This window comes from Pogoniulus pusillus, chromosome 3 (assembly GCF_015220805.1).
Source record: "Pogoniulus pusillus isolate bPogPus1 chromosome 3, bPogPus1.pri, whole genome shotgun sequence".
In the NCBI taxonomy this organism is placed as follows: domain Eukaryota; kingdom Metazoa; phylum Chordata; class Aves; order Piciformes; family Lybiidae; genus Pogoniulus; species Pogoniulus pusillus.
Window position 1 is genome coordinate 15,586,836 of NC_087266.1, and position 288,358 is coordinate 15,875,193.

The 288,358-nt window shown below is 41.4% G+C and overlaps 1 protein-coding gene, 1 long non-coding RNA gene and 1 pseudogene across 5 annotated transcripts; all 3 read right to left on the minus strand.

Annotated features, from left to right (window-relative positions):
• Positions 1 to 15,574: 15,574 nt before the first annotated feature.
• Positions 15,575 to 18,516, minus strand: LOC135173659 (uncharacterized). The gene is made up of 3 exons (XR_010301396.1): positions 18,446 to 18,516; positions 18,020 to 18,104; positions 15,575 to 15,963 (listed from the first exon to the last, which is right to left on the minus strand). It is a non-coding gene; the product is annotated as an uncharacterized LOC135173659 (long non-coding RNA).
• Positions 18,517 to 44,914: 26,398 nt separating this feature from the next.
• Positions 44,915 to 209,344, minus strand: PDGFD (platelet derived growth factor D). 4 transcript variants are annotated; one of them, XM_064170727.1, is made up of 8 exons: positions 209,052 to 209,344; positions 111,553 to 111,739; positions 107,430 to 107,610; positions 106,718 to 106,759; positions 80,877 to 80,936; positions 76,653 to 76,854; positions 60,879 to 61,093; positions 44,915 to 48,167 (listed from the first exon to the last, which is right to left on the minus strand). In XM_064170727.1, the coding sequence occupies exons 1-8, from the start codon at positions 209,179 to 209,181 to the stop codon at positions 48,033 to 48,035; spliced, it is 1,152 nt and encodes a 383-aa protein (XP_064026797.1). In that variant the 5' UTR covers positions 209,182 to 209,344; the 3' UTR covers positions 44,915 to 48,032. The 4 variants fall into 4 exon arrangements, with proteins under 4 accessions (XP_064026797.1, XP_064026790.1, XP_064026815.1 ...); XM_064170720.1 differs by having other exon boundaries at positions 111,553 to 111,757; XM_064170745.1 differs by lacking the exon at positions 106,718 to 106,759.
• On the minus strand, positions 153,661 to 164,862 carry LOC135193243 (uncharacterized; annotated as a pseudogene).
• Positions 209,345 to 288,358: the final 79,014 nt, after the last annotated feature.

The window sequence follows — 288,358 nt, forward strand, 5'->3', positions numbered from 1 at the left end:
CAGTCCTGTAGGCAGAAACACTCACAACATCACAGGAAATACATTTCCTCTGGAGTAGAATTTTCACAAAGAAACTTACTTAAACAAGAAAGCACATTTTAGGAAATGAGTATTTAAATCACCTTCTTAGTGCCATGGTCTAGTTGACTGGCTAGGGCTGGGCGATAGGTTGGACTGGATGTTCTTGGAGGTCTCTTCCAACCTGGTTGATTCTATGATTCTATGAAATCTAGATGTTGGGTTTTGTTTTTTTTCAATCAGTATTTCAGTAACTAAAAATTGAGCAAGTATTCAAAACCACCTAAACGTCAGAGAGCTTTCAGTGAAGTAACTGTAGCCTTAGGAAAATTATTTAATAGTTTGTGTGTTATGTGGTAAATTGGTTCTCATGAACAGGGATGCTCCCTGGGTCAAGGGAGGGAATGGAGCTAATTACACCCAAAATAGCTGCTACTGGAGCATCAAAGGAATGCAACCAGCCTCACAGAGGCTCATTCCCCTCCATGAAGGACCCTGAGCAAGACCCTCAATGATCTCATCATAGATATGAGCCTCAGCTTGCCCTGCTCAAGGCTGATGTGGGCTGCTGCAGCCCATGGGCTGGGACACCTTGTCACCAAGTGCCAACAGAGATGGATCAGTCATTGCTAGGGTTTGGTTATCCTTGTGGAGGGCAGGGGAAGGACATTTCAAGATTGGATAGAATGGGATGTTCTAGGAACAATGAGGAAAGGGAGGATCAAGGTGAATTAAAGATCAGCAAGTAGGAAAACAGCAGATTAAGGGGAGAAAAGAGGCCAGTCACATGCAAGCAGAGGTTTTTCCTGGTTGTGCCCTGTGTGTGACTAGCACAGTCTGTCCTGGCCTCTCATTAAAACCCATTTCTAGCCATCTTCCTGGGCAAGGGAGCTCTGTCATGTCTGCAGCAGCCTCTGTGTTTGAGTGTCACTGTGACAGACTCTGGGGTGGGATCAGAGACTCGAGGCCTCTGTGTCTTAGTGCTAGTGACTGAAACTGGCTGATGGTGGGACCAGAGATTCTAGGTCTGATAGGCTGTAGGGTCTGGGGGTCAACTGAGACTCACTTGCACAGATGTGTGTTTGTGCACAAGAGAGACACCCACACTAGCAGCTGCATCAGGGCTGTGGGCTCAGGGGTTTGTATGTCCATATGCCAGCAGCTGTGGGACTGGATTGCTGGCTGGCTGCTGGGCAAACAGCATCTGAGCTCAGCTGCTGGAATGATCCACTTTGCATGATGGTATTCCCAGGACCCTTGGCTTGAACTGAGAGACAAGAGGATAGGGTGAAGCCATTGTTACAGGTTGTTTCTTCTGCAATTCTATGATTTCTGTCTGTGTTAATCTGTGTGTCCAGCTAGGTGTGTACACAGCAGTGCATGCAGCATGGGCAATTAACAGGAGAAGCTGGAAGACAGCTGGAGAGCTATGATACAGTCACCATCACAGAAATATTCTGGAATGATTTTCACAACTGAGTGCTGCATTAGATGCCTATAAAGTCTTCAGAAGGGACAGGCCAGGAAGAAGAGGTGTTGGTGGAGCACTGTATGTTTGGGAGGGGTTTGTTTATCTTGATCATAAAGATGGAGGCGGCAGGGTTGAGTGTTTATGGATAAGAATCAAGGGGAAGACCAAGAAGGCAGATATCCTGGTGGGTGTCTATTGGAAACCACAGAACCAGGATGAAAAGGCAGACAAAATACTCTACAAGCAGCTGGGGAAAGTTTCACCATTTATACTACTTGTTCAAGGAAGGGAATTCAATTTACCAGGTGTCTGCTGGAAATACAAACAGCAGAGAAGATATGGTCTAGGGAGTTCCTGGAGTGTGTTGAAGACAAATTGCAGCCATAGCTGGTGAGTGAGCCAGCTAGGAAAGACTGCCTGCTAGACCTGTTTTTTGCAAAGAGAGGATTTGTGTGTGGTGTGAAGGTTGGAAGGCTGTCTTGAGAATAGTGACCAAAAATTGGCACAATTTCCAATTCTTGGGGAACTAAGGAGTGGGATCAGTAGACCAGCACCTTTGGACTTCTGAAGGGCAGACTTTAACTTGTACAGGGGGTTGGTTGATTGACAGAATCCCTTGGGAGGCAGTCCTGAAGGGCAAAGCAGCCCAGGAAGGCTCGGCATTGTTCAAGAGGGAAATCTTTAAGACAATGGAGCAAGCTGCCCCAGTGTGCTGCAAGATGAGCTAAAAGGGAAGAAAGGTGACTTGGCTAAGCACAGAGCTTTTCCTGAAATTCAGGGAGAAAAGGAAAGTCTCTGGCCTAAAGAAAGAGGGGCAAGTCACTCAGGATAACTACAGAGATTTTGTCAGGCTGCGCAGGGTTAAAATGAGAAAGGTCAAATCCCAGCTGGAACTTCATCTGGCTACTGCCATGAAAGACAATAAAAAATGTTCCCATAAACACACTAACAACAAAAGGAGGACTAAATAGATTCTCTGTTCCTTGTTGGATTAATGAGAAACATAGCAACCAAGGCTGAGGAAAAGGCTGAGGTACTGAATGCCTTCTTTGCCACAGTCTTTAGTAGTAGAACTAGTTGTTCTCTGAGTGCTCAGCCCCCTGAGGTAGAAGACAGGGGTGGGAAGGAAAATGAAGCACTCATAATCTGACAGGAGAAGTCAGTGAGCTGTGACACCTTTTAGATGCATACAAGCCTGTGAGGCCAGGTGGGATCCATCCAAGGGTACAGAGGGACCTGGCAAAAGTACTCACCAAGCCACTTTGGATCATTTACCAGCAGTCCTGGCTAAGCAGAGAGGTATCAGTTGACTGGAGATTAGCAATGGAGCCACTGGAGATGGCCATCTACAAGAAGGGTCAGAAGGAGGATGCAGGGAACTACAGGCTTGTCAGTCTGTGTAGTGGGTTTGGGCCAGGCCATGGAATCCACAGAAGTATAAGGCATTGGTAGATATGTGTGCACAATATTAGACCATAGTGGGCTTGGGCTGAACTGGGGTTAGTTCTCCTCAAAGCATCTTTCTAGTACTGTGCTTTGCAGTGCTGTAGTTGGGTGTTGATAACACAGCAGTACTTTGGCTGCTGCTGAGCTGAGCACTCAGGCTGGGTTTTTCCAACATCTCCCTGCCCCAGGAATATGCCGAGAGGACACAGCCAAGCCAGATGACCCAGGATGGCTGAAGGGAGATTCCATGCCCTATGACATCAGCTCAGATATAAGAACAAAGTGAAAGAAGGAAGTTTAGGGATTCATACACGATGTCTGTCCTCCAAAAGTAACCACCAAGCATAGAGAGCCCTGCTTCCCCAAGGCTAAACATCATCTGCTGATGGGAAGTGGAGACTAACACCTCTATCTATTGCTCTGCTTCTTGTTATTATTAAATTGCTTCTATCTTATCACTGGCTTTTGTTATGTTTTCCCCTCTCCCCTGTCCATTTAATAAGGGGAGTGATAGAGTGGGTTTGGTGGGCATTTGATCCTCAGCTAGGGCCAAAACACCACAGTCTGACCTTGATGGTGGGACAGGTCAAGGAGCAGATCACACTGAGTTGTCATGTACAGAACAAGCAGGTGATCCAGCCCAGCCAACAGGAGTTTATGAAAGATGCATCCTGCTTGGTGAAGTTGATCTCCTTCTGTGACAAGATGACCATCTTAGTGGATGAGGGAAAGGCTGCAGGTGCTGCCTAGCCTGACTTTAGTAAAGCTTCTGACACTGTTTCCCAAAATATTCTCCTGGAGAATCACAGACTCAGAATCAAAAAATGTTAGGGGCTGGAAGGGACCTTGAAAAATCATCCAGTCAAAATCCCCTGCCAGAGCAGGATCACCTATACCAGACCACACTGGGATACACCCAGGCAGGTCTTGAATATCTCCAGAGAGGGAGATTCCACAACCTCCCTGGACAGCCTGTTCCAGGGTTCTGTCACTGTCAGAGTGGAAAAAAATCTTCCTCTTGTTTACATGAAAATTCCCGTGCCTCAACTTCCGTCCCTTATCCTGTCATTGAGCATCACCGAGCAGAGCCTGGCTCCATCCTCCTGGCGCTCACCCTTTACATATTTATAAACATTGATGAGCTCACCTCTCAGTTTCCTCTTCTCCAAGCTAAAGAGCCCCAGCTCTCTCAGTCTCTCCTCATAAGGAAGATATTCCACTCCCTTAATTGTTCCTGTGCTCTGCACTGGACTCTGTCTGGCAGTTCCATGTCCTTCTTGAATTGAGGACCCCAGAACTGGACACGATATTCCAAATGTGGCTGCACCAGGGCAGAGGGGCAGGAGAACCTCTCTCAACCTACTAACACAGCCTTTCTAATACACCCCACAGTGGCATTAGCCTTCTTGGCCACAAGAGCACACTGCTGACTCATGGTCAACCTTCCATCCACTAGGACCTCCAGGCTTCTTTCCCATTCACTACTCTCCAACAAGTCAGTCCTGAACCTGTACTGACACCTGGGGCTGTTCTTTCCCAGGTGAAAGACTCTATGCTGGCCCATGCTGAACTTCATTCTATTTCTCCCTGCCCAACCCTTCAGCCTAAGTCTTGTTGAATGGAAGCACAACTACCCATGGCCTGTTAGGACATGATGAAAACTTGGTTGGATGGCCTAGCTCAAAGAATGGTGCTGAAAGCATATAAATCCAGTTGGTGCCTGATCACAAGTGGCGTTCCTCAGCACTCAGTGCACTCTGTTTTCTTTAGCATTTTTATCACTGATCTGGGGCCCTGTCTCGATTAAGTGCACCCTGAGGACTCAAACTGGTCTATGAGCTAAGCTGAGGTGTGAGGTTGGGCAGCTCAGGTGGGAACTGCCTTGTTTCCAGGAGCAGGAGCACAGAGATGTCCTCAGTGAAGTCGCCGAGAGGCCCCCCATGGAGGAGGTGCATCTGTGAGAGCCTATTCTAGCTGCTCTCACACTGAATCATGAGAAAGCTATCACTGTTTGACTCAACTCCTTTGTGCATAAATGGAAAACTTAGGTCACAGTAATTTCCTTATCTGTGTACTGCTTTTGTTTTATGAGTCAGTGCAAATAATTGTCTTGAGAATGATAGTAATTACTGGAAAACAAAGCTAAAATCTTACAGGGTGACTCTTGGGTCAAGCCCTTTATGAGGCTTTGGCATTTATCAAAGATCTTTTTCTGTCCTGTACTCTAGCTGTACTGATGTGACAACTTCCTCTGCACCAGACAATAGGGAACGATTCCTGGGACTGAAAGCACTGTATATTTCATATTTTTACCCACATCTTGCTACTTCAATGGCAGCAACATTAATGACATGCAGGGTGAATAGCCATGATGGATTACTTCAACGAGAGTCAATGTGTGTAGAACACGAACGATCTATACAAAGAGAAGAACAAATAGTGCAGGAAGCAGTGCACAGCTGAGATGCAGCTCCGTAAGATAGCTTTGCCAAGCACCAAAGAGAAACTCAGGCAGGTCATTTTACACACATTTTATGTATTGCTTGGTGCTTTTTCAAGATTCACATCTCTTTTCCAGTAAGGCCAAACTGAAGAAGAAAACCAGCAAGCTGTTATAAGTGAGATTTGGCCCATGGATTCGGGCTCCATTTAGCAATTAACATCTGATAGCCACAGACATTCAGTGATGTGAGAATAAGTGTTAAAGCTCAAATGGTTTCCTGTTTCTCTAGGTCTGACAGTACCATGGGTACATTGCCCTAACTTTACATTCCCCAGGTTTCTTGTAGAACACAACAGCAATTTCTGTCCCCTACGACAAGAAAACCCTGACCCTTCAGTAGGTCTTTCATGATCCATATTCAAACTCTGCTGTGTATCTCTGTATTTTTCAAACTTCTAACAATTCTTTAAAACATGATGCTTGATTATTTTATTGTGCTTTGCCCTATTTAATGACAGAGCCTGGAGAAATCCACAGCTTTTCTTCTTCAAATTACACTACGAACTACAGCAAGTCGAAGGAGGTGATTGATAGAACTTCCTGAAGACAAAGGCAACAGGAGCCAAGTAGGTGATGTGTTCAGCTTATTGCTAAGCAGAATACTGCACCTGTGAGAGGCATTCCAGCTTTTTTCTGCAGTGTAAAAAAACTGGGACTGTCCCTTCTGCCTCAGAAAGATGCCACATGCTTCTTGGGCAAACAGAAAACGTGTGTGTGGATGCTACTTTTCTATGCACTTAGTCACCTTACCATACTGTGATGCAATGCTGCAGTGCTCAGTTATGCACACAGGCAAGAAAATACTCAGGAGCCAAACTCTCATGTTGTCATCACACTTTATAAGATGGACTTTAAGATCTATGAGTTAATTTATTACCATCCTTTAGGTTTTTGTCACAATGTCTTTAGGAACACTTTGCCGCAGAGCACAGTTCTGCTTACAGCCCTTGGCCTGACTTCCCAGGATCTGCATATCCCACAGGAGTGGGTCACTGACGCTTCCTCTGTTCTTGCAGCACTGTATGTGCCTTCTCTCCTGGCATTAGCTACCCAAGTCTAAGAACAATACAGAGATTGCATCACCTAAAGTAAAGGCCTTGGGTGCTTGCATTCACTCAAGATTGCTACAGAATAAAGATTTGGGTCCAAAATGTCACTTAGAAAAAGATGATGGAATATATCAGTTTCATAGCCTTTGGCAGTTTTTTTCCCCCTTCTTCTTCAACAGGGACTGAATTTCAGCAGTTTCTTTCCTTAGAATGACTACTTGAGCCTGCCAGATTTTTGAGGTTGGAAGATTAAACCAGGTTAGCAAAAGTGGCACAAGGCTAATCTCCTGATTCTCGTGCTGCAGTAGCAGGGGGTAAGTGTGCCCAGTACTGCTGACTGCTGCAACTTGCGTGGGTCCATGCCTGCACTTTTCATGCGTTGGTGGCAATGACATGGTGATTTCTCACTTCCGCAGCTTTGTTCATCTGGGCACTTTCCAGGGTGACCTCAGTATTTCAGATTAGGAGTGGTCTCCTCTGTGGCCTAAGGCCAGGCTCCCCACCCACTGCTGTGTTGCCTCTAACCTCACGGTTTGTTCACCCACACCCAATGGCCAGGCCATCATGCACTACCAGCACGGACACAGCCTCCACTACTGCTCTTGCACTGATGCAATCCGACTTACAGCTGTCTAGGTGCAGGGAAAGATGAATAAATGCAAATTGTGACATCTATGGGTTTTGGTCATCTTTTAGGGGCAGAGACTGCTTCACATCAGTGGCTGACAGGGACTAAGCTTAGGTAATCACAAAATCTTAGCCGATTGTACTCGTGTTACTGATAGAGACAAGATCAGATGCATTATTAGATGGTGGTAGACATCCCTAACAGTAAGAGACACTATACAGGGACAGTGATAAAGTATCTCGGTGTCCAGATGCATAGTGCTCACTGAAATCAATACCTGTTACTTATCTGAGCATCTCAGAATATCCTGGCCAATGTACACTAATACTTCATCAGTTCAGTAAGTTCTGAAAAACAAGGGCAGAGGCTCCTGCTGAACGTCTAATAATGCCTCATTATGCCTGCTGATTTTACATAAAAGGTGCTCAGTCTGTCTGCAGGTGGACAGCAGCACAAATCTTACAAGACCTGCCTAGAAAACAGTGTTGGTTTTACATTGGCATTGATTTCTTTTCTCCTTATTGCAGGAGAGATAAACTGTCAGGCATATCAGCAAGTTCTCATGGAAGGTGTGACTTGCATGTGCATTTAAAAATCTCTGTTTTCAATCCAGCCCTAAAGTTATTTACCAGCATAAATTTTAATCATTGCTATCTGGAGAGGAAATGCTATACTCCAATTAATGGCTCAAATAATTGTGCTCAGTATGCAGTTTGGCTGCCAGTCATGGCTTTTGTTAACTATGTGATTGCTGCTGAGACTCATATTAAAAAGTCCTGTTATTACCATCTCAAGATAACCAGCATTTACTCTGCCAATTCTGAGACTGAGCAGGGCAAAGTCGCATGCACCAGAGTAACTCTGTGTAACATACTGCATTGCAGCAAGGCAGCTAATAACAGTGCAGCATAGCACATTAGCTGTCAGGCAACACACTATGTTTCCATCTCATATTTTATAATCATTCATATGTTGGGGGGGATTTTTTTTTTTAAGGGCTGAAGCATATTTGTAACAAGGATGCTAATACGATGAGCAGCCAAATGTATTGCTTTCACTCTGGTTATTTGTGAAATATTATTGCTCTGCTATTTGTAGGTGTTGGCAAGACAGTTCTTTATCTGTTAGTGTCTACTGTTTGCCTGACAGAACAGCCCATAGGGAGCAAAGAATAATGTGACAAGCCTGTTGCAGTAACCATGCTTTCATTTAAAATAAAATCCAGCAGCAGGAGTTATATTTTAGGATTATAATACCTTTTCTGCAAGGATATTTTCAGTGCCATAAACCAGAGTCAGACATTTGTTTTCCTAGCAAATTTCAGAAGAACATTGACACTGAAATATAAGCTGTATCTTTGAAATAAATGGCAATTTCACTGCATAGTTATCATTGTTGTAGTGGTTGTCCCTGGGTTTGCCTCATGATTGAGAATGCAAGCAGGGTAGAAAGTATCAGAGCTAAGCATGCCCCTGTGAGTAAAGAGCTGAAGACCACACTACACTTTCCCATCTTATTTTGCAGTTGATTGAGGAACTGTTTATTTACTTCACTGGACTTTGTTACTGGTCAGTGTATATTAAAGGGTGCAGTGGGGAGAAAGGTAATTCATGTCTAGTAAATACACAAGTGCCCATGCAGACCAATGCACAGCAAACAGAGTTTGCAGTACTCTCTCTCCAGACTGTGAGTTGATCTGCACCTGCATCTTTTGTTCTGCACCATTTCCTTACTAAGCAATTTGTGCCAATCCCAAGAAGTGGAGATTTTTCCTTTCTGTGTTGTGTAATTACTGCTTATTAACAGCTGTGAATGCAAAAACACAAGCTAAGAAACTACTCTCAGCCAAATGAAACCTTAATCTGTCCTTCAAAGTCTATCTGAACAACTGTCTTTCCACTTTCTTCCCACAAGCTTACCAAAGAAACAAAGAGTCCATCCAAATCACCTGCAAATGCACTGCAAGATAAGATTGAATAAAGAGCAAACATTGCTTGACTACATAGCTGTAGAGTAACATTGAGAGGAAAATTTGCTAGTTTAGCATGAATACATAAGAAAATTGTTCACAATATCTTCAGAAATATTATTAGAAGATGACACTTTTTAAATGAAAAGTGAATTGGGTTGTAGATACTCACAGATTTGATTTTATTATGGTAAGTAAAATAGCTTTCAGTATTTGCATGGAAATTTGAAAACTGCTTTTAAAGAGATCACATAAATTTCACAGTGATCCAAAGCAGGAGGACCAGAATTTTTTAGCAGGAATAGTGCAGACAATGACTGGCAAATTCACAAGGACATAGATAACAAAACCTCTCATATTTATTGTACACGGGAATAATTTAACCAAGGAAACCAAGAAACATGAGCATATTGCTATATTATATATATCATAGAGTGGCTTAGGTTGGAAAGCATCTTAGAGATCATCTGCTCCAATCTCCCTGTGATGAGTAGGCTGTTCAAGGCCTCACTCAACTTCATCTTGAACAACAAGTGCCCCAGGGAGGAGGCACTCACAACATCACTGGGCAACCTATTCTAGAGTGTCACCACCCTTGTACTGAAGAACTTCTTCCTAAAATCCAGTCTAACCCTACTCTCTCTCAGATTAAAACCATTCCCCCTTGTCCTGCTGCCATCCCTATAAAAAGTCCCTCTCCAGCCTTCCTTCCTGTAGCATCTCTTCGGGCATCCCCCTGGAGTCTTCTCTTTACCACGATGAGCAATCCCAGCTCCCTCAGCCTATCCTTCATAGAAGAGGTGTTCCAGTACTAGGATCATCTTTGTGGCCCTCATCTGGACTTGCTCCAACAGCTTTATGTCCTTTTGATAGGAACACCAGAACCGGGTGCAGTATTTGAGGTGAGGATCTCACAAGAGCAGAGTAAAGGGGAAGAATCTCCTCTTTTGACCTGACGGCCACACTCCTTTTCGTGTAGCCCTTCTGGACTGCACTGAACACACTGCCAACTGATGTTGAGCTTCTCATCAGTCAATACAGTCAAGCCTCGTACTTCAGAAATAGTCTAAACCCACTCTGCCCCCAGCCTGTATTTGTGCTAATTTATATATACAAATTGCATATCATACATTTTAGTGGAAATACAGAAAATACATCATATCTGAATTTGCTGATGACTGAAAAAGGTGCTAGCATGGTAAAGCTTTTAAAACTTTCTCATGAAACAAATGAAATATGCTTAGAAAGTTTGATCCTTTAAAAAAAAAAGGTCTATATGAATGGAAAAATGCTAAAGAAAGAGCAACAGCAAACCCTAAGGGTTTTGTTTCACCATTTAATGACCTTGAAGGATTTAGCTTAAACTCTCTTCAAATTTTCCTCTTGTCACAGATAAATACAGAAGACTTCAGGTTCAAAGTCAGGATTTTTGAGAAGAACGAGGAGCGTAGGATAATAATTTGTCTAAGCTCATCAGTGGGGCATTTTTTCCCCCAGAAATTTTTCCCAGAAAATGTTTCCTAGAAACACTTTTTTCAACCATGCAGACTTGCTCTTCTGTTCATCACTTTTATGAACACAGTTTTTTTATTACAATGGTTTCTTAATCTGATTCTTTTTTTTCCTAAGCATAGTTTAATCTTTGGGTCATTGGCAAGTAGCTCTCTTCAGTATTTCTTCCACTATGTGACAGTTAAAAGCAAATATGGTGTTTATGTTGCTACTGGTGAAGACAGAAAGTTTAATTAATTTTATCCAAAGGTTTGATGAAAACTATTTCTACCTGTCATAGATAAGTCGAGCATGATTTTCCCATCAGGATATCTCAAAACATGATCAGGGAGAAGATAAAACTTGCCTTTTATTCTGCTACTGCCATTTGCATTTTTTTCAGTGGGCTTTTGTAGTGGCAATTGCATGTTCCCTAAGGCTCAGTTTTGGGGACAGTTCTGTTTGATATCTTTATCAATTATCTTCATGAAAGGGTTGAGTATGCCTTCACTAAGTTTGCAATTGACACCAAATCGTGTGGGAGTGTTTATCTGTGTGAAGATAGGAAGGTTCTGAAAGGGGATCTGGACAGGCTGGATCAATGAACCAAGGTCAGTTGTAGGAAGTTTAAAAGGCCAAGTGCCGGGTCCTGCACTTGGGTCACAACAACCTCATGCAATGCTACAGGCTTGAGGAAAAGTGGCTGGAAAGTTGCCCAGCAGGAAGGAATCTGGGGGTGCTGTCTGACAGCCACCTGAACATGAGCCAGCAGTGTGCTCAGGTGGCCAAGAAGTCCAACAGCATCCTGGCCTGTATCAGAAATATTGCAGCCAGCAGTAAAAGGGAAATGATTGTGTTCCTGTACTTTGCACTGGTGTGGCTGCACCTCAAGTAAGGTGTTTATTTTTTGATCCCTTGCTACAAGAACATTGAGACGCTAGAGTGTGTCCAGAGAAAGGCAGCAAAGCTGGTGAAGGGTATGAAGAACAAGTCTTGTGAGAAGCATCTGAGGGAACTAGGACTGTTTAGTCCAGAGAAAAGGAGACTGAAGGGAGATCTCATTGCCCTCTACAGCTATCTCAAAAGAGATTGTAGTGAGGTGGGTGCTGGTTTCTTTCTAGCATCAAGTGATGGAAAGAGAGGGAATGGCCTCACATTGTACCAGGAAGGTTTAGATTGGATATAAGGAAAAAATATTTATGAGAAGAGTGGTCAAGTATTGGTAACAGGCTGACTAAGGAGGTGGTGGAGTCACCATTCCTGGAGGTGTTCTGGAAATGTGTGATCATGGCATGTAGGAGTGTGGTTTAATGGTCATGGTGTTCTTAAGTTGATGGTTGCATGCAATGATCTTCAACATCTTTCCCAATCAAAGTAATTCTATGATTAAATGATCTAAGAAGATCTGGTCTCTTTTACTTTATTAACATATCAACATATTAATCAAGATATATTCTGCTCTAGGTTGAGGAAGTTAATTTTCAGGGTCTCAACTGCTAACAAGTTCTAACATCTGCTTCAAAGTATCTATTGGGAAATAGTAAGATAACTAAAACGTCTGCAGGTGAACAAACTACCCTTTCTTTAGCATTACTGGTTCCCTGCTGTATTGAGCTGTGGAAGTGTGTAGTCCTTATTTCAGCTTTAGAGTGTGGGACTTGGTTTTTTTGGTAGTTGTTTGCTTGCCTTATTGAATTTTTTGTTTGTTTGTGGGTTCTGGTTGATTGGTTTGCTTTTTCAACCAATCTTTGGGATTTGGTTTGGTTTGATTTTTTAACCAATCTTTGGGATCACGTCCTCCAGGACATGAGAAGGAAGTTCTTCACTGTCAGAGTGGTGAGATCCTGGAATGGGTTGCCCAGGGAGGTGGTTGAGGCCCTGTCCCTGGAGGTGTTTAAGGCTAAGCTGGGTGAGGCTTTGGCCAGCCTGATGTAGGGTAGGGTGTCCCTGCCCATGTCAGGGGGGTAGGAACTAGATGATCCTTGTGGTCCCTTCCAACCCTGGTTAATTCTATGATTCTGTGATTCTATTTTGGGTTGAAGAAAGAACAATGAAGCTCAGCTAAGAAACATCACTTTGCACCAGTAGCCTTGAACATTTTTTTCACCAACTAGGTAACAAAATAGAAAACACCGAGACAATCTTATCCTTCTTCAAGGCCATTTGGACAAAGGAATGGCATCATACAAACATTTCTTGCAGACAATGGCTGGCTTCTGTGCTGGTTAGTTGCCAGCAGAGTTTTTTTGTGCTGTGTTGAGGTCAGATTTAGCTCAGGCTCATTTGACCAATGTGTATCTGAAGCATGAGACACCATTCTGTCTTGAGAATAGTCTGGCTCTATCTCTACTGTAACTTCACACCAGGTAACTGCAAACAGCAAAAAGTTCTCCTGTTATCCATTGTCTTTGCAGTCTGATCACTCCCAGCTTACTTAGACTCTCTTGGAGTGAAAGATACTCCAAGCCATAGCTTTGTGGACCTTAGCTAGACTCACCCTACTGTACTGGAGAAAACGTTTCTTGTACTAGTAACCCTTAATATCACAGTAGTATTTCCTCCCCTCCCTTTTTGGTTATAGAGAAGCTAAGCACAGTTGGAGTCACTTGGTTATTCCTGTGAACTATGAATTTCTTCTGTTCTTGTTTATACATAGCCTTGATATGATTCACTTTCTGGTTTGAAACTTTCTGGTTTCTGGTTCTGTTCTTAGAACAGAAACAATGCATGTCCCCTATCTGCTTCTGCAAGTTGCCTTTCTGGGCACAGGTGTAACAAATCATCCACAGATTAATTTGTTCTGTGCTCAGTAAAGGAATGTTAATCATGATGAACTAATGTGATTTTAATGAGAATGTTATAAGTACCCCTATGAAAATTCTGTTTTAATGTAGCAATTAATTGTACTGTGATTTCACCCAATGAGATAGTCTGCAGTGCAGCATTACAGCTGGTGGCCTTTGATGCAAACCTGTGCTGTTGATGGGATCTTCCTACATAAAATTTGGAAACAGAGCAGGGTCCAGGCAAGAGAGTGTGTGTGGGGGGGGGGTGGGGGGGGAGAGAAGAGGATGAACAGACCAAATTTGATTAGCTGCTCTTTCTTTCTACATTTTAACTAATCCAACTGAAGGAATGAAAAGCAGGTGAATAGGGTATGTGAGGTAAATATTTGTGGTGGAGAAACTTAGTTTATAAATCATTCAAGACAAGAATTCCTATTTCCCACAAGGAAAAGGATGTCTGCCTCTTCTGACTTGCTCCTTTACACTCACATTATCTCTACTTGCACTTTTTTCCCATTATTGCAGCATTTGTAAAAGGAAGAAAAAGAAGAACAGACATCTCCATTTAACAAATAAAAACAAAGGTAGAAATTCCCTCTGTAGTGCTGATGAAATGAGAGGGGAGAAATCAAGAACTCGGTATTTAAACCTCCAAGACATAAGTGGAAAAAAAACTCTTTTTTTTTTCTTTCTTTTTTTTTTTTTTGTTTTTTTTTTTGTTTTTCCAGGCAGCATCCTAATTCATACATGGCCTTCCAAGGATGACCTCTTTGTGGAGATTTTGAATAGTGAAAGGTACTGTTATGTTGTCCAGCATCAGCTGCCCACTTGAAGGTGTTCTGGACAGACAACTCTTCAGCCAACAGACAGGAGCTTTGGATATCCTCTACAGTAATATTGTTTATCATCCAGATTGTCCTCTGAACACTTACTATTGCTTTAGCATCCCTTTTGGGCTGCAGGAACCAAACCTGCATCCATCAGTCTAGCTCTGGTTGAAATACAGTATTATTCAAAGGCGTAACTTGTCTTGTGTGTCTTTCCAAGTAATCCTTAACATTTGTTTTTTGTCTGTATTTTTAATGTAGATATTTCCACTTATTTATGTATGTCAGGACCAACTCAAAAGAATTTCAGTTCTCAGGACAGATTCCAAAACAGTTTCTGGTATACCTGAGATTTAACCTGATTATAGAGTTCCCCAGTATCAGATGAACATTATGGTCAACAAATACTTTACTCTGACTTTTACCAGAAGACTTATTCTGTATGCTTCATGAGCTCAGGCCATAAGTGTCTTGGAAATATGTAGAGATTTGAAATGCAGTTGGAAATCAGAATACATACTACAAAGCCAGCCAGGTGTAGCTGTGTTAGCGTGCGTGGCTAAGACACACTACCTGGGTTTCTGGCAGCTAGGACTTCAGAATCACAGAAACATCCAGGTTGGAAAAGACCCTCAGGATCACCAAGTCTGACTGATGTCTCTCCTCTACAAAGTTCACCCTAAACCATATCCAAATAACCTTTATACACATCCAGGGTTGGTGACTCAACCACCTCCCTGGGCAGCCCATTCCAATGCTTGACCACTCTTGCTGTGAAAAAATATTTCCTAATATCCAGTCTAAACCTACGCAGTGTCAGCTTGAGGCCATTCCCTCTTGTTCTATCACTATTTGCCTGTGAGGAGAGACGAGCACCAACCTCTCCACAGCATCCTTTCAGGTAGCTGTAGACAGTGATGTGGTCTCCCCTCAGCCTCCTCTTCTTCAAGCTAAACAGCCCCAGCTCCTTCACTTGCTCCTTGTAAGATTTATTCTACAAAATCAAGAATTACTCCTACGTGATGAAAGTTCATGCTCAGCATTTCTATTGTCTAGCAGGGAAGTAACATGGATAAAAACTATGCAAATGCACTCACTGATTACCTGAGTGCCACTAAGTCTTCTAACACACTCAGGATGGCTAACACTGTAGATGCAATGATGCACAAACCTATGGCTAATGGGAGCTCGAAGAACAGCTCACAGTTTGACCAACTGGAAGCTTCACTGCTTCTCCATTGGTATTCTGGGCTTTTGGTGCAGATGTCTTCAAACATAAATTACTCTTATCCAAGCAAAGAGCTGTGATGATTCATCACGGCTTGGTGAAGAATGGGCAAAGTGAGCCATCTGCACATTTCTGAAATCAAACATCAGTCTAGTGCATTAATTCAACAAATGTTTATTTCCACTTTCTGAAAGCAACAAAAACTTCAGATTTTGAGTATCCATAAGGAGTAGATTTACCTTAATGGCAGGATATTTTGCCTCAATGGCAGAATGTTTTCCCTCATTGCAACCTGTCTCAGCCATGTGATGTCTTTATTTTTCATACATCCCTCCTTCATGAGCACAGAACATCATATTGAAAGCATTAGGTTCAGTGACACAAACCAACAACTGGCTTATTTGGAAATGAGATTGAACAACAGAAATACATTCAGAAGATGTGCAGAAAAGTCTCTGTTGTTAAGGGCTGGAACTTCAAAGGAGTCTCCAATTGCTTCACCGGTTTGTGCAGTGTACAGAAGGGGCAACTGTTGTTTTTCCATGAGCTATAATAAGTCAAAATAATGGTTTAAAGGTAAGATGCAAACAAATGAGACTCATCTTGGCTCACTGTAAAAAACATGAGATGATATTCATAGAATCAACCAGGTTGGAAGAGATCTCCAAGATCATTGAGTCCAATCTATCACCCAGCCCTATCCAGTCAACTAAAACATGGCACCAAGTGCCTCATCCAGTCTCTTCTTGAACACCTCCAGGGACGATGACTCCACCACCTCCCTGGGCAGCCCATACCAATTCCTCTAAGATGAGTAAGAGTCATTTGAACTCTAAGATTTTTCTGGTGTAAATCAGTAATAAATAAAAATAGGTCATCATTAAGAATTCTCTAAACATCTAAAGGTTGAAGCTTTGGCAGAGGTTTCCAAAGCTCCTCCAACTGGGGAAAGAAACCACACTCTGTTTAAGGTAGAGTTTTCTATGAAGGTGATGAGAATAAACATATACTATTACTGAATGTAACATTAAGAGACAGCTGAGTGACCAAGAAACACCTTTTTTGGTACATACACTTAATAGGCATCATCTTAGTGAATGCCTTTGGGACAAGATCTGGCAGCCTACAAGGAAAGATTGTGAAGAAACTGATATTTTTCATCCAGTTTGTCTTACGTCTAATGTCTGCCATTTCATTTCCACTTCTCACCCAAAGTGATACCTGTGATCAGGTTTTGTTGTTCTTGTTTTCAATCAGGATGAACACAGGCAATAAAGACCCGAGCTAATCCCACAGCTGTTAGCAATTAGATTTCTTTTTTTCCTTCAGGAAAGCCTTGCAGCTACTGAATTGGAATGAGAAATTTATTTGGAAGTCAGTTTCCTGACTGCAGCACATTCCTGTTTTGTAGATGAGACTCCCTTCCCCCAGAGCAAGGAGAATTACATGCGACTCATACAAAACTTCAGCCTTCACTTGTGGCTATTCTCTGCACAATATTTTCAGAGCAAATTCGCTCTGCAGCACAGCACAGATCTCAATTACACATTTATTCCAATTGTTAGATGCATTGTCAGGAGGATAATAAGGAGAGTGGGGATGGGAAAGATTTATCTGGCTAGGAAAAATCACATTGTGTTGAGACTCCCTGTAGAACTTTTATTGACTCTGCTGCCAGCAGAGATTAGCACAATGCAAAACTGTTAAATACGCAGGCCAGCACTTCCCACTATTTAAGTGGTTCAAATAATTAACAGTTCTCATCCTTTCCATTTACATGGATTTTTGCTTTTGTTTTTACAGCTGGCAGACTAATTAAAAAAAAAATCTACATGGATTTGTGTGATCATAGAATCAACCAGGTTGGAAGAGACCTCCAAGATCATTCAGTCCAACCTAGCACCCATCCCAAGCCAGTCATCTAGTCCATGGCACTAAGTGCTTCAGCCAGGCTGTTCTTGAACACCACCAGGGATGGTGACTCCACCACCTCCCTGGACAGCCCATTCCAATGGCAAATCACTCTCTCTGTGAAGAACTTCATCCTAACATCCAGCCAATACCTCCCCTAGCACAACTTGAGACTGTGTCCCCTTGTTCTGTTGCTGATTGCCTGGGAGAAGAGACCAACCCCACCTGGCTACAGCAGGTAGTTGTAGACAACAATGAGGTCACCCCTGAGCCTCCTCTTCTCCAGGCCAAACAGGCCCAGCTCCCTCAGCCTCCCCTCATAGGATTTGTGTTCCAGGCCCCTCACCAGCTTCGTCGCCCTTCTCTGGATACGTTCTCAACATCTCTCTTGAATTGAGGAGCCCAGAACTGGACACAGTACTCAATTGCTGAGTACAGGGGAAAAATAACCTCCCTCGTCCTACTGGCCACACTGTTCCTGATACAGGCCACGATGTCATTGGCTCTCATGGCCACCTGGCTCATCTTCAGCCTACTATCTACCAGTACCCCCAGCTCTCTTTCTGCCTGACTGCTTTCCAGCCACTCGGTCCCCAGCCTGCAAAAGGGAGCACTGCCACTGCACTTGGTACCTGAGGTCATCTAGAGTGCTGTTTGTTCTACCTACATGTTAGAGCTGGTTATTTACTTACACAGAAGGAGAAATGAGTGCCAGGAGGATGGAGCCAGACTCTTCTTGGCGATGCCTGATGACAGGACAAGGGCAATGGCTGGAAGCTGAGGCATAAGAAGTTTCAAGTAAACACAAAGGAGAATTCTTTGACTGTGAGGGTGACAGAACACAGGAAGAGGCTTGGAGATATCCAGGACTTGCTTGGATGTGTTCCTGCATGACATGGTATAGGCTCAGCCGAGTACTCCAGGTCATCCTCAGTGAGCTGGAAGAAGCAACTCAGCACAGAGAAACTCAGCCTAAGGAAGCCTACCCAGCACCCGTGAGCAATGCAATGTCAGAGCAATGATGAGGCCTAGCCCTACCGAGCCGGGGGGCCCACCAGGCCCCCCGGCCTTTGAATCCCCTCCACCATTCACCCAGTGATGCACCACAGAGCACTCACCGGTGATGATCCGAGGAGGATCCTTCTGCCCACAATGGGCAAGCTTGGGGCTTGCCTTTCCTGGGGCCACTTATAAAGGGGAGTGGGTGGGTGGGGGCTAAGTGGTGACACCTGGGGTGGGAGGAGACTCCAACAAGACCCAGAATGAAAAGGGGAGTGGGTAGGGAGGGCAAAGTGGTGACACCTGGGGTGGGAGGAGATTCCAACAAGACCCAGAATGAAAAGGGGAGTGGGTAGGGAGGGCAAAGTGGTGACACTTGGGGTGGGAGGAGACTCCAACAAGACTGAGAATGAAAAGGGGAGTGGGCAGGGAGGGCAAAGTGGTGACACCTGGGGTGGGAGGAGACTCCAACAGAACCCAGGTGTTATGAGTTTGGGGGAAAAAAAGGGGAAAATGCATTGTGCAGGAGAGAAAGAGGTGGATATGGTGGAGAAGGGAGGGAAATGGAGAGGAAAAGGATGGAGATGAGAACAGGAAGATAGAATGGTCTATTTGCAGTCATCTTGAATGTTAAATTGCACAGCAAGCAAGCTGTGAGTCTGGGCAGTCCTGTTTTCCTTGTGTTTCTTTGCCCTTCTCACATTTGTCAGCTCAGCTTATTTTTTTTACAGACTGGATAAAGAGAAATATTTTTGCTTGGTGTTTTTGGAGATCAAGCTGAAGTGTGTAACAAAATTATATACAAATCATTACTGAATAGAAGTCAGCAGTAAGATTTTGTAACATTTCATCACAAACAACAGTTTGCAAGTTATGCAGAGACTTCTACCAGGAAGCCAGAAACATGCTCTGATTTCAGCTTGGAGTAGAGAAGGCTCCACAGAGACCTAACAGTAACCTTCCAGTACCTAAAGGTGGCCAACAAGAAGGCTGAAGAGGGACTGTTTACATAGGCCTGAAGTGGCAAGATGAAGGGCAGTGGTTTTAAACTAGAGAAGAGATTTAGGTTGGATGTTAGCAGAAAGATCTTTACCGTGGAGGTAGTGGAGCACAGGAACAAGTTGCCCAAGGAGATATTTGAGGCCCCATCATTGGAGATAGCCAAGGTCAGGCTCATCAGGGCTCTGGGCAAACTGAATCAGTGCAGGATGTGGTGGCTGACTGCAGGGGAGTTGGACTAGATGACCTTTGGAGGTCCCTTCCAACTCAAATTGTTCTATGATTCTATGATCTAGCAGAGGAGCTGCTGGTGCATAACTAGGTCCATTTTTTATTAAAGCAGCAACTCCCTACAAGCTACACATAAATGAGTTTTGGATACTTGGTTTCAAAAACCAGGCTTAATCAATTCAGACCAAGTGCTACATCTTTCACCAGCTTTGTCACCCTTCTCTGGACATGCTCCAGCACCTCAACATCTTTCTTAAATTGAGGATCCCAGAACTGGACACAGTACTCAAGGTGTGGCCTGACCAGTGCTGAGTACAGGGGCAGAATAACCTCCCTTGTCCTACTGGCCACACTCTTCCTGATGCAGGCCAGGATGCCATTGGCTCTCTTGGCCACCTGGGCACACTGCTGGCTCATCTTCAGTCTACTCTCTACCAGTACCCCCAGGGCCCTTTCTGCCTGGCTGCTCTCCAGCCACTCTGTCCCCAGCCTGTAGTGCTGCTTGGGGTTGTGGCCAACGTGCAGAACCCTGCACTTGGCCTTGTTAAATCGTATCCCATTGGCCTCTGCCCACCCATCCAGCCTGTCCAGGTCCCTCTGCAGGGCTCTTCTACCTTCCAACAGATCAACACCTGCTCCTAGCTTGGTGTCATCGGCAAACTTACTGATGCTAGTCTCAATCTCCTGGTCCAGATCATCAATGAATATGTTGAACAGGACTGGGCCCAGCACTGATCCTTGAGGGACACCACTAGTGACAGCTGCCAACTGGATGTGGCACCATTCACCACCACTCCCTGGGCCTGGCCCTCCAGCCAATTTTTGACCCATGTCAGCGTGAATCTGTCCAAGCCACAAGCTGCCAGCTTTGTCTTCTGTTTGCCTATTTAATTTCTCCTTTAAATTCTGTGAGTTGAACACCAGCAAATTATAACCTTGCCTAGATAATCCTGTATCTTCCTTTTATTCCTCTATTTGTGTATTACAATTATTAATTTGGATGATTGCTATTTGTAATCATTGGTGTCAGTCTTGAATGTGCAGATTACAGAGTTAAAGGAAAAATGTAGTAGTGCTCTCCAGGATATTCATAAGTCCTTTTCAGTCTGTGTTTGTTGGCAGTGTCTGAAGACTGTGCAGATTATTTTAATTGAGATACCACAGTTTTATGCTTTAATCAGTAGCAGCAAGTTCTTGCTAGCATTAAATGTTTCTATAACTGACACTTTTAAACAAAAAAACAAAGCTTGGCTGAAATATTATCTTAGCCATTCTGGCACTGTGCTCTCTCATATTTACAAACAATTATTTGACTAATAGTGTGAGATGCTACTTCCCCAGGCGTGCCTGGAACTCTGAAGACCTTAATTCATATCTCCTCATCCCAGCACAGTGTCTCAAGATTCCACAGTGCATCTAAGAAATGTGGTCCTAGTGTTCAGGCAGGTAAAACTCTGTTTGTTATCTATTGGTCATCTGCCCTGGGGGAAGTGAGGCAGAAAACCAGAAAGAGGTTACAAATTATTTACCCTTTTCATAACTGGTATAATTTTTAAAGGTTTTGAAATTGCTTGACTAACTGCTGAAAACTAAATTCCCAGTCCTTCCTGCTTTTTCTATGTGTCAGGACTATGTAGACAGAACCCTGGAATAGGCTGCTCAGGGGGGTTGTGGAGTCTCCCTCTCTGGAGATATTCAAAACCTACCTGGATGCACTCCTGTGTGGTCTGCTATAGGTGATCCTGCTCTGGGAGGGGGGATTGGGCAAGATGATCTTTTGAGGTCCCTTCCAGCCCCTGACATTCGGTGATTCTGTGATTCTCTGACCCCTTAAAGAATCACTTAAATGTTTGGGGGAATGCTCTGGAGTCCTCCTGTCCCAGCTCTTTGTCAAAGCAGGACTGTTGCTGACACTAGACGATGACTGCGTAGCTTCCTTGAGATGTCTCGAAAGCTTCCAAGGATGGAATTCTGACAGCCTCATTGGGCAGCCTGTGCCAGGACTGCATTGCTGTAATAGTGAAACAGATTTTCCTCGTGTCCAGGCAGAACGTCTCAAGCCAGGAACTGTGACTGTTGTTCCTTGTTATACCATCTGTTGTTACCAAGAAGAGTTACGCTCTGCTGCAGATGCTGACAGCTGTTTGATTTTCCCTCAGTCTCCTCTTCACCACACTAAACAAGCACATCTTCCTCAGCCTTTCCCTGTGGGCCACGACTTCTAGGTCCCCCATTGTCTTCTTAGTCCTCTGCTAGGCTCTCCTCAGTTTCTTTCCTTTTGAGCTAGAGGGTAGCTAAATCTGGACAAAATGAATACATTCACAGTCTTGCAGAGAGTTCTGAACTGAATCTGATTTGCATTATTTCCTTTTAAATAGTTTGTTGTTTGTTCATATGTGTCAAATTGCATTGGCACTGCATATTCATAACCTCAGCAGACCACTGACAGAAGAGAGACACCTTAGGTATATGTGCTGGGAATACAAGCTTTTCACAGCACACAAACACCTGGGTGAACTCAGTAACTCTGAAAGAACATAGAATTTAAACATTGACTTAGGTACTACGTTTTTGTGATTAAATGCCATATTTTAGTAAATTTCTGGTTTGTACAGTCTCCAAATAATGCAATCATTTCAAAAGTTGGGTACTTGACACTGGTGATGAAGCAGAAACTCCATTTTACTAGTAAATGCAGGAAAGGATAATAGGAACAGAGGAATACACCTTTCTCCAGTGGATATTTCATTGCACCAGAGAGGCATCCCTGACTCTTGTAGAGGGATTAATCTCACTTGTTGTTAGAGGTGTAGAGTGCAGGTGCTAAGGTTCCTTTTAAAATTGATGTAGGGACACAAGCATTTGGGGGACATAATTCTTCTAACTGAATGAAGAAATCCATTTTACCTATTTCTCTCCCTTGGCTATATATTGGATGTTCTTACCATTGATTTATCATTAATTTAGTTGTGGATGCTTATGTTGTGGCCACCTATACTTGATCTACTGATTCTTATCCTTATTGACTATAGAGGGATACTGTAGTTCACACAAATCCCAAACTTTCATGCCTAAATGCAGCCATTTAGAAGGTCATATAATCATCGAATATCAGGGGCTGGAAGGGACCTTGAAAGATCATCTGGTCCAGCTCTCCTGCCAGAGCAGGATCATCTAGAGCAGACCACATTGGAATGCACCCAGATGGTTCTTGAATATTTCCAGAGAGGGAGACTCCCCAACCTCCCTAGCAGCCTGTTCCAGTGCTCTGTCACCCTCACAGGGAAAAAATTCTTCCTGTCTTGTCACTGGGCATCACCGGGAAGAGGCTGGCTCCATCCTCCTGGCACTCACCCTTACCTATTTGTAACCATTAATCAGGTCATCCTTTAGTCTCCTCTCCAAACTAAAAAGCCCCAGTTCACTCAGTCTCTCCTCATAAGGAAGATGTTCAACTTCATAATTTTTGTGGCTCTGTGCTGGGCTCTCTCAAGCAGCCTCCTGTCCTTCTTGAACTGAGAGGCCCAGAACAGGACACAATATTTCAGATGAGGCCTCACCAGGGCAGAGCAGAGGGGAAGGAGAATCCCTCTGACCTACTAACCGCAGCCCCTCTAATCCACCCCAGAATGGCACTGGCCTTCCTGGCCACAAGAGCACACTGCTGGCTCATGGCCAGTCTTCCAACCACCAGGACTCCCAAGTCCTTCTTCCCTTCACTGCTCACTGGCAGGTCAGTCCCCAGCCTATACTGATACACGGGATTGTTCTTTCCCAGGTGCAAGATTCTACACTTGTCCCTGTTGAACTTCATTCAATTTGTCCCTGCTCAACTCTCCATCCTAAGTTTCTCTGAATAGCAGCACAACTCTCTGGCATGTCAGCCACTCCACCCAGCTTGGTGTCATCATCAAACTTGCTGTACTCATCTCTGTTCTTCATTTTGGTCATTTCAAGAATGAGAGTTTCTGTAAACCTCAGAGCTATCCCTCCTCCTGTACAGCTGGGATAAGGAAGCATCTCAGGTTATCAAAATGCACCCTGGAAAGACTGGCAGTACTGTTGTCCAAACTATAATAAAATGAAGAGCAATAACAGTAGTCGAAACTGCAGGTGATAGAAAGAAGAATCTCTGATAGAGCTGCAGAGGAAAGGAGACAGAAAAAAACCTTTAGAGGGATGACTCCATAAAATACAACACCCATACTGAAAATTAAATGAACTTAGCTTCTATTCAGCTTGGCAAGACTGACTCCACCACAATAAATAAGCCACACACATAGCCGTCATTTTAGCATTAGAACGTTGTATCAGAAATTAATAATATTTAGTAATTATGGCAATTAATTTCTGTGTGAATATTAATTTTTAGTTATTAATACTCAAAAATCGGAGAAATTCCCTGAGGTTCTTTGGATTTTTGGTTGACAGGAAACAATTGCACAGAATTAAACAGTTTAAGCAATCAGAACTTATAGTAAAGCAAGAACAGGAGAGCAGGCTGGAGAGCAGCCCTCAGGAGAGGGACTTGGGGGTGCTGGTGGACAAGAAGCTCAACATGAGCCAGCAGTGTGCACGTGCAGCTCAGAAAGCCTACCAGAGCCTGGGCTGCACCAAGAGAAGTGTGGCCAGCAGGGTGATGGAGGTGATTCTCCCTCTCTACTCCGCCCTGGTGAGACCCCACCTGGAGTACTGCATCCAGTTCTGGAGCCCCCATTACAGGAGGGATGTGGACATGCTGGAGTGTGTCCAGAGAAGGGCCACGAGGATGCTCAGAGAGCTGCAGCAGCTCTGTTGTGAGGACAGACTGAAAGAGTTGGAGCTGCTGAGTCTGGAGAAGAGGAGGCTGCGAGGTGACCTTCTTGTGGCCTTCCAGTATCTGAAGGGGGCCTACAGAAAAGCTGGGGAAGGACTTTTCAGGCTATCAGGGAATGACAGGACTAGGAGGAATGGAACGAAGCTGGAGATGGGTAGGTTCAGACTGGACATGAGGAGGATGTTCTTCACCATGTGAGTGGTGAGAGCCTGGAATGGGTTGCCCAGGGAGGTGGTTGAGGCCTCATCCCTGGAGGTGTTTAAGGCCAGGCTGGATGAGGCTCTGCCAGCCTGCTCTCGGGTAGGATGTCCCTGCCCATGGCAGGGGGCTTGGAACTGGCTGATCCTTGTGGTCCCTTCCAACCCTGACTGGTTCTATGGTTCTATGATTCTAGAAATTCTAACCATGCCTATGGGAGTCTCAGCATCCACTCCAGCATGTGTCCTCACGACGCTTTTGGTCCCTGAGTAAGTCTCCTGTATCAGAGATGCTTTCAGACTCGTGATGATGATCCCAGAGTAAAATACAAACTATTTCAGGCAGGGGGAAGGAGCTGCAGCTAAGCCACTAGTGTGAGCTGCAGCACCTGGCTGCCTTCAACAAGCTGCAAACCAGGAGAGGCAGGAAGGCTCCATGCAGACAAAGGCTGGTGTAGAAAGGCTAATGGAGAAAGGGGCAATTTCCAAGTCATCCCCCTTTATATGCTTCAATTTGAAAATCAAACTGGCTAATAGGCACTAGCACCATTGTTCTGGCCAATGCATTCAAAGCTTGGTGCCTCCTGTGACCATGCAGGCAAGGTGAGGGCAGCACAGGACACCTGACACAAGGTGCTAAGCCTCCTAGCCCTGAAGGCTTTGCTGGGGCCAAAGCCTTATTGTTTGCTCATATACTCGCTCCTGGACCCACGACAGGAGGAGGACAGCAAAGGTTAAACCTGCCTGGCAGGATTTATGCCCTACCAGGACAAGTATGTGCAAAATATTTTAATTTCCTGTAATTCTACAGAAATGAGTATAGTTCCAGACTCACTGGTATCAGCAGGATTTAGGCAGATACCTACTGGTATTGCATCAAATACACACTAATGGGAAGAACAATGGCATGTGTATAAAAGTAACACCACACAACTTACTGCTACCTTTTTTTTTTCCCTTTTCTTTTTTTTTTTCCTTTTTTTTTTTTTCCCCTCAGGAAGTATAAGCAGAAAAGTATTTTCTGTAACTTTGGATCTGCCACCCTGAAAACTTCTGCTTGACTTGGAAATTCTTCTGCAATCCTCAGCATTGTTCTGGGTTGGAAGGTCTCTGAGGCACTCCTTTTTGGGCTGTGGAACCATGACTTTGGACCTCAGTGGGGAAGCAGAATCCTTCTGTGCTAGTTGGAAGCATCAATGTTTTGGTGAGAAGGATTACGTGTGAAGGACAAAGCACTTGGTGCCGTGGTCTAGACTTGAGCTCTGTGGTAAAGGGTTGGACTTGATGATCTGTGAGGTCTCTTCCAACCCTGATGATACTGTGAGACTGTGACTGTGATTACATCACAGGCTATAAAAGAGAAACAGGGATGATCTCTACTTCACTCATAGGCTTGCTGAGGTGTATAAGAACAAGAATCCAAACATAGATAAGGCACTTCTGCTTCTTCTGCCTGGGAGCTCTGATCTGCACTTCTCTCTAGCCTCTCTGCTGTCTCTCTGATTAATCTGCTTTGCTTCCTAACCCCCTGGGTGAACCTCCATTCTTCCTTGGGACTGGGGTAAAGTTGAGAGGGGTGGGAGAAAGTGAAAGGGCAGTTGGGAGCCCCTCCTGGGGAGTCAGGTTTCTGGGAGGGCTGTTGTGTTTCTATATTACCTTTTACTTTGTATATTTCTGTATATACTGTAAATATCTGCTTGTACATTGTGCTAGCTGTAAATATAAGCTTCATTCATATTCCCAGAGCCGACTGAGTCTAGTCTGGGTGATTTCCAAAGTGTGGGGGGGCAGGGAACACCCAAACCATCACAACTTCAGGAGGCAATGCTAGACACTAGCTCGAAATCATAATTTGTTTGAATTACAACTGTTTTCTGCTGTTTCATATTCTGTTTATTACAGAGAATTTCTAATTTGGAAATTGGACACTTGCCCAATTGATCTCAATGGGAATTTGTGCAGTCCAAAAAAGATAGTTTATGTAATCTTCCATATGATAAAGCTCCTTAATGAAATCATATTTTTATTGGCAATAACACACACACCTCTTGTGTATAGTAAAGTTCAGTAGGTTCTATGGAAAGCTCTGGCATGGGCTGCTGAGAAAGTATTTCTTCTCTAGCAAGCTGTTCAGAGTCCTGCCTCAAAATCCAAAGAGGCAGTATATACTTTCGGTACTAACAAGGTGAGTGAAGCTTCTACTCCTTTTAAAGACTGTGTAAAACTCACAGCATATTTCTTGCGCTGCAGAACTTCAAGAATCGTTTGCTGACTGTAGCACAGCATTTGCCAAAGGAAATTGGTTGAGAAATTTGCACTATTTACATTATACCCAGCAGGGCTGGCAGGTAATATTTGATTAGGTATTTAAATGCTTACATGTTTTGCAATGAACTCTCAAGGAAGGAAAAAATACCACATTTCATTAAGAACATTTATGCCTGCTCTAGATATTGTTCCTCGTGGCAGGTGGTATTCCTCAGATCACAAAGCTGTAAAAAAACCCCAGTATTAAAGGCAGCTTGATCACATTCTGAACACTTTTTTGTTCAGCTTGCTGGGGTTTTACACTTGTTCAAAACTGTCTCACTTCATGCCATTGCAATTCCACGTAAACCTACAATTTCATTACGTTGAAGCTCTTAGGCACTAGATATTTTTTTTAATATGTGACTTCCTTCTTCCCTCCCTCTGTTCCTTCCTCCCTCCCTCTCTCCCTTCTCTCTCTTCTTCTCTCCCTTTGTCGCGGATGGGGTTTCTCAGTGCCTACGCTGATTTGGCGGAGGGGAGAAATTAATTAATGCAAGAGGATATTTATAAAAATATATATATTTACTAACTTCAGTATTTCAACTCTCGCCACCCCCAACCACTGAACTTTAATATTACAGGGTTCTTTACACTGTTATGAAGACATTCTAGGATATATATCTACAGAAACTAATTCATAACTAGCAAACATTCAAACTATTAACAGAGAGAGAGTTTCCCCACGGCTCAGTGCCTCCTGAGGTCTTGTACTGTTTACCCAGCAAAGCTGAGCTGAAAACTGCTCTCTGCTTTATGGCAGAGGTAATAGAAATTACAGAGGCATCTACTCACAATTCTTATCAATTATTAATCACCCTCCGGGGCTGCGTCAGCCTATTGCAAGTGTCCAATTCTTCAGTGCATCCCTATTTATTAAATGTGGGCCCAGAGTTAATGGTCTCGTTGGCCACTCGAATGACCAATCAGGTTGGCAGTCAGCCCAACCCTACCACACTAGGTAAAACCCACAGGCCTGGACTCCAAACATGGGAATCACGTGGGCCCAGCACCAGGCAGGCATGAGCTGGGTGTGTGGGGACTTACACAATCAGGTGTCCCTTTGTTGTGGAGTGGAGTTTGTCTGGGTTTTGGGGAATGAAATGCGAGGCTGAATTTGAAAGAATTTAAATGATTTATTACTATAAACACTAGGAATCCCCTTCCCCAAACTTATTTATAACTATCCCATGTAAGTCCTTTATATACAGTTGCGAATTAAGTTACAGAATGACTATGTATAAGAAATCAGGAATTTTAGCAACAGTTTGAAAGAATTTAGGAAGAGAGTCTGTGGCTTGAGAGAGTTCCACTGGAAAGCTTTGAGAGATTATTCTGGCTTTAGATCAAGTTTTCTCAGTTACTCACTGTCCGAATTCAGTTCTGAAAAGTCATAAATATCGTGGACTGGGGAGCGCTGTTTGAGCTTCCACAGGTCCGGGCCAAGCTGGGTGCTGGCATCCGTTTGGAGGCTGGTGTAGATCGAAGTGCTGGCGAGTTGGTTCTGTAACCGTGCCGAGCCGTGCTCTGTGTGTGTGTGTGTGAGAGCGAGCAGTGCAAGCAAGCAAGCTATTTTATTAGGATAATGCAGTCTTTTTATACTGTTCAGAAGAGGTGTGCCAGCCAGACTGATGCTGACATACGCGAACAATACAGATTGGTTCAAAATTATGTGTAAGAGAGAGATAGGCTATTTTTCACCAAAAACAACCTGTGGTACCACCCAGGGATCAGCCCCCAGCAGGTGTGCATAGGGTGCTCATGGTGTCTGAGACCCATGGTCTCTTTCTCAAAACAATGATTCATGTTTACAGCTTTATTTCCCTCTTGGGGAGAAATCTTCCCACAGCTAGAAACGGCGGTTTAGTCAGTTCCCAGGGCTGGTGCCATGGGCTTTTGATTCCTCGATTGATGGTCTTTGAGCCACAATTCTGTATAAATGAGGGCTTTGCAAGAGGGCTTTGTAACCCTCCACCACACCCTTTGTTCTCGTTTACCCCTGGTGCAGGCAGAGACGTGTCCAGGCAGAGCAGGCATAAATAAGCCTGCTTTTGGGCCTACAGGCCCTCCACAACACACTTCTTCTCTCCCTTCCCTCCTTTCCCTCCCTTCCTTCTCTCCCTTCCTTAGTAAACAATGATCTTGAGTTTAGTTAGCCGAAACAACTATTTATTACAGCTAACAGATTTGTAAGAAATCTAAAGTTGAACAGCCTTAGCTCTACACTGTCTTTTCACAGCCAAAAATCCTGCCAGATCAGACATACTTGTTTTTCACCTATTTATTTCCATGGTCTAGCTCACTGCGTGACTACATAAGTGTTAAGAACAGCGGAGGTGAAGCAGAATGGACTAATGCACACTACAGTGATATCCAATATAGTGGAATTTAGCATTTTGGATGAAGCACAGACTGTCCTAAGTCAAAGTGACAACATTACCAAACCTCATTACCTTCAAGAAATTAACTTATGCATGCACACACAAGCTCTGCTGAATTTCAGTCATAAACAAGTCTTTGTGAGATTCAGAGATTGAAGCTGCAGCCTCTAGACATGCTCAATTCCATGAAACCACACCAGAATGAGCAGCATCCCAATTAACCTGTTTTACAGTTTATGATGAATTCTTCTTCTCAGCTTCTAACTTTCAACCCTTCTGCCTCTCTGACACTTTTCTTTAACCACAGAATCTTGTTGCCTCACGTATCCTGCATGTAAATAGTGTATTGCTATTTCTACCTCATTGTAGAACAGCTCCTGTGAGTCATCATTCAGGCTAATATTGTTTTCTGTCTGTCAAATAATTGCAGAGGCAATATTTTTAAGATCACTTTTGATACTTAATGTTTAGAATTAAAGGGGTTTGAGAAATAAGCTACAGCAGAAACTGGTTTTAAGGTTTAGAAACTGTCTCTGTTTACTAGATCAAAACCAAATTCATCCAGAGTTTCTCTGCACTTTGAAGTCAGCACTAAATTAAATGCTATCTCCTCTATCACACTGCCAGTAGTGCTAAGAAATATGGTGTTAAAAATAAGATGCCACAGGAACTCTCTAGCACTTTAATTCCTGCAAGGCTTCTAACATTTGTTTCTCTGCAATATAGGATTTCTTGAGCACAGTAAGAAGCACAGAGAAGACTTTTGAGAGGGCAAAAGGACAATTTACAGCACGCCACTTGACCCATTCCTCAACTAATAAGATCAGTTCTACCCTCTGTGATACATGAATGTCATGGGGAGTTAATCACCACAGCTTCCTGCCTTTACACAGTTGCCATCAAGATTACTGCAGTATAGGTTCCCTCAACCTCATATTTCTTCTCAAATTCACATTGCACATTTTTTCCATGTTATGCAACTGAATTATTTCTTTGGGCTTCCTGCTGACATATCACACAGTCCAATAGGCCCAACATTGAGTAAAATAACATATTAAGAATCTACAAAAGATTCAGATTTACAAAGTTGATTTTCAATGTCCATTTTGTCCATTAGCATGACTGGCAAATTTCAACCAGCTAGACCAGACAGCTTCAGATAAATTAGTATTTCCTTTTATTTTTTAACTTTTAATTTTCTGAAACTAGAATCAGAATTTCTATGTCACTTAAAAAAAAAAAAATATTTTCAGTGCTGGCTTCAATAAGTCCAGTTTCCTTAAGTGCTCCAGTGTTCCGTCTTTCCCAGCAGTTTTTATTGGCACCAGTTGCTCATGAGCAAGCACTGGCCAATGCCAATGAGTTTTGGCTGAGCAAGGTCACTATAGGGATTGTAGATGTGATCAAGGCTTGAAAATCATCTGCTGTACACAGGTTTAGAAAATGAATCTGTTTAAAATTCAGCTGGATGTCTCAGACAAATGTCTTTTTGATGAGCTGTTTTATCTTCATACTCTCAGGAAGACCTCTACAGGATATAAATTTTGAGGGGAGGAGGATATCATAGGAGTTTCTAAATGCCACCATTTTCCCATCTACTCTCACACATCAGGGAAGCTGAGGAAAATGAAACTCTCATTAATACTAATTTTTGAATGCAGACACTTAGAATGTTTTTCTAGCTTATAATGATTCCACATTGATTCATGCAAACAAATAGTACAAGATGAAAAGTGGCTTAATGGGCTGCCCAGGGAGGTGGTGGAGTCACTGTCCCTGGAGGTGTTCAAGAAAAGCCTGGCTGAGGCACTTAGTGCCATGGTCTAGCTGATTGGCTGGGGCTGGGTGCTAGGTTGGACTGGATGATCTTGGAGGTATCTTCCAGCCTGGCTGATTCTATGATTATGTGAATTGTATCTGTTCTGAACTGCACAGACATTTGACTTGTCCTTTCATAAAGATCTTTCTTGCAGTCAAGATCTAATGCAAAATAATCAGTAGGACTACAATAACAAGGATAATTATTTCTTTGTGGACTAGAATCAGTTAACTTCTGAAACCAATGGGAAAAAAAGTACCCCAAACATATGGAGATGGGAGTGAAATGAAATACTGCTTCTGAAGACTGTCTGATAAGGGAAAACTTGAAAAAAGTGGAACAAACAGTTGTGTTGGATTAGAAATAACAGTTGGAAATACCAAGTTGTGAATTGTGAACATATACCCAAAATAAGCTTCGGAGTTGGGGTACTGCTATAGAATGATCTGTAGAAGCAATTATAATGATCCATGCCATGAGTGATATGTTATATGACATTGTATGCCTGAAAAGAATTAGTGCTCTACAAACATGATAAATTCACCCTGAAGGAGCTTGTGCAATTTCCTCTGCATCACTCCATCCATTTCAACTGAATTCCAAACAAGGTTCAGGCATGGGTAGTTCCCCCAGCTACTTCTACATTTTCTTCTAATAATTCTGTTACGGTAACTTAGTCTTCCTATTATTAGTTGAGACATTCTTTGTAACTGCCCATTGCTTCAGCCTGTCCTAACAGCTCAGAATTAATAGATGGGAAGCTTATATTTTCTGCCTTTTTTTGTTATATTGCATCCTGCCGTTCACTTATTGCTAGAAGTGAATAGAGAGTGTTGTGTGCCAGTAGACAGGGGAGAGGACTTTGCAGAGATCTATTATTCAGTTTTAGCTTCACCAGATTTTAGCAAGAAGAAACAGATGGCACAATCATAGCCAGTATAATTGGCAAACATTTCCTTGAAGTAGGCAATGTCAATAAATAGCATTGTCACTTATTTTGTTAAACAAGAAAAATTGCTTGCAATGCAGTATTGAGCATATGCATAAATTCACCTTATTGTCTACAAAGCAAGCCAGTGTCTCTGCATTCTGGTCTTATAAAGGTTATATCAGCACCATATTTAACATCATATTTGGGTTCAAATGTGTGTTAACTCCAGAATGTTAAAACACTGTGTTAGAAGGAAGAGGTGGAGAACCTTTCCCTAATGAAGTGGGAACAGTATATCTAGATGACCTTTCTTCTGAGCACAGGGAGTGGTGTGTTTAGTTACCAATTGCTCCTCAGCCCAGCTTTCCATCTGCAAATGTGCCCACTTGGACCAGCTTTCATCCTGTGACATAAGCAAGACTAAAACTAACCCTTCTGTATTTAGCTTGTATGAGCTATTCTCCCTGCACATCACCAGACCCTGCTCATTGTTGCAAACTGTGTGTATGAGGAACTAAATGCGGGACAGGCCAAGCAGAGTATTTAGACTGAACTGGACTGTTTGATGATATTTTCAAGGAAGTGCTTTTTCATCTCTGTTCTCCTTCCCTGGGGTTAGATGCTTGTGTTGCAACCAGGGGAAATACCCTGCATGGACCTGTTTCACTCATGAGATGTAAGCTGGGCCAGGAATGTGCATTTAGTCAGAGGAATCCCCTGTCTTATCAGACATCTCAACATTGATAGGCTTACGAGTCAAAGACTCAGTTAATATTCCAATGCCAATAACTGGTAAATAATACACAATCAAAATATCAAACTGAAGCAAAGTTTCTTGAGGTCAGGCTAACCCTCTTGATGCTTTCAGAGTGATGGGGCCTTGTATTCATCATTCATCCTCAGTGTGCCTTTTTCCATTCTGAGAAGCAAAGGCTGGTGTAGTACCAATCAGATAACTGCTTTAAGTTTTCCTCTCTGTGTAGGTTGTGGCCCTATGAACCAAAGGTGAGTTATCATCTTAGATGAAAATGATAGGCTTGAAAGTTTTCAAGGAGTTGCAGCTCAAGGTGTCACTTGTGAATGAAATGAGATAAGGAAGCTCCTAAGGCTTTCATGCAGTTCAGAATTTTCCAGGGTTTGCCAGTATCTCAAGACAATATGATCTCTGGCTTCTGCTGACAGATGTCTGTGTTCAGCAGTAACCTCCAATTCAAAGGCCTTGAGAGAGTTATACATAACATTTGCTCATTTCTTATGCACTGAATGTCTTTGATATCTTGTGGATTAAAACACCCAAAAGACAACGCTTGGCTGTTAGCAATCTTTAAAGGGTTGTGTGGAAGTAGAACTGCAAAATTTGTTAAAGTAATGCAGCTAAATAGTTTTAATGAACTACAGCTAACAACCTTCAGTGTGTTGGGTTTGACTGAGCTGGAGTTAATTCTCTTCAAAGTATCTTTCTAGTACTGTGTTTTGCAGTGCTGTAGCTGGGCATTGATAGAATATCATAGAATCAACCAGGTTGGAAGAGACCTCCAACATCATCCAGTCCAACCTAGCACTCAGCCCTAGCCAGTCAACTAGACCATGGCACCAAGTGCCTCATCCACTCTTTTCTTGAACACTCCCAGGGACGGTGCCTCCACCACCTCCCTGGGCAGCCCATTCCAATGGCAAATCACTCTCTGGCAAGAACTTCCTCCTAACATCCAGCCTATACTTTTGCCGGCACAACTTGAGACTGTGTCCCCTAATAACACACCAGTGTTTTGGCTAGTGTTGAACAAGCACCCAGGCTTTGTTTTGCCAATGTTCTCCCACCCCAAGAGTAAGCTGAGGAGTGAGGAGTGATGATCTTGTGAGGGAGCACAGCCGAGCCAGATGACTCAAACTGGCCAGAGGGGTATTCCTTGCCATACTGATGACATCAGCTGTGATATAAGACGGTGGGAAGCAGAGAATAACATCTTTCTTCACTTTTGCTTTCTGCACACAGTCTTTGGTTATTATTGTTGTTATTATTATTAAATTGCTCCTATCTTATCACTGGATTTTGTTATGTTTTTCCCTCTCCTCTGCCCATCTAAGGAGGGGAGTGACCAAGTGGCATTGGTGGGCATTTGGCCCCCAGCCAGAGTCAAACCACCACATTTAGTAACTGTGTTAGCACTGAGAAGAATTCTTAAATTCTCCTATATGATGAATGGAAACCTAAGGAGGAGGAGTAGGAAAAAATGAGAGGGTCTTGCAACAGTACTTTAGCCTTCACTTTTCAAAGACAGAAAACTTAGCTGTAGTGAAAGAACAGGAAGAAGTTCTTCACAGAAAGTGATTGGCCATTGGAATGGGCTGCCCGTGGAGGTGGTGGAGTCACTGTCCCTGGAGGTGTTTAAAAGGAGACTGGATGAGGCACTTAGTGCCATGGTTTAGTTAATTAGAAGGTGTTAGGTGACAGGCTGCACTCGGTGATCTAGAAGGTCTTTTCTAACCTGGTTAGTTCTGTGATTCTGTGAATAATATTTCTCTTTGTATGATGAAGAATTTTTGTCTTGATGAAGTATTTTTGTCTTGATGAAGTAGGATTTTAATTTTTGTTTTAACTTGCAATTACAGAAAAAAAGGTGTCATAAGTATTTCATTTACATATATGTCTACATGTGTGCATAGAGGGGTATATTAACAAGATGCATTTGACCAGACGATTTTTCCATTCTGGATTAAATGGAGGAGATGCAACTGCTAGAGCCAAATCCAGTTTAAGAAGCTACTCTGAAAACTTTCTGGGGCTAAAAAGAACCTCCACAGTTTCAGTGCAATATATCATACACTATTGTACGGCATTTCTCAGGTACTCAGTACTATATCAGGTGGTCTATACAGAGGAAAATCTATAAGCCCTTAGCAGTTTGCAAGGACACCCCAGGTAATTTTTTTTTTCCTGAAGCATGCAGTCTTGATGAGTGTTGTCCAAGTTAGAGGCCTTATCATGGTGTTCTGGAATTTCTAGCATTCATCTATAGGTGAGGTTTTGCTACTTTAAGCTAGACTCAGATTAAATTAGATACCTCACACAAGTTTTATAGAAAGCAAGCAACAATACTGTGTGTCAGCCTTCACTTTGATAAACTAAACATATGTCAGGTTCCTCCTTTGGTCAGACCAGTTGGCCAGTAGGACGAGAGAAGTTATTCTTCCCCTGTACTCAACACTGGTCAGGCCACACCTTGAGTACTGTGTCCAGTTCTGGGCTCCTCAATTCAAGAGAGATGTTGAGGTGCTGGAACGTGTCCAGAGAAGGGCAACAAGGCTGGTGAAAGGCCTGGAACACAAACCCTATGAGGAGAGGCTGAGGGAGCAGGGGTTGTTTAGCCTGGAGAAGAGGAGGCTCAGGGAAGACCTCATTGCTGTCTACAACTACCTGAAGGAAGGTTGTAGCCAGGTAGGGGTTGGTCTCTTCTCCCAGGCAACCAGCAACAGAACAAGGGGACACAGTCTCAAGTTATGCCGGGGAAAGTATAGGCTGGATGTCAGGAGGAAGTTCTTCCCAGAGAGAGTGATTGGCATTGGAATGGGCTGCCCAGGGAGGTGATGGAGTCACCAGCCCTGGAGGTGTTGAAGAGAAGAATGAATGAGGCACTTAGTGCCATGGTCTAGTTGACTGGACAGGGCTGGGTGCTAGGTTGGACTGGATGATCTTGGAGGTCTCTTCCAACCTGGTTGATTCTGTGATTCTATGATTCTTATATGCCAGTGTCTCTGTATATCAAACACCCTAGTTTAGAGACTCATAAAGCAGTGGAAAAGGAAGTGTTAACAGTAGGAAGTCAGTTAGCACACACCTCAACAATACAGATTATAGGTGGGTTATCACTTTGCTAACTTGCAGCTGCCATTAATTGTTCACTAAGATCCATTGTTTTTTTCAGTCTGAAAGCAATTTGTTGATTTAAATACATACTAAGCCCTGTTTTTTCTTTTAATGTAGACATTTGAATGTCCATGTGAGCTCTGTTGAATGCAAGGAGCACTTGGAATACTCTTTGATCTCTGTTTTTCCACAAGCACTGCTGTGAGGGGCAAAGAACAGCAGTTTTGAATTTGATGGAAGTTACACAGCTTGTTGAAATGCTTCTCAGACTAAAGAACTTACATACTCAAATAAAAAAGCACTTGATGCTGGCTAGAGCTCAGTGTAATCTGCTAGTGACATCAAAATTCAAACTAGCTTTCATTTGCTTCTTGAATTATCTTTATTCAGAAGGACTTTTTAAGGGATGCTGGCATTTTGATTATTAAAATTGCTGACCTAGCCTGCATTGTTCAGTCCTGAAGATTTCAAGCATGCAGTAGCTGCATTTCTCAGGGAAACTAATTTGCTTACCCTTTCTTGTTGGGTTCTTAATTTGGACCCAAGTGTCTTCAATTTAATTGAATTTTAATTGAAAAAAAACCAGTCTTTTTCATGGCTTATCTTCATTTAGTAATCAGTTGTGTACTTGGTGTTAAGATACAGTTTAACAGTGAGAACTGCAGTATTTTTCCTGTGTGGGCTTATTTGAATACTGAAACTGCAGCTTCCTATAAAGTAATCGATTCCTTCAGGGCACACAAATCCTTGCCTGACCTTTTGAAATAAATTAGCAACAGAATCCAAAGGTTGATATTTTGATGCAAAGGTTGCAATGAATGCCATCTGTCAAGTACCAGAACAGTTTAATGAAGGCCTCTTAAAATCAGGTGCTCTCTGAGTTCAGGAGGATGCTCTGGGGGATACGCTGCAGCCCAGCCTGTACATTCCAGTAAAGCCAGACAATTTGCTTTCTTATGACTTAATGAGAAAACCTATCTGGAAGCTGAGAACTACTGCAGTCTCCAATCTTTCCACTGTTTATGAAAGACTTCCCTGTGATGGCTTGCTGAATGGTAGTGGCTGACTGATGGAGGAGAGGCTGCTTCGACTTGATGGTGCCCACATCCAGCCAGCGGTGGGGCTGAGCACATGTGCACAGAATCACAGAGCCACAGAATTACAAAATCACAGAATGTCAGGGGCTGGAAGTGACCCCAAAAGATCACCTAGTCCAGTCTCCGTACCTGAGCAGGATCACCTATACCAGACAGGAAATGTCTGCCTCTTCTTACAGGCAGACATACATGCATGTGTGGGTGGACCTCAAGTGACTCTGAGACCCCACAGTGTCTTTATCAATTGGACTGGATCCTCTGCTCCCTCTAGCAGCCAGGTAAGTCTCCCAGATGACTGACAACATGGAGACACAGGTCTCTAGTTCCCAGTTCTATCTCAGGAGTTGTCACTATGACACCTCATCAACATGCCCCTGCACACAGGAGAAAGCCTCTCACCTGGAAAAATAACTATCAGTGGAGTTTAGGAGCTTTGTCTCCTGATATTCCTAGTAAAATATGACCTCAACAACCCTGCAAAACATGGAAAGCTGGATTTCCTCAACAACCTGGCAACTGGACTAGCATTCATTGTCATAGTTGCAAATACTTTTATCACTGCCTTCAGAGTGCAGAAGCCAGTTGCTGAGTCAACCTCATGTCAGGTTGAGCACAAGGTGAGTGGTCTGTCTGCACCATCAGGTAGCAGGGCATAGGATACATGCAAGTAGTGCACACCAGGGCTCAGCCTTAGCAGATGAGGGCACCTCAGGACACTGCAAAAGCAGAAGCTGCTAGCTGCTGCAGTGTGTTTGTGTATGTATGTTGTGGAGGGAGGTTTCTGTACCTACATCTATTTGGTGGAGGTGAGAAATTGATTTGAGGCAACATAAATTTTATATAAAAATATAATTTATTTAATGTATTATTTATGAACTCTTGACAACCCCAACCACTGTATTAAAAATTAGTTCGTGCAAGGTTATGAAAAGCATTTAGGACAGAATATATACAGGGATTTGATTATTTAACTAGCAAACATCAAACTATAAACAGAGAGAGGAGTTCCCCTGAGGCTTAATGCCACTTGGGATTTTCTATGCTATTTGCCCAGCAGAGTGGGCTGAAACTCTTTCTGCTCTACAGCAGAGATAACTTACATTACAGAGGTATTAAAGCTTTACTCACAAGCCCTATTATTAATTATTAACCACCTTCCCGGGGCTGTGTCACAGCCTGTGCCCAATGTCTGGACTTCAGGGGCTCTGCCTGTGGACTTAGATGCTGGAATCTTCCCGGCTTGAGGGGAAATAGGTTTTCTCTAATCTTTGTTCTCCTGGCGAGGGATGATCTCTGCCTTGATGCTGCTGTCTTCTTCTGGATGCTGCGTCCAGGGATTATCAGCTTGGCAGGGTTACAGGAACAGGAGAAGAATATCTGTGCGGGCTCTGGCACGGTTCTCTTCACAGGTTCAGGCCGTGTGTGTGTGTGCAGACAATCCAGAAGGCTGCTTCCTGGTTCTCTCAGCGGCAATGGCTTTTACCAGGCAATAAGCAGTGGGCATGCAAAGTGTGCTCAGCTGCTGGGAGTCAGAGCTCCGTAGGTAAAACAAGACAGCTTGCAGAAGTGCACAGCTGGATTAGGAGGCTATAGGCTCCTTATACATGTATGTGCAGGCTTAAATGAGCTCTGCATCTAAGGTACGCAAGCAGGTGAGCTGCGACTGAATCAAAGCATGAGGTCTGAGCCTCTGAGCATCGGAGCTATGCAATGGCATCTGAGCATGCAGGTATGAGCAGCTGAGCACTGCAGGTGAAGGTCAGAGCTGCGTCTGATCCTTGCAGGTGGGTCAGAGAGATGAGCACGTGGGTCACCTGTGTATCCCTCTTTATGAACTGTGGGCTGAGATTAATGGGCCCTTGGGCCACTAGAGTGACCAATCAGATTGGCAGTCAGCCAAACCTTACCAAAATAGGCAGGAGGCTCTTGCCTGGACACTCCCAAAAATGGGGATCACATGGATTCGCCCCAGGGAGACACGAGCTGGCGGTGTGTGGCTTACACAACCTGTTTACAACCAGAGGTCCTGGCAGAAAAACATGTCCAGACATGCAGGGGCATAAAGAAGCCTCTTTCCAGGCCTACAGGCCCTCCACGACAATGTGGAGTTCAAAAAGTGATGGCAGTGCCACTCTTCCTGCCAAGCCCCTTGCAGGGGCCCAAGATTGTCTCAGTGTCTTAGCCACTTCTTTTCCTCATTGCTGCCTCAGCCAAGAGGGGAAATAGCCCTGGTTTGCTCCCTCCAAAGGCCTCTTCTTTTTTGAAGGATGTGATTTGCAGTTTGTCCTGAACCGTTTCTCCACGTGCCTGTTGAGTCTATCCTATAACCCCAGACATCACCAGAGCCCTTCAGTCCCTGCACAAAAAGCGTGGCTCTGCTGCCCTCACAAGCTGCAGGGTTTTGCACTGGGGAGACTCAGCCTGCAAAAGGGAGCACTGCCACTTCACTTGGTACCTGAGGTCATCTAGAGTGCTGTTTGTTCTACCTACATGTTAGAGCTGGTTATTTACTTACACAGAAGGAGAAATGAGTGCCAGGAGGATGGAGCCAGCTCTTCTTGGCGATGCCTGATGACAGGACAAGGGCAATGGCTGGAAGCTGAGGCATAAGAAGTTTCAAGTAAACACAAAGGAGAATTCTTTGACTGTGAGGGTGACAGAACACAGAAAGAGGCTTGGAGATATCCAAGACTTGCTTGGATGTGTTCCTGCATGACATGGTATAGGCTCAGCCGAGTACTCCAGGTCATCCTCAGTGAGCTGAAAGAAGCAACTCAGCACAGAGAAACTCAGCCTAAGGAAGCCTACCCAGCACCCGTGAGCAATGCAATGTCAGAGCAATGATGAGGCCTAGCCCTACCGAGCCGGGGGGCCCACCAGGCCCCCCGGCCTTTGAATCCCCTCCACCATTCACCCAGTGATGCACCACAGAGCACTCACCGGTGATGATCCGAGGAGGATCCTTCTGCCCACAATGGGCAAGCTTGGGGCTTGCCTTTCCTGGGGCCACTTATAAAGGGGAGTGGGTGGGTGGGGGCTAAGTGGTGACACCTGGGGTGGGAGGAGACTCCAACAAGACCCAGAATGAAAAGAGGAGTGGGTAGGGAGGGCAAAGTGGTGACACCTGGGGTGGGAGGAGATTCCAACAAGACCCAGGTGTTATGAGTGTGGGGGAAAAAAAAGGGGGGGGAATGCATTGTGCAGGGGAGAAAGAGGTGGATATGGTGGAGAAGGGAGGGAAATGGAGAGGAAAAGACTGGAGATGAGAACAGGAAGATGGAATGGTCTATTTGCAGTCATCTTGAATGTTAAATTGCACAGCAAGCGGTCTGTGAGTCTGGGCAGTCCTGTTTTCCTTGTGTTTCTTTGCCTTTAACTTTCTCACATTTGTCAGCTCAGCTTATTTTTTTTACAGACTGGATAACGAGAAATATTTTTGCTTGGTGTTTTTGGAGATCAAGCTGAAGTGTGTAACAAAATTATATACAAATCATTACTGAATAGAAGTCAGCAGTAAGATTTTGTAACATTTCATCACGAAGAACAGTTTGCAAGTTATGCAGAGACGTCTACCAGGAAGCCAGAAACATGCTCTGATTTCAGCTTGGAGAAGAGAAGGCTCCACAGAGACCTAACAGTAACCTTCCAGTACCTAAAGGTGGCCAACAAGAAGGCTGAAGAGGGACTGTTTACAAAGGCCTGAAGTGGCAGGATGAAGGGCAGTGGTTTTAAACTAGAGAAGAGATTTAGGTTGGATGATGGCAGAAAGATCTTTACTGTGGAGGTAGTGGAGCACTGGAACAAGTTGCCCAAGGAGACAGTTGAGGTCCCGTCGTTAGAGATAGCCAAGGTCAGGCTCATCAGGGCCCTGGGCAAACTGAATCAGTGCAGGATGTGGTGGCTGACTGCAGGGGAGTTGGACTAGATGACCTTTGGAGGTCCCTTCCAACTCAAATTGTTCTATGATTCTGTGATCTAGCAGAGGAGCTGCTGGTGCATAACTAGGTCCATTTTTTATTAAAGCAGCAACTCCCTACAAGCTACAAATAAAGGAGTTTTGGATACTTGGTTTCAAAAACCAGGCTTAATCAATTCAGACCAAGTGCTACATCTTTCACCAGCTTTGTCACCCTTCTCTGGACATGCTCCAGCACCTCAACATCTTTCTTAAATTGAGGATCCCAGAACTGGACACAGTACTCAAGGTGTGGCCTGACCAGTGCTGAGCACAGGGCAAGAATAACCTCCTTTGTCCTACTGGCCACACTGTTCCTGATGCAGGCCAGGATGCCATTGGCTCTCTTGGCCACCTGGGCACACTGCTGGCTCATCTTCAGCTTACTATCTATCAGTACCCCCAGGGCCCTTTCTGCCTGGCTGCTCTCCAGCCACTCTGTCCCCAGCCTGTACCACTGCTTGGGGTTGTTGTGGCCAAAGTGCAGAACCCTTCACTTGGCCTTGTTAAATCTCATCCCATTGGCCTCTGCTCACCCATCCAGCTTGTCCAGGTCCCTCTGCAGGGCTCTTCTACCTTCCAACAGATCAACACCTGCTCCTAGCTTGGTGTCATCTGCAAACTTACTGATGCTGGACTCAATCTCCTGGTCCAGATGATCAATAAAGATGTTGAACAGGACTGGGCCCAGCACTGATCCTTGGGGAACACCACTAGTGACAGCTGCCAACTGGATGTGGCACCATTCACCACCACTCCCTGGGCCTGGCCCTCCAGCCAATTTTTGACCCATGTCAGCATGAATCTGTCCGAGCCACGAGCTGTCAGCTTGGCCAGGAGCTTTTTGTGGCAGACATTGTCAAAGGTGTTGCTGAATTCCAGGTAGACTACATCCACAGCCTTCTCCACGTAAGAAAATGGAAAGCCTGGATGAGGCACTTAGTGCCATGGTCAAGCTGACTGGACAGGGCTGGGTGCTAGGTTGGACTGGATGATCTTGGAAGTCTCTTCCAACCTGGTTGATTCTATGGCTCTATGGTAAGTCAAATTAATTTTAGAAGATAGTCTAACACCTAGAATTCTTCCTTCGTCATCAGCAGAGTATTTTCAGCTATGAAAATCCATTTCTTGAAGGAGATTTTTTAAAAGAAATGCAAAATCTAATTTGTATTTTAAACACTTTAGGCAGATATTCAAGGCTCATCAATGAATGGCCAACCAAATGATGAACGTTATGTATTCCAGTGTATTTGACCAAGACTATCAACAAACAAAGTTGGAGTTCCTAGAATGAGAGACCAGAATACTAATTTCTGCATTTTCATTAGCTGCTTTACTGGAGTTCTTAGGAGACTTCAATACCAAATTGGACATCTGTTGAATCTGTGTTAACAGCAGCGTGACTGGGCAGTGCACTCCAGAAAAGGGCAAGGGAAACCTTAAATGCATTTGCAGAGAAGTATTTTACAGCTGTTGCAGATCATAAGATCACGTAGAAGAAGATTCTACATTCTTCAAATTGATGAAGGAAAATGTTTAAGATGTATATTATTATTATTATCATTTAAAAAAGAGAATGGTAAGGTCATGAATGACTTCCTGAACCTTACACTTTTTCCAGCCGAAGAAACACAGAGCTGCTTTCCATGTTGCAGATTTATAAAAGCTTTCACTCATGCGAGGACAAGGACAGACTGATAAAATTAGCCAGCCACAGTTATGTGGGCACAGAGCGATGCCAGCTGGGAGCAGCTCTGCGCCGTCCTTGAACGGTTAGCAATAGTTGAGCCGATGGCTGCACAGTCTATTCCGTGCATTTCTGAGGGGCAAAAAAGGTCTTTGTTAAATATGTCCTTGTCCACTCTGCACAAGAGAACTGCTTCCTTTCTTAGGAAATGTCTCTTCTGAGTGCCTTTTTGGTTTTGTTTGGGTTATTTTTTAATTAAAAAAAAAAAATTCTGTGAGTAACAAGGAGCAAACCAAAGGGGATAAAAATGCTCACTTGAGGAGGCGATTGCTCTAAGTCAGTGGCACTTCTGCCAGAAAAAAGCACACATGCTTTGGAACACAAAGCCTACGAGGAGAGGCTGAGGGAGCTGGGATTGTTTATTCTGGAAGAGGCTCAGGGGGGACCTCATTGCTGTCTACAACTACCTGAAGGGACATTGTAGCCAGGTGGGGGTTGGTCTCTTCTGCCAGACAACCAGCAACAGAACAAGGAGACACAGTCTCAAGTTGTGCCGGGGGAGCTATAGGCTGGATGTTAGGAGGGAGTTCTTCCCAGAGTGATTGGCATTGGAATGGGCTGCCCAGGGAGGTGGTGGAGTTGCCATCCTTTGAGGTGTTGAAGAAAAGACTGGCTGAAGCACTTAGTGCCATGGACTAGTTGACTGGCTAGGGCTGAGGGATAGGTTGGACTGGATGATCTTGGAGGTCTCTTCCAACCTGGCTGATTCTATGATCTATGCGTGAGCACAGGTTACAAGGCTGGGTCCTTGGGCTGTATGCTTTCTATATTTCTCTTATCAGAAAGAGTGTCTAGCTAGTGAGGAATTAATCTGGCAAAAAAATTCAATGTTCTGATTCAGTGCAAACTCCAGTAAGGACCCAAGGCAGCTTTAGCTTAACACAAGAACCTTAATGAAAAATTTGGGCAGCACTCTGACAGTGGAGAGTATATTTTGTCAGCGTTGTAATTCAAGCTGTGGCACGTAAAACTAACATCAGTTTTAATGGTATTTTTGTTCAAGGTGCTTGTCCCAAACTGTATGGGAATTGTGCCATAATGAAAGGTTTATTCAGAACTTTGGCTATGGAAGCTATGCTCCTGAGGCAAAACAGCGAAATTTGCTTCCAAGTTGGGGGGAATGCCTGCACTTAGCAGGGTAGGTTACATTTCAGTTTGGTACTTCTCCAGCTTGAGAGGGGACATTGCAACAAAACATTAGTAAAAATTACTTTGAAAGTATATTTGTAAATAGTTACGGTTGTCTTGGGTTTAGTCTTTGGGATGGTAAAACTAGGCACATCATTTATTGATTCTGTTTAATTTCTGTGTACTTTAATGCTAGATGAACACCAATACACAAAAATATTCTGACATGCAATCCTGGGTTGGTTATTTTTTGTGGTTACAAGTCTTCAGTTGAAGATTCAGCTCTGTTCTGATTTAGGTGACATGCAGAGCTTAAGCAGGATGCTCACGTGCCAGCAGGGAGCAGCTTCAGCAGGACAAACAAGGACACCTCTGATGAAGACAAGCCCATGGGGGCTGAGACCAGCACAAAGTTGTGCTAGTTTGAAGCAGGCTAGAATGTTTTGGTGAGAAGAACTAGATTACAGGCTGCGATAGGAAAACAATGGTGATGTCTACTTCACTCATAGGCTTGCTGAGATGTATAGGAACAAGAAATAAGAACATTAGATAACCACTCTCACTGGGGCTGCTGGCTGAGCTGCATCTCTCTAACCTCACACTCCATTTTGGGCTAATCCACTTTGCTTCCTAACCCCCTGGCCGAACCTCCATTCTGCCTTGGGACTGGGGTAAGGTTGAGAGGGGTAGGGGGAAGGTGCAGGGGTGGTTGAGAGCCCCTCCTGGGGACTCAGGTTTCTGGGAGGGGAGTTGTGTTTCTGTATTACCTTTTACCTTGTATATTTCTGTGTATAACTGTATATACTGTAAATATCTGCTTGTATGTTGTGCCAGCTGTAAATATAAACTTCATTCATATTCCCAGAGCCGTCTGAGTCTAGTCTGGGTGATTTCTAAAGTGTGTGTGTGGGGGAGGGGGGGGTGGGGAACACCCAAAGCATCACAGGAGTCCAGGGGAGTGTCCTAATGCGGCTGTCAGAAATGCTGTGCTGCCGTCACAATGCTAAACCTCACAAGAAGACCCAGCACGGTTGGTGCCATGTTGTGGAAACGTCTTTCAACAAATCATGAGTTTTAATTCATCTGAATTCTGAATAATTGCACAGAGTAACTTCCTTCAAAAGCAGTATTTATTTTTTTCATCAAGATAAAGACATGTTACATACTGCATAAAGTAAAAATACTGCTAGGAAAGCTGCATTTAACTGAGATAACAAAATAAAAAAATAGAGATTGCACTTGAGAAAGGAGGATTTATTCCAGAAGAAACAAAAGCTACTGAGTGGCTTGAAATTAGGGATTCTTTCTGAATTTCCCTTGAAAATGTATTTATTTTATGATGGTCTAAGTCCAGCAACAACAGTGAACAACATTAGTTATTTTTGATAGCTTGGCTTTTTAAGTTAAAATATTATGCGAATAATAGAACAATTATTGCATAGACAAAAGAGAAATCAAATCTATAGAAAAACACTTTTGCAATTTCTGCTAATAAATAAAAAGGAAAAAAAATATTGCTGGTATTTAGTTTACGTTACAGTTGATTTTTTCTGTTGGACTCTGGCATCCACCGCTGCCCATATCCAATTCAGTAAGATAAACTATAAGCTGTTCAGTCTTTAAAATGTGTATTCATACCACTTAACTTTGTGTGGATGCTCAAATTAGAGTTCAGGTGTTTCTACATAATCCAAAGCGAGAAAGAAAAGCTCTGCACTGGGAGGATTCAACCTGAGGGCTAAGGCACATTTTGGAAGATCCTCTCCCTTTTCAGTTGTCTGTAATGCTAATTGAGGCTCTCAGAGCACGATGGATCCCTCAGATTAGCAGACTGGGTGAGCAGACAGAGGTGTGCGAGAGGCACCAGGCAAACCTGATGCCTGGTGAACATTTTCCCCTGGTGGGTGGGAATTCAAGGATCATTCAATGCTCAAAGCCATACTAACTAAATTGGTGTGTCCTACAACCAATGCTACCTACAGGGCCAGAGTGCTCAAGTATAACCTCAGAATTCAGTAAGGAACATATAGTGGAGTGCACTCTCTCCAAAACAATCAGTATTGTCAAGGTCTTGCATGCATATTTCTTCCAAAATTAGCTAAAAATGAAGGAAGGACTGGGTCAATATTTTTATTAAGCTAGAGACAGAAAAAGAATGAAGCCTTTTTTAAACAGTTCTGAGTAGTAAACGAAGCTGGCAATCTTTGGTTGCAGTGCTGTTCTTTCAACGTGACTTGCTTTGAAAAATGATGAATCACTTCTGAAGGCAGAATTCAGAAGCGTTTTTTAAATAAACATCTGGGAGCCAGAGAGGAAAAAATAATATAAATAATTAAAAAAAGCAAACCCCACTTTTTGAATCTCAAAGATTAAAGTGCAGGAAAGAAAGCAATACAACTTTTCTAAGCAATGTTTCAGTAAAGTTTTGCTAAAACTATAAACCAGCACTTATAAAATACTTGAACTGATAAAGAGGGTAATAAGGCAGAACATTAGAGCACTGCTGTAAGAATTCTGTAGCTTTCTAAAACACACTGTCTTGAAGAACCTCAGAATTATATTATAGCCCATGCCAGTTTCCACTAACTAGAATGCATTATTGTCAAACTATTTCATTCTTTCCGAGAGATGGAGATAGAAGAGGTGACACAAACAGGATGAAGCAATGAATCAATGCCGCCTATGCCTGCTATCAAAGACAAAACCTCAGCTATTAAATGTGCAGCCTCTGTTACATTCATGATCAAAACTCCAATTCGCCAGACGTAATTTTGCCTGTATTTTACACTTGCAGCAGCATTTACAATTCTTTAAAGCTAGTTTGGAAGACTTTTTTTTTTTCCTTTTTCAGCTAGAGCACTTTCATAGTATTTTGAAAGGTATAGGAAGCTATGCTGCAGCTCTTAAAGTGCTTATTTTATTACAAGGTGGTATTTAATAATTGCCTTCTGGAAGTTAATAAATGATGCACATTTTCCACGACAGAAAGATGTTGCTTAATGAGTTAATATGCCTCAGCAAAATGCAATCCAAAAATGAAATTCACTGTCAAAAGTTCAACCATGGCAATATACAGAGCTGAATTGAGTCAACTAACCTCAGATAACTAAGATTAATGCATATACAACAAAGTTATACTAATCTATATATAAAACAAACAAACAACCCCCAAACCAAACAACAATAATTAAATCTTAAGCACAGTTTTGTTTCCCAGTAACTCAACTGCAAAGCAGAACAATATTTTCAACAAACAAGTTTCCTGTCTTCATCACCCTCATGGGGAAACACTGCACTCCTCAAACTGCAGTGAGGAGGATGCAAGGGGAGGGTGTTCTCTCCTTTTTCATGTAGCAGGGAATCCTCCTGAGCAGTTGTGGGCAGCTCTGGGCAAAGGGCAATCCAGGTAGGCAGAGACCAGAACCAGCCTCAGCCCTTGGGGATTTACTTGGGGACCTGGCAGAGGCCCTCTATTATAGAAGGGCCTGGGTGATGGCTCCTGTGGAGTAACCATGGCAAAACTACCAGCTTCCTATCACCCCTCTACTGTCATCAGTGTTTCAGTCTATAAAGAGCATTACTGGTTTCACCACGATTTGATGGGTACAAACAGTGAGACTGAACTCCACTGGTGTGCTATTTTATGCAGTGATGGACTTAACTATATCTCACTCTGTTGGGCCAGAAAGCTAGGAGGTTCCCTCTTGGAGTTGCACAATGCATTTTATACTAATGCAGGCTCAAATTACCTCTTTGTTTACACCTATAAAACCCTACTGGCCCTCAGGAGAGCTGAGCATAATTTGAGTTAGGAACTGGAGAGTGAGAAACATAAGCACAATGCCATTTCATTGCCAGCTACCACAAATACCTACACAATTGCTGTTCAACTTCAGTAGGCACTGTGTGCCTAAGGACTGTAACTGAGCTTTGAAAATCTCAGCGCTCAGAATCTAGTCACAGATAACCATAATGCTATATTTTGGATGCTGATACATAAACCTATGATATACCTGTTTATCTGCCATGGCACTAATCAGCACAGCTATGCTGAAAAACCGTGGTCATTTCTGCTAATTGCAAAGGCAGGCTAGTAGCAAAATTCAAATGATTAGCGAGTAAAGGTCCTCAGAGCAATCCTGCTTGAAAGGGAACGTCCAGTAAGCTGCAGTTAGTGTGGTTTGTTTCTTTCTTTCTGCCTTTCTTTTGTTTTGTTTTGTTTTCTTTTTTTTATCGGGGTGGTCTTGAACTGCAGACACAATCACAACGCTCATGGTGATCCAGCTGTATATCTACTAAGGCCATGTTGTTCTTGGTTCTGCCTTTTCTTCTGGGATGCCCAGCCTCAGGGACAAATTTCAGCACCTGAAAGGAGAGAAACGCATTGATTAGAAAACACAGGTAGAGATTTGAGAATGAGAGTGCTGAGCCCCTGAGGGCACCAACACATTTGAATGGCCCTGACCATGTTAATTTGAACACGTTTGTATTTTATGCCCATCTTTTTCTTTCCACTCTATGACATCCTGCTGTGCTGTTTCTCCTGGAGCTTTAACAGATTGCATTGTTTTCTACATCAGGTATCTTTATACCGTGCGGTTCCTTAACCATGTCCAGTGTTGCTTCTTTGCATGTGAATTACCAAGTATGTTTCCTTTGGCTCATCTGTGCAATCCCATATATATTTGAATTGCACTCTGCCTTTCTGTCTTAAGTAAAAAGAACAATTTTTTCAATGCAATTTGAAATTTGTGAAGCACATCTGATGAGAAGTGGGCCAAAAATGCTTGCGGGATACAGAAAATGAATTGAACTTGTGCAAAATACGTGCCAGATCCCATCGAGTTTCTCTGGAATCTGACGTTTGTTGGCTTACCTTGAAAATCTTGGCCTCAATTTAAATAATTTCTTAAGATTTTCTGTGAGAAATCTAGAAAAAGACCCCATCAAACAACAAAAAAAAAATGTTTCTAGGGAACTATATATTATATAAAAAGAGACTTCTTAAAAAATTCTATCTAGGCAAGATAACTCCAAGACTCTTAAAACAGTTGTAGGTTTAAAAGAAGATGAAAAAGAGGCAACAAACAGAAGTTGTAACAAATGAAATCCTGTTTGGATATATGAAAGAAAATATGGACAGTGGTTAAACACTAGTGCAGGTTGCCCAGAGATGTTGGAAAATCCTTGAAGAAAGTAAAAATCAACAAGAAAGGGTCCTAAGCAACCTAATGTATCTTCAAAGTTCTTCTTACTTGGAATGGGAGATTGGCCTAGATGACTGCCAAGGCTGCCTACCAATCTTTACCATTATATGAATGAGCTTGCTGAATATGGGGATAACATATCCATAATGTTGTACCCCATCTAATCTGTGCTGCTGTGAGGATGCAAACCATGGACTGGAAAATGCTAAGGATGATGAAGTCATGCAGAGGCATGAGTTGCAAGTTTACCGTTGGATGCTGAGTTGCTGTGTAAGACATCATACCCCACCAGCATGGTAGCACAGGAGGAAGTGAGGAAATGTTCTTTTTTGTTTCATTAGTTTGCTGATGAAGGGCCTACCACAGTTTAAAAGAAGGATATATCAATTTCTGATTTCTATCCTGAAGCTCATGTATTAGTTTAGATATGGTGGAACAAATGAGCTAAGACAAAGAACACTTTTAACACTTAACTACAACAATATTCTTCCCAAGATATGCATCATTGTCAGTCTTGCAGAGACAAAAACTCTGAAACTGATTCCTACAAGGCTGTCCAGCACATCAGTAGAAAAACTATCAGTGGTGTTGTATGGTCCTCTCCCTTTTGGAATCACTCATTTACTGATGGGGAGCAGGACACAGAGAAAGCAAGGCTCCACAGTTAGCGGCAGGTTGGTGGGCCCGTTCTGCTCTCTGAGACCTCAAGCACTTAAGTCTAGAAACCATACACTGGTAAAGTCCTAGACTTAACACATCTCATCTCTTGGTAGGCTTTTGCAACTCATGCTAACTTGGCCACATTACTGCTAGATCAGCTAAACTTTTCCTGCTTGTTCAAAAGACAGAGAAAAGTGTGTCTTGCCTATGACCTTCCAAAATCACTGGTCAAGTAGGAAGTGGGACCTATATATCTTTAGCAGCTCAATCACAGAAACACCCACACTTTTGCCCTAATTACACTCACACTTTTGCCCTGAATAATCAGCAGATTACACTGCTGCTCAATTAATAGTTCTCTCTTTTTTTTTCAAAGTACTTTCTGTACTTTGATGTCAAAACACTATACAAGAAATGAGATAGCTTTGGGAAGGAGAGGGAATAAGGGAATAAGGGGCTGCATATCAGATCAACCAATTATTAACAATTTCAACAGAATTAGAAAGTCCCCAAAAGCAAATGTAAATAACTTGACAAAAATCATGCTGTGCAGGTTGGGTAGGGCAGGGCAGGTAGATGAGTAGCCTTTGGGATGAGACCATTTACTCTTTACCATTAATGCTTGGAAGGTAGAAAGGCCATGGGACATAACAAAAGTGATAAGCACTCAACACACTTTATTATTTTGCCCTCCTTTTGTGATGAAACCTATGTTTAATCTATGTAATGCTGAAGAAAAACTGTGTCTAAGGAAGGTACAGACATATTGCTTTGATGTGCTGGGAAGATATAATTACTTTTCCCTGTTAGAAATACAGTCACATATATAAAAAAATATTTTATTTTTAAGAAAAAAAAGTAAAATTTATTTGAATTGATTTCAAACATTGACTGTCTCAATATATAAAATAAATCCTGATGGACACCAGGACAATAGACTCAAACACACCATCATCCAAAACACCAAAGAATTACACCTATTCAGGTTGCTGCGATTGCTGCAGAGCTGAAAAATAGAAGAAAAAAAAAACCTAAGCACAACTGCTGATCCTGAACCCATGATGAAATTCTTTACTTAAAGAAGCCTTTCACAGAAATCTGAACAAATTCAGATGATTGGCACTTCGTAAGATCGTGGGTAAGGAGATTTGTGTTTTTCAATGGAGAACAAATGAAAGTATGCAATGGGATGAGAGGAAAGACGTGGGCTGTATCAAGCTAACAGACCTCTTGACAGCCTGGGGACTTTCCCTGTGTCTTGTATTAAAAAACATGAGCACAGTATATGGGCTTTGCTGACAAGAGTAGAAAAATGAATTGGCAGGTACAAGACAGGAAGGCAGTGTTTGAATATAGCTGAAATTATAGAATCATAGAGTTGTTTAGGTTGGAAAACACCTTGAAGATCACTGACTACAACTGTTAACCTAGCATTATCAAGTCCATCACTAAACCAAATTCCTTAGTGCCACATCTATAGGTCTTTTAAATACCTCCAGTGATGAGGATTCAACCACTTATCTGGGCAGCCTGTTCCAGTACTTGACAGCCTTTTCAGTGAAGAATTTTTTCCAAATATCCAACCTAAACCTTCCCTGGTGCACCTTGAGGCCACTTCCTCTTGTTCTTTCACTGTTACTTGGGAGAGAAGACCTGCACCTGTCTCGCTACAACCTTGTCTCAGGTAGTTGTGGAGAGCGATATGGTTTCCCCTCAGCCTTCTTTTCTCCAGGGTAGAGAACTCCAGTTGCTTCAGACTCTCCCTGCAGGACTTCTCTAGACCCTTCACCAGCTTCTTTAGACATGCTCTGACACCTCAACATCTTTCCTGCAGCGAGGAGGCCCAAAACTGAACACAGTAGTTGAGCTGCAGCCTCAATAGCACCAAGTACAGGGGCATCAGGATGCTGTCGGCCTTCTTGGCCACCCAGGCACACTGTCAGCTCGTATTTAGTTGGGTATTCACCAATACCCCCAGATCTTTTATTGTTGTCTATCATTCCAAGCCAGTCTTCCCCAGGCCTGTAGTGTTGCACTGGGTTGTTGTGACCCACGTGCAGAACCCAGAACATGGTCTTACTGAACCTCATACAATTGATCCAGCCTCTCCAGATCCCTCTGTAGGACTGCTTTAGCAGCTATCACAGGACTCATTTTCAATGCTCTCCGTGTAGCTTCCACCTAATAGTTTTAGTTTGAGATAAACACAAGGGAATTGAAAATAACTAGGAAGCAAGACATTTCTGGTCATTTCTGGTGGCCGTAGTACTTGAAATACAATCCTTTATTCTGAAAATGCTGCTTTTTATTCTCTATATGGTCAGGTCCTTAAAGGTAAGGAACTACTCAACTAATGAAAGCAGTTCAAAGAAATTTTGTTTGGGGCAGTTTATTGCTCCTTTTTTAATAAGATCAGTAGCTGTAAAAAAATATGGATGTGAGGAAGGTCTGGGATGCCCAAAAGATTTGTTTTATGTGGATAAAAAAAAGAATAACCTTGCAGTTTTTAAATTAAGGGAGCAATGTCTGTCACTACTAATCAGAATGTGGTGCCTCAGCTGTTCAGATCATTGCCTCATGAGAAGTATATAACTACAGCCACATCTCTCTCATCAAACACTGAATTAATTACGGTCATAAAACTATTAAAGGCAATAAAACCCAATATCAAGACAGAGGACTTAGCTGCTGAGCTGGATGTGGTATTTATAGGTAACACAAAAGAGGGTATTAGTCTTGTTGCATTTCTTGTGCAGATAGCTCCATAGGAGTATATCATTATGCTGGATGCATTTTACTTTGTAGATATGCCTGAGCATCTGAGAGGTTTCAAGGTGAGGTGAGTGTGGCCACTACAGAATTTTCCTTGGGGGCAGCAGTTCAGGAAATATAAAGAAAATGCTTCCATGTGTTTCCTTGCCAGGAATCTTCCTCATTGATTGTGCATTGAATTTGGATGCCAGCTTCTGAGGTACTCCTCTTAAATGAGAGGGCAGAGCCATTACAAAAAACAGCGTCTGGAAGCTGAAGTCAAAAACCCCCTCAAACTAGAATCAGGGCACACTTGTTTAGATCAGGCTGACTCACCACCTGGACAGTGTTCCAGTGCTCCTGGAATCGTGGAGATTCCAGTCTGCTTGAGGACATCAGAAAATGACTGCCTCCCCAGAAAGCACACAGTACAAGTTTGTGTCTTACTTTGGGAGTGGCAAGGCACTCTCCAGTGGCCTGTGCAGCCCAGGGCATCAAGGCTGATGGCCCAGTGGTCACTCTAATCTCAGTAGATCTGTAAAAGCATTTTGTGATCAGGGGCTGAGATGAGCAGAGTGGTGATGACTGCTGGGGAAAGGACCCAGCTGGAGATAACTTATTCACCCTGACACATACCAAGCATTTCTCCAGTGGAAACAGTAACAAAGAGATGACACCAGAGAATGATTCACCTCCAACACCCTTCTCTGGTGGGGACAGTGCTGACAACTAGGAGGAAAGCCCAAAGGTTGAACTTACAGCTTTAGACATGTAGAGCCAGATGGGGTGAACCACTCTCTACAGCATTCACCGATGGTCCCAGCCATGTATCACTTACCTTTTAAGTCAAGCAACATTTAGCCCTGACAATCAATGATGGCTATTTTCTGTTTTACTAAAAAGCAGAGTAATAGAAAGTCCAGTCAATGCCTCTCAGGCAGGGGGACAGAAAGCTGCTCACAGCATTCTTCTTTTCTTATGATAATTTCAGTATTACAACTGAACAGTAGTAACATTCCTTGCTAATTTTTTGACCAGTGGTTTAAAAGAAATTCAAAGTCTCTCTCAAAAATAATCTTTTTAACTTTTCTGATTAGCTTAAGACCACCACAGTTAACCAATAACAAGATCGTGGCTCACCATGTATCTGCTCAGATTCATAATCAAGCGACAGAGGATGGAGATCAACTCTGGATGTTATTTTAGATAATGAAATTTGTACTTTGCACAACTTATTTTAAAATCTTGCTATGCAGCATTATCTAATCTCCTGTTCATCTAAAAATACCATCATTCTAGCATGCAAACCAAATTATGCTTTTCTGAGACTCATGAAAGAGGAAGCATCAAAAGTGCAAACATTCAACAGAGATCCAAGTTCTGATACAGATGAAAAATCTTACCCTGCACTTTTTGAAAGTTATCTAATCTAAAGGTCATACACAGTTTAGCTGTGCTCTGAGCATAAGAAACTAAGCACTATGGGAATGTGGTTCATCATTTGGCATAAGAACTTTCATTCTAGTAGGAACATAGCCTAAAATAATGACACAGACACAAATCTGTGTTCTTTCTTACCAAAGACATTTGCAGGGTACCAGAACAAGAAAGAAGACTTTGCTCAATGGTAGCATTGAGACTAAGGGTCTATTAAATGCAGATGGCAATACTGATTCTACCTTAGAAAAAAAAAATATTAAGAAATACCTGATTTTAACACAGCAAACACAGGGAAAAAATAATTGGCTTAAAACTCAGACATGCAAAAAGCCCTGTTGTTTTTTTTTTTTTGGCTAACATGACAAAACCACTCACTTTTGGTGATCTCACCATGCATTATGGCTCCAGCTATTACATTTTCAGTGAGTAAACACAGGTGTTTCCCCTTCCTAAATTGCCTCTCTGGTCAGATATGTATCACAGGGAGTCTCACTTGCTCAACTTCCTGATGTCACTCCAAGAACTTTCATTTTCTTCTAGTAAAACCCAAACACTTCTTTTCTCTTGCTGCGTCTCTGTTCCCTCTGCTTGTCCTGTGACTTAGCAGTTATTTCTGACTCATTGTTTCCTTCGAAATAAATCTCACTGCTGTTTCTTATGTAATATTTCTATGCATTAGCTCTGTGCCTTTATTACTGTAACATCCTTTTATTTCCTTTCTCCACATACTATCAACTCCAGGACACACAACAATCAGACTATACTCCTTGCACACTGCTTTAATGATGCTCTTTTAGCAAATTTCCTTTTTTCTATCAGCAGCATTTGTGTAATTTTTGTCTAGTATTTGTGTCCAGCAGCATCTTTTCACTCTATTGCAACAACTCTCCTGTCTGACTGAAGTCCTAGATCACCTTTTCACTTTATCCCCTGTTCTGTTCTTCCCAATAATATTCCTTACGGTGTTGTTTTTCACTTTACAATGCTGGGTCTAGCTAAAGCTGTTTCTATGCCGCAGCAACTTGTGCACACTATTGGTAAGGTATTCTGAGGTGTCTGCTACCTTTCTCAGGGTAGCAAGAGGTTATGAAGTAGCCACTCCAACACTAGTCTAAACCTTGTCCTTGGGAATTAATTGCAGGTATGCTCACTAAAGGCACCAGACAAGCTGCAGTCAGAACGAAACTTGAATGGATATGCAACATTTCAAAAAGAAGGGGATGGGGAGTGGGAAAGAAGCACCATATACAGTGAAAAATACATCAGTCTTTACAGGAGAGACAAATAAGTAGGTAAAAGATGCAATTATCTTTCACCACTTTGATGCTTTTCCTCATGTGCCTTTCAGTGTGTTGTTCAGCACTGTTTGTGGAGGTTTATCTACTGGCAAATTTTGTTTGCTACCTTAAGAGCATTTATTCCTTACAGAAACTCATTTCACATCTCATCAGTTACAACAATGAGATGAGGAACCTGACTTCTTGTTCCTCAGAGGTACGTGCATGCTGGGCAGACAGAATAGCTGCAGCCCAAGCTGAATTGAATCCTGGCTGGAGTTTCCCCAGATCTCCTCTGAGCAAGGTGATCTACTGGTTTAGAGATGCCCTCTCTTTAAAGAGCAGCTCCAGGCATTTCCAAACACCACACTGCAAGGGAAGACACCCTTGCATTTCAGCTTCCCTTTTGCAAGGCAGGCAGCAGTAGTCATGAGCATATGATTAAGGCATGTTATATCCATTTCCTTGTATTGCTTTGTCTTTCCCTTGCACGCAGTCCTGCAACATAACTCAGTATCACTTATGGTAGACTGTGCCTGAGAGATGTTCTGAGCCACTGCCAGCACTTGGCCTGTTTGGTTTGCAGGGTCTGTGACAGCATGTGGTAAATCATGAGCATTTGTCCACAAGCTCTCCACTCAAGCAAACCGAAAAGCCATGGAAAACCACAGAGCATCACAAGACTGCTGCAAAAAAACCTTCACCCATGAAAGTATCTGTTTGCTCAAGTTATGAAGTCATTTACTTCTGGAAACTGCTGAGTATTTTGGTAAAATGATGGCAAACTTCCATGGTACACAAAAGAACCAAGATCTCATTATCCCCAGGCAATAAAGGAAAAGATAGCTCTTATCATGGCATTCTCATTTTCTCGTTTTCCCTGCTGTTGCACTGCTTCTTCCAATTGCACATGATAGGAAAGAGCTGTACTGTCTGTTCGGGGAAGTGGAGCAGCACTCTCAGCTTGGGCAAATCAAAGGCCATACATGATTTCTATTACTGCTGCAATACTAGGAGGGAGCCCTTGGTGATGATGAGTACAGTCTGAGGCTTTCAATGGGAACTAAAGGGGAACTAAAAAACATTAAGAGCATAGCCTTGAAATCTCTCTGGACTATAAGCCTCTCTGTCAACAAACACTGTGGTCATTAGTGTCAGCATGCAGCTACTCCAGCACCACAAGGCATTGGCTATAAAGCCAAAAAAAAGGAGCCTAGCACTTCTGTAAAATTTACCTGCCTCTTTCTCACCCAGAAATACCAGACAGTTCGAAAATGCCAGACAACTTTAAAGTGATGTCTAGTCACATTTTCACTGATGAAGACAAACACATTCATATGCAGGACAAATAGCTCTGGTAGATGAAGCTCCAGGATAGTGGAGCCTGGCAGGAGAAGCAGTCTGCGATCTGGAGGATTCATTCTCAGCTGCCACAAACAGCTTCTTTGCTCCTTATAACTCCTTCTGCTTTATTTTGCAAGTAAATAACAGTAATTGATACTTGTGTTTGAATCTGGCTGATATTCTCCTGCAGCAGAAGGCAGACATTTTTAACTGAATTAATAGCACTGGGGATTTCATGAAGTGTGAAGCTCTGCCCTTCATTATGCCACTAAAGGCTTTTTGGTTAACGTTAGTGGGTTTCAAATTGGCTTTGAAAAGAGTAAACCAGTTCCACGGTTCTAAAACTGGCATGTTTAGAGGCTGCTCCTCAGTGCCTTTATTGCCAGGCATTTGAACACAATTAGAGTTAAGTGTCAAAGGAGAATAAAGAATAAAACTGATTATCTGTGTGTGGCTAATAATAATAATAATAATGAGTGGAAAATATTTTGGACTAAAATGAATGGATACATCTTTAGTATGGCATACCTGAATTTATTGGCATGACTTCCACTCATGTTAATGGCAGCCACCTGGCTAAATTTCTGCTCAGTGAGCTGTTAATTCATGCCTAAGGGATTAAGTTTAAATTTAAACTTACAAAAGCCATTTTATGTTACATATGCTTTTCAGAGAACAAAGGAGTAGCAAAACAAATTAGCAGTGATAGATTAGTGTGAATATTGAATTTCTTGAATTAGTGATTCATTTGGGGTCATTGTAAGTTGTCACATCCTGGTTCTGACCAATGCCTGGTTAGTGTGATATTGTAGTATCCCAGCACCAGACACTCCAAACACCTGATAAAAAATAAATGCTTGACTGTAAGTTCATAATCAGCATTTTTTTTCTACTATTGTAGATAGTTGGCTTAAGCTCTCATACAGATGTGACTCATAATTCTTTAGTTTATATTTGACTTCTAGTTATCACAAAATCCTTCTGAGTTACTCACTACTCGTATTTAAATGTTGAAGGTTCATATACATTTGCAATGCAAATGGAATGGGCTGCCCAGGGAGGTGGTGGAGTCACCGTGCCTGGCGATGTTCCAGAAAAGACTGGATGAGGCACTTAGTGCCATGGTCTAGATGACTGGCTAGGACTGGGTGCCAAGCTGGACTGGATGGTCTTGGAGGTCTCTTCCAACCTGGTTGATTCTATGATTCCTTTTTATAATTTAAAATCAATACACTTCAATCTCTCTCTTGTACTTAAGGAAAAGATTATTTAGGAAGACCTCTTTTTTTGTTAGATTCTATTTACTATTTTCTGTCTTTCACTGCATACTCTTACCTCAGTTTTTTCTAAATCAAATTATTCAAAAATTTTGAGCCACTTTCCTTGCAAATGTTTTTGATGTGCATCTTCTCTAGTATCTCTTTTATTGTATGTTTTCTGCTTCTATGTATCTTTTCTACTCCTGTTTGTATCCTTCTAAGCACCAATGATCAAAACTCAGTATAAATATCCACCAATTTGTCCAGGACATATTATTGTCAGTTATTACATATTCACCTCTATTCCGGAAGACTGCCACTTGTTTTTTATCTTATCAGCACTGCTGTCACTAAATAACCATTTTCCTGAAGCTCTTTGTGGAGATTCACTGCTTGACCTTTAGTCCAACTCCAAGCCCTTGCTTCTCCTCCTTTCCACATAGCAGCCAGTGTAGTTAAGACCTACTAGTCTTAATGCCTGCTGTTTTTCTAAACTGGATGTATAAGTAGTTACATAGGCTTTCTGCAATCCCCCACAGCCTCCTCTGCTGTTAAAGTATGTTATCTCCTATGCTAGCTTTGTCACTTCTTCATTCACCTTCCTCTATATTGACCCTACACAAAATAACGCTTAATCTGTGTGATGTGGGCACCCACAAGATAGCCACTTCCTACCTAGAAAGTTGCTCGCCTCTTTAACCTCTGAGCTCTTTATCTCATAACCAGCTTCTAATCCATGTCTGATCTTGCCTGGTTGAGTGTTCACTCTCTGAAGAATGTGCCAAGTCTTTTAGCATTCTGTGGTGCTGTATAAATATTTATCCCTCCATAAGGCATGCCGAGCTCATTTTATCAGCTCATAGTGGTCTAAGTATTTTACACCTACTAATTTTTTTTCCAATTAACTTTTCTACCACTGAGATAAGGCTTTCCCCTCTGTAATTACCAGGGTCATCCCCTGAATCTTGTTTAAAAAAAGATAAAATATTAACTATTCTCTTGTCCCAGCTGATGTGCAGTAGGATGTATTCTGATTTTGAAAAAAAGCTCTTACCTTGGAAAAGGTCTGACCTTCAACAGCTTTCTGCTATTGCAGCCCTAGAGTCTCCCACATTAATATCTTTATTGTATGAGTGTATGTAACATCCAGTTTCAAAGTCCATAAAGCTCATTTTCACTTGAGAGTTTAGCCAAGTGGTAAATCAGGCTCTTGTAAGAGATATATGCTAGAAATTAAGTCAGCATGCCATACAGCTATCTACTTTCAGACAACTGAAAGCACAATACCAAGTGACCTTCCTAGATCTGTTCACTAGTGAACACTGCATATGTCTAGTTCTGAAAGTACTGCTGCTTTAGAGGCAAGAATATAAAACACTCTTTGCTTGGTTGGTTGTTGTTCTTCTGCTCCTTAAATGTGGTCTGGATGGATTAAAAATAAATATAATGGACTTTGTTCTTATGCAAAGAATTTGCCTTCCAAAAAAATTCCTGAGTGGCAATAAAGCTAAGGATGAAAGATTCAGCTGCTTCCCACAGGTAATAAATCCACAAAGAAAGAGAGTTTATAAGTGACTTAATTGTCATTTCCAAGCACAGTCATAAGTTTAAAAGACATAGCACAAACAAGAGGAAATGCAAATGCATTTTGAGGAACACATCTCTGTATCTAACCTCCTGGAAGGCAGCGAAGGGGAAAAGAATCTGGGGGTCCTAGTTGATGGGAGGTTGACCATAAGCCAGCAGTGTGCTCTTGTGGCCAGGAGAGCCAATGCCATTCTAGGATGTATTAGAAGGGCTGTGGCTAGTAGGTTGAGAGAGGTTCTCCTGCCCCTCTACTCTGCCCTAGTGAGGCTGCATCTGGAGTACTGTGTTCTGGGCCCTCAGTTCAAGAAGGACATACAATTGCTTGAGAGAGTCCATTACAGAGCAATAAAGATGATTAAGGGAATGGAACATCTCTCTCATGAGGAAAGACTGAGGGAGCTGGGACTCTTTAGCTTAGGGAGACTGAGAGGTGACCTAATTAATGCTTAGAAATATATGAGTGCCAAGAGGATGAAGTCAGGCTCTTCTCGGTGATGTTCAACGACAGGGCAAGGGGCAATGGGTGGAAGTTGAGGCACAGGAAGTTTCATGTAAACATGAGGAGAAATTTTTTCACTGTGAAGGTGACAGAACCCTGGAAGAGGCTGCTGAGGGGGGTTTGTGAAGTCTCCCTCTTGGAAGATATTCAAAACCCACCTGGACACATTCTTGTGTGATCTGCTACAGGAGATACTGCTCTGGCAGGGGGGTTGGACTAGATGATCTTTTGAGGTCCCTTCCAGCCACTGACATTCTGTGATTGTGTGATCCTATGATACTAAAATGAATGTTCCAAATGCTTCTGTGTTCTACCAGTCCTTTGTTGAGAAAAATCAGTGCAACGTAAGTGTCATTCTTGCAGTCAAGCTCACTAGGACATTGTGGGATCATTCACACAGACTGGTGGCAAAAGTTGTCTCCAATTTTTAAATGAACTTCTCATAAATGCCTGCTAATGCTCGTCTCTATCATAAAATCCTCTCACTCTGCTCATCCACCACTTCCAAATGCAAACTGCTGGGCATTGTTGTGGCATTAAAAACATTCATATTAAAGTCTGTTAAAATCAGGTCTTCCTACAGGTAGACTGTGTGCATGTCTCTGTGGCTTACTGCAGTGGAAGGTACCAGTAATGCTCCACGAGGTACTGAGCTGGTATCTAGTATGGTCAGCAACAGCAGTGCCATTACCTTGGTTTAGAGTCCACTCTAAGGCTATCTGGACCTGTCTGGAACTTCCAGTAGATTCTTCACCTCAGGAAGATTGGTGACCACAGAGGGCATTCACTTACACAATCTAGTCTCTCCCAAAGAATAGCATCTTTACCTATGACACTTCACTGCAGCCAAGTGATTTTTGCCCTTGCACTGCAGATAAAACATGGTATCAGTATAATAACCACGATAATATAACACTATGATGATAATATAACAGGCTAGAGTATAATCATATTGTGATATAGCACAATCAATATAACATGAGAAAAGTCTTCAGAATCCATGTAAGTAATAAACACCCAAAAGAAGTACCAAAGAAAAGGAGTGAAAGTACCTCATGATATTTTTTCACTGTTTTCCCTGACATGCACATGCAGGATTTCCAGCTCGAAGTCCCACAGCCACAGTTTCCTCCACAGCGCTGGACAAGGAGGCAGCGGGGGAAGAAAACTACATTCGTCAGCTTCAGTTCCTCCCTTAAATTGACAGAGTAGTTCCTTGGAGTGCAGCTGTAACGTTTCACATCATCATTCAACCTGTCCAGGTCAACTACAATGCAAAAGAACTTTCATTAATAAGGTTTAAGTGGGACATGACTTAGGTTTGTACCACACACTAGGCAGTCAATTACACAAAGTGAAGCGACACTGGTTGGAAAATATGTGAAGTATAGCAGTGACTTCTGAACAGATAAACAAGAATCTACCAATCTTAGATCACTAGAGGTGATGAGAGCCATCCAGGCTCTCATCTTACTCCCACTGACTCCCATAGCAGAGCTCACACCGACTATAAATGTGAAGGGAGGCTTATAGTAAAATACTGACCCAAAAGCAGACTAGTTATTTTATTTTCTTTGTCACTGACCTTTTGCATCCTTTGGTAAGAGACTGAATCTCTGCTACCTCTTCCCATCTCTGCTTAAACCTGGTTAATCAGATGAAAGCTCTTTTTTGATAGTTTGCACATAAGATCTTTTTGCCTAACTGCATATGTGAGTGTGCGAGTTTGGAGCAGGCTGGAATCTTTTGGTGAGAAGAACTAGATTACAGGCTGCAATAGGAAAACAATGGTGATGTCTACTTCACTCATAGGCTTGCTGAGATGTATAGAAACAAGAAATAAAAACATAGATGAACACTGTCACTTGGGCTGCTGCTGGGGAACTGGCTGAGCTGCATCTTACTCTCTAACCTCATCCTCCATTTTGGACTAATCCACTTTGCTTCCTAACCCCCTGGCCAAACCTCCATTCTGCCTTGGGACTGGGGTAAGATTGAGAGGGGTAGGGGGAAGGTGCAGGGGTGGTTGAGAGCCCCTCCTGGGGACTCAGGTTTCTGGGAGGGGAGTTGTGTTTCTGTATTACCTTTTACCTTGTATATTTCTGTATATAACTGTATGTACTGTAAATATCTGCTTGTATATTGTGCAAGCTGTAAATATAAGCTTCATTCATATTTCCAGAGCTGACAGAGTTTAGTCTGGGTGATTTCTAAAGTGTGTGTGGGGGGGCAGGGAACACCCAAACCATCACAGTGAAACAAACACTTTAAACAAGTCTCTTCCTTTGGTGAGTAGAGAAATGTCTTTGGAGAGTGATTCATTTCTTCCTCACAAAGGAATTTAGGAGATCTGGCATGACTTGCTTTCTCAAGTTGCTTGTCTGTATAGTTTATGGAGAGAACCTAGACAACTCTCTTTTAGATAGAGAAATAAATTTAATCAATAATAATTTAATCTGATAAATGCTACTATAGCAGGCATACGAATAAAACCAATTAAAACTAATGAGCTTCACTGAATGCCAGTAGTTGGTTGATGTTCAAATGCTTGGTATCTCTGTGAGGTGTGTCATGTGAACAAGAAGCAAAGCCAAACCACAAAAATAATTTACAGACTATCAACTGTGAGTTGAAGTGCTGTTTCTAGCTTTAGCTTGTGAAGCAAAACAAATCCACTCTTCCATATATACATTTTCCACAATTGTGACACAGATAAGAGTAATAAAATTAATTTTTTTTGTGCTAATATTTTCTGCCTCCCCCTCCTTTTTTTTGTCCTTCTTTTCCTTAAGAGTATGTTTACCAACTATGTATTTAAAAGCTCAATAATGCACTCAGGACTGGAGGACACATGAACTTGTGTTGAGTTCCTACACCAAACGGTATTTGCTGACAGAAACATCAACAGGAAAATAGGAATGGCTCAAGTGAGAACTAAGATAATGCTCTAGTATTTGCTAACATACCAGATTTTCGTGGACTTGTTTAACAGCTGAAAACTAGATCTGGTCCTAAGTGCACCTATGCTTGTGCTTTAGAATCACAGAATCAGAATCAACCAGGCTGGAAGAGACCTCCAAGATCATCCAGTCCAACCTATCCCTCAGCCCTAGCCAGTCAACTAGACCATGGCACTAAGTGCTTCAGCCAGTCTTTTCTATAAGCAGGTGAAAACTTCCAACAAAGACACTTCATATCTTCTGTGACTCAGTCTCTGTCAACATCACAAACCAAACTGTGGAAGAAGATGTGACTTGTAAATTTCATGCACCTTTACATGCTGGCCTGGAGGTATTCACAAGGCAGATATGCAAGAGGAAAGAGAACATAAATGCCATGAGTGCTGTTATGGAAAATCATAGCAGCTTCACATTTCTGGCAAGATGTTATCTCAGTCAATGGGAATTTAGCAGATAAATTGCAATTTTATAGCAATTGTGATACATCTCACCATGAAATCTCAGTGGTTCTCTCCAGAGAGCTAGAATCTCTCTGAAAGAGGCATAGATCATTCTCCTGATACAAGCACAAAATCAATGGGGCTGCTGGTATACTGCTGCACTGGGAGAAAAATATGCTTTGAATGTCCACAGCCAGGACTTAGAAGTCCAGAGAATATTGATTTCTTTGTTTTAACAGATGATATTTTCTCCACTGTCATTCTCCAAAGTCATCCTTCTCACTGCAGGGTCTCAGGCTAATCCTTCTCTCAGAGAAGTGTTTCCGACTCATCTAAATGTTCTCACCAGGACCTTTGCCATCAGCTTTGCTTACCATTAAAGCAAAGAGGCATCTGGCTACTACTCAACTGATTGATGTGGAGGAAATAATAAACAAAGGAAGAATAGGAAAAAAAATATTCTGCTTTCATGATTAATGGGATATCTTGAGAGAAAAGCATGGATCATTCACACTCTGGCACTGTAGCAACCCAGGGGAATGGATGCTGATAGGAGGCTTCTGTCTGGACAGGCTGACTGTGGACTAGGATGGCATTTACTGATGGTGCATCTCTAGAGAATAAAATGTCCAGATGCTTAATTTGGCTTTAATTCAGCAGACTTAACATAGGAAACAAGGCTTCCAGTAATAAACTGGACATTAAAGAGGGCTCAGACCCAGGACACATGAACTGACATCTGTGTCCAGGGTAAGATGTCCAGGGGACTGAACAAAGTGTACTCTAACACAAACTAAATTCTCCCTCAGGTTCAACAGCCCTCAATATTGCATTGAGTTGATACCTATTTAAAGCACCTGCAACACAGAAATGACACTTTGTAACGAGAGTGACAGAGAAGGAAAGCACCAGCATGTAAAGAACTACAGTGTGCGTGTGTGTCGCTTGCCTGCAGAGAGCACACCAGAGAACCACAGAATCAACCAGGTTGGAAGAGACCTCCAAGATCATCCAGTCCAACCTAGCACCCAGCCCTAGCCAATCAACTAGACCATGGCACTAAGTGCCTTAGCCAGTCTTTTCTTGAACACCTCCAGGGACGGTGACTCCACCACCTCCCTGGGCAGCTCATTCCAATGCCAATCACTCTCTCTGGCAACAACTTCCTCCTAACATCTAACCTATACCTCCCCCAGCACAACTTGAGACTGTGTCCCCTTGTTCTATTGCTGGTTGCCTGGGAGAAGAGACCAACCCCCACCTGGCTACAACCTCCCTTCAGGTAGTTGTAGACAGCAATAAGGTCACCCCTGAACCTCCTCTCCTCCAGACTGCACAACCCCAGCTCCCTCAGCCTCTCCTCATAGGGTTTGTGTTCCAGGCCTTTCACCAGCCTTGTCACCCTTCTCTGGACATGTTCCAGCACCTTAACATCTCTCTTGAATTGAACTGGCCCTCCAGCCAGTTCTTGACCCATATCAGAGCAAATCTTCCCAAGCCATGAGCTGCCAGCTTTGCCAGAGCCCAGGTTGAAATGGACAAATACAACAGTAGAAAGGTCTTACTTTGGTGATGCTGAAATCATGATAATAAATAACTTCAAGCAGAAAATGAAAGACTAAGTAATGTGCTTAAGTCATCCTCCATAAAAATTCACCTGCAAACTATGCTCTTTTTGATTCTGCTCTACAGAAATTCAGCACATGGTGGGATAAGATGAGAATGCAATGTCTTCTGTACTCTGGTACCATCACACTGACACCCATGAACAGCTCCCATTGCCTAATTAGCCGTAGACCACGGTTTGCAGCCCCCTAACCAAAGACCACATCTTGCACTGAACAAATTTTGTGCTGAAAGCTTCAACATGCATTTTTTCCCTGTCTTGAGATTGTTTTACTGTCAGGAGCCACTCCATTTCCTCATCCATATAACAATGAGATTTTACAGTAGAGTCAGTTTCAGGCATCACTTCACTGCTGTGACTAAAAAGTAAGCGAGGCTTGGTGTGATTGGTGTGAAATCCTGCTGCTTTGCTTATCAAGCACTGAAACCACTGGAGTCCTTAATTTAAAACTAGAATGAAAAGGTTCTGTAGACTTGATGCAAATAACTTCAAAGTAGTATTACAGAATGTCTGCCTCAGAGATTCAATTTAAAGGCAAGACAGACATAAAAAGATGCACTGGTGCAGCAAGCTGGATTGGGGTAAGGTGTCTGTCCCTTCCTCTCCCTTAAGTCATAAACTTAAGTCCATTGTCATGTCACACAGCAAATGGTTATCCTGAAACATTATCTTAATCAGAGGTAAGCATGGAAATCAGGGACTGCAGCTAATGCTGTCTTACTCAGAAGGGACAGCCCTAAAGATTGGAAGAAAACCTGTGCTGCAGGTCACTGATGCATTTTAAAATGATAGGTGGTCTGCTGGGGCTTCTTTCAACACTTTATCTCTTGCAGTTCATACACAGCCTTAACATTGTCACATCAGAACATTTTAGACTTTTTTCATGCATCAGCCACAGACCAGAGCTGAGATGTACAAACTGGTAGTTACCTTGCCCCAGCATTTCTATACCACATGTCAAAGTCAGTTACAAGCAAGGCAAGAAGGATGCAGGTACTTTATGATCATCCAACGTAACCTGAGCCCATGCCAAAAGTAAGTGGTAAATTCTTCTGGAAGCAATGTCTAGGAAATGGAAAGACACTGGGTTGACTGGGAACACTCAGGACAGATTTACCAGGAGGAAGTTGTGATGGACCAACACGGGAGTTTGCTATGAGACAACTGTCTTGCTGGATGAGGTAAAAGCAGCAGACGTATTTGTTGATTTTTGACAATGATCCACACCATCCTTGCAGCCAAAGTGCTGTGATATAATGCAATAGGTGTACTACAAGTTCAGTGGATAGCCAGAAGGTTCAAGAAACTTCATCAAAAAGATCAACATTTCCAAATGCAGCTGGTGGCTATTTGCAGTGTTGCCCAGGAGCTGATATTGGTGACAGTACTCCTAAAAATCATGTCTGACATCATATTAGGAAATTTGTTCACGTGCTGCAGGGCTGCCTTTCAGAAGGATCTCATCGGGCTGGAGAAGTGTGCTGGCAAGACCCTTACGGTGCTCAGTGATGACAAATGGAAGTTCCAGGACTTGAAATGGAATAACCTCATGCATCAATCCAGACTGGTGTCCTGGAGTCCTGTATACCCCTAAATTCCTCTCCCTCTGTGGCTTTGAATGGGAGAGAAAAAGGCGCCTGTCCGTCCCCCGTCCCCCCCTCAACCTTGCCCTGCAGGCGTGAAGGGGGAGAGCAAGGGGCCCTTCTAGCACGAGGGGTGCTCGTGCAGTGCCCGCACTGGAATTGGGCTGGGATTGGCTGTGGTCTTCGTGCCTAGGAAGTGGTAACTCTGCTCTTTGTCTAGGGAGGGTATAAACATTGGGGGACTTCCAGCTCTTGGGGTTCTCGCCTTGGAGTTCGTTTCTGCCTGAGCGTTGGTGCCTGCCTTAGAGTTCTCCCCCACCTCACCTGGCCTGGATACAGAAAGAGCCCTGTGCTCCAAAGGACTGCTACACCCATTAACGTGCAGACCTGAGTACCTCTTAACGACTCTCCTGCGGCTTCTGGAAGAGAGCAAGAGCACAGGCCGCTGGACCAAGTCAGCCTGACCCTGAGTTATTTTGGCTCAGATTTATTATTAAGAAAAACGCTATTCGATTAATAGCTAAAGCCTTTTCCAACTTCTGACTTCCAAAATAGTCAGATTATCTATGGCATCCTGTAGATTTTCTCAAACGAGCTGAATCTGACAATTAGAACTAAATTAATTTCTGTATATAGTTTTGGGGGGGGGGGGTTTAGTGAAAAGAAGATAACTCTAGTTTTCTATAAAATTCCTGCCTTGGCCACACTAATTCCCTGCCTCCACAACACCTGGGGACACACTAGCTAAGCAGAAGCTTTTTGGAAAACGTCTTGACATTCCCGTGAACAGGAAGATGAACATGAGACAGCTTTTCACTGACCATCTGCAATGACAAAGGCTGCACACTCAGCTGCAGTAGGAACAGTGCGGCAGCAGGTTGAGGGAGATGAATACTGGCTGCCACTGAGCTCTTGTGAACCTGAATCCAGAGTACTGCATTTGGTTTTGAGCTCCCTTCCGCAGAAAAGAAGGATGGACAAACTAGGACTTCGGTGAAGGACGATCATGATGGTTAAGGTGCTGGTCCAAAACAGAAACAAGGAATCAGATTTGTTTGTTCTGGAAATAAAAGACTACAGGGGGTTCAAATTACTTCCAGTTACCTAAAAGGGACTACAGGGAGGATGAAGCCAGTCCCTTCTTAGATGTGCACAGCACAAATACAAGAGGAAAAAATCACAAGTTGTAGCAATGGACATTTTAATGAAGTCTAAGGAAAAGATAAGCACCATGATGGTGGTCAAACACAGGACAAGTTATCCAAAAGCTTTTGAAATTGCTCTGGTTGGAAAGAGTCAAAACTTAATCAGAGAAGGTCCTAAGTAACCTGATATAATGTTGGTGTTAGTCTTGCACTGAGAACAGGTTTGGATGAGAATGCCCTTGTAACTAAATTTACTCTGTTAATCCATGATTGATACTAAACTGCCATGATATCTACATGTCTGCTGCCCTTCCTGAAGGACTGCTGACATCACTATCCATATGGATACAAAAGGTTTAACAAATTGTTTGTTTTGTTTTTTTTTTTGGGTCTGTTGTGAAGGCAGTGTGGAACCAGATTTCAGCATGACAGTCAGCACCACACTATGCTGACAGGCCATGTTAAGAATCATCTGTATGTAGAATTGCTATTAGGGTTAGGTCCTCAAAGATGTTAAAATACCTAACTCTCACTGAAGCTCATATTATAGAGGGAATGGATGCAGAGATGTCTCAGCTACTGACCAACCTCCCTGGATGTTAAGCAGAAATCTCCTGCCAAAGGCATGAAAATAAGTGTCAATTCTGATAAAATTTCTAACTTAGTCTTGGCTTATAAAAAGCTCAACGTGAGCTGGCAGTGTGTGCATGCAGCCCAGAGAGCAATGGTGTGCTGGGCTGCATCAAGAGAAGTGTGGCCAGAAGGTCAAGGGAGGTGATTCTCCCCTTTTGCTCTGCTCTCGTCAATTCCCACATGGAATGTTGTGTGCAGTTCTGGAGCTTCCAACACAAGAAGGACACGGAACTGAGGGAGTGAGTCCAGAGGAGTGCCATAGCAGAGGGCTGGAGCGCCTCTGCTGTAAGGACAAGATATGAGAGTTGGGGCTCCCCATCCTGGAGAAGAGAAGGCTCTGAGACTTCGTAGTGGTCTTCCAATATCTGAAGGGGACCTACAAGAAGGCTGAGGACTTTTTACAAGACCTTGTAATAACAGGACAAGGGGTAATGGGTTTAAACTGTAAGAGGGGAGACTTAAACTACAAGTTAGGAAGAAGTTCTTTACAGTGAGGGTGGTGAAACACTGGAACAAGGTACCCAGGGAGGTTGTGGATGCTCTCTCCCTGGAGGTGTGTTCCAGAGTACTCAAAATTCCTTTCTTCTCCCCCACTCCTCCACCAAGGGTTTGAATAGGGAGGAGAAGAAGGTGCAAAAACTGCTTTCCCCACCCCTGCTCTGCAGGACTGAAGGGGGAACAGCAGGAGGTGCCTTTCCGCATGTGTGCTGACCCGTGTGGAAGCCTGCGCTGGAGTCAGGCTGGTGCTTGCCTGGGTTTTCATGCTCAGTATAAAATGGCAAATGGACACTTTGTCTAGAAAAGAATGGAACAAGGGAGAAGGCAAGGGGGTTCCTGCCTTGGAAGAGCTCCCACCTTGACAAGAGTTCCCAATAGGACAGGTTCCTGCCATGACAGAATTCCCGTTTGGACTGTCCCTGCTTCCGGACAGCTCCTACCTTTTTACATGACTCTTGGTTTTACACCGTCCCTGCCTTTGGACGGTTCTCACCACTTTTGTACCATTCTGTGCAAACTTGCAGGCTTGGCAAGCCCTGGGGTCCTTTTAGAGAGCTGCCAGCAGCACCCAGATCTGGCTACTCTTGGACCATAATCAGCAGCCAACTTCCTGGCCGCCTTCTGATCTGGGGGACCCTAACAGTTTGGCTCTCCCCTGCTGCTGCTGAGGCAGCATCGCTCCCACAAATCCCTGTCTTGTGGCAGCCGTGCCTTGAGACATTTCTGAGTTTGGCAGATTTGCCACTCCCCTTGGGCTTCTGCCACGTGGATCTAGACTACTGGATATTGCTTACAGCGTCAGGAGACAGCCCAGCTGCAGAGAAATCCAGCAAGGGATCACTGTAGAATACCTGCCTCACCCCTGTGAGTAAAGGCTGCTGTTCCTTTAGTTCTCTGTTCAGCCTGATTGATAGTGGGGTAAAGCTGTGTGTATAGCTTAGCCTTTTCCATTTCCATTTCATGACTTCCTAAATATCTAAATCCGTCCATAACATCCTTTTGAAGAATTAGAACCTGTAAATAAACCTAAACTAGCTTCATATATAGTTTGTATCTAGTTTGGGGGGGAGTTTTCATTAATTCCCTGCTTCCTCCCTGGAGGTGTTTAAGGCCAGGTTGGATGAGGCCTTGAGCAACCTGCTCTAGTGGGAGGTGTCCCTGCCTACAGCAGGAGGTTGGAGCTGGATGATACTTGAGGTCCCTTCCAACCTAGACCATTCTATGATTCTATCTACAAGTACTCAAAGAAATTCAGAGCAGTGCGACAGCTCAATAAAGCTATGCCATGGTTGAATCCAAGTTGGAAAATGCACACATTTGATAAAATCCTATCTTCCACTGGTTAGACGACTGAAATGCACTAACACAGTTGCAATTATTGACCAAACCCTGTAGTTTATAGTGTTCAGCACATGTGGCTGGCAGTTTCCACTGCTTCACTGCACATGCTTAATAATACTACAATGAGCACTTTGTGTAATATACCTGAAAACTCTGGGAGCTGTCCAAGTTTTTCTCGTGGGAGCTGAGGACAAGATGCTGCAATTTGAATTTACTATAGAACCACAATGCCAAGACAAACCTGCTCAATACAATAACATATTTTAGAGGAGTGAGAGATCAGAATTTCAGTGGGATTATAATTGTCCACATGAAACAAGGTTCACATTATACAGGCCTGTTATAGACTGGAAAACAAATTATCAGCTACAGTATAGGTCAAGAGCAGGGCAAAATATCAGTGTTGTAAATGACCATGGTTTAAATTAAATCAATGGAATTGAAAGCTTATTCCAGTGATAAATAATATGCTATGAGCTTCACTAGCACTAAAAAAATCCAAGAGTTTAATAAGAAAAACTTTAACTACAGTGATTGACAGCAATGTCATGTAGAGACTGAGGGAAGAGCTCATTTGTCACTGAAGGGAAGAGTGTGGATGTAGATCTGAATTAGACTGTGAAATGAAAGAATGTGTGCGGTTTGCATGCAACAGACAACATGGTTCCCAGCTGAAGAAGGGTGGTAGGAATATCCTGATTAGGCACAGGGAATACTTTAAATTAGCAGCTATTTGAGAAGGTATTCCATCTACTTGGAATATTCACATCTGCCATGACTGATACAGCATTCAACATTTGTAGTGCATGCACTCCCTGTCTGCTGCACTAAAACTTGCTGGCAGCCATCCCGGAACCTTTCAAAGAAGAGTACATGGACATTTGCAGTAATTTATTTGCCACTGTTTGCAAACTCCTGAGAAATTACATTCCTGAGTCAAAATTTTCACTTCTTGCTAGACCACTCTAAATAGTGGCGATTCAAAACTTTTCTTAAGGACATGGCAGAACTTGCCTGATCTTGGGAACCTATTTTGCAATGGACAGAAGAAATGTTCCATGAAGATGTGTGGTTTCGTGCACTACTCTTCTAGAGAGCAATGTCTCTGTTTCAGCCAGTGTTTATTTATTTAACTTGTAAAGTTGTCACTGCAGACAGATGTTATTGCAAGAATGTCCTACCTGATTAATTTCTTCTGATGGCCAAAAGCTGTTTGCATACTATTTCCAAAAAAAGAAAATGAGTTCAGAGGTTCAAGAAGGACAGGGACTTTCTGAAAAGCATACAGAAGACATCTACAAAGATGATTAGGTGAACAGAACATCTCTCTTTCCTCATAAGACTGAAAGAATTTGGTCTTTTTAGTCTGAAAAAGAGAAAACTGAGGGGAGATGTCATAAATGCTTATAAATACTCAAAGTGTGGGTGTCAGGAGGATGGGACCAGTTTGTTTTTTCATTCCACTGGTGCCCAGTGACATGGCAAGGGGTAGCAGGCACAAACCTGAGAAATTCCATGTAAATATGAGGTGGAACTTGTTTAACTTAAGGGTGACAGAGCGCTGTAACAGGCTGTCCAGAGGGATGGTGGAGTCTCCAACTCCAGAGACATTCAAAACTCACCTGGATGTCTTCCTGTATGACCTTCTCTAGGTGAATCTGCCTTGGTAAGCAGGTTGGACTTATGATCTCCAGAGGTCCCTTCCAACCCCTATCACTCTGTGATTCTTTGGTTCTGTGATTCTTAATGTGGCTGGCAGAGCTAGAGTGATGATTGGTCGGCTGTATTTGGCAGTGGTGTGGTGTCACCTTCAGTACTGTGTTCAGTTTTGAGCTCCATAGTATAAGAGCGACATTGGTGCGCTGGAGCAGGTCCAGAGAAAGGCAACAAAGCTGGTTAATATTCTTGAGAACAAATCCTATAAGCAGCAGCTGAAGGACCTGGGATTGTTTGGTTCATTGAAGAGGAAGCTGGGGGAAGACCTTATGGCTCTCTTCAACTACTTGAAAGGAGGTTGTAGAGAGGTGAGTGTTGAGTCTCTTCTCACAAGTAGCAATGATAAGGCAAAAGAAAATGGCATCCAGTTACACCACGGGAGGTTTAGACATTAGGAAAAGCTTCTGTACCAAAAGGGTTATCAAAGACTGGAACAGGCTGCCCAGGGAAGTGATGGAATTGCTATCTCTGGAGGTATCTAAAAGCTGTCTAAGATACAGTGCTCAAGGATGCGCTGTAGTAGTGGCCCTGGTAGATCTGGATAATGGTTGAACTTGATGGTCTTGAAGGTCTTTTCCAACCACAGTGATTGTGTGATGCTGTGATTCTGTAGTTTTACTAATTGCCAGAATGTATCTATCTACATGCATTTATGCTTCCTAGATCCATTTGTGAAAAACATAATACCAACCCATCAAAAGAAAACCAAAGCAAAAAACAATTCCTCATTCTTTTTTAAAGATGACCTATTTTTCTAAGCACCATCTCCTAGACACTTAGAGCTACTCCTGTGATGAGAAACAGTGAACTTTTTGTGTCCCCCTTCTTTCTTCATTTGCACACAAGTCGCATCACAGCAGAAGCCTTTTTAAATGCGACGTGAGGCTTCAGAGCGAGTGACAGAAAAGATAAGTGCAAACAAGCATGTAGGAAAAGTGAAGTAATGTTTAATTGATGATCCTAACTGTTTACAAGGGTATATCTGAGGAGGCCTTCTAATATTGTCAAGCATATACATAGAGGTTTTCAAAAAATTAAACTGTAGGATGAAAGGGTTTCCTCCAAACACATCTAAATGCTCTTTATGACTCCCTAAAAGAAGCGATACCTATTTGAATAGAAAGCCAACATAATTGTAGATTATCACCATTTTGGTTTTTATACTTAGCTATGTTTTTACTAAGAACAGTATTAAATAACCCAATAAGCAGTGATATCCTTTTAGAGATGCTTTATATTTTTAATAGCCAAATTACTATGAAACTGAGGTAAGCTACAACATATTATGGCAATAAAAAGGAATTATTTTAGAGAATGTTTTTTAGTACAATGTGCTATTTTCCTAAGAGTCTCAGATGAGTTTAAGATTGAATATTCATACTTTCAGAACACCTGAAATGCAGCAATGGCTAGCAGACCTTTTGGAGTGTATTTACAATTGCTGCAAAGATGTTTATAAACACATACAAGATGGAGCAAAGAAGATGGACTTAGTTTTTTGTTCATTTGTTCAGAAAGTGGTCAGATGCAGATTGTCCAGACAGGCTGTGTTATCTCTGTCCTTGGAGACATTCAAACCTGTCTGGACATGGTCCTGAGCAACCTGCTACTGGTGACCCCCTCTTGACCAGGAATGTTGGACTAGAAAAACTCCTGAGGTGTCTTCCCACTTGATCTATTTTGTGATTCTGAGTTTCTGCTATGCTAAACTACTGTACTGCTTATTTCCCTGATCTTTGCAGATTACTGATTGTCAGATTAAGAAAACTGTGTACTGGGTTTGGCTGAGCTGGAGTTAATTCCTCTCAGAGCATCCTTCTAGTGTTATGTTTTGCAATGCTGTAGCTGGGTGTTGACAACACTGAAGTGTTTTGGCTACTGCTGAAGAGCACTCAGGCTGTGCTCTTCCAACATTTCCCCACCCCAAGTGCGCATTGAGGGATGGGCAAGATCTTGAGAGGGGATGCAGCTCGGCCAGCTGACCAAAACTGGCCAAAGGGGTATACCATGCCATATGACGTCAGTTCAGATACATAAGCTAAGTAAAACAAGGAAGTGAGAGGATACTAAACCATGGAGTCTGTCCTCAAGAGCAACCACTATGTGTAGAACCCTGCTTCTGAAGAGTGACTGACCACTGTCTGCTAATAGGAAGTATAGAATAACGTCTCTGTTTGCTTCTGCTTTGTATTATTAAATTGCTTCTACCTTATTACCATCCTTTTGTTACATTTTCCTCTCTCCCCTAAAAAGGGAAGTGATAGAGCAGCTTTGGTGGGCATTTGCCTGCCAGCCAAGGCCAAAACACCACAAAATTGTACAATTTAAATACAACTTATCACATAGCCCTGTTATCAGAAATGGTATTCAGCAACACTGCCTCTTAAACTCAATTTTGTGGCACAATTTAGTATAGGCAGAGAGCTGTGTAGGAGTGAAATCATTAGTGATTAATTTATATCATTTATATGATATGTTGTAAAAATGCTGTGAAAAATAGGCAGAGATTACATCAAATTGTTCTTATCTGCCTCAGGGTTGTTCTAAGAATAAATTAAAACACCCAAGCTGAAAGCAGAAACAGATAAATATCTGAAATAAATGATGATATAATCTATTGCTCTCTTTGCTGCAAGGTTATCCCAGTGCCTATACAAATCCTTCAAAGATCCACAGTGTCTATGTTTAAAAGCCACCAGAACTTCTAATTTAAAAACTTGTTAAAAGCTATTCCCTGCTCCTAAAATCATCCAAGAACAAACCTTTAATCTTGTCAGAAGTTTATGACTAAATAAAAAAATCTTAACTGCAATTTGAAAAGGATTTGATCATGTTGAGGTGTTTCTGTCCAGAGAGCTGCTAACAGTCAGGGAAATTAGGTCTTTATTTTGAAGATAAAAGAAAAACTGGTATAGAACTTCTTTTCTTATTCCTGTAACTAAAACAACAACAACAAATATTCTACAGAATTAAATCAAGTGTTACAATAATAACTGGAAACCACTTTACGGTTGTTTTTTTTTCTTACAGTGCTTTGTTACTTCAGAATATGAATTACATTTGTATTAAACAGAGAAACCTTCATGCATCTGAATTCTCTGAGCACTACCAGATCAGAATTGATACTTCTAGCCTATATGATGAGAACCGATACAGCAGCTAATTCTGTTTCACATATATGTGGTCACCTAAAGATGAGGTAAAGCCAAATATGGAGAATCAAATGAAATCTGGAGAGCAGAACCAGTACAGGATCCAGGTAATCAGCTTCTATTAAAACCACGACCCTTTATTTCTTTTCTACACATGTCTTTTGGTGCCAAACCCTGGGAACAAGGAGCACACAGATCATGTTTCACAGACTCCTAAATGAGATCAGAGAGAACCCAGAAGTGATGCACTGGCAGTTAGGTGATATTTTTCACAAAACATGGGTTGTTGTGGTTGCCTGAAATTTCTGATGTGCCAAAAAGGAATAAAGAAAAGGGGTTTAGTTTTCATTGGATGAGTGCTCAGGGCTTTATCACAGACTTCTTTGAAGTGCCAAGCCCAAAACCAGAGATGGCAATGTGTCTTGGGAACTGCACGATAAGTTGGCTGCGCATCTACTAACACATTGGATACGCCTGAGGTCATTACACTGCACAAAGGCCAACAGCCATGGGATAGTTCACATCCCTACCATTTATCCCTTACTCTCCAAGACAAGGCAGCTGCATACAAACTACCCATTAGGAATGGCAGCTGGCCTCTGCCAACTCCTGGTTCATGCCCAGCAATGACCTGGGAGAAGGACATTTGAGCAGCAATATGATGACTGGATTTCAGGCTCTAGGAACACTTCCCCAACACTATTTCCCCTAATACAGATATAGCCTATATAACCCTTTTGAAGTCAAAGCCTTGTCATTGACAGCAAGTAAGTTACAGACATGGAATCTCTTGCTTTGCCTAGCACATGCTTAATGCACAGGGAATGAGATTTCAGATGCAAATAAGTGGGAGAGCACACAGAATCAGAACTGTGATTTGGACATTATCATTTTAAAGAAGAAGAATGCATAGAACACATAATTTGGAAAGGGAGGGTAAGTTAACAACAGAACTCCATTCAAGTTCTTCTGGGAAAAGTACAGTAATTCCCATCTCGGAGAACTCTAACAGACTTTCTAGGTCTATACTTGCACATAAAAGGCAATTTTGTCAGGCCTTCACTGCATGATTAACCCAGATCATGACTATCTCTTTTAAACAGTGTTTTATTTATCATTATGGGTTTGTCCTGTTTCACTCTTTGGTGGATAATTTGAACTAAGAGAAGGAAACAAGCAACCTAACCCAGAAGCACGTGCTTTGCTCAAATCCAGTCAAAGATGTTAAATCACAGTAATGTTCTCCTCCACCATAATGAAAAACAGAGATGTTCACATCCTAAAAAACCAGCTGCACATACAGGTGTTTGCACCAGATGCTTCCCTCAGCACAATGTGATAAAAGTGATTATTCCTCATTCAACAGAGAACAATCCCTAAGCAGGGTATTTCAAGTATGATGATAGTGCAGGTAATTAGGAGCCCCATGCCTTACCCAAAAAAAAGTGTTAAAGAGGGTGAAGCTGAAAACCATCTGCCCCTATGGGGCCTATGTTTTTATTTGTGAATCCATCATAAGAATGGGCAGTTTTCAGTTCGTTTTCCTCAGTGAGATCCTACTGAGTCAGAAAATTACTAAAGATTAAGTAATTTAGCCCTGATTTTAACAGGTTGTACTTTGTCCTGTGGATCCAACAGGAAGAGGATCTAACAGCTGCTCAATGGACAATTTTGTGAGTAAAGGAACATCCTGGTCTTGATCCAGAGTATGTATACAGTGTCAATTCCTACCTTTAGATTTCCTGTCATGGTAGCTCCTGCCTCGATAATGGTGGCCACTCTCCGTGTACAAGTTCTCAAGATCTTCTTGCCAGGATTCTGGGTTAAAGTGTTTGAGCAGATCCTCCACCGTGTCGAATGCAGCAATGGTCTGATCCAGTGCTTCTGCTGTGAGCGTAGGATCAGTCACTGATGGAGAGGGATAGGACACCCCCTAAGAGTGACATACATCTCAGTGTACTTGGAATAAATCAAAGCACCACTTAAAACAACTGAAAACAGTTACTGAGAAATCTGTTTTACTATCAACTGGAACAGCTACTTTGGGCCATCTTTTGAAGTCCTTAGCTGGACCAAGCTTTTTCATGCCTGTGTTTTCTTTTTGCAAGGAGAAGAGACACCAAGGAACTCCCAAACAAATTATGACGGACAGGCTGGGAGAGGCAGCATTGTCACTGCTGGACTGTCAACATGCAGACCCGCTCCACAAAGGTTATGATGATTAGCACATACACAAAGCTGTAATGGAAATGTCTTTTGAAACCACTGTGATGACCACAGAAGAAAAGTGCCATGTAATGATGGGGTGGTGCCTTAATCCCACCAACTCTGTTGGTAAATCCGTAACAGGCAGATCAAAAATCACAGTTGAGAAAGACAAAGGCAACAAGTGCACTAGACTGTCTTAATTTACCTGGTCAATTTGGACAACAAATTTGGCTTTGTTAAAGACCTGAAAAGATGGACCTTTATTCATAAGAATTGCATGTATTATGAAATACCATCTGTTTACCAAAAACACAACTTACTAAGCAAATGATATAAAACATGACATCTGGATCTCAACAATTTATCAGTGAATATCATGATTACCAACATAGTGATATCCTCACAAATATATCATAATATCAAATGTTATTTTATTTCCTACCAGGAAGGGTCAAAAATCATTCTCTGAGAATATCTAGTTCCCTCTGAAGTTACAGCAATCATTCTCTGACAATATCTAGTTCCCTCCGAAGTTATGGCACAACTTGACTTTGACAGAAAGACTGCAGTGATTTCATTTTTACTGGAGAGGCCTTTAAACATTTTTAATAATTACTACTTAGAATCACAATATTTATCATCCTGATACAACTTTTTCCTTTGTCTAAGCACAATATCTAATACTATATGTAAAATATGTGCAAGGAAACTATCACTCGAGATCTGTTGCTTTCTGAGGGACACTAATCAAAATACCTGATTTTGTTCAGCAAGAAGCATAATAGAGCAGAAAGAGGTGTTCAGGATTTGGTCTTTAAAGTTAAAACATTGGGGGAGAACTCTAGAAACCTGCTTCTCTCATGAAAACCCATCTCTGAGGTTACAAAATACAAATGTATCCAAATTCTGCTTGCTTACTGAGAATAGCTTAATGGAGCTCATGGCTCATGTGTGACAGCAGCCCGACTGGGAAATGCCAGTCCCTGGTAACTTTTCAAAAGTGAGTGAGACAGTACAAGGATGCTGAAGAAAGAGCAGCATAAAAATCAGGCCATAGATATGTAGCTTAGATGATGCAATTTGATGTTCAGCTGTGCATTTCACAACAGAACTGCAGGTCAGGCTGTGAATTTGCAGGGCATTTCAAAATCATACAGGCAGCAGGGATTCCCCACTCAGGAGGTTAGTGCAGCCTTGTTCATACACAGTGACAGCCAAGTCAAGAAGAATTTTCAGCAGCTCAGGTAATCTACTGGCAGCAACATCATGTGACAGGCCCAAAAGCAACTTCAAAGCTCCCAACCCAACTGCCTTTCTTTTGTTCTGCCAAGAACGAAGCTGTAGCGTTAGAAGAGGTTGTGCTCATTGTAATCTGACTTCTGAGATCACATCCAAAGAAAGGGCAAAAGAAAGAATGAAACACAAGAAGCAACAAAGAGCAAAGATTTTCCGCATTAGGTACCCCTTCTACATTTCTCAAATCACTGAAGGCATTTTTAATTTAATGGGACACAAAGGAATCCTTTTTGCATCAGTGCTCTTACCCTTGTTTTCTGTTCTTCCATTCTTTCCTGTTTGCTCTCTGTATTGTGAAGCTGACAGGCAATTCACTGTGCATTGCAGTTGTTGATCATCACATGACTTTACAAAAAAATGGAAACTAACCTAATAAGGAGTGAATTTGGACGTTTTTTGTCTTAATTTTATTTTGTTAGTGGCTTTTTGTTTGGTTGGTTGGGTTTTGGTTTTTTTGCCTCCCCTCTGGATTTTCTGTGCTGAATTAAGGGCAGAAATACTGCTTTTACCTTTCTAAATGAAGAAAAAAACAAAAAAGGAAAAAGATTGTGATATGACCTCAGCCTCTTATTCTGAGAGTTGTAATGTAATCATAGATCATAATCACAGAATCAACCAGGTTGGAAGAGACCTGCAAGATCATCTAGTCCAACCGAGCACCCAGACCTATCCAGTCATCTAGACCATGGCACTAAATGTACCCAAATCCTAAAATGAGCCTGTGAACTTGAGGGACAAAACTACTTGGCATGCTGACTGTCTAGCAACAGAACATCAAGTCACCTTATTGGCAACTTAAAGGTCTGACTTTGTCCTCCTGTCCTTTGGGACTACTAAAGAATCCCTGAAGAATTCAGATGTCCTCAGACTTCTGCCTTGGTGCCTTTGGGCACCTCTCTACCTTATTTTTCCTGAGGATAAGAAAGGGGTGGTGGATGCAATGCATGCCCAGTGGAACAAGGTATGTTTTAGTAGGTAGGAGATTACTTGGGAAAACCAATGAAACTGGGGCTTTGTTTCTGCTTTAGTTGTAGCTTTCCATATGGTCTTGGGCATCAGCTTGCTCCTTGCAATATTTGTACTCAAGTTGTCCATCTGTAACACATTAACTACAACTTTTCAGAAACAAACAGATGTGAAAGACAAACCAAGGTGTTTTTTTCCTATATGAAATGAATATTCAATTACTGTTTGGCATATTGTGTGCCTTACAGTGTTAAGGTGGATAACTAACGTGGCGTTTACCATATACTTAATCTCATTTTAATGGTAACCTGATGAGGGAGCCCTAGGCTTACATTGTCATCAGCCTACAATAAAATATTCTGTTATATAGACCTTTTTTTCCAGCCCCATATTAGAGTGAAAAATGAGCTAATATCTTTCAGTAAAACTGTTTTAGCATCTCCTTCTTGGCACATCCAGTAGATCTCAGTCCTGCTAACATCACCACTCAAGACTTTCAGCACAATTAGTTCCAGGCTATCAAATGCATCATATCATGAAGGGCAAGTGTTATTTGCAAACTCAAGGGTAAACACAAGTGAGATCAGCTTATCCTTTTCCAATTGTGGCAGTACAGAATTTTCTCTCTACTTGCTGCCTAGTTTGGACACATCTGTAGATTTTTTTTCATATTTTATTTACTGCTCCTCTACTGGCAACTCCTGGCAGCTACTGTAGCAAAGGTGATACTACTAAACTGTCTTCCATAAATGCTCTAAATATTGATCTCAAATCTGCTTTAAGTGCTTATCCTCATCTCATGTGTTTTAAAAGGAGTTTACAAGAGCTGTGACATGGTGCTGACCAGCCAGCAGAGTACATAGAAAAGGGCTGTCCATACTATGAATTCTGGTGTTGTATTATCATTCACCAGTGTCTAACTTTACTTGGGAAAAGAAAGAGGGGACAAATTTTGGGCCAATGACACAAATCAACTTTAATGAAAAGGAAGACAAAATTTTATACCGAATTACTTGGTTTTCTTATTTATTTGTTTTCCCTGAAGTTGCATTTCGCTGCTGCATATGGAGATTTGTGATAGTTTCTTACAAAGACTTAAAACCCCCTTGCTACTGACAAGGAAAGCTTGATTCATTTTCCTGACAGACTGTTTTAAGAATAGTCTTCTGCTCAGGTTGAGACATTCTACAATTGAAAATTGCAAGGAGGTTATATCATGTCTTTTTATTTTGACAGGGTAAGTTTGAAAGCAAGAAATGCTTCCCAAGGGCTATCTCATGTGGTTACAACAGCTGATGGCATACCTTGAATGCTTTCTTCTTAAAAAAACATCCTAGTTGACTGCAGTATGAGCTGAGTAAACACTTATTTCATCCTCTGCCACAGGTGAAAATGTGGTTTCTCTATGCAGGTCCCATTTTAGCGCATTGGATTTAAGCCATCCTATCAAGCCATCCATGGGCAAAACAGTAACAAATTACTTACTGAGACAGAGCTTGTGACTGACTCCCAGTTGGTTTCTGAGGCTGTATGCTGGAAATCATCCTAAGGGGAAAAACCCACAGGAAAAATCACCCTTAAGGCAATGTTCCAAATTAAAACCTACCAAAAGTCTCAGTATTATTATCTTTCCCAGCCCCCTTTAATGCAAGAGGCCCTTGCCATGTGTTATTCCCAAATGATCACAGAATCACAGAATGCCAGGTTGGAATAAGGCTACCTCCATTCAGGTGAGGGTATGGCCTGAAACTGCGCCAGGGGAGGTTTAGGTTGAATATTAGGAAGCACTTCCTCATGGAGGGGGTGATTAGGCACTGGAATGGACTGCCCAGGCAGGTGGTGGACTCACCACCCCTGGAGGTCTTTACGAAAAGACTGAATGTGGCACTTGGTGGCACAATTTAGCTGATGCCGTGGTGTTAGGTTACAGGCTGGACTTGAAGATCAGCTTCAGGGATTCTGTGATTCTGTGATTCTCCATTTTCATTGTTTATAAACTAACTCCCTATGAGCTTGCTGGGGCAAGAATAGGTATTATTATTATTATTTGTAATATGATATACATTGCTTTGGATAGCAGGATCTAATCTGGCCAAGGCTATTACATTTATTTTCCAATGTAAATACTCAGGGCCACCTTGGTATGTCTTCATGCAGTATTAATGCTCTTTCTCAAACTCATCTGCTATGGAAAGAATGTGGATGTACTAATACCCTGGTACTACTTAGCCAAGGTGAAAAGCAGGGTAATCTAACCCATTTGAAATGTAGTCCTAACATGAATGCTTTTGGTGCTTGTGCTGAACAGAACTTGCTCATCTGTGCAGAGCACTGCATGGCACTGTCCTTTACATCAAAACCCTCAGCCACGGTACATGTACATTAGAAGTGTCACTGCACAAAACCTCTGGACACTTGTGATTAATTTGAGCACAGGGATGGGACTCATCTCATCTGCCTTTGGACACCTACAAAGCAAATGTCTAGGCTAGTAGCTTTTGTTTCCATTTACAGTCAATTAAAATTAGCATTTCTAGGGTGCAAATAAACAGATCTATTTTAAAAGCTTAATTTGTGATGATACTGCAGCCTGTTATTTTCCCTCTGTTTCCCACAAAGGCAATCCTGGGAGGAGTACCTTAGATACAGATGTCAAAATTACAGATACTGACATGTGGTCACCTGAATCCCAGCCCACTTGTCTGATTAGTGATGGACAATAATTACTTGAACAGTAAAGAAGCTGTTTCTTTAATCTTTCAGCAGTTTTACTCATTTCCAACTGGAATAATTAACCATGAAGAATGGGAAAAGAGGCAGCTATACAGAATGGTTATTAAACACACACATGCAGTGAATAGCTAATGATCAGCAGGAACAGGCAGCTAAGGAAAGCAGACTGAAGTGACAGCATACCAAAATTTTCATTTCTAGTAAGAGAATTTATGATGAAAGGATTTAAAGAAGATGGATCAATGCCTGGACTTGCCATTTTAAAATACTGGCTATCTGCCACACATTTTTTAAGTTAGGAACTGAAAGGGAAAATAGAAGGGTAGCTGCTCAGCTGATGCTTGCTAGACTCAGCGCTGCATTGGACCACACATATATGCATATATTTTATTATTTCTTAGGAATGAAAAAAACTCTTCGAGTAATTTGCTAATTCCTCAATAAAATTCTCCTTTAGCTGAAAAGAAACAGAAATGTTTTAAGATCCAGATTCTATATGCATGGCATTTTGATGTTTTTCATTTGGTATAGAAAAATCACAGAAATCACAGAAAACATCTGGTTGGAAGAGACCTCAAAGATCATCCAGTCCAACCTTTGACCCAGCACTGAAGGGGCAATACTAAACCATGTCCCTAAGTGCCAAGTCCACACGCTGCTTAAACACCTCCAGTAATAGTGACTCCACCACTGCCCTGGGCAGGCCGCTCCAAAGTTTGATAACCCTCTCTGTGAAGAAGTATCTCCTAGCATCCAGCCTGAACCTTCCCCAGTGCAGCCTGTAACCATTTCCTCTAGTCCTGCTGCTTACCACCAAGCAGAAGAGGCTGGCCCCCTCCTTGCTCCAATGTTCCAAAAGTCACAAGATTGTTTATGGATTATTTTTACTGCTTCTTCTTCCTTAAATTGTTCCTTTCTCTAAAATTTATGCAGCAGTGATTTCTTCAGTACTTAAGACTAGTAGAAGTTAAGAAACCTCACCACACTACAGCATCGCTAAGTGATCACTGAAACTGCAGGGTTACTAAACCATCAATAATTAAAGCAGGCATTTTCTTGTAGGAATACTGAAGCAAATAATTTTGGGGGAGTTTTTAAATGCAGTTAGTTTGGGTGTTTTGGCAAATGCTATGATTAGATCATAAATAATTCAGGAGCTACCTTGGCCACATTCTCTACAATTTGGTTGCCCAGTTCTTGACAAGTTATTATTTAAAGTACATAAAAATGGATTTGAAAAGCTCACGGATTCTCTGGCAATGGTTGCCAGTTGCAAAACTTGGAAATCTTTCCCTCTGTGTCATTAGCTTCCATTTAACACTTCCAGGGGAAAAAAAAAAAAAAAGGAAAAGTGGCATTGAGTTCTGAGGCATTACTTTAAAACAGGAACAATCTGCCTCGTTGAATGTCTGGAGAAGACCACAGACAAGGAATAATTCTGTGTTTGAAGTGATGTCTCCTTGTGCTACCTAATTGTAGATATCAAAACTCTTTCTTTGCTCCTAGGATTTTTTTGAGATGGTTGATGCCAGGGAACCCCTCCAAAATCCTGAGACAGACATGCATACCACCTGCTTCTTGGATTTCAAACCTGATGACTGTGTATTTGGACTCTGATTATATTTCATCTGCATAAACTATTCACAACTATACGGCTTTGTTCCACCATCACTCAAAGCAGCTGCAGTCATTCTTGGCTTCTCAGAGCTTTCAACCTCTACAGTTTGAAGATTATTATTATCTATAGCTTCTGCTTGCCGCTATTTCAATAACATCAAAGTGGTTCTCATCATTACAAAACCCTCTTCTCCTTTCTCACCATTGTCCCTAGCAGAACCTGAAGGACAAATCTCTTTTCAGTGCTATGTATTCAATTCATAGTATCTTATTTATGTGAATTTGCATATGATCACTTGGCTATTGTTTTCCTCATTACCTAAAAACTCTTAGTAAAACATTATTTGTTTTTAAACTGAATATTGGAAAACTGGGATGGTAATAATTTGGCTACATCACCCTGACAACAGTGCTTTTATTTCCTGTACGTGTGTCATGGTAGCATAATAACTTTAAATGAAGAGTTCAGCAAAGCATTGCATTAACTGTTCTACAAGCAGCAAAAAACACAGGCAAAGTAACAGGGCTACCAATCACTTTCTGAAAGCAGCTGCTTTTACTGAAGAAAAACGACTTCCATGCCTCTACTTCCAAAATTACACCTCAGCAAGATAAATCCTGAGTCAGTCCTTAGAGTTAAATATGTATGGACATTGATATATCGTTCTTGGCTCTGCTTCAGACAAAGATAAGCTACTCTCACCTTCACAGACTGACTTTGTCTGTAATCTGTCTCCCATCACTAATCTCCAATAAGTGACAAAGAGTCAGTTGCTTCACCTAGAGTTTTCACAAGTGGAGAACCACTGCCATCAAGTAGACATGAGACTGCAGAGCCAGGTAGCACTGTTTGATGAGGAAGATGGTTTGCAGCCTGTAGGTCCATGATCTGCAGCAGCAGAGGCTCTGCCAGGCTCAAGCCACGGTGTTTGGCAGGGTCAGCTGGAACAGGAAGGCATTCCAGAATGGTATTTATTACCACGTCTCCTAAGGATGCTGAAAGATACCTATCTTCCTACAGCAAGCTACTCATTAGGTGCTGCGAAATAATGTGAACCCAGTCCATTATCAGCAGCAATGAGGTGCAGCTCTTTGGTAACTGAATCAGAGGATGCATTTTTATTACCTGCAGTAGTGGTCAAACCACTGTTCTGTTCAATTCTGACCAGGCTTTAAAATACAAGACATTGAATTTGAAAAGCATGCAACAATGACTATTTATAATGTGAAAATCATGCCTTGCAATGAAACATTAAATGGATGCCAGTGTCTTTCAAGAAGGTTAGAGGTAACTTAATCTTGTTTCTCCAGATAACAACCTGTAGTTAGCTACAAAAGGCCATTACCAATGCAACAATATCTTTTATCTAGCAGTGCAGCAAGCATTTAGCAAAATCAGGTGTCTGTAATCTGAAGGTAATAGAATTCAAACTGGAAGTAAGAGCAAATGTTACCACTAATGGCAACTATTACTGTAACAGATAATAAATGAAAAAAACCCCAACAGCCTTTAACCATATTTAATTTTCTTTTGCACTTTTTGGTGCAGTCATTATAAAGGCAAGGCAGACATGACACTGCTGTTTTGAAGTGAGCAGCAAAAGGTAAGACAGCCACCAATGTCTGATCCCAAATGTGGTAGTATGATTCTTGTCCTTTCATGAGAGATATAAACTGAGTTTCTGAAGCACAGTTACCACCACTTATCAGTAGCTACAACCTTATACGTTGTGGCTAAGTTAATACTAGTGGAAAATGATATACAAAAACACTTGTGATTTGTCTTGACACATTCACTAACTATAATTGATCAGAAAGCACAAGATAACTTTAAATTTCAAAAGTGTAAGGCTGTAATAAAGATTCAGGTTAAGTGAAATTTGATAAGTTTATTTATTAAAAGTTGAAGTAAAACTGAAGCAGAAAAAGATATTTAACAACAGCTATGCTTGATCAATATTTCTCTTCATCCTTCACCTAGTTGTGAAATTAGTCATTGCTGGGTGCATGCTATGAGTGCTGACACTGACATTTAAATCATCTCTCTCAAAGGTCGGATAATACTTGCTTGAATGAGATGATAGCTATTCCTTTAAATAATCAGATGACATCCAACACTGCACTGTTCATGAGCAACCTTATTCAATGCACAGTACACAAAAGAGTGCACAGGACTTCACTGCCATGCTGTGCAAATTGTGCCTTACCTTTAATTTATTGATCTATCATGGAGGTCTGTCCTTACATCTCCATGTACAAGGGACTTCTTTGTTAACAGCTACCCCGGTGCATACTGCAGATAAGCAACTAATCAAAAGAGAAATCAACTAGCATCCATTGTAAATACTCTGCAATCCCTCCCTTGCCGTTTTTAGATGAATGGCAAATCTTCTGCAACTAAACACCAGGGTGCAAAACCTGAAAGGCTCTTTCAGGTTGTCACTTCTAAAAACTTGCAGTTTAGTTGGCTTTTTCCAGCCTCAAATTTATCTTTATTGCACTTATGTAACTGCCAGTTTTGCTCTTCTCTTCTGCTCCCAAGTTTGCTTCCTGCAGTACTTCTGAAGAGCTGTTATTTCTCCCCTCAGCATCCGTTTTATTACACTAAGCAAGCCAAGTTGTCTTGGCCCTCATTAAGACGTGTCCTCTTTTACCCCAGCTGTCCTGTAGCTGTTACCTGAACACAGTCCAAGAAAGATGAGGTTGTTCTGTACTATGGGGACCAAAACTGTACAAAGTATTCCAGAAAAGATGCAACTACCACCTCATTGCCTAGTACACCCAGAAACCTTCTTCTCACTTCTTGCTAATCAGCAAAATGCCATTTAACAGAGAATGTTTTTGTTCATAATCTCTTCCTAAATTACTTTTCTGCTTTTTTTGGGGCTGTTGCATTTCACTGCAAATCAGTTCTCCAGGGCTCAAAGTCACTCCATTCTCCATTCTAACACTGATTTTTCCATTCTTGAGCGATGCACTTCAGCTCTGTGTGCTGCAAAATCCATTAAAATGCTACTTTCACAGGTTGTGCCCTGGTCCCTAAAAACCACCCCAAATAAAACAGAACCCTTTAGAAACTCCCATTAGTGAGCTACCCCTGTCTGGATACTCCCTTCTGCGTAACAGTACGCTCTGCCCTTTGACTACATTGTGGCTCTCTTACTAAGTGCCATCTCTTCCAACAAAAGTGATTGTTTCCTACGTGGCACTGGGTGAGACACTTCTCTGAAGTCCAGTTAGATTTGCTACATAACATTTCCTTCCTCTCCAGATTATCCTCTCCAGTCTGGCATGAGCATCTTTGATAAAGAGGCACAGATTTTTTCCAGTTTCCTGTATCTGTAGCCACTTTCTCTGCTGACAAGTGCCCTGTAAGCTTTCTAGGTCAGACTAATGAGCATGCAGTTGCCCTGACCACTCTCCTGCCACTGATGTTATAGATTGCCACTGCATTCACTGTTTCCATGTCAGCCCTGGTTCATCTTATGACTATCAAGCCTGGTGTGTAAAGCTAAGATGTGTCTGCCCCCTGCTCCCTTTATATTACTGTCACATAAAAAGGGAGACTTGCTTTCAGCAGTGACTTTATGTACCTTATGGTCCGTAGTGCCCATTCTCTGGGCACCTCTCTGCAGAGGGTGCTGAAGGCACCTGGGCTTATTGTTCACCTGGGTTCAGCATGTAAGCACACCCAGGTCAAAGAGCCAGTTAATTCTGCAGAGCTTGCTGATCCTCCTCTGACATCCTATGCTCTCTCTGCCAGGGTAGCAGGGAGAGGACACCAAGAGGCATTCTGGTCAGTGTGATACTGCACATCAAAGTGCTACTGGGGAGCTTCCAGGTGGAAAAAAGCTTGGAAGGTGTGATCCTGGGACCCAAAACCTCACTCTCAGGTCAGAGTCCAGTGCCCTTGAGAGGATTTGGTGAACTTACACCATGCTGACTGACAGGTTTTTGGAAAGAGTCTCTCTGGTTATAGGCAAATCTGCCCTAGGCAAAACTGAAGAAGCTGATGCTTCACTTGCCCAGCAGTGTCCAGGTGGGAAAAAAAGTCTTTCAGAGTTAACAGAAGGCAGTGACAGCTGGTTATTTCAGATCCTCCTTCTTGGTGTAACTCATACCAAATGGGAACGTACTGAGGGGCTCCAGTAGTAGGGGTATAATTAAAAATATTAATGAAAGAAGATTTCCTAGGAACTAGCTATAAATTTTCTGTCTTCTTTCCATTTTGTACTCTACTTATTTTTCATAGGTTCGACTATTCTCTATAATCAGTGAAAAATAATCATTAACAAATACAGTCTAATTTGATATAATAGTCCAAGTTTTCTGTTGTTCTTCTAGAAGGGTCTGCTAAGTACTCTGACATGCATGCTCACATTTTCAGATGCAATTTGAGAGAAACATGCGAGGAATAATAATAATAATAATAATGAAAAACTTTAATGGAGCTAAGCAAATCTAATTCCAAAGCTGAGGACACAGTGTGAAAAAGCTACCAGTAAGGGACATTAGCTGTCCTAGCAGCAATCCCAATCTATTGATTTTTGTGAAAGATCCATTTGTTTTTGAGCTCTCTCCCAGAGGATGTGGTTTAATTCTGCAGTAAGCATGCAGCAGCAGCATGTGCTATGTTTCACAGATAATGCAAAGCAAAACAATTTGTTCACCCTCCTGCTTTGACTGGAAGGCATTGCCTTTTCTAGGGCAACAAATAGGACTGCTATACAAATTTCCTAAGATGATAACAATAATCATAAAAATAGCAATAATACATAATCCCTGAAGTATACAAGAACCATTCTCTCTTAGCTTTTCCAGGGTTTTGATGTGATCAAAAGCAGCTGATGTATTGCAAACAGCACCAGATACTGCTTACTGGTGATTTCTTTTAACTCACGTTTCCTCAAACAGCTAGAATAAGGAAAAGAAAACTCTTCAGTCTGGACTTCCAGCCCCAAGATCTAATTGCAAAAAATGCCATTGCTGTTAAAGCCAAATAAAAGTACCTCAGGAAAAGTCATGCTTGTCATTTCTCTTAAGCACTATTCTTGCATATATCAATTATAAGTAACACTGGGAATGGAGACTAAGTAGAAAGAGACCATCTTAGATTTGCCACAATTTTGTAACCAATATGACTAAACCATGTTATGGAATCAGCTTACCAAAAGCCAGCCTGGGAAATCCTTCTAACCACCAAACTGAGAGCGTGATCTCAGAACCAGGAAGGTGTGTACTCAGTCAGAATTAGAGTGTGGTAAATTTTATTTGAATTCTGACTCAGTACAAGCATAACCAAATAAAGTAAGGATATAATAAGTGTAATCTTTTTCAGGCAGCTAAAATCAAGAGGAGCAGTTTCGTTCAGTTTTATAGAAATGTCCTGGAAAATGTAATGGAAGCTGAAACCAGAAATAAAAAAAGTAAGCACTATTTCATACAAAGAAAGATACTGGGATAACCAAAGAGCAGAAGCACAAGCAGGAAAGAAAAGTGAATTTTCATTTAGAAAAATTTAAATGGAGAGAAAGTGTGCTAGTTTGAAGCAGGCTAGAATGTTTTGGTGAGAAAAACCAGATGATAGGCTATGAAAGGAAAACAATGGTGATGTCTACTTCCCTCAGAGTCTTGCTGAAGAAGAAATGTAAACATTAGATAACACTTTCGCCATTTTGTCTTCACTCTCGGGCTGGGCTTTGGCTGAGCTGCATCTCCTTAACCTCACCTTGCTTCTTAACCTCTTGGCTGAACCTCTTTTCTTCCTTAGGATTGGGGTAAGGTTGAGAGGGGCAGGGGGAAGGTGCAGGGGTGGTTGAGAGCCCCTCCTGGGGACTCAGGTTTCTGGGAGGGGAGTTGTGTTTCAGTATTACCTTTTACTTTGTATATTTCTGTCTATAACTGTATATACTGTAAATATCTGCTTGGATATTGTGCTAGCTGTAAATAAATAGCTTCATTTATATCCCCAGATCCATCTGAGTCTAGTTTGGGTACCTTCTTTAGTGTGGGGAGGCAGGTTACATCCAAACCACCACAGAAAGGTACAAGATACAAACTCTGATGGTGCACATGAAACTTATGCCAAGACCATGGGCTGAGCAAATTGGAAAATGAAGAAACTACTCTGCAATGTGACATGGTAGAATGCTACGCAGGGTGACTTGTGCCTGTACACAGAGATGTCCCCTGAGGCATGGTATGATGATTTCCCCACACTAAGGGGATACCGTGCCACCACAAATAACCACCTCCCAGGGGGCTATGGGCAGAGATGAGCCCTCATTTCACTAATAGAGGTGTGTGAACATCTGAATGTGCAGGAGAGGGTTGTGCTCACAAAAGAGTGAGGTCTGTGGGTGTAAGCAGCTTCCCTGGAAACTAAAGATAGATATTTTCCAGACAACAGGCACAGTCATCTACTTTTAACCTACTTGGGTGATATCAGTATGAAAAAAATCAAAGGAGGTAGCTTCATTCTCCATCTATGAAGGAGGCAAACTGTCACCAAACCCATGTCATCCTGGCCTTGCAGTGCCAGCCTGAGCAGGCTGAGGTTTTAGGCTGTCTACCTCCACTAGCAATGCAGGTTCATGGGAAGAAAACAAAGGGCAAGCAAACCTGCACCCTCTGGCAGGAAGATTTTACTGTGGCACAAAAGCTCCTGAGTCTTTCCTGAATGCCAGAGAGCATTTTTAGTGTACCAAACCTAGCCTGTTTGTTTTCTTCTGCTGGCTTCAATATATCCCTCCTGGCCACTGTGTTCATCTCTGCTCAAGATGACAAACCCTCCTGGACAACTGCTACACTAACAGCATACCAGCAGCTGTGAAATCCTTAAGATTTCAGCTGTTGTCATTACAAGCATTTTCTCTGGTTTTAATCTATTTCTTAATGTATTTGGAAAATGACCCTGAATCAGCACCGACCTAGCAATGCCAGTGCACCAATCTGCTGCTAAGGTGGGGAAGTACAGTGTTTACTTACACATATTTCTGATGAAGACACGTTACATAAATAGGTATTAGAATGTCCTATTTTCTGCAGCCTTCTGTTATCTGTCCTGACTGCTCTTTCTTTTTTTTTTTACCCCCAGAGCTTAATATTGAAATTTTTTTCTGAATAAATTCATATGCTTGGAGAAAAGGGTTGGAAGGCCTAAATTATAACATGACTGATACATTCATGCTGTTTGCTAACCACGAGCCTAAGACAAGCACGTAAGACCTGATGGCTCAGAGCTAATACAGACATGCACTACAGTGCACATTTTGAAATAAGGATCTCATTTCCAGCTAGGTGCAAAAGATTCACCTCATCTTTAGAAACAGCAATTGCCTTCTGTTTGGTTTAGGTAACCATACCTACAAAGTATTCTCAGCTTCTGTTGACTTCTAGAAAAACCAAAGTTTTCAGCAGTTTATTTGCATCACTAACAGCCTCTTATGCATGCAACACCAATCATAGAGCTGTCATGCAACCTGCCCTCATGCTTTCCAGGTTCCCTGAAGTATTCTTTGTTTTAAATTTACTGGCTAGACCTAAGTGTGAGATAATTTTTGTGGCCCAAAGGTGGTTGTTTGGCCCTGCCTTACAGCAGCTGAAACATTTGTGTCATTTTTTTTTCCAGTGTAGGGGTTTGATCATTCTTTTTTTTTTTCTTTTAATTTTAATTTCTTTAATTTCAAAACAGAAGAGCCACAACACACTGCATACTGGAAACAGCCTGAGGCCCACGCTGGCCCCAAACTGGCCATGCTAAAAATGGGAGAGTGCAAACAAACTTGTGCATATGGTTTAGCTTACATCAATCCTATTTAATAACCTTTACTGACAATTTGGGATACATAGACTTCTTTACTAGAGGGTGTGATCCTGCAAGAGCTGTATTTATTATTCATTATATGACTGATGGCTGGACAAGAACATTACCTAGAATCAAAAATGTGTAATCACAGTATCACAGTATCATCAGGGTTGGAAGAGACCTCACAGATCATCAAGTCCAACCCTTAACCACAGAGCTCAAGGCTAGACCATGGCACCAAGTGCCATGTCCAATCTTGCCTTGAACTGCCCCAGGGACGGCGACTCCACCACCTCCCCGGGAAGCCCATTCCAGTGCTCAATGACTCTCTCAGGGAAGAACTTTCTCCTCACCTCAAGCCTAAATCTCCCCTGGTGCAGCCTGAGGCTGTGTCCTCTTGTTCTGGCGCTGGCCACCTGAGAGAAGAGAGCAACCTCCTCCTGGCCACAACCACCCTTCAGGTAGTTGTAGACAGCAATAAGGTCACCCCTGAGCCTCCTCTTCTCCAGGCTAAACAATCCCAGCTCCCTCAGCCTCTCCTCGTAGGGCTGTGCTCAAGGCCTCTCACCAGCTTCGTCGCCCTTCTCTGGACACGCTCAAGCATCTCAACGTCCCTCCTAAACTAGGGGGCCCAGAACTGAACACAGTACTCAAGGTGTGGTCTAACCAGTGCAGAGTACAGGGGCAGAATGACCTCCCTGCTCCTGCTGACCACACCATTCCTGATGCAGGCCAGGATGCCACTGGCTCTCTTGGCCACCTGGGCACACTGCTGGCTCATGTTCAGGCGGGTATCAATCAGCACCCCCAGATCCCTCTCTGTCTGGCTGCTCTCCAGCCACTCCGGCCCCAGCCTGTATCTCTGCATGGGGTTGTTGTGGCCAAAGTGCAGCACCCTGCACTTGGAGCTATTGAACGCCATCCCATTGGACTCTGCCCATCTGTCCAGGCGGTCAAGGTCCCGCTGCAGAGCCCTTCTGCCTTCTAACTCAGTCACATCTGCCCCCAGCTTGGTGTCATCTGCAAACTTGCTGATGACTGACTCCATGCCCTCATTCAGATCATCTATGAAGATGTTAAAGAGGATGGGGCCCAGCACAGATCCCTGACACCACTAGTGACTGGCCGCCAGCTGGATGTAATGAGACCACACCATGTTCACCTTCTACAGTTTGAGGCCAACTTCTAATATAGAGGATTTTTTACCACACATGACCTAAGAACCGTATCAGGACACAATTAATGATTAAAAGAAAGCATTTCTATAGCTGCCAAGACCAGAAGTATTATCAAACAAAAAGACTTATGTGGCTTAAGAACCTAGAAAGTAAGTTTTGCCTTCTGCACCACATTAATTTGTACAATTAAAATATTTACCCAAAAGGCAACTATTAAAATGAAAAAAACCCTCTGTTGTCGAGGGTCACAGAAAAACTGAATTCTGCTGAAAATGATCTGAAAACAAGATACACAAATTCCACAGATCTAAAAAGTACTTTTAGCTTCTAATGATGTAGATGAGTTGCAAAATCTGACCCTCTGTAGTTACAGACATAGACTTTCTCTAATTAAGTACTGACTGATCATCAAATTGACAGCCAAGGAAATCAACTGCATTTTTCTTGATATTACAAGAGTTAGCAAATATTACAGATTTTCTTTTCCTTTTTAGTATGATATATATATTAAAAATCAGGTTAGCATGAAGAGAATGTGAAGGTTGAAAAACGGAGAAGAGGTTGTAGGCAAAGGACTGTGGAAACAACCCAGGCACTTGGCCTGAGGTGTTCAGTTCAGCAGCACAAAGCTCAGCACCAGGCAGAGGCTACTTTATGTAACTGTCATTTAGCCAAAAAAAAAAATCTAGTAAGATTTATTGTATCATGTCTAAAGTGACAGGAGCTCTGCGGCTAATAAAAAGATGTGTGTCTGATTATGCATATGTAAGGGAAAACCAGAAACACTCAGTGACATATCTGTCATCTGTGTTACGATGAAGACATGGATGGGCTTTATCAAGTGCTCAGAGCCAAACAGGAGGTTGTAAATTTAATAAAGATGCATGCACAGAAAATACCAATCAGGTTTATACAGTGTCGTGACTGCCTTTGGAGATGCGGTACACAGCAAGAAGGTCATCGATGCGAGCAGCAATGTGCTGAGCAAAGAACAGTGCCAGCCTACAAGCGCACCAGCTTCTTCAGCACGGAGAAAGGACCTTTTCTGATGACCTGTGCCTGGAACTGCAGAGTCAGAATAAGACTAAAAATATTAAAAGGAAGTGTAGAGATCCCAAAAGTTACAGCAATGATGCAACCCAAGGAAGAGAAGGGGAGATAATAAATGCCAGCCTTCTCCCAACCCACCGAATCAGATGCAAGTGCCTTGACATGATCTGAAGCAAATATTTGCTGTTTCATCTTCCTGTTTGGAAATTGGGAATGCTGCTTCCATTTTGTAATCACACCATCGTTTAAACTAGAGAGGAAATGAGCTAAGTTTGGCAGACAGAAAAAGCAAGAATCCAAATAAAAGAGTGTAGCAGACAAACCCCTTTGTTCATCAGTCTTGGTTTGAACATGCAGCCTACTCCGCTGGCACAGCAGAGCTGACCGCAAGCAGGAACAACACAGCATGCTGCTGTATGATGTGAGTCATATGGCGTTTTACAAGACTCATTGTGGCAGTCTTTGAAGTGGCAAGACTTAAGGCTCTGAGAAGGTGCCAGGGCAAGCCGAAGTGGAACCTGGCCCAGAGCTGCAACTGGGAGGCCAGCACTCTCCCTGAGGTCATGATGTTGTGTCAAAACCTATGGGCAGTGCAACAGAAGGCACAGCCATCTTCACTGAGGACATGGAAAACACAGAAATATTATTGCAGCTCAGCAAGAAGAAGGTTGCCCTGAAAAAAATGCAACCTAGTGATGACTCTGAATTACATGCTAAGCAGAAGGAGAAATGCAGGAAATTTGGGAGCTCAGAGATGGACTGAGCTGACAGATTAAAACACATATTCCTAGAGTTAGGGCAGTGAAGCTGGCCACTGCCACACAGATCTGCCTAAGCAGGGTAACATGGCAGGTGGCATTCAACCCATTACACAGCTCTGATGGTACTTGGACCATCAGGTTCAGCTCCTTTTGCTACCACAGAGACACTGTAAAAAGCTTGGAAAATATGGGGGAGTTTTGAAAAGAACTTGAAAAGCTTTGAGGGCACTGTGTAGCTTGAATTTTTGAGAATGATTAAAAGCTAAACACAGACATCACTGCTTGACTAAGCAACAAACAAAGAAGTGTGAGAGCACTCTGTAAATATCTAAAAGAGATAAACACCCACAACAAATAGAACAGACTTCTTTATCATATATTAGGAAGGAATATGATTTCAGGCAATAGTATGGTATTAAAAGAAGGAGAATTAAAATGTTTCCAGCAGTGATTTTTTAGTCTATGGTTTAATCTCCTGTACTTGTTATACTTCAAAATTATACTAGATGAAGAAGCAATTAATTTACAATACAGAAAACTCTTCTTAAGGAAAAAAAGATCTGAATGACCTCGTATCTTTAAATTATCAGATTCTGTTTAGCTGTATTACACATCATTGAATTAACAACCCCCCCAAATTTACATTTCTCCCTCCCTTGCCAAATCTAGACTCAGAAATTCTAAGCCAATTGGTATCACTTGATCTGGTCGTATATTCCAGCAGTTCCAGATGCTGCAGAAAACAAGGTAAAAAATTATTCTGCCAGCAAACACGTATCATAAACAGTGCATTGTTCACCCTGGATTGCCAAGAATGACAAAAACACATTAAGCAGTGGTAAGGTTGAACACGATTCTGCAACCCAAATTTGGTCTAGAACAGCACAAGAGCAGGATTGTGCTGCAAGGCTTTGTAAGGTAACACTGAGACATAGTGGAATAAATGGTATTGGTGTAATAAAAAAAACTGAAGCTGAGCCTAAGAGCTCAGCTTCACACTGTGAAGACATGCAATTCTTGTTTTGGTTTAAAATGCAACTTGCAACCTACATCTACTGTGATGGGTTTTCACAACTTCCTCTATGCAGAATTGGAGATCTAGCATGTTTCAATTCACCAGTCACTTCCTCTGGAAATCCTTCAGAAGAAGACTCTGAAAGAAGACTTACTTCCTACTGTTCTCCAACACACATTAAAATTAACCTGCATCTTCAGCCTTTGTGGAAAATATAAATCAGAGCTGCTCAATGGGAACAAGGCCTGGGAAGGACAGGATATTTACTCTTCCTTGGTGGCCACACTGGTAGAAAAGAACAGCCAGGCCATCCTGAATCACTAGGAATTAATCAGGACCTCTTTGCAGCACTGTAATACTACTTAAGTCCCTAATCAACCTTTTTATGGAATCAAACATCTCTACTCTCCCTACAAATCTGTTACCTACAACTAATTTCTATAAAACACCCTCCAGGTACAAAATCAAAATAGAAGGTAAGTTCATCACATATTATCATCATTTCACATGCTAACATTCTTCAGCTACTGCCAAAGTAGAATTAAAGGACAGAATATGGGTTTACAGAGACAGCATTATGACATTAATTCTACAATCTAAAACAGTCCCACGTTTCAATGCAGAGGTTAAAAAATGTTGGTTAAAAAGTCTGACAGTGTAAACTCACTTCATGTTCTTGCATACTGATCTGTGTTTTAGGGTAAACTTAGGTGAAAATAGTTGGATTCAACCTTCCTAGCGTAGACACAGAGAGGTCCACACATGTATCAGCAGTATTGATATGATGTCTGTTGGTATGCCCAGTTTGCTACTATGGTATTTCCCATATCTCGTGGTGCTCTCCTAATGGTCAACTCTGAACAAAGAAGGTACAAGGTCTTTCCATGTTTCCTCTCAGGAGCGCTTGCCAGTCCCTACTGCAGTGCTGAAATGTTATGTCCAAGCTATCAATGCTTTCTGCTTGGTTACACAGACATGGGAAGCAAAGCCAGGGAATACAATGACCTTTGCCCTCTCCCAGGTTGTGCTTATTATGGCACACATAATGTACCCTTTACAGTGCAGGATCCATCCTAACTTTCTACTACCTACAAACATTTAAAGTTAATTGAGAATATAGCTTTATGGATAATCAGAAAAAGCTGTCCAACACATGGGATAAGAAGTATTACTTTTTTTAAGGTTAGCAAGCAGTTAAAAAAAAAAGGCCTGAAATAATAGATATTCTTTTAAAGTAACTGATTTGCCCAAAGTAGTTTTGACACAAAGTATACCTTGACTATCCTCCACCTATTTTTTAATCACCACTCATTCATAGTATTTTCCAGACTGTTAGGTATTGTTGATTTGTTTCTCTAATTATCAGTTGTAACTTAAGATTTTCTCAAAATCTTTGGCAATGGCTTTAATTTCCTACACATACCCAATGTCACTGACCAATAATGAACTTTGGCTCACTGTTAGTCTGTTTGTAGTGTATGCTGTATTTTTATTTAAGAGACTGCTTAACCCTACCTGGTTGAAGAACAGGGAAAAGATTAGCTTTCATACAGAGTTTTTTTGTTTCTGCCTTTGTTAGAATCCAAAACTGATTATCAACCTGGAAGCAACATAGCATGGAATCTGAATCACAGAATCATAGAATCAACCAGGTTGGAAGAGACCTCCAAGATCATCCAGTCCAACCTAGTACCCAGCCCTAGCCAATCAACTAGACCATGGCACTAAATGGCTCATCCAGGCTTTTCTTCAACACTTCCAGGGACAGCGACTCCACCACCTCTCTGGGCAGCTCATTCCAATGCCAATCACTCTCTCTGGCAAGAACTTCCTCCTAACATCCAGCCTATACTTCACCTGGCACAACTTGAGACTGTGTCCCCTTGTTCTGTTGCTGGTTGCCTAGGAGAAGAGATCAAACCCCACCTGGCTACAGCCTCCCTTCTGGTAGTTGTAGACAGCTACAAGGACAGTGAATCTCACATGCTCTCACTTAGCCAAGAACAGTGGCAAGATCATGGCCAGTTGTAGTAAGACTGGTGTTCCCTTATTGAATTTAAGAACCAAAGCCATTATTCTGCCAGGAGTACACACCTTCCCAACAAGTGCAACAGTTCTGTGACCATTATCCACTATTCTGACACACTATGTAGTTGTTTGATTGCACAATTAATATTATTTCACGCTTCTTGGAATTTCCATCTTCCAATTTGCTTCTGTTGCAGTTTGCAAGAAATAAAGTTGATCATAGAATCATAGAATCAAACAGGTTGGAAGAGACCTCCAAGATTATCCAGTCCAACCTAGCACCCAGCCCTAGCCAGTCATTTAGACCATGGCACTAAGTGCCTCAACCAAGCTTTTCTTGAGCACCTCCAAGGATGGCGACTCCACCACCTCCCTGGGCAGCTCATTCCAATGCCAATCACTCTCTCTGGGAAGAACTTCCTCCTAACATCCAGCCTATACTTCCCCCGGCACAACTTGAGACTGTGTCCCCTTGTTCTATTGCTGGTTGCCTGGCAGAAGAGACCAAACCCCACCTGGCTACCGCCTCCCTTCAGGTAGTTGTAGACAGCAATAAGGTCACCCCTGAGCCTCCTCTTCTCCAGGCTAAACAACCCCAGCTCCCTCAGCCTCTCCTCATAGGGTTTGTGTTCCAGGCCTCTCACCAGCTTTGTCACCCTTCTCTGGACACATTCCAGCACCTCAACATCTCTAAGGCATTTGAGCTTCTACAAAGAAGAAACTACAATTTTGTTCTTTTTTTTTTTTTCATTTGTTTGTTTTAACATGGGTAAACCTCTTGTACTGCACATAACCGTCTGTTTCTGTTTTTGTCTCTGTATCTAACCTTGGAAAAGTAGGAATTTCCTCTAAAGCACAGACTTCCTGTGGAATTCTTAAAACAGGTAAGTACTACCAGCAGGAAATGCAGCCCTTCAAAATCTAAAACTGTTCTAAATGAACAATGACTCTTAAGTCTCGTTAGAGTGTCCAGGGATATCAGCTATTTGGGACAGGATACTGCATTTGAAAGTAACACCCTTATGTCTGATAATCCTTTGAAGATGCAGAGTGACGCATTTTCTTGTCCTTGGTCACCACCATGACTTCTGTGGATTCTCAAGCAGTGCATAACACACTACTGGACGTGGTGTTTGCAACAGGAATTGGACGTGAACAGAGCTGCAGATTGATGACAATATTCTGCAAAGAAGCCACGCTTTAAGTGAACTGTCAACAGATCAGGGATGGTGGAGAGCAGTTCTCCACCATTATGTTCAAACAGCAAAACTGCCATGCGCACATGCCTGCAGCTGGGAAAACACAGATACTAAGGTCTATTTTCCTTCCAGATTAAAACACTTGTTTTATCAGTTGAAGGCTTCCAGAAGCTGTTGTGTGGTGGTTTTGGTGTCTTCTTTGTCAGAAGGTCTGTTTCTCTGGCCATAACTCAGTTCTTCATTCAGGTTCTTGTTGACTCTTCACTTTTGAAACATTCCCAAACCCAGCCCTACTACCTCTCAAGTTCCACAGTCAGAGGTTTTGTCAAAAGAGGCTGATGTAGTCCAACAGCCTTATTTTTGCTCTGCTTTCTACCAGTCCACACCTGTCCCCTCCTCTCCTACTACACATTCCAGTTTCAGGTCACCTGCCCATTTTAAAGCTCCATTTAATTTCCTGCTTTCTTCCCTAACCATGCCACAACTCCTCTGGTTCATACAAATATCTCCTTCTCTTCAGTACCTTGGGCAAAATGTTTCTTTGCCATTGACCTTTCTTCAGTCCACCTGAAAATGCTTTATTGCTACTGAACTAAATAAGTGACATGTGGACATCATTCCTAGTAAAGAAGAAAAGCTTTCTCTTTCTCATCTTTTGGTTTCTGTTTGCCAAGTTGTCAGACATATCTTCTCCATGCTTTGGCTCTTTTATTTTTGCTTTCAGCTCTAAAGAATCTTTGTCTGAGGCTACTTCTGCCCTTCTGTTCATTGCCTTTTGGCATTTCTGCTGCCTTCTCTTGCTCTGTAATCTTGCCTTTTTCACAGAGGCAAAGTGTATGTTTGCCTTATCCACAATTACCTTTATTTCTAAACTTGATCTGTATTTAACTCCCCTCCCTTGTAATTGCTGCTGCTGCTGTTACTTCATTCCTTCATGGTCCTGTAAAAGTCTTTCCCTCTGGCACTCATACCATCCTCTGATGCCAAGCCGGTAGGTAACTCTTCTCCCTGAATGCTACATTTGTTCACCATTCTCTTATCAGTGTCATTTCTGACTCTGAAATGGCTTAAAAAATTAGGACACAAGACAGAGAGACACAGTAGGAATGGAATCTATGTTTGTGTCTGCAACAACAAGAGTAAACAAGAAAGTGACAAGTGGCACCAGACCTTCAGAAGAGATCTGCCAAGAGAAGGATTATGTTAGTCCACAGTCTAGAGAAAACTGACAAGATGTGATCTGGGACAATTGACTGTAAAGTGTTGAGCCACATCAGGTCCTAGCCTGCATGCAGCCTCCATGCTCCCTCTGACAGATGTTCTGTATTCAGCTGATGAGTTTCAGGCTTGAAAGCCAGCAAGGTTTTTGACCTGAGGAGATGGGATAGATGAGATGTAGGAGCTAGGCAGCAAAACTTAGAAGTTTTGGAAGGTGTGATTAAGACTTCAGAGAGAGAAACAGCTCTTGATTAGATGCAATGTTGAAATGAACATTTTAATTAAGAATTTTGGGTGACCTTGAAACAGCTGATGCTGCCTGTGAAACTGCTTGTCCAGACATGCCTTCTCAACCCAAGTATGCCATTTTCTTATTGCCAAGCTATTCAGGTTTGCTGCTTTTATATCGTTATGTTTTGTTCTGCTCTGACTGTTGGGCTAAGTGGAACATCCCTGTCTACCACACTGCTTGGCTTGTCTACCACACCACTTTCCTTCTTCAAACTCTGATGAAAGACAGGCTGGGTCCTGTGAGATGAATTAAGCAGCAAATTGAAGCTTGCTGGGTTTTCAGGAACCTTCATTAAATGGAAAGCATTCCTCCTCCCCACATAAAATTCCTTTGAGATGCTTCATGTCTCAAGGCACACTGAGGCACAACCTCCTTTTTTAACATGCTGTCATTTTACGTTGCTTTTTACAACATTTGAACACCTTCCAAACTTAAAAAGAAGTGTGTTAGACAATCTCTCAAATTCTCTGCCTATGCAAAGTTGGGGAAAGAGTGTTAATGATTTTGAGTAATTTTAACCTAATTATAAAGGACTTAATTACTTCTCTCCTGAAAGATGAGCCTCTGGCTGGTAACTTTATGATGACTGCATGCCTTGAGCAAAAGCACAGAAAGTAGTATTCTGAGGGAACTTAAAAAAATAGAAGTTTCATCATATAAATTGTTATGAGTTTTGCACATGGTTTGTATTTGTAAAAAATCTTGCTGTCTAGTACAGATAGGGAATCAAAATTGAAATCAGAGAAAGTGTGGCAGAACATCCACATGTAAGTTCTTGCTTCTTCACTGTGAGATCTATTTCATGTTCAACCCATTTATTAACATATACACCCTCTCCCCCACCCTGTTCTTCTCCTTTTGTACCCTCAGCAATTTACTGGGATTCCTTCTGTGGATTACCTAAAAGCAGGGAAGGCATTCATGCACCATTATCATGCCTGTTGTCATATGAGATATATTATATGGGTTTTCAGGCAGAATATTTTGTCTTGGAGACAGAAATGAAATGTCTACTCTGTGAAAGAAGTGACAAGTGAAAACAGAAGCACAGCAGCAGAGTCATGCAGCTTCCAGGCTGGATTCAGCTCTGTGGCTGGTGATAAAGAATTAATTATCCTTTATGGTCTTTATGAATCTGTATTCACACTGCTCACTGAATCTTTTTGCAATTATGGTAACTCTTACAAGGGAGGTTTCTTATTGACTTATTTAAAACAGAACAAAACAAAACAAAACCAAACCCCAGTGTTGCATTATTTTTGCAAATCTATCTGGTAAAATACAAGACAAACACAAGGCAAAAATACTCTTGATTCAGAGTGACTGTGCATGTAAGTATCAGAATCAGGTTCTTTTCCTGCCCATTTGCATTTTCTGGCTGTGCTTTAATTTTTTTGTGTTTTCTTGTGAGCTTAGCAGGCAAGTATCAAACGCTTTAGGTTTAGTATTGGCACTAACTTTGGTCCAATTTTTTTTGCATGACGAAGTAAGTAACTTTTATTAGATTATGGTTTCTTACACCATTTTGTAAGCAATGCTTTTCTTTTGATTATATTAGGAGTGACTTGAGAAAATTGAGTGTTTGGCAGAAAATTACTTCTCTGTAAAATTCCACATGCTGGATCCAACCCCAAAGTTCCTTCTACTCCATATATTCCTTTAGAGCTTCTTCATTCAAAAAAACAATTTACATTTCAAACAAGCAAAAATTACTCATGATCTAACACATTAATATACATTTTGACAGACAGTTTTATCCTGGGATAAATGCACTCATAGTCCTCACCACAGGTCCACCAATGTTGGTTCACAATTCCCAAATAAGGAAAGATTGCTTTTAATGCCATGTGATGTTTCCTAATCGTGAATTACAAAGAAAAGAAAGGCAAAACTATATAGGCACACACACATATATATAAATGTTAAAAGTTGTATATGTAAATACATGGGGCTTTCACCTTACATCTTTGTATATATTTCTGTCTGCATGTATACATATGACCCTAGGAATTGTTTAGCTTTTGTTTCTGTCATGGAGGGTCTATAGGCCCGAAAGCAGGCTTATTTATGCCTGCTCTGCCTGGACATGTCTCTCTGCCTGCACCAGGGGTAAACGAGCACAAAGGGGCACAACAGACCGGGGCCATAAAGTCAGTTGCCCAGGACCCCTGATTGTGTCAGTCCCCACATGCCCAGCTTGGGCCTGCCTGGTGCTGGGCCCATGTGATTCCCATATTTGGAGTCCAGGCCTGCAGCTTTTGCCTAGTGTGGTAAGGTTTGGCTGACTGCCAACCTGATTGGTCATTCGAGTGGCCAATGAGACCATTAACTCTCGGGCCACATTTAATACATAGGGGTGCACAGGCTCACGTGCAGCCTTCCCCACATTACTTGCTTGCTTGCCTGCTTGTGTAATTCCTTGCAGAGCTCACTTATGCCTGCCTTTATATGATTGCCTGGTGTGCACCACTGACACAAGTTGCCAGGAGCAGACCCATTTGTCTGCATTCGATTGGCCTGAGTAGTTAGCATTAGACCGGTGCTCAGACTGCACGGAATCCTGCCTCTGCACCTGAGATCCTGCCCATGTATACCTGGAGAGAACATCCAGAAGAAATCAGCAGCACAAGGTCAGAGACTGTCATTTCCTCTGATGCCAGAGGATTCCAGCCTTAAAGTCCACAGGCAGAGACCCTGGAGAATTGGACACTTGCAATAGGCTGTGACATAGCCTCAGAGGGTGATTATTGATTAATCAGAATTGTGAGTAAATACTTGAATGCCTCTGTAATTTCTATTACCTCTGCCATAAAGCAGAAAACAGCTTTCAGCTCACTCTTGCTGGGCAAATAGTATATGACCCCAAGCGGCATTAAGCCGCGGGGAAAACTCTCTCTGTTAATAGTTTGAATGTTTGCTAGTTGTTATAATAGTTAATGTTTGATATATCTTCCTATAATGTCTTCATAACCATGTAAAACAAATACTAATATTAAAGTTCAGTGGTTGGGGGTGGCGAGAGTTGAAAATACTGAAGTAATAAATATATATATTTTTATAAACATCCTTTTGCATTAATTAATTTCTCCCCTCCACCACAAATTGGCATAGGTGGCAGAAAACCCCTCCATGACAGTTTCCAATGCCATTTTTAGTAAAAGTTTCAAAATATGGATTTAATTTAGGATTAATGAAAGAATTATTAAGGCAATAACAATGTACTGTTATAAAGGTATAACAAATATGTTTCTTTTACAATAAACTTAAAACAATGGTTTTAATCAGCAAATGGAATATAACATTTTTTGGCTGTCTCGTTAGAATTAAATTAAATGCAGAGTTGGAGTTCTAATTCAAAACATTCACCTTTATTGTTGGAACACATCCCTTAACAAGTTCCTAGATTATTTTAGTATATGTCCATGCTAATGTACTTGTTCTTGAACATAAGGTTCAGTCTTGTTAACATTCCCATCCAGAATTAGGACACTGGAAGAATTTCGCTTCAGAAGGAAAAAGAATACTGCATAAAATTACTTCAATCAAGCCAAGATTATTTCAACACGTACCTTAATTTACATGCCTACATCTCAAAATACCTGCTGCAGTATTTTTAGTAATTATTGAATACTTGCTATACACAAGGCTCTTCAGCTGAGATAACTGCACTGCAAGCAGCAGTAGAATGAAATGTCACATTTGTGGCAATATCGCCCACTTTAAGGTGAGCAACCCAGGGACCTTTCTCATGACAGTGCCTACCTCCTCATTAGCAACTGTGCAAGTAATCTAAGACTTTCTTTTGTATCACACATTTCTACAGTGTTTATGGTGAAACACTATGTCCTTAGAGGAAGAAATTACATAAGGTGTGAGAAAAAGAGGCTGAATAAATCAGTGCCTTCTATACTGCAAACTAACGTTTCTAAGGCAACTCAATCAAGAAAAGCAAAAAATAAACATTTGAGAAATAAGCACTTCAAGTGATAATGGCAGGAAAGAATTTCAAACAAATGTGCAGCTAGGTGAGGCTCATGCCTAATAGCTGTCTGGAGCTTGCTCCAGAACATTTTTGCTCTGGGTCTGTGAAGCTTGAAGAAAAAGATGATTTTTAAAGAGGTTCAAGGGAGACATTTCTCTGTGTGGGTACCCAGGCTAAGCCAACAAACTGTACTGCAACAACTGGGGACTATGAATATAAAGTGTCCAAAGATACCAGACACCATCTGAGCATACTTACCTACTTCTGCACCAGCACAGTGTAGAAGTGAATTTTTCCAGCCATATTAGGATACTTTTGATTGTCTTTCCATTTGGACTAAGCAGTGAAGCACAGTCAATTCACTAGTAAGTTCTTGGACTTAGGTCCATCCTGAAGCTCCTACCCCAGGGAGTCCTATGGCTTCATGGGGAAAGACCGGAACATGGACAGGAAACAGCATGTTGGATCTGTCCCTTCCATGCAAAATCACACTCCCCCTCGAGCCTTCTTAGATCCCTAGACTCAAAGAGAGGGCAAAGGCAGAGGTGCCAAGAGGCAGAGGATGCAGGGAGAGGAGGAGGAGGAAGAAGGTGGAGGGATTCAACTTCAGCAAGCAAAAGCTGCTAACTGCTGTGTTTAGATGCTCAGACTGTATTTCACCAATCTACTCCCTTGCCCATTGTACATTATTTCCTATTGGGACAGTTAATTACTCCCACGAATCTGTAAGGCCTTCAAATTTTGTTCTCTTAAGGGTCATTCTTGTGGTTTTTTTTCAATCCAATATTCCAAAATCACTTTGAATTCTAATCCCACTGTCCTGCATGACTGAGTCCTGGTTGCTTACTCTGCATGGGTTGCTTACTCTGCATGCTGTGTTTACAAGGGTAAATGTGATTTTCATTGATACGAATCTAATTTATGTCTTCTTTAGAAAAATAATCTCTTTCTGTTTCTTGAAATGACACTGAAATGCGAAGTTTACACAAAACCACAAGTACAGAAAGATAATGAAGCAAGTTTCTGTTAAGCTCTGTGGTGCTTCATTTGTGCCACATGAAGAGCGCTGAACTCAGTAAAAACTTGATCTGCATCAAATGAAGTGAACTTAGCTGACTCCCTTGAAGATTCATAAATGAGAGGACCAGAAAGCAAGGCTGCAAGGCTGTTTGGCTGCATGTTCAACAGGGAGAAATTCATCCAGCCATTCCAGCGCCACGCTCAGGAGATGCAGCTGGTCAATAAGCTCAAGTGAACTTTCCAGATAGTTTGCTAAATTTTCTCTGGCAAATTATCAGTCAGAGTCTAGCATACAAATAAACAACTGCCATGCAGATCCAAACACCAAACATAACAAAACCCAGGGTATTTAGAAGATACACACATATCTTGTGCAGCATTTTCCAAGATAGCCCCCAGATTTAGCCCTGTCTTGGAGAAGGTTACACAGTAAAGAAAAAAAACAATGTAAAGGTCTTTCATTTCATCTGATACAAAATACCATATGTTTTTGCATGCTTCATTAATGCTCCCTGGTTTGCCACCTAGAAACTCACAATGAGTTCAACCTTCAGGGGTCAGCAGTGCTCAGCATATCTATGAAGAGAGTTCTAAGTGACTGTGGGGACTATGGAATAAAGGCTGACTCTGCTGAATATTAATCCTGCAGTTTTATGTTGAACGGCTCTGAATCTGAAGATCAGCTAACATATCACCTTCCATCTTGCAAGTGCCACTCCTCACCTTCTCTCCTCAGAAATAAAATAGCGTTTCATTGAGAAGGTTGCACTTGGAGAACATTTTGCTGAATAGATTTGTTAGACTGTAAAATTCTCTGGTTACTCACAGTTTTGAGATTAAATAAAACCAGTAGCCTTTGAGTTTTCTAGGGCAGCGAGTCCTATGCCCTTATGACTGATAATGTTGATTTTTGGAAAGCATACTACTATCAGACTAGCTGTACGTGAGCTGGAATAAAGCTTGCTAAATGCAGCTGAGTTTTTTGTGGCTACACTGAAATATGAGCAGTGTAAAGAGAGGCTGCCTCACTGTGTTGTTTTGATGTCCAGTGATCTTTCACAGACTGTTCTGCCTAAATTTTCGTTACCTTCAAATTATAGTAAATTAGAGCTCACTATTTACTCACAGTGAAATGCTTACTCCACTAGAAGCCTAATAATTTAAATGCATGGGAGCACAGTCTTTATAGCTTTAGAGTTTTCCTGTTTATGGACTCTTTTTAGCACACATAGGCATACATGCATGCAAAGCCAAGAGGCTGGAACGAAATGACTCAAACAGTGGATCTTTTCTTTTACAACATTAAGATTATTGCTATTCTGGGTATTCTTCTCCTTGTTAAATAACAGTGAATTGAATAAAAAGGGAATAAAAGTGTGATGAATATGAAAATGTAATGATGACAGTATAATAAATTAATGCTTACCATTTCCTGAGTGTTTGCAAAATCTGTCTCTTTCAGGCTACACTGCACCAAAAGCATTACAATATTAATCAGGACAATACAAAGGAATACATTTTATATAAGAATCTACTTAGACTAGTGAATATTCCTGCTCCCTAACTAAATACAAAACCAAAGATAAAAAAAAAGAGAGGTTTTCATCTCATGGAAACAGTAAGTGATACACTGCCAGTGCCACTGCATATACAAAGAGGCATGTTTGTACATGGTTCAAAATACAGCCTGAGCCTTAGCATATTGTGTAGTATGTAGAATTTTATTGCATGTAGAGTAAAGGACTCTGCATCTAACTCAGAATCTAGGCCATAACCCCTCAAGGTATTTTTATTTGACTCAAATGAACATGAAAAAGGAGTTCGTAGAGCAGCCATTTCTCTGCTGTTCCTGCATCTGTCAAGGCACTGCAAGTGCAGCCTAAGTGTAGAAAGTGTTGGTGTTTCTAGAACACATTATTAGTGTAAATCCTGGCCTAGACTTGACTTTATTTTATATTTAATGATAGAATATTAAAAATAGTTTGATCTGTATTAATATGTAGTTGTTGGAATTTAAATAATTTAAATCAATTAATGTTTTGATCCAATGCTGTTAACTACACCATCTAATCTTCAAGCACTGATGCTCTTTTACACTACAATCTGTCTCTCATCCATGACACAGCTAAGCGACTTACCACAAGGGAGTAACAAATCTTGAATCCAGGTTTAGCCACAAAATAGTCATCAGATTTGAAGGTTATCTTTATCTGATTTGTTCTTGATGTTATTCTTGGGGGTACTTCCTTGTGTCCACACCACCGTCCTCGTATAACTGTGCTGGTCTCTGATACGTCTTCCAGTTCCACAAAGTCATACCTAGGAACCAGTTTGAAAGATGAGTTTTTGCTAGCTCTGGTTACAGAAGATGGTTGCAAACAGACAGAAGTGCAGCTGGAGAGACAGAGAGAGACAACTGTTCCCAGCTCTCCACTGCAAAGCATTGCAAAGCATCAGACTAAGTATCACAAATGGTGGACATGCTCATGGCACACAAAATACACTAAGTTTCAAGCTACTGCCTGAGTGCTCAAGTGAATGATTTTTGGGCTTCTGGAAAATGACAGACAATATTTCCTACACTAAAAGAGCATTGGAAGGCACTTCATTATGCTTAGTACATAGCAAAAATATGTATTGCATTTAATGTGGTGAATAAATTATTTAGAAATCTGATAAAATATTATTTAAGGCAGGCTGCTCAAACTGAGCAGCTGCACACATTTTTGCACTTTGTGGTGTCTCCCAACTCCCTGAAGCTGCAGCCACTGGTTCCTGCCTGCTGCACTCATCAAAGGGCTTGAAGCTGGGCTGCCACCATGCCAGGAGCAAAGGGAGATGCTGGAGGGATGCAGAGCAGTGTATGATGCTGAAAGATGCTGCTTAGGACCTTCTTTGTAGGAGGAACAGTGCTTCTGATAGGTATCTTGGAAAGACTCATTTCAAGCTTTCAAGCAGAAAACGGCAGGCTGGTACTCTACCTGCCATGGAGGGAACTCCTCTGCTCTTTATGTGGGTGCTGTCACCAAGGCAAAAGGAACAGCACTTGCCCTGTGCAAGGTGTTCTGTGGCTTAGGTCATTTGTTGAGTTAATTCATTGAGCTGGAGAATAAGGGAGGCAGAGCATAAAGTCCTGATCTCACAATGTCTATGAGAAAATCAGTCCCTCACTATCTGTGGAGCCAGATTTAGGTTCCATACATTGTGGCTGAAGAGGAAGAGGTGAGGACAAGACTGGCAGGTTGAGTGCAAGCAACAAGGTGTGGCAAGAGTTGCCACCCTCACAGTATAGGTCAGTGTTAAACCTTTGGAGGTCTTTACCAGGAAAGGTTTTTATTATCAAAGCATGTGCTCCCTCCAAAGAGGGGGTTTAAGTCTGCTAACTGATTCTTACCAGCAGTGTGCTGCTCCCCAGCTCTGGGCCTGTGGGCCAAGCACCGACCTCCCTGCCCAGTTGTGGGAGCTGAATAGCTCTGTAAATAAGAGATCTGCTTTTCTTTTTCGGCTGAGAGCCCATGTGAACACACATAAATACTATGTGGCTTGAGAATGTCAGCACTGCTTTTATATTCACCAACCCTCAAATTGAACAGAACAGAACACTAGCAGGTTTGCCATAACCAAATCACTTAAATGTGCCCAAACTTGCTGAAACTACATTTTTTGTAACATGACAAATTTCAGTTTCAGTCAAAGGTAAACTTATCTCAGGGTCTCAACCATCCTCTGTTCCCACTCCAGGATGGTGATGTATGTGGTACTTGGGCAGAACTCTGCGCTGCCCATGTGAGCATCCACCACTGCCTCTGGACAGCAACACAGCAAATGCTTACTGTAACATGAGGGGTTGCAGAGTTCTCAGCATAAGATAATCTTGTAGGCTTTGGTGGAAAGTGCCCTGACTGCCCTCCCAAAGTTTTGAGGCCAGGAGCCAGACTAACTGCTAGCAAAAATGCAGCAAACTGATAGGCTTTCAGGGATGATTTTTGCTTTCAGCAGCAGAGGCTTTGATGCAACAATCATAAAAGCAGGTTCAGTCTTGGTTGTTTCTGTGCATCTATGGAGGAGGCCAGGTAATATAATCACTTTTCAGAATCACCTCTTATCATGTGCCTGTGGGAATGCTAACAGAACTTCCAGAAACTTCTGTAAAACCTTGGATATTTCCCCTCCTTCCAAAGCAGCTCTGCTCTAGCGTACCTTTTCATTCCTCAGTCGGGATGAATTTCAATCAGTTCAGTTTTAATAGTATGCAAATTACAATAATTAGCATTAATGAAAATCTGAAAGGAAACACTATGAAGTTTATGAAAAAATAAAAAGTGGAAGGTCAGAAGCAAGTAGAAAAAGAAGGTAAGGTGCAGAGGTCCTGAATTACTTGTCCAATACGCACAGTGTTCAAGCACATGCTCAGCTCTCAGCATTCATTTCAATTAAAACGTTTCTGGCTGTCCCTCTAGAGCAGCACTGCAGGGATTGTCACGGACTGAAGTTGCAGAAAAGACATATTGAGCATTAGCAAAAAGTCTAACTATGCACACAGTACTTAACAGGCTTAAAGCCATCACAAGCTGTCTGCCTGAGAAATTCCTCACTCTGAAAGCAATGCTGTGCAAATAAAAGTCTTCCAGGAATGCCAGGGAAAGCTTTACTGCAGAAAAGAATGTGATACTTCTCCAGTTTCCATAGACAATATGGATGATGGAAGGTTTCTGCTTCTTTCTGCATCCTAAATTAGCTTCACTGGAAGAAGCAGCAGACTGTCTTCCAAGATGATCACCAAACCCATACTGCCATTAACAGCTTGACTTCCCCTCACTATGTCACCACCTTTAACGGCTCCTGATAGAGAATTTTTCATCTTCTTTTCCATGGCAGATTAGCCCTCTGTTTCAAAGTTGCAATGCTTTAAGGTCAGCTACAGTTTATTCACTATGTAAATATTAACAGGCTACTTCTGTATGCATTAGGCTCTCAATCTGGGAAAGCGTTTGCAGTGCTAGGAGGTAACTGCCATTACTGACTCTGCTGCTCATCTTGGACCAGCAGTGCCGAAGCAAAGCAGCAGCTGCCAAGACCATCCAGGCACAAGGAAGGAGAGCCAGTTTGAGGATTCTTTTTTTGTGTGTGCTTTTTTTATTACTAAATGGAAAACAAACCTGCAGAAATACTTCTCTCTATTGGTATCAACGGAAAATTAACAAAGCAAAACAAGAAGAAAAATCTATCCCGTAAAACCTTGCAGAGCTGCCAAACCCTATAAATGCAAATTAATTGACAAAGAAGATAAGATAAGCAGAGGCTGGGTGTGCAGCAATCCTAACAACCCAGTTCTCTGCACAGATAAGGTGTACATAACACCACGATCAGGCAGAGTTGCAAGCTGAGACTTAAGCGTTTTACGTAAGCAGCATCATAGCAATCTGCCTTTCAGAGCACATGGGAATCCTAAGCCTGTTCTCTCCTGCAGAACAGATAACTGAATAAAAGAAATATAAACAAAAACTCCATGAATTTATACTGATTTAGCGGATCTTGGGAAGATTTGTCTCTGTGGCCCTCTAATGCAAAGCAGTGCATCCACCTGGGTTAATCAGTCAGATCAACTGAGCTTATGGTCACTTCTGTGTAAAACGGGGAACCAAAGCAACTGGGATGCAGTAGATGTTGCTTTATTAGCTATATCAGTATACAGAGTAAACTGATGTTTGTGAACTGAAAGTTTTTGAAAGAAATTGTACCAAGGAAGAGTAAACAATAAAGAAAAACAATTTTAATAACATAGTTATATTTTTCAAAGTATTTTTATCTGTCCCTCAGACTTCCATATAAATACATGTGACACTCACTCACACCCCCAGGAGCCTTCAACTTACTCAAAAAGATGGGTTTTGCCTAGCTAAACATGACAGAAGTGAGAGAAGACAAAATTCTATTAAAGTAGTATCTGACTTGCTAGGTAGGTGGATTCATGCACGAAAGTGCCTTTTGCTTAAGATGATGTAGGACTAAGCCTGCCAAAACTGTTTCAAGTCCAGGACAGTTCAATTTACTTATAAACTCAAAGACAAATTTGGGTCGGGAAAGACCCTTAAAGGTGTATCTTCAAAGCAGGGTTATCCAGCCAGAGAGGTCCGCAACCAAAACCAGGAGACTGTAAAACCAAAACCTACATTTCAGGTTGTAGTCTCATGTCAGTGGCCACATCCTTAAGCTCAAAGGTGGTATTAACGTCTCTGAAAACTTCCACTCACCACTTACCTGCAGATATCATTTTCAGGTTCCTCCAGTCCAAACTGATTATCAAAAGCCAACTGGATCCTGGTGCTCTCTGGGGAGCGGAGCCGCCATGTCAGCAGGAGGTTCCTAGGGTAACTGCTGGGGAAGCGAGGACTGTGGATGCAGCCGTTCCCTGCCACGCTGATGCTCTCTTCTTTTCGGTACAAGTCTGTGAGGTGATTGCTCTCTGTTAGTAGTCACAACTTGTAGAAATTAGTATGTTGTTCCAGTTACAGGAAGGCAAAAAACACAACAGTTTATAATACAGCAAAAATTATTTGCATTTAAATTCTATAATAAGTTGAGCCTAGGAGTAGTTTACTATTACAGAAGTATATTTTCTCTTAATTTACCCCCATATAAGTAATAAGAACAACAGTACTCAAATACACAGACTCTTTATTTTATGGTAAATGAATTACTTTTACATTGGTATTGATCACATCATTTTATTCTCACTATTTCAATTTCAAAACAGATATAAGCTTGAGAACAATTAGGTGAGACAGAGTGAAGTAAAAAGGTAAACAGCTCAGCTCCCCAGATTTGGTGCTCTGGGGAGAAATGCTATCTTAACAAAAGCAACAATAAAAGGCTTTCTGAAAGAATGTAGCTGTGAGTGAGTTTATTTATTGTGCTTAAGTATTTCCTCCCAGAAGCATGTGTTAAGACACATTTTGATTTATTTCTATGGGGTGAATCATTTTCTGTCAATGGATCATTAACACAAATTGCTACTCCATGTTTACAGCAACTTAACTGAAGTCAGAAATTGTTCCACCAATCATTTTATTAATTCAAAATAATCAATCAAAACTTTACTTAATTATAATTTCACAAGTTCTGCCTGAGCAAATACTAAATTGCTCCTAAAGCTTTCTTACACTGAGGCAAAGCCTCAGCTGATATAAATCCTGGTCTCCAAGAATAGTAGGAACTGTGGCAAGATCCAGTCAGCCAGAAGTTACAATGACTTCTCAGTTGCACTATGCACTTGCATTGTCCAGATGTTACTGATACTGAAATTTGGCTTCCAGCACCAGAGAACTGAAAAGAGCTAATTTTTAGTGCACTGACAGCTTTAGCATGGTGAAATTTTGAGGATCAGAACTAACAAGCAGGGTTCAGCTCCCAGTTAAGATGCTCAGATCTAAACCTCCACTTGTGACAGCTATCTGTGTTCTCCATAGAATCATAGAATCAGCCAGGTTGAAAGAGACCTTCAAGATCATCCAGTCCAACCTAGCACCCAGCACTAGTCAGTCATTTAGACCATGGCACTAAGTGCCTCAGCCAGGCTTTTCTTCAACACTTCCACAGACAGTGACTCCACCACTTCCCTTGGCAGCCCATTCCAATGGCAAATCTCTCTCTCTGGCAAGAACTTCCTCCTAACATCCAGCCTGTACTTCCCCCGGTGCAACTTGAGACTGTGTCCCCTTGTTCTGTTGCTGGTTGCCTGGCAGAAGAGACCAACCGCCACCTGGCTACAGCCTCCCTTCAGGTAGTTGTGGACAGCAATGAGGTCAGCCCTGAGCCTCCTCTTCTGCAGGCTGCACACCCCCAGCTCCCTCAGCCTCTCCTCATAGGGTTTGTGTTCCAGGCCCCTCACCAGCTTTGTTGCCCTTCTCTGGACACATTCCATGTTGTGTGCTGAGAGATGTCTGACACCATTTAAGACATAGATGGTTTTCTTCTCGGCCTCCACAAAGACAGGGAGGTGCAGCAGCAAATGCCAGTGAAAGCCCCGTAGAAGTACTGTGTCACACAGTCACGTGCACACGGGGAAGCTGAACTGCTTCTCAACACAGCTGGTGAAACCCACACTTGGACGGGTCCTGACTCAGTCACTCAATTGCACTGATCAAATGTCATGACTGGCTGTGGGAACACGGGCACTTGCTTTTATGTAAACACCTAAACTCCAATGTCCTAGTCTTCAATAGAACATCATCCCCAGTACTCTGCTCTATGTCAAGTCAACCTCCAGTTCCAGTAAAACAACGGACATGAAAAAAATATCTTCAAGCTACTCAGACAGAGCAAAACAGGGAAACACTTCTCCCACCAAGCCATGCTGTCAACATTTGAACTATAGAACCAAACTAAGCAAAGAGCCACAGCCATCTGTCATACACAGTAATCAGAGTCTTCTCTCTTAAAGTTTTCTCTCTTAAAATGAAATCTCCAGTTTGGCTGAAGCTTTCTAAGCTCTTTACATAAAAGAAACATATTTGTTTCGCAAATGTTCATGGAAAACAGAAATCCAGACAAATGGTGCAAACTTCATGGTAGGTACATCTATTTGTTATTTTGTTTTTCACTGGTTCCTAGGTATAAATACCTCCCTGTACGTAGCTGTAAGCAAAGTGTGGTTGCGTGTCAACAGTTCCTTGCATCCTTCGGACAGGGTAATAATTCTAGCTTCCAAACAACCTGAAACTTAGACGATAGAAGTCTGGGTTTCAGGTTTCCTGTAAGAACTATCTTCAAAGATTTATTTGTGATACTTTTCTATGATGCCTTCCTTCAAGATGAAATGTTCTCACACTTTGAGCCACCCTTTCTAAGCAATTACAGTCCTGATGCCATACCTCACAAAGCACAGAACCAGCCAGTTTTTGTTTGTTCTGTTCAGTTGTGACCAACCAATTTGCATTGGAAAAGTTACAATTTGGTCACCTATCAGTTTTATTGCAATTTTCATCAAAAATATTTATACTCAAGTCTGTTTTCTACTTTTAGACACTTCTGGGTTTTTTTTCCCCTTAGTCTGCAATGAAACAAAATGTCCAGCCAACACTACTGAGTTTCTGCTGAAATGCTGAGGACATTTGGACTCTGAAAACACTCAGTGCAACCAAGAGGACAAGGTATTTCACAGGGCTGTGTTCAAGATGTCCAAGAAAAGTTTTGATGAAAGCAAATTCTGTGCTTTTGAATGAAACAATCATTCCCTAAATTAGAACAAAAGTTACTGCAGTAAAGTGTCAGAATTCACCACATACCCAAAAGTACACTACTGAGTTTCTGCTGAAATGCTGAGGACATTTGGACTCTGAAAACACTCAGTGCAACCAAGAGGACAAGATATTTCACAGGGCTGTGTTCAAGACGTCCAAGAAAAGTTTTGATGAAAGCAAATTCTGTGCTTTTGAATGAAACAATCATTCCCTAAATTAGAACAAAACTTACTGCAGTAAAGTGTCAGAATTCACCACATACCCAAAAGTACTTTGCTCTTCTTTCTTGGGTAGCAAATCCTTGCCATTTTCTCCCTAATAGCACACATTTAACTGAGTGGTTCAATGTCGTTCATGCTTTTGAAGGAAAGGTTTGCTTTTCCCAGACAGTTCTAGTACAGGCTTCATGCTGGAGTTCTCAGCTGCTGAGATTAGAGTACTTGGGACAGTGTATTTTAAATCATAGAATCATAGAATGTCAAGGGCTGGAAGGGACCTTTAAAGGTCCTCTAGTCCAACCCCCCTGCCAGAGCAGGGCCACCTATACGTGCTCATACATGTACCCCAAACAACAAACCTGTGCATTTACTTAGCACACCAGCTGAAAAAGTATGCTGCAAACATTACTGTACCCCAACAAGACAGGCTCTGTCATAGCTTTTTATTTAACTTAAGCTCTGAATCTCTGGGGTGCTCTAACAGCAAGCCAATCGCAGCGGAGAGAGATCAATGCTGGCACAGCTCTGCAGTACCCAAGCTGAACAGGTAAATGGAGAAACTGAGCTGCACATGTTTAAAAGTTTGAAAAATCAAAGCTCAGTGACTTGTTCTTTCTATCACGGCAAATGCAGTAATTGTAAAATCCTTAGAGAGGACAAGCTGGACAGAAGCATGGGGAGACAATACTTTGGTGATAGAAGTATTTTGAAAACATATGTATGCATTTATATACACACACACAGATTTACATTTATACATGGTCTATATCATTTTATTATATATCACAGTATCACAGTATCAACAAGGTTGGAAGAGACCTCACAGATCATCAAGTCCAACCCTTTACCACAGAGCTCAAGGCTAGACCATGGCACCAAGTGCCATGTCCAATCCTGCCTTGATCAGCTCCAGGGACGGCGACTCCACCACCTCCCCGGGCAGCCCATTCCAGTGTCCAATCACTCTCTCAGTGAAGAACTTTCTCCTCACCTCAAGCCTAAATTTCCCCTGGCATAGCTTGAGGCTGTGTCCTCTTGTTCTGGCAATGGCCACCTGAGAGAAGAGAGCAACCTCCTCCTGGCCACAACCTCCCCTCAGGTAGTTGTATGTATGTATGTATATGCGCAAAATAAGTGATACAAGAATATCACAGCGTGAAGATATGCCTTTTCCACACGAGAATAACGTATGTTTGATGAGAATGCCACTTTTATAACTCACATGGGATGAAATGCAAAGTCACTCAGAGTCTTCACCTGACACCAGAGTAGACTCTTCAGGAGTTCTGAAACAGCTCGATTCCTTCTTAATTCTCTCACCATGCACTAAATAGCCACCTGTAGCCAGGAATGGAATCAAAAGCACTAGCATTTTTTAAGGGGATTTTCAGTGGGTCTTTGCATACTTAACTTGCCCAAACTTGATCTCTGGAGGTTGACCCCTCACGAATCATCAAGCATCTGGGAAACAGTTGAGGAGATGTGATTAAATTCTGTACTTCTTGTCCTCATCAGATACACTGGAGGAACACATGGAAGCAAGGCACTTGTCATGGGGAAAACCAGAAGAAATGCAGGCAAATGGAAAGGCATTGAACTATTCTGTGTCACAATGCAACACAATACAGTATTGTACAGTGTCCTGAATGTCACATACTAACTGTATTCCATAATGCTTTATGGGAGCAAATAAAAGATGACAGTGGGTAATACACTGCCTGTCACAATTACTAAAAAGCACATTAAATCATATCATGAGCAATAAAAGTAGGTGTTAAGTCATAAGGCAAAAGGGCCATTTGAACAGTATATATACAGAGGATATTCTTGATGGCAAGAGCTACAAAGACATCCTTGGACTGGGGGAGGAAAACAATCTCATAAGGGACATGAGTGGGAAGGAAGCTGGGAGAGATCCTTTGCACTGAGGCAATTCCCTGCAGAAAGTCTGAACTGGGAGGCAGCTTGCTCTATATTTTATTTATCTGAACTAATCTCTCTTTTCTCTTCCTCTTCATTCTTCCCTAACCACTAATTTTAAACATAATGGTATACATGGTAGTCCAGATGTCCAAGCTAGAGGGCCTCCCATTTAAATGCTTTAAAGCATCTGCATTTTCAGAAGCACTTGTCTCCTTCTTCCTGCAAGGAAGGCAGCTAAGTGTCAGACTGGAAACTGGAAAGTTCAGCTCAATATTCAGAAAAGTGCTGCTTATCTCATTTTCCCTACCATGGATGCCCATCAGATTCAATATTTCTCCTTCTCATCTAGGGTATGTTCTCTGAATACTATGCTGCATGAGCAGCAAGATTCCAAAACACAAATTTCACCCAGCATTACCTCTGGATGCCAGTGTTTCCTTGAAAGCTTTAGCTATATATCAACACATTCTTATCATAGAATCATAGAATCAACCAGGTTGGAAGAGACCTCCAAGATCATCCAGTCCAACCTAGCACCCATCCCTAGCCAGTCAACTAGACTATGGCATTAACTGCCTCATCCAGTCTTTTCTTGAACACCTCCAGGGACGGTGCCTCCACCACCTCCCTGGGCAGCCCATTCCAATGCCAATCACTCTCTCTGTGAAGAACTTCCTCCTAACATCCAGCCTATACTTTCCCCGGCACAACTTGAGACTGTGTCCCCTTGTTCTATTGCTGGTTGCCTGGGAGAAGAGGCCAACCCCCACCTGGCTACAATGTCTTGTTATAACTACTCCTAGTCATGACTTACCTGATACAGAAAGAAGTTAATTTTTATCATCATCATTCAACAGACAATTAATTAAAGCCCCTCAAACCTCAACAAACTCTAAAGTCAGTTACTACTGGCTAACAGATAATATAACATCTGGATATACATTAAGCAAGGTGAGTCTCTGTCAATTCCTTCCAAAAGAAGAATAATTCAGAGAAATCACTTGTCTAAGAATCCAACCAATAATATGGAATATTTATTTCCACTTTTTTAAGGTTTCTGGAATTTTATTCTCAATTCTTGAGGTGTTAGCCTGCATATAAGTTTGCTTCTTTGTAGTCAACATCAACAACTTTGATACAGTAATAGAGGCTGAAAAGAAGATACCATATTCTGCCATGTTTTAAGACAGGCAATACGCCCATGAAGCAAAACCTGAGGAGCTTATCGTCTGCTTCAGCTGAGAAGCAAATTGCTGGAAACCACGTGAAGTTAGTTTTACCACTTGTGAAACTATTTGTTATTTCAGGAAAGGCCCCTGGGAGTTTGCACGTGGGTGTTTTCCAGATACAACCCTTCTCCCTCATGACTGCTGTCTTCGAAACAAATACAGCAGTCAATGGTTTGCCACAAGTTTTTAAACAAATGAGATAACCTTCGGGGAGAATAATAGTGCTTCAGTTCCTTCAGCTGAAAATTAGCCTGATCTAAATAGCTGAATCCACAGAGTAAGAATCAAAGAACAGTAAAACATTTTTGAATCCAGGCCACAAATAGTTCATCTTGGGGACAGGCATACCAAGCAAGCTGTATTTATGGCAGCCTGCTCATATTTTCTCTTTTTTTAATCCCTTCACCCTTCTGCAATGAAAAGAAACTGTATTTGTTATCCACAAGGTTCTGTACAAACCAGAGGCAAAGATCATAGAGTTCATGGCCAAAATAGTGCATTACATAGCTGCCCACAGCTTGTTGGGAAGATATAAAACTATAAAGTCATTTGTCTTGTTAAAAGCATTTTTAAAAAGAGAACCTAAATAATAAAATGCAACTTAAGTCAGTGAAAACAACATCACATTTCTGCTTTCTAATGAAGAAAATAATACTCAATGATAGCACCTGTCTGTCCCAGAAGGCTAATAGGCCTATTAGATGTCCTGGCTTGCCCCACCCTTCTGCTGATGGGGGAAGCAAGGGCAGGAGCAAAACAAAGTTTTGGGCCATTATGTCCCCTCCCTACCTGTGAGGTACCCACAGGTGTTTAGGTAATTGTTGGTGTCTTGCCCAAATAAGGGTGAGGAAGTCACCTAATATGGTCAGTTTTGCAAGTGCCATTCTGATTGGTGAATCTCTGTGGCCAAAGGAGCCACTGCACTCGGGCAAATAACATAAACTGAGCTAAGCTGCAAGCAGTTCTGCTTCTGCCTCACTGCTCTGCCTCAGTGTGTGCGGCTTCCGCCTTGCTGCCTCCGCCTCACTGCTCTTGGACAACATGTTCTGCTCTGCCTCGTGCTTCACACCATCTTAGCCCTGATGGTTTGGGCTTGAACTACCTGGAAACTTAAGTGCCTCAAGTCTCCCAGGAGAAGGCATTTAAATGCCTCACGATGTGGCAAGAAATGCCACTGACATTGTGCTCTCTGCACATCTGCAAGAGATCCTGCCTGCACCTCTGCAAACCTCTGTGCTAAGAGGAACCAGGACCAGGTCAGGCCTCTTTCCTAGGACCCTGGGAGGATCTAGAAGCCTCTCAATAGCCAAGCAGTTCCAACACTACCACACAGGAGCCAGGGACTATATTGAAATTTCTACTCCATGGCAGTGAGTAGCACAGACTTTCCCTAGGGGTCCAGGCTGCCTATTTGTAACTGGGGCAAAGGCATTTTGTTGTTAAACATTTCCTGATTCTCCTAAATGAATGAATTGTCCATAAGCATCCCTGTGAAAATTTTCCTGACTCAATTCAAACCCAAAATTTAACTAATTTGTACATAGTTGTGGGTGGAGCTTTCTGGAAATCAAATTAACTACATATTTCATAATTCCTGCCTTGTTAATTGCCTCAACTAAATTACTGTCTTAGACATATCTGTCCTTTCACATCTAGGTCAGCTCCACTCTCACCATGATTCACCATTAGCTCTCCAAAAAGGCGGACAAGTGAGGGAAAGGGTTGGGATTGTTAGTAATGAAAGAGGAATAGAACAACCCTGGCTGAGTTAAAAATTGTAAATCCTCTCTTATGGAGCCACTAAGCTGACAAAATAGTCATTCTTGCATGAGAGTGTATTGGGCCAGTAGATCCAGTCCAAAGCATTACTTCAGGTTGCTTTAAACTTTATACAACTTCAGTAGTTCTATTTATTTCAAGGAGACTGCAACGTAACCTATAATTAAGATCATACTTAAGAAGTTTGATGGATCAAGACCCAAGTAAGAGAGCAGCATTTTAACAACACGCTGTGTGTTACTTTTCACTTGGCAACCAAGCCTTATGATTCTCAGTTTGGTTGGCCTGACACTGAACTTTAAACAATCAGTTTCAGATACCTGCTCCTTCTCCTATCAAGAGGCCCTTTCTTTTCATCAGGAGCACGCCTAGGCATCACCAGAGTTCCAATCCAAAGCATGACCCATTCTGTCACTGAGGCAGTATCAAAACATGATGTGTGCACGTTCAGCCAAATTAAGACCTCAAATGCATTCACTCGTCTCCCTCTGTATGCCTGAGCTGTGTGGAGATCTTTGGTAGAATAATGTGCCTTGTATCTATCCAGGGTATATCAAACCAGTGCAAACTTGAGCTATAGCAGAAAGATGCAAAATTAGCTGGTGCAGAATACCAGTACAGACTGTATCAAAGAGTAAAAAAACCAGTCATTTAAAATTCAATTCAGAGCTATCATCTATTCTATAGGAGAATACTTAGTAATCTCCCTGTGCTTCTGCACAGAGCAGCACCACGAGTCTCAGCATTACAGAGTCAATCTACAGTTGAAAAAGGCATCAGCAAAAACCACTCATGAGAATATTAATGGGCAATCGATACTGAACTCCAATCATAAAAGTCATAGAAGTAGTCTGCTACAACGCTTCTCCCTATAATAGGCATTATTTTACTTGCATTTATTTGTAATGTGGAATGGTCACCATCATAACTACACTTTGAATGCAGTATTAAAGAAACAGTTCCAACATGAAGAAACTAGACTGCATTTTGGTGGGATGATGGCTCTGACTCTTCTGTTTCCCTTTCATGAGTGCCTTACTCAGACTTCCACAGATGAATACTGAGAAAACAATTCCATACTTATTTTCACGGGGATAGCAAATTCTGTGATGTTTGCTTTCTGCAATGACTTGTATTACTTGCCTTTATTTGACTTCTTGATAGACATTTTGTTTTGTATCAAACAACATGCTGAATGCCTCAGATTAAACCAAAAGTGTCTATAGAAAAGTTACATATGTTAGGCCAAGATACAAAAAACTTTGCTAACTGCTAGTTCCTTCATGGGTGGTACTGTTGCAATACAGCTCTCTGTTGGACTCTTAAACCAATAGCAAACTGAATGTATTTTTCCCTTAGGATTCCATAATTAAGTATGAAAAAGGAAAATGTGTGTATCAAGAATGTGTAGCTCTAATGATGTGAAGTAAGACTAATGCAAAGAACCTCATGATCTTGTGACTAAGACTACATAAAACCTTGAGAAACCGTAAGAAAAACTAAAGAAGGAAATGACTCAAGGGAGGTTCTCCTCTCCCTCTACTCTGCCTTGGTGAGACCTCATCTGGAATACTGTGTTCAGTTTTGGGCTCCCCAGTTTAAGAGGGATGGAGATCTGATGGAGAGGGTCCAGTGGAGGGCTATGAGGATGATTAGGGGACAGGAGGGCATGGCTTATGAGGAGAGGCTGAGGGACCTGGGCCTTTTTAGTTTGGAGAAGAGAAGACTTAGAGGGGATTTGATAAATGTTTCTAAGTATCTGAAGGCTGCCAGGAGTGGGGGGACAGGCTCTGCTCACTTGCTCCCTGTGATAAGTCAAGGAGCAATGGGTGTAAGTTGCTGCAAAAGAGGTTCCGCCTCAACACAAGGGGGAACTTCTTTACTATAAGGGTCACAGAGCACTGGAACAGGCTCCCCAGAGAGGTCATGGAGTCCTCTTCTTTGGAGACTTTCAAGGCCTGTCTGGATGTGTTCCTCTGTGATCTGTGTCAGGTAGTATTGTCCTGCTCTGGCAGGAGGGTTGGACTTGATGATCTCTTTGGGTCCCTTCCAACCCCTAACATCCTATGATCCTATGACTCTCCTGGTGCTGCAAAGAGCTTAAGTGAAACCTGGTAACTGAAATAGAAGTTTGCAGTGAGCACCAACACCTTGATGAGAAGCCTGATACATAACAAACTGGTGTAGTGCCTGCCCTGGACAAGTAGATGGCAATTATACACGCAATAGCTATCAAGCATGGGTATTAACACTGAATTTTGTATCACATTGTTTTGTAAAGCACTAGCCCATTGTGCACTTAGCACTCCAAATTAGCACACTGCTTAGACAGTGGCTTAAGTGGCAGACCTTTGTGAGAAGCTTCTTTCAGATACTCCTGGTGTGACGACAATATATTTCTTTTTCAATATCTCTTCATTATTTTTTCGTATTCTTACGACTATGCAAGGACATTTTGCCTCAGAAGTCTGGCATGGCTCTAGTCTTTAAAGTGAATTTGTTTCAATATGTTTTAGAAACTGTTCCAGTCAAGCACTTCTAAGACTCAACATGATGTAGAATTTCCTTAAAGAAAGAAAAATGTCGATAAAAGGATAGAGAAAATCCAGTCAAGGGGGAAAAGGCTTCTTGTGTTAAACATATTGTAAGAGATAGACAAGCAATTACCGAGTGGAAGGTCATACGTTAGAACATTAGAGAGTAAAAGAAGAAGCTGTCGCAAAAGACAAATCAAAGCAATTTTCTCTTGTAACATGAGTTTCCTGACCCTCGATGTCAGTATAGAAGATCCAGAATCTCTAGTAAGGAAGCGAAAGGTCACTCCTTATAATGGAAAGTCTGGCAATAGTATTCTAGCAGACATTGTTTCCTTGGACTGAGTTTGCCTTGCGCATGCTTTTTGTCTCAGTCTGTATATCAACTGCCTGCACAAAGATAAAATGAGATGTCTCAGTCCTTTTAAAGCAGGTTTGTTAAAGACCTAAGTACTTTAAAGTTAGCTAGCTCTCTAAAAAGACTCTGTGCTAGTTTGAAGCAGGCTAGAATGTTTTGGTAAGAACTAGATTACAGGTAAGTAGAGCTCACTGTATTAAAATGACTGCCAGCAGTCCTTTCCTTTTTCTGTAGTAGCTTAACAGCTATGTCTTTTCGAAGAAAACAGAAGCTTCTTCTACATGTTTGAAAGAATTCAGATCACTTTTGCCACCTTTCAGTGGATGGAAGGGTTCTGCAGGCTGTTTCAAACATAGGCTGTCCATTTTCCATGAAGTGGTTCGAGACAAAATGCAGATGTAGTTCTTGAATCAAGTAAGTAAAGGCACAGTATCCTGATTCTAACAGTTTAGACAAGAGCACATCATGGCTCCTTTTTGGCCTCCACAGCTTGCTTTTCTTCTGCTGGAAACCACAGCACTGAGGCAAAGAGGCCAGTAGACATTGAAATCTTCTCCCAGCATGGAGGCAGAACACATCTGGGGCCACAGGCATGGCTTTCCAGTGTTTAGATAAAACCCCTGTGTTGAGAAACATTTCCCCAGCTTGGAAAGCAGTTTAAGTCATACACACTGAAAGTACAGAGGATCTTTCCTGTAAGTGCTTAGGATTTTCTCTGGAGGTTTGACATCTGAATGCTGCAGAACTGTCATGTGGATAGATACTGCAATTTAACAAGGTTTCCAGGCACATCCATAAAATTCTTGGCTGTGGCCTTCTTTTACTGTTATGATCTTGCACCAAAGGATCATCTAGAGAGTTTTTAGTCCTGCACCAGAGAACGAAAATACATGTGGCAAAAGAGAGCTCATTTACTGTCAGTGTATACAGACCAGTGTCTGAGAAGATGATGCTGGTGTACATTAGCATGGCACACAAGCTCAGGAGATGCTGTGCCGCATGCAGCAACAATCTCTCACACCAGCACAGCCACATCCTGATCACTAAGCCAACAACAACAACAAAAAAAAAAAAGCTCATTTTACACATACCAGCCTCCCAAGTCCTTTCTGGAAAAACAGCTGCTTGGCTGGTTACCAAGAGGAAGTGATTGGAAACATTCCTTCTAGGCTGTGTGCGGGTGCTTGAAAAAAGAAAAGAGTCTAAAAAGTTGTGGAGCTAAGCTACCATTCAGGCTCAATTTGTATGGCTGCTCTATGAGTCCCTGCTGCAGCCATCCCACCTGCACTCAGCCCCAGCACTACAGGGCTTCCTGGGCAGCTGCCTGATCACAGCTCTGCAGTGACGTTAAAGATGTCAAGTAGCAAGAATCACCCTATTTTTAGTTCCAGTTGTGCAATTTACCAGTTATGGAGTGATACTTGCTGCTTGAGTTGGCTAATAAAGTGCAAAACTTTGCTCCCTTATTGTTTCCTCATTGCAATACCTAATACCAGAAGGGAAACGTGAAGTATAATGCGAATTTTAAAAGATGCTAAAAAGTTAGTGTAAAAATTCACATGGGTAAGGATCAAGAGAGGTGATTCTGCCCCTCTACTCTGCTCCTATGAGGCTTCACTTGGAGTACTATGTCCAGGTGTGGGAGTCCCAGCACAAAAGAGACAGAGACCTTCTGGACCAGGTCCAGAGGAGTGCCACAAAGATGACCAGAGGGATGGAGCAGCTCTCCTATGAAGTACAGGCAGAAAGAATTTGGGCTGTTCAGTCTGGAGAAGAGAGACCTTATAGCTACATTTCAAAATCTAAAGAGGACCAACAGGAAAGCTGGGGAAGAATTGTTTAGAAGAGCTTGCAGTGATAGGACAAGGGGCAATGATTTTAAACTGAAGCAGGGTAGATTTTAATGGGATGGAAGGAAGCTCTTTACTATGATAGTGGCAGAATACTTGGAACAGGTTTCTTAGGGATATGGTTGAGGCCTTGTCCCTGGAGACATTCAAGATCAGACTTGACATTGCCCTGGGCAGCCTGATCTAGTTGGAGGTGTCCCTGCTCACTTTAGGGGAGCTGGACAAGATGACCTATGAGGGTCCCTTCCAACCCAATGCAATTTGTGAATCTGTGAATCTGTAATTCCAAGGTCAGAGCTTCTGCATTACACTTCTCTGCTTAACCTTGGATGTCTCACTGGTTTTGCTCCTTGTCTACAGGAACCCTACATCTTTGTCATCAACTTTGTGGTGGTGTGAGATACTGATCAACACTGTGTTGTGCATTACTGGGACAATGTGAGAGGTAACCTCTCCTCTGGAAAGTTTACAGTTCACAAGGTAAAGCATGGAAGACATAAAAAATCCAGAAAAGCTGGACTGATATCTGCCTCCACAACATCATTCAGCGAAACAGTGGTGGGACAAAGAATTGAATATATTCTCACTCACTAATTTCTATTCCACAGCCCTCACTGGGCAATATTCCTAGACAACCAGATTTTGTTCTTTACTCAGAAGCTGCCTAAATGGGATGGGAAAACTGCAAATAATATTTTTTTAAACTACTCTCCCATTTTCTAGGAAATTGTATCACAATAAAATGAACATGTGCATAGAGGTTTTCTTCCTGCAAGAAGGAAGAACTCCTTAAATAAATTCCACCTCACACACTTTCATCTGAAAAATGTATGATCAGAGCACGTCTGCAACTTTCTGTTGCACATGTTCCCAAATCTTTTGTTTCACTGTTCTTAGTTTTGTTAAGATAGAGCCACAACAGCTACTGCATGAGGAAAACACACTAAAATCTGTGTGAAGGATATTCATGACCCTACTAAGACTCCATGGGGAGCAGACATTATGTATATTTATGTTCCAAACAGGGCTGAGTATACTGTTGGCAAATCAAAAAGTAATTAAATAATTCTTCACTTTCATGGGCCTTCAATGAACTCTCACTTTTAAAGGGGAAACTGGAGTCCCCTGAGTATCACATTGTGGGCAAAGCCAAACTTCAAAGTTGTCCTTTGACTGTGGATTCAATGAAACGTTTGACAGGAGAAGAATTGAGCAGTTACAATGATAAATTCAGCTATCTCCAGCTCCAGATCTTGCCAGAAGGAACACGAAGGAGCACATTTCACTCCCCTAGCTTTCAGAAGACACATGAGATGATGTAACATTAACCAGCAGACACTATCAGCATCATTATCACGTCAAAGCTTTCAGAGAAACGCAGTGAATCAAACAAACTCAGCTGCCCCTACCATGCTGAAAGCCTGTAGGTGTCAGGACAGAGGATTTAAAGGAGAAAGCTCAGGCTCTGCCTTACTCATCTTGACCTACACTGCATATCAAAAAATTAAAGACGCATGTAATGGTTGCATTGCAGGTAGTTGGATACCAGAGAGGACTTTTATGCCTGTCTCAGGTACAAATAGAGTGGATGTCTGGAAACATGTGGGCCCCAACACATGGAGAACAAAGCCACCAAGGCTTGCAGCATGCAGCAGCATCGAGGTCAGAATATCCATGCTCCATCTTTGCTGGCTGGGGACGTCAAAGGGGACTATTTCACTGCTGTCTCACCCCAGCTCTGTGATGGTATTGATGTTGCATATATATATGAACACCATGAACTGAGGTTCTGACCACTAGAAAGGCCCAGCTGTGTATTGACTACTTAACACGTCTTTGAGCAGCTCCCTGGCTGGAGAGGCATCTGATAAGAGGCTGACTGAGACAAAAGGAGTGAGAAAGTCCAATAAACAGAGTCTTCCACACTAATACTTGAAATGCAAGAGGCTACCCTGGCACTCTATGGACTACCCAAACAAATGACTTTTATTCAGCTATCTTTGCATATTTTCATAGCATCTAGGAGTACAGCCAAGGAAGAAAAAAGAATTAGCATCAGTCCATATCTACTTATAACAAAAGCAGAATATATGATGGTAGGATTTTTTTAATTAGATGCAAGCAACATTGAGCCAGATATTATCAGGTATGGCACCAAGAAAAGAAATTCAAACTCACCATAGCACTGCCTAAAACTGCGCTGGTCAGTTTTCACAATAAAAACAACCAACCAATCTACTAAAAAACACACAAATGACAAAGATGAACAGTAAATGCTCCTTCATTGCTTTCAAAACTCAGAATTAAGAGTCACAAGTCACTTCACTCTTGCCAGGTTGAACTCTTGCCCAGAAGAGGAAAAATGTTGAAGTTTGTGTGTTTGAAACAAGAAAGGAAAGCAAAACTTTCCGCTTGGCAGAACAGATCTGAAATCAGGATTAATGGCAAATTTGGTGTCAAATTTGTATTTTTATGCTTTCTGTTTTTTGGAAAGAATTCCAGAGATCTTTTTCTTCAGTGTTTGTTTATTTCAGTCTTTTCCATGGAAACCATGGAAGAATAGTCCGCCAAAGGATAAAATCTTAAATCTTTCCTGATTTCAGGACTTCAGAAGTCCTGCTTTACAGCAGACATTCAAGAGTACTTGGTAAGATGGAATAGCAACAACCATTTTTAGGTTCCCTAGGTTGAAATGTTATGGTTTTCTTTATGGCTTAGAGTGTAATTAATAAAATACCACAACTATGATCTTGAATGTCTCCTAGCATAAATGATAATTAAGTGATATTTTTGGTAAATAACAGCTGCATGGTGTGTTACTAAAATCAGTTGTGAGTAGTGTGTCTTTCTTAGCTCTGCACTACTGTCCTATCAGCTGCTGGCCTCTATTGATTTACTTGATCTAAAGTCATCAATTTTTGCATTCTCAAGGTGTTTGTTGTCTCACAACAGTTTCTCCTTTCCCACACCTTCATTCCTGATTAGTTACTGAAACCAGCTTCCCACATTGTTAATCTTATGAGCTGTTATGAACACTGATTTGCTCCATGCTCAGCCATTTGTCCTCTCTTCTTGCAGCTGAAGCTGGTCACTGCAAAAGTGAAGTGCTGAACTCAGTTATGATAGAAGCTACAGGAGCATGGAGGGAACTACACCGAGTCATTTCACGCCATCTCCTTCCCACATACCAAATTTGCCAAACCACTCTTTGCCCTTTCAGTGCACAGCAGCTTTTGGAGTCACAGCCCTTGCTATGCTCCTCAAGAGCATCATGGTCTACAAATGGGATAAAGCATGTTATGGCATGGACTGCCCACATCCACACTCCCTCTCTGAATTTCAGGTCAATATATACATTAAAATTCCACACTGACTGGAACAAACTCTACAAAGATCAGTGCAGCAAATACCTGGCAAGGAGAAGGTATCCCTCCCTCTCTCCCTGGCTGGATGCAGCAGGGTCAGGGCTGACATCCACTGGCAGAAAGCTGGGTACTCATGAAAACCAACAAGAAAATCTGAAATCTCAGCAGACCCACAGGTTGCAGCCTGCCATGGGTTTGTCTGATACATAGCTGCAAAGTAAAGGCAGTGAATTTCCTGATTCATTCACTTTAATTAAGGGACACTGGTAATCCCCCACCTGCCAATTCAAGTCTAACCACATCCACACTTACTTGGTTATTTAATGCATGAAGACTAAAATAAAATGTCTTTTTTAAAATTTTTTTTCCTACTTTTTAATGGATGGAGAGCAGCATTCTGTCAAGAAAGAAATGAATGCTCCAGTAAACCCATCTCAATGGCCAATTTGTTTCTCCAATGCAGCATTTAAGTAATAAAGAAAGAATAAACATAAAATTCTCCTAAGAAATAAAATGAAAACACCCTTAAAAAACACTTTCCAAGGCACATTAGGATGCTAATAAACTCCTATCAGACACTTACAAATGAAGCTCACTCACCAAATTTATTTTCATAAAGCAGTAAGACAGCCTGGAACCAGATCACTTGTTTTTGTAAATCATCAGCATCCTTACAGTGATTAAAGCTGTTTACATCAGCTGAGGATCTGACCAGAGCAGCAGATGAAAAAGGAAGGAAAAAAAACCCAAATAAACTCTAAAAGTAGGATGCAGAATGTAAGAGGTAAATGCCCAGCCTAGTGCAGTGATACATTACGCTCATGAAAAAGTCGTAGAATCACAGAATGGTTTATAGGTTGGAAGGGACCTCAAGTATCATCCAGTTGCAGAACAGGTCACTCAAGGCCTCATCCAACCTGGCCTTGAAAACCTCCTGGGAGAGAGCATTCACAACCTCCCTGGGCAACCTGTTCCAGTGTCTCCCCATCCTCACTGCAAAGAACTTCTTCCTAACTTGTAGTTTAAGTCTCCACTCTTCCAGTTTAAACCCATTATCCCTTGTCCTGTCATTAAAATACTTTGTAAATACTTCTACCCCAGCCTTCCTGTAGGTCCCCTTCAGATACTGGAAGGCCACTACAAGGTCTACTTGAAGCTTTCTCTTCTCCAGGCTGAAGAATCACAGACTCATAGAATCAACTGGGTTGGAAGAGATCTCCAGGATCACCCAGTCCAACCTAGCACCCAGCCCTAGCTAATCAACTAGACCATGGCACTAAAGGCCTTAGCCTGTCTTTTCTTGAACACCTCCAGGGATGGCAACTCCACCACCTCCCTGGGCAGCACATTCCAATGTCAACAACTTCCTCCTAACATCCAGCCTAGACCTTCCCTGGCACAACTTGAGACTCTGTCCCCTTGTTCCATTGCTGGTTGTCTGGGAGAAGAGACCAACCCCCACCTGGCTACAACCTCCCTTCAGGTAGTTGTAGACAGCAATGAGCTTACCCCTGAGCCTCCTCTTCTCCAGGCTAAACAATCCCATCTCTCTCAGCCTCTCATCATAGGGCTTGCCTTGCAGGCCTCTCATCAGCTTCATCGCCCTTTTCTGGACATGTTCCAGCACCTCAACATCCCTCTTGAATTGAGGAGCCCAGAACTGGACACAGTACTCAAGGTGTGGCCTGATCAGTGTTGAGTACAGGGGAAAAATAATCTCCCTCATCCTACTGGCCACACTGTTCCTGGCCAGGATGGCCATTGGCTCTCCTGGCCACCTGGGCACACTGCTGGCTCATGTTCAGCCTACTATCTACCAGTACCCCCAGGTCCCTTTCTGCCTAGTTGCTCTCCAGACACTCTGTCCCCAGCCTGTAGCACTGTTTGAGGTTGTCGTGGCCAACAAGAGCCCCAACTCTTGTAGCCTGTCCTTACAGCAGAAGTGCTCCAGCCCTCTGATCATCTTCACAGCCCTGTGAACTAAATGATCAGTGGTATCAGGGAAAATGCAAGTTGTGCCTTTCCAACCTATCAGTTAGAATTGAAGAGATAGATGCTATTCATTCAAAGGCTTAAACAGGGAAGGGAAGATTCCTATTTATATCAAAATAGGATGAGTTCTTTGATCCAAAGGAAAACATTTGCTTTTTGTGTATTTCTAAGCAAGTATGTAAGACACCTTATATTTTTGTTTTGTTATTGCTGAATTATCTTCTGGACATAAAAGTAATAGCTGAATGTAGCCAGTTCTGTGAACTCATGCACTACTTACCACATTTTTAGTGCTGTTATGATTTGCTGAGGTCAAGAAGGCACACTTGAAAGTCTCACACAGCTGCACTAGGGACTCTCATATGACTCAAAAGAAAACCAACTCATCAACTAGCACAAATCAGTACTGTTCAGATGACTAAAATAGACCCGGTCTGATTTACTGCCCTGGAGCTGAACAACGAACATGCAGTGAAGCCAGCTGGTCTTTGTCAGCAGACAGCAAAGCGAAACAGCCCTTTATCAAGATGCAGTGATCACTGCCTTCAGCCAGGCAACGTAATTCCTGTTATGTTGGTTGGTTTTTTTCCCTAGTCACACACCTTTTTTTGACAAAATTTCCACTACTGCATAGAAAGCTAGAACATAGATCTTGAAGTAAGACTTTGACACTAAAATGCAGAGTCCACCATTGACAAAATTACTGAACTGCTATACATACTGTTGTGATTTTTTTAAAAACTAGTTTAATTCCTTAAACATTGTGTTATTGATATAAACATGTAGATAGTTCCAGGCTCTTAATTAAAAACTCACCTAAAATCTTGTCTGTAGTAGATTCATAGGCATCAGATTTGACTTTGTTGTGGCTTGTTTTTTTTTTTCCCTTGATTCACCTGTAATATTTCTTTACAGTGCTGAAAAGACTACCTTCAAGAAGCAAATCATGAAAGCAATGCCAACTAGTCTTTAAAAGCTTGTGAATCAATTCCATATGTGCTGAGTTCTATGCATCCTCCAAACACAGGCTGCTGCTTATGTTAAGATGCAGAATTATCAGTCTGTGTACTGTAACAGTTTAGTCAAGAAATCCAAAGGAAGGAATCAGCTCAAAAAGAAAAGAGGAAGATTTGGATGAGATGGCTTCAAAAACACCACACTGGCAACAGCACTTTGATGTAAGGAATATTAAAGAACAAAAAGTCAAGTGAACTGCAGGCTTGAAATAAGATAAACAAGGAAAAGAGAAATTAAAAAAATGAGGATTTATGTTTTTCAGTTGAGAATGTACACCATGGATGGAACGATTACTTTTTTTCCTCCTTTAAAAAATACAGGAACTCATAAGCTGGACCAACCACTTGAGAGCAAAGAAGTTTGCAGAGAATGAGTTTCTGCTAGAACCTAATGCCCATCTGGTTATGACAAAGCCTTCAGACTGTATTTTCTCTCAGACACTGAAGGAGCAAGAGGTAAAGACTTTCAAGCCATTTGACACTACCATAAATATCTAAGGTTAGTGGAAGGACATTAAAGGTAGTACTAGTATCCAAATTCAATAGTGGCAGATAAGAGAAGTGGACTTCCTTGGCTGGTGGAAAAGATAAAAGACATTAGCATCGTCATAGTGGAAGCAATATTATTTACGTGCAGTAACTTCCAGCAAACTAAGACCAAAATTCTGTTACAACAGGTGCTGATGAATATAAAGGGAAACAGACTCTAGTCCTAACAGGTTGTGTATTGAATAGATACCACCAAGAGAATCTAAATTATCTTGGGATTCAGACAAACTTTACAATTCAGAGGGAACAGACACTGGATTGTTTTATCATGAGAGTAATTTGTCATTACTTGTATTCTTCATAGCTGAAATTGTGGCTGGATCAAACAATGCCACTTGAGAATCACGTTTATACTACAATTCTGGCAGAACTAGAGTTCTGAACTTCACCAACACTTAGCATAAAATGTCTGTCTCTCTTCTTAGATGCCTGGGAGCATCACATCTTCTGCAGGACTTTACCCTCCATGTTTTGCCATACCCCACACATCCAGAAGGTCCCAAATATAGACTGACCAGGCATAAATTACTGCTGATCCTGTAATAACTAATTTCTAGCAAATTACAGCAGCTTTTCATCAGGCACTTCAAGGAGCAGTGTACTGTGCTAGAAGTCAAAATGATGATAGTTTGAATTTCTGCACATGTACAATAATATAATCGTAGTCATTTTTTGAGAACGTGCTCACACAGCTAAGGCATTTCTGCATGCATGACTCTGGTAAATTTTTTCTTCCCTAAATGACCAAGTCTATGATTAAATTATAATAGTTTTCTACGTAGCTTTCTTAATGTTTAGACTGATTGATAGAAGAATATATTTTACTCCACTTGAAAAGCTCTCTTACTGAAAGTAAATAGTGATTAAAGAAAGCATAAACACTGCTTCAGTCAGAATTAAAGCTACTTCAGATACTTCTTTCATAGAAACTACAGAAAGAAGTGAGACAGACAGGGTGCTGTTATGACATGGAATTTGTTCACGGCACAAGTATTTTTTAAGTGTTTTCATATTTTCACAAGAAGTAGAACAGGCCTGGATCTCTCAGTATGTTTTGTTATCCACCCTCACTGCCATTGCTGACCTGAATAAAAGAAACCAAGCAGAGAGAAACTGAAATAAGCTCAAACCACGATGGAGTTGCAATTAGTTATTATGAAAGACTCCTTTGTTATAATATTCTTTATTCTAGACCCTGCTTGTCATTAAAAAGGGAATTGATTATTACTATTACAGAAGACAGCAAGGGGCTTAAGCATATTCTGAATGAAAAGTAGAAATTTGGAGAGAAAAGCCCCCACTGTTTTTGCCAAGTAGAATTAGGGGAGGATGGTATTTATGGATGTTCATGTTGCCTTTCTGTTAAGGCGTTATCTTATTCTCTTTGAAGCTGTGTTAGTTTCATCAGTAACAGGATTAGGCTCTGATTGTTAATTCATGCTGGATTTTGTTTCTGTGTTTCTTTTCTCCCCATCCCTTTTTCATGTTTAGAAAAGATGTTAAGCACATAAACAGATGGGATTTTGCTACACTAGTTAACATGTTGATCAATCACATCATCTGCTGTGTGAGCCATCCTTCCCTTCCCTCCTTCCACAAACACACAAGGAAAATCACCAGACTGTTTGCATATCCTTGGTCCCAATGATAGGCAACGCTTTCCCCACCTGGCTCCCCACTTAAAACATATAAAGGTCTACACAAAGTCTTTGCACCTAACTTAACCATGGATGCACAATGCTCACCAAAACCTCCTGGTGCTGGCTACTGCTGTGTGGTATAAGATCTAGGACGTATCTGTCCACAGCTTCTGGGAAGTCTTCCTCCGAGGCTGGCAAAGATTCACATTACAATTGCCTTGGGACATCTTCAGTGATGGGACGTCTCTATAACATGGCTGTTGCTCTTAAAATGTATTATGTCAGAGACTTTTAGTCCCCAGTATTCAAGGCGTTTCCTGAGCTAGGCACCATATGGTTATGCAAAATCCTTCTGCAAAAGCTGCTATAATGACAACAGACAGGATAGGAAAGAAACGGAGAAGAAGCACAAGAAAACCCAGATGACTGCAGCAATGATAAGCCACAGGAGAATATATAAAAAGCAACAGTCACAGCACACTCACATACTTTACTAATTATATGCCTAGTGTTTGCCAGTAGAAAAACATGATGTGGTCTGAGGGTAGAAAAGAAAGTTTGCAAGAAAAGGTATATTTTTTTTTAATTGGACTGCCTGAATTGGCTGTAAAAAACAAAATGCCTTTGGGCACAAAGTATTTTCACTGGTCCTCTCTCTGTGACTGAGTTCCATTGGCGAGGTTTAGAGTTGGATTTTTCAAGACTTCATTCCACCTTATGAAAGACTTGGAACTACACAAAGGGCAGATGAAAGCCATTGTCCAGACTACTGGGACCAGAGCTGATCTCCTGGAAGTGAACACCTTGATAAAAATGAAGAAGGGCCAGAACACTCCTCACAATGAGCTGACTTCTGCATGCAAATGACACTTTGTGACTGGACCCCATTTTTTTAAGGAAACCCACACAAAATCACACTTACTTTTCCCAGAAACTATTTATCAGCAATTATCACACATAGATGGCAAAGCCCTTCTTGCAGCTGTGATACTGCTGCTCTCCAAAAATGCTTAGGAAAGACATGGCACCGTTCCCTGCCTTGTAAGCTGCTGCCTAATAAAACCAGACATTAATTTCAAATTTCATTCAGAGCAGGTGGAGGAGCAAAATCAGTATTTTGGCCAAATGAAACAAGGAAAACAACTCCTTGACAAAGTAATTGTTTTTCATACTCATGTGGCCAGGTCAAATGCTACTGAATTCAGTGCGAAAACTCCCTTGAAGTCTTGATAGAATAAAAAAAGATGAGAACCCCCCCCACACAACTAATCAAACATAAAGCCAAACCCTTGAGCATGAAGCACATTTAAAATGCAAGCAACATACTTCATACTCTCTGTGAAAATCAGGCAAAGACACACAAGGTCCTTTCAGAGGGCATACATATTAGTGAGATAATTTTGTGAGCCTTCAAGATTTGAACTATCACTTCTGTTTAACGTTGTCTGAAAGAGCTATAGCATCTACTGTTTAAACATCAAAGGAGCTGAACATAACACAGCAGACCTAAAAATCTTTAAAGGCAGAAGACACTCAGTATTTTCAATACACTGCATTATCTTACTATTGTTCAATAATCTATGTCCATTCAGAGGTGGCAGCACATGCTTAAAACGTGATTAAAATGCCCCAATGTTCCAGCAGTAGCAACAATATGGACACGACTGACTTCTGACTTTGATACCTTTGAATGAAAAAGGCTGAAAAACAAGGGTTTATATATAGCAAAATAAGTGAAAAAGCAGTTGGAGAAAGGGAAGAAGAAAAAATGCTAAAGCTTTTATTATGACATTTGAACTTGAATATAAAATTTTAATTATTATCTGTAAAATTGTGTTTTCAATAGACATTTTCATCAAACCCATAAAGGAGCAATTCCAGAATTAATCACTGAACTCTTGTATTTCACCATTTTTACCATTTTTATGAAGAGTTTACCAATGGAAAGTTTTCAAAATCCTGTATTAATCTCTAAACTGTTTGTTTGGTTTTTTGTTTTTAAAAAAAATCTTCCAAAGTTTTCCTTTTCAAAAAAATATACATGAAATACAGGCAAAGAAACAAAACTAAACAAGCCAACTAAGAAGAACAACCAATCAACAAATGAAAAGAGAATCACAGGACCTTAGAGTTTGGAAGAGATTTCCAGAGATCATCAAGTCCAACCCCCCTGCCCAGTAGACTGCCCTAGGGCAGTTCACACTGGAATGCATCCAGGCAGGTTTTGAAAGTCTTTTGAGAAGGAGACTCCACAGCCTCTCTGGGAAGCCTGTTTCAGTGCTCCATCATCCTCGCTGTAAAGAAGTTCCTCCTCATGTTCAGGTGAAACCTTCCATTTTCCAGTTTGTAGTTACTTGTCTTATTGCTGCAGACCACCAAAACCAGATTTAAGCCACAGGCAGAACTCATATTATCAAAAATTACTGACGTATGAGCATTGCACACTGCCTAAGAGCAAGGACTTGTTTCTCTGCAGGATGAAATTCTATGCAATACTCATTAATTTCTGCTAAGAAGAAACCTATAGCCAGGTGGGGGTTGGTCTCTGCTGTCAGGCAACCAGCAATAGAACAAGGGGACACAGTCTCAAGTTGTGCTGGGGTAGGTATAGGCTGGATGTTAGGAGGAAGTTGTTGGCAGAGAGAGTGATTTGCCATTGGAATGAGCTGCCCAGGGAGGTGGTGGAGTTTCCGTCCCTGGAGGTGTTGAAGAAAAGACTGGCTGAGGCACTTAGTGCCATGGTCTAGTTGATTGGCTAGGGCTGGGTGCTAGGTTGGACTGGATGATCCTGGAGGTGTCTTCCAACCCAGTTGATTCTACAGTGCTATGAAACCAGTAGCAAGCAAAACTTGGACCAGCTTTTAATTTCTTCTGCCTGTGTTTTGTATGCATCACTGAAGCAAAAATAAGCTGTTGAATATTATAATGAAAAGAAAGATGGGTAGGGATGGACAGAAAATTAGACTTCCTATTCATGTGTCTCAATTGTTCTTAAAGGAGCTAACACACACTACAGTAATACTGAGAGGTCTGAGGGGACACAGGACCATCTTGATCAGAAAGCCCATGGATAAAGATGGAATAAAATAGCTTGAGAAAAATAAGTGAAGTTTGGGATCCCCTCTTCTGAGATATCACTAAAGGGGTGTTTTGAGAGCAGTTTTCAGAGCAGCAGTTAGCTATCTAATAAATAAATTAGTCAACAAGCTAATCATGGCAAACCCAACTAATCGTCTAAATTCATGAGAAAGAGGTCATGCTTACAGTATCACCAAGAAATAATTAAATAAATATGTTTGTAAAAAATGGGGACAAAGGAGAGTTGTTGATACATATTTAAGAATCAACAAATGTATTATTGCCAGATAAACACCTTATAGATGATAAAACCAGAAGGGAGCATCATGAACATCTATTGTAACTTGTAGCAAAATAGGGTCTACAGCCCAAAGTAAAAATGTCTTACAGAAGAAACAATGGTTCTGTGAAGAGCAGAACAAATGAAAAAATGGTTTCATACTGTGATGGTTTGGGAGCTACTCACCCCCTCACTCTTACGAAATCACCCAGACTAGACTTAGCCAGCTGGAAATTAAGGAATGAAGCTTTAGAGAAAAGCACAATATACAAGCAGATATTTACAATATATACAGCTATATACAAAAACATACAAGTTAAAGGTAATACAGAAATACAACACCCCTCCCAGAAATCAGTGTCTACAGGAGGGGCTCCCAAACATCCTTCCACCTTCTTTCCACCCCTCTACCTTATCACAGACTTTGCCTTACATGCAAGGTGAGTTTGGAGGATCGGCAAGGGTGGTTAGAAAGCAGAAGGATTAGTTACACAGAAGCAGCCCAGGGAGAAATCACAGGCTCCAACAGACACACACCCACACACACTGTCTTATCTATGTTTTGTGCTCTTGTTTTCATACATCTCATTAAGCCTATGAGCAAAGTAGACATCACCACTGTTTCCTTTCCACAGCCTATAATCTAATTTCTCTCACTAAAACATTCCAATTTGTCTCAAATTAGCACACATTCTTGTTCAACTTCTGAGCTATTTTGTTATCTTTACATTTCTCCCTACAAATCTTCTCCCATAGACCACTCCAGCCAACAGGTCTCAAAGAACGTTATGGCTGCAGTATTTAACTGTCAAATTCAAGATCACACAATCATAGAATCAACCAGGTTGGAAGAGACCTCCAAGATCATCCAGGCCAACCTAGCACCCAGCCCTATCCAGTCAACTAGACCATGGCACTAAGTCACTCATCCAGTCTTTTCTTGAACAGCTCCAAGGATGGCAACTCCACCACCTCCCTGGGCAATCATGCAGTAAGACAGAATGGGTAGAATAATGAGTAGAATAATCTAACATGGACAGCAAGTACCTGACCTTCATCCAGGACAAGAGCTCATGGTGTGCATTTTTCAAAGCCAATCCTATGCTCAGTTTCAGATTGAGTGAATGAGAAGATCTGTGGGAATCAGATGATGCCAAAATTGCCTTTTGTAAACCTTAAATGTGAAGATCAGAGCTAAGGTGATAAAATGTGTCTATTTATACACGTGTGTGTATATACACATATTGTGGCAATCAATATCAACATATGGGAAAGAGGTTTAGCTCTTTGATTCCTTACAGGGAAATACTAATAGCTGGAGATGTCACCCTGCTTGACTGCAGCAGCAATGTGGAGTATATATTCATGGATCAGATTTTTTCTAGATGCCTCTAGGGATAATAAGCAAAACTAATTAAAGCTGCCATGAAAAAAAAGCAACAGCATTCTTTCTCCACTAAATTCAGACACGAACTTGATTCTTAAAATGCTCAAAGATGCTCTCTGAGAAGGACTAGTAGCTCCTGTTGGCTGCATAGGATGCAAGCAGATCTCAGGGAATGTACAAGGTATTTATATTAGCAATCTTTCAAGTCATCAAAACAGTGAATTGAAAAGGAATGCAGAGGAGTTCTCAGCTGCATTAATTTCTAGCCTTGTCCTTTCCCAGAAATTATTATATAGCAAAGCAGTCAACATCTTTCCTTCGGCTTCAGCCAGGGTGGCAGTGTATTTATGTGTCTGACAGATAGGATGATCATTGTTTGTCATCATTCATTATGGATCCCAACTGCATTTCCCACATTCTGCTTTGAAAGTACCCATCCACATTTTGAAAAAGCAGAGAAATAGATGAGCAATTATACCAATTTATTCCACTCTGAACACTAAACATTGGAAAGGAGCATGTTTGTCAATGCTCATTCAGTTGATGGAAAAGGTCAACATGTGTAGAAGAAAGAGTTGCTAACAGAATATAATGTGGTCTTTCTGACATAGGTAGTTTTTATGAACCCTTCACATGGAATCTGCTTTCAGAAAACTGGGTCACCTGAACATAATAGGGCAATTACAATATTAGGTAAAGAAAGGAGGATCAGAGTAAACAATCTATCTGTTTCAGTGGTAACACTAAAAAGGTTTGTGCAATCTAGAAGATGTCTTAAATCAGCAGCAGTAGCAGCAGACATGCAATCAGGACATCCATTACTGTAAAGGGAGGAAGGTTTTGATTGTTGTTGGGATTTTGTTTTTGAGGCTCTTTTCCTCCAAATCCTCAATTTTAAATAAGTAAAGCAAAACCTGCCAGTTTAGAAAAAAGGTATGTACAATTATAGGAGAGACAGTTGTGATGAGTTAGGAAGTTCTTTCTCCCTCCCAACTACTGAAATTTACCAGACTAGCTCAGATGGCTTGGAAGTAAGATAAAGCTGTATTTACAGCAGAGCAATTTTTACAAGCATATATACACAATATCTTTACAAGTATTTACAATTACACACAAATTAGAAATAATAGAGAAATCCAAACTCCCTCCTGGACAAAGGAAATTGCTCAGAAGGGGCTCAAAGCTACCCCCTCTTTCTCTGTCTGCTTTCCCAGGCAGACAAACAAAACAACCAGCAAAGCTTATGTTGTTATGTGTTAGCCAAGATCAGTGGAGAGATATTAGAGTGGAGTGAGGAGGAAGCAAATAAATCCAGCATTCCAGACCAGAGTGGCACAAACTGTTGACATTTTGGCTTTTTATCCCTCTCAGCAAACCAATGAATAACATAGACTTCATCATTATTTTCATTTTACAACCAATGATCTAATTTCTTTCATGAAAATATTACAATCAGTCTCACACCAGCACAGCAGTCTTCTGTTAGCCTATAAAAGAAGAATTCCAAGAACCTCACAAAATTTTTCATTCACAGCAGCAGCTTGGCTTTATAATGTAAGCCATAGAAAACTGCTATGGGATCTAACATCTGCTCCTTGAGATTCTGAAGGCACTCAGATCACACTTAGTCAGGAATGCAGCATAGATTTTTTTTTTAATAGATGCTTTCATTAGTTCATATTCAACAAAGCACCACTTTCGACCTTGAGAGGCAGCTATTCACAGGGCTTCATCTATCCTCTGGCAAAGACTGAGGTGAAGAGAGTTGCTGCCATTTGCAAAAGAGATCTGAAGTCCTTCAACAGCACTTGGTGCAGTTGCACATGTCTCTGATGTGGATCTAAATGCTTGGAAGACAATCATCACTGTGTTCTATTTGCTTTCTAATAAGCATGCATAATATATGCAAAATTCACTCCTTCCTCTCTCAGCATTATCTGTCCTAGCAGAGATAAGGTTGTGCTTACTTGATTGTCAAAAGCAAGGTAGTGGACTATACTGTAATTGCAGCTTGTGTCATGTGTGGGTGCTACATGTAGCTTTGCCAGTCCTGCCATGAACCAAAGGATGGCAGCACTCTGCCAGCCTCCACTCATTTGGTTTGCTCTGGGCCCTTACAGGTCCACAGCACAGGTCATTAACCTGAAAAGGCTGTCTTTGTGTAAGAATGCAGTCACAGAATCACAGAAACGTCCAGGTTGGAAAAGACTTTCAGGATCACCAAGTCCAACTTATAACCCTACTCTACAAGATTCACCTAAGCACCACATCCAAACGACCTTTAAACACATCCAGGGTTGGTGACTCCATCACCTCCCTGGGCAGCTTATTCCAGTGCCTGACCACGCTCCCCATGAAAAACTTTTTCCTAAAGTTCAATCTAAACCTTCCCAGTCTCATCTTGAGGCCATTCCCCCTTGTTCTGTCTCCAAATACCCATGGTAAGAGAGCAGTCCTGCACACCCATGTCCATACACACAGAAAGCAAACAATACTTCCTAGCAGAAGTAAACATTGTGTTGGCTTTGACTCAAGAAACTGATATGCTATATTTAGAAAAAACAAAACAAAACAAAAAACACCCAAAAAACCCCAAAACAAAACCCAGCTTTCTAAGAGTGTTTCAGAGCTACATCACAAGGAACAGATTTTTCCAGGTAAGAAAATACCCCAAAGAAGAGGATCAAATTTTATGATTTCAGGAACAAATACAACCTTTATGGAAGCCTTCCTTTGTTCATAAGGTAGAACTCTAATAAAAATGACTTCAAGTTTTATTACTCATGTAAGCCCTTTAAAGGTACCATAAAAATAAAACAAATGACAATCACTTATTATAAAAGGCCATGCTCATGGTTTTCCGGGGCATGAGTCTGAAATTCCTTGTTTGCCTGATATCCCTTGTTCAAGAGTAAGTTGCAGAGACAATAGCATGCCATGCTAACAGGGTGCCAAACTCCGTACTGATGCAACAGCCACAAACCCTGTACGAGTGCCACACCTCTGAGGACTGAAAACATTTTGCAGTACTAAACAGGAAGAAAATGGAGTACATCACCAAACTAGACCTCATCACAATATTAACATACTTCTGTGCATAGTTTTCAAATAACCTGATAGCAGTCATTAAGAGACAGTCACTGTCAGGCAGAGAGACATCAAACATTTACTGAATACTCAAAACCTGGAATAATTAATTTCAGCTAATAGTTGGTAAATGCTGAGCTTCACTGTATCCAGGGAAGTCCAATATCTATGACAAAAGAAGTACTGATATGAAGAATAAGAAATGGATAGTCCCTTCCACCTCATTTATTAGAGTCCCATTACTGTATTTCTGGTCTAGACAGCATTTTTTCTCTCCAGATCCTGTATTTGTTCTATCATGCATACGAGGTATTGATTCTGTCTGGATAACTGAATATAGCCTCTCACACACATCTGGATAGCTGCAATGTATCTTAAACTGTCATTTCTACTTGGATCCCATGGATTGGTGTACTATCCATACCCATCCTGAAACCTCATGCAGACATCATTTCTCAGGATCATGTCTTTGACCATATCATCTCATATGTGTGTCATTAACCCACTCAGCTGTGCTGTATCAAATATAAAGTACTTGTCCTGACTTTCAAAGCCTTTATTATGACTTACTCGTAACTTCTATGCATTTCACAACAACCATAGTCTGTCACCTACCTTTCAAAGACTCATCTCTTCATTGCCCCCTGAGGAATTCATTTATGCTTTCTTATATTCTTCTGCACATAATACCTATGAAAATTTTATGATGGCCAGGTCAGTCCAGCTGCTGCATATTATGCTAATTTGTTTTAAAATCATAAAATCGTAGAACAGTTTGAGTTGGTAGAGACCTTTAAAGAACATCTAGTCCAACATCTCCATGGATGTCTCACATGGAGTTCAAAGCCCCATACAACGTGACCTTAAACACTTCCAGTGAGGCGCATCCATAACTTCTCTGGGCAACCAGTTCCAGCATCTCACCAGCCTTATCATAGGAAATTTCTTCCCTATATTTAATCTGAATCTCTCTGTCTTTCTTATAAACTTTCTTTATATACTGAAAGGCCACAGTAAGGTCTCCCTGAAGCCTTCTCTTCTCAGGCTGAACGTCAAATCTCTCAGGAAAGGTGTTCCATGTTTCTAACAGTTTTTGTGGCTTTCCCCTTGACCCACTCTGACAGATCCGTGTATTCACCACATTGAGGAATCTAGAGCTAAATTCAGTACTGCAGGTGAGGTCTCACTAGAACAGAACAGAGCAGCAGAATCACCTCCCTTGACCTGCTGGCTAGCCACATCTCTTTTGATGCAGCCCAGGACAGTCAACCTTCTGGGCTGTGAGTGCATACGGCCAGTTCATGTCCAATTTTTTCATCCACCAGTATCACAGTATCACAGTATCACCAAGGTTGGAAGAGACCTCACAGATCATCAAGTCCAACCCTTTACCACAGTGCCCAAGGCTAGACCATGGCACCAAGTGCCACATCCAACCTTGCCTTGAACTGCCCCAGGGACGACGACTCCACCACCTCCCCAGGCAGCCCATTCCAGTGCCCAATGACTCTCTCAGTGAAGAACTTTCTCCTCACCTCGAGCCGAAATATCCTCAGGTTCTTCTCTGCAGGGCTCTCAACCATTTGTGAACTTAGCCTGACATTGTTTGTTTTGGACTCTGCAGTCAAAGTAATCTCTTCATTTTCATTGATGCTGTGCTGGGGACAAAGAAGATATTAAACTATACTGATGGCAGCGAATATGACTGAGTTTTTCTGGGGAGTAAATGTGACCTAAATAAATTCAGGCCTAGAATGTGAACATGTTGAATAGGGTCATGTCTTTAATTTTTAGCTGGCTGAAGGTATGGCACCTTACTAACTCTGCCACATAGGCTCCATTTACATTTAGTAGATTCAGAACAGATGACAGGAACAGATGAATTGTCTCAAAATTAGGATGGCCATCATTTGGTATGATAATGCCTACATTGTTGTAAACACAGCAGGCAAAGGCTCTGGCCTGTAAGTTTCTCCAGCCTCTCTCTGGAGACCCTGGAGATCACCTGCACCCATCCACTGAGGATCTGCTCACACTTGCAGTTCAGCAACCTGCAGTAGCTTCCTAATGTTAGTCCTCATCATAGCCAAGTACTTCAACTGAGATCATGACAACATCTGGTCTCACTGAGAGGGATGAGAATCTCAGGGACCACTGCTCTAAGTCTTAACCAGCTACTAGAATTTAACATCACCTCTATAATGACAGCATCTCAGACTCAAGGAAAAACAGAATGGCCTCCTGCTCTGTCTGCCCTACTGTCAATATGCTGCCCTTACTAGAGTACCAGGAACTTACATACCTGGTTTGTAGAGAGTTTTAGTGAGAAGCAGAGAATTAAAACAGTCTGGGACTACTTTGGTCCCTCCTAAGTGATGGTGGTGGAGGCAAGGAATGAAAAAAAAGCCCCTTAATGTTCTTTTTTTATTTGTGGACAAGACTGTATGTTTTTTTTTCCTTTCTGTTTGTTAACTCAAAATCAGAGACACAGCACTCATGTGCCTCCAGCAGACCTGACATCAGCTGCTACATGCTGCAAGACTTGAAAACACTGACAACTTTACCTGATGTTGTAGGAATGTGTTGTTTCCACCTCCCTTTCAAAAACTGGAAGGTTTGACTGATGTTCATACTTCACTTGTAAGTATTTATTTCTCCTTGTTCCTTACCTAAGCCCTCCCCGAGCTAGCACAGCTTAAGAGGAACAAAAAGGTTAAAGACTAGGACTTGATTTAATTTCATTTTCCCCCTGCCATCATTTGACGCTGCTGTGGGACCAAACAAACCCTGGCTCTCTGGCCCTTTTTTAATAAGGATAAATGTGACTGCCAGCCCCCACACCACATGATCATCTTTTATATAAGAAAAAACACCATCTGCATACATTTACATTTTATGAGACAAAGTACCTAGCTCATCTAAAGTCTCTCCAGGGGTGTGCATCAGCTTTACCTCGCCCTCGATTGCACAGCTGTAAAGTCACTAAGCACTTATACAGGTCAGAAACAGACCTAAACAAAGCACACACACAAAAAAAAGAAGCCCCTGACTGTTAGTGACCACTGCTGGCTGTGTTTAATGACAAGAATGTGATTTCCAACTTCACTCTGCCAGTTTTGAGTATTCCAAGTACCATGAATCCAGAGTCATGAATCTGTGAGTGAAGCACAAAACTCAAACGATGCAGCAGCCAATGCTGCATGAGTGGACACTTCAGTTCACATGCGGGAGATGGTATATGTGATGCAAGGCTGCATATTACCCACTGAATTGAGATGGAGGATCAGAGCAATCCCTCCTGAGTAGTCCCTTCCTCCTGGTGTGTATTGGTAAATATGGTGCCTCACTTACACAAATGAGTGATTCTCTAGGTCGCTCAGTCAGTGGGATGTCATGGAAAGCACATGCAGCCCATGTTCCACATGGAAGCCCTGCCACCATGAGGCAAAGCCTTCTTCAGCCTAGACCAGGAGGTGCTCCACATGGCTGCATTCAAAGAAGATCTGAGCAGTATTCACTAAGAACAGACAAACACACATTTTTTTCTTTCTCATAAGTGTAGGAGGAGCATGCCAAAAATCAATTTCTTATCAGAAATTCAGCTCCTCATCCCTACCACAGCATCCTCACAAATTTCAGGTCTCCATCAAAACAGAGGAGTTACAGCTACTCATTTAAACCCTCTAAATTTATCAACATCAGAAAGCAAACATTTTCTTCCCCTGTTTGATTCCAAAAAATGCCCAAAATTTTATGGTCATGATTTTCCCAAAGAAAATAATTAAAATAATATGGCTTAAGGCAGATAGCCATCTTGGAAAAACTCATTACAAGCTGTCAAAGTGTAGCATAGTCATTAATCTCAAAAAAAAAAAAAAAAAAAAAAAGAGAGAGGAAATTAATGAGATCTTCGTAAGAGATGTTATTCCTTCTTAATGGGACTGTGAGAAGAGCTGATCTGACCCGATCCTTCCTCCCAAAATGCGTCCTGCCATACAGTTTCAGGTCAGTTCCAGAGTGTGCTCACTGGCATCTGCTACCACTTGTCCTCTGGGGCATGACGGTCAGCATGTAAGCTCTCCCTTCAGGCTATGGTAGTGAATTGATTCTAGCTTTAAAATCAGATGGATGTATCACAGTATCACAGTATAGATTTGCTTTTAGGAGCACCACAAATGTTCTCAAGGAGCTTCCCTGATCCATCTCTAACATGTGCCACATCTGCTTTGGTGTGACATAAGAGTTTATCAGGACTTGTCCAGGAAAACTGTGCAACTGTGTCATGGCTCATATCCAGTAATACAGCCAGATCGTGAAAGGCTCACAATAAAACCCTTATCTCATATCTCACAGTACACTGTTTCATCCCCTTAACCTCGTTTCTCCCTCTCATCCTTCTCTGTACCCATAAACACATACAACTCTGAGAGCACTTCTATACACACAAGCATAATTTTCATATAAAATACACTTAATTTAATATACAGAATTTTATATAAAATATATATGTCATTAAATCTGAAAAAAGTCACACCAATTAATACCCTGAGTGCTGTTTACATGAGAGAAGACCAAAATGAAATCCTTACTACATTATGTAATTTGGATTTCACTAATTAAAACTGACTATATACACACACAAAAAGAGAAGGAGAATATACACAGTCAGAAAAAATATCTTGAAAGAAAACTGCCTTCACATTTTGCTTCCTGCAAGGATATAGAATCATAGAATCATAGAATCAGCCAGGTTGGAAGTGACTTCCAAGATCATCCAGTCCAACCTAGCACCCAGCCCTAGCCAGTCAACTAGACCATGGCACCAAGTGCCTCATCCAGGCTTTTCTTGAACACCTCCAGGGACAGCAACTCCACCACCTCCCTGGGCAGCCCATTCCAGTGGCAAATCACTCTCTCTGGCAACAAATTCAACCTAACATCCAGCCTATACTTCCCCCGGCACAGCTTGAGACTGTGTCCCCTTGTTCTATTGTTGGCTGTCTGGGAGAAGAGGCTAACCCCCACCTGGCTACAACCTCCCTTCAGGTAGCTGTAGACAGCAATGAGGTCCCCCCTGAGCCTCCTCTTCTCTAGGCTAAACAACCCCAGCTCCCTCAGCCTCTCCTCATAGGGTTTGTGCTCCAGGCCTTCATTTCTAAATGCTGTAATCAGAAAAATCTGCATTACCAATATACTTCAATTACAAATTATTCTGGTTTTGAAACACCAAGTCACTGATGCCCTAGAAGGTCAACCATTTAAAAAGGCAACATTTTGCCTTTTAGAGTGCTATATATCACAAGAAGTGTCGACGAAAGAACTTCACTGAAAAGCCCTTGATGAAACATTCCTCTGGAAAAAAAAAACCCAAATCAATAAAATCTTTGAAGTGTTGTTCTGAAGTACAACTGGTCTCATTTTCTGATGTGCCAGCATAAAAGTGACTTCTGAGCAATTTTTGCAGGGGGGAAAAAGAAAAAAAAAGCAGGGATTGTCACATTTGCAATGGAGGACATGATAAAACCAACAGGAAATTTCGATAATCTTTCAGAGAAACGCTTTGAGAGGCAAACTAAAACAAATAAACGCAGTCAAATATTTTTAACCACTCTGACAGTGCCAAACGCCTCAAATCCGTCAGGTATGTAGTCAACATCTACCTGGAATTTAGGATGTAGGAAAGAGGGATTTGAGATCCCACTTCCCAGAATCCTGCCAGTTTTCTCGGAAAGAGATGAAGAAGTCTGCTGGTAGTGCCTGCGACCTCCCCTGCAATCCCACTGAGGCCAGCGTGGCTCAGGAAGCTGACACACGTCCCAGAGGAGAGGGCACACCCATGCCCACGGCAGTCTGCTGCAGCAGACAGAGATGTCTGTCTGGGTTTAATTAATTACAGTCTATAACTACATGCATCATAATCCTTCATTGTACTCGAACCCAGCAGAGTCCTCACCCATGCCACATTCATCAGTGTGTACAAAAGGCAACAAGCTTCAGCTTCCGCCCTTGCAAACGCACACCCTGTACCTGCCTCAAACTACTTTGTGCCAGCACTCAGAATCATAGAATCAGGCAGGGTTGGAAGGGACTACAAGGATCATCTAGCTCCAACCCCCCTGCTATGTGCAGGGACACACTAACCTAGATGAGCCTGGCCAGAGCCTCATCCAGTCTGCCCTTAAACACCTCCAGGGATGCAGCCTCAACCACTTCCCTGGGCAACCCATTCCAGCCTCTCACCACTCTCCTGGTGAACAACTTCCTCCTCACATCCAGCCTGAACCTACTCATCTCCAGCTTCACTACATTCCCCCTAGTCCTGTCACTATCTCATATCCTAAAAAGTCCCTCCCCAGTTTTTTGTAGGCCCCTTACGTATTTCTTCTACCCTTCACTAGCATGCTATGACACCTACAGAACTGCGTAACTGAGGTTAATCCTGACCAATTATGAATGATTTCAAAGCCCACAAAAACTAATGTGGGCCCACTGAATAACAGTATTACCTAACAGAGCTGCAAAGTACTATGACATCCTTTCTTAAGTAAAAACTTCTATGTTACAACATGCAGTGAAAGGTGTACAGCTCACCATTCTCCTCAGACACTCAGCAACACCATTCCCTGTTTTCAGGGACATTAGACACTGCTTTAGCTGATTCAAATATCACTGCATTTTCATGTCACATTGGTTTGAAATATTTTTGACTTAACATGATATTTTTTTATGCAGGTCACTGCCTTAACACATTTTCACACAGGTTTTTTTTTTTTGTTTGTTTGTTTGTTTTTTTTTTTTTAATAAAAAAACTTACCATAGAATCAGTCAGGGTTGGAAGGGACCATAAGGATCATCGAGTTCCAACCCCTCTGCTATGGGCAGGGACACCCTACCCTAGATCAGGCTGGCCACAGCCCCATCCACTTGCCCTTAAACACCTCCAGGGATGCAGCCTCAAACACCAACCTGGGCAACACATTCCAGGCTCTCACCTCTCATGCTGAAGAACTTCCTCCTCATATCCAGTCTGAATCTCCCCACCTCCAGCTTTGCTCTATTCCCCCTAGTCCTGTCACTACCTGATAGCCTAAAAAATCCCTCCTCAGCATTTTTGTAGGACCCCTTCAGATACTGGAAGGCCACAAGAAGGTCACCTTGGAGCCTCCTCTTCTCCAGACTGAACAGCCCCAACTCTTTCAGTCTGTCCTCTTAGCAGAGGTGCTCCAGCCCTCTGATCATCCCAGTGGCCCTTCTCTGGACACACTCCAGCATCTCCACATCCCTCTTGTAACAGGGGCTCCTGAACTGGATGCAGTACTCCAGGTATGAAGTGTTTATGTGTTAAAATATCTTTCTGAGTTGCTATTCAAAAGAAGCAGTCAGAAGAGGCTGTTGTGCCATTTCCCCCCAATATCCATCAAAAGCACAAAAAAACAAATTATCACACTGCTTCCAAGAAATGATGGGCAATGCTCACACTGCTCCTGAGAAGCACCAAGCACTGCCCTGTCCTTGTCTCACAGCTCACACTTCTGAATCTGCCTGAAGAATTGTTTCCACTTCCCCTTTTACATTCCACATCTTGTTTCATTTGATACATCATTCAGTATCACTCAGAGCCTGCAATGCTGTGTGCAACCTCAGAAATACATTATTTGCAGTACACAAACACACTGGCAGCACTGACATGCCTGTGCCATGCCAGGCATTTGACAAAACACAAAACATCTCTCACTCAAACCAGACTTATGTCGTTCTGACCTGCAGGTGAACATGAATGTCAGGAAGTATTGACTTTTCTAAGTTCATTACGTACTGAGCATTTCACTTGGAAATATTCTCATTTGTAATCTCCTGTTGTATAATGTTAAGATCAGGATTATATGACTTTCGTAGCAGTATGGAATCAGATCTCAAACATTACTACAAAACCACAAAAGGCATCTTTATATTTCCTTAATTCTGAGACAAATAATGGCAAATAATAGAGAAAAAGGTGGTCAGTCACAACAAACACAAGCAGATCATTGCTGACTTGTCACCAGATCAATGCTTGAGCAAAAAAATGAGACAACATCCAACTCTTCCCTGAACCACAGTATTTTATGCAATTAGATGAAATGGTAGGAATTATGTCAATATTAACACTGAGACTCAATATTTTAAACTAAAAACTTCACTAGTTTTGTGACTACTGAACTTGTATAGGGCTAATTTGTAAAATAAAGGAAGTGTCCACACAGGCAACCATGGACATAGCAGAATATACAGGGCCATGCAGGTCACTTTTAATGCCTTCTAAATCATCTTTAAATATCTCATCTCTAAGTGATTTTCAAATGCCCTTTAAAATTTCTGCAATATTAGAGCACAGTTAATGGGCAATAGCTACTCTGAAGTAATGTGAAAGACCTTTCAACATCTCAGTTACAGTTCGTTCATAATAACAAGCTCCAGACTACACTAACAATTCCTTTGCCTCAGAGCAGATTGTAAAATATTCAAAACAATCAGTGTGATTACCCTCCAGATATAAATATATGTGGGTGATACATGGGGTCTTAGTGTCTTTAACCCTTTTTTTGTACTCCTGTGAGGAAAAATCAGGCTTTGGCATCTTCACTGATATTTTGCAGGCTACTAATATGTTCTATGAAATGCAGTCTCTCAAGTAAGAAGAGAATAAATGAACTTTTGGAGTCATTGGCAGTTAAGCTTGAAAGATCATATAGATCTAGTGAGCTCCTGGAGGAATTGTGAAAGGAAAATAGGGCCCTTGTCTTTCAAAAAATAGAAATAACAATTACCCAAAAAGCAAAGCAATGTACCTCCTTCCACAGGCAGGGCAGTCAAGACCCTTGCCCTCCATGAACAGAGTGAACATGCCACTTGGATATGTTGAATGAGCATCAAAAGAGGGCAAAATTGTTAACTACTCTCGGGACAGTGATGACACTGACATGAGAACAGCAGCTTTCTGCAGAAAAAAAACACCAAGGAACTTGAAGGTTCATTTGCAGTGAAGAAAACCACAACCAAGTAGACAACACTATCACCTTAAGGAAAATGCTCCTTGTGAAATGCTTCAGTTTGCTTTTAATACTTTTAATCATTTACAAAAACTATCTACAATACACTCAATCAGAATTTTACATCATCAGAATCACAGAATCACAGAATTAACCAGGTTGAAAAAGACCTCTAGGATCATGGAGTCCAACCTATCACCTAACCCTTCTAGTTAACTAAACCATGACACTAAGTGCCTCATCCAGCTTCCTTTTAAACACCTCCAGGGAAGGCGACTCCACCACCCCTCCTGAGCAGCCCATTCCAATGGGCAATCACTCTTTCTGTGAAGAATTTCTTCCTAATATCCAGCCTAAACCTGCCCTGGCACAACTTGAGACTGTGTCCTCTTGTTCTGTCACTGGTTGCCTGGGAGAAGAGACAAACCCCTGCCTCCTTTCAGGTAGTTGTAGACAGCAATGAGGTCCCCCCCTGAACCTCCTCTTCTCCAGGCTAAACACCCCCAGCTCCCTCAGCCTCTCCTCATAGGGTTTGTGTTCCAGGCCCCTCACCAGCCTTGTTGCCCTTCTCTGGACACATTCAAGCTCCTCAACATCTTTCTTAAATTGAGTGGGCCGAATTGGACTCAGTATTCAAAGTGTGGCCTAACCAGCACTGACTACAGAGGCAGAATGACTTCTCTGGTCCTGCTGATGACACTAGTCCTGACACAGGCCAGGATGCCATTGGCCTTCTTGGCCACCTGGGCATACAGCTGGCTCATGCTCAGTCACCTGTTGACCAGTACTCCCAGGTCTCTGCTTGGCTGCTCTCCAGCCACTCTGTCCCCAGCCTGTAGCACTGCATGGGGTTGTTGTGGCCAAAGAGCTGGACCCAGTACTTGGCCTTGTTAAAACTCATGGTGCTAGTCTGTACCCATCTATCCAGCCTGTCCAGGTCCTTCTGCAGAGCCCTGCTGCCCTCTAACAGATCGACACATGCTCCCAACTTGGTGTTGTCTGCAAACTTACTGATGGTGGACTCAGAAACCAGCAAGTGTGTCATTGCAAACCATGGTGGACATAGCTGGCAATTCCTCTGCTTATAAATCTGATGCTGGCTTTTATAAGCCCTTGCTGAAGTCATGGTGATGAGGCTGTTACTTCATAACTGCATACTGCAGTTTTATGGCTTGTAAATTCTCTGCTGAACTGTGGAAAACAGAAGAAGGCAGAATGGCTGTAGAGGAAGATTGCTGCAAAAATCTGCCATCCAGAGAAGAACTCCACACTTCACACAGCTTCAGTAGGCACCAAAGATTCAAAAACTATTGCACAATGCAGGGCAAAAATGGTGAAATGCCTTTTGTCTCTGTTTTCTGCAATAGTTCAAGACTAGGATGAGAGCATTCAGAGGTTGTGCTGATCATCTTTAGTCCACCAAATACCATTTTGCTCTCAAAGATTTTTCAGTATACCCGAAGTTACTACAAGTCACATCTCAGCGTCTGGAATTTCTTGCATTATATTTATTGCAAAAGATAAAGGAGAGAAAAAGAAACTGCAATACAGCATTGCAGCATAGAAATGCATGAAGCAGAAGAAAGAGAAGAATTCACAGAGAAACACAGCAAAGCAGATTACAAAGCATAAAAGCTACATGCCCACCCCCAGGATATTTCAAGGCATACGTATTCTCAGATACTGTGCCTAAGCAAGTCTGGAGAAAACTGTTTTTGTCAATTAAAGGCAGATTTTTCTGTCACCAATGCTGAAGTGGTCATTTTATTCCCTGCCAAACTAGACTGCTCTGAAAGAAAAAAAGGTTTCTTTTTTATTATGATGATTCTAAACCAGTTACAGCTGTCTAACAAAACAGATGTGGGATGGCAGAAGTAGAGGAAAGTTCACTGGATCAACTCTAAAGGAAATAATTGTGAGACAATATGCTATTCTGGAACCCTGTCAGTGCAGAAACGCTAACAGCGTTCATGTGAACCCCCCCTGCCTTCCCAACAGCACGATCTGCTGACAAATGTAGGCGCTGTTGAATTGTATTTGCTTGCTCCTGGAAGGTACTGATGCTGTGTGTGCTGCTGTGGTGCTCAGAATTTTAATGCTGCACTATTGCAAGAAGGAAGAAACACATCACATCCTTACCAGGATGGTGTCCTGCCCCTCCCTCCCATAATTTTCCTCATCTTTTTCATTTCATGCAGTCAAACTGAGTGTGTGCAAATGAAGAAAAGCAGTCTTCCTTTTCCATTTCCCATTATCTTGTAGGGTATACCCTATATATTATATGGAATATTTACTCACCGTGCAATCAGAGTACTTATTCAGAGTCAACACATCCAGCCACCAGAGCTCAAGGGAACATATTTGAGCTATCTTTAAATTAGCTATCTCAGTAGTGATAGCAGGATAGCTACCGTAACACACAGTGCAACACAGCATGCTGAGTATTGCAGCTGCTTGAGAGTTACCACAGATATTTCTTCTAAGAGAGATGCAATCTCAGCAGCATTTGCAGTGAGGGACTCTTACAAATATATATTTATTGGAACTATCACAAGTTCAGAAATGAAGAAGGGAGGATAATGAACTACAGAAATAGAAGGAGGGATGAAAAGCAACCTCAAGCAGTTGAAGGAAGAAAAACAGTAAATAAGCTTGCCTACTTCATCCCTTAAATTATTCAGCTTACTAAATAATTTTATTTACCAGATTAGAATGTAAAACAATCTCTTTTTTTTCCCAAGATGTGCTCAAATTGAAGCCAAGACATAAAAAATGAAGGGAAAAAAAAAGAGAAAAGTAAAAAGTAAAATTAATAGGATAAGGCTATCAGCTAAAGAGACTTCCCAAAGGCTTAAAGCTACATAGATATATGATGACAATGAATTTTGGAAGTCATTACCTTTAATAAAGTTTAGGACTCTGATGAAAGCTAATTTTGCAGTTTTGTGATGCAAATGTGTGGTTTTACATTTGGTAAAATTTTCTCCCTGGAAAGTGAAAAAAACATAGTCTTTCCTTTGGGTGAGAGAAAGTCCTGGTCAGTACAGGGGAAAGTCCTCAGATATGATGCATAAGCAACATCTAACTTTCCTATTTATTTCTTCAAGATAAGGAGATTTCAAAGTAACTAGTGCTGGGAATTAGTTCACATTTTGGAAGTCACATCAGATATCAGGTGCACAACATAACAGTAGAGGACAACATGACTTAGAAACTTTGAATTCTGCTATTGGTCAGCCTTGGTTGACTGAAACCATCATCTGAGCAACACAATGTTCTGGATCAGAGATCTTCACTCAAGGCAGCACACGTCGATAGATGAGCTGTCAGTCAGCTCTTTCTCCTCCTGTTTTGAGACTTATGATCTATCTACACAACTTAAAGGAACATTCATACTGATGTATTTTCAGTATTTCATGAACCTAATGTTCATTTTCAACCAGTTGGTTTAACCAGATCAACACATTATGAAGCCAAGAATCACTAGAACATATTATGAATGATCTGGAGGACTTGAACAAATGATGCTGAGAAAGTTTGAATCATATCCCAAAACTTGCATAAAGGCCCAAAACTGAATCCTCTTCTCTTATTCCAGTGGATTACTGCATGCCACAGGTCCTGTACAACCCAAGTAGAGATACGGAATAAAAACAAACCCAAAAGCCAGAGTCTATCAAAAAAGGTTTAGTTTACAATAGAAATGGTGCTATAAATATCCATGAAAAGCATTCCTGGCAAGTACTCATCAGAGGGAGTGCCACAGATCTAGAGAGAGATACTAAATACTGAAGCTTAATTTTCTAAAAGATATCAGATTTTTAGTATCTGTAGCCTCTAGAGACAAAAACATGCAAAAAAAAAAAGTGATCAAAACCTCAGATAGTCATAAAAACACTCTGGAGAAAAGGGATGATATTGAAGAATACAAATGTTTAGTGTTGTACTACGATCTGCACAGCTTCTTATCAGCAAAAAAATTACCTACCTGAATACAGCCTTGGGAAAACATTGTCCCCAGCTTCACCAAGGCTACTCAACTGAAGTCCATGAGCTCAGACAGATGAAGAAAAGATTGTGTCATGTAGTGTAATCCATCATTTATGAACCATGCTAGCGATATCCACTTGCAATAAGACACATATATGGAAATAGCTAAATAGGTTGTAACTGGTTAACTTTCTAGATTAAATTATCTTTCCCTTTTGAAAAAATTATCCTTTTTCAGCCTAGTGCAGCAAATTCATGGGTGACTATATATGTCTTCAGAGAACAGTAACATTAGAAATAATTATGAGCCATCTTAATTAATTAAAGCTGTTTTTCCACTCACTTAAGTTTTTAATCTATTGCTGCACTAGCCAACTGAGAATTGACACACTTACAGTAAGGAATTGCTTATATCACCACTGGCATTTTCTGAAAAAGCTAAGAGCCAAACACTGGCTCATCCCTGGGGAAGAATGCAGCTCTAGGAAAGAAAGTAGAACTAAACCTGGTAAAAGCAGTATCAGATGCAAGAGTCGAGGCATTTCTGTAATGGAGTCTCTTCCCAAAGCCCCGTTTCAGGAAGATGTGTGCCCATACTGGTACAAGTGATAGGACAGAATGAAATCGACATGCTATGCACACACAAAAGTCAACTGAACCAATCTGACCTCCCTGCAATATAAGGCAACAACAATATTGCTTCCATTATGTCCTTAATTTTGGTCTGTCTTTAAAATGTCTTTTCAAAATGACAGTTGATTGCATGCTCCACATTAAAAGCCACATTAGCTTCAAAGGATGTTTTTGCCAAGAGTAACTCTGCTGTAGTTCTGATACTGTAGGTGAGCTTGCACAGAATGGTAGGATAATACTCAGTGGATCAGAGAAGCAGTGTTCATGCAATAGCAACTACAGAATCAGAGGTCTCAGTACAAACATTCTGGACAAAGTCTTGTGGGAATCATGTGGATTTTCACTCATTCATTCAAGAAAAAAAAATGTGATAAAAGCTATCAATGGCTCAAGAAAATCTGACTCATCTCACAGGTAAACTTTAAAACTCTTATGTATGAGAGTGTTTTATTAATGCCCAGTGCTGTGGGGCCCAAGACTCATCAAGTAGAAAGGACTGCTTAAAAAATGTGACAGCTACAGGCAGCCTTAGATGCCTAACAGTGGAGGTCAGGTTCCTGAGAGGACAGAACAAGGTAAATTGTAGGATCACAGCTCTAAACTTCAGTAGAGAAGACTGTGCTCAGTGGCATGAAATCCATTTAGAAATCCAGGCACTAGTGGTGCACCCCATAGGTTGCTACTGGGACCTCCTAAATACTGTTTAACATCCCCCTCAGTTACCTGGATGCTGGGACAGAGAGAGCCCTCAGTAACTGCAGATGATACCAGCAACTAAACACATGACAGAAAACTGTGAGGAATGGCTTATACATTAGATAGATGTGCTGACATTGAGGAAGACCTCAAGAGGACGGAGAAATGGCCTGATAAAGATCTCCTGCAGTTCAACAAAGGGAAATGGTAAGTCTGCATCTGGGAAGGAATAACCTCAAGCACAAGGACAGGCTGGGATCAAACAATAATGTGTCCTTATGGCAAAGAAGGCCAACAACCTCCTGGGCTGCATTAAGCAAAGTGTTGTGAGCAAGTCAACAGAGATATCTTTCAATCCTTCCTTTTCCTTCAGCCCCGAAGCCACATCCGGAGTGCTGTGTGCAGTTCTGGGCTTCTTAGTGCAAAGGAGACATGGACATACTGGGGACAGTCCAGCAAATGGCCATAAAGTTGATTAAGGTCTTGAAGCATCTATCATATGAGACATGTGAGCTGTCATGTGAGCTGGGACTGTTCAGCCTGGAGAAGAGACAGCTCATGGGGATCTTATCAATATATATAAATATCTAATGGGAATTGTGCTAGTGTGAAGCAGGCTAGAATGTTTTGGTGAGAAGAACTAGATTACGGGTTGTAAAAAGAAAACAATGGTGATGTCTACTTCACTCATAGGCTTGCTGAGATGTATAAAAACATAAGTCAAAGCATAGATAACACACTCGGGCCATCACTCTCACTTGGGCTGCTGGCTGAGCTGCATCTCTCTAATCTCACTCTCCATTTTGTAGTAATTCACTTTGCTTCCTAATCCTCTGGCCGAACCTCCATTCTTCCCTGGGACTGGGGTAAGGTTGAGAGGGGTAGAGGGAAGGTGAAGGGATGTTTGAGAGCCCCTCCTGGGGACTCAGGTTTCTGGGAGGGCTGTTGTGTTTCTGTATTACCTTTTACCTTGTATATTTCTGTCTATAACTGTATATACTGTAAATATCTGCTTGTATATTGTGCCAGCTGTAAATAGAAGCTTCATTCATATTTCCAGAGCCAGCTGTGTGGTGATTTCTAAAGTGTGGGGGGGCAGGGAACACCCAAACCATCACAGGAGTGTAAAGAAGATGGAGACAGTCTTCTCAGTCGTTCACAGAGAAAAAGAGGTAATGGGCATAAACCAAAATGCACAAAATTTCCTTTAAACATCATTAAACTCCATTATTTTCTTCTTGAGGAAAGTCAGGTGCTGGAAAGGCTTGGTTGCAGAGACCTGCTCTAGCTGACCCCATTTTGAGCAGGCAGTTTGGACTAGATGAACTCCAGAAGTACCTTCCAACCTCAACTATTCTGTGATTACATGAATCTGTGATTCTGTTTTTCCTAGTATCCTGATACTTGGCTTCATACAGTGTGAAACTGCACTGTATTTTAAGAACACAACAGCAAAAAAAACCCACAGATGCTTGCACATACACAAGTTGAGTAGCAGATCTCTTTACAGGCATGAAATCTTGTGCATTTCTGACTGTGTGGAAACTGTTCCACAACCTCTGTTCTTTGGCCAAGTAAGAGAATTGACACAAGCTCCTACACAGCAGAAAAGCAGCTATTCCCTTACTCAGTGTTTTTCAGTCAAATCAAAAGAATAAAAGTGTGGTGGGCATGCTGCATGGATCAGGAATGTTGGAAAGCAAAGTGCCAGTGAGCAAACCACATCTGTAGCTCTGGAATATCATTTTACACTGTTCATGACTGGAATGTGCTAAAGCAGCATGGCCCAACTGGCAGCCAGTGAGTCAAACCCAGTGCCTCCATTCAGCCTGCTGCCTTTTCCCTGGGAAGCTCAAAGAATGGCTGGCTGAGGAACCAAGCACCTCCTCTCATGCTGGCTCACAGACCTCGGGACTCTGCTGGCTCTGAGGGAGCAGATGGAAAGAGGCTGCTCCTTCTGGGGGAGAGAAGGAATAATCTTTGTTTGCCAGTGGTGTAAGAAGCCTACCAAAGGAAGGAAAATGTGAGAGTGGGTTGCTGCTGTTCTGGAGTCGTGGGGAAGGCAGATGCTTGTGTTGGGAGGGTAAAGATAGGCAAATGCTGTTAGAAGAGCAGATGGTGTTTAAGATTAACACTCTCTGGGATCACACAGAATGGATCCAGAGAGCCAGATCACTCTGCAGAAGTGCATCTCCACAAATCCTTTCAAACAGTACTAGTGACGAAATGCTTTATGTCTAACATCACAGTCCTATGCTACTCAGTTTCTCACCCTTTCCCCCAAGAACAAGCATGTGGCCTCCCATCCCAGGCATGATGCCTGGCACTTCTGCTATGTGCATAGCTGCAACCACCCTGCAGTGCAATCACACATGCAGGGACACTGCATGGATGGAACTATCAATCTGGCAAGCCTCTTCCAAACCTGTATACTCTCTTCTTTCAGGTATTATTTAACCACTGCCTGTACTTTAATTGAATCCTGCAGATAGGAAGAATACTATGAATAATAAGAGGAGGTATTAACTTTTTGCCTACTGGTAGACCATTATAACTTTTACTGTCAGTCTCTGGTCCTCTCAAACTAAATTTTCAGGTTAAATTTCTTCACTACATTTTTCATCTACGCAAAATTGTGATGTAATTTTTCACAGGTATATGCAAATATTTCTGTATGTACAGACATAAGCAGTATTAGACAGAAGAGACAAAGTATCAGAATTTATATTAAAATGCTGTTAGTAACTTCACAAGTCCAAGAGAGAGTGTGTTGGACACAGACAGTCAGAGGAAAACGAAATGTGGATTCTATACACTTAATGTACCATAACTAAAAATGCACATAAAAACTGTGCTAGCCTTAAGACTCCTAGACAGCACAGTATTCTGGCTGAATGCATAACATTGTTTCCAGACAAGATTAACTCCAGGTCATAGAATCATAGAATCAAACAGGTTGGAAGAGACTTCCAAGATCATCCAGTCCAACCTAGCACCCAGCCCTAGTCAGTCAACTGGACCATGGCACTAAATGCCTCAGCCAGGCTTTTCTTCAACACCTCCAGGGACGGTGCCTCCACCACCTCCCTGGGCAGCCCATTCCAATGCCAATCACTCTCTCTGCCAAGAACTTCCTCCTTACATCCAGTCTATACCTCCCCTGCCACAACTTGAGATTCTGTCCCCTTGTTCTTTTGCTGGTTGCCTGGGAGAAGAGACCAACCCCCACCTGGCTACAGCCTCCCTTCAGGTAGTTGTAGACAGCAATGAAGCCACCTCTGAGCCTCCTCTTCTCTAGGCTAAACAACCCCAGCTCCCTCAGCCTCTCCTCATAGGGTTTGTGTTCCAGGCCCCTCATCAGCTTTGTTGCCCTTCTCTGGACACATTCCAGTACCTCAAAATCTCTCTTGAATTGAGGAGCCCAGAACTGGACACAGTGCACAAGGTGTGGCCTCACCAGTGCTGAGTACAGGGGAAGAATAACCTCCCTTGTCCTACTGGCCACACTGTTCCTGATTCAGGCCAAGAATGCCATCGGCTCTCCTCGCCACCTGGGCACACTGCTGGCTCCTAAATACAGCTTGCCTGTATGACAGACTCACAAAGGTAATTTCCCATCAAGTCTGAAGTGAGGTTCCCATCTGCTCTTCTCAACTGGAAGTACCTTTTTTACAATTATAAGCATCTGCTTGAAAATCTTTGCGAAACAGTAAGTTAGAGCATTATCACAGAACCACAGAATGCCAAGTTGGAAGGGATTCCAAGGATCATCTGCTCCAACTTTTCTAAATGATAGTGCAGTTTGAATGAGATGGAGTAGCATCCTCTCAAGCTGAGTCTTAAAACTTACAAATGGGGGGGCATCCACTACTTCTCTCAGGAGACTATTCCAGTGTCTAACGGTTCTCATTATGAAAAAATGTATTGGGAATTCCCATCGACATCTCCCCAGCAGTAAATTGTCCCCACTAGCCCTTGTCTTTTCCATGTGACTCAGTGTAAAAAGGAACTCTCCATTTACCCTTTATGTGCTGGTATATGGCAATAAGGTCTCCCCTAAGCCTTCTCAAGACTGAACAAACCCAGTTCTCTCAGCCCTTCCTCATAAGGAAGGTCTTTCAGTCCCTTCTCATGGCCCTTCTCTGGGAAACTTCCAGCCTGCCCACACCTTTTTTGTACAGTGAGGGACCAAAACTGCAGGCAGTACTCCAGATGTGGCCTGACAAGCACTGAGTGGAGTGGGACAATGAAATCTTTATCTCTGTTGGTATGCCCTTGTTGATGCAGCCCAGCATCCTGTTCAAGTTCTTTGCTGCTGCAGCACACTGTTCACTCATGTTGAGCCTGTGGCCCACCGAGACCATCATGTCCCTTCACACAGGGCTCCTCTCCAGCAAGGTGGATCTCATTCTGAGCTGCACTTCTTGGTTATGTTTTCCCAGGTGCTAGGCTCACCTGAGATGTAAATACCCTCTCCAGTTAGTGGCCCCACATTAGCAGCCCTAATGTGCCAGGATCCACAGCACCAGAGAATATTTTCTACCCCATGGGGATATTACCCGTGTCTAAAAGCTGAGACACCAGACAGAAAGGGTATTAAGGCCACACAGTAAAGACAGTGAGCTTTTGGTGGCTATCTGTCTTGCTCTGAAGAACAACTGGTATGGCAGACAGGGTGATGTGGCCTCAGCTGTCAGGAAGGGTAGAGTCCATGCAAGAGATGTCTGGAAACAGCTGGGAAACCTCCCCACAGCTTTTGTCCCATGATAAGCCTGCAATAAACCAATACTTTGTAAACCAAGTTAGTACCTGGATTTAGCGTGGACTTTCCTTCCAGTGACCCCTACAGTGCTGTATGATGATGAGAAAGTGCCATAGCTTCATTTTACATGGGGGAAACTGGCAGCATGTCTAATGGCAGTAAAAAATAAAATCCAGAGCTACAACCCTGGCTCCATGGTAATCCAAGAAGTTTCACACTAACATAACTGCAGTGACATTTCATTTAAACCTTCTGTGCATTCCTTTCAGTCTTTTTTATTTTTCTTTTGTATGAATTTGCTTTGGGTATTTGTTAGTATGTGGAAAGAACTATTCTCTAGGATTCCTTTTAGCAATGCCCACAGTCACTACATATTAGGGAAACAAACACCACTTCTGCACTTCTGAATTCAGGAGCTGCAAGGTAGATATAAAGAAAGATGAACACAGTGAGAAGCTGAGAGAATAAAAATAATCTGAAATTTAAAACCATAACCTGCAAAAAACTATTAACTACTTCTGTTTAAACTTGCAATGTACACGAGTAACACATCATTTGTCCATGATATCCTCTGAGCACACTGTCTCCTGGATCCACTAAGATCAGTTCCAGAAGCACAAAAATAATGCAGTGCCCATAATCACTCACATTGAGGCCTCTGAGGTGAAACACATGGCAATGTCAGCATCCTTATGCCTTAAGCAGTACCACTGCTGGTATTTGCAGCCTCATATAATACTCAGCACATTTTTTTCTGTCTTACCACTAGATTCTGGTGGAAGTCCTCTCATGTGACTAACTATAACACTGTCTTTGACCCCTCTCAATATCTACTCACAGCTTTCTGTTCCCTGACCCAATCACTTGAAGGATTCTGCTTTCACATTTCCATATAGTGCAGTCCAAATTTCAGCACAGCCCCAGGCCCTCCTCCAGCCCTGTGGACTCCCATGCCTGTCCACTAGCACTTAGATCCTGTTGTCATTATGGTGGTTTGGCACAACTTTATTCTGGTAAAACATTCACAGAAATGCCGTCGGACTATTGCTTGAGTAAGGGCTTTGAACAAAGCCTTGGATTTGGCTCACTGAAGTTAATCACATTGGAAGTAAATCAGTTCATGAATTCAAGCAAGGTGTCAAGATGCAACATCTAACATATAAGGTATTCAATAAAAGGCATTTATTGAATTAGAGTCACAGAGGGACACTGACTTCTCTTCTCACCATAACCAACCAGTGCATGCTCTCTTCTGACTCCAAACACAAAACTCCCCAAAATTCAAGACAACTAAACCCAACTAAAACCAGCAAAAATAAGCCAAACCAACACCATCACAGATCAGAAATCATTCTCAAAGACACTTGTGCTCCTAAAGGTAACACCATGCCTTTGAGCAACACAGAGACACATTACAGTAGCAGCAGCTAATTCATTTCAGATCACTACAGTGCTTTCAAGAGGGTGGTAAGGAACAATCCTTACATAAGGCAGCCCCACTCCATTTCTGGCAAACACTTGGAACAGGGTCATAGTTCATGCCCATGGGTAAAAGCAGCAGTGTTCACCACCACCTCTCTTCATGGGCAGAGGAGTAAAGCAGCTCTATTTAGCTGATGCAAGGACACATATGTAACATTGGCTCGATCTGATCAGCCTGCACTCAGCATCGTATGCTATCAAATACAGTGGGCATGCTGCAGGCTGTTTAAAAGCCACAATGATGGGACAACAAGCTCTTCAGTGATAGATGGCTCTAAACAAGCTCATGCATAAAATTAGAAGCAATCTGTAGAACTGTAATTTCCATTCTCCCATGCAATTGAAAGGAGGATGATTATCATAGCAGCAATTGCTATGGCTGCTATATAAAAAGGTCAACCTGCAATTTCATTACCTCCACCCCTCAATATATACACATATATCAAAGATCAAACCATTCACATTTCAAGAGCTTGTAACTCCTCCAGACATGTCATGTAGTATGACAAATCAGAGCTTAGAAGCACTTACTTGCCATAGTAAAACCAGAAGGTCTGTTTGTAGGTGTATTTGAAGTTGAGGAGATGTAATAAAACCTGGGTACATTTTAATGTCAGCTTGTTTCACACACTTGAGCAAAAGAGCTTTTACTTTTTTGTATTGAGAAATTTTGCACCCTATTAACCTTCTCTCTATTGTATCAGGAACACAAGCACAGAAACATTACTCTCCTGTGCAGGAACCAGAGATCAGACCTGTGACCAGGGACAGATCCTTCTCTTCAATCCTTTCACTCTCAATGCATTTGCAGAATGTATCCAACAGGAGTAAAATGTGTTATTAGAATCATCAAATCACACAATCAACCAGGTTGGAAGAGACCTCCAAGATCATCCAGTCCAACCTAGCTCCCAGCCCTAGCCAATCAACTAGACCATGGCACCAAGTGCCTCATCCAGGCTTTTCTTCAACACCTTCAGGGACGGTGACTCCACCACCTCCCTGGGCAGCCCATTCCAATGCCAATCACTCTCTCTGGCAACAACTTCCTCCTAACATCCAGCCTATACTTCCCCCGGCACAACTTGAGACTGTGTCCCCTTGTTCTGTTGCTGATTGTCTGGGAGAAGAGACCAATCCCCACCTGGCAACAGCCTCCCTTCAGGTAGTTGTAGACAGCAATGAGGTCCCCTCTAAGCCTTCCCTTCTCCAGGCTAAACAACCCCAGCTCCCTCAGCCTCAGTGATCCACCTTCAAGCTGGCATTGTCCCTTTAACACTGTAAAACCTTTTTCTGAAATAAAAAGCATGCTGTCTATTGGTTTCAATACACTTTGAAAATTTCTAAATGTCCTGTGATTGTGATTGGAGAATACTGAAATCTTTCACATAACAGCTTCACCATCTAAAAGACAGCAATGAGGAAATGATATACTAGTTTAATATGATACTCAGCTATGGTGTCCCACAAGACTATCAGTGAAAGTTTTGGTCAGGAACACTGCAATATTGCACCTTATGAGAAAGAAGGGAAAAAATGAGAGAATCTTCAATGCAATTACCAACTAAACTAAGAACAATGGCATGACAAGCTATGACACAGGAATTCTTTTGATTGCTTGAATTGCATCAGGTGCTCTCAAGCTTCAAGCAAAAAAACTTAACTTGGTGATATTCAGTTTCATGACCTTCTATTATAACCTGCTTATTTCACACCAAAACCTTTCAGATAAATCATAGAATCAGCCAAGGTTGGAAGAGACCACAAGGATCTCCTAGTTCCAACCCCCTGCTATGGGCAGGGACACTCTACCCTAGATCAGCCTGGCCAGAGCCTCATCCAGCCTGCCCTTAAACACCTCCAGGGATGCAGCCTCAACCACCTCCCTAGGCAACCCATTCCAGCCTCTCACCACTCTCATGCTGAACAACTTCCTCCTCATGTCCAGTCTGAACCTACCCACCTCCAGCTTTGCTCCATTCCTTCTAGTCCTGTCACTCCCTGATAGCCTAAAAAGTCCCTCCCCAGCTTTTCTGTAGGCCCCCTTCAGATACTGGAAGGCCACAAGAAGGTCACCTGGGAGCCTCCTCTTCTCGAGACTGAACAGCCTCAACTCCTTCAGTCTGTCCTCATAGGAGAGGTGCTCCAGCCTTGAGGATCATCCTTGAGGCCCTTCTCTGGACACACTCCAACATGTCCAACATCCCTCTTGCAATAAGGGCTCCAGCACTGGATGCAGTACTCCAGGTCGGGTCTCACCAGTGCAGAGTAGAGAGGGAGAATCACCTCCCTCAACCTTCTGGCCATACTTCTCTTGATGCAGCCCAGGATCTGGTTGGCCCTCTGGGCTGCAAGTGCACACTGCTGGCTCATGTTGAGTTTCTCATCAACCAGCACCCCCAAGTCTCTCTCCTCAGAGCTGCTCTCCAGCCACTCACTGCCCAGTCTGTAGTTGTGCTTGGGATTGCCCCGACCCAGATGCAGGACCCTGCACTTGGTCTTGTTGAACCTCATGAGGTTGGCTTGTGCCCACCTCTCCAGCCTGCCCAGGTCCCTCTGGATGGCATCCCTGCCCTGTAGCCTGTCTGCTGCACCACACAGCTTGGTGTCATCAGCAAACTTGCTGAGGTTGCACTCAGTGACTCTGTCCATGTCACCAACAAAGATGTTGAACAAAACTGGTCCCAGGACTGATCCCTGAGGGACTCCACTTGTCACTAGCCTCCCCTTGGACATGGACCCACTGACAGCCACTCTTTGGGTGCGGCCATCAAGCCAGTTCTTTATCCATCTCGTGGTCCACCCATCAAGCCCATCTTCACCAGCTTGGAGACCAGGATGTGGAGTGGGACAGTGTCAAAGACCTTGCTCAGGTCCAGCTAAATGCCATCAGTTGCTCACCCCTCATCTATTAATGTTGTGACCTGTTCATAGAAGGCCACCAGGTTTGTCAGGCAGGATTTGCCCTTGGTGAAGCCATGCTGATTGTAGCCAATCACCTCTTCACTATTCTTCTGTCTCAGTAGTGCCTCCAGGAGGATCTGCTCCATGATCTTACTGGGCACAGAGGTGAGACTGACTGGCCTGGAGTTCCCTGGCTCATCCTTCCTCCCCTTTTTGAAAATGAGAGTTCTGTTTTCCCTTTTTCAGTCAGTGGAGACTTCACCAGACTGCCATGACTTTTGGAATATAATAGAGAGGGGTTTAGTAACCTCATCTGCCAGTTTTCTCAGCACTTGTGGGTGTATCTCACTGGCTCCCATGGACTTGAACACTCTCAGGTTCTTCAAGTGATCAGGAACCTGATTTTCACTTGTGATGGGCAGCTCTTCCTTCCAGTCCCTGCCATTATCTTCCATGGCTCCAGGAGTGTAGCTGGAAGCCTTTTCAGTGAAGACAGAGGTGAAGAAGTCGTTGAGAACCTCAGCCTTTTGCATGTCACTTGTGACCATTTCACCTGTTTCCTTTCTGAGGGGGCCCACACCTTTCGTAGTCTTCCTTTTACCATTAATATACCTGTAGAAATTCTTGGTCTTCCCTTTGACCTCCCTGGCTAGATTCAATTCAAACTGTGTCTTGGCTTTCCTAACCAGATCTCTAGCTGGTTGGGCAGCTTCTTTATATCCCTCCCATTCTAGCTATTCTTCCTTCCACTCCTTGTAGAGTTTCTTTTTGTGTGACAGCGTGTCCAGGAGCTCCTTGCTCAGCCAGGCAGGCCTCTTAGAATTCTTCCCTGCTTTCCTCTTTGTTGGTATGCATTGCTCCTGGACACAGAGGAGGTGATCCTTGAATCCCAGCTATCCTGGGCCTCTCTTCCCTCTAGGCCTTCATCCCATGATACTCTGGCCAGCAGATCCCTGAAGCAATCAAAGTCTGCATGCCTCAAGTCTGGGGTCGTAAGCTTAGAATATGTCCTCCTGGTTGCTCTGAGGATCTTAAATTCAACAGCTTCATGGTCACTGCAGCCAAGGCTGTCCCTAAGCCTCACATCAGTCACCAGCCCTTCCCTACTGGTGAGAGCAAGGTCCAGAACAGCACCTTTTCTTGCTGGTTCCACTACCATCTAGAGGAGGAAGCTGTCATCTATGCAATCCAGGAACAACCTGGATTGCTGATGCCTTGCTATGTTGTCTTTGCAGCAGATGTCAGGGTGGCTGAAATCCCCCATGAGCACCAGGGCTTGTGACCTGGAAGACACTTCTATTTGCCTGTGAAGGGCTTCATCTGCTTGGTTCTGCTGGTCAGGTGGCCTGCAGCAGACCCCTACAGTAACATCACCCTCCCCTGTCTTCCCTTTAATTTATTTAAGTTAAATGTATCAGTCAAGTTACTTTGGTGGCATAAAACTGGTCTGGAATGCATTCTGTTGCAATGCCTTCTGTTACACAGCAACAATATACTACAGGTCAGGCACTGACATAATTTCCATCAAAAATGTACATTTACTCTTGACTCCAAACACAGTATGTTTTTAAATTACTGTTAGGTCATTATACAAAACATCATGAAATCTTAACTTTCTTTTTAGAAGATCAAACAATGCATGGAGGCCGAGTAAGGATCTAGATTTTGGTAGATTTGGTAGATATTTTGGCAGGAAAAAAAAAAAGCAGAAACAGGGCAGAAAACATTTGTTACATCTGAGGCTTCCTACAAGCCAAACTGGCTGATACTTACTATTCATTCAATCCTAAGAATGATAAAGGTCTTTATTTGACTGCGCAAGGGACAGGAGCATGGTCTGAGAATTTTGGCCTACTCTGCCTTCATACATATTGCCTCACATTCCAAGTGAAGAAGACAAAGGTCACCCTGCTCCAGGAGAAAAAAAACATGTTATTGGGTGCATAGGAGTAGTCTTTGGATATTCAGAAAAATCTCCACCACTTTCAAAGTCGATCTGTACAAAATCTGTTCCAGTAAATTAAGACTGGGAAAGAACAGAAAGCCACTATCTCTAAATTCACCGAAGCAGAGTAGAAACATGTTCCATGTAACAGCAACAAATGAGCAAGAGCATACTAGCAGATCTGTGCAACAACAGAGATGTTACCACATTATATGGCACTATTTTAGATTAATGACAGAATGTAATTCTCCAACAGTCCCCAAAATGCTTCTCATTATTAACATTGTACACAGAACTGGCCAATAAGGACCTCAATGAAGCTGTAGTGGAAGGAGAGGTTTAAAATGTTCTTTGTCCCAAGTGGCCATCAGGCTCTTCTTCCACTGTTCTTATGCAGACCTCATTACCTACAACCTTCAAAACACCTCTGTGATTTATCCATTCATAGGATTTAACAGCAAGCTACTATTATTGAACCAGTGCTATACTGACTTCCCCATAATTAGTTTAAGAGAAGAAACAGAAACTCATATCAGGAATTAAAGTCTGATGAAGTTTTTGATGAGTAAGAACTCACAGGAACTGTATTTTGATTTCCAGTCTACGTCTGGCATCAAGAGAACAAAAAGGTCTCACCTTAATTATGCTGTAGTGTCTAAGTGCTGTCTGAGATGGGTACTTTGTCTGAAGTGTTAAATGCTTTGGCAAAAGCTAGCTCTTTTTTTCTCTCTCTTGTCCTTCCTTCCTTCCTTCCTTCCTTCCTTCCTTCCTTCCTTCCTTCCTTCCTTCCTTCCTTCCTTCCTTCCTTCCTCCCTTCCTCCCTTCCTTCCTCCCTTCCTTCCAAGTTCCTTATGATTTCCTTCCTTTCTTTCCCTATGAGGTCCAAGTTCCTTCCAACTTTCGTTTCTCCCTCTCTCCCTTCCAAATTCCTTCCTTCCAAATTCCTTCCCGTCTTCCGAATTCCTCCCTCCCTTCTGAATTCCTCCCTTCCTAATTCCTTCCTTCCTCCCAAATTCCTTGCTCCTTTCCTCCCAAATTCCTTCCAAATTCCTTCCTTCCTTCCTCTTTTCCTCCTTTATTCCCTTCCTCCCCTCCCTTCCTGTCCTTTCCTTCATCCCCCTCCCCCCCCCCCTTTCCTTCCTTTCTTTGTTCACATTTTAATGTATATATTTCAATAGCATGCTTATATGCTAAGAATAAAAGAAAAATGTACTGTGGTTGAAGTCTGGCATGCGTTTGGGAACCTAAAACACCACTCCTGCAGAGGACACGTTGGCAGCGTCTCAGTTATAACACACAAGTTATTTCTACTATAATATAATGCAGAGATTTCAAATATTTCAAACATTTAGAATTTATGGACAAGCACAATGCTTTTAAAAAGCCACTGTGTTAAGTTTGATGCATTTATGGGGTTGAGGGACCCCAAAGGGCAGGCACTTCATCTACCATGGGATAGCAGAGTGCTTCTGCTCAGAACGGTGACACAGTTCTAGCACACAGTTTTACATTCAGCTGTAGAATTTTGGGCTCCAACAGAAGGGTGAATTTTTACTACCCCATGCCTAATACAGCTTTGTCTTCAAAAAAAGATCAACGTATATTTATATCCTTTAATTCTTCTTTTCCTCACAACAAAAACAAGTTAGTGGCTTTTTTTTTTTTTTTTTTTCCTAATAAGAATATTTCTTTTTAGGAAATATCCTGTAAATAAACAGCCTTCTAAATGTGTAAATTCCACAAATTAGGTACTATGTACCCTGGATTTTTGCTTCAGAATAACAATTTTGCACAGTAGGTGCAATTTCTTCTTGAGCACAGAGTACTATTAAATTAACAGTAACACTTGCTAGAAAAATAGTAAAGCACTTAGCTAGACTATTTTATGTGTAAAGATGGGACAAAAAAATCTTGAAGAAAACAAAACATGATGATAACATGTCTCATTGTTTTCATTAACAGTCTAAATTACAAATAAAACTAAGCATGTAACTCTTTAAACAATGAAAATGCTATCAAAGTTTTAAAAAAGAATAAATCCTGAATATATTTAACATTAGTTCACTTAAGACTTCCTGAAATGCAAAGGAAACCTGCTTATCTACCTGTGGAACTAGCAGCTCTTAAATATGAATGTGCTTTTTTTTCACTCTGTGCAAGGAAGTACCTAAACCATTCACCACCCACACAGCCACACTTTCATGCCCTTGCTAGAACACAGCTTTATTTTTGCCATTTTATCAAGCCTCAGCCTTGGTACTATGAAATCAACCTGAAGCTTTCCTTGTTGCCACCAGAGCACCAATACCTAGTGGATGGTTCATACCACTTAGTGGAGATACCAGCTCTAGGACTCCAAGAATGACCTTACAGAGGTGGGTAGGTCTTTCCATCAACTGTGGAGAAAGGTTGCAGAAGCTTTTCCTGTGTTGGATGATTAATTTTAAAATATCCAGAGCCAGTCTGAGCAGGAGACTGTCTGACCAGTCATCCCAAAGGAACAACGAGCACAGTAACCACCTAAAGTTGGCCAGTGGTAGTCTTAAGATGCTCACTGGGCTACCATTTCATATGGAATGGAACAGCCCTACAGAAGCATTTACAGCTCTGACTTCTTAGAAACAGGTGGTTTAGCAACAACTCCATAACTACTTAAGGGAAGCTATGGAGGGAGGTGGGATAGAGCGGACACAGTAACAAAAGTAGTGTGCATGGGCCTTGAAGTGACCCTCACGCCTCAAGTGATTTTCATCCTTCCTTGATTATATCCTTCCTGGCTTACCCAAAATCACTTTACCATGTCTCCTCTCTGCAACCTCCTTCCCAGCTGCTAATGTGAAAGATGTCTAAACAGCAGACTGTGTCCCACCAGATTCACTCTGCTACCAACACCGGTATTTTGCAGTGTAGGAAATAGATGTCAGTGACACCAATACAATCCTACAGTTTCATCTATTGTTTCTTCCACATAACCTTAATCATGTTATGTCAGCGAGGCCATTCCCTTACAGCAGGAGCTGTTCATATGAATAAAGGTCACTTACTTGACTTCAAATGCAGAAGAATAAGACTATAAGATATAAGACTAGCACAGCTATTTGAGCCACTTTGGGCTGTGAGAGCTCTATGATCACCTTATTAGAAGACAAGAGAGTGCCTTGCTGCAGCACCAACTTCATTATATCTTAGACTATATACATGTTTTGCTTTATATAGTTAAGAAGAGGAAAAACTAAAGGCACTCCAATTTAGTCCAACTATTCACTGAGACATGAAGAATCTCACACCTCATGAAGGTAATGAAAAATAAACAGGAGTCATATACTATTCTGTGAACAAGCCATGTTTTTGAATGGTCTGGCAGTCGTTTCTGCCTACAAACAGGCTGTAATTGCTGCTTCTCAGCTGGAGTGAACCTCTAGCCTGGTGCCTGACCCTGTGCTCACCCTGACTTTCATCTTTTATATTGGCTTAGCAGACAAGGCAGCTTTATAAAATTTGTGCCTAACACATTTTGGTACGGCATCACAACTTAATACTGTTTTGTTTTTGTCATGATTCTCATAACTCTGGCCACTTCTGTAGTTTCACTCACTATAACTATCTGGTATCATCCAGGGATCGAAATGAGCAAGTGGTATGCTGCTTGTAAAAAAAAAATAAATAAAATAAAAATCCCCAAAAGCCTCCTTCAGGCCAAAGCAAATTCATCCTCTGCCCTTGAGCTGAGCTCTCCTCGTTCTTGGTCTCTCCAGGCTTGAGTCTGGAGGCAGAGATTGGCTCCATGTGTCAAAGGAAAAGCTGCCAGCCCTCAGCGAGGCTGGAGGCTGGAAGAGAGCCCAGAAGAGACCTCAGCAGCAGGCGTGATGGCTGGGACTTATGACAGAGGTGGAAAAGTTGGAACTTCCAGAGCAACTAGAATGAGAAAGCTGGCAGATCTGCAGCTAAACAAGATCTGACACAGATATTTTGGCCACTGTTGGCTCATTGGTTTGGAAACAGAAAGAATAGAATTTCTCAACAAGAAAAGCCACAATGAGATCAACACAGTGTTAGAGAGGAATGTAGGCTCTTGCAAAGACGCAGGATTTCTAAGCAACAAATTCCAGGAAAAGGTAAAGCTGATGTTTGGTAGGAGATGACTGCTGATCAGAAATATTTAACTGTCTTGTTTATGTCATGCAACTACCCCTGATCAAAACCTCTCTCTGAGTTGAACAGGCCACTCTCTTGCAACGTTTGAGTACAAAACAGGTGTCAGCTTGAACAGACACAGAGAATTTCCTCTCCTCTAATAAAGCAGAAAACAAGCATGTGTTCCAATCTAAAGCAGAAGTATCTATGGGATGTGTTAACTTTTAAATGAACTAAGTTGGATGTCGTAAATTTCCACTTGAATGTGCCATTTTCCAGATATCTTCTTTCCTACACAAGCTCAGGACAATTGCAAGGAGTAAAATAGCTGTCAAAACAAAACTAAAATAAAAATGGTCTTCATCAGTACAAGGCAATCCCTGTCTTCTGTTAAGCTCTGGAAATTCTACAGCAGTGAACAGGAGGTCATATTCTGAATTTTGTTGTGGGGTCTGTTGTGGACATGTGATAAAGCTACTGAATTCCTAGCCTGTGCTGTTCCTGTGTCAGGGGACTGCCCTCCTTGCCTAACTGACGCATGTTTGTGGCACTTGGAAGCTGACAGGAGAGCACATGCAGACTGTGTCAGGGATGAGAATCAGCTGCTATAACTCGCTGTGTTCAGATGCTAGAAGGCAGCTGGCTTCAGCCCTTTTGTACCAAGTAAGGCAGTGGAGACGAGTGCCAGAGGGAAAATGCAGTACTTTAAGAGCTCCATATAGCCTCTACTCCTCTGTTCCCTTGATCCTCATTAAATGTTTGCTCAATCCATCAAATTTATTCAGCTATTGTTCTCCCAGATTAGATGTCTTACAGGGACTCTGACAACACAACCATTTCTGATGAACATCTGGGATCTCCAACAATAAATTGCAGAAAAAAATATCACAAAGTACAGAACAAAAGAGGAAGAAATGAAGGAAGACATGAGGACATACAGACCATAGACCACAAGACATGGAACCTCTCTTTTTCATGCCCATGAACAAATAAGAAAAGCTACAAAGCTAATTTGAATGAGCACTACTCTGTAGACTGCTTTGAAGAATACATATTGTTTCAGAGGAGCAGTATTCATGCACCATAAGAAAAAAATGAGATGAAACTGATGAAACAGAAATAATTTACAGCCTCATAAAGGTTGACTGTATTTGTAGATGTTGGAAATAATGCCGGAGATGGTAAAGTGGACATGCATGGCTCAAACTGCCATGAACACATGATTCTATCTATTGCCCTCCTGATCTCATTCCAAGAAAGCCTTCAGAGAAGACCATATCTAAACAAAAAGATTAACTAAGAAAAAAATATACTGGCAACTGAACAGGTGCTTAGGGATCTCACACCTCTGCACAAGCTTTAGCTATTTGTGGCCTAAGATCTAGAAAGTGATGGACCCTGGCTCTTCAAGTTGTCTCAACCAAGTACAGGTGAGTGAGGCTAACCTAAGAAAAGACCAAATAGAATCTAACTGGTATTTGTTTAAATTATGCTACTGCATATGAATGAATATTTAAAGTCCAACTGAAAACAATTATATCTACCAAAACATAAAAATTTAATACTTCTTTTCTTGTCTGAATAATTGAATCAGTACATGCTTGTCAAAGTTTTAAAACAAGTCAAATATCTAGAGTGGTTTATTGGTAACAAGTTAAATGGAAGATACTTGTTAAGCATCTAGAATAAGAAGTTCTAAAACAGATTATGACAGTGCTAGTCTTTTCTGCAAATAAAGATAATGTATCTTTCTTGACAGTTTATTTAAATATTTTTGGTTCACTGAATAATTAATTTCAAGTTGAAACTAAGAGCTGAGGGGGAAAAACTCACGCAGTAAACCAAAATCCTTCAGAGACAGTTTGCTTTCTAATTTCATCTTGTGAATAGAAGTGCTGCAGTTCTAAAACCTTGAAGGCAGTTATCAGAAATAAACAGACCAAGCCATTAATTGCAAAGTTCTTTTGTTTGATGAATCACTTTGTTTTAAATTATAAGAGTTGCAGAAAACAGTATCAAAAGGTAAAATATATTCCACTTCTATAAGGTAGTTCTGACTCTTTAACGATATTCTGCTTTTTAATGTTTTTCAGGAATGCTGATGTTTAGTCCTTTGCAAGTTGTCCTTGGCAAGTTTGTCCTTTGCAAGTTGGGACTTCAACAAGTAGGAGAAAATTCCTGTTATCCAGAGAGAGATGTATTATTCTTTTTGGCTCCTTTTTTGTTGTTGTTTGTTAAAACATATAGATCAGTGATTTGAGTGAACCCAGCATTCAGGGGTTGCAAAAGAGATGCTAACTGCTAACTTGTAAGTTGGACAGTTTGTAAGAAGGGGAGGGTTTTGCTCATGGGTCATGCTGCTGGGGAAAATGCCTTGTATGAGGAGAAGGTAACTGCTGCATAATCCTGCAGCCTCTCTCCTTGGTCCTCAAACAGGGAGAGCTAGGTGCAGACCACAGAGAACCAACTGCATTTGATCAATGGAATTCTAGCAAGGGATCAAGACCACAGCTCTGTGCTGCAAATACATGAGGAGTGGTTCAGCTATTGCAAAGTGTAGGCTAAGAATCAGCTGTGTCGACCTCATGCTCTACACAGGAATGCACTGTTCTTCATATTCAAAACCCTGCTCTAGCAATGTCACAGGCTTTCTGCAACCTGCACATTGGTCAGGAGATGTTTTACTTCGATTTTTCTTTCTGAAATAATGGCAGCAATGTTTCCCTCCCTTCTCCACAGCCATGCAACAGAAGTGATCAATTAAGGTTTGAAGGGCATGTTTGACTATAAAAAAATCACATACACTTAAAAGAAGTTGACTGAAAAGTTAGTACTAATATCAACAGAAAAAAGGAGGCAGGAGGAAGCATTCAAGACTACTTCATGCTCCCTTAGAAGCAAATTCAAATCTGTAAATGGCTATTGTAACTAAGAAAATACAACCCCACCTAGATAAAATAGAAGAAAATTGGGAAAGCCAGCGTGCTCCTATTTTAGAGATCAGTTACTGCAGTATTTGCTTTCTGTTAAAATCCTTCAAGCTGTAAATTTAGAATATCACAGGTCCTTTATTACTCTGAGAGACAAATTTACACTGCTTAATTTGTATCCACAAGAAAAAAGAAGATTCATTTGGCACTCAGTTGTGCAGTTATTTTTTAGCTCTGCTGTATTACTGCACAAGAGAGATAAAGCACCATCACTAGGGAAGCTCTGAATGCTGCAATGTAGTTAACAGCCTCCTGGGCACACCTCCTTCCCCAGAGCTGCATTTCAGTCGCTGCACCAGTTTTTCTCTGAACGCTGTGCTGGAAACAAAGGGTTGGCAGACTCCCTTGCTGGAGAGCCTGTCTCCTGTCTGCAGTGATTCTATGTCTGGAGATACTCTAAATAGTTTTCTTCAAAGATGGCACTTTATAAAAACTTTACTATATAAATGAACCTTGGTCATGTCAAACATTGTTCAAGCATAGGAAGAAGACTATTGTTGTGACAGATAGAAAGTCTGCCTGAATTGTATGGTTTGGCTCTAGAAAATCCTGACCATTTTCCATATTGCAGGGAAAGAAACAGCAGTGAGAGTTATTTCTGTCAGCGGTGGGACAAGAATGCTCACACAGTGGTGAGATTTATTTCCACTAGCAAAAAATGTAAATTATTTAGGGCTTGACCTGTATAAGTAACCTTCTGTACCTTAATGTTTCATGCTGAAAAAGTAAAATGAGAGGTTTTACCCCACAGCATACAACTACAGCAAGACTTTACTATTCCTGAGACATTAGATAGTAGATAAGTGATGCCCACACACCAAACCATTCCACATGCACTTGGATGCCTGCCTTTGGTGGTCAGGAGGGGGGTGGATGGTTCATTGCATCCCCTCAGCTCCCAGTGCAGAAAGACGACCCTAGCTCCAAAATTTGTCATCTTGGGCAGTCTGAACCCCTTCCTGCCTCCTCATACTGACTCTGCAGGAGAGCAGTAACAAGCATTATGGCGTACTTGATGCAGATGCTCACTGCTCTTGTGAGCCTGAGCATCACAATGGCTGCAGCACTACCCACACGCTGTAGGAGATCTGAATTCAAGGAACCTTATTTAATTTGCAGGTCCTCAGAGAAGAAACAGAAGCCTCTGAATTATCTTGGCTTCCCAAGGCAAAGCAGGAGTTAGCTTTTTGCTTATCTTGTTTGCTTCTTCGGGGGTGGCCCTGTGCGTCTTGATCAGAAGGCGTTTTACAGACACAAACAACATTCCTGGGCCTTTTTCTGCTGTTACTGGTGGGTGTGGTGTCATCATTTGCCAACACCCAAGCTGCTCCTCCCAGCTGGGAGCTTGACAAAGCAGAATCTCCAGAGGCCAAGCTCTAATCCACGACAAGATCATAATTATCTGATTAAGAATCACAATTCTAAGGCAAAATTTAGTCTTTGAGTAGGGCAAAAGTCACTGGGGGTGGGGGGAGAGGGTGGTGATGCGATGAGATAGCACCATAGATAATCAGTGCACAATAATGAAAACTACAAAGCAAGCCAAGCTGAAGCAGACCAGTCCTACAGAACAGGATTTATGGAAATGTTAGGAGTTCAAGAGGAATTACTCTAAAAAGCCACAGAATTTATTAGAAAGTGCTAAACTTTCTGTTACCATTTTGACCTCCCAGATATAAAATACAACAGGTATGCTGCTTTCTAGTATAGAACATGTTCAGAATACAACACACTTCTAATAAAAGTTGCAGTTTTCAGTGGGAGTTTTATGCCTAAAGAATTTATTTGAGATCCTCGTCTGTTAACCCAGTGGTGGTCCAAAAACACTTGAAAGGTCTCACAATGACACTTTCCCCTCCACTGTTAGATCCTTTCAAGAGGTGAACCATTCTCCACAAATAGCTGGCTAGCTGCCCAGCACAGCAACGAGATGAAGCACCTGCCACCTCCTCTCCTATTTCTGTAAGGAGGAGAGAAAAGGGATTTTTTTAATCCTGAAAAGCATGGACTGAGCTGCATAGACATGCTATTATGTGTAGCTGCTGTGGGAAGGCATTGGGGGAAGGAATCAAGAGGAATCAGGATAAAAGATGTTATCACAAAAGAGAAAGTGAATAAGGAAAGACCTTGAAAATTTGCTTTTAGTACTCTTGAGGAATTCAGAGAAATGCCCAGAGACCTGTGAAGACACTGCCCTGCAGCAAGGATGTGCTGTACTTGCCAGGCCCCTCTCCTGCTGTAGACACGATGACCTGCATCAGCTATGTGGGACACACCACAGTTACCAAGGGTTTAACAAAGAACACAGCCTCCTTTCTGCTTCTTTATTTCATGAAGGCAAAGGGAACAAAATCAGTCCAGCATCACATCACAATACTAGACACACACATAACATAATCTGGTATTAAAAAAACCAACAACAGAAACCATTCACATCTTGATGGATACTAATCTTCACCTTGTGTGCTATCACTATCCACCATAAAATTCACAATTGGTTGTGTACTAAAGATTGTTTGTATGTGACTCATTTTCCCATTTTTAATTAACAGGAATAAGTAGGTTCAGGGGACTTAATTAAAACTAACTGAAATAAATGTCTGATAGTTTTTAAAACAAAATGTTTTTCAATTCCTAGTCTGAAAAGAGTACAGCATGTTTGGAACACAGAGGTTGTGGGCAAGGTCAGACCCTTCACCGAATACAGTCAACAAATGTGTCACTGACAGCTTTTTCTGCCAAAAGAAAGAAGGACGACAAAAGGTTGGGTCGAGGTTAAAATGGAAAGGATACTCCTTTACTTTGCTTTCATCAGGGAATCTCAAGTAGAAGCCAGTCGCTCCAGTCATGTGCTACTTAGTCCACAAGGCAGCATGACTGTCCCCAAGTGCACAGGCCCACTCTGTGACACCTCCTAGCCTCTGTCCAGGGCAGCTGCACCACAGTGAATAAAATGGATATTGTGGAATACAAGCAGCATGTTTTCAAACAGCAGAATCGGTTTCCATACATATAATTGCAACATACAGCTCACTGTTACAGGATACGAAGAGACTAACAGTTTAAGTCAGCTCAAAAAAGGATAAAATGTTTGTAGAGGGGGGATTCATCACAGGCTGTAAAATACAACGGTTTGGGTGCAAACTATAGCTCAGCTAGTCTCTGCAGCACTGATTACTGAAAGCTGGAAGAGTGTAGCAAAGAAAATGTCTCTAGATTTCCTCTCATTTTTATATTCCTTGGTACAACTCCTGTTATTACTGCAGTCTTTGCACAATTGAAAACAATCTTTCTACACACAAGAGACTACAGCAGGAGACACTATATTAGAAACTGACTCCCTTCATGGCCCTGGGCAAGGCATTTGGCTTCCGTTCTCCTTCTGCAGTGACAAATTTGCAAGCACTTTGAAGCCAACTAATTAGCTAATGCTATACATGTCTCAAACACGAACATACATAGCATTATTTAGTCTAATTTAACAAACCTAAAGGAAAAACTATTTACTAAAAATGCTATTTCTTTAGTAACTTGTACAAAGAGGCACCCGTTACAGCTTCTAGAACAAGTACCTCATATTACAAATAAAACAACTCTGTACTAACATGCCATACTAATCCAATACAGTCTTGAGAGTGAGATGGAATAACTGATGGCATAGGCAGTTCTATTCAGCTTTTATTTAGTACTAGTTTCAAAGTCACAATATTAAGTTTACACAGACACAAGCCAGGTGACACAAATGTCTAGAGATGAGATATTACACATGCAGTATCTCACCTCAGAGATACAGATCACAGAATCACAGAATTAACCAGGCTGGAAAAGACCTCTAGGATCATCAAGTCCAACCTATCACCTAACCCTTCTAATTAACTAAATCATAGCACTAAGTGCCTCCTTTTAAACACCTCCAAGGATGGGGACTCCACCACCTTCCCAGGCAGCCCATTCCAATAGGCAATCACTCTTCCCATGAAGAATTTTTTACTAATGTCCAGCCTAAACCTGCCCTGGAGCAGTTTGAGACTGTGTCCAAGACTGTGGCCTCTGTCACTGGGTGCCTGGGAGAAGAGACCAACTCCTGCCTGGCTACAACCTCCTTTCAGGTAGCTGTAGACAGCAATAAAGTCTTTCCTGAGCCTCCTCTTCTCAAGGCTGAACAACTCCAGCTCCCTCAATCACTCCTCATAGGGTTTGTGTTGCAGCCCCCTCATCAGCCTTGTTGCCCTTCTCTGGACACATTCAAGCACCTCAACATCTTTCTTGAATTGAGGAGCCCAGAACTGGACACAGTACTCAAGGTGTGGCCTAATCAGTACTGAGTAGAGGGGTAGAATGACTTCCCTGGTCCTGCTGGCCACACTATTATGACAATACCACAGTGTGCAGCAACAGCAGCTCATAGAAACCACTGTGTTATCTTTCAAGTATAAAAATCTGGACAGGTGTAGTAACATAAAGCTCATCAAAACATTTACTCAGTTCTTTGGGCGAGCTTACCCCATGTCCACATGTTCACAGATTGACAATCACAGATTGCATTGGGTTGGAAGGCATCCTCAAAGGCCATCTTATTCAACCCTTCTGCAGTATGCAAGGGCAACTCCAACTAGATTAGGCTGCCTAGGGCCACACCAAGCCTGATCTTTAATGTCTCCAGGGATAGGACCTCAACAACATCCCTGAGCAACCTGTTGCAGCATTTTACCACTCCCACTGGTAATCAAGGTAACCCAAAATTACACTGCGCAATTCTTTTTAAGAAGAAATGGGGTTCTCAGCTGGGATAAGCCATCTGAAGCTACTTACCTAGCCTAAAGTAATGTCTGTGTCTCCTCTGTAGTCAAAAGAGATGGTATGACCAAGCACAGGCTCAGTTCTGATGCAAGAATCAAGAGCAAGTCCCAGACACCAGATTTTCTGAGCATCAGATGTGAACTATATTTGCACCTCCATCCTTCATTCAGGTTGTCTGCTCCTTTAATTGAATAAAGTAAGAAAACTATCACTGTGCTATGTAAAAGCCTAAATGTGGCTGCCAACAAGGCAAATTAAGAGACAAAAGGCCCAACAGTTTATAACATGGTTTACTGCTGAGAAAAACAGTGTGCTCAAGCTATTATCACTATTATGCTACAAGTTATAACAGGAAATCAATAAGGATAAGACAGATAAATGTCCACATTCATCCTCCAGGCACTGAAATCTCCCCCTCTTTATGCAAAAGGAAAGTGAATTGAATGACTGCAGTGTCACTGAATGATGCCCAAATGCATGTCTGTTACTCATAGAACAAGTGGTGCTGCAGCAGCCAGTTAGTAAACTGTGAATATTTTAAATCCACTCTACGTTCAGTGAATTTCCTAGCACACAAATACCAGACTGCAGGAGAAAGAGCACTAAAGCAAATCCTCTGTCCAGCATAAATCTCTCCATCCTCTCATTATGGTGACTGAAGGCTGTGCCTCAAGCTGCCGATAGATCTAACATACATCTCCCATGCAATTGCATGTAGAAGTGCTCCTCTCAATTCCTGCTCTGTTCCCAACACTGCTTTTCTCTTGCCAAGCCTAGCAGTGGCACAGGCTGTTCCTCCCTCCCCAGCTCATTGACTCCTGACCTCTGAGACTTTCTGCTGAATGTTGCCACTTGCTGTTATCATTAGTACTTGGAAAGAAATACATCTGTACAACAGAATGCTAGTAGACCAATAACTAAGACAGACACCTCTAAATGAAAGGTCAGTTCATTCTCCTTGGGGAAAAAGAGATACTAAGAGTGACTTTCATGCACCCACCGACATTGCAATGTCATTCTTGTAAGAAAGTGACACAAAGAGATGTTCAGGAGTGGGTGAGAAATGAACACAGGGAATGAATGGGTGAGGATGTGATGACAAGGACAGAGATGAATTGAATGTAGACCTAAATTAGAGAGAATTGGAAGAAAAAGAAACAAAATGGTGGAGTCACCGTCCCTGGAGGTGTTCAAGAAAAGACTAGATGAGGCACTTAGTTGACTGGATAGGGCTGGGTGCTAGGTTGGGCTGGATGATCTTGGAGGTCTCTTCCAACCTGATTGATTCTATGATTCTATGAAAACAAAATCATGATGACAATGCTGTCAGGTGAAAAAAGCCTCAATGTTCTGAACCTCTGGATATGAAAGTTGTTCTTACTATTTGTCATATGGTCTCCAAACCCACTTCTGTTTATATTTAATTATTACTAGCGCATTTTCTTTATGTTTTATCAATGAAAAGAGTCATTAATTTATTTGCTATGACTGACAAATTAATCCAATCTATTTATAATGCATAAGAACACAGAAAATAGAGCTCCTTCATTTTTCCTAAGACATCTACAAAATCTTTAAGACCAGCTTTTGCATAAATGTGTAATAAAAAATAAAATCTAGAGCAGCTTTTGCATAAATACATAATATAAAATAAAATCTGCACTGCTGAAGTCTAAGCATTACATTGCTACATGCTTTGTCCATTACTTTGCTCCTATATTTCAGTATCCACATGACAACATTAGAACAGAACTGGCCAGTTCGTATTTTTCAACTGATGCATCCGATTAATGAAATGATACTAATGATGGTGTCTTGTTTTTTTCCCACTTCATTATTCATTCAGATTAATGCTGTTGTTTTTACAAGTAAGAATACATAAAAATTGACACTGGCCTTTTTCAAATTCTTTCAAAATATGTCAAAAATACATACAATACATACAGAAATGGTTAATGCTATGAAAGAAAGAAAACATTATGGGCTTTTTAGGATGGTTTTACTTTTTGTTTAATAATAAACAGAACACTAAATTCAGTTAGATAAATTTTATTTGACAAAACCCATCTATTGCCACACAAAAATTTTCAGCTTTTTGAGGAAGCTGCAAGAATGCACAACCAAGAGCTAGAACTTTTAAAGGAAAAATATAGTGAGGTCACTTATGATCGCACCTACCTGAGTCCCTTCATTCCACTGTATAGCCCCTACTACCACTCACATTAATCCAGCTTTAGCATGTGATTTTCTCTAGCCTGTGCTGTGCAAAAGTTAATGTTGCAGTAGAGACAGACAAAGCAACACTTACCAACTTAAGGATGAAAAGCAGTACCCTTTATTCCAGGCAAAAGACCAAAAAGGCGCCGACCACCTCACAGTGACTCCTTTTATCCCATCATACAAACAACACATTAACATAATTGAGACGAGTACAGCTCGGTCTTTAACAAACATCGTGTCCTGGTTCTCCCCTGGGGCAGGTGTCCCAATATCTTTCCTCCCCCATGGGAGGCATCCTGAAGCTGTGGGAATGAAGATTGTACGCTTACATGCAGCTCGTTATTTTCCTATCTTATATTTCTTCTTCCTGTACTCCCACAAGTTAAGACACTAAAATCACTTCTAAATTACGAGGAAAGACCAATTTAGGCAAGATATTAAAATTATTTGGTAAATATTTTGTATTCTCATTTATTTTTCATTTCTCATGCACACTCTGCTTTCTGTCCTTTCATAGATTTTCTGTCATGAATATACATTCAATGTATTAACTTCTCTCTAGCAACAAGACACAAACACAAAAACTGGCAGCTTACGAAAGCTTTCAGCTTTTCCATGCTGTCCACCATTTCATCCATTTGTGGTCCCAGTTGTGCAACGTTCAGCATGCACTACAAGCTCTTCAGAGCAACACATGACGTAGCATATTCATTACAAAGAGACAGAAATAAAGTCAAGTAAGTACTGTAAACTAATACATTCTCCTTAGGGTCTAGCGCAAATAAAATAAGTAAAAGAAGGTACAAGACAGGTCATCGATCAAGGAAACGCCCTAACCAGAGGTTTTCATTGAACAGGAATCAAGAAACATGTGGTGTGCTCTGAAATGCTAATAGTTAGGGGGATGCAGACCAGTTGCACAAAACCAGTCCCACAGGACAGTCAGAAGGTTAGCCAAAAAACTCCCAGGAAAGTAGGGGGGATTTTTATCACCTTGCCTTAACATCAGTCTGAGGTGGGATAAAGCCTTCTCAGGATGAGCCTGTCATTGTTCATTGCCTACAGACAGAACCCAGATGACCAGCTTCACATACACACTGCTTAAATCATCGAGTAAAATGAATTCAAAAGTGTCACCAGATCTACTGCATTTGAATGGGACATTCTTCAAAGAGCTGTAAGGAGGCTTTGGAGAACATCTGCACATGAATGTGTCTTTGAACTCTCTGCAAGTTTGTGTTCTACTGCTGAATCTCCCTGTAAACAAGATGATATCATTTTCTATTTTTTATCCTTTCTGGTACACTATTTCATCAGGATTTCTCCTGTAATCACTCACTGACAACACATGCTAGCATTTTCCAGCACAATATTTAACACTGCACACAGACAGATCTCTGCCAAGTTTCACTGTGTCACTGGCATGATAGGCAACACTGGAAACATTCTCCTATCAGAAAGCCCATCACTATTGCAAAGTCGCTACTTCCAGATCTCATTTGCCTCCAGCTTTCTGGAGTGTTACCTTGATCTTTGAAAGCTTCATTAAAACAATTAACGAAATTCCAGTTAAGTTCACAATGTCTTTATTCCAGAACGAGACCCTACTCTACCACAACTTCAAGCCTCTGCTAGGCAAGAGCTAACAGCTCAAAGAGTGATTACACATGGGGCTAACCATAACTCATTAAGCCAAATCTGAAGGATGACCATGGCGAAGAGAGAAGTTGTACGCAAATACTCCCCAACCTAAACTTAAAGAGCTCTATTCACGATAGAAGACTTTAAAAAAAACCCATAACTTCACATATAAAATCATGCATTCAGAGCCCACAGCTTAAACAACTGTAGATCTGCCACCGTCCCACAGAAATCCAGGTTTCTAGGGACTCCTAAGGATGTATCACAAGGCTCTACACTTACCAAAGTTTTGTGCGAGACTTTCCTCTGCAGCAAGGATGACAGAGGGGAACAGAAGTAGGAGGGAACACAATGTGCCTTAGCAGATGGAATACAAGAGATAAAGATCACAGAATCACAGAATTAACCAGGTTGGAAAATACTTTTGAGATCATCAAGTCCAATCTATCACCCAACACCTTCTAATTAACTAAACCATGGCACGAAGTGCCTCATCCAGTCTCCTTTTAAACACCTCCAGGGACAGTGACTCCATCATCTCCCCAGGTAGCCCATTCCAGTGCCAATCACTCTTTCTGTGAAGAAATTCTTCCTAACATCCAGCCTAAACCTGCCCTGGTGCAGCTTGAGACTGTGTCCTATCAGCTGGAAAATATTTAATTGCACAATTCCTCCAAATTACAAAGGACACACCCAATAACATGTTAAGGGAGAAATTCTGTGCATAACAACCATCACTGGCGGGTCCAAGATATAAAGCAAAATACATACTTCTGAAAAGCAGCTGTGTTGTGACCATGATTCCCATCAGTGCTCTGAGTCTGGAAACCATCCTGAGATACACCTCACGCAGGTACAACAGAGCTTTTTGACCTCATGTCACATCTTCCCTAGAAGTTTAGTAATAAAGTGCAAAGGTATTGTGAAAAATCTGAGTTCTAGTCAGTCAGTTTTATAGGTGACAGAACCATATAAAAGTGACATAAAGAACAAGTTTTTCTTAATGCCTTATAAACATGGGAGTAGTCTTCTATATAAGAGTAAATTTACATACTGAAAATGTTCTTAGCCAGTACACATTTTCTGTTCCCATTGCCATGATTGCAAATATTTAAGACACAGTAAGCTGCTACAGTTCAGACAAGTCTAGACAAATTCAGACTGAAAATGAGATCAAATTCAACTCTGAACAAGTACATTAACAATGGATTCTAGCAAGTTTAAGTGTTTAAAAATAGGATTTTAAACTAATGAAATAAAAATTTGATCTAAACCTAACCAGAAATGTGTTACTGCAATGAAGTAACCATTTGGTGAATATTATAGCCTGCTTAATGAAGAATGCCAGAATAATTTTACTTTTTTTTCTGGTCCAAAGCTTGCTTACAAGTTCTTCTGTAGAACTCCTCATGCAGAATAACTATCTTGGGACAAAGAAATCTGCACTTATAGAAATAGTCAAAGTTCACCATCATGGGTTATTTGAAAGGCCACGGACACCATCACAGGGCTAGCACATCAGACCCCTCCTTTGCAACATTCTACTTCTTCTGAAATCATTTAAGCCAGAGTGGCATAAAAAAGAGAAAGGTCTTGAAGACTCAAAAACAGCCTGTGTTCAGAGCTGAAAGGGGTAGTGAGATCAGTCTTTCACCTCAAAATCCACATGCTAATCAGTGATCATAATGGATTTATAATAATATACAAACAGAGTGTAAATGGGCTTTAGTGCAAGAGAGAGATTCCTTATAATCTTTCCACCCCTCAAAAAACTATCCCTGCTGTTTCACTGTACTGTTTATGTTAGTTTTATTCATTCTTAAATCACAATCCTCTTGATAGAAAAACAAACAACCAACAAAACTCAACAACCGAGCACATTAAAGTTTAGTGATACCAAATATACTAGGTTATTCTGAAAAAATGCAAATATTGGTCACATTTCACCCTGCAGTGACATGAAACTTCTGCCAAGAGCCCCCTTAGCTCTAGTTGTTGGCACATAGCAGCCCACTCTGTGACATATTAAGTATAAAGATTTGGCAGCACATCTTGGAAGCAGATTTTCACCTTTAGGCAACTGGTTCACATAACTTTTGCAATCAGTCTTTTGTTCACAATGTACATGCATGGACATAAAGAAGCTTACTGGTATTGGAGTTAATAGGATAGAAGTATGTGCCTGAGTGTTGTCTTGATTTAGGGCCAGAAAGCAAGGCTTTTAAAAAGAATTAGTTCAAAAATGGGTGTTGAAAGGTGGGACACACTCTGATGTAGAATTCTACTAAGTTTTTAATACCCAATAAATCATGTAAGTCGCATGTTTTTGCTCACTTTCTTCCAGCTAAGCCAACATAAAATGCAAGAGGTGCAAAGATTTAGAACCCTGACAAGCACTTTGATGGGTTATGTATGCCTAGTACATCAACAATATCAACATTATCTCCACTTTCTGCAAAGGATTATGGCAAACAGACAGAGCTAGTCCTTTATAGGGGCATGACACTGGCCTTTAAATTGTTCCCACATAAACTCTTTAGTTGTGTATATATATATATTTTTTTTCTGTCACACTATCTTCATATTTTTAAGCATGTGAGACTTGCACTTCATGAGCTGCAATTTAATAATTACACTGTGATTGAAGCATGAATTGTACATTCAACATACAAAGGGATCTTATATTGAGTCAGTACATTTACAGGCAAAACAGATTTCTAGACCTGGTATCCCATGTGAACATACTACACCTACATGTCTGTCTGTCAGCCCCCCACCACTGGACTTTAAAGCTCCAAGCTAACTGGAACAACTATGAAATAGGAAAAGAGATAAAAAGATGTAGTATTTGTACAAGTCAACAGAAAAGATAAGATCAGGTAGAAAAATGGACTCTTAATGACACTAGTTGGAAGGTGGATGCAGCATTGGAATACATCAGGCATCAGGGAATCCACAGTTAAAACTAAAAAACCTGAAGAAACCAATCTTTGTTGGCTCACTGCTCATGAAACAACTTGTTGTCACTAAGAAAATAATTTTAATAACTTATGAACCAAAACCTATTTCATCTGTCCCACTAGTTTTCAACCACTCCTGTTATACTGCCATTGCTCCATTTGCAGTATAGAGAACAGGTGCTAAAACTGGAGACCAGCATGCTGGTTCTGCATTTCAGAAAGGGAACAGGAAACAAAATGACTTGGTACATCCTGCTATTAGCCAGCATTTCAGTCAAGCCAGTAAGGAGAAGAAAGCCTTCTAATAGCTGTGGAATTCATGAAGACATCAAGTGAAAAGCATTGCTCAAAACTTATTAAACCATTTGTCTAACATTAGATGCAGCCAAATACCTTTTGGAAATACTGTGAATCAGGCCTCATGCCATTTGAATTTTAGCAAGTTCATTTATTGTGTAAATAAATCCTTACAAGACCCCTGCATAAAAAGTTGTTTGTTAAATCGGGTTCTGCTACCTATTCCCAAAGAGGGTCAAAGGAAGAATCCCATGTTAGCTTTTCTGTGCTATGTTTATACACCTTCTCACTTCTGCACTTCTATTCGCTAGCTCTTGTATCTCTTTTTTTGTGCAGTTTACCCAAATGCTTACTCCTGACTCTTTGAGAAGGAAAAATATGACTAGATGTGGATTTTTGAAGGCTCTCAATACTTTATTCCTGTTGAAGTCACTGCTAGCTTCATCTCACACTCTAGTGGGATGAGAGTTCAGGCAACGCTGAGGTCTGATTTTATGTTGTACTCTTTCCATAAATTGACTTGTAGGTATACACAAAATCTGGTTTTTAATACTTAAGCACTCAGTAACATCACCAGTGTGAATTTGCTCTGTGCCTATATTTCCATTCCTGAGCTTCCCTAACAACTATTGAACCCACTGGCTAAATTGAGGATAAAAGCCTCAAAGGGATTTCAGTTCTGTTAGTTTTCTGAAAACAGGAAAATGGAGAGGAGAGAGGCTGTATTAATGTCTCCCAGGGAGCAGGGAAGGAGTATGAGCCTTATCCCTACTGGTCAGCAGTCCAGAGGGAGAACATCACTGTAAGCCTTAATTCTGTGAAAAGCTTCAAACACAACTGACATTTCACAGCACAGCCTACCAATGAGGTGCAAAGCCCTAAGAGATCAAGCCACATGACTGTTACAGTCCAAAGGACTACATTTTAATACAATATATTAAATAAAGTTTAAAGCTTAACACAGTAAGATTCATACATTTTATATTTGCATTTAAACAGGTTTATTTCCCCTGGTTTTATACCTGCTGATGAATAAGGGAAAATGATAGTTTACAAAGTGTGAGCGGAAGGCAGCCATCATTACACAGTTTGAGGTGCAGGAAAACACACATGTCATTAACTGTATGTGCTACAGTTGCAGATCAAGAGATAAGATCTGCATGCACGGGGTCTGTCAGTCAGCATTAGGTCTGAGTGGATTTGGACAGGATGAAGGAAGCAAGATAAAAGAGAAAGATGCTTCAGCTGAACAGTGAGACAAACACAACTGCAAAGATTCTGAAGGCAGAGAGGTGAGAGATAATGGGCTCAAAAATTGTATATTTATGCTTGTACTTAATTGTTCATACAAGCAGTCCACACACACGCAGATATTGAGGAAAGCCACCGCAAGATTAATGGTGTTCTTTGCAACACCTTTTCTACTCAGTACTTAAAATTCTGCAGCTACCTCTGGCTCAACTTTCTTGACTGTACCTTTAATGAAGCATCACTGAGAGCTGCTCTCTTACAAGCAGTGATTTCAGATCCTGCCAGAAACCTCTGACAAATTCGTTCTCCATGAGTCAGAGGCTACTGCCATTATGAGGTCTAAAACAGCTGGCAGGAGTGATACGTATTAATCTCTGATGACCTCTGTACACCTGACCTTTTGCTAACACAAAATCTTGCACAAATATATGTTACTCTGTTTAACAACTGCCTGTGATCCTTAAAAAAGAGATAAACCAAATCGAATTCTAAGCCTGCTCTTATTCCAACAGTAATGGCAATCCTTCATATTTTATCCCAAAAGAAGTGGCAACAAATGTTATTCCTGAATGTCACGTTTCCAGAGCAATGTACTGGCATCACTTGTAAGTCAAAAATAATCTGTTCATCATTCTAAAAAAAACTTTACTCTTATCCTAAAGATGTGGCTCTTGAGGAGATCAGGAAGTTCCAATTCACATTTCTCAGAGAGTAATAAAAACTTGAATATTTCTAGGTACTTCTCTGAGCTTGCTGTGCTAGTGACCTACGTGCCCTAGACTTGCTCTGCCATGAGTGCACAAAGAAGGGACACACAGAAGGTAATTCATGCCACCTGAAGACAGACATTTAAAACAAATGGGATGAACAGTTCTCAGCAGGTGCCTATCCCACTCAATTATAAAGGAAGCTCTAACAAGATGCCCTATTTTTCAAACCACTAAAGTTTTGTAAAATGAACTGTTTTTCTCTGCCAGTTGCAATTCTGCTTCATTTAAACACTCATTGAGGCAAACTGAATCTAAATGTAAATGCAGACAAGAATCTCTTAAGCACAAGGTAAACATATACATACAAATATATGTACACAAGCAAAAATACACACACACACACTTCTCAAAGGCCTGTAGCCAGGGCCTGACATAAAGTGATTAACTTCATAAAGTATTTTCTGATCTACCATGGAGCTGGGAAGATGGACTGATTCACATCTGAGATTTCAGAATGGACTTAAAACTACTAGTAAGAAACCTAGTTTTGGAACTTCAGTCTTAACCTGGGTTTTAACTTTTCAGGATAGCTTGTTTTAAATGAACACTTAAAGATATAGCCATTAAGATTATATTTGTCTGCAATTAAATATAACTTAGCAAAAGATCAAGTAATTCTGCTGCCTAGGAACATGAGCTATGTCCAATAATATTTAAGACTACTTTGTCTCACCATACATTAATTGCACATCCTGAATTTTATATTTTTTAAGATGTCAGAGAAAATATTCATAATAATCAGAATTGCTGCTCTATGATTTGCACCAAGGTGCATTTGGATAGAAATCAAAATTCAATTAAAATGTGCACACCTCAGTGTTCTGAATAGGTCTTGGTTAAATAAAATTATCTTAAATGTGTTGAAAGCATCAGAAAAAGAAGTACTATAACATCTTTTGCGTTCAGGTTTGACTTGGTAAACAAAGAAACTGTGTGCTAATTAATTCCCATTGCTCCTGTTCACACAACTGCAGCCCATTGATTCATGGGCTCTGAATTAGTACTTCAGAGGTTTGTTTAAAGTGAAAATTTAAATATTTTTGAAAGCATCTGTTCAATTATCTTCCTATTTTAATTTTGGAGGGTTTTTTTTTCCCTGCAATGCTGACTGTATAAACTTGTCATTTTTCACTTAGGGACTGAAAGAGAAAACAAAACATTCTGCTTGTGCTCTGCTTGGGTTTTGAGTAAATTAAAAAGATGAAAAAACTATATATATTCACTGTACACTTGCCAGATAAATTGATATCAGGAATAATGAAATGAAAATTGCTATACAGCAGCAACTGAAGGCTCAGATTTTGAAAAAAAAAAGTACCATCATTCAATCTACTGCAAATATAGAAAACATAGGTATTTAATGAACTACAACCTATTGCAATATGGTTGCGAAATGCAGCTGACATCAAGAGACAAAAATAGTTCAATTCCACACATAATTAAGAAAATACTAAAATTTCAAATAGTAGAATTTGAAATATTTTACAGTTACCCACCACCATGTGTTATATCTTGCAAAGTACTACATTTTGCTAACATCTTCAAGTAAGCAGTTATGATTTCAAATGTGTCTCTTTTTCAGACTATAAAGCATGTGTTTTTAATTAATAATGTTTTTATTATATGATCAAGTCTTACATTAAAAAAATATATATTTAATCCAAAAATAAAAATGTGTAGATTTTATGAAGATTTATGCAGAGTAATCTGCAGAACATAGCAGCTCCACTGCTACTCAATTAGCAATGAAATGAATATAAACAATACAAAAAGTAAATACAATTTCACAAAGCTATCAATTTCATAACCATCATACGACAGCAATTCTTTGAAACAACACCAGATTAGAAAGCATTTCACTGGAATATAAAATATTATTATAGCTGAGAACATCACGTTTATTAGTGTAGCATAGAATTTTTATATCCAGATAGCATCAAAAGTGTAGAAACAAAAAAGCATGACCTACCTTTCTATGTCCGTTAGAACACTAAAAAGTGTTGTATAATGCTTAGAAAGAAGGTTGCAGGCTGAGAGGGGGCTTTATCAATGGCTACAAATATCTGTAGGGTGGTTGTCAGGAGGACCAAGCCAGTCTCTTTTCTGTGACACCCAGTAATAGAATGAGACACAATGGATGTAAACGCTATCATAGGAAATTCCATCTCAACGTGAGAAAAAAAATCTTTATACTGTGAGGGAGATGGACCATTGGAACAGGCTACCCAGAGAGGTTGTAGAGACTCCTTCTCTAGTGGGTCTTCAAAACCTGCCTGAATGTGTTCCTGTGTGACCTGCCCTAAGCGGTCATGCTTTGCAAGGGGGTCAGACTCAGTGATCTTTGGCGGTCCCTTCCAACCCCTAGTATTCTGTGATTCTATGATTCTGTGAATTTGGAGTTAGGTCACAGATAGTCAGAGATAAGCACGATCTTAGACCCTATGGATAGAGGCAGTGGAAATAAACACATTTATAGCACTTTTCAGTTCTGAAGATAAATAGAACTGTAAATGATGTAGATGCCTTCTCAACAGCTGACTGTCCTGCCAGGGCAAAACAGGCTCAGAACTTGTTTGTGATTCTAGTGCCCTGTTTGATTGGCTAAGTTTCATATTTCCCTCCTCCTAGTGGTCTGTTTGTCTCCAGAGGTGATTGAAATGGTCAGCTCTGGGAGGGCTTGACTCACTTGCTTTCGGGCTGTTTCTCCGGCTGCACGCTGGTTCTGTGTTGCCGACTAGCTACCCGAGGACACCTGACTCCCACCTGGGGCAGCACACTCGGCTCTTGCTACCCTCTTTGCATTGTGCTTGTACTGCAAGCACAATCTGGGATTATAATTTCTTAGATTATTACCTCGACACAGCGTCTCAGACAGATCAAATAGGACTTGGCAAGTAAATTTGGCTATTAATTTATTGGAGTCTCTGGTTTTCCCACCAATAGCCCTGTTCGAGGGCAAAAGGAATCCATCATGTGGCTGGCAGTGGCAACTGCTGCTCCTCACCCTCTGATCTGAATTGTGCATAGGATACAGATATACATATTTCCCTCTCCCTGCTCTGAATTGCTTTTGAAAAATCCCTTCTGCACATTTTGTGTAAGTAATTCTCAACTGGGTATTTGGACCTTTAATGAGTTGTAAATAGTCTATTGTTCTGGGTTTTTTTGTCTTGGTTTGGTTTGTTTGTTTGGTGTGGATATTTGTGTTAATAAAATTGGATATTTTCCTATTTCTGCATATTAAATTTGAATATTCATAACATTGACAATGTCATTTGGTCCATAGCAGGGACTCTTAACTGAGGCAAATAGAAGAGGATTATGCTGATGTTATTCTGACAAGAAGAGTTGAAGGAATGGAACACAAATATTACAGTATAGAGCCTCCTATTATCTTCAGAATGTTCTATGGAAAACACAGATATTTACACGAGTAATGCATGGCATCTGATTGCCTCCCATAGACAGGCTAGTCGCTACACACAGAGGAACCTGCACAGAATCAGACAGACCAGGAACCACCATTTCTCTTTTAGGAAAACAAGATGCAGGAGGTTACAGAATATGGTTAAGGTCTCAAAACTTGATCCTTGAGGGCAATGGAAAAGATAGATCTCTCCAAACAGACCCAAATACCCCCATCAGTGCAGCAAGAATGCAAGCCTGAACCACATCTGTGGCTGAAGATCCCTCCACAAGGAAGGAAACTGAAGTTGTGCGAAGTGTATTCATTACAGTTTAGAATAATCACAGGGAGAGACAGCAAACACCACAGAATGGAGTTTGTAAAAGAATAACTCATAATTTATGTGCTTAAGATTAGAAAGATTAGAAAGATTAGATGGTATCAGCTGCTGACCCAGTGTTGACTGAGTGATTCTGATGGATTTATGAGACGCAGAAACAGTTTTCTCTCAACATCCCTTACATATTTATATCTTAGTATACAGGGTGGTCTCTGCTCACCAGATTCAGAAGAAAGCACACATGAAGATGCTGCCTTTGACATTTTCTGTAATATTCCTTTCTCCTCTGGCAACCACAAGGGAGAACAGCCAACACTGTCTTTTTAATATATATATGTATTTTTAACTGGTTCTGCTCCTTCTGTACTAAAATTCAAATGTAGATTCTTAGAATAAGAATTTAAGAATACCATTTAATGCTGGAAACATACACCTCATTCAAACCACTGTGACACTAACAGCTTCATTGCAGAGGTCTGAAAAATTTCAGATTAGAAAAATTATCCAGTGAAGTATGGAAATTAAGTACTAATTAAGTTAACTGAATATCTCAACTTTTGTAACACAAAAACTGTAAAACAGATTAGCATTTTATTGACCATTCATTAGTAAGAGGTAAACAGCAGCTGAAATCACAGTACATTTATTAATGTCACAACTGCAGTAAAAAATACTACAACGAGTTCTGGTGTCCCCATCACAAGGACAGAGAGCTGTTGCAGCAAGTCCAGAGGAGGGCCACAAAGATTATCCAAGGGCTTGAACACCTCTGCTATGAGGATAGGCTGAGGAAGCTGGGATCATTCAGCCTAGACAAAACTCCCAGGGGACCTTATAGCTCCCTTCCAATACTTGAAGGTTGGAGAGAGGCTTTTTATATGGGTGTATATAAAGGACAAGGTGGGGTGGTTTTAAGCTAAGGGAGTGCGGGGTTAGACTGGATCTTAGGAAGAAGTTATTCAGTGTGAGGGTGGTAAGGCTTTGGAATGGGTTGCTCAGGGAGGCTGTTGATGCCTCCTCCATGGAGGTGTTCAAGGTCAGGTTGGATGAGGCCTTGAGCAGCTGAGCATAGTTAAGATGTGTCCCTACCTATGGTGGTAAGGCTGGAGTTGATGACCACTAAGATCTCTTCCAATCTAAGCCATTTTATAATTCCATGATAGTTTTGTACTAATTGATCTCAATTACACAACATTTAAAACTGCATTATTCCCAGACCTGGAAGCAAGGTGAAGATAGGATCTACACTCAGTGTCCACCTTCCATGGGAAGTGAAAATGGCATACACTGACACAAAATGATACAAAAGACACACATGGCTGATATGAGGTGTATGTGAACTGTCTCTCCTCCACAGCTCAATGAAGAATATGGAGACCAAAAAACACCACCTGGTTTTCTTAGCAAAAGCTGTAGTACCACACAGAGGAAATGCTAAAAGACAAATCTGGTCATCAGATTGTTTGTTGGCAGAGGGTTAAGCTGTTCAGCTGTTCAGGCAAAAAGGAGAAGGCAGGAGGGAGCCCTGTCCAGTGCACACTGAAACAAGTAGATGCCTTTCTACATTCATCAGCAAGACACACAGCAGGCAGTTCAGCAGGGAGTAAGGAGAAGCCTTAACACACTATCCCACTTCATCTAGCCTCTCTTTCTTCTGCACTGTGTTTGCATACCCAAGGGCACGTCCAACTGAGAAACCAAGGCAGGGTTGTAGCTCCTTCATGGTCTTCCCTCTGACAAGGCTGGTAATTCACATGCTCAACTTGCATGATTTTACCCTTTAGTCTTGCTATGTCTGGCCCTACAATGATTCTAACATGAAGAAAAATGACATTTATCACTATTTGTTTTTTCTTTATTTCATACATTTAACATGGCTGTTTAGTCTACGGCCTTTGGAAGAGGGGGCATGTCTCTTGTGAGGACTATAAAAACGTAGCAAAACTATGTAGGGAGAAAATGTGCCAAAGCACAGCTAGAGCCTAACCTAGCTACAGCTGTTAAAGATAAAAGATGGTTTTTGTAAATTCATTAACAGCAAAAGGAGGACTAGAGAAAATCTCCATCCCCTATTGAATGCAGAGGGACTAAGGATGAGGAGAAGGCCAAGGTGCTTAATGCCTACTTTGCCTCAGTCTGTAGCACTAGATCCAGAATTGCCCTGGGCAACCTCTCTCACGAAGCAAGAGTCAGGGAGGGGAATCAGATGGAGGACATTACAATATATGAGGAAGTGGTCACTGACCTGCTGTGTCACTGTACACAGCCCCCAGTCTGTGGGGCTGGATGGGCTGCACCCAGGGGTGCTGAGAGAATTGGCAGACGTGCTTGCCAAGCCACTTTCCATTATTTACCAGAAGTCCTGGCTAAGTGCGGAGGTGTCAATGGACTGGAGGGTAGCAAATGTAACACCTACCTACAAGAAGGGCAGAAAGGAAGATCCAGGAAACTACAGACCTGTCAGTCTGACCTCAGTACCAGGGAAGGTCATGGAGCAAGGCATCTCAAATGCGGTCCTACATCATATAGACAACAACCAAGGGATCAGGCCAAGTCAGCATAGGTGTATGAGGCGCATGTTCCATCTAACCAACCTGATCTTCTTCTATGATAAGACCACCTGGCTACTGAATGAGGGGAAGGCTGACGATGTATTCCTAGACTTTCAAAAAGCCTTTGATACTGTTCCCCACAAAATTCTTGTAGACAGATTAGACTCATGGCTTGGATGAGCACACGATCTCCTGGATAACGCAGTGGCTGGACAGGAAGGCCCAGAGTGGTAGTCAATGGAGTTAAATTCAGTTGGCAGCTGGTCACTAGTGGTGTTCCTCAGGGATCTGTGTTGGCACCACTTCTTTTTAACACCTTTATTGATGACCTTGATTCAGGCATGAAGAGTGTCAGCAGTAAGTTTGAAGATGACACCAAGTTAGGTGGCAGTGTTGATCTGAATGAGGACAGAGAGGCTCTTTGGAGGGACTTGGATAGGCTAGAGCAATGGGCCAACATTAATGGGATGAGTTTCAACAAGGCCAATGTTGTCACAACAACCCCAAGCAATGCTACAAGCCTTGGGCAGTGTGGCTGAAAAGCTGCCTGGCAGAAAGGGATATGGGGGTTGTAATAGACAGGCAGCTGAATATGAGCCAGCAGTGTGCTCAGGTGGCCAAGAAGGCAAATGGCATCCTGGTTTGTATTAAAAACACTGTGGCAAGCAGGAGCAGGGAGCTGATTGTCTCTTTGTACTCAGCTCTGGTGAGGCCATACCTCAAGTATTGTGTCCAATTTTGGGCACCGCAATGAAAGAGAGATGTGGAGGTGCTGGAGAAAAGTCCAGAGGAGGGCAACAAAGCTGGTGAAGAGCCTAGAGAATAAATCTTATGAGGAGCAACTGAGGGAGCTGGGGATGTTTGGTTTGAGGTAGAGGAGGCTGAGAGGAGACCTCATTGCTGTCTACAACTACCTTAGGGACATTGTGGAGAGGCTGATGCTGGTCTCTTCTCAGGTACTTGGAGACAGAACAATGGGGAATGGCCTCAAGCTGAGAATAGGTAGGTTTAGATTGGACATTAGGAAGAAGTTTTTCATGGATACAGTGGTTAGGCACTGTAATGGGCTGCCCAGAGAGGTGGTAGAGTCACCAACCCTGATGTGTCTAAGGGTCATTTGGATGTGGTGCTTAGGGATATGGTTTAAGGTGAATCTTGTAGAGTAGAGTTATAGTCAATTCCACTTCATACCTGGTAGGATTTTAATTTTAATTTAAAATATATCTGTGAGGTCAATCCCACATGCTTAGGCATCTGGCAATGTGCTATTTTCTTGTGGGTTTTTCTTCCTGGTAAAAACTTAAATAAAATTGTCTCTGTTGCTAAATCTTTTTTTCTTTCTTTCTTTCTGGTTGTTTTCCTCTGCCTTATTGTAAGAACAAATATTTGGCAAATATTTGTTAGGGCAGTGCTCTGTTTTCAATACAGTAAATATGGAGACTTGACAAGTATTAGAAATCTTCAGCTTCAAGTATTGCCAGTCTGTCCTCATCTTTGTTTTTCTGGGGCTCCGACATCAGCATCATGCAGCCAAAATGTACCAACTTTTTAAATGGTGCACATGTGCAGGAAAAAAAAATGGGTATTTCATGTGAAATCATTCAGCAACCATTAGAAATATGAACTCTTCATTAGTATGTATCATAAGCAAGCACAATGTATTTGCAAGTGGCATGCAGCTTTCTTACAGAAGTACATCTGAGTCCCTGGAGGGAGCTCCCTGGTTTTCTTCTAGTCAGCTCTTTCAGCAGGCCCCCTCATGCTCTCTGAAAGGTTGTGCCAGCTGCTGCTGCATGGGTGGGAGCCACTGTCAAAATCAATTTATAGAATGGCCTGCATTCATATGCTGGCATCAGATATTTTATCTGCTAATTTAAAGGAATTTTAAACTGGCATAAAACATGTCAGTAAAATAATGATTATACTGTGAAGCTCATGCTTGTTTGTCTCTTAAATATAGGCTTTCTCTTATCCAGAATACATGCAAGACTAAAGTAAAAAAAGGGCAATACTGATTTATAATAAATAAGCAAATGAAATGTTTTTCTCCTACCTATGGAACCAAAAGGGAAGTAGAAGCTGCCTTAGGTTACCAGGCTCTAGAAAGAAACAAGGCAGCTCTGGGTATTTAATTTCTGGTTTGAAGGTTTTTTTGAAAACAAAGTGCTAGAAGTTCATTGCTACGATGATGAGTACTTAAATTTGCCATCACTTAACTGTACAAGCAGATGTAGAAATACATCATGCCTCTCTTCTGGTGAGAAAACCACTTCCTCTTCAGTCAGTATTTTGACTAAAGGCTTGCCTACGGTGTGTTCAAAAGCAGTCTGCCTGACAAGGCTTAACATTAGGTCCTGCAAGACTTGGCGAGGGCATAAAATGTACCAGTAGTATTAGCAAATTGCATTGTCATTGTGAAGGCACAGAGAGAAATCCTGAGACAATAGCCTTGTACCAAGACAAAAGAGCACCTGAAAGCCTTGCAAAATATCCTCCACTTATTGATAAAAAAGCCTCTGAAGTCATTCTTCAAAAATACAAACTGAACCAACATATCAAGTAACTATGATTTCTTCTTCATGGCCTTCCTCTACTTCCTCAAGCACTAGGTAAAACTAAATTCAAGGAATTTGTAAAGAGATAAATCCAGCAAAATAGCTTTCACTCTTTTGTTCTGGGGCTTCTTTGAAGGGAAGATTTAACTTCCTCACAACAGAAGTTATTTTCAGGCAAGCATGTTAGAGGCCAGATACTTGGTTATTATGTAGGACATATGTTGTTCTGTATGATTCTCTGTTCCTCCTAAAATGACTATCCACATGTCCTGCATTTTTCTTCAATATGTCACACAGCTCTGAGGCTGCAAAAACAGTGGCAGCTCTGAGTAGGAAAGTGAACAGGAGGTGAGACAGCACAGGCAGCAAGTCCACAGCATTTTAAGGACAGGTGTACCCTGGTTAAAGATCTCCAGTCTTTGCCCATATGAAAAGACTGCTGTGGGTGGCACTTCTGTGCCTCTAATCTGACAGGGCTTGTGCCCTTCACTACAATAGGAGGTATTGCCACATGGTGTTACTGCCCACAGAAAAATGTTGTCAGATGCATGAACGCTGTTCAGCAAAGGCTTACTACATGTGCTCTGACTGGCTATGGGACTGGGGAACGAGCCATGCTGATTCATTTCTCATCCTCTGCTTGCCACCGTAGAAACAACACAGATTCATAATCAGTCCTTGGATGTGCGCTCCAGAAAGGTATGAGGTTCCTCTGTGGTGCAAAGCCATCTATTTTCTGGAGCAATGCTTGTTACCATTGTTGTCATGAGGCCAAGAAACACACTCTTTTCCCGGGAGAGGAAGTTGGAGACGTAACATCAAAACCTGGCACTGCCATGCAGATCCACAGAAACACCTTTACATTATTCAAGCATGCTGCAAAGGTGGAATTGTAACCGCATCCACTCCAGACACCCTGAGTGCACTGGACATCATCTGCACCGTCAGAGAACTGACTCCGGAGGTTCACATATTTACATGTGTTAATCACATAAAAGCAGATCACATTTGTCCTAGGAGCAGCACTGTTTATCCCTGATGAGACACTGCAATTAAGAAGCTGTGTAGGCCTATTTCCACAAAGAATCCCATGGCATTATTACCACCTACTTGGCTGTTTTCACGCAACACTACTTCCAGTGGTTTGCTAACAGCAAAGGATTTATCTTTCAAGCAAATTCCTGGGTGAAAAATTACAGTCCCAATGGTACATAAAGAGTTTCCAAATTCCTCAGTATTTCTGGTAACAAACATTCTGTGTACCTATTTTTATCTTTCTCTCTAACCAGTCTGGGTCTCTGCTTTATCCTCAATCCATTTTTATTATGAGTCACATCAGATTAGAAATGCATTCAACTATGAGAAAAATCTTCTGCAACTGATCCAAAAAGAAACAATAACAAAACCCCATGCATGTTACACTTGGAGCCTCCTTAAAATTGAAAAACAAACAGAAACAATGCAAGACATTGAAAAATACTGACAGGTTTCCCAAAGGTTTTGTTTAGAAACGTACTGCAGCTGAAGTCTCTTGTAGGATATCCTGCGAATGACACATAAGATTGCCATTAGAGGAGAAAAAGCAGCCGGACACAGTGAACTCAAGGCTTTGTTCTATACTTTTGCTACACAATCTGCAACTACAACAGTTACCCCTTCATCTCTGTCAGAGCAAAGGATTTTTTAGCAATGGACACCAACTGAGTATCGTAAATGCAAGCATTGTGAAGCTTAACCTGCCTAAGCCCCTCACTACATAAAAGACAATGAAGTGTCAGAATGCATCCAAAGGGCAAGAAACCTGGCGAAGACTCTAGCACACAAGTCTTGCAAGGAGCAGCTGAGGGAACTGAAGTTGGTTAGCCTGAAGAAGGGGAGGCTCAGGAGAGACCTTATCACTCTCGATAACTACCTAAAAGGAGTTTCGAGCAACTGGGGTTTCCCCTCTTCTCCCAAGTAGCAAATGACAGGAGGTGAGGAAACAGCCCTCAAGTTGTGCCAGAGAAGTCTCAGGTTGGACAGTATGAAAAAATTCTTTGCCAAAGGGGTTATCAAGCACTAAAGAGGCTGTCCAGAGAAGTGCTGGAGTTACCATCCCTGGAGGCATTTCAAAGGTGTGCAGATGCAGCACTTAATGACGTGGTTTAGCGGTAGACTTGGCAGGGTTAAGTTTATGGTAAGTCTTTGTGATATTAAGAGTCTTTTCCAATCTAAATTATTTTCCTGTTCTATAACAAACTCATGATGGAATTCTAAAGCATTTTTTTATCCTGTATTAATTAATGTAAACTGTGAGCCAGACCCTGCTGAGAAAGAGCCAATGAAATTTTTGTCATTGATTTCAGGGCAACAAAGGTCAATATAGCTAATTTTCAAGCTTTACATGGACCTAGTGTTTAATAAATATTTTTACAAAGCCTATCACCATCAAGCCCCAGTAGATAGCAGGGCTAAAATACATTGACAGGAAGGTTTTACAGAAGGTAAAAGTGTGTTCCCCTGCACCATCTCTAACTATGCAGAGCTCTGACTGCCAAAGCAGAAATATGGGAAGTTGGCCTTCACAGCATGGGACACAGATCAAAAAGGAAGCATGAAACCAAAGATTACTCAAGTACAATAGGAAGCTCAAGATCATGTAGGATTATTCACTACCAAAAATATTAGAGCTAAACCCAAACTCCCAAAAGAAAATCTAGGCAGTCTGACACTGTAAACAGGACATTTTCTTAGCTCTGTAAACAGGAAATTTAATTAAAACAAACTGCCAAGCAACCTAACATAATCCATTATTTCAGTTAAGAGAGCCTCAACAGAAGCAGTGATGTAAGTGCTCTCTTTTATCCAAAATGTGGTATAATGTAACCAACCTCCATAAATGTAATAGGATTTTTTGAAGTAGTTCTTGAATACAGTTTGAATCAACTAGCTGAAACAAGTATTATTAAATGTTCCTGCATTAGTGGGCAAATTCTTACTACAGAGAATGGCCTTTGTGGTGTTCTTTAGGATTCACTTATTATCCTAGTGATGAATCCCTGCATGTTCACAAAAGCCAGAGCAGGCAGTGGCAGCCTTCTTTAGAGTCAAAAACATGCTATTAACGTTGAGAGCTAACTCAGAGTTCTCATCTAGGTAAGCAAAACTGAACATTGCTACACAAGGAATGGATGAGGATGGCAAGAAGAAGGGACACAGCTGGGTCCAGACATGTGAGAGAAGCAGACTTCATCTTCCTGATACTGCTGCGCATGTGAAAAGGAGTGGGAAAGAAGAACTGGACAGTAGAGACAGGAAAGGTTAATAACTGCTTCTGAGGCAGGATGTGTTTTACCCATCACCATCCTTCTGTCAGCTACAGTAGGTGTCCTTAGAGAATGGCTGAGGTTGGAAGTGACCTCTGGAGGTCATCATTACTGCTCTGGAGGCAACAAGGAGCAGGAGATTTTGAAGCCTTTTAGATTCTAGTTATCACAGGCTGCTACTTTCTTTCATAGAATCAACCAGGTTGGAAGAGACCTCCAAGATCATCCAGTCCAACCTATCACCCAGCCCTGTCCCATCAACTAGACCATGGCACAAAGTGCTTCATCCAGGCTTTACTTGAACACCTCCTCTTTTAACACAGAGAATATTTTGTCAGTCACTGCATTGCCCTCTTCAGCAGATAAATTAAATTATGTGCTTTACCCAGCATTATTTGTTCAAATACATATCTTCATTGTGCTATTTGGTCGGGGCATAATGTAATCATCTTTGATCACAGATATTGCTATCATCTGTTATGCTTGTAATTAATCACCATTTAATTCATTTCCTATTGCAACACATCAGATGTGTTGCTACCAGGTGATGCCGTTTGCTATTAGCTGGCTGTTGGAGTCTCCTCCCACCCCAGGTGTGGCCACTTTGCCCTCCCTGCCCACTCCCCTTTATATTCTGCCCCAGCAAAGCTAGAAGCTCCAAGTTAGGCCCATTGTGGGCCAAGGGATCCTCCGCCTGGCGTCCCTGGTGAGTCTCCATGGTGTGCACTGGGTGAATTGGTGGAGGATTTCAAAGGCCGGGGGGCCTGGTGGCCCCCCGGCTCGCTAGGGTTAGGCTCAATAACTGTTACAATGTACAACATCATCCACGGGTGCTGGGTGTGTGTCCTTGCTGGAGCTGATTTCTTTTGTAAGCTATTTTAGCTGTTTGAGGCTCTTGCCTCGGGCTCTGAGCTCATTCACTGTTCCTCAGATGAGACACTCACAAAGGCATAACTAACCTTTTTAATCACACTATTCATTACTATAGTTCACTAAAACCCAGAACTTGTAGCCAACAGGAAGCGTGTCCACAAGCTAACCTTACCAAGAGGATTTGCTAGGTATGTGTCCACTCCACTCTCCTTTGTGAGTGGCCCTAGCTGCTTGGCAGACTTGTCTCCTACCTGCAGGGCATTGGCACCAAAAGTATGGCATCTCACCAGCCAGCTTAGGATTGGCTCTCCTGATTCCCTCCCGGTGTTCAGAGCCAGTCTTGTAAGATACTTCCTACCAAAGAGAGCAGTCTGTAATTTGCTGCACACATATTTTAAGGAAAGCAAGACTATCGATATGAAAAGACTGAAGCACAGAACATAAACTTCAGCTGAACCTTTTGTGTATACATTATTATTAGATATGAAATGAAAACCATTCCTTGTCCTTCTGATTTACTACTCTCCAAAGGAGTTCCTTGCTGTATAAATAATGTATATTTTTCAGATATGTTCCTTTTATGTCAAATTTGCACCTGATCTAAAGAAGTACTGTCAGAAATGTAATGTAGAGAATTTGTAGATTATTTTGTTGAAAATATTTCTGACATAATACTTTCCTCTAAATTTCCTTTTTAGTTATTAAAAATCTAAAAACTTGCAAACTACTTTCAGAATTTCTACTCGCAATCTGGAGAACTGACACATTTTTTTTAATCTGTTACTTTGAACCTGAATTCCATAAATTAGACAGCTAATAACATCATGTAAAGAGGAGCTTAACTACCTCAAGTAGTTACACTGAAATAGTTGTCTAACAGTTCATTCTCCAACTAAGTCTTCAAAAAGCTACATGAACCCTGGGTTGTATTTTTTCTTGAGATTCTGAAGAAATCTCCCTGGGTACAGTGTTTTTATGATTTAATGACAACTTGGAACAAATTTCATTAAGTTTATTTATTCTCATTTCCCTGTGCTTACATACTCTGATTTATGCATTAACATATCCTACATTAGTTATGTGGAAGATACAATATATATTTATTCTCTGTGCACATGTGCATATTATTGCCTATTATGCATGGTAATTTTTATTTGTATTTTAAGATAATATTTGACAAATAAATTTCACAAAAGTATAGGGAACCAGGGAAAAAGAAGTAATAGTGAGTGATTTTTCTGTGGGTATTCAGCCCACTGTGCTAGAAGACACAGACAGGGAGAGAAATAAAGGCCCACAATCCAAGAAGAAATGGTTAATAACCTGCTCTATCATTTATGACACATACAAGTCTTTGGGGCCAGATGGGATGCCCAAAGATACTGAGGGAGCTGGTGGAAGTGCTCACCAAGCCACTTTCCATCATTTACCAGCAGTCTGGGCTAACTGGGGAAGTCCCAGCTGACCAGAGATTGGCATACATGACACTCACCTACAAGAAAGGCAGAAAGCAGGATCTGTGATACAGACTTGTCAGTCTGACTTCAGTGCTGGTAGAAGTCATGAAAAAGATCACTTTGACTGCCATTACACAGCACATCCATGGCAATCAGATAAGCCAGCCCCATCGGCACGGGTTCCTGAAGGGCAGCTCCTGCCTGATGAACTCAATCACCTTCTGTGACAAGGTCACCCACTTAGTGGATGAAAGAAAGGCTATGGATGTTTACCTGCACTTTAGTAAAGCATTTGGCAGTCTCCCACAGAATTCTCCTGGAGAAACTGGTTGCTCATAGCTTGGAAAAAACTAGCTGGATGGCCAGGCCCAAAAAGTGATGGTGAATTAAGTTTAAATCCAGCTGGCTGACTGAGCCTCATCACCTGGTTTCCCTGCACTTGCTGCATCATAGCACTCTAGATGATCTGTTCTCTATTCAGCCAGGCTGGCCTTCTTCCCCACCAACGGGTCTTTGAGTACACAGGGATAGCATATTCCTTCAAGAACTTCCTTCTTGAATAATATCCAGCTTTCCTGTATTCCTTGGCCCTTCTGGACTGCCTTCCAAGGAACTCTGTCAACCAGCCTCTAAAACAGGGCAAAGTCTGCACATTGGAAGTCTGAGGTAGCAGCAACACCTTCTTCTACAATAACTGAGAACTCCTGATCATTATGCATGAGATGACCTCCAACCATTACATCACCCACAAGTCTTCTGCTTCAAACAGCAAATCGAGCAGGGCACTTTTCTAGTTGGTTCCCTTACTAGGTAGATTTCACGCATACTTTGCTTGATTAAAAACTGCCTGGATGTCTGAGCCCAAAGAGCTGTGATGAAAGGAGTTATATTCAGTTGGCAAGGGGTCACAAGTGCATTCTCCAGAGCTCAGAAATGATACCTGTTCTCTGTATCGGTGATCTGGACTAGGCAATCAAGCTTGCAGTCAACAGTGAGTTGGAAGGGGGCACAGATCTGCTTGACAGCAGGAAAACTCTACAGAGATCTGGACAAGCTGGATGAATGGGCTGAAGCAAATGGTCAAAGTGCTGGGTTCTGCACTTGAGTCACAACAGCCCCATGCAACACTACAGCCTTGGGGAAGAGTGAATGAAAGATGCCTGGCAGAAAAGTACCTGGGGTTGCTGGTTGACAGCTGTCTGAACATAAGACAGAAGTGTGGTCAGGTGGCCAAGAATGCAAACAGCATCTTGACCTGTATCAGGAATAGTGTGGCCAGCAGGAACAGGGAAGTGATAATGACCCTGTACTCAGCACTGGTGAGGCCAGGACTTGAATTTTTGGTTCAGTTTTGGGCCTCTCACTATGCGAAATACACTGAGGTGCTGGAGCATGTCCAAAGAAGGGTAACAAAGCTCAGGATGGGCCTAGAGAACAAGTCTTAGGAGAAGTGGCTGAAGGAACTGGAGATGTTTCCCCTGAAGGAAAGGAGGCTCTGGGAAGACCTTACCACTCTTTGCAACTACCTAAAAGGAGGTTAAAGTGAGGTGGGTGTAGGTCTCTTTTGCCTAGTAGAAAGCAATAGGAGTTATTTAAAAGACATGTACATGTGGTGCTTAGGTGCATGGTTTAGCTGTGTACTTGGCAACACCAGGTTACATTTTGGATTTGGTCTTCAAAATGTTTTCCAGCCTAAACAATTCTGTGATTCTAAAATTTTTCAAATACTTGTATTCTTGCCTCATCAAAATAACCAGTTAGTTTTACCTGACATCATCTCACTTACATATAAGCAATCATGCTTTGTTATCACAGAATCCTGTAGGAACAAGCCTCTTGACTTTAATTACAAAGAAAGATGTTCAAAGTGAATATTATGAAGAATATTATCACACTAATGATTGCCTGTTAGTTTCCAATTTATACCTATTCATGGGTGTTTTACAAAAACATAACCTATTAAGTCACAGTTAAAAAAAATGGATTTTTCAGCACTGCTCATTTTCTAAGAATCAAAGCAATACAATTACCAAGTCTCTGCAAATCTTTCAAGAATTATCTGGCCTAACACAGGTACATAGAAATAAATTTTTTTTTAATAGAAACAAGAAGTGTTGAGATACCAGATTAAGAGCTCATTGTGACTTCCATTATATGATATACATATGCCTGATAAAGCATGTTTTAAAGCTACTTTGGAGAATTTCTTCATGCTGCTTGCTGCTGAGTCAGATTTGGACTTTTCATGCAATATCCACTGATACATCAGTCCAAATACTTAACCGTACAGCTAAGAAATCAAAATTAAACAACTGCAGACTAAAGTGCATTGCTACAGGTAAATTACTAAAGTGTTCCTTTTATTTAATCTGATGAAGCCTGAAATACACATTTATTTTACAAAACAGCTTAGACAATAAAGCTTATAAAGCAAATTTACTTTAGCTATTTTCTAGTTGACAGAATTTTATGTTACCAAAGTCCTTTAAAAATAAATGCAAACAAACCTATTGTGCTAGTTTGAAGCAGGCTAGAATGTTTTGGTGAGAAGAACTAGATTATAGGTTGTAAAAAGAAAACAATGGTGATGTCTGCTTCCCTCATAGGCTTGCTGAGAAGTATAGGAACAAGAAATAAAAACATTAGATAACCACTCTCACTCAGACTGCTGGCTGAGCTGCATCTCTCTAACCTCACACTCCATTTTGGGCTAATCCACTTTGCTTCCTAACCCCCTGGCCATACCTCTATTCTTCCTTGGGACTGGGGTAAGGTTGAGAAGGGTAGGGGGAAGGTGAAGGGATGGTTGAGAGCCCCTCCTGGGGACTCAGGTTTCTGGGAGGGGAGTTGTGTTTCTGTATTACCTTTTACCTTGTATATTTCTGTCTATAACTGTATATACTGTAAATATTTGCTTGTATATTGTGCTAGCTGTAAATATAAGCTTCATTCATATTTCCAGAGCTGGCTGAGTCTAGTCTGGGTGATTTCTAAAGTGTGGAGGGGTGGGGAACACCCAAACCATCACACCTATGAAAAAAGAAACCGGGGTACTCATACCACTAGTGATACAAGTGCCATTTCAAAGTGTTATTAAAAAAACTTCTAATTTTATCTTTTCCCAAGAACAGGCAATTAACATCTATTTGGTGAGAAAATCATCACATGCTTTTCCCTGTGCTTAGGCACAAAACAGCACAAGGAAGGGAAGTGTAGAATTAATGAGATCCCACAGCCTTTTGCACAGGCTATCATAGCCAAAATTGTTGCCCATTTGCCAGAATGGTAAAATACAACTTTCCTTTGTGTTTTGGTGGTGCATAAGCAAAGCAAAGTTTGGAAATTCATCTTTTTTTTTAAATTCGCCACAAAAGCCCAGAATTTTATCTCAGGTCACCTGATGTTATGGTTTCAAATCCACATCAGAAGATACTGATTCCATAGTTTTCAGCTGTTTACATGCTGAAATTATTTGACACTATGCTGTCTGTTCTGCCTTTTCTTTAAACTGTGGATTTTAAAGTTTAAAATATGCATTGTGATGCTCAATTTGAACATACAGATTCCTAGATTGAGCATATACACAGAAGTTTGTTCATTAACACATAAAAACAAGCAACTGATGCTTCAGTTAGACAACATACAGTAAATAATATTACTTTGTATTTTTATCTCTCTCTCTGATCTCCAAGTACACACAATCAAAACAGCAGAAATGAAATGTCAGACTTCTTGTAATGAGCTGGTATTACCTTCACACTGTGGCAGAGAACAATGGAAGCATCTGGAAGCCCTCTCTGTGTTATTCTGACAAACTTCAAAGTACTTAACAGGTTATGGCATTAATAAACACTTTAAGTAAATATATGTGCTGGCATCTCCAAGATACTTAAAAAAATTGATTAGTGCTACACTGGACAGCTGAGTCATCAATGTCCGGCCTTCCACTAGGACAAGAGGACGTCTTGTAAGCAGGTTATTTATATTCTTAATATATTCAGCAGGAAGTACAGTCTGGTTAGGTTTGGTAGTCATTAAAGGAAACTATTTTTCCTGTGTGCTGCCCTTCATCTATTGATTTCTTCCCAGAGCAACCTCAGCCTTAAATAAGAACAATTACAAACAGGCCAACTGCCTTTAGCCTAAAAGAAGAAAATGTAAAGGTTTATTTTGGCCAGAAGCAAGACCAAATCTCTATATTAAACCTCTGTGTATGCAGCATCACTAGTTCATCCACAGAAAAGTGGAATCCAATGTATTGTTTCCTTTTTTAATAAAATGTGCAGGTGGACTTGCCAAAATACAGTATTTTTTAGAGTTGAACAGACTTTTATTTCCTCTTCAGTATCTCTTTTAGTTCCAGAACATGATCATTAAACTGTGACATGATATTGTGCATTTTAAGAGTGACCACTGGCACATATTAGCCCCAGTGTACTGTGTGGTTTTAGATTCTGTTCTGTATTGTCATGTCTGCAAATATTTACAAAGCAAAAAATACTGTCTCACTCAGCAATGCAACTCACATGTCTTTAATGCTGTTCTGTACCAGCAATTCAGACCAAAACCAAGACACAAACACCGCTGAAAACTATGAAAGACAGAAAACACTTCTAGTGGCCTACAGCCAATAATTTGCTCATGAGCTTGTAGCATGAAATATTTGGAATATGGCTCTTAACCTTTGGCTGCACAAATATAGTCTACCAACTCAAGCAACAGTTTGGTTCATTTCAGTTAAATCAGCGCAAACAGCAGCCACTGTGCTTTAGAAGTTGAGCCAATGCCCAGCTCGACTGCCATAACAGAACAGAGTCATCCAAGGCACACAAAAAGCAAGAGGATTCTCAAGCACAAGGAGAGAGTAAGGCTGCAACATGCTAGGGGTCTGCATGCAGTCTTCCTAAAAGTGCGCTACCACCTCAGTACATGGATAACATCCACCAAAGGACTCCAGAAGCATCTAACTTCAGTGTGCATTTCACTGTGCCTGTAGGCCTCCCTAGCATATGGCCCAAGGAGAGTCAAAGGCAGTATATCATTTCATATGGAATCTCTGCTTTCCAACAGCCCCAGTACGAGTCCACTCCAAGACCCAGAAAAGTCAGCCACTAGAAGTTGTGGAAGACAATTTTAAAGGTACAAAGCTTAATCATAATATTAAACAATCACAGTGACAAAAAGAGCAATTAATGAATCATTTTACACAGGCTTGTTCTCTTCATCATTCTAAGAAGCAATTTCACAACAGGGTTTCTTCTTCTGCAGAATAAAACACCCATCACACTGCCAGTAAGATGCAAATTCTATTTATATTAGGGATTACTGATATCTTCACTGACTATAGAGAAGACCAGAGTAAAATAGATTTTTAAATTCTAAAGAAATCATTTCAGTTTTCCAAGAAAAACTTGATTTGGCATTTGACTTGGAAGTTTTCTTAGCTTAGTTCAGAGATGTTCTTCTGTGAAGTTTTAAGATGGCAGACTAACAAGTCATGAAGATTGATAAAATGCATCATAGTTTTAAAGACTGAAAAAGAAATAATGGGTGTATGCTTTTACTACCAACACACACATTTTTAATGGAACTAAATTTGACTTCTCAGACAGAAGGAACTTCAATTCTCTCATTTCCAAACTCGCTATCTCAATTCTAATAAAAAGCCTCTTCACCTTCTCTATGCCTTTTTTCAGTGACTGGGAAAGGCATACAAAATATTTTTAAGTTCAGTATAGCTCCAAAGATGAAACAAAACCATCTTCCTAAATCAACTGTATACCCATTATATACACTGTATACACTCTGATAAATAAACACTGGCAAATATTGAGTACAATCTTGGAAACGGCTCAAGTGACTATGTTTTTGAAAAAGGTTTATAAAATATATAAAATCTGGCAACTGGAAGACGTTAACTTGAAGACTGAACTTAACTCTGTTCAATTTCAGGAGGCACATCCTCCATTTCGCTCTTCCAGGGGGTACACTGCAGTGTGCAAAAGCAGGTCCTCCCACATGAAGCTGGAACACAACAAGCTGCTTCCCAATGAGCAGCTCATAGCCTTCCCAAACAGAAACGCCTGGTTTTCTTTGCTTTTAATCACGAGCAAGTGGATTCCAAAGGTGAATTTCAGTGGTGCTATTTTTATGCCGCCTCCAGATTCATTCATCATGAGGCCACAATACATGGCCATGTGGACTGCTCACTTGTGGCACTTGTGTCTCACACAGCTGTGCTGGAGGCCCTTGACGGCACAGCAGCTGTCGAGGATACCCTCTGCCAGTGGCTATCAAGGGGAAACGCATCAGACTTCAAACACGAAGACTAAAACTACCTCTTCCACCAGAGGGGCAGTGTCGTAAAGCACCTTCCTTGGTGCTTGCCATCACCGGGCATCCTACTCCGGCCAATGGTGTGGCTTGCATAACCTACGAGGCCAGTGCTCGCTGGGCATTCCCCAGCAAACCCAGGTGAGAACCCAGAGATGGGCTCAGACCCTCCCGCCGAGGCGGCCCCTCCATCAGACAGCACCCCCAGAGTCATTACAGGAGCCCAAAGTGCGAGAGGCCGCCATAGGGCCGGTTGAGAGTCCGCTTTCCCGCCAAGCACCCCTGAGGCGACGCCGCCCGCTCCCCGCCCTAAGCGCTCCCTCCTCGTCCATCACGCACTGCCCCAGAGGGGAATCTACACTGGCCCCACTCAGGACGGAGCCGACACAAACTCTCCGTCCTCCCCGCACTGCTCCCGGCATCTGTACATCAAAGGGACACAGAGGTGCGGGACCCGTGGGTGCCGAGGGCAGCAGCTGCGACGGGGCACCTCGCGCTGTCAGGGGCGAGATGCCGCCCGCAGTCCAGAAGGGACCCTTGGGGCTTGCCACCAGCGCTTCTGGGTCCCAGGAAACGTCCTCGAAGTTGCCGCGTTAAGTTTGGGACCGCCCGAAGCAGCCGCCGGGCAGAGCCGCGCCCTCAGCCCACATCTCCCTCTCTCCACCTGGCCACACGATGCCGGCCGTAGTCGACAGATCCGACCTCCGTGGGCCCGCCGCCGCGCCCCGGCTGACCCCGCTGACTTCCCAGGGACGAGAACCCCACACAGTCATACATCTGCTGTCCTCTGGGGCCGTGGCCCCCGTCCCTCTGCAAGAGGGGACGGCACTCCCCGTGACATGCTCCGGGCTCGAGACTTTCTCTGTACACACAGCCCTTGGGAATGAAAAAGGCAGAAGGACACTTACCATCTCTCCTGATGTTGGAGGACCGCAAGGCTTTTATAGATCCGCTCTGGGCAGGGGCAGTGGTGCCCTGACGGCTGCAAAAGTTGGCACAGACGACAGCATAGAGGAGGAGGAGGATGAGCAGTTGCATTGGGATCCGCTGTGCACGGGACCCTGCCTCTGCAAAGAAACCCGTCTCTTCCTACCAAGAGCGCTTCCCGCTCTCGTGTTCACTCTCCCTTCACGGACTTGTTGTTGCGTAGTTGTTGCGAGCTGCCTGTGTGTGTTTGCGGGAGTTGTACGCAGGGGTGGGAATAACAACAATAAAAAACCACAAGTAAAACCCCCAAGCCCAGAAATTCCCACCACCCGAAAGCGCAGCCACAGCTGCCGAGTTACTACACTAGCTGTTCCCAAACTTCCTGCATGCTGAACTTCTGTCGCCTTTCTGGGACCGGCCAAACTCAGCAAAGGTAAGAAAATCCCAGGCTGGGACCACCGCCCCCTGCGTGCCCCACGTCGCAGTCGGGGGCTGCCGCAGCCGCGCTCCCCTGCGGCCGCCGCGGCGTAGTTCCGCGCACCGCTGCCGGGCTGCGCCGTCCGTCTCGCACCGCCCCCACGTCGCCCCGCTCCGTTTCGCGCAGCAGGAGCCGCAGCTGGGGTCTGGCACGGCGGGAGCGCCCGACCTCCGCGGCAGGGACGGTGGGCTAGAGGCGGCCCGGGGAAAGGGGGCGGCCCAGGGACAGGGAGGGAGGCGGGTAAGAGCAGCTGGCGGGGGGAGCCAGGGACCGGTGCCCGGACCCTCCCTGAGCTACCGTCCGCGCCGTCTCCAGTTCGAGCAAAAAGTGGCAGGAGAGGTGATATGAGGGGACTGACTCCGGTGGGGAGTGAACCGCGGGGCGCCTGGCGGGTGCGGCCGGTGGGAGTCGTGTGCCGGGGCCTCATCTCCAGCAAAGAGGCCACGCGGCCAAGGGTCCCGTCACCCTCGGAGCTGCTGTGACCACGTAAAGGTTGCCGGTTGGACAATGACGACCCAAATCGCTGACTTGTACCACAGAAGAAGAAACCTGGTTGGAGTAACTGGTGAAAACACACTGGCTAGAGAAAGCCCACAGCTGGCCGTGAGAGAAATCCACTGGCTGTTCTCTCATGCCAGGCACTGTCCAAAGCTTTTCATAAAATGTTAATTCTACTAATTTAGACCTTCATTAAATTCATTCTGGTATTAAAAGAGTGTTACTGTCTGAAAGAGTTTAGGTCTAAATCAAAGACACTTGAGGATTGTGATCATAGTTCTGTTTTAATACTTTTTCCTTCCATTAATAGCTGCAATGAAGGTAAGTGAAGGCATAGAGAAAACCACCAGGGTTTGACAAATCTCTAATAAATCTTTACCTATTCCATTTATTTCTTAAGACATTTTGTATAGGCTTAGGCAGTCTAAGAAATTGGAACATGCTGCCTTTTACAACAGCTCACTAGTCAAAGAATGTGAACACAGTGCTGTATCAGGAATACTGGATGAGTCCTACTACACTCAGAGGACTGCTGCTGGCACTGCTGCTGGCTGTATGAAACATTTTCTCCCAGAGCATGTTAGGATGACAATGGTACTGAAACTTCTGTGTCTTAAGGAGCCAGTAGGGTGCAATTCCGTAATGCATAATTCATGGTTCTCTATCCCTTTCATGTTCCCCTAAACTGACAGCGAACCTAATCCTGCTCCCATGTGGTAGATACAGAAAGGCTCCAAGAGTGCTTCTTTTGTGAGCAGATGTGCTTATATTTTAGGTGCCTATTTCAAGGGGGAAAGTGGGCAAACAGCAGGAAAATGGCCAATCCAATCATCCTGATAGGAGCAGAAAGTCAAATACAGGACAGAGCAAATGAAGATAGTGGGAGCTCTGAAGATAGCTTCTTTTCACCCAACCGTTGTGTCTCCAATTACAAGGACCTAGTAGAAAATGTCAATAGCATCCCAGCTAGCTCACTCTCTTCTGAGTGCAGGAACCTTTTTAAGATAAAAGGAGGTGGTCAATACCCTGACCTTTATCATGATCCTTGTTGGAGTCTTTGCTTTCACAATGCCCTCAGGCCTGTGTTCTCTCAGGAAGCTAGAACTTCTATCAGCTTGGTTTACAGTGACTGTTTTAAGGCAGTGGATAAGGAAGCGAAGAAGGACAGATTATATTCCACACAGAAGACAGAAAAGAGGTGTTTTGACAGTATCTGACAAGAAAGGGCACTGTTTCCAAGGCTGTTTCTGTGTCCAGCTTCAACTATACAAATTTTCTTGTGTAAAATTAATATATCTTCACAAGAGCTGGGTTTGGAGCTGGAGTCATGCAGTGACTTCCTGGCCCCATGCCTCACTGGCTGCACAGGTCCAGCTTTGACACAAGAGTTATGACTGTTTGGCTGATGGTGCTGCTGGCTTGGTGCATACTGTAAGGTTAAACTTCTTTTAGCTGACCAGTGCACAGATCTAGGATTTTTTCATAATTTTTGTTTATTTGTTTTAATTTTGAAAAGAGTATGTACTGCTGTGGCAAATAAGATGAAATTCCTGTTTCTGCAGCAGAAGAACTTGTTGCTTAGAGAGTTCTGAAGCCAAATAGCACAAGTTCTCATACTAAATTAGACAGATAAAAACAGATAAGTAGATTTCACCACCAATGTCTTTGATGTACATGACGAGGAACTGTGTATGACTCCTATCATACACTCACAGTGCAGTCCTGTTCCTCCCTGGAGATACATGGGATGCTTCCATCTTTGTTCTAAAGCCAAAATTATTTTTGTAGCAGGAGGGATGAGTTTTTTCGTAGGTCATAGAACAGGGAATATTACTGTAGGATTCCAAGAAGAAGCCAAGCTCTATCAATTATCAGATATTTATTTTAGTCTCAGTATAAAAAAACTCAGATTTTTCCAGTTGTTGTGCAAGTGTACAGAAAAATAATTGTGTATGTTGCAGTAAGACTAACATGCATTGCTAGCTTTTTGTAGAAAAAGTCTGTATTTCAGTTACTGTTTCTGCAGCTTCTCAATTTTCTTTAACAAAACAAACCAGTTTCTTTGTAGTAAGATATAGCACCCTGTGTCAAAAGATGAGATCTTTGGATTATGCTCAGACATTTTTATGAGCACTTATTGTCACATTCTGAAGAACATTCTAGTAAAATGGATAATCTGGATTCTAAATATTTGGTATAATTTAAAGTATCTGATGACTTCTATATGAAGACCTACAGCAAATCATGGTTATTGCAGAAAAGAACATACTGATGTTTAAATATGGTGACCTAGGTAATTACAAATCTGTCAGCCTGACTGGGATCCTGATAATGTAATAGTCAATATGATACTAAATTAATACAAATTAAAAGCAAAATAATAAAATGAATGCTAGTCAACCTGGAAATTCACGTCATGCTAACTTGGAAATCTGGTTGACAAACAGAATAGCATCAAATTACAGCTTTCGTAAGGCATTTGACTTTGCATCACATATTTTAAGTCATATGAAATGGAAGTCACACATACTAAATGTTTTCAAAGCTCTTCAAATGACAGGTTTAAAAATGTTTACTAAAAAAAGAAACATTATGAAACAGATTCTTTGAGAGAGTGTCACTTTGGCTAATCTTTGCTTCTGCATCAATTTGCATTTCCAACAATGACCCAGGAAAAATGCAGTCATTACTCATGACATTTGCAGATGACAAAAACCTTGGGGGACTAATAGGCTGATTTATAGTGTTACACGGATATAGAGTGTTATATGGAGATAGACATGGAAATACTGGGTAAAACAGTAAAGTTGAACATATTATAGCTTATGCACTACCCAGTGTTTGTGGCATCCATTCTACTTCATTTTTGTCTTCTAAAAGTGCCTAGTGTAAGCCTGTCGCATAGGTTCTCACAGTTCACGGAGAGAATTGGATACCCATCAGAGGGCACTCTAGCCCAGCGGTTTTAGGCAGTTGTGCTGGGATGGGATAAACTGTTCTCTGGAAGGTCCAGTTTCTCTCCACTAACTGTGAAGAAAGCACAAAGAATGAATACATTTATACTTACTGGATAAAGTAGTTAATCCTAGAAAGCACTGATGCAGAAAAAAAAAAATGAGGGTGAATTATGAAGGAAGTCAGTGGGATGTAGTCCTCTCTGTTATCATTTGTTGACTGGGAGATGTTCCAGTGCCATGCAGTTTGCCCATGGAGCACAAATGTACTGTGTGTCCACCCCTTAGAACATTGGATAGGCAGTAAGTAGCATAATCCAATCATAGGGATCTTTGGATTTTATTTAAATAGGGGAATGTCAATTGGAATAGAGGCATTATACTTTTGTCTGTTATTATTAGATCTAGTTCCTGTGAATATAGTCTTAAAAAAGCATCACAGTAAAGTAAAAAAACACTGAGAGGAAAACCACAGGATTGGTTAAAGGGTGAGAAACATGCCAGTCAGGGAAAAGCTTAAAAATCACAAGCTATTTACCTTATCAAGGAGAAAATCAGAGTGGCCACAACTACCTTTCCAGCAGTACAATATTGATTCTGGAAGGCTATTCTGTCTAGTGGACAATGACCTAGCAAGGTGAAAGTTGTAGTTAGACAAATTAATATTAGAAGGACGAGGCATATTTTTTGGTGTGGAAAGCCATGGAAGTATCAAAGTTATATATTCTAAAATCTAAACGGCAAGATTTGATGGTTACTAACATCCATCAAGTGGTTTCTAGGTGTACTTAGGACTCATGGGATCTACTGACGACTTCTAAAAGGTCTGTAAAAGTGCCAGAGAAAAGCATGTTCATATGGACTGCCCTGCAAGTCACAGATGAAATTTCTAAGTGGTTCTGAAGTTTATTGGAAAATGACAACTAAAAAAGTTGTACCTCCAAGGATTAGTTTGGAGTAGCATTGTGATTTCTGTTACATAGAAAGGCAGAGGTGCATAGAGTGGGATGAAGAAACATCTCACAATTGCTAAAATGTGCATCTTAAGTAAATTAATGTAGCCATGATGGCAGATCAAAAGAATGCAAGGAAATAGCAGACCAAAGCTGTTATATATCAGGAATTAGAAAATAATGAGAAGCAGAGTCATGTGTTGCTAAGAAAATCACAATACCCCACAGAAGATGCCAAGAAGTGCAGCACAGTGCTCCACTGCCCAGATTAACCATCTGAGCTAAAGGCAGCCATTCAACAACATACAGGGAAAATGCTCCATGAAAGCAATCACTTTAGGTGATGAGATTATGAAAAACATGCCTGAGCACTGCTGCCTGGTATCTCTGCACTCTTGGCACTGATTCGTGGGAACTCATGTTAAGACACTGAACATTAGATCTAGGACACAGACCTGCAACTGGTGCTGCTGTTTGTCCTTCTCCAGCAGCCAGCTGTATATGCTCACTTGTTTGGCCCATTCATGAGAACAGCTGCAGGCAGCTTTGATTTATCCAGACTTCTGGTTTTCCTTCTTGTGTCTGTCCTGCTGCTACAGGATGTTATGCCCTTCTCCTTTTCAATGTGCACCTCCATCCCTTCTCAATACTTAAATGACTTTTACTGACTGTGTCTAACTTTTGTCTAGTTCTTCGCTGCAAGTGTTAGAGGCAAATATTGTGCCACTGACACCCATAGAGGGGAACTGGAAAAGGATGTTCCAAGCTGAACATGTTTACATTTTAAGAACCTGCTCTATCATTCTTATACTGGTATCTGGTGGCAGGGTCAGTTAATATATAGTCTCCATGCAGTATTCAGATTCATGCTTTCAAAAAGTTAATACTGCCTCAATGAAGAAAGAAATGTTGCCCTCCAGAGGCTAACTAGTTTTTTTTCCCCCACATTGATATTAGTAGAACCAACATTTAGATTTAAATTCATGTTTAAAAATAATGGGCAATGCTTTCTCAGAAGTTTTTCTTAATGAGAAAATAATGCCTTCAAAAAAAATCTTCTGTTGTATCCCAGTTCTCAGGTTCATAGTTTTAAAGGATAGAAGAGGCATTTCTGACATGAGTTAGACTTCTTGCATGAGTAGACCAAAGTATTTTGATGTCTAACCTCCCGCTTTGATTTCTCAAGTGTTAGTATGCTGTATTTTAGGAAAAAAATATCAAAATTTTATTTTAAAGTAGGAGGAAAGTCCATTGTACATTATCTTGGAACAAAGAATCATCAGTGTTAAGTAATGCTAGTGATTAAAGACTATTTCTAAAGATTTGAGGTGCTTATTTCCCCTCTGTATATGAACAGCAATAGTTTATCAGGATTCTGTGCTTGGTCTTACAGGTAATCTGAAGCTACTGCTCTGCACTTTGCATAATAGCAACAAACTACAGTAACTTATTCCTAACTGCTCTTGTTATTTCTGTGATCAATACTTTGCACCCATCAAAATGAGGTCAGGTTTTGTTTGTCTTAGATATAATATATTTGAATTAGAAAACTGACATTTTAGAGAAATTCTAGGAATGTTTTATTACTGGTAGCCTGAGCTGTCTAGGATCAGAGGTTTCAGACTGCAATTTCTTATGGTAATTCATGCTGTCTGCACATTGTAGATACTACTTAAAAAATAAAGCATCCAATTTAGTAAGACAGAGAACAAAATGGTGTAGGTTGCTTTGTATGCAATCCTGCCCAGGCATTCCCTCTGGATTACTGTGTTCTCTCCTCTGGAACATGCAGCATTTTCCTTCTCTTGACTTCAGCATTTTCTTTCTTCAGAGCATTTTCAGCATAGTGACACTTTCAAATTCTCTAAATTATTATCTTGTCAACAATTTCAAACATGGTACCTGAGCAATGTTATAAAGACTGAAACACACCTTGATGCAGAATCCTCAGAGCAGTGCCTTTTGTCTTAGCACCACAAAGATGATACATGAACTTCTTGCCATCTAATGTTTTGCAGTTTGTGCTCAGCTGAGAAAATATGTAAGTGATCAAATGCCTCCCTTTGTTGATTAAAGAATCCCCCTCAGTTTCACGAGAGTTGGAGTTCTGAGCAGCTATCAGACACCTGACACTCTGGAGGTGTTCTCTATTTATCTGTCTACACCATCAGTTCATTATAGTATTTTTATGATTTTATAAGGAAACTTTAAATTATGGGTTGCTTTTTCATTTTGTTTTTTCTTGTCCTCCTGAGTTACAACTTGCCTTTCATCCTTAGTCTTCAATTTTACAGACACCACTTACTCATTTTGTCAACAGTGTTAAAAACTGCTGAGCCATGACTCCAAGTTTTTATGGTTTTCTTCCCTTCATGGGTAATTTCATACCTTTTTGGGGTCTGGATGCACATGTGCAATGGAGATACTTACTGAGTCTGCCCTTTCATAAACATCAGCCTCATTTTTGACTGTTCTTTCCAGCTTAAGAACATAAACTAGTTAACCACCTGGCATTGGTTAAGCAGAATTTATGTTGATACTGTGGTAATGACCTTGCACTATCATTAGACTAAATCAGTCTCCTGGGGAAGAACCCAACAAAGCATACTAATTCAGTGCGTTCCTAGGAAGTAGCATGTACAGTGAAATATATTTTGTCATTTATCTAGCTCCATTTTCATTCAGAAGTACTTTCTAAGTTCAATATCAAAGCCTTTCCAGGCCACTGAAATTACAGGATGAGATAAAAGCATGCAATAAAAAAATAGACAAACTAAAGAAGTAGTTGTGCACACCTACCACTATAGTGATCATTTAAAAATATTGATGTACTATATTAATAAGTGTAGAAACAACCTACTCTAAACTTAGAATTTAGAGATAAACAAAACTTGGAAGGATAAATCTGATGTAGGATCCATAGACTCCATTTACAGTATATGAGGGCATTGAGACACCAGAATAGATTGCACAGAGAAGTTGTGGATGCTGCTTCCCTGGAGGTGTCTGAGATCTGGTCTAGTGACAGGTCTCTCTGCTTGTGACGGAGGGGTTGGATAATTTCAGGTCCCTTCCAATGCTAGCCATTCTAACATTCTATGATTCTGTAGTGTAGAAGATGAATCATGATTTTATAGTAGAAAGGGAGATGGTCTGTAGAACCTTTATTTCATTTGTTGCAGAGTTGAATGTAATGAAGTTAGTGGGGCAGGAGGTAGATGGAAAAGTGAATCCCTGTGGCAGTTGACCACAGCAAAAGGGTTTCTACATTTGCCTGTTTGTGTTTCTACATTGCTAACATAGACCAAGTTTCTCACAGCTGGTCTCTAGTGCTATGTTTCTGATTTTTCTAGATGCCTAGACGGAAAAAGTAGAGTCTGACTTGAAGCATGCATAACTATATTTGTAGTTACTAGAAATGGTTTCTTAAATATTTATAGTGTTATATAGTGTCAAGCATTATAAATCTTTGTATCTAAAACTAGTGAATACTATTTTCCTTAATTGTTCTTCATCTCAAACCCATCTGAGACAGGGGATGATGGTGTACTTCATTACACATGATAGCACCCAAATTGAGTGTTCTGCCAATTAAAATCATACATCTAACTATAGGTATGTCTGTAACACAGACAAAAAACAACAAGTTTTTGAACAGGGTTCATGTGGTTTAGATATCTATCTTGGAATGATATGAGTTTCACCCTGTAATTAAGAGAAGCCCAAAGTGACTAGTTCAGGTGTAGAATAAGGACTGCAGATACCTGAAGGCAGGGGCTTCTGTAATGATCTCCATTTTGGGCACTGAATGAGGCCGAGACTCTATAAGGAAAAAAACAATCTCTGATCATGTAATTTGTTAATTTGCTTTGTAATAGATGTGTACAAGGGACCAAATTAAGGTTGCATAGTGTCTTTTGAAAGCTTGGCATGGCAATCTTAATAGCAGTAAAGTAGTAATTTTCTGTGAATGAAAAGACTTCAGCCTTTCAGGGTTCTTCACAGAGAGAGTGATTTGCCATTGGAATGGGCTGCCCAGGGAGGTGGTGAAATCGTCATCCCTGGAGGTGTTCAAGAAAAGACTGGGTGAAGCCCTTAGTGCCTTGGTCTACTTGATTGGATAGGGCTGGGTGATAGGTTGGACTCAATGATCTTGGAGATCTCTTCCAACCTGTTTTCATTCTATGATTCTATGGTACTTGGAATGTTGCATTTAAATTCAAATAATTAAAGGCTTAAAAAGAGAGTCTTACAGTAGGAAAGAAGGACAAATAAATAATAGATAGTTTTACCAGCTCTCCCTGAGAAATTTCCAGCCTTTCTCAGTTCTGTGAGGCAATAGATCTTGTATGGCAGACTGATAAGCATGTGCACATCTCAGCTCTAGTCCATTGTTCAACATTCCTCTGGAGTTGGTAAGAACATTCCATTTTCAAAAGTTTTTATAGAAGTGGCCCAGTCATCAGCATCTTTCTCTGGAAGCTACCCAGGTGCTTGTTAACATTGTTACTGTAGAGATATTAATATCCTTATTGTTTAAAATTATTTGTCGAGTGTCACATTTTGTAAAATTATTAAGTAGCAAGTGGCAGCCTGAGTCAGTGTTTAACTCATTACGTGAAATATCAAAAAAATTTTCTCTCTGATTGTTCCTGGCAAAGCTTCCCTGAACCATTATGTGTAGGGCAGTGACTTTGCATGCTGATGATGACTTGCAGAAAAGGAAAAGGACCTTGACTAAGCACTTAAAATTGCGCTATATTGTCACTTAAAACATCTCAGGGATTTCAGTGTCTGGCAATTGCAATCAGAAGGTGATTATACTGCTTGGTCCATAGTTCCTCAGACACAGTTTACATTAAGCTTACAAGGCATATTTCATGTGTCCTCATGCTGTAAGTCTTAGGGATATTGTATGAGCAATGAGAAATCTTTTGGTCTCACCATTGACTCGGCTATTATTGCCTCTCCTTCCTAACTTCCCTCTCCTTCCTAACTTCCTTTCATCTGACCTTTGCTTGCTTAGAAGCTATCATGAATGGTGGAAGTCATCAGGATCAGGCACTACAAGCTCCGCTGTAGGATCATTCTGGCTGTGTCACAATGGAAACTTAGATTAAGTGAGAGCAAATCATGTGAGCTTCTTATTAGCCATTATGATCCCGCTGAAAAGTATATAAAAAGGCATTAACATCTAACATGTTGGAAGTGGGATTTGGAGACATGAATTCTAAGCCTGACATGATTCAGCTTACTGCAGGACACCGGAAAACCAATTTAGATCTGTGTTTCCAAAATTGCCTACTAATTTTGGAAACTGATTTTCAGAAGAGTGCATCATCTGCAGCACAGTACACATCCAGGCATTGACATTGTATGTCTGTTGCAGTTGGGAAAGGGAGGAGGAATGGACCACTAACACTGACTGCATTAGAAAGATGTTTTAAAGAGATCTGCTATTTGTATAGCTGTACTGGGAGCTGCCCTTTATCAAAAGTCAGTGAAGGTGGGAATGAATTGCATTTGTCAATCTGACATCTGAATTTACCCTGTGCAAATCTGCATGGCAAAAAAGTGACAAACCACACAGGGATTCTGTATGCTGACAGCTGTTTTAGACCACACATTGTGATGTTGGTGCAAATCTAAGATGCCATGCAAAAAGTCCAGTAGAGAAACCTGCAAATATTTTACCTGTGAAAGAAATACCCTTGCTTAAAACTTCATCAATCTTCTGCTCTGGTCTTCAGTCATTTGTCAAAGTAAACTAATCAGGAACAAAATCAGCTGAGTTACTGAGATCTGAAAAAAAAACAGTTTGTAGAGGGCAAAAAAGCTGGTCTCTCTTTTGGATAAAAAGAGATAAAAGACATTTACTGCAGATTTTACGAAAGCATTTTTATTGGGTTTGTGTGTCAAGATTTTGGTAGTGGAGGGCTACTGGGAGAGACTGTTGGAAGCTTCCCCTGTGTCCAACAGAGCTAATGCAGCTAGCTTCAAGGTGGACCCACCACTGGCCAAGGCCATGCTCATTGGAAATGGTGGTAGCATGTAGGGGATAATATATTTGAGATGGAGAAAAAAGCTGCTGTGCAACTGGGCAACTGTAGCTGAAAAGAGGAGTGAGAATATGTGAGAAACAACTCTGCAGGCACCAAGGTCAGTGAAGAAGGAGGGAGAGGAGTTGCTCTGAGTATTGCAACCATTGGTGAGGACCATGTTGAGGCAAACTGTCCCTATGCAGCACAGGGAGCTTAATGGTGGAGCAGATATCCACCTGCAGTTTGTGGACTATCCTATGCTGCAGCAGGTGGTTGCCCAAAGGAACTTGTGACCCTGTGGGAAGCCTGTGCTGGAGCAGGTTCCTGGTAGTACCTGTGGACTCCATGGTGCACCCACTGAAGAAAATATACCTCATGTGAAGAACCTATGCTGGAACAGTTTATGAAGCCTGTGGGTAGGATTTGTATTGGAGAAGTTTGTAGAGGACTGTCTACTGTGAAGGAAACCTCATGCTGGAGCAAGAGAGGAATGTGAGGGATCCTCTCTTTGAGGAGGAAGGAACAATAGAGATGTTATAAACTAACTGTAGCCTCTATTCTCTGCCCTTCTGCACTGCTGGGGGGGGAGGAAGTAGAAAATTGTATTAAGCCCAGAAGAAGGGAGGGGTAGAGGGGAAAGTGGTTTTAAAGATTTGGGTTTATTTCTCATTCTCTGATTTGATTGGTAATAAACTAATGTTTCATCAAGTATGTTGTGTGCTGTGTGATCTCCCTGTTGTTAACTTGACACAAGTCTTTAATTATATTTCATCTAACTTGTGTTGCTGAGGAGGCGAGTGACAGAGCAACTTTAGTGGACACCTGGCATCCAGCCAATATTTAAAACAATGTTTTTTGGTCAAATCTCAAAGTTTTACGTAGTTGGAAATAGTGGTGTTCGTGTAAGATCCTGTACTGAAAGTTAGGCACTTTTCTTGACTGTATTCTTACAGCCAACACTTCTACCTATCTACATAGCACTAGCTATTTACTACTTAATTTGTTGTATGCACCTTCTTCTAATATGTTTTGAGAAGAGAAAGACACTATTACATGTTCATCATCAGATCCAGTCAGTGATGAAAAGGAGCTCAGTTCAATTAACCTAGATCCATGTCTGTGAAGCTGGTACCCAATCTATTATTTCTGTTCTGAGCATTTTTGTATCATATGTTATTGCTGTTTTCCATAAAGAAAGTAAGGATAATGATGCTCTGCAGAAGGAATAATCATGCATTTCTTCTAAATTCAGTGGCATTAGGCACAGGAGAAAAAAAAGCAAATGAAGTGTAAGGCACAATTTCTGTTTGCCTGACAAGTCCCTTCTATGTCTGTTACACTTTAATTACTGTAAACAGAGATTTAGATGCAAAATAAGGAACATTGCTCTTTTATTTGATATTTGTGAAGCACAAAGAAAAAAAATAATCCAAGGAGGATGTGCTTTCTTAGCTTGGAATTTAGGCTGCAACTGCCTAAAGCTATGGTTTAAAGAACTGAATTGTGAATGTTAGTTTGTTACTCATAAATGTTGAACTTTATTCTTATTTCTCGTCAACTGGTGTGTATTTTCAGATACAATCTCAATGTGATTACTAGCCACCAGCTATTGTTTAAGTAAGTAGTTATTAACTGTAGCCCAAGTAATTGATTATTACAGAATCACATAATCAGAGAGTAGTAGAGGTTGGGAGGAACCTGTTCACCTAGATCATGTTGCACAGTAATGTGTCCAGGCGAGTTTTGAAGGTATCCAGAGAAGGAGAGTCTGCAGCACTTCTGTGCAGCTTGTTTCAGCACTGTCACCCTCAAATAAAAGTTTGAGAATGTTCTGTGTTCAAGTTTGTACCTATTGCCCCTCATCGTATCACTAAGCATCACTGAAGAGGTCCTAGACCCATCCTTTTGACCTCCACCCTTTACATATTTATGTACGTTGATAAATTCCCTTCTCAGTATTGTCTTTTCCAGGCTAAAAAGTCCCAGATCTCTTAGCATCTTCTCGTAAGAGAGATGCTCCAGTCTCCTAATCATCTTTGTGGCCCTTTGATGGACTCTCTCCAATAGTTTCCTTTCTCTCTTGAACTGGGGAACCCAGAAGTGACAGAGTACTCCAGATGTAGCATCACCTTGGAAGAGTAGAGGGGGAGGATAACATCCCTTGACCTGCTGGTCACACTCTTCCTAACATGCCCCAGAATATTGTTGGACTTCTTGTCCACCAGGACACATTGCTGGCTCATGGTGAAATTGTAATCCACAAGGACTCCAAGAGTATTCTCTGCAGAGCTGCTTTCCAGCAGGTTAACCCCTAGCCTGTACTGATACATCTGTTGAACTACCATACACAGCATTTATGGATTACTTTCCCTTCATCCCAATTTGTAAGATACCCAAGGTGGTAATTTTTCCTTTCTTGAGGGAGTAATGCATTAACCTTGAGTTTATTTACAACTAGGATTTATTTATGAGCATGAGTTTATTTATAGCTTTTTGTTAGTCTCCATTAACCATTATTCATCTGAAAAAAAGGAAAACCATCATGTTAGATATGCCTGGTTTAGTAAGAATATCTCACAGTTTGAATGGGTGAAGTTCTTTGGAGCTTACACCAATTTATGTCTTCAAGAGTACTGAAGCTCAAATGACAATTTACCTTTTTGCAGGATGAGGTTTCTTGATATGTTCCACACCCACTGGATTACTATTTTAGGTACAGTCTATAATTAGTAATTTGAGCCCCTTGTGCAGATCATATAGAGATGTCAAAAAGAGTTAGTGAAATCACAGTACAGTTATGCCTTCCTTTGATTTATAACTAGCATTGCCTTGATTTTCCTCCTTCCTGCCCAAATTCACGTTTTCTGGATGCCTTTTTTTTTCCTCTTAAGCTATTGTTGAATTTTTTTATCCACACCTTAGGCTTTCTGAAGACAAGTATATAGACCTATGCTGTAGTAATCTTCCTTAATTGATTTGGGATGTCTGCCAGTCTCTTCTATTATTTTGTGCTGATATCTTTATAGGACTGGCTTTTATCCAAATGCTGCCATCTCTTGCATACTCTTTATTTCTTTGCTGGTTTTGTGCAGAGAAACTGCATTCTTAGCCTTTGAATGTTGCCCCTTCATCCTGTCCATTTGTAGTACAAAAGGGACGAAGGGCAAACCTTCCAAATACTATGATCTCCATGATTGGCCTTTTTCATATTTTCTCTACTCCTTTTGGTTAAGGCATTTGTTTCACAGCATTCATCTGATTAATACAATGATATTTAAATGTTTGATTAATTCTATTTCTATTTAGTACATCGGTGAACTTATTTTTAGTGCCTTATTTTGTTTCTCAGTGTTTTACTTTGTATTTCCTACTCCGCATTCAATTCATTAAAGGATATGATTCAGAATCAGAACTGTGCCATTATTATGCCCCCATAAAGGTTTCTCATGAAACTTTTTGATATCTATAAAACATCTGAAACCAGAAAATTAAATTGTAATGAGTGTTACAGTAATTGAAAAGCAACTTGGTTTTATACTGGGGTTGGTTATGTTTTTATCTTCATTGTAAGGCTCATAATGTACATCCCTTCTTTTAGATTAAAGGAAAAAAAGCTATCCCTAGGCAACTGAAAATTCCTGTCTTGTGGCCGTATTTGATTGCCTTTACACAGTCTAGCTCTTTCTTCACGTGTCATCTGCTGCAAAATGAGCTCTGCTCTAAAAAACATAGAAAAGGAGTTCTCTGGTATCTGGCTATAAATTATCAGCAGTTATCTGCAGAGGAAGAAATATAAAATTCAATTTAGTTATGGACTAAGACAGAATCGCATATAACCAATTTCCTCAAAATATATTTTGTTAGTATTTAATCCAAATCCCAACCAAACCAAAGGGATTCTTTTTTCCTCATTTCAGTGGCCTGTCAATCAGGCCATTAATCCTCGAATAATGGAACAACCATATGTATTCATCATGGTGCATTACCATTCCCTTGGCCAAAAACGTGAGGCTAATCCACAGTCAGGAGAATTAATGTGATTAGTAGGCTCCTATGTCAGGTTAACATTGACAAATTAAGTATTTTCTTAAGAACAGTCACTTAGAAACTTTGTTCTTGGATTTATCTGATCAAATGCCTATCACTGACTTAAAAAAGACCTTGTAGCCATCATCTCCTGTTGTCCAGTCATGAAATCATCAGTGTTTCATCTTTTATTACTTTTAACACCTAACTTGTTCATATGGAAAAGCTTTCATGGATGAACTCAGCTGGACCCTAGCTGTCCAAGTGAATGGAAAAAGACAAGGGGTGTTGTTTGTTTGTGGTTTTGATTGGTAATCAATATTATGATTGTGATGTCTATGTTTTTAGGGTTGTAAGTACTGGAGAATATATATATAGAAGCTGAAGATCTGATTCTGCCAACTTTAAATATTACTTTCTTAATGCTTTAGAGGTGACACCATCCGGATGCATTTCAGAAATATTAGATTTCCTTTTGGACCTGTGATGATTTGAGTATTCCCTGCCCCCCCCCCACACTTTATAAAATTACCCAGACTAGACTCAGTGGGCTCTGGAAATTGAATGAAGCTTATATTTACTGCTTAGCACAATATACAAGCAAATATTTACAGTATATACAGTTATATACAGAAATATACAAGGTAAAAGGTAATACAGAAACATAACAGCCCTCCCAGAAACCTGAGTCCCCAGGAGGGGCTCTCAACCACCCTTCCACCTTCTCCCACCCCTCTCTACCTTACCCCAGACGTTGCCTTGTGCCCAAGGAAGATTGAAGGGCCGACAAGGGGAGTTAGGAAGCAGGTGGATTAATCAGAGAGACAGCAGGTTAGGTTAGAGAAATGCAGCCCACAGCCTGGACAGAGAGTGTCTCCCTTATCTATGTTTGGATTCTTGTTCTTATATGTCTCAGCAAGCCTATGAGTGAAGCAGGCATCACCAGTGTTTCTCTTTCACAGCCTTTAATCTAATTCTTCTCACCAAAACACTCTAGCTAGCTTCAAACTAGCACAAGACCATTATGCAAATATTTGTATTTAAAGATAACATATTGTAGCTGACTATAGTTATTTTTTATTAGTAATAAAATTGATAATGAATAATCACACATTTAGTATTTTTTATATAATATACTATGTGGAACTTCTGCAATTACCATTAGTATATTTATAGTTGCCAACTAAAATAGTGTTTGAGCCATTTTCAAAATATGTTTGTCTGCATTTAGCCATCATTGATTCTAACCTGCCATTGTTTTACAGAAAGAGAAATAGAAAACATAGGCTCTGTGTACACCTTTTTATCAAAGTGGATTTGGCCATTGACCATGTTATTCATAAGAGTGATGCAAGTCCCAGGTTTAGGGTAAGGCAGATGCTGCACACAGCAAGAAAATTTCTAATACCTTCTGCATTGTAAAGTGCATCCAAAAGCATTGTGATTTGCAGATCTGGCCATTTTCTTCTTCCCTGCCACTGCAGTGACAGGACAGGGCTAATATTATGCATGCAGGAGAGACTGATTTATCATTTACAATGGAAAGAGGGATTTTTAGTCAATTCTCATTTTAGTTACTTATAAGAGCAAGGTAGATACCTAGAACCAGGTCTGCAGAGCATATGAGCATGTGATCCTGCTGTGATCAGGCAGCACAGGTACCACAAATGAGACTAGTTAACTTGCCTTCTGTGATACAGTAAGTATGTGATAAAGTAGACAATTGAATTCTCTGCTTCTATATCTTACATTAATACTATCTTCTGTCCTAGTATCTACTCTTTCATTAGTGTTCACAGAATTCTTAGAATGCAGGAGACTATTGTTCTCTGAACACAGATGTTAGCCCTGAACCCACAGTTTGCAGTGATCAATACAGATCGTAGAGTTTAATTTTCTGTTCATCTTGAAATTCAAGACATAGTATCTCAGTAGAACAAATCTTCACGAGGTCTGTCCAAATGACTCAGTAGGCTATTTTTCCATCTTGTTCTATAATTAACTACAGCAAGTAGTAATTAACAAGAGTGCTTTAAATCCTTGATTTAATGCTCTTTTAAAATAGATACAAGGTAAATGGAACCCCGAACAATCTGGCTTTCTTTTCTCTAGCATTTCAAAGGTACCTAGAAACTTGGCTTCTAAATACTACTAAGCAGATTTAGACCCAAAAGGCATGAGATACATTAAAAATTAGACTGGCTGTAAGAGAAAATGGAAAGGGCAGATTGGCAGCATTGCATCAGAGAAGACAGATTGTTCAGCATAGAAGAGGAATAGAATACGATGCCAGGTTGGACTATCTCTTAAAACTCTTAGACTTCAGATGACATTTATAAGCTACTTTCTCTCTCATGCTTGTAACATTATTATGTACAAGAGAAGAATATAATGCTTTTGTCTCCATTTTTTTTCTGTCCCCAACCTGTAGATACTTAATCTCATGCTCTGGGGTAAATTTTCAGAGTTGACTCCGAATTCGCAGGACTTCCAGAAACACCAGAGCAAGCATAGCTGCGAAAAAGTGAACAGTAGAGCTGATATAAAAAAAAAAATAGATAAGGGAATTACTCATTGCCACAAAATGTAGTGAATGTAACAATTCAAGAGCAAATAGGAAGCATTGCATGATTCATTAGTAACGAGAATATCCAAGTTCAAACCAGAATTTAAACCAACTCCCAAATAAAAGAACAGTTACTTGGAATTACTCAGGTTATATTCCTACAGAATGATGGAAACAGGAGAATAATGCTGTGATAGATGATTTCATGGCTATAGGAGAAAGCAGTATTATCAGGAGGTGGTGCTCATTGTCTAAGTGAGAGGTAAGGTCTACAGTGGAGCAAAAGATAACTTTTATACTTGCATAGCAGCAAGTATTGCAACTACAGCCTTTTATCTGCTGTGTGTGGAGCTTTAGACAAAACCTAATTCCAGTCATACAATGACTCTTTCCTGTGGCAATTTCTAGTATGCATGTGTGAAATGTTCTTTGTCAAATATATTCTTATTCTCTTTTTACTGAATTTGAAGTGAGATGAAATTAATTACAAAATGGGAAAAGATGCCTTATAGTCCAGTAGACTGAAATGTATGAGATCTTCAGTGTGTTCCTGTTTTAGTTAGAGTGAATTGATACATGGTTTGGGGACTATGAGATTATGTTTACTTCTGCCCTTTTGTGTCTGAATTAAGCACCTCCAATACTGTGCTGGATTTTGGGCCCCTCTCTGAGGTGATGGAGCAGGTCCAAAGAAGGAAATCAAAGCTGAAGGGTCTAAAATCTTATGATGGGGGACAGAGGGAAGTGTGGTTATTTAGCTTGGTGAAAAGGAGGCTGAGAGGACACCTTATTACACTAGTAGGTACTACCTAAAAGGTGGTTGCATTGAGCTATGGATCAGTCTCTTCTCCACAGTAACAAGTGATAGGAGGAGAGGAAATGGCCTCAGGTTGTGTCAGAGGAGGTTTACACTGACTATTAGAAAGCATTTCTTCACAGAGAGGTTTGTCAAGTAGAGGAAGGTGATGGAGCTACCACCTCTGGAGGTATTTATAAGACACGTAGATGCAGTGCTTAGGGACATGGGCTACTGGTGTTGTGGCAGTGCTATGTTAATGGTTGGACACGATCTAAAAGGTCTTTTCCAAACTCAATGACATTACGATTCTTGACTGGTAAGTCACAGAGCACCAGTATGATCCACCAGGAAGTCTTCAAAATTAATATAATATAATCTCAAGCTTTTCCCATTAGCACAGAGGCTATCATGGCAAGTTCTGTAGGACCCACTGAGTGTAAATGTTATTTCTTTTACCCAATTTGACTTTTACAGTGTATTTCATGGAGAAATTTGCTGTGCACTTTATTTTCAATTCAAGATTTAAAAGGGCTGTGAATTTGGCTCTCTTTTGAGTCAGAGATGGTTTCTTTAGCTCATGAATCAATTAATCTGCTATTAGTATGCAAAATTGAAGTGAAAATTCTTTGAAGATTGTGTAGGCATCAGTTAGACTGAACTCTTGCCCTGACATGGGATAAAAAAAAAGCAACTTACTGTTTGCAACCAGTCTTTTAGGAAATATTCCTGTTTAGAAGTAGCTCAGATTTAATATCAAATGGGATGTACAATGGAAAAATAGAAAGTTCTAGGAGACTATAAATGAATTGCTGTTCATGAAGTAGAGATTCCTTACTTTCTCCTTTAGCATGGCTTTTTTTTTTTTTTTTTTAATGACATTGTGTTACTTAGCAAAATCACCACTGTCTTGGGCTGAGGCAATACATAAGCAAGTACTTAAATTTAAACACAGATACAGTGCCAAGGACAGACTTTTAGAGGTTTTTGGGCACCTAATTCTTATCCTTGTGTGCTCTAGTGCCCTTCCTAATCAAGTCAGATTCATCTATCAAGCACTTGCTATCCTAAGATAGGAACCTACTTTTAAAGTATTAGTTATTAAATTCTCAGGGCCATATGAGTTAGATAGACTTCAAGACAGCCACTTTAAAGATTGGTACATGGAAGTTCAAAGGTGCTAAATGGATGATAAAGCATATCAGTAGAAGAGCTGTGACAAGTACCTAGAAGACATTTATTCTAATCTACATTCCACTCTTCTTTATAAAGTTACCTGTATCTTATGTAAAGCTCCAGCAATAGACAATTTAATAATGTTTCTTCTGCTTTCCCCAAGATTTAGTACATCAGTAGTCTTCTAGAGGTCAAACAACGTATAAGTATTTGTAATTTGGGGTTTTAAGGCATAAGTGATTTTTTTCATAAATTCATCTTGCTGCTAGAGTTTATTGTGAGTTGCTGTTAGTTGTTTGGGCTATTTTTTGGTCTTTTATGCAATCATTTGGTATCTTTTATTACTAGAGAATGTAGAACTGTCCTATACAGCTTTCTTTGCTTTATGTATGATAATAGGAGGACACTTCCAAAGATCAAAGATGATGAAACTCTTTATAGCAAAGCAGAAATGGGAGAGACACCAAACTGTTTCTTTTTGCAGCTTTATGACAAATATTGCAAGTTACCTCAGCTACAAAGTGTCTTATCACCAAACCCTAAATAACATTCATAGTAGTATAAATTCTACAAGATGCATAAGACAGTTTTATATTTTGAATTTTTATGCATAGGCAAAGAAAAAACAAATATAGTTTGTCAAAGGAATTCATACACAGCTTAAATGACATACCCAAGTCACCTTAGTTTTCTCACTATATTTGTCCATTCAAGAGAAACAAATTCTGCAATGCCAGCAAGCCATGCAATTGTAAAAGATTGTGTGAAAAGGCCCTTCTTCATCTTTCCTACTTTTCCAGCTATACTATTTTGACTAATAAAAAGTGTTGCTATTACAGACTTTTCCATATCTGTGTTCTCATGTGTCTGTGATTGCATTACTGCTGGGTGCTCTTCTGTGTCACGTTGATATCTCAAATATGGCTGAGCATACCTTGAATATTGTAAAAGTAATGAGAGCCTTAATCTGAAGAATGTATTGAGCCTTATTTTAAACGCTGCAGCATCCATCTTCAAACTAACCCCTTAAAATCCTGTTTAGGCACCCACTTAGTTATTTGGCTGAATGGGAATTCTGATGAGCAACAGTGGACTAAGAGAAGGATGTGTTTTAATAGAGCTTCACTCTGTTTCCCAACTTCTCAGGATATTGTAACACTAATGGTGCAAACCAAGATTAAAAAAAAAAATCAATCAAGAAAAAACACAAACAAAAATCCCAGAAAATAACTGAACACAGAAATAAATAAATTAAAAAAGTCTTTTGGAGCAATTTATACTTAGAGAAAAATTCAAACATGTGTATAAATAATTCATTTTCTTCGGATGCACATGTGAAAAGAAGTCTGAATTTTCACATCCACCATGACAACCGATAATGCCACAGTGCATTTTTTCATTATAGCTTATAAGGTATTAATAGTTTATATTACCATAAACATGCAACATCATTTGCACAGTATCATGTGAAAAAAACATGCTTTACTGAATGTTCAAACTATTTTTTAAAATGTATCATTCTTTATTCTTAGAGGTTGGACCAGGTGATTTGTCCACTCATTTTAGGGTTTTTTGTAAGCTTGTTACCAATTGGATTTAAGCTGCTAAGTATTAAATGCAAATTATCAAAGTCCATGAATGGTGCTGGATATTTTTCTACCTGTTTGAGTATCAACAGACAGCACTAACCTAAACCAAACTGGAGACAATAGATTTGCTAGGGATTTGCTGTATGCATTTGGCTAACAATAGAAAACAGATTTTTAAATGTTGAATTATTTTAACTCCTAACAAATATGAAGGTTTTGATTATTTATGTAGTGTTATGCAAAAAACACACCCAACCCCCTCAAAAAACACCCAACCCAAAGTTTCAAGGACTAAAACCAGATTATCTGCAAATATATAAGAGACATCGAGATTCCTCCAAAAATCTGCCAGGTGCTCTTTCAGATGTGTCAAGTGTATCTCTCTGTTCTTTTTCCTTTTACTATCTCTATAGATTTTTTCAAAATTTGCTGTATGATAAAAAGTGATAACTTCCATTTTTTTTTTCATGGCTGATTGATGCCACTGTCAAGATCCAAGCTTTTGGGCTGCCTTAATGCTGTTAGAAATCCATCCCTTGTGTCATTTTTTTATGAACTACCATTAGGACAGTATTGTACCTCATGCACAACTTTTGGCCACTGGTTTTAAGTAATTCTGATAGGATATGAGTTTTCTAAGAGAAGAACTTGGTTAATATTATTTTCCAGGGGGGAACTGATATATTGGAATATTAATCTTAAATCTATGAAAGATTCAGTCACCTCCCCAGAGCTGGGTGGAGTTTAGAAATTCAAGAGCCAAACACAGATGCTAACCCCATCCCTCTTAACACTGAAGTTCAGAAGATATTTTGCATTCTTGTCCTGTGCAAGGTGTCTTGGTTCTCATTTAAATTCCCAAAGACTGAAATATATTTGATAGAACCAATAACATTTTTTTAGAGTGCCCTTCCCTCTTCCCCCTTCTTTCCCAAAAGAAAGGGATTAGATGTAGAGAGAAGAAAAGGTAAGCATCCCCAAATAAATAATCTCACTCTGATTTGGAAGTTTAAAAGAATAAAAGTTTAACAATAAATTAAGAAGGTATCCAAGGTAGGGAAGTTACAAAGGTATATGGAAGTGAAAACAAATACAAAATGTGTAAATACTTTGTGGTTAAGGGTTGGACTTGATGATCTCTGAGGTCTCTTCCAACTTTGGTGATACTGTGATACTGTAATACAACCTGATTTTGATGGTAATGGCTTTGTCTGTCTCGTGGGTGACGGCCACATGGTGAAACAAAGAGGAACAGGATGGTGATGGCAGGGAGCATAGAGAGAGAGAACAGGAAGTCTCCCTGCTTTTATAGACCTTTAGACAGGAAGGAGAACGGGCTAACCATGAATCACCTGGTGGTGTTCAGACCCACCCCTGGGGAGGGGTCAAGACCACCTAGGGTCAGGTTCAAAGTCACTCCCCCTGGAGGGTTAACCCTGTATACAAGGCTGGATATATGTTAGTCTTTTATGTTTGCTTTCTAGATAATTAAGAAACCCTTTCCAGAGAGCAGACATTCCCACACTCCATACTTGCAAGTGTCGCAGCCCAGCAGGGATGTGTTTAGCTCAGCGCAAGAGGACCTACAGCATCATGCACAGCATCAAACCTGTGTTCAAAGAACAGGACTTGAGAACATGATACGAGTTTTCATTTTATGTAACAGCATGGTGGTTAAAGCATTTCCCAGAAACATATCAAATGCAGGTCATAACAGAGTTCATAACAAATGTTATCCCTTGTCTCAGCTATATTTAAAAAGGTACACCATTCTCTCTGAAATACAATAATAACACAGGACTTGGAAAAATAAACATATTGGTTTTGAAATTACTTGAATAATTTCACATTATCCTATTTTGCAAGCAAAAGAACAAGAGTTTCAGAGGAAAGGGAAGGTTATCAATTTTCCCGGGAGAGTAACATCACAGAAACATAGAACCATTAACATTGGAAAAGACCTCTAAGATCATCAAGCTGTCAACTCAACATCATCATGCCCACTAAACTATCTCAAATGTAGTGTGAAATTTGGTTGAGTGGACTAGTTCCTGATGGATTATTACAGACTTTACAAAAAAAGCATATGTCACACAACACAAGAGTTCATGGACTAATTATGAAATTATGGATTCGTGCCAAAATATTTAAAGCTATAATGCTAAAGTAGTTAGATGGAACAAATCTTTTGAATCAGATCAGCTGGGAAAGATACTGTAGTGTTGGTTCTGGGACAGTTTGGCTCAAACTCACCCTTCAGGAGGAGGATTATTTGTGTCTATGAAATACTGAAGGAGAAAAAAAAGTAATTATGGGAGATGAAGCTCTCATTTTTTGCATAGACAAGTCACTACACTAAGATCAATTACTGTCCTTCAAAACTAGTTCTTCAGAAACAACTGTATTGTGCCATCCAATCAGGAGATGAACACTAGTGCTTGAGTTTGAGAGAAGTAATAAACCCCCACTAATTATTGCTTCTCTGTAATGCCCAAGATATTTCTGGCTGGGAGTATACCTAAGAGTTAAATCAATTTATTTGCTTAAAGAGACAAAGTTTACACTTATCCAGTTAACTGCTGCATCTCTTTTTTGGGATTACACATTTAGTTGATGACTGATTTGTTGTTTTTTGTTAGAGATGTTTCATCTCCCTGATGATAAGGAAGGTGCCCCTTTATGATAATTCCATCCAATAATAATTCATTTTCAGTATGATATTTTCCTCTTTTCTTCCAGTTTATTGTTATTAGATTTAAAGCAATGGGATAGTATGATAACACCAAACCCAAACTAATCCTCAATGACGATAATTCAAAGAATGGAAAAATCTATTTTCAAATAAATATTTCAAATGAGATTCCAAGACATATGACTGCAGCCTTCAGTCAGAGCCTCTTCTTCAGCCTGAAAAATTATAGGCACATCTTTGAAAGAAAGATGTATGCAGTCATAAAATTGAGCCATTCTCCCCACAGTATCTGGGAATTTTATTTCCTTATCTCCTCTGATGTGTCTGTGTAGAAGCCCTTTCTCTTGCAGCCCACTGCAACTGTTTCCATAGGGAACATCCAAACGAAGGCTTGTGAAGTCTTCCATCCATTAGCATTTGACAGGCACTTCCACTACAGAATTCTCAGATGGATGCTTTTGTACTGAAGCCAGTGTTGAAGAGTTCACAGTGGCTTCCTGTAAGAGCTCTTCAGCAGCATACATTTTTTTCTCCAGACAGCATATTCATAAATGAACTGGAAAAGACAGTGAGCTCTGGGATGATGAAGTCTGCTGATAAGATGAAGTTATTCAAAATGAAAAAGACAGGAGATCACTATGAAGAACTACATAGGGAACTTAAGAGACCTAGTGACTGGGCAATAGAATGAAAGATGAAATTCAGTGTAGATTAATGTCAAGACATGCATGTGAGGAGAAAGACAGTTTCCTGTATAAAACGATGGGCTCTGAGGTGACCATTGATGTTATATGAGTGAAACTCAAGGTTATGAGAGATAGATCAAAGGCAGATCTGCCAGATGGCAAAAAGAACAATGATATATATTTTAAAAATCCCCAGAACTTATTAGTAACTTATTTGAGAACAAAATAGAACACAAAAATTAGTGTGTAAGTACATGAGTCACCTTCATGGTGAATCCACATAGCACGGGGTGGTTCCTGTCTGCACTCACAGTTTCCCTTTGTGCAGAAACCAGAACTCTAAGGAAACAAAAATGCACTCTCTTAGAGAATCAGTTTGAAAATTAATCACATTGAAAACCATGGTCTGGAAACACCACTTTGTAAAGTAAAGCAGCTTTTGTTTCAATTCTCTAGGAAAAAAAAAAAAAAAGCCTGAAGGACATACCTTTTTGCACTGAAATATTTAGAAAAATCCTAAATTAGATAGTGGATTCCATAACAAAGAGAAACAATTTGTGGGAATGAGCAGTGTTTTCATTTGTCTAGCTTGTGTGTGTATATATATATATATATATATATATGTATGTACATATAGCTAAAAAGCAGACAAGCTTTCAGAGGAACAAGTCTTCTAGGAGTGACTCAGCAAGGTGAAGCTAAATTCTGGCTAGAAACAATTTGTATGGATAGAATTTGTATACCAGAGGAAAAATGGTCTGTGCAAAAGGAAAGATTGTTTGACATCTCTGTGGTAGAGTGGTGAAAGGAAAATTGTCTTTATTCAGTCTTTGGCTCCAGTAGTGATGAATTTTAGTTGTCAGGTTTGTATTTTCCATATATTTTATAGGTCTCCATTGAAGATGGTGATTCTTTCACCAAAAACAGCTGAAGAGTTGCTCACCATACTTTCATTCTTTGATTATGAGATTATTGTACTCATTCAGCAAGTGTAAACCACTCCCAGTTTCAGTTTATTCTTCTGTATGAGAGGATTGTAGCAGTGGTTTACCTATGTAGACTGGAGTTAATTACTGTATGGGGCACTCAACCAGCTACTTTAATGAAGCTGCTTCACTTTGAGATAGGCAGGTAAAATCTGGGCAGGACCTGAAATGTCCATGGGCTTTCCCTAGTGGTGACAAAGCTCTGTGAAACTTGTTTCAGACTGTATGTCCTTTGTGATGGACACAGTTATGAAATCACACAGACTAGACTCAGGTGTCTGGAAGGTTAAGGAATGAAGCTATATTTACAGCCTAGCATAATATACAAGCATATATACACAAATATGTACAGTTATATACAAATTAAAAGTAATACAGAAACACAATACCTCTCCCAGAACATTCAGAGTCCCAGGAGAGTCCCTGACCCAAAACCTCCCCCCTCCCTCTTTCCCTTCCTTCAAAAATAACCAGATCAGTCCCTGTATATCTCATGTGATAAATCTGAAGAGATCTGAGGTGAGATGTCAAAAAGACAACAAGAAGATTGGAGGGGAAAAAAGATTAGATCGAATTAGAGAGTTAAGGCAGATACAGCCACAGAGACCAGACTAGCAGAAAGAAGTAACAGAAGAGAAAGCAGAGAAGTGTGTGAAAAGTGAGTGTCTTATCTATATTTTGACCAGTTGTGTTTCTCAGCAGAAGAATGGGTGATGTAGGGTACTGTTATTTTTTTTTTTCTTCCTTCTCACAGCTAAGGATTTAATTTCTCCCAGTAAAATATTCCAATTAGGATTTGCAGCCATCATACATCATCTAGACAAAGCCTCTGGATGTAGGCAGGGACATCTTTTACTCAAGTTAGGTTTCTCAAAGCCTCATACAACCTGACTTTCAACACTTCTAATGATGGGGCAGCCACAGCTTCTCTGGACAATCTATTCCAATCTTACCACCCCTAACATCCAAAACATGATGCAATGCAATGCATGTGTAGTCATTTATGCCTTCTCAGGCAATAATACAGACCAAAAGACAAAAGTATCTTATTTATATACTAAAATGCAAATTACTATTTGAAACTTTAAAAAAATGTTTTCCTTTTGAAGGCTGGGCTAGAAGAGTGAATGGTGAAATGGATTTAGATCTGGTTAAATCCATAGAGCTCAGAGGGTTGTGATCAATGGCACAGAGTCCAGTTGGAGTACTGTAGCTAGTGGTGTTCCCAGGGGTCAGCACTGGGTCCAGTCTTATTCAACATCTTCATCAACAACCCAGTTGCAGGGATAGAGTGTATCCTCAATGACTTTGATGATGAGATGAAGCTGGGAGGATTGGCTGATACACCAGAAAGCTGTGCAGCCATTTAGCAAGATCTAGGCAGATTGGAGAGCTGGGCAAAGGGGAACTTTATGAAGTTCAACGAGCATAAGTGTATGGTCCTGCACCTGGAGAGGAACAACACCATGAATCAGTACAGATTAGGGACAGGTCTGCTGGAAAGCAGCTCTATGGAAAGGATTTTGGAATCATGGCACACTGAAAGTTATCCATGAGACAGGAATGTGCCCTTGTGGCCAAGAAGGCAAATGATATCCACAGGTCATTAAGAAGAGTCTGGCCAGCAGGCTAAGGGTGGATCTCCTTTGCCTGTACTATGGCCTGGTGAGACCACATCTGGAGTATTGTGTCCAGTTCTGGGCCCCATGGTTCAAGAGGAACAGGGTTATGCTAGAAAGAGTCTAACAAAGAGCTACAAGGAAGATTAAGGGACTGGAACATCTACCTGTCTTATAGAAGACTCAGAGACCTGAGGCTGTTAAGTCTGAGAGGGGATCTTATTATTGTTTACAAATATCTGAAGGGTGGGTGTCAAAAAGAAAGGCCAGTCTCTTTCCAGTGAGTGGCGTGGTAAATGGAAAGGAGAATCTAGAGAAATGGAAATGAGAATCACAGGAAAGATTGACGTCCTCTTCCAGTCTTTAAAACCAGGAAACTGATTTCTGTGCAACATAGGAATTTAGAAATGCTATTGAAATTAGTGAACATATTTAAAAAATAAAGTCACAATATCTATAGATTTACTTCATCAAAAAATGGTTGACTGAAGAATTCTGATTAGTTAGATCACCGCAGTCACTTTACAGAAGCATAATTGTTCAAGGTGCCAGTTAGCACAGAAGTAATCACAATGACAGCATTAATTATTTCCTGGAAACTGAGACTCAAATACACCACAGAGTGTTAATCAGATGTTTCTTTTGATCTATACTATTGCCCTTTCAGGATACTTCTTATATTAAAACCAGGGGAAAAACATTCAGAAGATGTATTTCAATGGCACAGATTAATTGCTAGAGAAGAACAAATGATATTTGGATGACACTAAGACAGTGAATTAACATTGAGCTGTCTTGTTTTTACCCTTAATAAGTCAGAACCTTCTGGCAAGAAGGAGTAAGAAATTGAATGAAAGAGAATTTAAGCATCCCCAAAGAATTCAACAAATAGAGGGAGAATGCAGTTGTTCTGATTGCCTATGTACCTCTGGCCTGCAGTGATGTTCCAGCTCACTAGGGAATAGGATGGAATAGTGAATAATAGGGAAGTAGATACTAAGAAAGTAGAAATTAGTGTTTTTTTCTACTACTAGAAGGTTTTTTATGGGATTACATTGACCTACAAAGAGGAAAATGCACCTGAAAGGTGAAGGTATGAAAAAGGAATGACCCTAATTTCTTCACTGCTTTATCTGTTAACTATTTTCACACATTTCTTTCTCACTTGATACTTATCCCTCTCTCCCTCTTTCCTCTGTTCCTTCCCATAATTTTTGATGTCTTTAGTTTCCATATTGACATCTACAACCAAATGTATCTGCCAACATCCTCTCATAAGCCTGCACAATACTGGTTGTAAGAAATCAGTCACAAAGTGCTTCTAATGATGGTGAAGAGCACTATTTGTGCCACTGATGTTGTATGCTAATTAGATGGTAAGAATCATAGTCAGAAATGCTGGTAAATGGCTTACCCTTAGAGAAAAGCTTTCAGCACCTTATGGCTTTTATGCATCTTTTCTACTTCCTACCACATGGTGTTTTTTTCTGAAGGGATAGGAAAACCACAGGGAGTGACAGGACGAGAAATTTTTGTGTCCCATGTCAAGCTGCACCAAAGTAGGGTACAGTAAAAAAGAGGGCTTAAGTAAAGTGGGAGTATATTCTTTCCCATATACCATCTCTTAATGCCTTTTTAATTTGTTTGACATAAGACTTTCTTTAGCTAGAGGCTATAGACCATGACTACTAGCCTGATGTTTCTGTGCAAGGGAACAAATGCTGGGAAGCAGAGAAGCAGGTTTTGCAAGGACTTTGCTATGAAGATGCATGGGAAAGGTGGGAAGAGATAACACACCATGCACAGTAACACATACTCTGTATCATGTAAAGGGAAGAAGGGATCCTGAAATTTCTTTGTGTCTGAGGAAGAACATAATATACATACTAGGGTAGGAATCTCCAAAATATGTTATTTGACATATGTAAGACAATCTAAGAAACTTGGATTTGGGTAATCTAAACGGTTATGTTTGAAAACAGATCATAGAAAAAGCCGTCATGTTTTCTGGGATGAAAAGCACTTTAAAAAAACACTGTCATGTCTTACATTTTCTGTTAAATCTCTCTCTATGGAATCTGGCTTCAAAAAACTGGAATAGGTTCCTGGAAAATGTTCTTAAGGCAAGAGCATAATAAGGGGGGGAAAGCAGATTTGGAGAGTCTGAGGAGAAATCTATTGCTGATTTTTGTTGACCTTTACATTCACCTTGCTGCTGTGTGAAAGCACATTTTTTCAGAATACAGCAGAAAGGAAATCTGCTCATATTACAGTCCTGACATATTCCCTTCCTGCTCAGATTTTATCCTAACAAAGGGTGTTGCATCACGGTACAAGAGCCCAGGGGAGCTATAAATATGATACCGATGTATTTTTGTTGTTTAGGACTATGAGTCATGTTAGGGCAGAATACAAATGATAAGTTACAATTAAAAGAAACAAAGGGGAGGGGGTGCTTTTGGGGTCACTGTTTATATGGATTCTCCAATAAATGTTTCATGCAGACTTCATGAGCAGCCCTCATGATACCCAGAACTTCCTCCTCTTGTACAGGCGTCTGAAAGTTTAGTTTACGGCATCAAGTCTTTGGGAAGTGGAAAAGTTCATGTAGTGAACACCAGACCATGATGCTAAAGAGGTATCCTTAGGACTGGTTGCATTAGACTCCTGTTACATTGATTAGACTCCTGTTACAATCAATGGAGAGAAACAGGAGCATTTAATGTTACCATTCATCTTAACTGAAGTCTCTCGCTCTAGAAGTACTCATCGCTCCCCACTGACTCAACTGTTTCCGTAAGCACGCAGACAGACATCTCTGTAAATGTATCTGCAATGTAACTGCCTGTGATGAAGAGACAAACATCAGTCCTTAAGGGTTTTCTTAGTACGCAAATGGTACAAAAACAAGTCCGTGAGATGAGTGATAAATACTGTGTTCACAGGATCACAGAATCACAGGATGTTAGGAGATCATCACGTCCAACGCCCCTGCCAGAGCAGGACAATACTATCTAACACAGATCACAGGGGAACACATCCAGACAGGCCTTGAAAGTCTCCAGAGAAGGAGACTCCACAACCTCACTGGGAAGCCTATTCCACTGCTCTGTGACCCTTACAGTAAAGAAGTTCCCCATTGTGTTGAGGCAGAACCTCTTTTGCTGCAATTTACACCCATTGCTCCTTGTCCTATCCCAGGGAGCAAGTGAGCAGAGCCTTTCCCCCCACTCCTGGACACCCTTCAAATACTTATAAACATTTATCAAATCCCCTCTAAGTCTTCTATTTTCCAGACTAAAAAGTCCCAAGTCTCTCAGCCTCTCCTCATAAGCCATGCCCTCCTGTCCCCTAATCATCCTCATAGCCCTCCCCTGGACTCTCTCCATCAGATCTCTGTCCCTCTTAAATTGGAGAGCCCAAAACTGAACACAGTATTCAAGATGGGGTCTCACCAGGGCAGAGAAGAGAGGGAGGAGAACCTCCCTTGATCTGCTGGACACACTCTTCCTAATACACACCAGGATCCAATTTACCTTCTTGGCCACAAGGGCACATTGCTGTGCCATGGTTATCTTGTTATCCACCAGGACCCCCAGGTTCCTCTCCACAGGGCTGCTTTCCAGATCACCTCCCAGCCTGTACTGGTGTAGTTTATTATTCCTCCCCAGATGCAGGACTCTGCACTTGTCCTTGTTGAACTTCATCTGGTTCCTCTGTGCCCAACTCTCCAGTCTGCCCAGGTCTCTCTGGATGGCCACACAGTATGGGATGTTCTGTACTCTACCTCTGGGAATTTTCACTTAAGGCCATAAAAGGAAAGCATTTCAGTGCCTTACCTATTTTCTTCTAGAAGATATCCTTTGTCCATGGCATTTCTTATATATTCACATAAAGATGCAAATGTTCCTATTTGGAATTTCCCAATTGAAGTATATACTGCACCAAGGTTCAGGATGTTTTGCCTCTTCAGTCAACATAGTGGTGATGGAGAGTTTGCAGAAGGGAGAAGCATTAAGCATGGATCTGGACATCAGACATGACAGGGAGAAAGACATATTCTCTGTGGGTCTGGAAGATAGCTGACTGTGTTAGTTGTTGCAAGAGAGGGAGCTGCTGAGCTGAGAGAAGCCTGGGAGAAAGGATGTTATCGATGAGAGATAACAGTAGTTCATATTCCCTCTGTTCTTGCCATGTTTTATCTAGGCAGTCTGGGTTTTGGTATTGTAAAAGATGTGTTGTAGGAAGACATGGCTTTTAAGACCTGAAGCCCTTTAGAGACTTTGCATTTACAGAAAGATGAGAGACTGCTCTAATTCAAAGCTTTGATGATGATAATGTAGTTCCCCTTTGCAGTGTTTCTTTTTGTGCAGATATTAGTTAGTAGGAATCCTCCTAGGGGTTTTACACTTAGCAGGAGGCACTCCAGTGGAGAGCAATTCAGAGACACCAGATCAAGATGGCATAATGCCTTGCTTTCTGCTATTCACAGCTATGTAATGTGCCTGTGGCAACTCTGAAATATGCTGACATAGCAAAAGTTAGGGAAGTCCTTGCTATGTTTTAAGGGTTACTTCTGAATTAATTTAGTTTTTGAAGACAAGTCAAATAACTAATACCCTGGAGTCTCATTGGAAATTGGATATCAGTCATTTTGTGTGCCTGGAAGCACATGATTGATTTTAGGATTTGCTGTGCTGGACAAGTACTGAGGTTGTCATATATCCCATACCTTAATGTGACACAGCTGCACTTCCTGCACTCAGGAGTTCTTTCTCTATGTGGTGCTGAGCATTCAGCAAGTGATCCACAGCCAAGTGAGACCTGACTTACCTGTGGGCTTTCTTCCAGGCTGAGAAAGCAGGATGGCTCCAGCTAAGTATGACCTTGTGATTTCCTTCCTTTCCTATGCTTGTGGCACTAAGCTGTTTCCTGTACTAGCTCTTGCTGAAGAAATGAATGAAGTTTATTTAACTCCAGGAGCGATCTGTTTCCCAAAAGCATGACCTAGTGTTAAACAGTTTTGCCTCTTTGGCTAAAGCATTTGAAATAACTTCTCAGAATTTAAGAAGTCTTAATAAAAGAGTTATTTTCAAGGTCAGAGTTCTTCCTATAATAATGTTCAGTTGTGGCCACAGTCAATGTTTTGGTCCAGAACATAACAGAAATGAGATCTCTTGGTATCCAGCACAGGAAATAATTTTCCATTTGAAGCAACTGAATTTTCCTTAGTTGCATCATGCTAGTGCTCTTTAGTGAACTGTTCCATTGATTCTTATGAAGAAAAAAGAGGCTTGAGGAGTGCAGAGAGTGTGTTCTTCTTCCAGGAAAACCTGTCCAATGTCTCTTGGAGAACCTGCTGCAGACAAGGCAGGCATTCAAGATGCAGCTGCTATAGACTGACAGCAGGTTGTTAGAAGTCGCTGGCACCTAAGTCTAAGGGCCTTTTCTTTTGTGGGTAAGACAGAAGTTATGAAAAAAGAAATCAAATGATTTTCCTTGGAATTTCTGTTGTTGTTGTTGTTGTTTTGGTTTGTTTGTTTGTTTTTTAGACTTCCTATCTGGCATACTACTAGCCTGTACTCAACACTGGTCAGGCCACATCTTGAGTACTGTGTCCAGTTCTGGGCTCCTCAATTCAAGAGAGATGTTGAGGTGCTGGAATGTGTCTAGAGAAGGGCAACAAAGCTGGTGAGGGGCCTGGAACACAAACCCTATGAGGAGAGGCTGAGGGAACTGGGGTTGTTTAGCCTGGAGAAGGGAAGGCTTAGAAGGGACCTCATTGTTGTCTACAACTACCTGAAGGGAGGCTGTAGCCAGGTGGGGATTGGTCTCTTCTCCCAGGCAACCAGCAATAGAACAAGGGGACACAGTCTCAAGTTGTGCTGGGGGAAGTATAGGCTGGATGTTAGGAGGAAGTTCTTCCCAGAGAGTGGTGGAGTCACTGTCCCTGGAGGTGTTCAAGAAAAACCTGTCTGAGGCACTTAGTGCCATGGTCTAGTTGATTGGCTGGGGCTGGGTGCTAGGTTGGACTGGATGATCTTGGATGTCTCTTCCAACCTGGTTGATTCTATGATTCTATGAAATAAATACTTCACAATGGACATGGGCAGAAACAGCACTACGAAGATTTTGTTTAGGAAAATGTTTTAAAAAGTGAGGGAAGTTGAGCATGGAAGGAAATAGCTTGGGGAAGCTGTGAAATCTCCATCATTAGTTGTTTATTTATTATTATAATAATATTTTTTAATTATTATTATTTTTAGAATCATGGTAAACAAGCATTGTTCAGGAGTGATTTAACAGAAGTGATTGTGCCCAGAGACACAAGACTTATCTTTGGGAGTTATATCGTTATATGTCTCTTTATTGTGGGCCTTGGAGGAGTCCAGGAATTATGTGAGTGTGGTGACTGATTGTTCCTGGTGACAGTCATATCAGTAGAGTTGCAGTTTGTATTCATGGTGGCTTTACTTAGGAAGATCTCTACAAAAGTCTCCGATAGTGTTTCTGGTCTTTCATAGATGCTTTGGAAAGGGAGTGCTGCTATCTGCACAGAGATTAATCAGAACATTTAGGCCAAAAGGTTTGAGGAGCTTATGCTCTTTTTTATGTTTATAAAAGCTATACTTGTTCTCATGCTCTCTGTAAGAATTTCAGTGATGAGGCTCATCATGCACTTCAAAGGCACTTTAGGTGTGATCTGAAGTGTGCCAATGACAGTAAAAATGTTTCTTTTACGTCTTAATAGGCTTCACATCAGGCTTTTTTGTGTACTCTTCATACAGTAACTCCTGTTTTTGAACTAGGAATGAACTCCCAGGTGACAAATACTGCTTTTACCTTGGTCAAAGATTTTTCCAATTCCACACCTGCTTGTACCCAACACCATGTCCTTGAGCTGTGTTTGGATCTTTAGTAAAGCTGTGATATATCTCCTGAGTCAGATCTGTCTGCTTTAGTGACTGCAAGAAGCCTTGATTATTTATGCCTGTTAAAAGACCCTGATATATCTTATGGAAAGACAAGCTATGATATCAAAATACTGCTACCACAGAGGAAAGCACTGAAGACCTTTACCTCCTTTGTTTAAATATATCTCATACTGGAAGGCCAACAGCATCTTGGCCTGCATCAGGAATAGTGTGGCCAGCAGGAGTAGGGATGTAATTCTGCCCCTATACTCAGCACTGGTGAGGCCTCACCTTGAGCACTGTGTGCAGTGCTGAGCCACTCATTTCAGAAAGGATACTGAGGTACTGGAGCAGGTCCAGAGGAGAGCAACAAGACTGGTGAGGGGGCTGGAGGGAAAGTCTCATAAGGAAAGGCTGAGAGAGCTGAGGTTGTTCAGCTTTGAGAAGAGGAGACTTGGGGCAGACCTTATTACACTCTACAACTACCTGAAGGGAAGTTATAGTTAGGTGGGGGTCAGGCTCCTCTCCCAGGCAACTTGTGACAAGACGAGAGGGCATAGCCAGAAGCTGCACCAGGGAAGGTTTAAGTTGTATGTTAGGAAGCACTTCCTCAGGGAAAGGGTAATTAGACACTGAGATGAACTGCCCAGGGAGATGGTGGAGTCACCACTCCTGGAGGTGTTTAGGGAAAGATTGGATGTGGCACTTAATGACTTGGTCTACTTGACCATGGTTGTGTTAGACCATAGGCTGAACTTGTTCTCAGAGATCTATTCCAGCCTCACTAACTCTGCCATTCTGTGATTTAACGAATGTACCCAGACATATTTAGAGTAACCCACTTTTGCCTGACAGACTGGTCTTAGGAAATTGACTGCAATGGAAGCTATTAGCATTTGTTGTACTGAGATTTTAGCACATGCAAATATGTAAATACTTTTGAAAGACAGGGGGTTTTATTTAAGATCCCCACACAAATGAACATTTATTTTCTCCTTTTTTGTTGTTTCTTCTTCCCCATGCCTTGTCCCAGTTATCTAGCTCTTCCTCTTCTCTGTCTTCCCCTGCTCTCCATAAAATACAATTATTTCTAAAACATTCTAAACCAAAAACTTGCTCTAGCTGCATCATTAGAAAAAATTACAAGTAAGAATTACAGTAGGATGGAATACCAGTGTCCAGTAACATAACACCAGTGGAAACCAGTGGTGCTTTGGCAGGAGTACTGAAGAACTATGATCACAACTGTCACTGAAGAAGGTATAATTGTCATGAATTTGAAGACAGATAGTTTCAGATTCTCTCTAGCACTTTCAGTGCCTAGCAGTCCAGTCCATCTACTGTAACATCTTTTTGCTCCTTGTATCTTTTCCGTGAAAAGAACTAAAAAATGACAAAGTGAAACGCTTCCAATTAGCAGTCTTGCTCAAAGCCACATTTGTCTCTTACATTCCATCTCTGATAATGAGCAGGTGCATGATGGTGCTTTGAAACTTGGCTGGCAGCTTTTCAGCAGAACCCAGGGATGTACGCTGCAGGGAAACCCCAGGGTGAAAACTGCCATTTGGTTGCTGAGGGTAGTGGTGGTCATAGCTTGAGAGTTTCAGTGCTCGTTCCGTTCAGGAGCTGTGATGATGCCTATGAGCTCAAAATATCTATCTCCTTGTGAGCTTGTTTTGAGTAAAACTGAATGCCTGTGCTCACCATTAAATGAAAAGATCAAAAAGGTTGTAGGAGTTAAGTGGGTGATGATAGGATCTTATTCATGGTTAAAAAAAATATATATATATATAAGGAGATGTCTTCAGTGATGCAGGAAAGTGGAAAGAACTAAATGCTGTGAGTGAAAGCAAGGCTTCTTAAGAGGTTTGTGTTTCTAACTCAGAAATAATTAATAGCTGGGACAAATTGCCACGAAGATGGGGATTTTTTCAGCTTTTTTTTTTTATATGAAAGGTGTGAATGCTTTCTTGGAAAATATGTTTCTTTTGGGTAGATAATTGGAAGAATTTTAGGCAGTGTTATAGCGGAGGTTGTACTGGTGTTCATACAGCTTGTTCTAGCTTTAACTCCGTTCACGTGGAAAGGCATATCTCTGAGGTCTGCTTTTCCCATGCTTCTAGTAAACATCTAGTGACGTTTTGTAAATTGGAGTATTTTCTGGTTTGTGCCAATATATCAAATACAGACCCAGCCTCTTCTGCAACAGTCCCAATAGTTGAAGTGGGTGAGTAAATGGGGATGTCTGGGCTTGAGGCAGCTGTGTGTCTTCTTTGGTCCATCTGCTAGAATCAGTGAAAAACTGCTTTAGGCACTCTAAACTATCTCAAATGTACTACAAGGGTCAGGATGTCTTTTTTTTCATAAGGCAAAGAAAGTTTTAATGCTTATAGTTCACTAAAAGCTGCTCTTGCATTTACAAATATATTTCTGATAGTTGAATTTCCTTAACTGCAATGTGAGTTTACACTTAAACAATTGGCACTATTCTTCTTTATGCCATCTCTTTATGGAGTGCACTGTAAACTGTTAACAGCTTGTCACATTTGTCTTTATTCTAAATAGATTACGGGGTGGTATGGTGATTTTTTTTCCTCCTCCGTGTCTATACGTCATTTTCCAAGTGTTTTTTGCATTCTTTTCCTGAAATTTTTGAGTTTTAGAAGTCTAGGAGCAAGAATAGCATTTGAACCATTGCTTAATGAGGGGCAGATAGTCAAATGGTTTACCATTGTTGCAGTCAGAGGGTAAGGTCTTCCAACAGTAATACCAGCTAGAAGAAAATACACTTTAATTATTTGATTCTCATTGAAACTATACATGCCTCAATATATAGTAAAGTTTGTGAAACAAAGCAGTCAGTTAGTTTGACTATACTAGCTGCAGCATTAAATCACAGCCAATTGTCTCCCCACATAGGTTTCTCCTTAGCTTTATGTTTTAGATATTCAGCTGTAACTGGATTTTTTAAATACTTTATTATTTAAGTCTACAATATGATATAGCAAGCTTTTGAGACACATGTTCTTTGAATTATTCACTCCACAGCAGTTACTGATAAGAAATGACAAGATTCCTACTTGCTTTGTGGAAAATATTTCTGCAGAAACAAAGAAACAGAAGGTGTTTCTGCCTACAAAGTTGTCTTGTTTGGCTCTTATGAAAGATTTAAAGGAGTACTCTAGCACCTGCTCAGTGTTGAGGCTTTATTTTATTGGTGCTTTAAAAAAAATCACTTAATTGGTTTGGGCAACAGGCAAAGACTCACTAAGGTTGTTTATCACCAACATAGAGTAGCCACAGCAACTGGGCAGCTACTGCAAAACACTGTTTCCCAGTATCGGTGTGCATTCATTTTGTGTCCCTTTGCTACAGTGATACAGCCAAGCTAGAATAGCAGTAGGAGGAAACATACAAAAGGTTCTTTTCTACATGGATCTCCAGAGCTCATCGAATTGTTTGTCAGCTACAGGCAACAGATTGCTATTTTTTTTCCAATGTTCCAGAAAGAGACTGCTAATGTTTTGCAAGCCTTTTAGAGTACTAGTCTCTGTGGTCTACATGGCTCCTGTGGTACTGCAAAAGGAGCACTGTTTCACTGGGTCCCAGCAGTGCAGAGATGACATTCCAGAATTTCCTGTTGCTGTCACTTGCTGCAGAGTAGTGAGGCTACAGGTTAATGTAGAGAGCAGAGTTGCTGGGAAGCCTATCTGATTTTCAAGTTTCTTACACTGCATGCAGCATGGCTGAATAACCTGTACCCCTTTGTACATTGTGAATAATTCCAGCCAGTCTCACAGATGGGCTAAAACATAAAGGTCTGTCTCAAAGGATGAGATGTAGTTGAAACAGAAATGACTGTAATTGAGAAAGGATGTTTCAGTGCATATAACTTGATGAGAAATGCTGTGATCCAAAGTCTGTTTATTCACTGGCTGAGAGAGCTGAGGCTCTTTAGCTTGGAGAAGAGGAGACTGAGAGGTGACCTCTTCAGTGTTTATAAATACATAAGGGATGAGTGCCAGGAGGATGGAGCCAGGCTCTTCTCGGTGATGCCCAATGACAGGACAAGGGGCAATGGGTGTCATTTGAGGCTTAGGAAGTTCCATGAGGAGGAATCTTTTCCCTGTGAGGATGACAGAACACTGTAACAGGCTGCCCAGGGAGGCTGTGGAATCTCCTTCTCAGGAGATATTCAAAACCTGCTTGGACATGTTCCTGTATGATCTGACATAGGTGATCCTGCTCTGCACTAGATGATCTTTTGAAGTTACTTCCATCCCTTGACATTGTGTGATTCTGTGACTCTTGGGACTGTATAACCCCTCTTGACATTTACTTTACAGAAACTTTTCTCCTTGACTCTGATTACAGCTTTACCACCTAAGTCTATCAAGGATCACTTGATGACCCAGGCTGTTCTGTCCATGGTTATTGCCTGACAGCTACACAGCAGAAGCCTCTTACTAGGTGCTGTTGTGAAGGGTCACTGCTATTAACATTTGCTTCTCTGCACCATCTTTGACCTTATGACACAGTGTGTTATTAAGACTGTAATCATGTCAGAAGACTGATGTCATTGCAGGGCAAAACAGTGGAAAGAACGGGATCAGAATGAAAGTTTTTATTCCAGTATAAATATCTGAAATAACAACACTGGCACTCCCAAGTCTTGAAAATACATTTTTCTTTGCATGTGTGTTTCCTTTTCTTATTAATAAAATGTAGTCTTTTCTCTAATTCCCACTTCTGTCATGGAAGTGTTAGAATTGGATGAGCTATTTGTTAACCTCTTGAAAGATTAGTGATCTTCTAACACAGATTCTAATGGCTCATTTGTATAAAAGGAAGTGTTGCTGGACTGGTGTGACATAAATATGATTCATATTCAAAAATAATATATTGTTCTGAATTCACTTGCTAACTCCCTCTGGCTAAAAGGACAAAGTTCAGCCATTAAAAGGCAGAAACCAAGAAAATTAAGACAAATACTTCTGACCTGAGTGATAATCAGGCAAACTCTCATCACTGAAAGAGGTCAGATTGTTTTATAAGTGTAAGAGAATGCATCTCTGTGCGATTAAGTAGAGATACTCGGATTTACAGCAGCCAAGAATCTAACCCCAGGTATTTCAGTAGTTTGGTACGATGTTAGGAGCATATAAACCTAGTGTCCATTAGTTAGTTTTATTGAACATTTGAACCATTGATGTGGTTCAGGAGTTTCCTTCCTCCCACTTAGAATCACCAGACTAGCCTCAGATGGCTGGAAGTTAATGTGGTGAAGCTATATTTACAGCACGGCACATGTATAGACAATATATATACAGATATTTACAAGTATATGCCAGTTAGAAGTAATGCAGAAATTCAAACCCCCTTCTGATCAGCAAGGCCGCCCAGGACAGATCCCAACTAACCCCTTCTTCCTACCCCTCCTTTATCTGAGAGAGCTTATGTGATTAATCTTTGCAGAGAAAGCAGGGGTGGGAAAGGAGGTTTGGCCTCCAAACACTTTTTGCAGGCAGCCTGTGTGGCAACAGCATTATCTCCATGGGGCTTGTGGGGAAACTGAGGCACAGTCACCTAACTCACTGGAGATCTTTTGTAGTGGAGCTTGGGTTTGCCTGCCTTTCCCTGTCCTATTCCTCCTTGTGTGTAGAAGAGCTCCCAGTTTACAGTCCTTGATGTCCCTACCAAATGCAGAGGGGTTGGACTAGATGACCTTTGGAGGTCCCTTCCATCCCAAACCATTCTGTGAGTTTGTGAGGTGCCAAAAGCCGGTGACAGGTTAGATGGAGAATGATTAGATCAGGTTACGCAGATTCAGGTAGAAGCAGTTAACCAGCAAGCAGCAAGCCACAGAATGAGACACTTTGTTATTGTTTTGTGTTTTTATATCTCTCAGCAATCCGATGGGTAATATAGACATCAGAATTATTTTCTCTTTCTCAGCCAGTGATCTAATTTATCTCATTAAAATATACCAATTAGCCTCAAGCCAGCACAACCATACATGTATTTTCTGATGTTTCCAGCTCACATCAAGACCACAAGGGAAATAAATTGGAAGTAAAACCAGTGAAATCTAGTCAAAATCCAAGATGTTGGAGGTGGGGTTTAATTTAAACTGTTTGTTCTGGCTCTTTCTTCTTTGACAAGATCATGGACATTTGGGCATGAAGGGATCTTAAATATGGTATGTTTCCAACCCCTGTGCCATGGGCTGGGACACTTTCCACTAGATCAGGTTGCTCAAAGCCTCATCCAGCCTGGCCTTTAACTCCTCCAGGGAGGGGGCATCCACAACCTCTTTGGGCAAACTGTTCCAGTGTCTCACTACCCTTATTGGAACGAATTAGTTTCTAATATCCAGTTTAAAGCAATCCCTCTCAAGCTTTAATCCATTCTCTCTCATCCTATCACAACAAGCTTTTTTTACAAATTCTCTTCCCAGCTCCTTTGTAGTCCTCCGTTAGGTACTGAAAGGTTGTTATAAGGTTTCATCAGGGCCTTCTTTTGTCCAGACAGAACAGCCCCAACTCTCACAGCCTGTCCTCATAGGTGAGGTGCTCTAGCCCTCTGACCAGCTTCACAGCCCTTCTTGGACTCACTCCAGCAGTTCAATGGCTTTCTTTTGCTGGGGGCACCAGAATTGGACTCAGTACTCTAGGTTGGGTGTCATGGGAGCAAAGGGGAAGAATCACCTCCATTATCCTGCTGGCCACAATTTGACACAGCTCAGGACATAGTTGGCCTTCTAGGCTGCATGCACACTTTGCTGGCTCATGCTGAGTTTTCTGTCAACTGACATCCCCAAGTCCTTCTCAAGACTACTCTCAAGACACTCCTCACCCAGGCTATATTTGTGCTTGGGTTTGCCCAAACCCAGGTGGAAGACCTTGTGCTTGGCCTTGTCAAATTTCATGCTGTTGGCATGGGCCCACCTCTGAAGCCTGCTCAAATCCATCTGGTTAGCATCCATTCCCTCTGGCATGTCATCCAGACCACACATCTTGGTATCATCCACAAACTTGCAGAGGATGCACTCAATCCCACTTTACGTATCTCTGACAAAGATGTTAAACAACAGTGGTCCCAGTACCAAGCTCTGAGGAATGCCACTTGTCACTGGTTTCCATTTAGACATTGAGCCATTTACTGCAACTCTCTAAGTATGACAATCCACCAAGTGGCCCATCTCTCAAGTCCATGCTTTTCCAGTTTGGCAACCAAGATGTCATGCAGGACATCAAATTACTCAAATGTTACTCAAGTCCAGGTAGACAACATCAATTGCTCTTCTCTGATCCAGTGATGCTGTGACTCCATCACTGAAAGCCACCAAGTTCATCAGGCATGATTTGCCCTTGGTGATGCCATGTTGGTTAGTACCAATCTTCTCTTCTTCATTTTCTGTATGCCTCTTCTTCATTTTCTGTATGCCTTAGCAAATCCTTCAGGAGAATCTGCTTTATGTTCTTGTTAGACACAGGTAGCTCAGCTAGCTGCCTGAAATTAAGTAGACTAAATCTCATTTCAAGGTGGTTTGTTTGTCTCCCCCAATTTCACGAAGAATACTGAGAAGTCTTGTTTTTGTGCTCTGATATGGCCTTCCAATATCTGAAGGGGGCCTACAGGAAGGCTGGGGAGGGACCATTTACAAGGTCTTGTAATGACAGGATGAGGAGTAATGGAGTAATGTGTTTAAAATGGAAGAGGAGAGATTTAGACTAGATGTTAGGAGGAAGATCTTTACAGTGAGGACCGTGAAACCTGGAATGGGTTGCCCAGGGATGTTGTGAGTGCTTCCTTCCTGGAGGTGCTTAAGCCCAGGTTGGATGAGGCCTTGAGCAACCTGCTCTAGTGGAAGGTGTCCCTGCCTATGGCGGGAGGTTGGAACTTGATGATCCTTAAGGTGCCTTCCAACCTAGACCATTCTATGACTCTACATAAGCAACTCATGATGAAACTACAGAGGATCAGGAGAGAACTGGATAAGTCTGACTTTTGCTAAGCAAGGGATTGGTTTTAAACTACTTGAGGGGACATTAAGAAGCAAGAATGATGGTGGAATCTTACTATAATCTCAATCAGTTATTATTCTTGTACCATTGCATAGTCTGTTTGTTTGCTAAATAGTTACCATTATCAAATTAATATGCATGCTGTGTCCACATCTCTTCCTGAAAAAAGACCCTGTTCTTGGAAAAGCTTAATTGTTTCCTTTTCCTTTTTGAGATCATCCAGTTTGCTACCAACTCACCCCTCCACACACTTGTTATTTAAAAGCAATCAAACAAACAAACCACCACCAACAACAAAATGAATGGGTTTGTGTTTTAGTCTACTGACTCTTGTTTGGAGAAATGACAAATAAAGATGGTTTCTAAATGGAATTTCCAAGTTCATTAGCATGATGGCATTATACCGACATTTATTTTCTGAACAGTTGTGTTCCCTCCAAAATGAGAGTCATGTAGATAAAGAGAGCTTATAGTAGATAGCTGAAATTGAATTATTCTCTAAGAAGTTCAGACTGCGTTAAGAAAATGTAGTTCTAAACAGAGTGGTGGAGATACTGCTGCCCATTAATTGCTGTGGTGTCAAATTAGGAGATTAAGCTGACTGCACTGTGTAATTAATACATTGCAATGCATGCATTGGATGATATCACTTAAAAGGAGGAACTTGTGCTAACAATCATTATTGATACTGAATGCTTTTTCAATTCCAGATTGTGATTAACTCATTTGACATTAAATTCCCCTTTACTTTTGCCCTGTGCTGCACAGGTGAGTTGTTTTGTGGCCAGAGATCAACAGAATCTACTAGACGAATCTGCCTCTCTGTTTTAACGTGCCTTATTGCTTACCACATGGCAGAGGAAATTAAACCAATCTGCCACTGTAAGCTTCTGTTTCAATACAAATCTCTCCTTTTATCTTAAGCTCTTTATCACAGTTATAACTGAATTCTACTCACTCAGTTATTCCTGTCGGTTGAGATTCACCAGTTCTAGGATTCTTTGTGCCAGGCAGTATCTGCTTCAGTAGGATCAGAATAATTTAGCAGCTTTGAAAATGCTACTGTCATTTATTCTGTGAGTCAGCTGTCTTGGAAGGACCAGAAAAGGCCAAAGTAGTTTGCATTTATTGGCAAACTATCACTCGTGTTAGTACTGATTTCTAATTTCACTTTGAAGATGAGAAAGTAAAAGTTATTTTTGAAACTTTGGACAATAGAGATTGTTGAAGGAGTTCTTCCTTGGAAAAGAAGAAACCAAATGTTAATACTGGAATTCTGTACTCATAAAAAAAAAGGCTAAAACATCAAAAAGTAGAATTCATATGATGGACAACAAAAGATGGAAAATTATATCCTCCAAATGTTTTGGAGACGGAGTTGGTCACTATGTGTATACATTTAACTATTTCAAGAATGCAAGAATACAGTGCTGACATAAAAAGCTACCCAACAGTAGCCACCTCAGGTGAAAAGTACAACGACTGGATTTAATTAATGAATTCACAGATACAGACATAAATCCAGATCCAGCCTGTGCCTGTTGTTCATAGACACAGAGGTTTGGGGAAATGGCCCTGTCTCTTCTCAGAAAAGGAGAACATGCAGTTAGATTCCCAGCAGACTTTTGACAATGACAAACGTCAGCAGGCAGAATCAATGTCATTCTCAGATTTGGGTGCCCATGCTCCTTTGTAATTACTGCAAGAAAGGCTGGAAAATAAAAAAGACTGTGACATTCTATATTCCATAACTCTGCATTAACTTTGAAAATCCTTTTTGATTTATATTTTTTTTTTCAGAAACGTTGGTCAAAAATTCCAAAAATGGTGCTGAAGTAGTCTAGAATTAATACCAGAAAAGAACTATTAAGCATTCCCCTCACCCTACCTCAAGGTTGTCTTGTAGTTAGAGAGCTTTTCTCTACTAAAAGAAGAAAAGCTTTTAAGCTCTTTAGTGCATTTCTGTAATGGACAACAATTTTAATTTCTGGTATTGTCAAGTTTTATGACTTATATAGATTATTATATACTTGGGGGGTTAGTCATCATAAGATTTAATATTCTTTTTTGGAATTTTATCTCTGGGAATCAGGACTTATATGAAAGTCATGGCTTGTTCCAAGGGAAATTTGTTTTGCTGGGAGGAAGAGTTTTAAAGTATGATCCCTAACAGCTTCATGGAGCTCAAAAACCAATTTAAAGCAGCTATTATTTCATGATGTTCTGTCACAAGAGAGGAGGAACACAAAGCAGAGTCAAGCTTGATCATCTAAGAATAAGTGCTGACTTTCAACATGTTCAGTCAGAAAATAACTGTTCTTTCTACTCTCTGTCTTCTGTGTGGGATCTGTCAGGTGGACAGGAAAGATATCTTCTAGAGGACATAAAAATAACACCATAGGAAAAGTCTACTGGTCTGAGATACCTACTTGCTTCAGGAAATCTCACGCTGGAAGGAAATGGGTAACATGACACTACACCAGAGAGGTCATCTCTCACTTTGCTGAAGATGAGGAAGGAGGGCACTGACTAGGACAGTCAGATCTATGCCATCTATAACTAGTAGTACTTTAGGATGCTTCCTTTTATTAAGGAAGCATTTCACATTCAATTTATGCATGTGAAATGGTTTGTAGTAATATTGTACTTCGCCAGGATGAACAAGAGCTACTTCCAGTAGCTTTGTTTTCCTGCAAAACTGTAGGCAGCAAAAAGGGGCACTGTGTCATCTCAGTGACACTTTTATAATCATTAACATTACAAATTGAAATTCTCAATAGCTGTAGAGAGGCTCTGTGGCTGAAATAAATGTGTCTGCAAAACCGATTAGAAACTGGAAGGATTAGCTTGATGTCTCTGATGTTATTGCTTGCTGAAATGGAAAGGGAAAAAGTGTTCAAAGGCCCACACATAATGTATCTGACTTCCCAGACCTATCAGAGTTAGTATCAATAACTGAGTAATGACTGCTTTATCGTTTGAGTTTTCTGACCTGATGTTTTCGAAAAGCTAATAAAAAGCCACACTGCTAAAAGGAAATTTTAGGTTGGAATGACTGTAAAAATAAAACAGTAATGATAAAGCAATTTCTGTTGGTCTAAGTGTAGAAGTTAAATCTTTAACTGTGCCACTCTTGAAGAGCAATCTGGAAAGAAAGCTTCGTGTTTGTATGTGCATAGCTGAACATGAGACTAAGTGAGGGTTGTGTAGGAATGAAATCTAAAAAATGGTTTTGTTAAGGATCAGTGCTGAGCCCAGTCTTGTTCAACATCTTTATTGATGGTCTGGACCAGGGGATTGAGTCCAGCGTCAGTAAGTTTGCAGATGACATGAAGCTAGGAGCAGGAGTTGATCTGTTGGAAGGTAGAGAGCCCTGCAGAGGGACCTAGACAGGCCTGGATAGGTGGGCAGAGGCCAATGGGATGAGATTTAAGAAGGCCAAGTGCAGGGTTCTACACTTTGGCCACAACAACCCCAAGCAGTGCTACAGGCTGGGGACAGAGTGGCTGGAGAGCAGCCAGGCAGAAAGGGACCAGGGGGTACTGGTATATAGTAGGCTGAAGATGAGCCAGCAGTGTGACCAAGTGGGCAAGAGAGCCAGTGGCATCCTGGCATGGTCAGGAACAGTGTGGCCAGTAGGACAAGGGAGGTTTTTCTTCCCCTGTACTCAGCGCTGGTCAGGCCACACCTTGAGTACTGTGTCCAGTTCTGGGCTCCTCAGTTCAAGAGAGATGTTGAGGTGCTGGAACGTGTCCAGAGAAGGGCAACAAGGCTGATGAGGGGCCTGGAACACAAACCCTATGAGGAGAGGCTGAGGGAGCTGGGGTTGTTTAGCCTAGAGAAGAGGAGGCTCGGGGGGACCTCATTGCTGTCTACAAATACTTGAAGGGAGGTTGTAGCCAGGTGGGGATTGGTCTCTTCTCCCAGGCAACCAGCAATAGAACAAGGGGACACAGTCTCAAGTTGTGCTGGGGGAAGCATAGGCTGGATGCTAGGAGGAAGTTCTTCACAGAGAGAGTGATTTATCATTGGGATGTGCTGCCCAGGGAGGTGGTGGAGTCGCTGTCCCTGGAGGTGTTCAAGAAAAGCCTGGATGAGGGACTTAGTGCCATGGTCTAGTTGACTGGACAGGACTGGGTGCTAGGTTGGACTGGCTGATCTTGGAGGTCTCTTCCAACCTGGTTGATTCTATGACTCTATGATTCCATGATCTACTCTTCATGGAAAATGACCCATTTCACTCTACAAGAGTCTTAATCACTATTAAAGTCTAGGCTTCTCAAAACCAGCATTTTAATGATGCTTGCCAAAATGTTGGTTTTGGGATCAAATTAGAGTTCTTATAACAGCATCATCTTAAATTTCATGGAAGTTATATCTTAGGCTTTATTCCTGCAAATTCATGCTCAACTCTTTAAGTTACATATGTGTCAGGCTTCATGGAATCAGAACTCAAATTTAGAAAATGCTCTCTTTACAAAAAGGAGAGTTTGAACCTGTAAGAGAATTCACTCACTGGAGTCATTGGAGTCAGTGAAGTTATATTGCTTAAAACCAGTTTGTGTGTGGTAATCTACTACTACATCACCAGTGGTATAGCAGCTTCACTTTAAATACAGCATTCTTAAAATTAACTTAACTGTTGCACCTGCTTCAGGTTTCCCCAATATTGAGAATAAATCTCAGAGAAGGGAAACACATGATATTGGTTATTCTGCATCTTAAATAATTTGTATTTTCTCATTTTGATTTTTGGACAATATGTATATACAAGTGTAAAGAACTAATAGAAAAGGGATTTTCACTCTTGGCTCTTAGCAAACATTTTCTTTCCCTTTTTGTCTAAAGTTTGAAAAATCTTTCCATCTGAAAAATAGAGCACAGGAAAATAGTTGGTTACATTATGCACTCTTCTCTGAAATCAAGTTTCTGCAGCTTTGTCAGATAATATCTTCAGCACCTTTGGAGCTTGTGCTTAGCTTTTCTGATCAGTATAGATCATGCTGGGAGTCCTTTAGATCTCACTGGGCTCAGAGAGGCTGAATGAGGGCAAATCATTTCTTCAGTGTGAATTGTAAAGGCTGGTGAATCTGAGTTATTGTTCTCCATTCTAGACTCAGAAATCAAATCACATCCTGCCTGCTGTACCCTTTCCCCACCTGTATTTGGAATAACATCTGAAAGACTTAATTTTCTTTTGTAGATGCAGTCCATGGAATACTCAATCACACATTCCATAAGACATTTGTGTTTTTTTTCCCACTCTTATTGGATCGTTTTCTTGTGGATAGGTCACATTCATCCAGTTGTATACTCCTGTGTCATTTCAGTGCAACTAAGAAGTAGTATGTGCCTTTGCAGGGCCTGCACTGGTACCGAAACCAGCTGTCTCCTGATAGTTCAAGTTCCACACAATCGTTTTAGGTGGTTTCTTGCAAATAAAGCCAAGAGTTACACTCTCCATTTTCCTTGGAGATCTGGGTTTTATTTCTCATTACTTCAGTTGCCTATTTTGTTGAGTTTTATTTGTGTTTTGTAATCTCAGTGCATCAAGGAAACTTCATTTAGATTTATATGCGTCATAGAAAGAGGAGCTTTGTATGCCGGTTTGTGCTAGTTTGAAGCAGGCTAGAATGTTTTGGTGAGAAGGACTAGATTACAGGCTGTAAAAGGAAAACAATGGTGATGTCTACTTCACTCATAGGCCTGCTGAGATGTATGGGAACAAGAAATAAAAACATTAGATGACCACTCGGCACCACTCTCACTTGGGCTGCTGGCTTAGCTGCATCTCTCTAACCTCACACTCCATTTTGAACTAATCCACTTTGCTTCCTAAACCTCTGGCCAAACCTCTATTCTTCCTTGGGACTGGGGTAAAGTTGAGAGGGGCAGGGGGAAGGTGCAGGGGTGGTTGAGAGCGCCTCCTGGGGACTCAGGTTTCTGGGAGGGGAGTTGTGTTTCTGTATTACCTTTTGTCTTGTATATTTCTGTCTACCTGAAGGGTGGTTGTGGCCAGGAGGAGGTTGCTCTCTTCTCTCAGGTGGCCAGCTCCAGAACAAGAGGACACAGCCTCAGGCTGCGCCAGGGGAAATTTCGGCTCGAGGTGAGGAGAAAGTTCTTCACTGAGAGAGTCATTGGGCACTGGAATGGGCTGCCTGGGGAGGTGGTGGAGTCGTCGTCCCTGGGGCAGTTCAAGGCAAGGTTGGATGTGGCACTTGGTGCCATGGTCTAGCCTTGGGCACTGTGGTAAAGGGTTGGACTTGATGATCTGTGAGGTCTCTTCCAACCTTGGTGATACTGTGTGATATTGTGTGATACTGTGATTATCTGCTTGTATATTGTGCCAGCTGTAAATAGAAGCTTCATTCATATTTCCAGAGCTGTCTGAGTCTAGTCTGGGTGATTTCTAAAGTGAGGGGGGAACACCCAAGCCATCACACAGTTTTTCTGACCCCATGGAAGAAATAAAACCTCTCTATCATAATGAAAGATTACAGAACACAAACATTCTTTTTTTTAAAGTAGTGACATGTGTCATTTAGTCATAGTTAAGGTGTTACATATATTCCATCAGCTTTATATTCCTTTTGTCAGCTCTATTAAGTAGACAAGATCCCCTGTTTTCTGGCAGCCAAGGTCATCCTGTATTGATTGACAAAATAAATTCAAACATGGAATCTGCTGAAAACATTGGATTGTTTCCTGCAAGAATCACAAGATCTGTTACAACAATCTATATTTTTGGGTTGATTTGAATGCAGTCAAGTTATATCTAAACATAGCATACAAGTGAAAACTGTGAAAGATGGTATTTGTAAACTATTCAGAAATACTGTCCCAAACATGTATTGTTCAGGCTAAAGCTCTGAAAAAAAGGCCAAAAGCCTTTCCTTAGTTTCCTTCCTGGCTGTTGGGTGAGCTTCTGGCATGAAAGAATTGGGTCTGCTACCTTAGTATGCACATGTGGAAAAGCCTGCTGAGAAGCTATGTTTGAGATGTAGGACCAGTACAATTTTTCAGTCGTTCTGTGATACTTATAGGGGATTGTTCCTCCACAAGTTCAGCTGAGCTTAGCTGACTCTTGCCTCCAGTTCCTCAGCCACCTGCAGCCATATATTTTTGGAAATACATGCCCTCTCCTTTCCAAAACATGAAAAACATGGCAGAGCAGTAACAAACTATTTACGCTCGAAAGCCCCAAGGATGTATACTCAATTGTCAAAAAGAACATGTTCTTTAGTGAGGTCATTGATTTGCTTCACTATGAAACTGACAGAGATGTCTGAGTTTTACATGGGCTGACATTTTTACCAAGTTGAATTTGTCAAGCTGTGGCTTTGGAAAGAATTTTGTTGTTTTCCTTTGCTTTGTTTTTTAAGAATATGGATAAAGGATTTACTAAGTGGAAATGGTCTACTCCCCTTCAATTTTTTTACAAGGCCAAGCTTTTTCCCTTCCTTTCTCTATATGCTTCACAGTACCCATTCTTTATGCTGCTCTTGTGAATAGTGTTCTTCCTATGCTATTTTAGATGGATAGCTGAGGTAAGATAACCTCAGTGTTGCACAGCAAATCTTGAGAAGGAACTAGGCTTCTCCAGCAACAGAAGTGATGACTCTCGCTGAAAGGAAATGCTTTGCTCCTGGGGGAACCACAGCTTCTATTTTCAGAGGTTTACCTTGAGATTCCCAAGTCAGTATGGTGGCTGGGCTAAAGGAGCACAAGTGCACAAGTCCATGGGGCCTGATGAGATAGAATGATAGAACGGGCTAGCCTGGAAGGGACCTCAAGGATCATCCAGCTCCAACCCCCTGCTGTAGGCAGGATCACTTCCCACTAGAGCAGATTGCTCATGGCCTCATCCAACCTGGCTTTAAACATCCTCCATTTACTGAGTTTTGCTTTGTAATTACTTATGGGTGAGGGATGCCTGATGTAGAAAACAGGCAACTTTTTGTTCGCCAGCAGAGGATGTAAACTGATGAAACAGACACAGAAAACAGGAGAGTTCTTTTTTTGTTTGTTTGGGGGTTTGTTTGTTTATTTTTCTCCTATCCTGCCAGGAGGCCATTTATTTATCAAAGGCTGGTAGACTTTCTGTTTTTACTTCCAGAAAAGATGGCTGAGCTGGAGCTGACTCTTCTCAGAGCATCTTTCTAGTGCTGTGTTTTGCAATGCTGTAGGTGGGTGTTGATGGGGGGACAGGTAAATGCTGACGAAGGAGGGTCACATTAGTGGATAGGCTAAACAGAGAATGAGTAAAGCAGCAAGCAGGGACTGCCAAAGAGAAGCCTGTATCTAAATAACCACATTTCTCCTGGATTTCCATGACACCATAGCAAGGATCATTAAGTGTTTTTAAAATAAAAATAAAAATAAAATAAAATAAAATAAAGAAAAACATACACAAAGTCTCCTCCTTTGTACATAATAGGGGAGCAGAATAAGTTGCTGCCTGCCTTTGGCGGAAGAGCTTTGCAGTCAGAGCATTCTCTGGCAATCAATACCTAGTTTTGACTCCTGCATTTGCTGGATGGAATCAGATCTCCTACTCCACAGCATAGGGTCAAGCTAAAGCATTGTGCCGAGGTGGAAAGAATGGTAGTCTAGCTTTGGAACCAGATACTTGAACACCATTCAGCTGTTAAGCTGTCTCTCGCACTCTAAGCAAAGAATCTGTCAGCTTGGTTGCTGTCAGCCATTGCCTGTCTTCAGTAACAGAACTTCAAGCACCTTCAGAAAGCTTGTGTTTCCTGATAAGCCATATACAAATAAATAGTGTATGTAGAAGACATGGGAAAAATTTGCCAAGCTTTTTTTGACAGAAGCCCTTAATGCCTGCACTTTGGATAAGTTAGTGCTTCTTTGTATTTCACGCTAGTTTACTTCAAAACATTTTGCCTATTGAATGAGACTGAAGGAAGAAAAAAGTGATTATTTTTAGTCTCTTTGAAGAACAAAAGTATATCAGACAAGTTTTCATCTGTAAGAAAAAGAAATGGTAGTCTAATTCAGTCTGTAAAAGTGAGCAGATCATGAAAGAAACCTATTGGCAAAACGTTTTAAAAAATAATTAGAAAATCTACTGAAATTATTCAATTAGATGATTTTTTATGAGTACAAGTGCTGAAAACATAAAAACTTTGTAAGTGTCCTTCCTGCAAGTTTATCATGCCCCTTTGCTTCTTCTTGCTCTAAGCCATTATATTTTTCTTGCTGGTTACTTTAGCTCTAGTGGGATATGGTGAGATTTTTTGCAAGATGATTACACTGCAAAGAGCATCTATAACTAGGAATAACCTGCAGCCAGCTGAGCCCATTACCTCTTAAGGCCTAGACATATAGGCAGATACCTGTAATTAGGTCACTTTATAAGAGTAACCAAACATTAGGAAATGTTGTTCAAAATCAAAGAATTGAAAGCTGTCAGGAGTACATCCTATGCCACATAGACATAAGGGCCATTTAATAACTATTGTGCTAACCAAAATGTAATGTTGTGTATCAGGTTTAATTAACCTAGTTGGTAGATATATCTAAACATACAATAGTTTTAATGTTTTTGGCAGGGCTTTTTTAAATTACTGTAGAATCATCACCTGTCAGTCTCCTCCAAGCTAAAGAGCCCCAACTCCCTCAGTCTCTTCTTTTAAGAGAGATGTTCCTTTCCCTTTATCATTTTTGTGGCTCTGTGATGGACTCTCTCAAGAAGTTCTATGTCCTTCTTGAACTGAGGGGCCCAGAACTGGACACAGTACTCCAGATGCAGCCTCACCAGGGCAGAGTAGAGGGGCAGGAGAACCTCTCTCAACCTACTAGCCACAGCCCTTCTAATACACCCCAGAATGGCATTGACCCTCCTGGCCACAAGAGCACATTGCTGGCTCATGGTCAACGTCCCACCAACTAGAAACCCCAGATCCTTTTCCCCTTCACTGCCTCCCAATCTATACTGACATCTCGGGTTGTTCTTTCCCAGGTGCAAGACTCTACACTTGCCCTTGTTGAATTTCATTAAGTTTCTCTCTGCCCAGCTCTCCAGCCTAAGTCTCATTGAATGGCACCAGAACTCTCCAGTGTGTCAGCCACTCCACCCAGTCTTGTGTCATCAGCAAACTTGCTGACTGCACTCCATGCCCTCATCCAGGTAATTGATGAATATATTGAACAGAACCGGTCCCAGTACTGACCCCCATGGGACTCCACTAGCTATAGGTCTCCAACAAGACTCCGTCCCACTGACCACAACTCTGTGACTTCTTTCTTTTAACCAGCTCCCAGTCCACCTCGCTACCTCATCATCCAGACCACACTGCCTCACTTCCTTAGCCAGAAGAATGCTGTGGGAGACTGTGTCAAATGCTTTACTGAAATCAAGATAAACCACATCCACTGCTCTACCACCATCTATTCACCTGGTTGTCCTAATAAAAGGCCATCAAGTTGCTCCACCCCTAAGATTCTTGCAATACTGTATCTGTTAAGCATAGACAGTACATACATTCAGTGTATTACATACCTAGTGAGTCAAGAACTTGTCAGCCATGAAAATATTTTCATGATTCTACCTTCAAGCAGAAAAATAGCATCGGTATTAAAAGCAATAATACAACATTTCTTTGGCCCCATAGCTTTGAGAATTATAACTTTGAAAAACCCAGTGCTTATAAGATGAAGAAAGACTCCATCTTCATAGGATCTCCATGAAATCTGATACCATTCATTGTTAAATTTATAGAACTAATGTGGTATGTCTTTGATGTAAGATCTTAAGAAAACTATTTAAAGGGAAGGAATTTTGCTAGCCCAATCTAATATTTTGAGTTATTAATGTCTGCTGTGATGGGACTTGTTCAGGACAGCAGTCTACTAGGAACTGGGCTGAAACCATCTATGCATTTTGAAGTTTTGTATCCAGCTTTCAAGTCAAATGGTCATAACTGACTGATATTCCTATTTTGGCTGAATTTCAACTGTTCATTGAAAATCAAAAAGTTACTAGTCACCCAGCTATAAATTCTTAGGGAAGATGTGATGCCTTATACTCTGCTGCATGATAACTTGAGCCTGAAAGTTCTACCTTCATCCTTATAAAAAGGCATACAGGGGTTTTGCAAAGACAAGTGAAGTACTGAAAGACTTAATAGTGACGATGAGAACAGATCAACAGATCAGCAGCAGGACATGCACTGTTTATTATGTCATCTTCCCACTCCCAGCAGTCTTTCTAAAGTTTGGTAGAGTATTCAAGTGAATTCAGATCTGTTTAGTGCATACCATTTAGCTTGTTGTCATGTGGTTGTTACTACTTTGCATTTTAGAGCTATTACTGTCATCTTTAAAACATCAACAAGCAGAGAATAAAAACAAAAAACTTAATAGCACTGTGTCTTAAGTGGCAGTACTGCATCCAGGGCTATTTGCAAACCTGGTGGTAAGAAGATGCCTAAACCAATCAGCTGTTTTGTGTCATATCAAATTGACATTGTGCATAAAATTGTTAATGATATTCTCTTTATATTTTTAGAGGCTTATGCATTTTCAATGAGGGATTCATGCCTTGAATAAATCTATGCCTAAGTAACTGCATGATTTTTGCAAATATTGTCATGAATCACTCTGATTCCAGGCCTCAAAAAAATGTGAACTAGATTTTTAGCAGTGTGTGAGATGGGGAGAATATGAATGGATATGATAAGATTATCAGTTTCTTCGAAATATTTTTATGAGCTGACTGATCATCAGAAAGATAAAATAGGAATTTGTCCATGTGACCATCTTAGTGTCAAAACACTCTGCCCCTGTATGCACACTGTTGCCTAAATGAACCAAGTGCAAATAGATTCTTCACTTCTTATTGACAGCAATTCCAGAACATCATGGAACAGCACATGCTTACTGTAGACAATAAATAAGTAAATAAAATAAAATTTGATTTTTCACACAGTATCACACAGTATCACACAGTGTCACCAGGGTTGGAAGAGACCTCACAGATCATCAAGTCCAATCCTTTACCACAGAGCCCAAGGCTAGACCATGGCACCAAGTGCCACGTCCAATCTTGCCTTGAACAGCTCCAGGGACGGCGACTCCACCACCTCCCCGGGAAGCCCATTCCAGTGTCCAATGACTCTCTCAGTGAAGAACTTTCTCCTCACCTCCAGCCTAAATTTCCCCTGATGCAGCCTGAGGCTGTGTCCTCTTGTTCTGGTGCTGGCCACCTGAGAGAAGAGAGCAACCTCCTCCTGGCCACAACCACTCTTCAGGTAGTTGTAGACAGCAATGAGGTCACCCCTGAGCCTCCTCTTCTCCAGGCTAAACAATCCCAGCTCCCTCAGCCTCTCCTCATAGGGCTGTGCTCAAGGCCTCTCACCAGCCTCGTCGCCCTTCTCTGGACACGTTCAAGCATCTCAATGTCCCTCCTAAACTGGGGGCCCCAGAACTGAACACAGTCCTCAAGGTGTGGTCTAACCAGTGCAGAGTACAGGGGCAGAATGACCTCCCTGCTTCTGCTGACCACACCATTCCTGATGCTCTGTGATCCTTCAGAAGCCAGGCTAACTGAGATTCAGGGATGATTCCTACTGTATATTATGTTCATTTTTCATGCTGCCATACTTTTCCTTTGTATGGACCCATGGGTATGTCTAGAAGAATATCATGGTGAACTTTAATATCATCTGTATATGAGCTTTGACTAAAGGGGAAGTATACAAAGAAAGGCTAGATATAAAGTAATGCCTTTTCAATTTTGAAAACAAAGCAATAGCATAGAATAAAATCATAGAATCAGTCAGGGTTGGAAGGGACCACGAGGATCATCCAGTTCCAACCTCCCTGCCATGGACAGGGACACCCTACCCTAGATCAGACTGCCCACAGTCTCATCCAGTCTGGCCTTAAACAGCTCCAGGGATGGGGCCTCAACCACCTCCCTGGGCAACCCGTTCCAGGCTCTCACCACTCTCCTGCTGAAGAACTTCCTCCTCACATCCAGTCTGAGTTTCCTGACCTCCAGCTTTGCTCCATTCCCCTCCCCATTCCAGGCAATTCTTTGTGGATTATTAGTAATTGAGTGATTAAATGTGATATTCAGGAGTACGTAAAATAAGACAACTGGAAACTGAGGTTTGCAGTACTGAACCTATACTACAAAGTGTTCAGAAATGGCACTTCATCTCTTAGGTGCTGAAGTCAATCAGGTGTACTCCAATCAAATCAATTAAACAGAGCATTTTAGGGTAAAATCGGAACTGTGACCCTAATGTGAGAGTCTCACACTGAGAGTAAGAGATTATATCTCTATTCTTTCTATTTCTTTGAGTCCACAATAAATCTACCAGCAATGTCAGGTGGGATTTGTAGAGAGGTGATAGAGAGAGCAAGGCCTTAGTGCAGTGATTAAACTTACTCTTTATTGTGTTCCTTAATACTGGATAGATTTAATCTGACAGAGTCATTTAAAAGCTGTGTGGTCTGAAGTTTTGTGCTCTTCTTCTGTATTTGCTGCAAACATATAAGGACATCCAGGAGACATTTGTTCAGTTTCTCAGATATCTTCTGCTCATATGGGATAAGCCACCTCTCTTGAGTTCCAGTAGCTGTATCTGTGTACTGGAAGTGTTCCTAGTTTTTCAATCTTTGTGGTTGCTTTGGATGTTCCCCAGCACCATTTCAGGAGAGAAACATGATGGCCTCTGTGTGCTAAATCCAGGAACTAAAGCTTACCTCAAGTGCTTGATGTGGCTTATCAGGACAGTAGAACTAGACAGCAGTCTACTGAGTCACTCAGTAGTCCAGCCCAGGTGACACCTACAATTCTGCCACTGATTGTCAGTAGCATGTTGGTGAGCAATTAAGTAGTTTTGCCAAGGTGCTTGACCTTAGGTAGGTGGAGAACATAAATATCACTTCACTTTAACCATCTAAAAGTTAAAAGAAAGTTCCTATGTAGGTGCAAGTATGTATCATGAGCCTGGACCTGTGATTTTTAGAACTGTGAAATGCAATCTCTCTTTAGGAAATGTGTAAACAACCTATTAAAGTTGGGTTTATTTGTCAAACAGGTAAGCCTGTGTCTACTGAAATGCAAAGGGGCTGCAGGTAATAGTGTGGTAATTTCACTGTAACTTTTTAACTACAGTAAATGCATTGCCATGGCTCCACGAATCCAAAGAGTAATCCTGAAAGTAAATCACAGAATCACAGAATGCTAGAAGTTGGAAGGGACCTCCAGAGGTCATTGAGTCCATCCTCACCCCTGCCAAAAGTAGAAGGACCCAGGGTAGTCCACACAGGAATGCATCCAGGTGGGTTTTGAAAGCCTCCAGAGGAGACTCCACTACTTCTCTGGATAGCCTGCTCTAGTGCTTTGTCACCCTCACTGTAAGAAAGTTTCTCCTCATGCTGAGGTGAAGCCTTCTATATTCCAGTTTGTAGCTGTTGCTCCATGTCATATAGATGCACACCACTGAGAAAAGATTGGCCCCACCCGCTTGACACTCACCTCTCAGATATTTATGCACATTGATCAGATCCCCTCTCAGCCTTCTCTTCTCCAGACTAAAAAGCCTCTCTCTCTCTCTTCTTAGGAAAGATGCTCAAGACCCCTAATCATCCTTGTGGCTCTCCACTGGACTCTCTCCAGCAGGTCCCTGTCTCTTGAATTGGGGAGCCCAAAACTGGACACAGTATTGCAGGTGTGATCTCACCAGGGCAGAGTAGAGGGGGAGACGAACCTCCCTAGACCTGCAGGCCACACTTTTCTTGCTGCTCCCTAGGATGCCATTGGCTCTCTTGGCCACAAGGGCACATTGCTGGCCCATGGAGAACTTGATGAATGACCTCACGCTTTGGATATATATATTTATAATTTGTATTTGTTTTTATTTTTCCTTTTTTTTCTTGGTTTTTCTCTTTATTTCCTCATTTTTTCCTCTTAGACAGGTATGACTTGCTCTTCTTCAGCCAACAAAGTGAGCTGGTGAATATGTTTGGTTGCTACTCCAAGCAGAAACAACAAAGGGTTGGTCATGAAAAGAGTGGTTTCAATGCAAACACTACAGTTTAGTTTTCATTTTTATTGTTTTCTTTTGTCTCCCTTCTCCCCTCTCCTCCTCCTGTTTCCCCCTATTTTCCTCCGTTTCTTTCCATCTCACAGAATGGTTTACATTGGAAGGAACGTCAAAGATCAACCAAATCCAACCCCCTGCCATAAGCAAGCACACCTCCCTCACCTCCTTGGGCAACCTGTTCCAGTGTCTTATCACCCTCACTGTAGAGAACCCTTTCTTAACATCTAGTTTGAATCTGAATCTCCGCTCTTCTAGTTTAAACCCATTACCCCTTGTCCTGTCATTACAAGACCTTGTACAAAGTCCCCTCCCCTTCCTTTCCATCTTCCTCTTTCCCTCATCTTCCTCCTTTCCTCACATCTCCCTCTTTTCATCTCCATCACCATCCTTTTCCTCTCCATACATCTCCTTTCAACCCCACCTCCCCTTTTCCACCATGTCTGCCCCTTCCTGCCCACATTGGGTTTTCCCTTTTTTTCCCCTAAACCCAGAGCACCTGGGTTCTGTTGGAGTCTCCTCCCACCCCAGGTGTGACCACTTTGCCCTCTCTGCCCACTACCCTTTTTAATGGGCTCCAGGAAAGGCAGAGCCTTAAGCTATGCCCAACTGGGCAGAGGGATCCTCTTCCTGTCATCACTGGTGAGTACCAATGGTGCACACTTGGTGGAGGGAATAAGACAAAGGCCGGGGGGCCTGGTGGCCCCCCGGTTAGGTAGGAACATATATCTCCTCTGCTGCTTCCAAGCTGTTAAATAACTATGTTTCTGTAACTGTTGTATGGCAAGATGTAAGTGTTTTCTCAAGAATTGCCAACCCAGGCAATGCATAGAGAGATGATATAGAGGACTAATAACATGATATTAACCTTACTTTGCAGTCAGGACTCATTCAAGGGTTTTGGGAGAGCTGCCATTTGTTTGGAGGCTTTCTTCAATGAGTAAAGGCAAATGGTGGTAGTCCAGTAGTGTCTGGGCTCTAACGTATGGCTGCACATAAGGCATCTCTCTCTGTTTTCTGCACTTTAATGAATGGCTAGTTTAAGTTAGATTCAGTCCAGAGATCAGAAATCAGGTGAGGTCTGGTCCTGACTGATGCCTCAGGAGTTGGGGTAAAGACAGCAGCACTCATTCTGTGCCACTGTCAGTTGCAAGGCTTTGGTTCAAGCACTATAATAAGGCTGCTAATTTGTGCAGTTTAGACCTCATTATAATCTGTTGCTTGTGTCTACTAGGAATCTTCCAGGCAGAAGCCAAGAGCAGTATTGTAGTCAAGAGCTAGGGATCACCTACAATAAGCATCCTGGCTGTGCCCACTCCATTTTTGGAATATGCAGCACACTCACAATTATTCCATCTTAAGATAGCTTTCAGTAGAGAATTAAATGTTGTGTGTCATATGCAACCACCAAAGGGTAGTTTTTTCATTACCTTCTCTTTTATCTATGCTTTTCATGTGCTGGACTATGTACTCACAGCTTTCCTTAGAGACCAGCACTTAGCCCTCTGTGAAGCCATTGTAGCAATGTGGTTATAAGTAACTGAGGGCATTGTTGCCTTTCTGCACTTATGTGTGGTTGTACCAATGAAATAAACCAACAATATGGAAAAGAGTACTCTATACAGGAAGCAAAACTCTCTGTCCCAGATCAACCTCTTCCACAAATTGAATATCTAGCTTTAAAATTCTTTTAATTATTTCTTTAAGTATTTAAAATACTTAAGATGGATATTTTTACACCTTTTCACATCTGTTGCACAGTGTGCTCTACATTTGGTGCTTTGTTTGCTGATAAATGGTTATAAGGTACTGAAAACTCTTAGAGTTACTCTCTATAAGTTATAACAGATTACATTCTGTAAATGATTAGGAAACTTGGAACTAATTTAATGCTTTCCTCTATTTACATGAAGATAAGGTGTGGTAGAAAGTGTTAGTTCATCTGTGCAGCAGTATAAGACATTGATATTTTGCTTCACATCTGTAGTATTTTTCCAGTTAAATGAATGACTTTGAGAGGCTGAAAGAATAAATTGTTGCCTGTTAAATAAAAGCTATCAAATCCTAAATACATAGTAGTAAATACCTCACCAGTGCTGAGAAGCAGAATAGTTAGCTGTAAAGTTGGAATAATATGTCTGCAAGAAAATGGGCATTTTATTAACTTTGCAGAAGCTGATGTTTATATTGATAGCCCATCCTAAGGGATGATTTAATGGGATTGAACTAATGCCATAAAACATTTCTGTAGCACATGAAAAAATCTAATACATATCCAGACAAGAGGAAGGATGAAAAGGCAAACACTAAAATCAAGAAATACTTTTTTAATTCCTTCCATCAGCCTTCTTTTTGGAAGGTTTGTTTCTCTGTGATATCCAGGAACAGAAGTGTCTTCCTTTTATTTCATAGCTATTTAATTCTGACTGAGATGGTCCTTAGCAGTATGAATTCTGGCATCACAGGATTTGTTTTGCTCAGACTTTGAGCCAAAAGGGCATTGAAAACCTATTACTGATTTACTTTTTCACATAAAGTTCAAGTTTACCATCCTTTTTTTCAAAACCCTGGCCTGCTCTACCAAATCCACACTTCTTAATTTCTATAATCTTTTCTTATTTTCAGCTATCTTAAAACTATTTGTTTCAGTCTAACCTAGTTCTGTAGGCTCCTTTTCCTAGCATCTCCAGAATACAATTTATTGCAGTGTTTCCAACATTAAATGCTTTGTTGTTTCTATCCCCTTCATCCACCACAGATAGTATGAGTAGCCTCTACAACTACAAGCACCCTGTAGTTTTTAGGGTGTCTCTGAGTACACCAAGCATCCTTGGCTGCCAACTAGAGATGCAGGTCTCCTGTAGCTTTATTGGCATATCTGCAAGCTCTGTGCAAATAAATAACTTTAGAGTATTTAAGTGGACTGTAGCTGCCTGCCTCTGAGTCACTGACTTGTGCTGTAGGCCTCAGCTGGTTGTAATTTGAGCTGATTTTTAGTTCACACTGGCCTAGTTGCTGGATTTTTGTAGTGCCAACTCACACAAACCACCTTTGTTGGCAGACACTGGCCTAGGTTATATATAGAAAACAAATATATCCTTCCAGAAAAATGTGTATCATCAAGGTGTCACCCTTTCAGTTTTAATTATTGTTAATGCCTCTTGATGAGTGAGGGTTGGCTCTTGCAGCTGATGTGGATTAACCATTCGAAATAACTTTACTGAAAGCAATATTGGTACTGAAAATTTGAGGATTTTTGCTGTTCAGATAGAGGTGAAAATTATAGTGAATACCATCTTTGTGGACTGAGCTGTTTAAGTATTGGAGCAATAAAAATAGTGTCCTGGGTTAGGGTGGATCTCTTCCCCAGTAGAATAAACTCACTACAACACTGGAAAGTCAGGGAAAGATGAAATTGTATTTCTTATAGTTGAAGTAGAACAGTATAAAGAGAAATAAACTACTAGAGGGAAAAAAAATAACATTAAGGAGGATGGGGAAGGGGTGAAGTGGCAGCAAAACAGCAGTGGGGGAAGATAGCAGGCAGGCGCAGCTCAAGCAGCAGAAGCCAGCAAGGGGAAAGAACAAGCTGTGCTTCTAGATGCTCCAATGAAATCTTATTAATTTATCCATTGTTGCCCTTATATGGCCTATCCCTGGAATGTTCACCTCTCCATTATGAGCTAGAAAATCAGCTCAAATGGCCACAATAAGAATAAATGATAGAACAAGGAGAAAGTAGCAAAGAAAACTCAGACTAAAAATTATTTTTGTTGGGGTGAGGGGAGAGGTGTAGTCCTCTGACTTCTTTGAGAAAGATGGATCTTGACATATGCTTATTTAGCTCATTCTCTAAACAGCTTCTCTCTTTTTCCACTTTCAGGACTTCACTATCTATATTAAGGGGAAAATGTCTTTAAAATCCTCCTTAAAGGGTTGAAATGGTATGAAGGAAAGTTTATCTGCGGTAATGGGTGTGTGTTAGTATGAAAGACACGTTATTCCCTTTCCTGTTTTGCAGCAATTGTTTATCAGGTACCACCTCAATCTGTTCCTCTTTAGACCAAACAATTTAACTTTTTTTTCAGTCTTTCTGAATTAATAGAGTTTTGCTCTCCTCTCATCCTCATCATTCTCCTTTGGACATTCTAACTTGAAATGTTTTGCATAAAAGTGGTTCCAACTTTGTAGCTGCTTCAGCACAGAAGGATTGCTTCCCATCATGTGGATTCTTGGCTTATTTACATGTCCTGAGGATATTGCTGCTTTTTTCATAAGTGTGGTACTGTTGACTCATATCCAGCTGTCAGCTACTGTAACCTCAGACCCTTCTCTGAAAATGAGTTTCCTAACCAGTTGTTCTGTATTTAAGAGAAATATTTCTGCGCAGGTGTAGAACTTGGCCCTTATTCCCCTTTGAATTTAATGTACTTTTACTCCATGTGTCCAATTCATCAAAACTGCTTTCAATTCTTGTTCTGTCTTCTGGTATACTTAAAATCACTCCTACTTGCACATTTCTTGCAGACTTTAAAAGCATAAAACTTTTCAATAATTTGTATAATGAAGGAAACCCAGAACTAGGTGAAACTTCATTCTAGACATTCCATTAGATTACTGGTAACTCTTGTCAAGGTAGGTGTGCTAGTTTGAAACAGGCTAGAATGTTTTGGTGAGAAGAACTAGATTACAGGCTGTGGACAGAAAAGAATGGTGATGTCTACTTTGCTCACAGTCTTGCTGAGATGTATAAAAACATAAGTCAAAACAGATAACACCTCAGCATCACTCTCACTTGGGCTGCTGGCTGAGCTGCATCTCTCTGACCTCGCCCTCCATTTTGGACTAATCCACTTCGCTTCCTAACCCTCTGGCCGAACCTCCATTCTTCCTTGGGATTGGGGTAACGTTGAGAGGGGCAGGGAGAAGGTGAAGGGGTGGTTGAGAGCCCCTCCTGGGGACTCAGGTTTTTGGGAGGGGAGTTGTGTTTCTGTATTACCTTTTACCTTGTATATTTCTGTATATACTGTAGATATCTGCTTGTATGTTGTGCCATCTGTAAAATAGAAGCTTCATTCATATTTCCAGAGCTGGCTGAGTCTAGTCTGGGTGATTTCTAAAGTGTGGGGGGGTGGGGAACACTCAAACCATCACAGTAGGGTAAAAAACAGACTATGATATTTTAATGTAGATCATAAATTGATTGTGAAAGAATCATTTGAGCTATTTGAAGTAAAAATTCTTAAACAACAAAGTAGCTTGTCTAGAATTGAATACCTACTGTCTTCATATTCTTTCTTGTAGAAGGCAATTGGACTAATTTAACACAAGGTATTCTTGACAAATACATGATGGCTATTTTTTAATCTATTTTCTATCAGTTTGCTGCTATCCAGACTGTTACATAATTGGTTAAGTGGTCTGTGTATAGTTCATCATATTGTTCCTTATTTTAAAGTCAGAACTCTAGTCACTCTTTCTCCCACATTTCTAGTACTTTGCTGCCTTTTCTCTTTGGATGCTGTCTGAAACAATGGCTCTCAGAAGATAACAGTATGGTTTTGTGTCTCTAAGCAGAGGTGCTGCAAGCATGCATGCCTGCATCTAGGACACAGAAGAACAAGTTAGGTTCTGTTGCTCTAGCAGACAAGACAGTATTAAAGCAATGTATGCCCTCAAAGCCTCTTGTGCAGTTCTCTTGACAAACAGGACCATGTGCAGAAAAGTTACTGATATGATCAGGTGAATGGAACATCTGTCTAACAGGAGTTTAGGACTCTAGCTTCTGTTTTTTTTTTTTTTTTTTTTTGTGGCTTTTTTCTTTGTTTTTTATTTTAGCAAAATAAAGGCAGATGGAAGACAGGTTGCTGTTGATAATCACACAACTTCATAAGTCAGAAGGGACCTCCAGAGAGTGAGTCCAACCTCCCTGCCAAGGCAGGATCACCTGGAGCAACCTGCACAGTAGCACATCCAGGCAGATTTTGTAAGTCTCCAGAGAAAGAGACTCCACAACCTCTCTGAGGAGCCTGTTCCAGTGCTCTGTTACCCTCACTGTAACGAAGTTTCTGCTCATTTTGAGGTGAAACCTATGATGTTCCAGTTTGTACCTGTTGTTCCATGTGTTGTTGCTGCTGACCATCGAAAAGAGTTTGGTCTCATCCACTTGACACCTATCCCTCAGATATTTGTATACATTGACAAGATCTCTTATGTCTTCTCTTCAGACTAAACAGCCCCAGTTTATGGATAACTAAGAATTAAGACAACTATAAAACAATGCAGAGGTTTTGCATTTGTGAGTCACCATGTTTGCAGCTAATACTTCTGCCAAGGCAGCTGCTTTTGATTTGCTACAGGTGTAAATTTGTGGCTTCAGTAATCTTCATTGGTTTAGCCCACAGTTCAGAGGGTTCTCAACTGATGACCCCTGATGAAGCAACAAGCTGTAGAAAGTCTGTCCTTTTCTTTTTTTAAAGGGTAAAAAAAACAGAGAATGAGTGAAGTAGTGATTCTGAAATCTGTTCCTACAAGCAGCCAGGATAATTAATGTAGATGATGTGCAGCACATTTATCTACATTATAAGACATGGGTGGTCAATGAGAAAAGCTCATGTATTGCTCAGTATTACATAAACTGCCAAGCTGGTTAATGATTTTTTTTTGGAAAATAATGATCAGAGAAATGATAAAGATTTTTCTTTCCTAGAAAGACAGGCACAGACAGTTTAACCAGCTACAACAGCACTTCCAAACAGACAGGAACATCTGTTTGTGCATTTTGACAGGCAATGACTTTAAAGACACCAGGTGCCAGAATTATGTACCACTAAAAAATCCACTTTTAAAGCCCCTAAGTTCCATGCTGGCAAACATCCAGAGCCATCAGACTGAAAGATAAACTTCCTATGACATAAGTGGCATGCATTTGTTTAAACTGAAGATGTGAGATGTTCTGTGGCTTCTGTGGCAGCAAAGAATACAATTTCACCAGTTATGGACTAAAGTTTTCTTTCATTAATAGCTTAACACTACTACAAAGTAACTTACCCTCACAATGTTGAGAATTGTCATTTTGCATTAATAAATCTCTGCATAAAGAGTAGCCTGTCAAAATTCAGAAGAGGTGGCTGAATAGCTGAAGTAGTATTGTGGTAGGCCTAAATAGGCCTGAATGTGTCCTGGCTTGCCCAGACATGTTCCCCTGCTCCCCTTCCTTCTGTTGCTGGGGAAAGCAACTGGGGGAAAGGAAAAGAAAAGCCCTGGCTTCACCTAATGTGGTCAAGCTTGGAAAGTGCCATTCTGATTGGCTAATTTGTCTAAAGGTCCATTAGTTTCAGATTACACTGGTAAGAGATGAGCAGGTGGAGACAATGGACTGCCGCTGCCATTTTTGCTTTTGTCTTAACATGCTGCTACCTCACTGCATCCTGTCTGCCCTCTGCAAATCTGCTGAATTGGGAGTCAAGAGGAACCAGAACCAAGTCAGACTGTGCTAGACACCCCCAGCTTCATGAGAAAAGAGCCTGGGAGACTCCAAAGCCTCTAATGGCTTTGAAATTACAGACAACAACCTCTCCAGGTGCTTTGGGTACTGTCTGAAACCCAGAGAGACTACTTTGTGAGTAGTTACTCAAAGCCTCTTTAGCAAAATTCTGTAAACTCTTAAGTGAATCCGAATACCTTTCTGCCTCAGCAGAGAGGAGCTGCTGGAGTCCATCTAGTGGACAAGTGGCATGCGAGAACCTCTTATTCAGTTCTAATGGTTTAATGTTTGTTATGTCATTGCTAGTTGTGTTAGTTCAGTGTTCTAGATTCCCTGTTTATTTCCCTTTGCATAATGTTTCCATGATTGTGTAAAGAACTGATTAGTAAAAATACTGGTTGGTAGCAAGTTTCTGAGTAGGAAAATTAATAAGTGATATTAATTTTCAAAATACAATCTCGCACTTGGACCTAACTGTTACAAGTAGTCATTTAATTTTGTTCACTGTATCTCAGCAAACATTCTCAGGAAATATTTTGTTAATCAGTAGAGCATACAGGTATGGTCTTACTTCAATTCACTCATTTGGGATCAGGAACTGAAAATCACAGTGCTTCTAGCTAGTGAGATAGTGGTGGGATATACTGGCTGTGTTAATGGTTTGCATTGGAAGACCACAATTTCTAGTTTACCAGTGCTGTTCCAGTTCCCTCACTTTCCTTTCTACAATGTAGCTGTGAGCTATTCTACCAAATTCTCTACAAATACTACAATGCTTGCTTGAGGAAAAGCCCTTGTTTCTAATCTGCCTCTTATAAGATGATGTTTGGAGAAGAGTTGGAAGCACTAAAGCAAATTAGAAGCACCAGCAGCTTTTTCTCAAATTATCAGGTCTTCAATTTTACATAATTGATTAAATGGCTAGGATAAATTATTAATGTAAAAGGATTAAAATAACATTATACATATTGCTTGGTTAAATTACAATTATGCTGCTTTTAATAACAATCTGCAAGTATTTATTTGAGGAGCATATGTTCCTAGGCAGGAGATGAATATGCTCTGTTTTCCAGGGACCTATAACTGGAAATACAGCTGTAAGAATGATACAAGACCAATCACAAAGATGATATTTTTGATCCCTTTAGTCACTTAATATTGCGATGCATGCAAAACTATCTTTCTTGAAAGTCAAGTTCATAGATTATTCACAACAGAGTATTTCTATAGAAAGAGCACACCATATTTGTGCCTTGATACTCTCCTTGTATTTGCAACAGTTAGAAATCAGCTTTAAAAACCCTTTTCAAACCCATCTACTGCAGAGACAGAAGCAATAGCAAGTGGCATGGCAGACATAGCAAGCAGACAGCTATGAGTAGATGATAGTCCAAGCAGCAATTGATCAATAGTCAAGGAATGGTTGTCAGCAAATGCTTATGTTAGCTTAAGGAAGCTCCATGTTTAGCCAAGGACAGAGGGGAAACACAAGCTAGGCAGACTAGTCCAGAAGGCAAAAGCTATCATGCTCTGAATTGCTCTCAATTGAGTAAGTTGTTTTGTTACTCCCTAGACTCTGTTGGCCACTGACATTCTCCCCAGGCTACAGTTGTGCTTCACAAACATTCTACTGTCTGAAAGAGGCTTGCTAAAACCTTCATCATGCAGCTGTACAAAGACAGAGCTCTCACTCTTGAACACTGCAGGCACAGACTAATTTATCCACTGGAAACATCTGTCAGAATTAATTCAAACATGACTCTTGCTCAATTTTTTCTTCTAAGTTTGCCTCTTCTGGAGGGCAGTGTGTCTACTTAGATGGGGCTGGTCAAGTGAGACTCTGCAGTGCAGACCTCAGACTGCAGGAAGTGCCTAGAGCTATCTCCCAGGGCAGCAACAGGCAGCAACTACCTCAAAAAGATGTGCTCAGCTGGAAGATCTCCTGAAGCAGGTGACTGAGCTGCATTATAGGGAGACTGAGGAGAATTTAAATAGCTGGTTCCAAGTGCAGTCTGTAGTGGATCAACAGCCTGCAGCCATAAACTTCCCACCTGGAACACGCAGAGGGAAGGTGGATCAATAATACAAAAGAAAGCACCTGCAGGAGGAGATGACTTTCCTCTGCAGTCTGAGGTGCACTTGCAGAATCGCTTCACCACTCTGCAGGCAGAAGAGGAAAGACCCATTACATTGGGAGAGATGCTGGAGCTGGATAAGGAAGATCCATTTGCTCTCTGTGTCACAACCAATATAATTAAGAAAAAGTGATGGGTGATAGTAGTAAGCAACTGTCTTCTGAGAGGTTCAAAGGCACCCATTTGATTTGATACCTAGACAGGTGTGCTACTTACTGAGGGCTACTGTCAGATGTCACCAAGAGACCACTAAGTCTTGTACAGACCACTGGTTATCTTTGTAATGAGACAGTAATGGATAATAGAGTTGGAGCACAGTTAGCCTTGTGGTTCTTGCAAGGGTGTTTTTGATGGCAAGTTTATCTGTCTCACCTCATTTAAAAATTCCTTCAGTGACCCTCATATTTGCTGGAAAAGCTACACAGTCAGGCACACACAGTCCAGAAGTTTCCTACAGTGTGTTGATGATAACATTCTGATGCAGGAGGCTGAGGAACCAACAAGGAGAGATGTGCTGCTGGACCTTGTATTAGGGAAAAGAAGATCTGGTCAGGGAGGTAAAGGCTGAGGTGAGCCTTAACTGTAGTTATCATGAGAAGGTGAAGTTCTGTATTACACAATAAAGAAGCGGTGCAATGAGTAGCACTGGAACCCTGGACTTCAGAAGGGCTAACTTTCCTCTCTTCAAAGACCTACTTGGAGGATTCCTGTGGGATAGAACTCTAGAAGACAGAGGAGCTCAATAGAGCTGATTAATACACAAACACCGCTTCCCCCAAGCTTAAAGTCAGTGCATTCCTTCAAGAGAAAAGTAGAGGAGGGAAGATATCTGCATGGATGAACAAGGAGTTTCTGGATAAATTCATATGGAACAAAGTTTACAGTATGTGGAAAAAGGGACTGGTCACATGGGGGTGTTATAGGAATGTTGTCAGGGGCTGTAGGGATGTGATAAGGAAGTCAAAGGTGCTCTTTAAATATGGCAAAAGAAGTGGATGATCTCTAGACATCGTTTCCAACCCCATCTCTGCCATTCTGTGATATGGAAATCCTAATCTGACACTGTTCTCTGAAAAAGTTTTTCCTTGGCTCATTTCAGACATTTCCAGTGTAGTGGTTATGACAAATGACTAATCTGAATCATAGAATAGCTTAAGTTGGAAGGGATCTTAGAGATCGTCTACTCCAACTTCCCTGCTATGGGCAGGGCCTCCTCTAGGCTCAGCTGCTCAAGGCCTTATCCAACCTGGCCTTGAGCACCATCAGGACTTGGAGCACCATAACATCACTGAGTAGCCTGTTCCAGAGTCCCATCACTCTCATACTGAAGAATTTCTTCCTAAAATTCAGTCTAAACTTAGTTTCCTTCAGCTTTAAAAAAAAACCCCAACACATTCTCCCTTGTTCTGTTGTTTGACAACCTTATGGGAAGTCCCTCTCCAGCTTTCCTGTAGGATCCCATCAGGTATTGGAAGGCAGCTATTAGGTACCATTAGTCTTCTCTAGCTGAACAACCCCAGCTCCCTCAGCCTATCTTCATAGCAGAGGTGTTCTAGCCCTTGGATCATCTTTGCAGCCTTCTTCTGGACTTGCTCCATCAATTGTCTGTCCTCCTTATGATGGGGACACCAGAATTGGATGCAGTGTTCGAGGTGGGATCTCAGAAGAGCAGAGTGAAGCAGAAGAATCGTCTCTTTTAACCTGCTGGACACACTTTTCTTGATACAGTCCTGATACGATTTCCCTTTCTGGGCTGCATGTGCACACTCAGCTCATGTTGAGCCTCTCATTGATCAATATAACCAAGTCTCTTTCTTCAGAGCTACTCTCAACCCACTCTGCACTCAGCCTGTATTTGTGCATGGGATTGGCCCAACCTTCATGCAGGACCTTATACTCTGGACTTGTTGAACCTCATGCAGTTATCACTGGCCCACTTTTCAAACCTTGAAATGAGACTGTTCAACTAGAACCAGCTAAAAATTTGTACTTTGAACAAATCTTTACCTGACTATATATTAACAAGTGGAGGTAGTTTGTGTCCTGGTGTAGTGGTCAGGGATTCGGAAGGCCGTCTGGCTTAGTCTTTGATTTGGCATATCACCATTCTTTGTCACAGTCTTCTGTCAATAAAAAGGATGATAATCACTGCCTTCAGAGAAAAATAACTTTGCAGAGTGCAAGATAGTCAAGCCTTTACCTAAGACTCACAAACATACCTGTTGTAGGTTGCTAAGACTTTCCTGCAAGGATAAGGCAGCTGCCATCAGTTCTCTCCTCATGTGCAAGTCAACCTGGACTTTAAACATAAGGAAAAGCTAGAACATGAGCCTGTGATTTTGATGTATGCAAATGTGTGCTTTATAACTATGTTGCAACACTTATGCGTCTCACCAACAATACATGTTATAGAAAAGGAATTTCTTTACTAATATTCCTGATTTGGTAAGATTTAATCACACACATCTTCGTATGACGCAAGTGCTTTTCCATGGTGGGTCAGAAGGGTTCAGATGATGGTGAATTACCAGAGCCCTTTCCTATTAAAAAGCCTAAAATCATTTGGTGAAATGATCATTACTGTCAGACCCAGGGTTAACAGCTTGGAATAATGTTCAGATCTAATAAAATTAAGATGTGTGGGTTTTTTTCCATCTTTATGTAGAGTCTACCTTTCCACCATTAATAGATTTTCAGTGGTTTTTGTATGTCTCTACTTCAGTATAAAATGATGGAGTAGGCAAGCTACAGGTGTTTGAGTTGTAAGTGCTCTGAATTTTACAATGTGATAAACAGCTAATGTGAGTTTGAATATGTGTTGCAGTGAGGTGGGAAGTTGTAGAGACCATAAGCATTAGGGTTTGTTGGTGTTTTTTTTTTTCTCTTCCCCCCCCCCCCCCCCCGACTTTTCTGACAGGTGAAAGGAATCTTAATAAGAACCGAAAATAAGAATTTATACCTACTTCAGTGTGCCTTTATATTGCTGAAGTGGGGATTAGTGAAGTTTCTACAAAGGGTGATCAAACCCATGCAGCTTTGAACTATTTTTTGATGTGTGGAGGACATCCCAGTAGAATTACACTGTGTGGAACAGCTTCTCATAGCTATAACTTCATTTTTTTTCAAGATATGAAAGATGGAGAGTTTTAATTGGATTATTGTCTATTTTTCTCACTGGTTGTAAAGCAAAAGACTTTTTGGGGGAAGAAGAGAAATTATTTTCTTTGGTTGTAAAAAAACACCCCAGACAACTCATTATTTGCATTCTGATCCAATCAGTCTCTGTTGGGCTTTGTCAACTTCATAAATGGTGTTGCCCAAAAGATTGGGTAAGGGGAGCTGCTCCTAGCACTTGCTTGTTTGCTTTTCCTGCCACAGCCGGACACTTGCCTTGAAAAAACACTTAGGGTGGGGAAGTGATCTCATTGTGTTTTGAATGTAGCAAGAATGCTGTGAGAATCTCAATGAGATTTTGATGTGCTGCAGTAAATAAATCCTGGTGACTACAGTATTATGATCACTAAAACACCATTTTGACATTTTTTTCCAGGTACAAAAAAAATACAGTACAAATATCATGTTAATTGTACTGGAAACGAAAGGTGTAGTTTGGCTTGTAAGAAGTCAACTCCAAGACTTGTTAGGCTACGTGAGACTGAGTCATTTGTTGCTCTAGGGGAAATGAGATATGAAATTGTAATTACTGGTGATATATCTATTGCATTTCAACCTTCTGTAGCTCCATTTGGCTAAAGCAGACTTTTTTCCCTAACTCTTTAAATACAAAAAGCAGGTCATGTATTCAGGACAAGTGAAACTCGGTGAGATGCAGGGAGCAAAGTGCATGTCCATGGTAAGAGGACTGGCAGTCAAGGTGAACTTTCAGTGATGTTTCCATGCCTGTGATGGCTTAGAGGAATTCATGCTATTTGATAGAAGCCTAAGAAATTCTACCACAGTACTTCAGTACAGAGGACAATGGTCTTGCTGATGTTAATATCTAAGCACCTGATGACAGCTCCAGATCCTAAGTACTGTGCTGCCACAGCAGAGGGTTCTTGCTCCAGAGAGCTCTATGTCATAAAATTGTAATACACAGTCAAAGTGCAAGAATGCAACAAGGCAGTGAATTTTCACAGTGGTAGATTGATCCTAGACAGTGTCAAGTATTTCCAGGCATGACTTTGAAACTTGGAACAATAAGGAAGTAGCTTTGACAATTGTAGGAAGCTCTTTCTGAAAGGAAAGGCAGCCATGGAGAAGGCATGAAAATACTTATCTGAAAAATGTAGTGAGAAATAATCTTGGAGTGTCTGGAAAATTAAGACAGTTTGATGCAATAGAGTAAGAAAAATGACCCATGTGGAGGAACTTGAACATGCAAGATACGTGCAAAGGAAGGTACCTTGCTGGCTTTGAGAAGTGAGATTTTTATAAGTTTTGGGCCAAGTAAATAATGCTGTAGATAGGGAGGGCCTGTCCCAGCAATGATACAGGCTTCATGCTGGTGCAGCTTATCTGTGTGAGTACCAACATACTCTACATACTCTTCTTTTAAAATCAGACTTACCGCAATACAGCGGCAGTGTAAGACTCGCTTCTTTACTTTCTGTGCTGCATTGCTGTTATCTTTCCACTGTTTCATCTTTCTCCCCTAGCAAAAGGGGGCTTGTATGTATTTGGAAAGAAGGTTTCAATTCTTTGCAGTGGCAAGTTCCGAGGGACTGAGCTGCAAACCTCAAGGGGCATGAAGATTTCTCTTCTCTTCCTCCTGTGTTTACAGGTTTTCCCATCATGGCCTAAGTCTGAGACAACAGTAGGGACATCCAGTGCAACACAGACAGTACCTGACTAATTACTTGTTACCAGTAGGGACTCAGAGTCCTAGATGGGATTAGGTGTGTACAAGATTCAGCTGGAATGTTACTTATAATATTCTTTCTTCCCACTAAGCTGAACTTCCAATATTGTCAGAAACCATATGTCAAACCAGCCTGGAGGGAATTTTTGTATCTGAGTTCTCATCCCTTTCAAACTAGGATTTAAAATAGAAACTTAGACATAGGCTTAACTACTGCAATCCAACCAAGCACTGATGTAAAATAAAATTCTTCTGTAGGTATAGACAGATATGTAGATGTACAGATGAAAAGACTTCAGAATATGCTGGAGCAGGGTAAATTTATGTTGGACATTGTTGTGGTAGGCCTAAATAGGCTTGAATATGTCCTGGCTTGTCCAGACGTGTTTTCCTGCTCTCCTTCTCTCTGTTTTGGGGAGAAAAAAACTGCAGGAAGGAGGACAAAGAACCTGGAGCCATTTAGTCTGAGGACTCTGGCTTGCCCAGACTTGTTTTGCTCCTGTTTACATCCTGTGTTGACAAGGTACTGTCTTGGAGTCCTGTGTACCCCAAAGTTCCTCTTCTGCCATGACTTCGGGGGGAGAGGGAAAGCCACCTGGTTCCCCCCGCCTCACCTGCCCCGCAGCTGTGAAGGGGGTGAGCAAAGTGGTCCTGCCCGCATGAGGAGTGCCCCGTGCAGTGCCCGTGCTAGGATCTGGCTGGGATTGGCTGTGCACTTTCACGCCTAAGGTGTGGTAACTCTGCCCTTTGTCTAGCAAGGGTATAAATTGGGGGGCTTCTTGCCTTTGGGGGTTCCCACCTTGGAGTCTGTCCCTGCCTTGAACGTTCGTGCCTGCCTGAGACTTCTCCCCCCCCTTGCTCACCTAAGCTGAATACAGAAAGCTTCAAAGAACTGCCACAGCCATTGACACTTTGTAAGCCTAACAACCTTTAACGATCCACCTGTGACTGCTGAAAAGGGAACGACAGAGGCAGACCTCACAAGGAAGCCTGATCGTGAGTTATTTTGGCTCAACTTTATTAGTAAGAAACCCGCTATTAATTAATAGCTAAAGCCTTTTCCAACTTCTGACTTCCAAAATAGTCAGGTTATTGGTGATATCCCTGTAGATAATTCTCAAGCAACTCAATCTGCTAATTAATCTTTGTATATATAGTTTTTGGGGGCGGGTTTTTGGGAAAATAAAATAACTATTTTTGTATAAAATTCCTGACTCGGCCACACATTAATTCCTGCCTCCACAACAGGTACATGCACTTGGCTTGTGCCTGCTTCATGCAAGGCCTATGTTTTCCAAAATTTATGTAAAGTAAGCCTATAGCTTCACCTAATATGGCTAACAGCCATTCTGATTGGCTATTCTGTGTCCAAAGGCCGTTTAGGTCTTGAGATACATTAATAGAGGTGAGCAAGTAGAGACAACATGTTTGCTTGCTGCTGTCACCATTGTTTCTGCCTAATGTGCTCTCTGCTTCTGACAGTGTTCTGCCTCACTGCTGTTGCATCATGCTATGGGAAGCTATAAGATAGCTCTGCCAAAAAGTAACAAACCCTGATACTTTGGATTTGTCTGCCTGGAAACTGCTTCTAATTTACCTGGAACAGGCTTTAAATGCCTCCATGTGATAGGCTTGCTTAGCCAGTGTGGCATCATGCTAAAATGGTGCATCTGCCAAGACATCCTGCCTACACCCCAAAGTTTCCCACCAAGACAGGACATCCTGGAGGGACACAGATCATCCAGAGGAATCGGGACCATGTCAGAGATTGTCTGCCTCTTTCCCCAGCAGCCTGTAAAGCCTGGGAAGAATTACAGGCCTCAGTGCCTGACATGACACCAACAGAACCCTCTGCAAGTGTTTGAGTACTGCCTGAAGCTGTAATTAGTCTCAGAGAATCTTGCCTAATATTTGTGTGTAAATACTTTAAAGCCTCTTGTAATTCACCAGTTGCCTTCTGCCATAAGCAGAAAGGAGCTCCTTGAGTTCATCTAGTAGGCAAGCTCTGTATTGACCACAAGAACCTTTTCTTCCAGTTCAGTTGGGTTTAATGTTTGTATCATTGCTAGTTATTTGTTCTAGATCTAGTTTATCCTTTGTATAATGCTTTCATGCTGTGAAAAAAAAGTAATTGTTAAAAAGTAATGTTTGGAGTGGTGAGAGTTCTGAATACCAAAATTAATAAACAATATTAATTTTGAAAAAAAAAAAATCTCTCTTGCATTCATTATTTACCCCTCCATTACCAACATAAGGAAGAAAATAATGAAATAGGCTGCCCAGGGATGTGGTTGAGACCTTGTCTCTGGAGACATTCAATATCAGACTTGGTGTGGCCTTGGGCAGTCTGACTTGGTTGGAGGTGTCTCTGCCACCAGCAGGGAGGTTGGACAAAATGACCTTGGAGAGTCCCTTCCAAATCAATGTAATCTGTGAATGGCTGCTCTGCTTCTATTTTGTCCCATGACAGTCTCAGAAGTGACTGTATTGATTTACATTGTATGCAAAATGCTCAGGACTTTGTCAGTACACCCTTACTTGAATTATTTGTTATCAGATCCAGAATCAATGTTTTAAATGAACAAGCTTGCATGCAGAGTAGCATTTTAAACTGTTCAGTAGTGGTAACAAAGCAAGAGGAGAAAAATTGTAGGAAATGGTGATTAATATAAAAGCAAATTCTACAGAGAAAGTGTTATTAGCTTTGAACCCATGTTATGAAGGCAGTTTTCCTGAACATGGAAATTAATTTCCTTTACTTGTGCAAATAAAAACTTAGGGTGGATTTCAGACTCTATTCTATCAAGATAACTTTCCTTAATCATATAAAAGAGCAAGGGAGGCGAGGGCAATATATGTATTCACAAAATTGTCAGGGTTGGAAGACACCTCAAAGATCATTCAGTTCCAAACTCCCTGCCATGGGCAGGGACACCTCAGACTAGATCAGGCTGCTCAGAGCCCCATCCAGACTGACATTAAAAAACCTTCAGGGATGAGGCCTCCACCATCTCCCTGGGCAACCTGTTACAATGTCTTACCACCCTCATGGTAAAGAACTGTTTCCTAACATCCAGTCTGAATCTACCCATTTCTAGTTTTGCTTCATTCCCCCTAGTCCTATCACTACCTGACATCCTAAGAAGTACCTTACCAGCTTTCCTGTAGGCCCCCTTCAGATACTAGAAGGTCACAATAAGACCCTCTCAGACCCTTATTTTCTCCAGACTGAACAGCCCCAACTCTCTCAGTCTGTCCCCATAGGAGAGGTGCTCCAGCCCTCTGCTCATCATGTTTTTTGATTTATTATTTCTCTGCTGAAATGAGGATCCTTCTATTAATGTCAGATATCTCTGAACATGAGCAATATTTTTCCTTGAAAGTTGAAAGAATAAAATCTTGCATAGTTGCATGTCAAATATATGCTGAAGAAATCCAGATAATTTAATTCTGGTGAGCTTTTTAAAATCACCTAAATTCTCATTGTGACTCCTTTTTCACTCTGTTTCCTTTGAATGTGGCCTGTGCCACACACCACTGCATAGATGAGAGAAGCCTAAGCACCAGAGAAAAGTAGTTTGGCTAGCCGAAAGCTGTCTAGGCAAGGCAGCATAAGGCTACATCCAGACTGATTAATGCAAGGGGAAAAACCTTTTGTAGAGAACCCTGCTGCAGTCAGTTGTTTGCCTACAGTCCTTCGTTCAGGATTGTTTTGACATCTGTGTATATGCTCCATCCTAAAGGACAATGGCTTGGCACCACTTACCACATTCCCTCCATGCTTTTGAAATATTTTAGTAACACACATGCCATGACAATATCTGCTGCTTTCTCATCTGAAGGAATAGTTTGTTTACATTGTGCTCATTCTGTTTTAAATGTGAGGGATCTCTGTGTTTGCCTGGAGGTGTTGCGAGGAAGACAAGGAAAAAGTTTGGCTAATGCTGTCTTCACTGAGGCAAATTTAGAAACAACAACTAAAATAACAACAAGATCAACAAAAAAAGGCAGCAAACTGACACAAAGAAACAATACTTTACATACTAAGAATGTAAATCACAGATTGGTGAGCCCAGTTCTGTAATGCGTGTGTCATTGCCGTACGTTTAACAGATATAGTGTATATTTATAGCCATTAGTTTTTATCCTTATAAAAAAAAAGTTATGGATGCATGTATATGCACAAAATTTCTGAACCATTGTACAAATTATATATATTTTTAAAGGCAATATGTGGTGGTTTGGGTGTTACCTGCCACCCCACACACTGGAAATCACCCAGACTAGACTCAGCCAGCTCTGAAAAGTGGATAAAGCTTATTGTTTACAGCTTAGCACGATATACAAGCAGATATTTACAGTATATACAGTTATATACAGAAATGTATAAGGTAATACAAAACCACAACAGCCCTCCCAGAAACCTGAGTCCCCAGGAGGGGCTTCCAACCTCCCTTCCACCTTCTCCCACCCCTCAACCCTTACCCTAGACGTTGTCTTATGCCCCAAGGAAGAATGGAGGGTTGGCCAGGGGAGTTAGGAAGCAAGTGGATTAATCTGAGAGATAGTAGGTGAGGTTAGAGAGAAAATGCAGCTCAAAAGCCCAGGCTGTGCCTGAACTGCCTTACCTATGTTTATACTGTTGTTCTTTTGCGTCTCAGCAAGCCTATGAGTGAAGTAGACATCACCATTGTTTCTTTTTCACAGCCTGTGATCTAATCCTTCTCACCAAAGCATTCTAACTAGCTTCAAACTAGCACACAATAGAAAATTCAGAGTGCTTAGCAAAAGTAAGGGGCAAGATGATGTCAAAATCAAATTTGTTCTTTACTGAGATCCTTGGAGATATAATGGAAATTATCTTTCTATAATAGTTTACAAGTGCTGAACAACCTTGGGAGCTCAAGTAGAAAATCAATTTTCAGCTCTTGTGGATGGATGCATAAAATTCTACTGGCCACACCAAATAGTTCTGCATACTAAAACATATCTTAACTTTAAAGCTTACAAATTACATCCATTTAAAAAATATATGTGTACCCCAGTGTTTAAATATTGGTCTTATGATTTAGAAGTAGGTCATAGTCTGAGCACCTGAGAATAATATAAAAGATCAATGTGCTATAGCCTGTTACCTGATGACATATGTATCTGTACAGGAAATTTCATGCAGGAAATCAAGCAGCTACAAAATTACCAAGATTTTTAAGCAATGGATTAATGTCTCTTGTTTTTTCATCTATTTTGACTGAAGAACTCAATTAATTCTTTTATTCAGTTGAGGGATGGAGATCCTTCAGGATGGAGGACCAGGGTGACCTTCTAAGGTTTAATTTTCTAGTGCAGCAGTTCTCTCAAGAATGTGAAGGCAGAAGGTATAATTTCCTTTCCAAATGGCATGTGGAAAACAATCCTTTTATGTTACGAAGCTGACAAAATTGAGCTACGTGCAATCCCATTCCCTCACAGTTATGCTTGTGTGACTTTCTACTCAATAAAGGAAAAGACTTCCTTACAGTAAATTTTAAAGGGACTTCTCATTATTTTTTAGGGCTTAATCTGCATTTTTCATACTGATGGAATTTTATTTTTGTTTACTTCTGCTATCATTTATGCTTAGCAGTCAAAATACAGCCTCCAACTCAGAAAATTTTCTCAAGTATAGGCTGGATGTTAGGAGGAAGTTCTTCACAGAGAGAGTGATTGGCCATTGGAATGGGCTGCCCAGGGAGGTGGTGGAGGCACCGTCCCTGGCGGCGTTCAAGAAAAGCCTGGATGAGGCACTTAGTGCCATGGTCTAGTTGACTGGCTAGGGCTGGGTGCTAGGTTGGACTGGATGATCTTGGAAGTCTCTTCCAACCTGGTTGATTCTATGATTCTAAAGTAGCCCTGTGGATTGTGGTGTTCATGTTTTAGGCAGTGAAGGTTTAGTGAGAGACCTCTACAAACAGTTGCACCAGATGAACACTGCCTTGTATATTAGTTACTTGAACAGAGTATCAAAGGCATCTCATGACTAAGCCATGCACCATTTCATACTGTTGAAACAGCCAGCTCTCACATACTGTATAAGTTTTATTGCTGCTTTAGCAAGGGAAGTAAAAAACAAGCTGTTGGTGGAAGGATTCTGCCTCCTGAAAAAGACATCAGTCTTTCCATGTGATGGGTGTCCCTGGGAGGACATTGAGTAATTTTAAAATATTCTTGCACAAACTGCAGCTTTTTGCTGATCCACTTTAAGAAAAAAAATGAGACATGGTGGAGTCCCCGTCCCTGGGGCAGTTCAAGGCAAGGTTGGACATGGCACTTGGTGCCATGGTCTAGCCTTGAGCTCTGTGGTAAAGGGTTGGACTTGATGATCTGTGAGGTCTCTTCCAACCTTGATGATACTGTGATACTGTGAAAAATGCTATTTTAAAAAAAGGCCAATTCTATGTAGGAGAGGATCTCTAGCCCTGTGTTTGCCTCTTTTAAAGTTATATTTATCATCCATGGTAATCACAGAATGTTAGGGATTGCAAAGGGTGAGGAAGTTCTTCACAGAGGGAGTGATTTACCATTGGAATGGGCTGCCCAGGGAGGTAGTGGAGTCACCGTCCCAGGAGGTGTTCAAGAAAAGAGTGCATGAGGCACTTAGTGCCATGGTCCAGTTGACTGGTTAGGGCTGGGTGCTAGGTTGGACTGGATGATCTTGGAGGTCTCTTCCAACCTGGTTGATTCTATGATTCAAAAGATGATCTAGTTCAACCACATTGCCAGATCAGGATCACCTAGAGTGGGTCACACAGGAACGTATCCAGGCAGGTTAAGATACTATGTTGGCTAGACAGGATTCAGCTGCAATGCATTGGAGAAGTATCAAGTGCTTGTACTTTTCCCACTTCCTTCTCACTTAGTATTTTATGTCTAACACCTATTTCAGGAGTTTCCTCCATGGCATCTTCATGTGTGATTATTTTTACCTCTTTAATTCATGCTATGTGAAGAAATCCTATTTCTAACACAACCAGTACTGATTAGAATAATAATTTCTTTTCCTTTTTGCCCCCTCTTTTTGATATTTTCACATTTACTGTCATTGCTTGAAACTCTAACATATATGGAATCATACATACTGCTATTTTAGAAATACTCTTGCTTAGTTTATTGTTCAAGTTTTTATAACCTTGTTATACAGGTTGGGCCGTCGATGCATAAGATGCTGTGTTAAATATATTGTACTTAATTACTAATTCTTTGGATGTTAACATGTGTCATTCAGCCAGCAGACATCTGATAGATGTGTCTGTATTGTGTACTACTGAGTTCTCTAAGAGCTTATTGTGCAATTACTGAAGCTGCTAATTGCATTGTTATCATGAGGAATATAATGAAATTTAGCATGGAATCTTGAGTATGTGGATAAATTCATTTTTTGCCCCAAGTGTCTGTGGTCCAAGATATAACCAGATGATGTAGTGAATCCTGTAATGTACTTTGTAATAGCAGTGCTGTTAATTCCAGCCACAGCTCCTACTTAGGTATATTACATGAGATAAGGAGAACTTAATAGCCAGACATACTAAAGATTAAAAACTCCATCTGTTTGTGCAAGAAAACTACTCTTGCAGGTCTTTGATACCATTTCTTAGTTCTTTGTAGGGACCAAGGTTTCAGCTGATTTAAATTTAGGGCAGCTACTTTGACTTTATCAGAGTTGGATGGGCTTAACCGAAGCTGGGAACTCCT

Excerpts from the sequence above, each read along its gene's own strand:
- PDGFD (XM_064170720.1), bottom strand. The coding sequence starts at position 209,181 with ATGCAACTGCTCATCCTCCTCCTCCTCTATGCTGTCGTCTGTGCCAAC. Across the intron at positions 107,611-111,552 it reads CCTGAAAATGATATCTGCAG|GTATGACTTTGTGGAACTGG; the intron begins GTAAGTGGTGAG and ends ACTGGTTCCTAG. Across the intron at positions 61,094-76,652 it reads CCATGACAGGAAATCTAAAG|TTGACCTGGACAGGTTGAAT; the intron begins GTAGGAATTGAC and ends TTTGCATTGTAG.